The 224,846-nt window shown below is 40.7% G+C and overlaps 3 protein-coding genes, 3 non-coding genes and 1 pseudogene across 10 annotated transcripts; 2 read left to right on the top strand and 5 right to left on the bottom strand.

Moving 5' to 3' along the window:
* Positions 1-7,500: 7,500 nt before the first annotated feature.
* SPIC (Spi-C transcription factor) lies at positions 7,501-21,166 on the bottom strand. Of its 3 annotated transcripts, none has more exons than XM_009181519.4 (6): positions 19,521-21,166; positions 18,121-18,200; positions 17,368-17,461; positions 15,491-15,555; positions 12,473-12,581; positions 7,501-9,111 (listed from the first exon to the last, which is right to left on the bottom strand). In XM_009181519.4, the coding sequence occupies exons 2-6, from the start codon at positions 18,121-18,123 to the stop codon at positions 8,684-8,686; spliced, it is 699 nt and encodes a 232-aa protein (XP_009179783.1). In that variant the 5' UTR covers positions 18,124-18,200; positions 19,521-21,166; the 3' UTR covers positions 7,501-8,683. The 3 variants fall into 3 exon arrangements, with proteins under 3 accessions (XP_009179783.1, XP_017801636.1, XP_003907080.1); XM_017946147.3 differs by having other exon boundaries at positions 8,459-9,111; positions 15,491-15,603; positions 18,121-18,166; positions 19,521-20,989; XM_003907031.5 differs by having other exon boundaries at positions 8,459-9,111; positions 15,491-15,603; positions 19,521-20,979.
* Positions 21,167-28,122: 6,956 nt separating this feature from the next.
* On the bottom strand, positions 28,123-28,239 carry LOC116269112. The gene has a single exon (XR_004176417.1). It is a non-coding gene; the product is annotated as a U5 spliceosomal RNA (small nuclear RNA).
* A 36,054-nt stretch (positions 28,240-64,293) lies between these two features.
* LOC101003783 lies at positions 64,294-64,798 on the bottom strand (annotated as a pseudogene).
* A 12,304-nt stretch (positions 64,799-77,102) lies between these two features.
* On the bottom strand, positions 77,103-77,205 carry LOC116269001. The gene has a single exon (XR_004176327.1). It is a non-coding gene; the product is annotated as a U6 spliceosomal RNA (small nuclear RNA).
* A 3,564-nt stretch (positions 77,206-80,769) lies between these two features.
* On the top strand, positions 80,770-95,422 carry ARL1 (ADP ribosylation factor like GTPase 1). Its single transcript, XM_003907028.5, has 6 exons — positions 80,770-80,928; positions 82,552-82,689; positions 85,581-85,662; positions 87,011-87,122; positions 91,971-92,149; positions 92,869-95,422. Exons 1-6 carry the CDS (start codon positions 80,925-80,927, stop codon positions 92,897-92,899), a joined length of 546 nt encoding a protein of 181 aa, XP_003907077.1. The 5' UTR covers positions 80,770-80,924; the 3' UTR covers positions 92,900-95,422.
* A 2,559-nt stretch (positions 95,423-97,981) lies between these two features.
* On the bottom strand, positions 97,982-206,506 carry UTP20 (UTP20 small subunit processome component). Of its 3 annotated transcripts, XM_003907027.5 has the most exons (62): positions 206,276-206,505; positions 205,412-205,492; positions 200,601-200,667; positions 200,355-200,487; positions 199,728-199,916; positions 197,199-197,280; positions 196,001-196,138; positions 195,388-195,543; positions 194,384-194,530; positions 194,168-194,302; positions 193,095-193,172; positions 190,735-190,913; positions 186,771-186,926; positions 186,547-186,635; positions 184,036-184,141; positions 180,653-180,803; positions 179,961-180,023; positions 178,712-178,870; positions 177,212-177,288; positions 175,260-175,339; positions 174,791-175,031; positions 169,773-169,958; positions 167,812-167,902; positions 166,232-166,317; positions 165,539-165,664; positions 159,387-159,553; positions 157,183-157,391; positions 151,159-151,302; positions 150,103-150,182; positions 146,306-146,532; positions 145,643-145,787; positions 143,997-144,084; positions 141,727-141,870; positions 141,492-141,542; positions 141,237-141,389; positions 139,509-139,664; positions 138,547-138,687; positions 137,674-137,811; positions 131,795-131,934; positions 131,469-131,551; positions 129,286-129,572; positions 128,055-128,194; positions 127,668-127,824; positions 122,401-122,499; positions 120,728-120,895; positions 118,879-119,045; positions 117,817-117,958; positions 116,211-116,327; positions 114,271-114,441; positions 113,604-113,735; positions 113,001-113,111; positions 111,231-111,310; positions 110,726-110,795; positions 110,429-110,611; positions 109,560-109,691; positions 108,767-108,899; positions 105,040-105,227; positions 103,392-103,463; positions 101,276-101,548; positions 100,922-101,048; positions 98,855-99,000; positions 97,982-98,617 (listed from the first exon to the last, which is right to left on the bottom strand). In XM_003907027.5, the coding sequence occupies exons 1-62, from the start codon at positions 206,318-206,320 to the stop codon at positions 98,462-98,464; spliced, it is 8,358 nt and encodes a 2,785-aa protein (XP_003907076.3). In that variant the 5' UTR covers positions 206,321-206,505; the 3' UTR covers positions 97,982-98,461. The 3 variants fall into 3 exon arrangements, with proteins under 3 accessions (XP_003907076.3, XP_009179779.3, XP_017801635.2); XM_009181515.4 differs by lacking the exon at positions 120,728-120,895; XM_017946146.3 differs by lacking the exons at positions 97,982-98,617; positions 98,855-99,000; positions 100,922-101,048; ... (2 more) ...; positions 105,040-105,227; positions 108,767-108,899 and adding an exon at positions 108,929-109,167 and having other exon boundaries at positions 206,276-206,506.
* Positions 125,592-125,693, top strand: LOC116269087. Its single transcript, XR_004176401.1, has one exon. It is a non-coding gene; the product is annotated as a small nucleolar RNA U13 (small nucleolar RNA).
* Positions 206,507-224,846: the final 18,340 nt, after the last annotated feature.

Genomic DNA, 224,846 nt, shown 5'->3' with positions numbered 1-224,846 from the left:
GGGAAGGAGGAAAGGGAGAGTTGTTGCTCAAGGTATATAACGTTTCAGTGATGCTAAGACGAAAATGTTCTAGAGAGCTGCTGTACAACATAGGGCCTGATATGGGTTGCCTGTGTCCCCACCCAAATCTCACCTTGAACTGTAATAATTTCCACATGTCAAGGGCAGGGCCAGGTGGAGATAATTGAATAATGGGGGCAGTTTCCCCCATACTGTTCTCGTGGTAGTGAATCAGTCTCACGAGATCTGGTGGTTTTAAAAAGGGGAGTTCCCTTGCACACTCTCTTGCCTGTCGCCATATAAGACATGACTATGCTCCTCATTTGCCTTCCACCATGATTGTGAAGCCTCCCCAGCCATGTGGAACTGTGAGTCAATTAAACCTCTTTCCTTTATAAACTACCCAGTCTCGAGTATGTCTTTATTAGCAGCATGAGACTAACATAGTGCCTATAGTTCATAATATGGTATTGTATTCCTAAAAATTTGTTAAGAGGGTAGATCTCATGTTAAGAGTTCTTACTAGGCCAGGCCCAGTGGCTCATGCCTGTAATCTCAGCACTTTGGGGGGCCGAGGTGGGTGGATCACCTGAGGTCAGGAGTTCGAGACCAGCCTGACCAACATGGTGAAACCTCATCTCTACTAAAAATACAAAAATTAGCTGGGCATGATGGTGGGCACCTGTAATCCCAACTACTCAGGAGACTGAGGCAGGAGAATTGCTTGAACCCATGAGGCAGAGGTTGCAGTGAGTCAAAATCACGCCATTGCACTCTAGCCTGGGTAACAGAGCGAGACTCTGTGTCAAAAAAAAAAAATGAATTCTTACTACTGGGACGCCCCTGACCTACCTACCTTCCCTGACCCACCCTCCACACACAAGGGGTCACAGGGAAACTTTTGGAGGTGGTGGATATGTTTATTTCCTTGATAGTGGTCATGGTATCATGGGTGTACACATATATCAAACTTACGAAATTGTATACACTAAATGTGCAGTTTTTATTGTGTATCAATTATACTTCAATAAAGCTCTTAAAAAATAAATAAAATCAGGTCTACAAAAATAATAAAATAAAGGAAGCACTGACAGGAAGCACATGGAAGCAGAAGTTTAATGCATAATACCTGGGCCAAGAAAACTAGTAATGGGAAGCTGCCCACAGGTTTCACAGTGAGTAGGTCAAGTTTGCTTCTCAGACCTCCAGCTCAGTGGAGAAGAGTTTAACTGAGCCATTCAACCAGATGAAAGTGACAAAATGGAGGATGGAGTACCATACACTAGAGATTGAGGGGCCATGAATAAAACTAAGAGGTCTTCCTTCCTTGTCCTTGGCAGATGGGTGCACATGCCATGACAGGGAAGAATGACCCTGTTTGTAATAGGATATCATTTTTCATAATAGAGGAAGAGGGTTTTAATCTCTGAGCACTGGTATGCGCATGTCTTTATAGGGAGGAATCCACTTGCAGAAATGGGCTTTGGTCAGCGCTTTTTGTATTGAAGGCAGAGTCCAGGCTTCTGCCTGAGAGAAAGCAACTCTGTGTAATGTAAGGAAGAGAATTAGAGCTTACTGGGTGCTTTGGGGAAGAAATGTCAAAATGAACCCATCAAGTTGGCATGGGTTATGGGAGGAACTAAGGGGAGAACTAAATGTTGATGGAATTGTATTAAGTTGTTGGCTGAATGATTTGTGTGATACACCCTTTTTACCCTTTCTCCTTTCTTTTTTTTATTTTTATTTTTCAAGTTCCCATTGCCCAGGGGCCATTTCCCCTTTCAATCTTTGGTAAAACTTATGTTTCTTTTTAACTTCACTGTTGTTACTATTTTAAATAGAGATCGGGTCTTACTATGTTGTCTGGGCTGGTCTCAAACTCTTGTGCTCAAGTGATCCTCCTGCCTTGGCCTCCTAAAGTGCTATGATTATGGGTGTGAGCCATCACGCCCAGCCAAAATTTGTGTTTCTTATTAATGCTTTATAAGGTGTTTTCTTTGTGGGGGCATGGGTGTAAATCTCAGTCCTGCTTTGAGGTTAGCAGGGATTGAAATAGACTACACTTGGAGATGGCCAATATCAAGTCCACCTTCCCTCAGTAACTCTGGATTGATCATGTCTTTTCCTCAGAGTGTCTGGGGAAGGGACCCAAGAGCACCAGAGAGAGGGACATGAAGGAAAAGAGGACACTGGAGCATTCTTAAACTCTCAGAGGTCAGGCCCAGGGAGCTCTTGGCCTGGACTGAAGTGACCCATGTAGTCTAGAAAGTTTTCCTGCCTTGTGGTAATACAGATGGCATATACACTCACCTGCCAAGCATGAAGAAAGAAACAAAGGGTTTCTTTCCAGGGTTCCTTGTGAAATGTGGAGAATAAGCCATAGCTTTCAAGCCAGACTGCCTATATCCTGGTTCCTTCTTGAGTTTACTATTTGCTGGTCTCTAGCCTTTATAAAGTCTTTTTGTTTTCATTCTCTAACTATTCTAGTCTGTTTCCGCTGGGCTAGTTCAAGGGAAGAGACCATGTGCCAGATAGATACCAGGGCAACAGCACCTCCCTATGGCTTCATGGCAGGATAGCAAGAAACATTAGCACCTGGATCTACCCAAGAAAAAGGTGTCAACCACGAAAGGGATTTGTAGGAGGTGTAAGCTTTAGATTTTTATTATCATTAAGGAAAGTGGCATTTTCCTTAGGCTGTCATCTGTTGAATGCCACACAGTTACAGACCATGAGTGGAAGTGCAGAGAAAATATAGACTCAAGGTATCCACTAAAGTTTTCTTTTTTATTGTAAATTGACAGCTGATAATTGTATAGATTTGTGGGTTCTGTAAAGAGGGAGTTGTGTGGGGAAAAATTTATGGGGTACATAATGATGTTACGATTTATGAATGCAATGTGAAATAATTAAGTCAAGCTAGTCAACATATTCATCACCTCAACTACTTAACATTTTTTTTGTGACAAGAACATTTGAAGTTTACTTAGCAATTTGAAATGTACAACACTTTACTATTAACTATATTCACCATGCTGTGCAACAGAATGCACAAAAAGAGAAAACATATTCTCCCTGTTTGAAATTGTATACCCTTTGCTCATCACATACCCATTTCCCCCTCCTCCAGCTTCTGTCACCACAATTCTGTTCTCCACTTCTATAAGTTAATTGTTTTAACTCCACATATAAATTAGAATATGTGGTATTTGTCTTTCTGGCCCTGACTTGTTTCACTTAGCACAATGTTCTCCAATTTCGTCAATGTTGTCACAAATTTCAGGATTACCTTCTCTTATTTTTATTTTTATTTTTTTTTGAGATGGAGTCTCACTGTGTTGCCCAGGCTGGAGTGCAGTGGTGCCATCTCAGCTCACTGAAACCTCTGCCTCCCAGGTTGAAGCCATTTTCTTGCCTCAGCCTCCCAAGTAGCTGAGATTATAGGCATGCACCACCACGTCCAGCTAATTTTTGTATTTTTAGTAGAGATGGAGTTTCACCATGTTGGCCAGGCTGGTTTCAAACTCCTGACTTCAAGTGATCTGCCTACCTTTATCTCCCAAAGTGTTGGAATTACAGCCATTGCACCTGGTCAGAATGTCCTTCTTTTTAAAGGCTGAATAGTATTCCACTGTGTATATGCAATACATTTTTTTAATCCATTCATCTGTTGATGGGCAGAGGTTGATTCCCTAATTTGGCTATTGTGCATAGTGTTGCAATGAACATAGGAATGCAGATATCCTTTCAACAAACTAATTTCGAGTCTTTTGCATTAATACCCAAAGTGGGACTAGATCATATGATAATTCTATTTTTAGGTTTTTTTCGGGGTGGGGGGAAATCTCCATAGTGTTTTCCATAATGGCTACACCAGTTTACATTTACACCAACAGTGTACAAGTGTTTCCTTTGCTCTACATCTTCACCAACACTTATCTTTTGTTTTCTCCTGAAAACATTGTTTTAAAATAAAGTACAGGATGATTAAAAATATAATAATAAACATTTTAAGACATTCTGACAGATGAGAGATTATATCTTATTGTGGTTTTAATTTGCATTTCTCTAATGATTACTGATGCTGAGCATTTTTTCATTGTCTGTTGGCTACTTGCATGTCTTCTTTTGAGAAATATTTTTATCACTGGAATGCAAGGATAGTTCAACTTATGCAAATCAATAAATGTGACATGCCTCATTAATAGAATGAAAGGCAAAAACCATATAATCATCTATTAGATGCCAAAAATCATTTCACAAAATTAAATATCCTTTTATGATAAAAACTCTCACTTATCTTCCATTCTCTAAGCAGAGAATGAGAGCAAGAGAGAGCAAGGCAGAGAAAGATGACAAAAAAATATTCACCAAATTAGGTGTAAAGGGCATATAGCTCTTTAAGGATACCCTTGAACACAAATTTTTAAAAAGAAATGTAAGGCCAATTGCGGTGGCTCATGCCTGTAATCCCAGCACTTTGGGAGGCTGAGGTGAGTGGATCACTTGAGGTCAGGAGTTCGAGACCAGCCTGGTCAACATGGTGAAACCCCATCTCTACCAAAAATATAAAAAATTAGCTGGGTATGGTGGCATGTGTCTGTAATCCCAGCAACTTGGGAGATTGAAGCAGGAGAATCGCTTGAATCCGGGAGGAGGAGGTTGCAGTGAGCCAAGATCGTGCCACTGCACTCCAGCCTGGGCGACAGAGTGAGACTCTCAAAAAAAAAAAAAAACAGAAAAAAAGAAAAGAAATGAAATGAAATGCAACTCAACACAATAAAGGTCATTTATGAGAGACCCACAGCTAACATTACACTCAAAACCTTTCCTGTAAGATCTGGAGCAAGACAAGGATTTCAGTCTGTTTCTGTTGCTCAATAAAATATCTGAGCCCAGGTAATTTACAAAGAAACGTGGTTTATTTCGCTCATGTTTCTGCAGGCTATACAAGCGTGGTGCCAAATCTGCTTCTGGTAAGGGCCTCAGGTAGCTTCCATTCATGGTGGAAAGTGAAGGGGAGCCAGAATGTGCAGATTACATGATAAGAGAATGGAAGCAAGAGAGAGGGGCAGGAGGTGCCAGGATCTTTTCAATAATCAGCTCTTGGCTGGGCACAGTGACTCATGCCTGTAATCCCAGCACTTTGGGAGGGTGAGATGGGAAGATCACCTGAGCCCAAGAATTCAAGACCAACCAGCCTGGGCAAAAAAGTGAGACTTGGCCAGACATGGTGGCTCATGCCTGTAATCCCAGCACTTTGGGAGGCCAAGGTGGGTGAATTACAAGGTCAGGAGTTTGAGACCAGCCTGGCTCTCAAACCCCATCTCTATTAAAGATACAAAAAATTAGCTGGGCACGGTGGAACATGCCTGTAATCCCAGCTACCCAGGAGGCTGAGGCAGGAGAATCACTTGAACCTGGGAAGTAGAAGTTGCAGTGAGCTTGAGATTACACCATAGCACTCCAGCCTGGGCGACAGGGTGAGATGTCACCAAAAAACAAAAAAAAGACTCCATCTCTACAAAAAAATTAACCAGTCATGGTGTGCGCCTGTGGTCCAAACTACATGGGCAACTGAGGTGGGAGGATTGCTTGAGCCCAGGAGGTCAAGGCTGCAATGAGTTATGATTGTGTCACTGCATTCCAGCCTGGGGCAAGAGAGAGAGACCCTGTCTCAAAAAAAGAAAAAAAAAAAAAAAATTCTAGCCTGTAATCCTGGCATTTTGGGAGGCTAAAGTGGAAGAACTGCTTGAGTCGAGGAGTTCATCTCTACCTCCACACAAAAAAACTTAGCCAGGCCTGGCAATGCACACCTGTGGTACCAGCTACTCTAGGGGCTGAAGTAGAAGGATGGTTTGTTTGAGCCCAGGAGGTTGAGGCTGCAGTGAGCCATGATTGTGACACAGCACTCCAGCCTTGGAGACCCTGTCTCAAAAAGAAAAAGTCCTTTGCGGGGACATGAAGCTGGAAACCATCATCCTTAGCAAACTAATACAGGAACAGAAATCCAAACACCACATGTTCTCACTCATACGTGGGAGATGAACAATGAGAACACATGGACACAGGGAGGGGAACATCACACACTGGGGCCTGACAGGAAGTAGGGGGCAAGGGGAGGGAGAGCATTAGGACAAATACCTAATGCATGTGGGGCTTAAAACCTAGGTGACAGGTTGATAGGTGCAGCAAACCTCCATGGCACATGTATACCTATGTAACAAGCCTGTACATTCTTCACATGTATCCTGGAACTTAAAGTAAAATAAAAATTTAAATTAAAAAAAGAAAAAAAATTAAAATTCATATGAAACTGCAAAAAAAAAAAAAAAAAAAAGGCAACCATGAGCAAAAAGAACAGCGCTAGAAGTTCAGCTAGAAAGCTGAAGTTGACAAAGCTGGAGGTATCACACTACCTGATTTTAAACTATACTGCAAAGCTATACTAATCAAAACAGCATGGAATTGGCAAAAAAGAAAAAGAAAACAGATTAGAGAGCCCAGAGATGAATCTAACTGATTTCCAACAAATATGCCAAGAAGAAAAAGGCAGCTTTATTCAATAAATGGTGTAGGGGAAACTGAATTTCAGCACACAGAAAAATAAAATTGGACCCTTATTTCAACACCATATACCAAAGTCAATTCAAAATGGATTAAAAACTTAAACATTCCTGCATTAGTTTGCTCGGGAAAATTGTCAACAAGAAAAGAAAGAAAGAAAGAAAAAAAGACTTAAACATAAGAGCAAGAACCCTAAAACTACTTGAAGAAAACATAGGGGGGTCAGATGATAGCCTTCAGAAAGAAAGAAAGAAGAAAGAAAGAGAGAGAGAGAAGAAAGAAAGAGAGAAAGAGAGAGAGAGAGAGAGGGGGGGAGGCAGGGAAGAACACATAGGGGAAACATACAAGACATTGGTCTGGGTAAAGATATGTTGGATTTGGTCCCAAAAGCATGGACAACAAAATTAAATATGGACAAATGGTATTACAGCAAACTAAAAAGTTTCTTAGTTTATGATGTGTAGCTAAAACAAACAAACTAAAAAGTAAGGAAACAATCACCAGAGTAAAGAGACAACTTATGGAATGGGAAAAAATATTTTCAAGCCAGACATCTGATAAGGGGTTAATATCCAATACATATAAGGAACTCAAACAACTCAATAGCAACAAAACCAAAAAAAAAAAAAAAAAAAAAAAAGCAATTAAGACCTGCTTTCTGCTGACCAAGTCTTCTTCCTTACCCCTCCCTAATAAGAAAGAAAAAAGGCAATTAAAAAATGGGTAACTCCTCCTTAGCATAATAGTAAAATTTAAACATTAAAAAAGTTTTGGGGCCAGCTCGGTGGCTCACACCTGTAATCCTAGCACTTTTGAAGGCCAAGATGGGCAGATCGCCTGAGCCCAGGAGTTAGAGACCAGCCTAGGCAAGATGGCAAAACAGTCTCTACAAAAAAAAAAAAAAAAAAATTAGCTGGGCTTCAACCATGTTTGTGTCACTGCACTTGAGCGTGGGTGACAGAGTGAAACCCTGTCTCAAAAAAAATGGGTAAGATCAAAAGAGAACGAAAGAAAAAAATGCTAAGGAACCGGAATAGACATTTCTAGTGATGTTTTTAAAGCCATGAACCCATTTTGGCACAAAGGCTTTATCATATGCAGTCATTTTTTTGTAAATGATTTTTTGTAAAGCCATCAGATATACAAGAGTGAATTTCCTTACCTGAGTACATGACAAGAAAATGCTGAAATCAATATATAAGTCAAATCATCTGTACTGGCACTGTTAATCTAGAAGAAGGTGGTTGCATAGAAGATAGCAAGAATTTAGACCAGCTTATTGAAGTGGGAAAAGACAAATCAAAGAGCTTCGGAGGTAGGGTCTGCCTCTTAAAAAAATTAAAAATATAAGTCACAGTGTTGTGCTTGGGAGTCAGCAGCCAAAAACAAACAAACAAACAGAAAAAGCTGTCATCGTCTGTGAAAGGAAAAGAAAAAAAGAAAAAAGAAAAAGACTGCATCCACTGACGTATGCAGAAAAAGAAACAATTTTTAAAATAAAATAAAGTGGGTAAGTTGGGAGCTTAGCAATGGACATACAGAATGAAGTAATAAACACAGGAGGCTCCAAAAGGTAGGAGGATGGCAGGGGTATGAGGGATGAAATCCTACCTATTGGGTACAATGTTCACTATTCTGGTGATGAGGATGCTACGCAATATACTTCACCACTATGCAATATATCAAAGCAACAAAACTGCACTTGTACTCCTAAATCCATAAAAGTAAAAAATTATCTTGGTTGAGACCTCTTTAAAAAATAATAAAATAAAAAAATAAAAATTTTAAAAAGAGAGAGAATAGTAAGAGCAGAGCAAGGACATTTAGTCTATACTTTCAAATGGGCTTGATCATTTGAAACAATAAAGTTGTTCATTGAATCTCCACAAAGTATTATAAAAAAGTTTTTTCATTGGTAGAACTTCCCAACAAGTTAGTATAGATCACATGCTCTTTGATAAAAGCAACAATAAAGTTAATTTTTTTCTCTTTAGTATTTGCTTTAAGAAAAAAATTCTAAATTTCTTCAGAAGAGGGAAAAAAGAGACAGAGGGAGAAATCCTTAAAATTTGTAGGGATTTCCGATGCCAGTAAACCATGAAATATGAGCGTATATTTAGCAATCATGGTGATTTAGCTCATGGTAATTGGCATATGTATAATTATAATTTGCATTCCAGTTATTTAAACTGAGATATTCTTGATCAGGTTGAACACATTGTGAGTAGAAGATCTCTTTCCCCAGGAAATAGGATGGAGAGAGTCTTTGGAGAATGGCCTCACTGAACTGGTAAGTCAGCTTCCTCCGGATTTTGGTAATTTCCCCACTTCTTCCGTAATTTCTCAGCGCCCTGGCCATTTTCTGGTAAGTCATGGTCTTCCTGTTGCCTTTTCTTTTCCCCCAAAGCTCGGCAAGTTTTTCTTTGTTTTTTGATACAAACTGAAAGATGCCTTTGGTTTTATCTACCCACTGAATACAAGATGCCATCTCTGGGTTACACAGGGATTCGTGAAGGTATTCAAACAGTCGCAGCTTCTTCCTGCCTAAAATGAAGGGAAACAAGGTCAGACTCCGCCGTGGCTATACACCAAGAACATCTTCAGGAAGGGTTTGTTCAGCGACTACCGAATTAAAAGCTGCATCGAGACTGGTTTTTCTCCTACTCACTGCCCTTACGAATGCATGATGGCATCATTTTACGGGACTCGAAGGTCAAGGATCTATCTGGTCTACTGAAGTTTCAGCTGGATCTTTCTTTGTTGGAGAGGTTAAGAATGTTGTCCGGTCAGGCGCGGTGGCTCACGCCTGTAATCCCGGCACTTTGGGAGGCCGAGGAGGGCGGATCCTTTGAGGTCAGGAGTTCACCAGCCCGGCCAATATGGTGAAATCCCGTAGCTACTAAAAATACAAAAATTAGCCAGGCGTGGTGGCACGCGCCTGGGAGGCTGAGGCAGGAGAATCGCTTGAACCCAGGAAAATCACTTGAGAATGAGGTTGCAGTGAGCCACTGTACTCCAGCCTGGGCAACAGACTGAGACTGTCTCAAATAACAAAACAAAACAAAACTTTCTACAGAACAATATTGAGCAAAATGGCCCACAAAGTTTAGCGGTTTTGAAGAGAAGCCTCAAAAAGCCATTTCCAGAAAGCAAGTCATTTGAAGGGGCTTTATTCAAATGAGTTAAGGGATGTAAATGCGCTTTGTAAAGTGCAAATATAAGGTAATATTAAGAAAATTAATACTAAAGACCTAGGCAAAAATGCTAACTCTGGGTCTGCACAATTACTTGAAAAATAAAAAAGAAAAACTCAAATGGAAATGCCAAAAATGTTTTTATATCACTTTATTTATTTCACAATGCAGTGGACACTGTGATATTTCTCATTGTTGTGAAATAAAATGGTACCACTAGAAGTTTTGTCTTTTTAGGAACATGGCCATTTATATTTCAAAATAACTAGGCAGGACGTTGAGAGAATCTGTGTGGGGTTTGTTCAGTTGATAGGATTTCTTTTGCATGACAGCTCAGGAGAACAAAAGTGACAGCCCATTTTGTGACTTCAGAGTTAGTCTGTAAATACCGTGCTCTGCCAGATCTATCAGTAGCTAAAAATTTGCAGCCAAATTCTGTTTTCCCTCGAGGAGGTATACTAGTGGATTCCCAAACTCTTTAAACAGTCTCTGGGGAATAGTACTTTTGTATGATACATTTATCACTCATCCAAAGACCTCAAACATTTTTACAAAGATTATCTTTTATATTATATTATCTTGAGTTTATGAATTGAGAAATGAAAAAAGGGACTTACCAAAAAACACATCGTGAATTAAAGTCACAGCTTAAACAAAACTCTCTGCCTCTCATTGAGTGATCAAGTCAGTCTTAATGGATCATCATCTTTTAAAGTTTTCCATATATTTTTAATATTTAGATTTTATTTATTTATTTATTTTTGAGACGGAGTCTCGCTCTGTCACCCAGCCTGGAGTACAGTGGCGCAATCTTAGCTCACTGCAACCTCTGCCTCCCGGGTTCAGGTGATTCTCCTGCCTCAGCCTCCTGACCTCAAGTGATCTGCCCACTTCAGTCTCCCAAAGTGCTGAGATTATAGGCATGAGCTACCATGCCCGGCCTATAATTTTTTTTTAAAGTGAATCAGGTAGCCTCCTTGAACCAGAAGCGGTTCAGAAAGACTCCCTCAGCTATATATTTTATCTATTTATTTATTTATCTATTTTTATTTTAATTAATTAATTAATTTTTTTTTTTTGAGTTGAAGTCTCACTTTGTCACTCAGGCTGGAGTGCAGTGACTTGATCTTGGCTCACTGCAACCTCAACCTCCTGGACTCAAGTGATCCTCCCACCTCAGCCTCCCCAGTAGCTGGGATTACAGGCACCCACCACCATGCCCGGCTAAATTTTTTGTATTTTTTGTAGAGACGGAGTTTCACCACGTTGGCCAGGCTGGTCTCTAACTCCTGACCTCAAGAGATCTGTCTACCTTGGCCTCCCAAAGTGCTGGGATTACAGGCGTGAGCCTCCGTGCCCAGAATTTACTTAAGATATATTATTTACAGGAAAAAATGCAAGAGTATAACCCCCTTTGTAATTTCAAAGGATATGCATATACTTGTACATGTGAAAAATTTAAAAAAAAAAAGCTTTTCTAAAAATATGTAAAATACACTGGAACTTTTACTTTCACTTTGTACTTGAGTTTGAGTCTTTTACCATGAGTATTATAATACTTTTATTTAAAAAAATAAAAAGAGCTAGACTCTGTCTCAGAAAAATTAAAAAATAAATAAATGAATAAATAAAAATAAAAATAAATAAATAAAATGTATTGGTGAGGGAGTCTCTCTGAACCTATTTTGGTTTGGGGGGCTGCCTGAATCACATTTTTAAAAAATTATCTGGCCGGGCATGGTGGCTCATGCCTCTAATCCCAGCACTTTGGAAGGCTGGATCACCTGAGGCCAGAGGTTCGAGACCAGCCTGGCCAACATGGCAAAACTCCGTCTCTACTAAAAATACAAAAAATGGGCCAGGCATGATGGTGGGTGCCTGTAATCCCAGCTACTCGGGAGGCTGAGGTAGGAGAACTGCTTGAGCCAGGGAGGCGGAAGCTGCAGTGAACTGAGATCATGCCACTGCACTCCAGCCTGGGCAACAAGAGGAAAAAAAAAAAAAGGATGATAGTGGAGCTGAAAAATTCCTATCACCTAGTATCTACTATATATACATTTTATCATTATTTTGGATTGTACTCCTTCTACTTAATTTTCTTTTAAAGTTAACTGTAAAACAATCAATAAATAATAAAATTAAAATTAAAAAAATAAAAAGTTAACTGTGAAACAGCCTCAGGCAAGTGCTTCAGCAGGTATTCCACAAGGCACTGTTATCATAGGAGATGACAGCTGCATGTGTTATTGTCCCTGAAAACGTTCCAGTGGAACAAGATGGGGGGGTGGAAGAAAGTGACAGTGACGATCCTGACACTGTTACGCCTAGGCTAATGTGTGTGTTTGTGTCTCCATTTTTAACAAAATAAGTTCAAAAAGTGAAAAATAAATAAACATTTAAAAGTTTAAAAATAGGAGGCTGGGTGTGGTGGCTCACACCTGTAATCCTAGCATTTCAGATGGCTTGAATCCAGGAATTTCAGACTCAGCCTGGACAACAGAGTGAGACTCTGTCTCAAAAAAAAAAATATGACGTCTCACCCAAGATGAATGGCTTGAACTGGTTCAAGAAGTCAGAGTTAAATTACTCTCAATTGTGATAAGAGAATATTTTGCATATACAATTCCAAACTCAGTTATAAATTCCCTTTAAAGTGGCTACGAGGAAGATCTGGTTCTTTTACCTATATAATGAATGATGGATCAACGTACCTTTTCCCCCCTTTTGCTGGAGAACAGTGGGTTGTACCAGCTGGTTTTCAGTTATGTTCTGCAGAGATTGATGAATATTTCCTTCAAAATAGAAGTCCGCAGCACTGTTCTATATAAATAATGTAGCAGGATGTTAAGTGAGACTTTCCCTGTGGCCTATTATAGGCTGAAGTCAAAAGCTAGGGGAAAAAGAAGCTAAGCCCCTCCCAGGTTGTTAAAGGAATTACCCCCAACTGCAGCCAGCCAGGTAGCTCCCAGGGCAGCACTAGCATCAAACCCACATAAGGAAAGGACCAGGGGACAGAGGGTAATCTTTGGCTTTGTGAGTCATGTCATGTCCTACCCTCCCTACAAGAAAGAAGGGATTGCTTAAAGCCCGTGGTACCAGCAGAAAGGGAAGATGGGCTTCCATTCCTGTGCTGGATGCCCATGTAGGCAAGGGGAGATAAGAAAGATGTCAGTAGGCAGCTAGGAAGATAAATTAAGTAATGAAAACAATAAAAATTTTATAAGACAAGAAAGGACCCAGCACGGTGACTCAGGCCTGTAATCTCAACAATTTGGGAAGCCAAGGCAGGAGAATCACTTGAGCCCAGGAGTTCAAGACCAGCCTGGGCAACTCAGAGAGGCCCCAACTCTACAAAAGTTTTAAAAATTAGGCCAGGTGCAGTGGCTCGTGCCTGTAATCCTAGTACTTTGGGAGGCTGAGGCAGGTGGATCACCTGAAGTCAAGAGTTCGAGACCAGCCAGGCCAACATTGTGAAACCCCATCTCTAAAAAAGGTACAAAAAAAAAAAAAAATTGGCTGGGTGCTCAGTGGCTCACTCTTGTAATCCCAACACTTTGGGAGGCCGAGGTGGGTGGATCACCTGAGGTCAGGAGTTTGAGACCAGCCTGGGCAACATGATGAAACCCCGTCTCTACTAAAAATACGAAAATTAGCTGGGCATGGTGGCAGGCACCTATAATCCCAGCTAGCTACTAGGGAGGCTGAGGCAGGAGAATCGCTTGAACCTGGGAAGCGGAGGTTGCAGTGAGCCGAGATCGAACCATTGCACTCCAGCCTGGGTGACAACAGTGAAACTCTGTCTCAAAATAATAATAATAATTAGCTGTGGCTGGTGGTGTGCACCTGTAATCCCACCTACTTGAGAGGCTGAGGCAGGAGAATCGCTTGAACCCGGGAGGCAGAGGTTGCAGTGAGCCAAGATGGTGCCATTGCACTACAGCCCGGGCAACAGAGCAAAAAAATTTAAATTTAAAAATTACCCAGGCGTGGTGGCACATGCCTATAGTCCCAGCTACTTAGGAAGCTGGGGCAGGAGGATCTCTAGACCCCAGGAGTTTGAGGCTTCGGTGAGTTACAATTGTACCACTGCACTCCAACCTAAATGAGAGAACAAAGGGCTGGAGGGAGGGAGGAAGGAAGGAAGAGGTGGGGGAGGGAGGGAGGGAGAGGGAGAGAGAGAGAGGGTGGGAGGGAGAGAGGGAGGGAGGGAAGGAGGGAAAGAAAGAAAGATGACAGCCAAGGGAAGGCAGAATAAAGAAAGAGGACAGGAAGAAGCAGCCCAAGCTCCTACTATTTACATATGGCAAGAATATGTGGGTTTCCAAGGGTTAAACATCGGGAAGGGGTGGGCTTGAGCTGTCTTTCCACACCCCAGTCAAGAAGACTGACCAGCAGGCAAGGAGTCCCCAGGAATAAGAGGTTGTGAGGTGCGTGCTAGAAAATGGGAGTTGAAGTAGAAAGAAGTAGGGCTGCCAGATTTAGTAAATAAAAATATTGGGCATCTTTCATTTTACCTGGGAATCCTAAGTGGAGGTGGAAGAGGTTAAGCTGGAACCAAAGCACTCTCTAATTAAAATTTTTATTTAAATTTTTTTTCTTTTTGAGACAGGGTCTTGCTCTGTTGCTCAGGCTGGTCTCGAACTCTTGGGCTCAAGTGATCCTTCCTCCTCAGCCTCCCAAAGCTTTGGGATTACAGGCGTGAGCTACTGCACCCAGCCCGAAGCACTCTCTTAAAATAAAATGTCTTGTGAAGAGGCCCCAAGGGAACAATTTATAGAAACAGAAAACGGACATTTGACATGGCATGATTGAAGGTAATGACGGAAGAAAAATAAAAACCAATTCACATTTATACCTCATCCCATGAAGACTGCTTGATAAAATGGATGTGTGAGGAAAATCAAAAGAATACATGAATGTGGAGATAGCAGGATGTTTCCCTTTGCAGGTGCTGCTATTAATAAAATATAAATGAATTGGTCCAATACATACAGATAACACTGAGTTTGAGAAGGAAAACAGAGCAGGCTAATACAAGACTGTAGGTAAAGCCAGTGCAGGGGCAGTTTGGACCTTTGCCCTGTGGCTTTTAGGGGAAACTTTTTTGCAATTTCCCAGATGGACTAAGGAGAAGCAATTGATGTGAACATCCTGAAAACACCTCCTTTTTACAGAAGTCATTCAAACCAGTCTGAGGCTAAACAGAGCAATGATGAAGGGTCACTTCCTTCCTAACAGCATATGATCATCCATGTTGACTGTCAATTTCAGACTACAGCTGATGGTCCTTAAAAAGCATTTTCAGGCAGAGCACAGTGGCTCACACCTGTAATCCTAGCACTTTGGGAGGCTAAGGCGGGTGGATCACCTGAAGTCAGGAGTTTGAAGCCAGCCTGGCCAATATGTGGAAATCCTGTCTCCACTAAAAATACAGAAGTTAACTGGGCGTTGTGGTGCATGCCTGTAACCCCAGCTACTTGGGAGGCTGAGGCAGGAGAATCACTTGAACCCAGGAGGCGGAGGTTGCAGTGAGCTAAAATTGAGCCACTGAACCCCAGCCTGGGTGACAGAGCCAGACTCCATCTCAAAAAAAAAAAAAAAAAAAGAAAGAAGAAACCATTTTCATAGTCATTGCTGCCTTTAAGCTGGGTTTCAGACAGTGTATGTGAAATGGAAGCCTGGCAAGAATAGGATATTTGACTGTTACTGACGGATGGTCTGATACTTACAATTACCGTTCTCCAATTATAGACAGGCTCCTCTGTAGGCAACACTCCATAGCAGCTGGAATTTCCTTTGACATGAGGACGATGGTTGATTAAAGCCAGGTAATTTTTGTAATCTAATTTTAAATCAGAGAAAGAAACTAAAAAAGTCAAAGTTTGTATTTGTGCATATATATATATATGTGTGTGTGTGTACATATATGCACTTACAGATGCAATTGCTCTTATCTGTTTTCTTGCCACTTTGCACTTCTCCTGTGGTGTTTATCTCATTATGCTGCTATTATGGATACTGTTATACATATTCCATTTGGAGAACATGCTCCTTGCCGGCTGAGACCTCATGATTTCTTTTCTTTCTTTCTTTCTTTCTTTTTTTTTTTTTTTTTAAGACAGGGTCTCTCTCTGTTACCCAGGCTGGAGTGCAGCCGTGTTATCTTGGTTCACTGCAGCCTGTGCCTCCCAGCCTCAAGTGATCCTCCCACCTCAGCCTCCCAAGTAGCTGAGACTCCAGGCACACACCACCACACTTCGCTAATTTTTGTATTTTTTGTAGAGACAGGGTTTTGCCATGTTGCCCAGGCTGGTCTTGAACTCCTGGGCTCGAGTGACCCACCCAGCTCGGCCTCCCAAAGTGCTGGAATTACATGTATGAGCCACCGTGCCCAGCTCACATGATTTCTCTTATCTTGGAACACTCTGTAATACCCTATGTAAACTTAATACACAACATATTTGCATTCTATTTAGACTACATAGTCCATAGGATAATGGATGAGGAAGTTTAAAAATACTTATTCTTCCAGATAGAATATATCTTGTTGGGTGGGTGGAAGGTCTATAAGATTTATTAGAACAATTTAAAAGCCTTTTCTGAATAGTTAAAATGAACTGTCTATTAGATAAATAAATGTCAACCAGATATTTCTAATAGCAGATAATTATGTATCTTTGTATTCCTGTGTGGAATGTCATCCTCTATATTCTCCGCATTTTTGTATGTGAGACTTTAGTTTTATTTAGGCTAGATGCTCCTGGGCATATTTTGCCTTTGCTAGAATTAATCCTGGATGCTTCAGGTAAAAATGAAAATGATCTTCTCGTTTTTGAGTCCAGAAGTTCCAGACCAGCCTAGGCAACATAGTAAGACTCTCTCTCTACAAAAAAAAAAAAAAAAATTAAATTATAGAAAAAAAGGTCGCCGGGCACGGTGGCTCACGCCTGTAATCCCAGCACTTTGGGAGGCCGAGATGGATGGATCACGAGGTCAGGAGATCGAGACCATCCTGGTTAACACGGTGAAACTCTGTCTCTACCAAAAATAGAAAAAATTAGCCGGGCGTGGTGGTGGGCGCCTGTAGTCCCAGCTACTTGGGAGGCTGAGGCAGGAGAATGGCCTGAACCCGGGAGGTGGAGCTTGCAGTGAGCCGAGATCACGCCACTGCACTCCTGCCTGGGTGACAGAGCAAGACTCCGTCTCAAAAAAAAAAAAAAAAAAAAAAAAGGAAAAAAACAAAGAAAAGGTCTTCTCTGTTCTGATCATTATTCTGGAATATAGTGGCGCCATCTCAGCTTACTGAAGCTTCTGCCTCTCGGGTTCGCACTTCTTAAGCCTCAGCCTCCAGAGTAGCTGGGATTACAAGCATGCTACCATGCCTAGCTAATTTTTGTATTTTTAGTAAAGACAGGGTTTCACCATGTTGGCCAGGCAGGTCTTGAACTCCTAGTCTTAAGTGATCTGCCTACCTTGGCCTCCCAAAGTGCTGGGATTACAGACGTGAGCCACCACACCTGGTCAGCTGATCATTATTCTTATATGTGTATGTGACCAACAAGCCATTTGATGTACCAGCAGAAGAGGGTAAATGACTTATCTTTACCTGGCGAATACTGAAGATCTCCAGTTGAATGTTGCCTCAGAACCTCAAAAGCATCCTCAAATGCTTGACCCAGCTTGTCTTGTTCAACACACGTCTATTGGAACAATGATAGAATTCTGGAGTTTTAGAATTACCAGTTAAACTGAATCTCCCTGATTTAAAATAGTATTTAGTCTAAAGGAGGGTTTCTCAATCTTGACACTATGGACATTTGCTGCTGGCCGTCTCTGTTGTCAGGGGGCTGCCTATGCATTGTATGATGTTCAGCAGCTTCCCTGGCCTCTACCCACTGGTTGCCAGTAGCACCTTCACAGATGTGACCATCAAAAATGTTTCTGACATCACCAAATGAACCCTGAGGCACAAAATCAATCACAGGTGAAACCCACTCCATGATAGTATAGTATTTAGAGAATGGTATTCATTCTGTAGTATAGTATTTAACATTATTGCAAAATTTTAGCAAGGAGTTGTAGAGCAGAGGAGAGTGATTTAGAAAAAAGGGTCAAGGAAATATCTTCAATGGAACAGAACCTGTGAATTGTTCTTTAAAAGTGAAATGCTCTTATTTTCTAAAGTATGTCTCCAAGACCTAAAATTGAATTGCTTTGCAAACTATTTCATATCCTTATTAATATGATCGATATATTTTACTTTTAAAATGAAGGGACAGTAAAGAAAAAAAATTTTAATTATTATGCTATAGACATCCTCTGTGGACAGAGTAAAGAAAATTTTAAAATGTCAACTTACCATATTTCATTAATAAATTGACAATTCTGTTCCTTAGCAGTTGTTGCTTGAAGAAAATAAAATAAAACAAGTTGACAATCCTGAAAAAATTTAATATTTAAAAAGCAAAATTAAATGCAGTCTCTAATTTTATTCTGAATAAGATCTTGCTCAAAGATATTTTCTGAAAATATCTTATATAAACCAAGAGTACCTCCTGAATTCTCTTTGATGAGTACAAATTTTTTTCTACAAAATTTTCTACAGACACTTCTTTTTGCTTTTCCATGATTACAAAATGTTTTAAATATTAAAATAGCTTTATAGTCAATTATCTAAGCTGTTTGATTGATAAGAGAAATTGGAAATAACTCAAAAGTATATGTAAGTATTTCAAAATTACTTTAAATATTCTAAAATTCTGAAAATCAAAATCCTTTTTACCTTAGCATAGCCTTATAAAAGTAGGACTTTTTTTTAAACCTTTCTTTGGTGTTATATTGCCTTCTGAGAATCTGGCAAAAGCCATCCTTTTCCTCCCATGAAAATTGGGCTTAAATTGCAAATAAAATTTAGCCTATGAAGACTATCTTGGACTTGTTTGAATCCTAGGTTAAGAAAACTGGTCTAGAATTTTGTTATTTACTTTCTTATCTCTAAGTAATTCTGATTTTACTTTAGGTAAACAATTATCACACAGACCCACAATTAAATGCTTTTAACTGTACATTCTATAGAACAACACAAGGAACAAACACAAACCAACCCACATAATAAAAAGAACTGTGGTGGGTCCAAAATTGTTTATCATTCCATTAAGTAAACCTAGCGATTCTTTTTATATAAGTGTTTATCTTCTTAGTATTTTTCCAGCAAACACAATGTGTTTACTCTTTAGTATTTAATGCTGAATAATAAAATGAGATGATGTAATCTAATGCCAATATTATACATATCCATCATATATCAACATAACATGTTAAACATCAAAATTCTATTTGGCTCTTTGAAATCACTACATCATGTCAGTTAAAAGAAAATAGAAGAAAATCCAGAAATCACTCTTTGGCTCATGGTCTTTAGTGAATATTATCAGTAGTACATATTTTTTAAAAGTCATGTCAATGATTTTCAACTACTTGCTTTGACTCAAAAGTGCAGAAGCACTGAATGTTGTACTTTGAATTAAATGCTTAAAAATGAACATGTTCTCTTTGACTAAAATGCTTCACAAGACTATCACAACTATTAAAAGTAGCAAATCTAAAGGGACGAAAAAGCTCAAAAACATTATTGATTACCATGATTGCTTAATATTTCTTGCATCTGAACACGCAGACAATGAGAAACACTCATTAGGCCAAAGGAAAAAATGAACAGTGATTAGAAGATATTTAGAAAAACATAAGCTGAGAACTTACCGGGAAGACACTTCAACCCTTTATAGAGATGTTTCATTAATATCAGAATGGTAAATTCAACGGAAGGCTATCGTGAAAATAAAAAATTATTTTCCAGTGGGATGGCTCTGACGAAAAAAATAGTAATATTTTTTTAAAATTAGAATTGTTAAGACACAACCATCAAGAACACACTGGCAGAGTTGCATTAAATAGCTGTTTTTAAGGAAGTTCTTCAAAAGGGGATTTTTTTTAAAAGATACAGTGCCTTCACAATTTCTATTTCATGATACTACCAGTAGACACCAGGGGCTATTATTTTGAAGAGGCACATAGTAGTTTGCACCCCATCAGCCAAAAAGCAAAAAAGCATTAGAACAAACCCCATGAAACCCCGCCCAACTTAGGTTGCAGCTCTTCAGATTTCATAGCCCCACTGGAAACTTCTAACCCATGCAACTCAGGCCCACCCTTCTTTTTTTTTTTTAATGTATATTACTTCTCTCCCAATTCTGGATTCTATACTCTCTTTCTTGCCTGTACTGTCAACAGCCTTCACTCTGGACTCTCCAAATCAGTCTTTCCTCCTAAACCCCTTTACTTACACTGCCGTTCACCGATCGCCTGACTTAGAGAGCTTAAAGGCCTAGGGCCGTTGCCCTGACATTCAAGGCTCTTGAACCTTAGCCTTATATCTTGCCACTCACTTGAGTGGGGATAATGGAATCCATGCTCTTGCTTTCCTCCACACCTAAATTCAGTAGGGGCTCCAAAATGGTTAGGAGAAGCTTATGGGTGGCTTATGGCCATGTGGTTGGACATACCAGAGGCTGCTGCATTCCTAATGCAGGTCCCATTCTCTTACTTGGCTTGAAGGTTTATTTGGGGTGGCTCTGATGGAAATTATGAGATGCTCCCTCCACCTATAATACTTTCTTCCCAGTTCATCCCCCTGCAGATACACCCTTTTTATGTTACCTGTCCATCAGTGTCCAAAGCGGCATCCACTTGTACGCGGTGGAAATAACCTTCCTGTGCCCTGAAACACATGTCTGCCTCTCACTTGGCTCACCTGAAACCTGCCATTTTAATAGCTGTCACCTTTTGGCCAGGGGGAAAACCGCCTAAGAATTTTTTGTAAACCTTGTGGGTGGGGAGAGTGAAGACAGCCTGTGATCAAAGCTGCCAGTAATTTCAATTTTGCATTGTGGAGCCTGACCTCACCTTTGATATGGGACTATTGTTTTGGACCAATTACTTCTTTGAGCCAATTTGTTATGCAAATGTAAGCACACAGCCCTTCTTCTGATATGTAGATCTTATAATAACAAGTATAAAACGGTAATCACTAATGTTGATTTGTTTTTAATCTATACCAGTCTACACCCTTTTCAAGCCACCTTATTTGGTTCATTCGTTCAACATTTTACTGAGCTCTTCACTCTTCTGGGCACTGCCCCATGTCCAGGAGCTACAGCCCTGAACAAATCCTTATGAGAAGAAATGATTTTAAAAAAATATACACATTGGAAAAGTGTTACATAAGAAGTGTCAAAAACAACAATACAAAAGAGAAAGATTATGAAGAGAGTGTGCGAATAGCCAGGAAAAATCTCTGAGGAGGAAACTGGTGTGAGCTGAAACCCAAGAAGACTTAAGAGTGAGCAGGCGGGCAGGGTGTCTGGTGCCTATATCCCCACTAAGCAACTACGCAGGAGGATGACTTGAGGTCAGGAGTTCGAGACCAGCCTGGACAGCACAGTGAAACCCCCAAGCCCTGCCTCCCCACCCTGTCTCAAAAAAATGAAGGAGTGAGCAAAACAAAAAGCAGAGATGCAAATATTTGGAGGAGCACCTCCTGGCAGAGGAAACAGCAGGTGCGAAGAGCCTGGGATGGAAATGAGCTTGGCATTGAAGACACAGGAAAAAAGCAGGAGGAGGAGAGGAGGCTGCAGGAAATGCTCCTGGGGGCTAAGAAGCAAAGTTGGAGAAGAGGCAGGATCCAGATCAACATACACATCAAGTCCTAAAATAATCAAAAGTCACGTATGGCAGTGGTTACCTGTGCACCCCCATGTCACAGATGAGGAATCTAAACTGAAGTTCGAAGATGTTTTGTGATTTTCCCTAAGTTTCAACTGCTAGTGAGGTGGGCTGGGCCAGATTCAAATTTGGGTTAATTCCACTTCACGTGCATGCTCTCAGCCCTGGAGCCCTGTGTGTGCGGTTGAGGCTGCCTTCGACCAGGTGCTCAGTCCCAACGGCAAACTCCGCAGCACCCAGCCCATACTTGTCACATATTAATACTACAGGTGTGGTGAGTATTTGAAATGAATGTAAACACAGTGAACTTTTTTTTTTTTTTTTTGAGACAGAGTCTCCCTCAGTCCCCTAGGCTGGAGTGCAATCGCGCGATCTTGGCTCACTGCAACTTCCACATCCTAGGTTCAAGAGATTCTCCTGCCTCAGCCTGCCAAGTAGCTGGGATTACAGGCCACCACCACATCCAGCTAATTTTTATATTTTTAGTAAAGACGGAGTTTCACCATATAGGCCAGGCTGTAATTCCAGCTACTCAGGCTGGTTAATTTTTGTATTTTTAGTAGACATGGGGTTTCACTATGTTGGCCAGGCTGGTCTTGAACTCCCGACCTCAGGTAATACGCCCGCCTCAACCTCCCAAAGTGCTGGGATTACAGGCGTGAGCCACTACACCCAGCCTGAACTTTCTTTTTTTTTTTTTTTTTTTTTGAGACGGAGTCTCGCTCTGTAGCCCAGGCTGGAGTGCAGTGGCCGGATCTCAGCTCACTGCAAGCTCCGCCTCCCGGGTTCACGCCATTCTCCCGCCTCAGCCTCCCGAGTAGCTGGGACTACAGGCGCCCGCCATCTCGCCCGGCTATTTTTTTTATTTCTTAGTAGAGACGGGGTTTCACTGTGTTCGCCAGGATGGTCTCGATCTCCTGACCTCGTGATCCGCCCATCTCGGCCTCCCAAAGTGCTGGGATTACAGGCTTGAGCCACCGCGCCCGGCCTGAACTTTCTTTTATTTTTTTTTTTAATTTTAAATTTTTATTTTTATTTCCGAGATGGAGTCTCTGTCTGTCGCCCAGGCTGGAGTGCAGTGACGTGATCTCGGCTCACTGCAACCTCTGCCTGCTGGGTTCAAGTGATTCTCCTGCCTCAGCCTCCTGAGTAGCTGGGATTACAGGCCCATGCCATCACATCGGGCTCATTTTTGCATTTTTAGTAGAGATGGGGTTTCACCATATTGGCCAGGCCGGGCTGAAACTCCTGACCTCAGGTGATATGCCTGCCTCGACCTCCTAAATTGCTGGGATTACAGGCATGAGCCACCACGCCTGGCCGATTTTTTTGTTTGTTTGTTTTAATGTAAATAAATTAAAACTCTGATATTTCTAGGCAGGATCTCATCCAAGTACTAAACTGGCCCTACACTCCTTGGTGTTCAAAATCAGAAGAGGTCAGGCCTGTTCAAGGTGTTATGGCCATAAAAAAGTGAACTTTTTTTTTTTTTTTTTTTTTTGAGGTAGGCTCTCACTCTGTCACCCAGGCTAGAGTGCAATGGTGCAATCATAGCTCACTAAAGCCTCAGCCTCTTAGGCTTAGGCTCAAGTGATCCTCCTGCCTCAACCTCCCAAGTAGCTGAGACTGCAGGCAGATGTCATCATGCTGAGCTAATTTTTAAATTTTTTGTAGAGATGGGGTCTCACAGTGTTGCCCAGGCTGGTCTCAAACTCCTGGGCTCAAGCCATCCTCCTGCCTCAGCCTCCCAAAGTACTGGGAATACAGGTGTGAGACACTGCATACAGCCTATTGGATACAACCCTACATTACAGATGAGAAAACAGAAATGCAGCTTTAGAGTTCTCTGTGGGGTTAAGAGGTGAAGTTGTTTTGGCAACTGGAAAAGATAACGCAATAGATTTTTAGCATTTGAGAAGTCAAAACTCCTATTTCTTGAGAATCTGATGAAAGCTGGCAGTTATTTTCCCAGGAAAATGCCATCAGCGCACATTTTCAGGCAAACCCTCCCAGTAGGGCCAGTGAACTCCAATTTGGGAGCCCCTGCAGTATATTTATTTAATATATGGACACCAATGTTTCCCTCAACTCCAGAAATAAGCTGAGTAATAAGCTAAGGGCTCTGAAGAGAGGATCCCTGATTGACAGATTCACTTTTGCAGAAGTTCATTGTCCTCGGTGGCAATGGAGATTATTTTAGAAAATCTTAAGCAACACATGTGCTGGCACACAAATCATATGGTGACACACTTCAGGTGTAAGACTGTGTTTTCTGAGAATAGAGAACTCCAAAAATGGAGATCAAGTTCAAGCTCTTATCATTCTTCACAATTTCTTCTTAAATAATTTAATTGTTGAAGTGACTACAGAATTGTGTCTTAATCTTGTCAAGATCTTTGGAAACTCCAATAAGCAAATAATAAAGATTGTTAGCAGACTGGGGAGAAGGTGCTAGAAAACTCCTCATGCTTGGCTGGGTGCGGTGGCTCACGCCTATAATCTCATTACTTTGGGTGGCTAAAGTGAGAAGATCGCTTGAGGCCATGAGTTCAAGACCAGCCTGGTCAACATAGTGAGACCCCCCCCCATCTCAATTTTTTTTTAAAAAAAGAAAAGAAGGCTGGGCACGCTGGCTCATGCCTGTGATCCCAGCACTTTGGGAGGCCAAGGTGGGAGTTCAAGACCAGCCTGACCAACATGGAGAAACTCCATCTCTACTAAAAATACAAAATTAGCGGGGCGTGGTGGCACATGCCTGTAATCCCAGCTACTCGGGAGACTGAGGCAGGAGAATTGCTTGGACCTGGGAGGCGGAGGTTTCGGTGAGCCCAGACCGCGCCATTGCACTCCAGCCTGGGCACCAAGAGCGAAACTCTGGCTGGGCGCAGTGGCTCATGCCTGTAATCCCAGCTACTTGGAAGGCTGAGGCAGGAGAATTGCATGAACCCAGGAAGCAGAGGTTGCGCTGAGCCGAGATCGCGCCATTGCACTCCAGCCTGGGCAACAAGAGCGAGACTCTGTTTCAAAAAAAAAAACAAAAAGCAAAACAAAAAGCGAAACTCCATCTCAAAAAAAAAAAAGAGGAAAAAGAAAGAAAAAAAAATCCTCACATTTGAGTAGGAGGAATCATAGAACCAGAGATTATGAGACAAATAGTTAACCTCACTCTCATTTTAATAATAATTACTTGCAATAGATATTCTTTGAAATTTACTGAGACATGTTTTGTGGCCCAACATGGAGTCCATCTTGACTGAATTTGCACTTGGAAGAATGTATACCTTGCAGCTATAAAATGCAGTGGCTGACAAATATCAATTATATCTAGTTGGCTGATAATATTGTTCAAATCTTTTATATTTTGAGGGACTTCTTTTGTCTTCGTGGTCTATACATTAGTGTAAGGGAAATCTCCAATTATAATTGTGAGTGTGTCTATTTCTCTTCTTTAGTTCTGTTTTTGCACGATGTATTTTGAAATTTTCTCATTAGCTGCATACTCAGAATTAATTGCTATGTGTTCTTGATAAACTGAGCCTTTTATCATTATAAAATTTCTGTCTTTTTTTTTCTGGTAATCTTCCCTGTCTTGAAGTCTACTTTGATATTAACCACCTCAGCTTTCTTCTCCTTAGTGTATATATCATTTATATTTTCACTTGCAACCTGTCCCACTTGTCTGTGTGTCTCTATTTAAAGTATGTCGCTTTAAGCAGCATATAGTTGGATATGGCTTATTAATCTAGTTTGACAATCTCTGCCTTTTTAGTGTTTAGTCCAATTTAGTAACTCCTGATATAGCTAGGTTTAAGTCTACCATTTTGCTATTTGTTTTCTATTGATCCCATTTATTTTCTGTTCCTTTGTTCTTGCTTTCTTACTTTCTTTTTTATTGAATATTTTTATTATTTCACTTTATTTCATCTATCATCTCTTTATAATGTGATTATATATTTTTATTTTCTTTGTGTATGTGTGGATTTTTAATTTTTTTATTTTAATTTTAATTTTTGTAGAGACAGGAGTCTTGCTATGTTGGCAAGGCTGGTCTCAAACTCCTGGGCTGAACCTCTTGAGTCAGCCTCCCAACGTGTTGGAATTACAGGTATGAGCCACTGCGGCTGGCCTGATTATATGATATACTTTTGTAGATTTTTTTTTTTTTAGTGGTTGCTGTGGGGATTACAATATGAATTTTTAATTTATCACAGTCTACTTTGGGTTAATATTATACCACTTTATGTATGCTGGAAGAAGGATAATTCACTTTACGTCACCTCCCATTCTTTGTGCCACTGTTGTCATTTATTCACTTCCACATGTTATCACAGTTGATTATTTAAACCTCACGTAATGATGTGAGGTGGTATTATTGTTCCTGAGTTCTATCTGGGACTCTATATCTCCTAGCTGTGTAAACCTGAACAAATAACTTAATCTCTCAGTTTCTTCTTCTGTAAATTGTGGATAATAATTTTACTTACAAGTAAGGTTACTGTGAAATTTATCCCAGGGAATCTATGTAATGTGCTTGGGACAGTCCTGGTTTTAATACATGCTCAGCCTGGCGTGGTGGCTCATGCCTGTAATCCCAGCACTTTGGGAGGCCGAGGTGGGCGGATCACCTGAGGTCAGGAGTTTGAGACCAGCCTAGCCAACATGGTGAAACCCCATCTCTACTAAAAATACTAAAATTAGCCTGATGTGGTTTCACATGCCTGTAATCCCAGCTACTAGGGAGGCTAAGGCAGGAGAATCACTTGAGCCTGGAAGGCAGCGGTTGCAGTAAGCCAAGATTGCACCATTGCACTATAGCCTGGGTGACAAGAGCGAGACTCCCTATCAAAAAAAAAAAAAAAAAAAGAAAAGGCCTAGGTCTTGCTTTCTTAACTACCCTCATTTTACAGATGAAGAAACAGAGACTCAGAGAGGCTAAGTAGCGTATTTAAGGTCATACGGCTAGGAAAAGATAGAGGTGGAGGTTTTCAAACCGGTTCTACCTGACTCTAACCAAAGGTTTTTAACCATTCTGTCTGACTTTGTTTCCTTATATGGAGTGAGGATGAGAAGAGAAGAAGACTGTGATAACAATGGCCTTATGTCCTATGGCTCTTGAGAGCTTTTTTTTTTTTTTTGAGACAGAGTCTTGCTTTGTCGCCCAGGTTGGAGTGCAGTGGCCCGATCTTGGCTCACTGCAACCTCTGCCTCCCAGGTTCAAGCAATTCTCCTGCCTCAGCCTCCAGAGTAGCTGGAATTACAGGCGTGTACAACCACGCCTGGCTAATTTTTGTATTTTTAGTAGAGACAGGGTTTCACCATGTTGGCCAGGCTGATCTTTAACATCTGACCTCATTTGATCCGGCCGCCACGGCATCCCAAAGTGCTAGGATTACAGGCGTGAGCCACCGCACCTGATCTTGAGAGCTTTTATGGTGCTTGAGAACAGGAGTAAACACACACCATGATAGCTGTTTTAGCACCAAAAGTGCTCTGCTTTTACCATGTCTGGGACCTGCAGCCTCGCTGGTAAGTGACAGAACCAGGGCTCAAACCCAGTTCTTCCTTTGCCATGTCTGGTACCTCTTCCTGATTATCAGGTTGCACAACTATGCCCCATAGGCTCTGTGTATCGATCATAATTACTTTAATGGCTCCTACCAGTGTTTACACCAACAGAGGAAACTTCTCTGACACGGAACTAGTAGGGAACAGCACAGCTACACAGAGAAAGATGAGACTACAGACCCATTCTCATGGTCCCCAATGGGGTGCCAGAGAGGTAGTGATTTTTTTTTTTTTTTTTTTGAGACGGAGTCTAGCTCTGCCGCCCAGGCTGAAGTGCAGTGGCCGGATCTCAGCTCACTGCAAGCTCCACCTCCCGGGTTTACGCCATTCTCCTGCCTCAGCCTCCCGAGTAGCTGGGACTACAGGCGCCCACCACGTCGCCCGGCTAGTTTTTTGTATTTTTTAGTAGAGATGGAGTTTCACCGTGTTAGCCAGGATGGTCTCGATCTCCTGACCTCGTGATCCGCCCGTCTCGGCCTCCCAAAGTGCTGGGATTACAGGCTTGAGCCACCGCGCCCGGCCGAGGTAGTGATTTTTTTAGTGGTGTGTTCTGAACCATGACTGATGGTGAAAGGGCACTTTCTAGTCTTTCTGAAGCAGCTAAACTCTGAGGATCTTCTGGTGTATATTACTGCATTCTAATTCTAGGCACAGAGAGGTGAGCTAAATCTCAGCTAAATTCTTTTTCTTTTTTTTTCTTTTTAAATTAGCCCTGAATCGCAGTGGCTCATGCCTGTAATCATAGAACTTTGGGAGGCCGAGGTGGGCAAATCACCTGATGTCAGGATTTCGAGAACAGCCTGGCCAACATGGTGAAATCCCATCTCTACTAAAAATACAAAAATTAACTGGGTGTGGTGGTGCATGATTGTAACCCAGCTACTTGGGAGGCTGAGGCAGAAGAATTGCTTGAACCCAGGCGGTGGGGGTTGCAGTGAGCCGAGATTGCACCACTGCACTCCAGCCTGGGCGACAAAGGGAGACTCCGTCTCAAAAAATAATAATAAAATAAAATCGCCTGGAAGATTCAAGGCCTCAAAAAAATTGGGTTAAGACTCACAATTGTTCCTCTCCACATAAATCTTTAGGAAAAGGTGAACATTTGATATAATCTGAAGAGAAACCAGAGTATACTAGACTTTTTTTGTGGGGGGTCGAGAGACGGGGTCTCGCTCTGTCGCCAGACTGGAGTGCAGTGGCGCAATCTCGGCTCACTGCAAGCTTCACCCCCCGGGTTCAAGCAACTCTCCTGCCTCAGCCTCCCGAGTAGCTGAGACTACAGGTGCCCTCCACCACGCCCAGCTAATTTTAGTATTCAGTAGAGACGGAGTTTCACCACGCTGGCCAGGATGGTCTGGATCTCTTGAACTCGTGATCCACCCGCCTCAGCCTCCCAAGGTGCTGGGATTACAGGCATGAGCCCCTGCGCCCGGCCTCTTTTTTATTTTTCTTGAGACAGGGTCTCACTGTGTCAGGCTGGAGTGCAGTGGTGCAATCGCGGCTCGCTGCAGCCTCGACCTCCCTGGCTCAAGTGATCCTCCTGTCTCAGCCCCACTAGTACCTCGGACTACAGGTGCGCACCACCACGCCTGGCTAATTTGTGTATTTTTTGTAGAGACGGGGTTTCGCCATGTTGCCCAGGCTGGTCTACCAAATTCTTTATACATCTTTATCTTAAGCCTGAAGAACACATATCCCTCTGCTTCTTCCCTTTTGGCCTCAGAAGTTTCTAAACCTAAGCCATTTACCAGCCTAGGAAAGGGAAGAGGAAAACGACTCCTCCCTTCATCTCTTAGTGGGTTTGTAATGCCTATTTTCACTTTCTAGTTTACTAAGAAGACAGACTTACAATTGATTCTGCTTTAAATTTATGTCCTTTTGGTTAAGAATTTTTTTTTCTAGCAGTTTGTGAGTGGCAACTCTCCCTGTTTTAACAAAATTAATTAGCGGGGCAATAATGTCCTTTTTACAGAGAAGCAGCATCCTGTTCTTATAGAAGCCAGCTGGTTAACTGGGAGTAGAGAAGAAGGGTGGGGGAGTCCTCTAAACTCAAAGAAGTTTAGGAAACTGGCACATTAATGGGATCCCAAGTTTTAGCTACGTGCTTATAACTGGCTATACATTTCTGGTTCCAGTTGTCATCAGTGAGAATTCACTGCTGGTAGGAGTCTAAATGGGGACAACCGTTTAAGAAAATAGTCTTTAGCAAAGCTTAGCTCACAAATCCTTTTCAGGCATATGTATAAGAGAAACTCTTGTATACAAGCATCAGGACATATGTGGAAAGAAGACGGTTTAGCAGCCCTGTTTATAAGGGGAAAGAACTACAAACTATATATCTATATCTATCTATAGATATATAAGTATAGACAGATAAACACAAACATATGTAGGTCTGATAGATATATACTCACATACATAGTGACAAGAGAATGTGTGAATTGTGGTATGTTCACATAATAGAATATAGAAATGTGAAAATGAATAAACTATAGCCAAGTGCAATTACATGGAAGAATCTTGAACACATAATATTCAGGGAAAAAAGGAAAACCTAGAAAACCACTTAAAATATGGTAAGATTTCTATAGAGTTCAAAAATAAACAAAACTACACAATATATTATCTGTCTCTATCTATCTATCTATCTATCTATCTATCTATCTATCTATCTATCTATCTATCACCAATCGCGTGTGTGTATGTGTGTGTGTGTGTGTGTGTGTGTGTGAGTAAAGCAAGGGAATAATAAGCACAAAACTTAGGACAATGGATACTTTTAGGAATGGGAAGGCAAGGAAATAGATGGTCTAGGTGTGGCACATAATTTATCAAAACAATTTTTTTTTTAGCTGGGCGTGGTGGCTCACGCATGTAATCCCAGAACTTTGGAGACTAAGGTGGGTAGATCACCCGAGGTCAGGAGTTCGAGACCAGCGTGGCCAACGTGGCGAAGCCTGTCTGCATTAAAAATATAAAAATTAGCCGAGCATGGTGGTGCATGCCTGTAGTCCCAGCTACTTGGGAGGCTGAGGCAGGAGAATCACTTGAACCAGGAGGTGGAGGTTGCAGTGAGCCAAAATCATGCCACCTCACTCTAGCATCAGCGACAAAGCAAGACTCTGTCTCAAAAAAAAAAAAAAAAAAATTGTTTTTGGGCCAGGAGATGGGCTCCTGGGTGTTTATTTCACTGAAGTATTACATATACGGTTTGTATGTTTCAAAAAACATAACTAATCATAAACATTACTAAAATAATAATGACAGACAAAAAATAACAACTAAAATAATAATAAACAATGACAGACAAAAGGAACAAGGGATAAGAGAAGGTCTACTAACAAAGCAAGTGAAGTTTCAAAAAAAATTCTAAGGAAACAATTTTCCTGCTTCTTCTTCTTTTTTTTTTTTCTTTTCTTTTTTTTCTTTTTTTTTTTTTCCTAAGACAAGGTCTTGCTCTGTCACTCAGCCTGGAGTACAGTGACACGATTTTGCTTTTAACAGTGAAAACATTCATCATTCAGTATTGTAAAATTAGTTTTCAGTATGTGAAAATTCTTGCCTAAGTATAATAGTTTAAATTTGTGACAGAAATAAATTATGAAAGTTTGGAAAACAGGCTGGGCATGGTGGCTCAAGCCTCTAATCCCAGCACTTTGGGAGGCCAAAGCAGGAGAATAGCTTGAGCCCAGGAGTTTGAGACCAGCCTGGGCAACATAGCCTGGGCATAGTGGCATGTGTTTGTGGTCTCAGCTACTTGGGAGGCTGAGGTGGGAGGATCACTTGAGCCCAGAAGGTCCAGTCTGCAGTGAGCTATGATCATGTGACTACATCCCAGCCTGGATGACAGAGTGAGACCAACAACAAAACGTTTTGGAAACTTATTCTGCTCCCTTCAATTGCAAGAGTTTTTTCTTATTTAAAGTCCTATGCTTAGCTGGGCACAGTGGCTCATGCCTGTAATCCTAATACTTTGGGAGGCTAAGGCAGGTGGATCACCTGAGGTCAGGAGCTTGAGACCAGCCTGGCCAACATGGCAAAACCCTGTCTCTACTAAAATTACAAAAATTAGCCAGGCATGGTGGCATGCACCTGTAATCCCAGCTACTTGGGAGGCTGGGGCACTAGAATCCCTTGAACTTAGGAGGCGGAGATTGCAGAGAGCCAAGGTCACATAACTGCACTCCAGCCTGGGCAACAGAGCGAGACTCTGTCTCAAAAATAAAATAAAATAATATAAAATAAAATAGAAAATTAAAAAAAAATTCCTATACTCAAATGGGAATAATTTTGCCATCAGATAACACTATACTTAACATATGGACTGTCTCAATTCATGTTTCTTGGTGTGCCAGTGTGGGTAAATATGAAAGAAGAAACACTTGATTGAGACAGGCTCTCACTATGTTGCCAAGGCTGGTCTCGAACTCCTGAGCTTAAGTGATTTTCCCACCTCAGCCTCCCAAGTGAGGAGGAAGCAATCCATTTCTAAACAAATGTCATCACTATTGTGAAGATGGATGCAGGGTGTGATAGGCCGTGAATTTTAGAATATTTCAGAAATGGTCAAGGAGACCAGCCCCCTTGTGAGATGCAGAGACAGATTAAAAGTGGACCAGACAGACAAGATCCAGAACAACACTTTACCATGAGCTCTAAAATATTACCATAAATGTAAGGATATTGGCGAAGTCTATTTAGCAGAATTCCTTCTGAGGACTGGATTATATGGGTTGGAAGAAAATGTTTGATAAACCATGGAGGAGTTGAGGGATCTGCTCTTGTCTCCATGATAGTCCCTGGGATGTCTTCCTTTATTCGTCTCATGTACATCTACTGAGCACCAATAGCTGCTGCTCTAGATGCTGGGATACATCAATGAACAAAGCAGACAGAGATTCCTGTCTTTGTATCATTTCTGCAATAAGCATGGGTCTGAGGCATGAATTAGAATCCATAGTAGAAGATGAATAATTTGTGAAAGAATAAAAAGCCAAGCGGAGTAAGGAGAATCTAGAATGGGAGAGGGTCCCCCTTTATACAGAGTGATCAAGCCATGCCATATTAAGATGGTATCATTTGAGCCAAGACTTGAAGGAGGTGAGGAAGTTAAGCGTGTGAACATCTGTGGGAAGATGACTCAGGCAAGAGAGCAGCAAGTGAAATAGCAGCTCCTCACGCCTGTAATCCCAGCACTTTGGGAGGCCAACACTGGAGGATCACAGGAGCTCAGGAGTTCAAAACTAGCCTGGGCAACATGGCAAAACCCCATCTCTACAACAAATACAAAAATTAGCTGGGCATGGTGTCACATGCCTGTGGTCCCAGCTACCTGGGAGGCTGAGGTGGGAGGATTGCTTGAGCCCAAGAGGTCGAGGCTGCAGTGACAGAGCCTGGGTGACAGAGCAAGATCCTGTCTCAAAAAAAAAAAAAAAAAGAGAGAGAGAGAGAGGGCCAGGCTCAGTGGCTCATGCCTGTAATCCCAGCACTTTGGGAGGCTGAGATGGGCAGATCACTTGAGGTCAGGAGGCTGAGGCAGGAGAATCACTTGAATCGGGGAGGTGAAGTTTGCATTGGGCCGAGATCATGCTACTGCACTCCAGCCTGGGTGATGGAATGAGACTCTGTCTCAAAAAAAAAAAAAAAAAAAAAAAAGAGAGAGAGAGAGAGAGCTAGCAGCTCATGTGTTCTGAGAACATGAGAGCTGAGGGTTTGAGTGCCTTTCTGGAGGGAGGGTCCCAGTTCATTGGAGGACTATATTGGTTGCTTGGGGGCACTGATGAAAGTGATCTTTTGGCCGGGTGCAGTGGCTCACGCCTGTAATCCCAGCACTCTGGGAGGCCAAGATGGGCAGACCACCTGAGGTCAGGAGTTTGAGACCAGCCTGGCCAACATGATGAAAGCCTCTCTCCACAAAAAATACAAAAATTGGCCGGGCGTGGTGGCGTATGCCTGTAACCCCAGCTACTTGAGAGGCTGAGGCAGGAGAATCGCTTGAACCAGAGAGGCAGAGATTGCAGTGAGCCAAGATTGCACCATTGCGCTCCAGCCTGGGCAAAAAGAGCGAAACTCTGTCTCAAGAAAAAAAAAAAAAGAAAAAAGAAAGAAAGAGGCCGGGCGTGGTGGCTCACGCCTGTAATCCCAGCATTTTGGGAGGCCAAGGCAGGCAGATCACGAGGTCAAGAGATCAAGACCATCCTGGCCAACATGGTAAAACCCCATCTCTACTAAAAATACAAAAAAATTAGCTGGGTGTGGTGGCTTGTGCCTGTAGTCCCAGCTACTCGGGAGGCTGAGGCAGGATAATCGCTTGAAACTGTGATTCAAGTGATTTTGATAAAATGGGGTTTTGCCATTTTGTCCAGGCTAGTTTTGAACTCCTGAGCTCATGTGATCCTCCGGTATTGGCCTCCCAAAGTGCCAGAGGTTGCAGTGAGCTGAGATCACGCCACTGCACTCCAGCCTGGTGACAGAGTGAGACTCCTTTCAAAAAAAAAAAAAAAGAAAAGATCTTTTTTTCACCCTTCTTGTAGTTGGATGCACTCCTAAATGCTTTAAACATCAAGTTGATATTTAAGGAACGTAGGTTTGAGAGTTCACCAAATTTGCAGCTAGATGCCTATTTGTCTCCATTTCTTCTGATGCATTAAATAGGGTTGGAGAAAAGGGACCACTGTACACTATTGGTGGGAATGTAAATTGGTGCAGACACTATGGAAAATGGTACAGAGGTTCCTCAAAAAATTAAAAACAGAATTACCGCATGATCCAGCAATTCCACGTCGGGGTACATACCCAAAGGAAAGAAAACCAGTATGTTGCAGAGGTATCTGCACTCCCATTTTCATTGCTGCATTATTCACAATAACCAAAATATGGAAACAAATAAAGTGGTTTTTATGGATGAATGCATTAATAAATTATAGTGTGTATCAGCCGGGTTGTGGTGGCTCATGCCGGTAATCCCAACACTTTGGGAGGCTGAGGCGGGAGGATCATCCGAGGCCAGGAGTTCGAGATCAGCCTGACCAACATGGAGAAACCCCGTCTCTACTAAAAATACAAAAATTAGCCAGGTATGGTGGCCGACGCCTGTAGTCCCAGCTACACAGGAGGCTGAGGCAGGAGAATCGCTTGAACCCGGGAGGCGGAACTTGCAGTGGGCTGAGATCATGCCACTGCACTCCAGTCTGGGCAACAAAGTGAGACTCCATCTCGAAAAAGAGAGAGAGAAAAAAAAAGTAAAAACTGTTTTTACCATTTTGTCTGTTCTTTTTTCTTTATTTTTTTGGTTCACCCATCTGCACACTAAGCCATTTTGTCCCTGATTGCTATAACTCCAGCAACTTTCTTTGATATTTTGAAATATGGAGGAAATGGCAAAGTCAGTCACTTAGGAAAAAAAAAATAATATCCAAAAACTGGAGCCAAAGAAAAATGGTTATCGACATGGAAAAAAACCAAATTACTTTCTTGCCTCACACTAAATATAAGAATCAAATTTTAATGGATTAAGAACATAAATGCAAAAGCAAAACTTTTAAACTTTTAAGAGAAAAGATGGTAAATATCCTTATCCTTATCATTTCAAAGTAGAAAAGCACTTTTTGTGTGTTTTTTTTGTTTGTTTGTTTTGGAGACAAAATCACCCAGGCTGGAGTGCAGTGGTGCGGTGCAATCTCGGCTCACTGCAACCTCCGCCTCTCAGGTTCAAGGGATTCTCCTGCCTCAGCCTCCCAAGTAGTTGGGATTACAGGCATGCACATCATGCCTGGCTAATTAATTAATTAATTTATTTATTTTGAGACAGAGTCTCACTCTGTCGCTCAGGCTAGAGCACCATGGTGCAATCTCAGCTCACTGCAACCTCTGCCTCCCAGGTTCAAGCAATTCTTCTACCGCAGCCTCCTGAGTAACTGGGATTACAGGGCACTGCGCCTGGCTGAAAAGAACTTCTTTAGAGAAGAAAATACAAAACAAATACTAATCAAATGTATCAGGCAGAGTTTCTTCTTCTTCCTCTCCCCGTCCCCCTCCCCCTCCCCCTCCCCTCCCCCTCCCTCTCCCTCTCCCTCTCCCTCTCCTTCTTCTTCTTCTCCTTCTTCTTCAGAACAGACTCTCACTCTGTCGCCCAGGCTGGAGTGCAATGGCACAATCTCGGCTCACTGCAACCTCTGCCTCACCAGTTCAAGCAATTTTCCTGCCTCAGCCTCCCAAGTAGCTGGGATTACAGGCACCCGCCACCACACCCAGCTAATTTTTTTATTTTTAGTAGAGACAGGATTTCACCATTTTGGCCAGGCTGGTCTCGAACTTCTGACCTCAGGTAATCCACCCACCTCGGCCTCCTAAAGTGCTGGGATTACAGTCCTGAGCCACCGTGCCTGGCCCAGGCCAAGTTTCAACTGGAAACAGATGACAAACTCAGGTGGAGATGATTCAACTAGAGTTTATTTACAAAGGGATTAATTATAACAAGAGGAACAGAGTGTTGGGGAACTATCAAGAAAACAATGCAAGAAGCCAGGGTTAGCAGTAAAGGAGCTCCCACCACCAACAGGAGGGATGGAGAGGTAAACAGAACTTGGAAGAGAAGGAGAATCCTCTAAGACAGGGCTCCTTTGGCCAGGAAATGCAGTACCTCATGCAACCTCGCAGGGAAAGGGCTAGGAAGAAAAAAACCCTGACCTCATTCTGTTCCCTCCAACTTCCTGCTGGGGTTCCTCTTTTTGGCCAAACTCCAGTAGAAAGTAGGAAATTTAAAGCCCATTGATGAGCTTCATATAGGTAGGCCTTCTGGGACAGAGGGGAGGTAGAAATCAATCTAGAGGGGCAAACATGACTCATAATAATTAAAAAGTATCTTAAATAAAATGAAAAGAGCCACCACGTATTCCGTTTTATGGAATGAAGTATTGCCAATTTAAATTTTAAAAACAACAATTTTTTAAAAAATTTAAAGAAAATGAGGTTGGGCAAGGTGGCTCATGCCTATAATCCCAGCACTTTGGGAAGCCGAGGAGGGTGGATCACCTGAGGTCAGGAGTTCAAGACCACCCTAACCAACATGGTGAAACCCCGTCTCTACTAAAAATACAAAAAATTAGCTGGGCGTGGTGGCAGGCACTTGTAATCTCAGCTATTCAAAGAGGCTGAGGCAGAAGAATCACTTGAACCCAGGAGGCGGAGGTTGCAGTGAGCCGAGATCATGCCATTGCACTTCAGCCTTGGAAACAAGAGTGAAACTATGTTTCAAAAAAAAAAAAAATTAAAGAAAATGGAAAGACAAGCAACTAGGAGAAGATAACCAACTGAAACTCAGACATCGGTGGCAGAAGTGTAAATTGGCACAATCATTTTGGAACATAGTTTAGTATTATCTGTCAAATTTGGACATTCACAAATATGTATACCATTTGTGTGCATACATTCAAGAGAAACTCTGGCTAATGTATACCAAGGGACATAGATAAATGTGTGCAAACCAGTGTTGTTCATTATAGCAAAAAGGAGACGATAATTCAAATACCCATTGACAGAATAAGGGTAAAGTATATTTACATAACCGAATAGTATGCAGCAATGAAATGGAATCTCAGTAACACAATGTTGAATAAAAAATCAAGTCTCAGAAAATTACAAACAGCATGTTGTATCCCTTCTACCTGCAGTACTTCTAGGATTTTCTTTTTTCTTTCTTTTTTTTTTGCAGATACACTCACAAATAATATATACAGGGATATGTATATAAAAGTACTCATTTCAGACCAGGTGCAATGGCTCACGCCTATAATTCCAACACTTTGGGAGGCTGAGGCAGGCAGATAACCTGAGGTCAGGAGTTTGAGACCAACCTGACCAATATAGTGAAATTCCATCTCTACTGAAAATACAAAAATCAGCCAGGTGTGGTGGCACATGCCTGTAACCCCAGCTATCAGGGAGGCCCAGGCAAGAGGATTGCTTAAACCCAGGAGGTGGAGGTTGCAATGAGCCAAGATCTCACCACTGCACTCTAGCCTGGGTGATAGAGTGAGACTGTCTCAAAATAATAATAATAATAATAATAATAATAATAATAGTAAAATTTAAAAATATTCATTGGATGGGCACGATGGCTCATGCCTATAATCCCAGCACTTTGGGAAGCGGAGGTGGGTGGATCACCTGAGGTCAGGAGTTCGAGACCAGCCTGGCCAATACGGTGAAACCCCTTTTCTACTAAAAATACAAAAATTAGCTGGGTGTGGTGGTGCACGCCTGTAATCAAGCTACTCGGGAGGCTGAGGCAGGAGAATCACTCGAACCTGGGAGGTACAGGTTGCAGTGAGATGAGATTGCACTGCTGCACTTCAGCCTGGGCAACAGAGAGAGTCTCTGTCTCAAAAAAAAAGTAAAAAATAAAAAAGTATTCATTTCAGCAAAAGATAGGAAAGAAATCATGTCCATCAATAAAGAATTATGCAGCAAACCATGGTAAACCACCTGAAAGGAATGCTGTGTAGCCATTAGAATGAATCATTTATTTATATCAATATGGAATCCTAAGGTATATTATATTATGAAATAAAAAACGTGAGGAGCCATGCCATGTGTAGCCTAATTTAATTTATATTTTAAAGGATATATTGGGCCAGGTGGGGTGGCTCATACCTGTAATCCCAGCACTTTGGGAGGCCAGTGCGGGAGGATCACTCGAGCACTTGAGCCCAAGAATTCAAGACCAGCTTGGGCAACATGGTGGGACCTTGTCTCTCTCTAAGAAAAAAAAAGATACATTAAATATTGTATGTGCTTATCTATACATGGTATACATGGAATAGCCTGCAAGGATTCATAATAAGTTACTAAAAATGAGTGTCTCTAGGCAAGACTAGAGATTGGGTACCAGAGGTAGGAGACTTATTTTTCACTATATACCTTTTGGTACTCTGAATTTTTTAATCATCTAGTTTTAAAAAATATAAAGCTGGTGCGTTGGCTCATGCCTGTAATCCCAGCGCTTTGGGAGGCCAAGGTGGGCAGATCACTTGAGGTTAGGAGTTTGAGACCAGCCTTGCCAACATGGAGAGACCCCGTCTCTACTAAAAATACAAAAAATTAACTGGCTATGGTGGCTCACGCCTGTTGTCCCAGCTAATTGGGAGGCTGAGGCAGGAGAATCACTTGAATCTGGGAGGCAGAGGTTGCAGTGAGCCGAGATAGCACCACTGCACTCCAGCCTGGGTGACAGTGCAAGACCCCATCTCAAAATATAAATAAATAAATAAACAACTAACTAAATAAAAATATAAAACCTTTTAAAAATTAAAAGCTAAAATTTTCTCTTGTAACACAAATTTAATATATATGTTCCTCCTTTGGAAGAAATTTTTCACAATTAGGAATAAAATGTGCTTTGAAAACACAGGAATATTCCATCAATACATAGCCTCAATAGAATAAAGAAACCCTCCTAGGTGTTGACAAAATGAAAAACAAAACCTTCAGCATGCATTTAAACACTGGCTGAACATGCTAAAACTTACTTTTTTTTTTTTTTTAATAGACGGAGTCTCCCTCTGTTGCCCAGGCTCGAGTGCAGTGGCGCGATCTCGGCTCACTACAAGCTCCGCCTCCCAGGTTCACGCTATACTCCTGCCTCAGCGTCCTGAATAGCTGGGACTACAGGCACCCACCACCATGCCCAGCTAATTTTTGTATTTTTTGTAGAGACGGGGTTTCACCATGTTAGCCAGGATGGTCTCGATCTTCTGACCTCGTGATCCGTCTGCCTCAGCCTCCCAAAGTGCTGGGATTACAGGCGTGAGCTACCACACCCAGCCTAAAAGTTACATTTTAAGCAGGATTACCTTTTGCCCTATATCCATGGTTCAGGTTCCAGAAAAGTTTAGTTCTTTTTAAAAGGAAGTTAAACTGGGTGTGGTGGCCTGCATTTGTAAACCTAGCTACTTGGGAGGCTGAGGTGGGAGGACTGCCTGAGCCCAGGAGTTTGAGGCTACAGTGAGCCATGATCATACCAATGCACTTCAGCCTGGGCGACAGAGTGAGGCTCTGTGTATCCCTCTATTTAACATTGTATTGGTGGTCCTAACCAATGTAATAAGGCAAGAAAAAGGAATGAGTATTCAGAATGGAAATGAAGAAGTAAAACTGTCTTTATTTGAATATGATATGATTGGTTATGATTACAATCCTAAGAAATTCACAAAAAGGTTGCAGAATATAAGGGTATTTCTATATACCAATATCATAATCCCAGCTACTTGGGAGGCTAAGGAAGGAGAATTGCTTGAACTCAGGAGGTGGAGGTTGCAATGAGCCATCCCACTACTGCACTTCAGCCTGGGTGATAGACAAGACTCTGTCTCAAAAAAAAAAAAAAAAAAAAAAGGCTCAAAAAACTGAACTTCATTAAAATTTAACTTTGTCTCTTCAAAGGACGCTGTGAAGAAAATTAAAACCCAAGCCACAAACTGAAAGAACATACATCAAGCCCTCAAATAACACACCCTTTCAGACCATCTTCTTTTGTCCTTTGGCTCTAACTTTGATGAGAAAACAAATGGATTCCTGGCCTGGGCCACTTCCTGTATGGGGTTGGCACTTCCTGTGTGGGGTTGGCACTTCCTGTGTGGGGTTGGCACCTTCTCTCCATAGTCTGTATAGATTTGTTTTGGTACTCCACTTTCCTCTCACATCCCAAAGATGGGTATATTAGGTTTATTGGGATGTCTACATGGTTCCAGTCTGAGTGAGTGTAGGTGTGGTTGTAGGTGTGGACCCACCCTGAGATGGGATGGTGTCCTTTCAGGGCTGTTTCCCACCTGGTCCTTTAGCTGTTGGAGAGACTCTGGCCACCTACAGCCCGGAACTGGTATAAGCAGATTGGAAAAGTAATGAAGAAATTTATACAAATTATTGTCAAATAAAAGTTTGTAAAGTATAGGATAATTATACAAATGCATGACAATAAGTGATGTGACACAAGAGTGCTCAAGAGAGCCACCATTTTAATCAGTGTTTGCTTTGGGTGAGGGGAGGAGCTTTCAACAATTTTTGCTTTGCAAACATGTATTCCTTGATTTAACCCATGGCCACTGTGACTGCCTTCATCACTGATTCCCCCAAAATCAGGTAAATAATTTTCTTACTTGTTTTTATTTATCTTTCTTAAATGAGTACATAGCTTCCATTTATTTGTTTAATATTAAAAGTGCTGGCCAGGTACGGTGGCTCACGCCTGTAATCCCAGCACTTTGAGAGGCCGAGGCAGGCGGATCACCTGAGGTCGGGAGTTCGAGACCAGCCTGACCAATATGGAGAAACCCCATCTCTAATAAAAATACAAAATTAGCCGGGCATGGTGGCGCATGCCTGTAGTCCCAGCTACTCGAGAGGCTGAGGCAGGAGAATCTTGAACCCGGGAGGTGGAGGTTGCAGTGAGCCAAGATAGCGCCATTGCACTCCAGCCTGGGCAACAAAGAGCGAAACTCCGTCTCCAAAAAAAAAAAAAAAAAAAAGTGCTTTGGTCTTGTTGGACAGGGCAGCTCATGCCTGTAATCCCAGCACTTTGGGAGGATGAGGCAGGCAGATCACTTGAGTTCAGGAGTTCGAAACCAGCCTGGGCAACATGGCAAAATCCTGTCTCTACTAAAAATACAAAAACATTAGCTGGGTGTGGTGGTGCACACCTGTAATCCCAGCCACTTGAGAGACTGAGGCACGAGATTCATTTGAACCCAGGAGGCAGAGTTTGCAGTGAGCCAAGATTGTGCCATTGCACTCCAGCCTGGGCAACAGCACAAGACTCTGTCTCAATAAATAAATAAAATAATAGTAATAGAGAAATTGGTGGGGTACAGTGGCTCACGCCTGTAATCCCACCACTTTGGGAGGCCGAGGCGAGCGGATCACTTGAGATCAGGAGTTAGAGACCAGCCTGGTCAACATGGTGAAGGCTCCTCTCTACAAAAAGTACAAAAATTAGCTGGGCATGGTGGCGCATGCCTGCAATCCTAGCTACTTGGGAGGCTGAGGCAGGAGCATCACTTGAACCCAGGAGGCGGAGGTTGCAGTGAGCCGAGATCGCACCACTGCACTCCAGCCTGGACAAAAAAGCAAGACCCTCTCTTAATAATAATAATAATAATAATAATAATAATAATAAACCCTCAAATTTTAGGCCGGGCACGGTGGCTCACACCTGTAATCCCAGCACTTTGGGAGGCTGAGGCAGGTGGATCATCTGAGGTCAGGAGTTCCAGATCAGCCTGGACAACATAGTGAAACCCCATCTCTACTAAAAAAACAAAAAATTAGCCAGGCATGGTGGTGGGCGCCTATAATGCCACCTACTTGGGAGGCTGAGGCAGGAGAATCGCTTCAACCCGGGAGGCGGAGGTTGCAGTGAATCGAAATCATGCCATTGCACTCCAGTTTGGGAAACAAGAGTGAAACTCCATCTAAAAAAAAAAAAGAAGTCCCAGGTTAACCAGGAAGACTTGGTCACCACAGGCATACTCAGTATAGCCATAACAAGAGGGCTAGCATTTATCAATTATCTAGAATATTCTGGGTGTTCCCTGTTCTAAGCACTTTGGATGTATTAGCTCTTTTTAATCTGCTCAACAAGTTTACCTCCAGGTAAGCAGTATTATCAGTCCCATTATGCAATGAAGGAAATCAAGTTACACAGATTCTCAAGGTCAAAATCTAGGAGGTGGTGGAACCAAGCACAGTGACCTTCTAAAGTTCACGCTTTTCTCCATTGTTCTTTCCTTCTGGGCACACATAATAATAGCCTGCTATTGAAACTGGGTGTGGTGGTGCGCCTGTACTCCCAGCAACTCTGAAGGCTGAGGCAGGAGGATGGCTTGAACTCAAGAGTTTGAGGCTGCAGTCAGCTATGATTGTGTCATCGCACTTCAGCATGGACAACAGAGCAAGACCCTGCCTCTAAAAAATAAAACAGGCTGGGAGTGGTCGCTTATGCCTGTAATTCCAGCACTTTGGGAGGCCAAGGCATGTGGCTCACTTGAGGCCAGGAGTTTGCCACCAGCCTGACCAACATGGCAAAATCCCATCTCTACTAAAAATACAAAAATTAGCCAGGCATGGTGGTGTGCACCTGTAATCCCAGCTACTCTGGAGCCTGAAGCAGGAGAATCGCCTGAACCCAGGAGGCAGAGGTTGCATTGAGCCAAGATGGCATCACTGCACTCCAGCCTGGGCGACAGAATGAGACCTTGTCTCAAAATAAAATACAACATAAAAAATAATGGAAAAAATAAAAATAATCAGCTGTGTTCTAAGGATCTTAGACTACCCAGAAATGTCAGAACAAAGTCCAACTTGACAACTAAAGCATTCAAAAGGTTACTAATCAGATTGATTTGAACCTAGGACTACCAGTCTCCCAATTCCTTGCCCTTCCAGGTAAATAATTCTAGGATTGAATGAAGTTCTAGGTCCCTAGAACACTTTGCAATGGATCCTTACCTGTTCTGAGATAACTATAGGTTAAGTGAGGGTCAACTTCAACTCTGCTCCACTAATATTTATATTTTATCACTTTTCAAAAATCAGCTATCCTTAACTGAGAATGTCCTATGTGTCTAGCATTGTTTTAAGCATCTCACATACATTAAATCATTTATTCTGTATTGCCTTTTTCTTTTTTTTCTTTTTCTTTCCTTCTTTTTTTTTTTTTTTTTTTTTAGCATCTCGCTCTGTCACCCAGGCTGGAGGGTAGCAGTCCAATCTTGGCTCACTGCAACCTCTGCCTCCGGGATTCAAGTGATTCTCCTGTCTTAGCCTCCCGAGTAGCTGGCACTACAGGCATGCACCACCACGCCCGGCTAATTTTTGTATTTTTAGTAGAGACGGGGTTTCACCACGTTGGCCAGGCTGGTCTCGAACTCCTGACCTCAGGTGATCCACCCGCCTCTGCATTCCAAAGTGTTAGGATTACAGGCATGAGCCACCATACGTGGCCGTATTCTGTGTTTTCTGTATTGGTCTGCAGAAGCATGCCTGTGGCAGGGCACAGTGGCTCACCTGTAATCCCAGCAATTTGGGAGGCCAAGTGGGGGCGGATCACCTGAGGTCAGGAGTTCGAGACCAGCCTGGCCAACATGGTGAAACTCCATCTCCACTAAAAGTACAAAAATCAGCCGGGCATAGTGGCGGGCGCTGGTAATCCCAGCTCAGGAGGCTGAGGCAGGAGAATCTCTTGAACCCAGGAGGTGGAGGTTGCAGTGAGCTGAGATCATGCCTTTGCACTCCAGCCTGGACAACAAAGCGAGACTCCATCTCAAAAAAAAAAAGAAAGAAAGAAAAAGAAAAAAAAAAAGAAGGGCCGGGCGCGGTGGCTCAAGCCTGTAATCCTAGCACTTTGGGAGGCCGAGACGGGCGGATCACAAGGTCAGGAGATCGAGACCATCCTGGCTAACACGGTGAAACCCCGTCTCTACTAAAAAGTACAAAAAACTAGCCGGGCGAGGTGGCGAGCGCCTGTAGTCCCAGCTACTCGGGAGGCTGAGCCAGGAGAATGGCGTAAACCCGGGAGGCGGAGCTTGCAGTGAGCAGAGATCCGGCCACTGCACTCCAGCCTGGGTGACAGAGCGAGACTCCGTCTCAAAAAAAAAAAAAAAAAAAGAAAAAAAAGAAGAATGCCTACAAAAAAAAAGAGAAATTTGAAAGTTAGCTTTTTACCTATGGTTTTCTGAAAACTAAAGTAAATAAATAAATAGGAAGTCTTAGCCAGAGTAATCAGGCAAGAAAACAAAATAAAGGGCATACAAATTGGAAAAGGAAGTCAAACTATCTTTTTGCCAATGATACGGTCATATACCTAGAAAATCTTAAAGACTCCTCTAAAAGACTTCTATATTTGATAAATGAATTCAGTAAATTCTCAGGGTACAAAATCAATGTACATGTCAGGTGAAGTGGCTCATGCCTGTAATCCCAGCACTTTGGGAGGCCACGCACCTAGCACTTGACCTGGCACAAAGTAAGTGCTCAATAAATATTCAAGATTTAAAAAAAAAATCCTAGCCACTAGACTGCTAGGGGCATGATTGTTATTATTAATTTTTTTTTTTTGAGACAGAGTCTTTCTCTGCCAACAGGCTAGAGTGCAGTGACGCGATCTCGGCTCACTGCAACCTCTACCTCCTAGGTTCAAGCGATTCTCCTGCCACAGCCTCCCAAGTAACTGGGACTACAGGCATGCGCCACCACGCCCAGCTAAGTTTTGCGTTTGTTAGTAGAGATGGGGTTTCACCATGTTGGCCAGGATGGTCTCCATCTCTTGACCTCGTAATCCACCCGCCTCAGCCTCCCAAAGTGCTGGGATTACAGGCATGAGCCACCATGCCTGGCCTATTATTATAATTAATGCATACAAGATCAAGCAGAGACAGCTCGTTCTCCCTAAGACTGTCAGCCTCTTTTGCCATTCAGATAGGGCCATATGATTCATTCTGGCCAAAGGACTATAGGTGGAAGTGCCATATGCTGCCTCTATCTGGCACTTTTCCTGCTACAAGGACCTTGGAGGATGCATGCTCCAGAAGAAGTAGCTACAAGATGGAGATAGGTTTCCTGGCACATAGAATTTCAATGAACAAGAAGTAAATCTTGGCTGGGCGCAGTGGCTCATGCCTGTAATCCCAGCACTTTGGGAGGCTGAGGTGGGTGGACCATGAGGTTAGGAGTTGAGCCTGGCCAACACGGTGAAGCCCTGTCTCTACTAAAAATACAAACATTAGCCGGTCATGGTGACACACGCCTATAATCCTAGCTACTCAGGAGGCTGAGGCAGGAGAATCGCTCGAACCCGGGAGGTGGAGGTTGCAGTGAGCTGAGATTGCGCCATTGCACTTCAGCATGAGCAGCAGAGCAAGACTTTCTCTTAGAAAGAAAGAAAGAGAGAAAGAAAGAGAGAAAGAAAGAGAGAAAGAAAGAAAGGAAGGAAGGAAGGAAGGAAGGAAGGAAGGAAGGAAGGAAGGAAGGAAGGAAGGAAGGAAGGAAGGAAAGAAAGAAAGAAAGAAAGAAAATCTTTTTGTCTCCAGCCACAGATTTCAAGGTTTATATTTTACTGTAGTAGAATCTAACATATCCTGGACTAATTTAACTAGCATGTCCATATAAGGTGTGAATGAGAGTTTGACAATTATTCCACAGACTAAAATATGACTTTTTGTTGTTGTTTTCCTTTTCTCTTTTTCATTCATTCTTTCTTTTTTTTTTTTTTTTGAGACGGGGTCTTGCTCTATAGTCCAGGCTGGAATGCAATGGTGCAATCACAGCTCACTGCAGCCTCAACCTCCTAAGCTCAAATGATCCTCTCACCTCAGCCTCCCGAGTAGCTGAGACTACAGATACATGCCACCACAACTGGTTAATTAGAAAACCAAAAACAAAAAACAAAAAAACAATTGGGGGATCAGATACAATTGCTCGCACCAGTAATTTCAGCACTTTGGGAGGCCGAGGCAGGCGGATCACTTGAGGTCAGGAGTGTGAGACCAGCCTGGCTAACATCACGAAAACCTGTCTCTACTAAAAGTACAAAATTAGCCGGGCATTGTGGTGGGTGCTGTAATCCCAGCTACTCGGAAGGTTAAGGCAGGAGAATCACTTGAGGAGGCAGAGGTTGCAGTGAGCTGAGACCCTGTGCCACTGCATGCCAGCCTGGGAGACAGAGCAAGACTCCGTCTCAAAAAATAAAATAAATAAATAAGGCCGGGCTCAGTGGCTCATGCCTGTAATCCCAGCACTTTGGAAGGCTGAGGTGGATGGATCACTTGAGGTCAGGAGTTCGAGACCAGCCTGGCCAACATGGTGAAACTCCATCTCTACTAAAAATACAAAATTACCTGGGTGTGATGGCACACGCCTGTAGTCCCAGCTACTCAGGAGGCTAAGGCAGGAGAATCGCTTGAACTCAGGAGGCGGAGGTTGCAGTGAGCCAAGATTGTGCCACGCACTCCAGCCTGGACAATGAGAGCAAAACTCTGTCTCAAAAAATATAAATAAATAAATAAAATTTTTGTAGAGATGGAGTCTTCTTACTATGTTGCCTAGGCTGATCTTGAACTCCTGGGCTCAAATGATCCTCCCACCTCACCCTCCCAAAGTGCTGGGATTACAGATGTGAGCCACCACGCCCAGTCTAAATATACTATTGATTTTATGTTTATCGATAATTTATTGATAGTTTATTCTGTGTTTCCTGATACTCATTCAACACATATTTACTGAGCACTGACTACATGTCTGACACTGTACTGTCAAACAGCAAGGAAAACTAGACAGGGTTTTTTGTTGTTGTTGTTTTTTGTTTTTTCGAGACAGAATCTCCCTCTCTCGCGTACACTGGAGTGCAATGGCTCAATCTCGGCTCACTGCAACCTCCACCTCCCGAGTTCAAGCAATTCTCCTGCCTCAGTGTCCTGAGTAGCTGAGACTACAGGCATGTGCCACCGTGCCCAACTAATTTTTATATTTTTAGTAGAGATGGGATTTCACCATGTTGGCCAGGCTGGTCTCAAACTCCTAATCTCAAGTGATCCACCTGCCTCAGCCTCCCAAAGTGCTGGGATTACTAGTGTAAGCCACTGCACCCAGCCAGGACAGGGTTCTTGCAATCAAGAAGGAATAGTGGGGGAGATAGGCATTAATCAAATAATGACAAGTGGATGTATCACTGGCATAAAAACAGACACACAGACCAATAGAAAACAATAGAGAACTCAGATATAAAACCACAACTTTACAGCCGACTCATTTTTGGCAGAGGCACCAAGAAGATACGTTGGGGAATGGACATCCTCTTCAATAAATGGTGATGGGAAAACTGCATAGGATAATCCTATGCAGAAGCATGAAGGTAGACCCCTATCTCTCATCATATATAATAATCAAATCAAAATGGATTAAAGACTTAAATCTAAGACCTGAAACTATGCAACTACTAGAAGAAAACATTGGGAAATGCTTCAGGACATTGGTCTGGGCAAAGACTTTTTGGGTAAGACCTCAAAAGCACAGACAACAGAAACAAAAATAGACGAATGGGATTACATCAAGCTAAAAAGCTTCTGCACAGCAAAGGAATCAACGAAGTGAAGAGAGAGTTTACAGAATGGGAGAAAGTATTTGCAAACCAGCCATCCAACAAGAGATTAATAGGCAAAATATATAAGGAACTCAAACAACTAAATAGCAAAAAAAGGATAATCTGATTTTAAAATGAACAAAAGATGTGAATAGACATTTGTCAAAAAGAAGACAAATGACTTACGAGTATATGTAAAAAAATGCTCAACATCACTAATCCTCAGAGAAATGCAAATCAAAACCACACTGAGATATTATCTCATTCCAGTTAAAATGGCTACAACCAAAAAGACAAAAAATAATGGATGCTGATGAGGATGTGGAGAAAGGGAAATTCTTGTGCACTGTTGGTGGGATTGCAAATTAATACAAGCACTATGCAGAACAGTATGGCGGTTCCTCAGAAAACTAAAAATAGAACTACCATATCATGTAGCAATCCCACTGCTGGGTATATGTCCAAAAGGAAGGAAATCACAGTATGGAAGAATTATCTGCACTCCCATGTTTATTGCAGCACCATTTACAATAGCCAAGATGTGGAATCAGCCTAAGTGTCCACCAATGGATAAATCGTTAAAGAAAATGTGGTACATAGAAAATGAAACATTATTTAGCGATACATAAGAATAAAACTCCGTAAAATGCAGCAACATGGATGGAACTGGAGGTTATTATGTTAAGTGAAATGAGCCAGGCACAGAATGACAAATACCACATGATCTCACTCATATATGGGAGCTTAAAAAGTGGATCTCATAGAGGTAGAGAGTTGATTGGTGGTTACCAGAGGCTGGCAAGAGAAGTGAGACAGGGGACAAGGAAGAGAGATTGGTGAATGGGTACAAAAATACAGTTAGAAGGAACAAGATCTCATGTTTGATAGTACAGTAGGGTGACTATAGCTAACAGCAATATATTATATATTTCAAAATAGCTAGAAGAGAAGAATTGGAATGTTTCCAACATAAAGAAAGGATAAATGTTTGAGAAGATGGATATCTCAACCACTCTGATTTGATCATTACACATTGTATGTATGTATAAAAATATCACATGCACCCCCAAAATATGTACAACTATTACGTATTAATTTTTAAAGAAGTGTTACTGGTGTCATGCTCTAAAGGGTGCTATGAGAGCCTGTAGCTGAGAAATGAGATCTGCCACCAGCTGGATGATCTTTGGTAACTTAATAGCCTCAGTTTTTTTCTGTATAAGTACATAGGCTTAGATGATCACAAAGCTCCCTTCCAGCTCTAATATTCTACATTTCTTTGTGAAGTCCTCTTTCTCTTTATGTGTGTAAGCAGTTTTTTAATGGAAAAAAAATTTAGCAGAAACATTGACTAGCCGATATGGCAATGTGACTTCTTTTCACACTGCTAATGTAAATCCAATAGTCATGGGTAGCCTCCTTCAGTGTTTTTGCTGATACTTTGAAATATTGCTTACTAATCATCTTCAGAGGAACTTTGTGAGCTATGAGTAAGCAAGTTTCATTGAATGAGAAAAAGGCAGCTTACATTCATTTACCAACGATGGCCCTCTCTGTGGTGGCGTTTGAAAAGAATGCTAAGAAAGCTGGTAATGGGAAAACATCTCTCCTTCTAACTACCTGAAATCCCGTGGTATTCATAACTCTTCAGAAAATTATTGAATCACAATGAATGTGTTTACTTGCAAACAACACCACTTTTTTTTTTCCCTAATACTTGAGTGCGAATTTCTTTTTTTTTTTTTTTTGAGACAGAGTTTTGCTCATATTGAAGTCACTGGACACTAAGGAAGGAGTTCAGAAAGACCTGGAGCTTGAGGGACTTGTCCAGAGAATGCAGACTTAGGTTGGGGTCCAGAAATAGGGATGCCCTAGGAAGACCCTGGCTGCCAGGCCGAGGAGACTACCCAAAATGAAAGATCAAGCTGGACACTGTCATAGAACTCAGGAGTTTGAGACCAGCCTGGGCAACATGGTAAAAACCCATCTCTACAAAAAATACAAAAATTAACCAGGTGTGTGTGGCTCACGCTTGTGGTCCCAGCTACTTGGGAGGCCGAGGTAGGAGGATTGCTGGAGTCCAGGAAGTTAAGGCTGCAGTGAGCTGTGATTGAGCCACTGCACTCCAGCCTGGGTGACAGACCTGTTTGAAAAAAAATTTGTTTTTAATTAAAAGAAAAATCAAGGAAAAACAACTTTACTGCACAGTGTTTTCAGGGGATGACAATGAGTGCCTGACATGTTCATAACCAAATAAGTTCCCCACCTATTATCAAGCACCATATCATGCAACAATGGTCTTGCATACTCTAAAGAAAGAAGCATAGCCTAAGTATTTCAAACAAGAGAAGAAAGGGGTGTGAAGTTTTCCGAATGACTGAAGGTCTTTGCTACCAGATCCGTAACATCTGTATACCCCAGATAGCTGTCAAAGACAAAAAGAAGAAGAAAAAATTAGCATGACATGAATTCATGTGACATTGATTCCCACATTGATGCCAGCGAAAAAGTCAATACATAACAGCAAAATAACTTTTAAAAAAATGACATGACTAAGCAAAGCTGGTATTAATAAGTCAGTTCTTCTTTTTGTAAAGGACTCGAAACTTGCTAACTTAATAGGAGGAGTTTTCTCATGCCCATAGCACCATTTTCACATCCCGCATTTTGCCAGTTTGGTATTTCCTTCCTTATTGTTAAAGATTGTCAGTATTTTGAAAGGAGAAAAGAAGTCCATTCGAATGTGTGTAGACTGTTCTCAACAATTCTGATAGAACAAGGAGAATTTAAATCAGAAACAATTAAATATTTTTTTTTTAATTGAAAGGGCAAGGAGCTTTGGTTAACATTCTGTATTCTTAGAGGACAATGTCATATTTATATTAAAAGTAAATATATTTTCCGCATTCATTCAAGTGAAGCAATTCACTTTATTTATTTATTTATTTATTTATTTATTTATTTATTTATTTTGAGATGGAGTTTCACTCTTGTTGCCCAGGCTGTACTGCAATGGTGCGATCTCACCTCACTGCGACCTCCACCTCCTGGGTTCAAGTGATTCTCCCACCTCAGTCTCCCAAGCACTGGGATTACAGGTGCCCACCATCATGCCTGGCTAACTTTTTATATTTTTAGTAGAGACGGAGTTTCACTATGTTGGCCAGGCTGGTCCTGAACTCCTGATCTCAGGACATCCCTCCACCTCGGCCTCCCAAAGTGTTAGGATTACAGGCATGAGCCGCTGCGCCCAGCCAATTCACTTTATTTCATGTTATTCTTTTCTCTTGTTGGTCAATGAAATTATTATTTTTTAAACTATTCTTATTTCAATAGTTTTTGGGGAACAGGTGGATTTTGGTTACATAGATGAGTTCTCTCGTGGTAATCTCTGAGATTTTGGTGCACCTGTCACCCGAGGAGTGTACGTTGTACTCAATGTGCAGCCCTCAAAGTCCATTATATCATTCTTACGCCTTTGCATCCTCATAGCTTAGTTCCAATATTTCATATTATTCTTGAGTTGTCTCAAACATGATGTACACATATAGTTTGCAAGGAATTCTAAGAAAAGAGAAAAAAATTCTTCACAATTATATCCATATCTTGTATTACAGAAGGAAATTTGGGGATCCAGTGGTTTTCAAATCTTTTTCTTTTTCAACCAGTGGAACATATTCTTACAACAGACTGTCACATGGAATGTCAACAGATAAAACACAGGAAAGTTACCCTAGTGAAAGGTAACTGAGACTGCGCCTCGCATCTGACCCTCCAAAGGCATCATAGAACTGTTTGAAAAATCACTGATCTATCCCAAGCTGTTGATGCTGCTCAAAAAGGAAAACTAGGTTGCCTAACTTAGGTTAACTGGCTGGTCCCAAAACATAAAGCTGGTTTAAAAGAGAATCTGGGGCCCAGCATGGTGGCTCACACCTATAATCCTAACACTTTGGGAGGCCAAGGTGGGCGATCAGTTGCGGTCAGGAGTTCAAGACCAGCCTGGCCAAGATGGTGAAAGCTAATCTCTACTAAAACTACAAAAATCAGCAGGGCATGGTGGCAGGTGCCTGTAATCCCAGCTATTTGGGAGGCTGAGGCAGGAGAATCTCTTGAACCCAGGAGGTGGAGGTTGCAGTGAGCTGGGATCATGCCACTGCACTCCTGCCTGGCTGACAGAGCAAGACTCCATCTCAAAAAAAAAAAAAAAAAAAAAAAGAGAGAGAGAGAGAACCTGGTACTAGAACATTGGTCTTTGATTCTCAACCCAGTATTCATTAAAAAAAAATTTTTTTTTCGAGACAGAGTCTTGGTCTGTCACCCAGGCTGCAGTGCAGTGGCATGTTCTCGGCTCACTGCAACCTCTGCCTCCCAGATTCAAGCGATTCTCCTACCTCAGCCTCCTGAGTAGCTGATACTACAGGCATGCACCACCACGCCTGGCTAATTTTTGTAGTTTTAGTAGAGATGGGGTTTTACCATGTTGCCTAGGCTGGTCTCAAACTCTTGACCTCAAGTGATCCGTTCGTCTTGGCCTCCCAAAGTGCTGGGATTACAGGCGTAAGCCACCGTGCCTGGTCCCAGCATTCATTTTAAAATAAACTTTCTTTGTATCACTATTTTATCACCAGAGTTCAACACAGGATCTGGCACATGTCATAGGGTCTTGAAAGAATATATTAGGCTGACTCAGTCAATATCAAATAGAGATCATCACTTATATATGTATTTTTTAAATGATTTTTAAAAAAATTTTTATAGAAATGGGGTTTTGCCATATTGCCCAGGCTGGTCTTGAATTCCTGGGGTCAAGCGATCTGCTTGTCTTGGTCTCCCAAAGTGCTTGGAATTACAGGTGTGAGCCATCTTGCCTAGCCAAGGTCATCACTTATAATATACACTAAAAAATTTATTAAAGTAATGTAATGCTGGGCATGGTGGCTCACGCCTGTAATCCCAACACTTTGGGAGGCCTAGGCAGGTGGATCACTTGAGGTCAGGAGTTTCAGACCAGCCTGACCAACATGGTGAAACCCCATCTCTACTAAAAATGCAAAATTAGCCAGGTGTGGTGGCGCACGCCTGTAATCCTAGTTACTTGGGAGGCTGAGGCAGGAGAATCACTTGAACCCAGGAGGCGGGAGGTGGAGGTTGCAAATAAATAAATAAATAAATAAATAAATAAATGTAATAATATAAACTATTTTAATATCTTTTTTTTTTTTTTTTGAGACAGAGTTTTACCCTTGTTGCCCAGACATGATCTCAGCTCACTACAACCTCTGCCTCCCAGGTTCAAGTGATTCTCCTGCTTCAACCTCCCAAGTAGCTGGGATTACAGGCATGTACCACCACGCCTGGCTAATTTTTGTTGTTTTCAGTAGGGATGGGGTTTTGCTATGTTGGTCAGGCTGGTCTTGAACTCCTGAGCTCAGGTGATCCACCTGCCTCCGCCTCCCAAAGTGCTGGAATTCCAGGCGTGAGACATGAGCCACTGCACCCGGCCTATTTCAATATATTTTAAGTAAAATTTTATGGTAATACTTGGCCTTAAAATATGTTTTAGCCCTTGGCAAAGCAATGTGGATTTATTTTTATTTGAGAGGTATATTTTGAGTGACACATTGTGCTATGCTGAAATGAGCCGAATGGGTCCAACGGCTGCTCTCCACTGTGCCTATATGCTTATCCTCAGTCTTTGCATGACTGGCTCCTTCTTAACTCCCACAATTCAGGCTTCAGCTGGAACGTCACCTTCTTTGAGCCCTTTCCCAGTGCTTCTAAAACAGCCTCTTCTTCCTAGTTACAATTTATTGCCTTACCCTTCCTCTCCTCCAGAGAATTTATTGCGATCTGTGTATATCTTACTTACCTACTTGTTTACGTGTTGAAAGCTTCAAGTTGTGCCTCTTTTGGGACAAAGCCCCAGAAGCAAGCATGCCCAGGCTCAATGGCCAGGTCTCAGTAAATATTTATTTGTTTATTTATTTTTTTATTTATTTATACATATTTTTAAGATGGAGTTTCACTCTTCTTGCCCAGGTTTGAGTGCAATGGTGTGATCTCGGCTCACTGAAACCTCCACCTCCCAGGTTCAAGCAATTCTCCTGCCTAAGCCTCCCAAGTAGCTGGGGTTACAGGCATGTGCCACCACACCTGGCTAATTTTGTATTTTTGTTAGAGACAGAGTGTCTCCATGTTGGTCAGGCTGGTCTCAAACTCCCGACCTCAGGTGATCTGCCTGCGCTGGCCTCCCAAAGTGCTGGGTTTACAGGCATGAGCCACCATGCCTGGCCTTATTTATTTTTGAGATGGAGTCTGCTCTGTCACCCAGGCTGGAGTGCAGCAGTACGATCTTGGCTCACTGCAACCTCTGCTTCCTGGGTTCAAGTGATTCTCCTGCCTCAGCCTCCCCAGTAGATGAGATTACAGGCGTCCACCACCATGCCTGGCTAATTTTTTTTTTTTTTTTTTTTTTTTTTGAGACGGAGTCTTGCTCTGTCACCCAGGCTGGAGTGCAGTGGCCGGATCTCGGCTCACTGCAAGCTCCGCCTCCCGGGTTCATGCCATTCTCCTGCCTCAGCCTCCCGAGTAGCTGGGACTACAGCCACCCGCCACCTCGCCCGGCTAGTTTTTTGTAATTTTTTTTTAGTAGAGATGGGGTTTCACCGTGTTAGCCAGGATGGTCTCAATCTCCTGACCTCGTGATCCGCCCGTCTCGGCCTCCCAAAGTGCTGGGATTACAGGCTTGAGCCACCGCGCCCAGCCTAATTTTTGTATTTTTAGTAAAGACAGGGATTTTCCATGTTGGCCAAGCTGGTCTCAAACTCCTGACCCCAGGTGATCTGCCCACCTTGGCCTCCCAAAGTGCTGGGATTACAGGCAGGAGTCACTGCACCCACCTAATTTTTGTATTTTTAGTAGAGACAGGGTTTTGCCATGTTGGCCAGGCTAGTCTTGAATTCCTGACCTCAAGTGACCCACCTGCCTCAGCCTCCCAAAGTGTTGGGATGAATATTTATTGAATGAATGAATGAATGATCAAACATGCATAGTGACCAAGGGCACACAGCTCTACATGATAAACTCAGAATGTAATAGGAGTGTGAATACAGGTTGTGCTTCGAATGGTTGTGGATAGACAGGGGTTCTCCAGCTCTGGAGAGGCAGTTTGGGGCAACAGAAAACTAATAACAGTCCCCTGCATGAATACTTCAGCCCCACTTCTTTCCTTAGCTAGTACTTAACCTCCCTTTCCTAAGCTATAAATGAGAGCAATAACATCAACTTTGGTGTCCATTAATGGAAGTGTCTTTTCTCCATGCACGCCAATGAGGCTTAAAGGAGGGGCGCTGACTGCAGGAGCAGCTCATTGTGTGTATTCAGGGGGTGGCGGGGAAGACTGGAATCACTCAGCTTGAGTCAATGGTTATAGTTTCATTAAATGGATTGAGACCCAAATGGGACTGTTGGGAGGTTAGCCGGAGAGGGCCCACCAGAGGTCTATCTGCATGAAAGACCAGCAGCCTTCTAAGAAGATTCTTATTCCAAGGAATCACTTAGTTACTGTAGGAGAAAGCCAATTCCGAATGTTGCATGTTGCTACTCCCTCTGATTTGAAGAGTTTATGTATCATGTTGAAACCAAGAACTAAGTTCTTTTTTTCTCTCTTTTTTTTTTCTTTTGGAGACGGCGTCTCACTCTGTCTCCCAGGCTGGAGTACAGTGGCTGTATCTCAGCTCACTGCAATCTCCCCCTCCCGGTTCAAGCCATTCTACTGCCCCAGCCCACCAGGTAGCTGGAACTACAGCCATGTGTCACCAAGCTCGGCTAATTTTTGTATCTTTAGAAGAGAAGTTTTCACCATGTTGGCCAGGCTGGTCTCGAACTCCTGACCTCAAGTGATCTGCCTGCCTCAGCCTCCCAAAGTGCTGGGATTAGAGGCATGAGCCACTGCACCCAGCCGAGTAAGTTCTTTTGACACAGGTTTTTATGAGATGTGATGGGGAAAGGATTACCCCACATGGCTTGAACCTTTCTGTGTGTTGGCACATCGGAGAGTGCACCTGAATATCTCCCCATTGTAGGCTGACAGAACACACACGCATGGGCTTTGCATGGGGGTTAGGAGTCTTACGGTTTTATGTATAGAAAACAGAGCCTGAGAAATGCTATGTATTATTGTTAATAGATTTCTACCTTTTCAGTTCATCTTCTTTCCAGTATCTCCCCAACAGAATATTTTACAGCTGTTGAAAAGAGTGAAGTAACTCTACGTGTATTGATACAGAATATTTGCCAAGATATGTTATTTTTAAGTGTAAAAAGATACAGAACAGTGTAAATATTATGCTGCTATTTATACTAAAGGAAATATGCATGCATCTGTATATGCATATAATACATTTAGAAAGAAACACAAGACCATTAATAGTGATTAGTTTGGCCGGGCGCAGCGACTCACGCCTGTAATCCCAGCACTTTGGGAGGCCAAGGCGGGTGGATGACCTGAAGTTGGGAGTTCAAGACCAGCCTGACCAACATGGAGAAACCTCATTTCTACTAAAAATACAAAATTAGCCGGGTGTTGTGGTGCATGCCTGTAATCCCAGCTACTTGGGAGGCTGAGGCAGGAGAGTCGCTTGAACCTGGGAGGTGGAGGCTGCAGTGAGCTGAGATTGCGCCACTGCACTCCAGCCTGGGCAACAAGAGCAAAAATCTGTCTCCAAAAAAAAAAAAAAAAAGTGATTCGTTCTGAGAAGGTGATTCTGGGTGAGGAAGTTAGGTTTGTATATATATATGTATATATATACACACAAATTTTAAATATATATATATATTTAAAATGATGCATTGCAAAAATAAAATTGAAATTGAAAATGACTCAGCCTGGACAACATAGTGAGACTTCATCTCTACCAAAACATAAAAAAAAAAAAAAAAAAAAAAAAATAGCCAGGCATAGTGGCACATGCCTGCAGTCCCAAGTGGGGGGATTGCTTGAGCCTGGAGGTTGAGGCTGCAGTGAGCCAGGATCACACTACTTCATTCCAGCCTGGGTGACAGAGTAAGACCCTGCCTCAAAGAAAAAAAAAAAGAAGACTGGTGAATTAGTCTGAAGTTTCTCATAGTATTGACTATGTACTTACTCTTCCCAAATAATAGGAAAAGAAGAACACACCATTTAGAGAATAATTTGTAAATATTTTCAGTTTTCATATGTGTGTGTGTGTGTGTGTGTGTGTGTGTGTGTGTTTTATAAGGAAATTTCTTATTTTGGGTAGGCCAGTTTTTTTTCCCAGAGGCAGAGCACAGAAATAGTGCTGAGGAGGTCTAGTTCTGATGTCAGACAGCTAGGACTCCAATTCTAGCTCTGCTGCTGACTAGCTATGCACCTTGGGTAAATTGCTTAACTTACCTAAGCTTCAATTTCATTCCTTTAAAATATGGAAGAATAATAGTATTTACTTAATAGTGTTGTTTATAAAGATTTATTTATTTATTTATTTATTTATTTATTTTGGAGATGGGAGTCTTACTCTCCCAGGCTGGAGTGCAATGGCGCAATCTCAGCCCACTGTAACCACTGCCTCCCTGGTTCAAGCGATTCTCCTGCCTCAGCCTCCTGAGTAGCTGAGACTACAGGCACCACTACCACGCCAGGCTAATTTTTTGTATTCTTAGTAGAGATGAGGTTTTACCATGTTGGCCAGGCTGGTCTCGAACTCCTGACTTCAGGCGATCCGCCTGCCTCGGCCTCCCAAAGTGCTGGGATTGCAGTTGTGAGCCACCGCACTCAGCTATAAAGATTTAATGAAGTACAATAGTTGCCACTTATCTGCGGTTTTGCTTTCCTTGACTTCAGTTACCCATGGTCAACCCTGGTTGAGGAAAATAGGTGAATACAGTACAGTAAGACATTTTGAGACAGAGAGATTACATTCACATAACTTTTATTACAGTGTATTGTTATAATTGCTATATTTTATTTTATTATTAGTTATTGTTGTTAATCTATTTCTGTGCCTAATTTATACGTTGAACTTTATCATAGGTTTGTATATATAGGATAAAACAGTATATATAGGGTTCAGGATACTATCTGCAGTTCCAGGCACCTACTGGAGTCTTGGAACGTATCCCCTGCAGACAAGCAGGGACTATGCAATGCAGTTGAAGCAAACAGCATACTGACTGGCCCACAGTAAGCACTTGATAAAGGTTAGAAGGAAGTACATGTAATGAACATTCAGTGCACACACAATAAGAATCTGCGGGATAAAGTAAACATTTGTTTTCCTTTTTGAAAAATGTGGTTATCTTGTGACAGATACAGATAATAAACCCCAATTAGAGATATTCCATTTGTCTAATCAACAGTCTAGTAAGTGCCAGTCACTGGTTGAAGTTTAAGCCTCCCAAGGATGGCAGCCATTGAGAACTGAGCCAGGGGTGGAGATGCAAGCTGCAAATGGTAGAGCTTCCCGGCTGTCTGGAAGAGACTTTGTTACCTCCTTCACCTACCTGTGTTTTCTGATGCTCTTAATATTCTTAGTTTTCCCATGTCTCACTTCACAAGATGGAAAGAACTATGGACTGAAGAAGAGAAGAGTGCAAGTTAATGAGCAGGGTGACCTCAAGGCCACAGCATCCCCAATTGTAAAACAAAGAGATCTCCAAGGTTCTTCTGGCTCTAAGCATTCGATAAAAATGCCAGGTCGGAGTCAGCTCTTCTGGTCTCTATGAATTCCGTATTCTGTGTTGCTCTATTCTGAAGAACTGAGATTAGAGGTGACAGAGAGCTTTGCAAAACCAGAACTAAAGATGACCTCCTCTCATAACTATTTTATCAGAAGCTAGAGAACTAAATAAATGAAAAGCTGGTTAAAAGTGAATATTAATGTCTGTCTTCTGAGAATTTGCACTTTACATTGTGACGAGAAGTTTCCATCAGAGGTATATAAACTAAACTAAGAATAGAAATTCTTTAGCATGTAAAGAAAACAAACTTAAATGACTAAAATCTGTTAAGAATGAGATCCATTATACTTTATAGCTCCTATTCAAGTGATACATTACTTTTACTAGGTGTACTCATTTAGCTTATATTTTCCAGCATTTGCAGAAATATTATATGTTTTGCATAGTAATGATTATAAAGCTTTACATTTGTAGAGCTAGTACTTTACAAGTTTACCAAGAGATTTTACAGTAAATTTCAATTATAATGACTTACATCCAAAATATTTATCTGATCAAAAATTTGGTAATATGTAATATAGTTATTTACTCTTGTCAAAAATGACAAATTGATATTTGAGTTAAAGTATATTTTATAAAACAAATATTGCAAGTTGGTTAAAAAAGCAACTGTTCAATAGAAATGCAAAATAGAGTGGTAGGTTCTGAAATGCTTCTACGTTTTTTCCCACAGTAGTGAGTTAAGCAATATTCAAAGAACTTCCTTATTTTAACTTTAAGATTTAAAACAACTTCTCTATATCAATAATAAAGATTCTTTGTCTTTCAACAGGCAGAAAGTCCACTTCATTATTTGATATGCAGCATGATATTTAGCATAAAGTAGATTGTTTGACCAGGCTGTTGAAATCATGATATAATAACAAATCATACTCTATGGACAAATCTTTTATGCAATATGACGCTAATTTCTCATGCATAATATATTGTGTATATTTGGCTTTGAAAAGTGAGACAAAAACAGCAGTAGCAAATGCCAGTGTTTCAGAAGCTCAAGAGAAATTTGAAATTTAATATCAATATTTAAGATATTTTTAATGTCATTGACTTTTGAATGGATCAAATTATTGCTTAGCTTGGACTGCCTCATTTGAATAGGCTGGGGAAATTCCAAATTGGCAGTTTCCTCCATGTTCTGGAAAACAATTTTATACAATACTGAAACATTTGATATCTCTCTGGAACACCAATACTGTAGTAAGTTATTCATTCATTCATTCATTCATTCATTCATTCATTTATTCAACAAAACTTGCAACTTACTATACCTGAGGCATTGTGGTAAGCCTCCCAGGAAAGAAAAAATATATATAACTATATAACTGGTTACTTGTATACATAATGATAAGCAACAATTAATAGTTGTAGGTGATTAGTGTAACATTCCAAGTGCCAACAATGGATACTATAATAGAAAAAAGAAAGATGGGAGGAACTGGGGAACTAGAGTAGTCAGGGAAGGCTTTGCCCAGGAGAAAGAGCTTGAAAAGATGAGTTGGACTTATATGGAGGCAAATGAATAGAGAAAGCATCTCAGGGAAGAGAAGCAATATACAGAACTTTATAGCGTCAGTCATGAAAAAGACAATAAATAAGCCAGAGAACATAGAACTTCGTAATTAAACGGTTGTCTTAGTCTTTCTGTTGCTTAAAACAGAATACCTGAAACTGGGTAATTTATTAGAAAAGGAATTTATTCCTTATAGTTATGGAGGCTGAGAAGTCCAAGGTCAAGGGACCATATCTGGTGAGGGCCTTCTTGCTGGTGAGGACTCTCTGCAGGCTCCCAAGGCTGTGCAGGATGTCTCATGGTAAGGAGACTGAGTATGCTTAGAAAGCCACCAGTCCTGCTCTCACAACAATCCATTAATTCATTAATCCGTGAATCCAGAAATGGATTAATCCACCATGAAAGCAGAGCCCTCATGGCCCAGTCACCTCTTAAAGGCCCCACTTCTCAATACTGCCACATTGAGGATTAAATCTCAACATAATCTTTGAAAGGTACAAATATTCAGACCATAGCAAGGATAGTCTGTGGATCTAGCTGCATTAGCATCCCCTGGGAGCTTGTAGAAATGCAGAATCACAGTCTGATTCTGCATGTTCAAGGTCTTTGGTGCTTTGTTGTTGTTGTTGTTGTTGTTGTTTTTTAAGAGACAGTCTCGCTCTGTTGCCCAGGCTGGAGTGGAGTGGCGCGATCTCAGCTCACTGCAAGTTCCGCCTCCAGATTCACGCCATTCTCCTGCCTCAGCCTCCCGAGTAGCTGGGACTACAGGCATGCCCGCCACCACACCCAGCTAATTTTTGTATTTTTAGTAGAGACGGGGTTTCACCATATGAGCCAGGCTGGTCTCGATCTCCTGACCTCATGATCTACCCGCCTCAGCCTCCCAAAGTGCTGGGATTACAGACGTGAGCCACCGGGCCCAGCCTAGGTGCTTTGTATGTAGACATTAAAGTCTGAGAAGTTTCACTCTTGACCAATCCTTCATTTTGCAGAGGAATCTGAACCACAGAGTGGCTGGATGGCTTTCCCGATGATAATGGCAAACCTCACTTTAGAAGCAAAATCTACAGAGTCCTGGAAACAGTGAGTTTCCCCGCAATTCCACAATGTTTGACTGAACTGGAGGGAGGTAGTCACTTGGATCTGATTATGGGAGTATTTGAATGCTAAGAAATTCAAGCCTCATCCTTCATGAATTCAACAAACATTTATTGAACTCCAGTATGGTAGCACTGGGGATACAGAGAAGAAGAAGAAAGACGCTGCCCTTAAAAAGTTAGCCTTCTAAACAAGTAAGTAACTAGTATGATTTAAGTGTTCCTGCCAAAACTCATGTTGAAATGTAATTGCCAGTTGGGCGCAGTGGTTCACACCTGTAATCCCAAAACTTTGGGAGGCTGAGGCGGGCGGATCATGAGGTCAGGAGTTCGAGCCCAGCCTGGCCAATATGGTGAAATCCCGTCTCTACTAAAAATACAAAAATTAGCTGGGCGTGGTGGTGGGTGCCTGTAATCCCAGCTACTCAGGAGACTGAGGCAGGAGAATTGCTTGAACCTGGGAGGAGGAGGCTGCAGTGAGCTGAGATCACACCATTGTACTCCAGCCTGGGCAACAGAGCGAGACTCCACCTCAAAAAAAAAAATGTAATTTCCATTATAACAGTATTAAGAGGTGCTATTGACTGGGCACAGAGGCTCATGCCTGTAATCCCAGCACTTTGGAATGCTGAGGCAGGAGGATCACTTGAGGCCAGGAGTTTGAGACCATCCTTGGCAACATAGCAAGACCTTGCCTCAAAACAAAACAAAACAAAACAAAAAAAGAGGTGCTTTCTTTAAGAGGTAATTCAGTCACGAGAACTCTGCCATCATAAATGGATTAATGCTATTATCTCAGAAGTGGGCTCCTGATAAAAGGATGAGTTCAGTTCTATTTCTCCTCTTGTTCTCACAAGCTTGCTTAACCTTCTGCCATGTTATGATACAGCATAAAGGCCTCACCAGATAGCAATGCCATGCTCTTGGACTTTCCAGTCTCTAGAACTGTGAGAAATTAATTTGTTTTCTTTATAAATCACCCAGCCTGTGGTATTCCATTATAGCAGCAGAAAACTGACTAAGATAGTAACCAACAATTACGAACATCCTTGGGCAACAAGTTTTAAAGGTTTCTAATAAAGAAACTAACATGATATATTCTGTGAACTTTTATTCAGTACCTAGCAGAGGACAGACTTTATTAGATGCAAAGTGGTGGTGTTCAAAGGTATTTGAGGGTGAGGAGAAATAGGCTGCTGTCCAAGAGTAGGAGATAAAGGATGAATGAATAAGATTTGGTCACTGTGAGGCCAGAGAAAGGCCCTCTGCATTAACTCATATGTGGCAAGGAGAGGTAGAATTTGGCTCACTGAGCAGAGAAATAAGAAAGTTGGGAGAGTAAATCAGATTTTTAGAGTTGTTTGTTTTACTTTTTAGTTAGCAAAAAGATATGTTTGGTTTTAGACATATGAAGCTTGAGTGAATATCCCATAAAGAACTCTCTAGTAAGTAGTTGGAGATTCAGAACAGAAGCTTGACAGAAAATCAGGTCTGGAAAAAGGGTTCATCAGATGTTTTTGTTCAAAATAATCCATTTTCTTTGGGAGGCTGAGGCAGGAGGATTGCTTGAGACCTGGAGTTCAAAGCTGCAGTGAGCTATGATCGTGCCATACATCCCAGCATGGGTGACAGGAGACCCTGTCTCTTTAAAAAAAAAAAAAAAAAAAAAGCCAACAGTTCATTTTAATCACTGGTAAGTCAATAGGATTGATTGGGCAGTTTCAAGTTGTTGATTGGTTAGATATATTTTGTTTGCTTTTATTTATTTATTTATTTATTTAGAGACAGGGTCTCACTCTGTTGGTCCGGCTGGAGTGCAGTGGCATGATCACTCACCAGTGCAGCCTCAATCTCCCCAGCTCAAGTAATCTTCCTGCGTCATCCTCCCAAAGTGCTGGGACTATAGGCATGCACCACCACGCATGGCTTTGTTTGCTTTTAAATAAAATTCCAAAGCCTTTGCTTTCTCAGCTACAACTAACACAGTTATGTTCAATTATAACAATCATTATGTTTACTTTTGGGACTCAGAAAACAATATCCGGCTGATTATAGTGGCTTATGCTTGTAATCCAGCACTTTAGGAGGCTGAGGCGGGCGACTGCTTGAGGCCAGGAGTTCGAGATCAGCCTGGGTAACACAGCAAGACTCTGTCTCTACAAAAACAAAAACAAAATATCCAGGCATGGTGGCATGTGCCTGTAATCCTAGCTACTTGAAGGTTGAGGCAGGAGGATCATTTGAGGCCAGGAGTTTGAGACCAGGCTGGCAACATAGTGAGACACCGTCTCTACAAAAAAAAAAGTTTAGAAATTAGCTGGCTGTGGTGGTGTAGTAGTTTCAGCTACTTGGGAGGCTGAGGTGGGAGGATCACTTGAACCTGGGAGGCTGAGGCTGCAGTGAGCCGAGATCATGCCACTGCACTCCAGCCTGGGTGACAGAGTGAAACCCTGTCTCTTAAAAAAACACAATACCCCCAAGATGAAGGCCTCAGAAGCAAAACTTTTCCTCTTTCTCCTGATGTTCTTACAGTCCCATTCTCCCCAAAACCTAGCCATAGAAACCAGAATCCCTCTTCCCAAGGCAGATCATAGAAACCAGAACCCCTTTTCCCCAAAGCCAACCATAAAACCTAAAAATATTACTTTTATTTTCCTTCTACCCTTCTGTGTAAAAATTGGCCATAAAAAAATTATCTGACCTGTCTTGTTTGATTATTGATCCTAAGACTCTCCATTTCAGAGAGGGTCCTGCCCCATAACCAGAAAAAAAAAAAAATACCCAGAGAGGCCAAAAAGAATATAGACACACAGGCATTTCTGGGTGTCCTACTCAGGCTACTAGCATTAGGTCATAATCCTTTTGTCCAATCACATTTCTACACCGCTGTTCTAGTTTGTAAACCTAAACATTAAAGGACAATTTTCCCTGTATTTTTGGATCTTCATTCTAAAGGCTCCTGTGTATACATGTTAAATAAATCCGTATGTCTTTTCTGTTTTTGTTTTTCTTTTTTTTTTTTATTCTTTAGAGACTGGGTCTTTCTATGTTTCCCAGGCTGGTCTCCAACTCCTGGCCTCAAACAATACTCCTGCCTGAGCCTTCTGAGTTGCTGGGATTACAGATGTGCACCAACTGTCCCCAGTTGTTGTATGTATTTTCTTCAATTAATCTGCCTTTTTGTGGATTGATTTTTCAATACTCTTCAGAGGGCCAAAAGGAACCTTTCCTTTGGACCCTACATTAAAAAAGTCACCTAATTTCTTTCTCCTGCCAGTGCAACATTAACAGCAAAAATGCCAGTAACCAAGTTTTTTTTTCACTCCATTTTTTCCAAGTCCTATTGTAGTATATTTTATTATGCAAGTGTTCACTTTTTAAAATATATTAGCTAACTTCAACTTCAGAAACAACAGCTGTCCTGTAGCCTACAACATTTGACCAACTATATAAATAGTTATTATAGTTAATGCATAGCTGGGTAGTTAATAGGTTCCTCTAAAAATTATGTAACAAATAATTTAATTTTTAATTTTTTGAACTTTTTTTTTTTACTAATAGAGACCGGGTTTCACCATGTTGCCTAGGCTGGTCTTGAATTCCTGGACTCAAGTGACCTGCCTGCCTCAGCCTCTCAAAGTGCTGGAATTACAGGCATGAGCCACCTCCCAGGCTCAAGTGATTCTTTCCACCTTAGCCTCCCAAATAGCTGAGACTACAGATGTGTGCCAACATGCCCAGCTAATTTTTTTTTTTTTAGATCCAAAACCTGTTTATTGAGATGGTTTCCCACTCATCTTGATTCAGCGTGCTTTTAGTGCTGCTTCCTCCTAAAGAAACATCCTTCTGTAAGCCTTGCTTTTCCTCCTGTAGGCTAGCAGAGGACAGTAGAGCAGCCAAAACACAAAACGACTGTTTGCGCATGCTAAAGACTATGGTGATTTTATAGCATCCTGGGCATTTCACATCCATGAAGTAGGAACTGGGGCTCTGCACCAGGCGTTTCCTCTTGTGTTTCCTCTTCTCCTCTTCTGAAGAGGAATGAAGGAGATCCTTTGCAAGAGGCATGTTCTTGTGGGTAGGTCATCACTGCCAGAAAGGATTTTTTTACTTTTTTTTCGTTTGTTTGTTTGAGACAGAGTTTCACTCTTGTTGCCCAGGCTGGAGTGCAATGGCACAATCTTGGCTCACCACAACCTCCATCTCGCAGGTTCAAGCAATTCTCCTGCCTCACCCTCCCAAGTAGCTGGGCTTACAGGCATGTGCCACCATACCAAGCTAATTTTGTATTTTTAGTAGAGACAGAGTTTCTCTGTGTTGGTCAGGCTGGTCTCAAACTCCTGATCTCAGGTGATCCGCTAGCCTTGGCCTCCCAAAGTGCTGAGATTACAGGCATGAGCCACTGCGTTAGGCAATTTTTTTTTTGAGATGGAGTCTCGCTCTGTTGCCCAGGCTAGAGTACAGTGGGGCAATCTTGCCTCACTGCAACCTCTGCCTCTTGGGTTCAAGTGATTCTCCTGCCTCAGCCTGCCAAGTAGCTGGGATTACAGGCACACGCCACCATGCCCAGCTAATTTCTGTATTTTTAGTAGAGACAGGGTTTCACCGTATTGGCCAGGCTGGTCTCGAACTTCTGACCTCATGATCCACCCACCTCAGCCTCCAAAGTGCTGGGATTACAGGTATGAGCCACCGTGCCTGGACGAGTTTTAAATGTTTTATACAGATAAGGTTTCATCATGTTGCCCATGCTGGTCTCAAATTCTTGGGGTCAAGTGATCCACCCTCTTTAGCCTCACAAAATGCTGAGATTACAGATGTGAGCCATTGCTCCCAGGCATCAAAGTTTCTTTATAAAAGGATGAGTCTGGCCACCTTTTGGCTCTCTCTTGCCCTCTCTTTGCCCTTCTACCATGGGATAACACAGAATAAGGCCCTTGCCAGATGTCAGCCCTTCAGTCTTGGACTTCCCAGCCTCCTGAATCCTGAGCCAATACATTTCTGTTTATTATATATAATAAATAAATAAAAACAAAAATAAAAATTTAAGTCACAGGCCAGGCGCAGGAGTTCAAGATCAGCCTGGCCAACATGATGAAATCCTGTCTCTAGTAAAAAAAACAAAAATTAGCCAGGTGTGGTGGTGCATGCCTGCAATCCCAGCTATTCAGGACGCTGAGGCAGGAAAATCACTTGAATCTGGGAGGCAGAGGTTGCGGGGAGCCGAAATTGTGCCATTGCACTCCAGTGTGGGCAACAGAGTGAGACTCTGTCTCAAAAACAAAACAAAACAAAACAAAACAAAAAATTTAGGTCACAGACAGATCCTTTGAGATTCTGATAGAGGTTCCAGGCTGTCTTTCTGAGAAAAGAATGCATGGGCCAGATGCGGTGGCTCATGCCTGTAATTCCAGCACTTTGGGAGGCCGAGGCAGGTGGATCACGAAGTCAGGAGTTTGAGACCAGCCTGAAGAACCTGGTGAAACCCCATCTCTACTAAAAATACAAAAATTAGCCATGTGTGGTAGCGCATGCCTGTAATCCCAGGTACTCGGGCAACTGAGGCAGGAGAATTGCTTGAACCCCAGGAGGCGGAGGTTGCAGTGAGCCAAGATCGTGCCATTGCACTCTAGCCCAGGTGACAGAGCAAGAGTCCATCTCAAAAAAAAAAAAAAAAAAAAATGCATGCCACACAGAGATAAAATTCTGAAAATAATTTTAGTAGGTGTGCAGGCTCCCAGAAGTCTACTGTGAATTAACAGAATGTCAGGTTAAGAACCATTTGTCTCAACAAAATAAATAAGTTTAACCAAAGAACTATAATACCTGTTACTGAAAACTCCAAAACATTGAAAAAATATATATATGTGTGTATATATTTTTTTGAGGCAGAGTCTCACTCTGTCACCCAGGATGGAGTGCAGTGGTGCCATCTCGGCTCACTGTAAGCTCTGCCTCCTGGGTTCATGCCATTCTCCCGCCTCAGCCTCCCGAGTAGCTGGCATTATAGGTGCACACAACCATGCCTGGCTAATTTTTGTATTTTTAGTAGAGATGGGGTTTCACAATGTTGGCCAGGCTGGTGTCAAACTCCTGACCTCAGGTGATCCACCTGCCTCAGCCTCCCAAAGTGCTGGGATTACAGGTGTGACCCACTGTGCTACGCAAAAGATATTTTAATTAATGAAAATACATCACATAGTCATGGATTGGAAGACATGATATTGTAGGGTTTTTTCTGTTTTTTGGTTTTTTTTGGAGATGGTGTCTCACTCTGTCATCCAGGCTGGAGTGCGATAGCACAATGTCAGCTCACTGCAACCTCTGCCTCCTTGGTTCAAGCAATTCTCTTGCCTCAGCCTCCAGAGTAGCTGAGACTACAGACGCACACCACCATGCCGGGCTAATTTTAGTATTTTTAGTAGACACGGGGTTTCACCATTTGGCCAGGCTGAACTCTAAATCCTGACCTCAGGTGATCCACCTACCTTGGCCTCCCAAAGTGTTGGGATTACAGGTGTGAACAACCACTCCTGGCCTATACAATATTGCTTTTTTATGGTTTTTAATTAATTAATTAATTTTTTTTTTTTCCAGACACAGTCTCTCTCTATTTCCCATGCTGGAGTGCAGTGGTGCGATCACAGCTCACTGCAACCTTGACTTTCTGAACTCAGGCGATCCTCTCACCTCAGCCTTCTGAGTAGCTAGGATTACAGGTGTGTGCCACCATGCCCAGCTAATTTTTGTAATTTTTTTTTTTTTTTTTGAGAGGGAGTCTCACTCTGTCACCCAGGCTGGAGTGCCATGGCATGATCTTGGTTCACTACAACCACCATCTCCCAAGTTCAAGCAGTTATCCCACCTCAGCCTCTCAAGTATCTGGGACTACAGGTGTGTGCCACCACGCCCAGCTAATTTTTGTATTTTTAATAGAGATGGGGTTTCACTATGTTGGCCAGGCTGGTCTTGAACTCCTGACTTCATGATCCGTCTGCCTTGGCCTCCCAAAATGCTGGGATTATAGGTGTGAGCCATCACACTCAGCCTAATTTTTTTTTTTTAAATAGATATGGGGTTTTACCATGTTACCCAGGCTGGTCTCAAACTCCTGGGTTCGAGCGATCCACCTGCTTTGGCCTACCAAAATGCTAGGATTACCAGCATAAGCTGCTGTGCCTGGCCCATAAATGTTGTTAAGAGGACACTTCCTGCTATGGTTTGAATATAGGTATCCCTCCAAAATTCATATGTTGGAATTCAACCCAGTACCCTCCTCTCAACCTTATCTATGGGGGATATGTTTCAAGACTCCCAGTGGATGCCTGAAACTGCAGATAGTATCAAACCTTATATGATGACAATGCTCTGGAGCGTCCAGGACTAGATCTCCTCACTGCTGATTACTAGTATTGCATCAGAAGGCCGGGCGCAGTGGCTCAAGCCTGTAATCCCAGCACTTTGGGAGGCCGAGACGGGTGGATCACAAGGTCATGAGATCGAGACCATCCTGGCTAACCCGGTGAAACCCCGTCTCTACTATAAAATACAAAAAACTAGCCGGGCGAGGTGGCGGGCGCCTGTAGTCCCAGCTACTCGGGAGGCTGAGGCAGGAGAATGGCGTGAACCCGGGAGGCGGAGCTTGTAGTGAGCTGAGATCGCGCCACTGCACTCCAGCCTGGGTGACAGAGCGAGACTCCGTCTCAAAAAAAACAAAAAAAACAAAAACTAGTATTGCATCAGAGTATAAAGCATGGAAGTTGGAAAACGAGTAGTATGGAAGAGAGGGTTGGAAAAAGCAAAGGCTTCTTTTTGGCATATCAGAATTGCCAGGATCACTACGCTTGCATTTTGGGGTGATTTTCTTTTCTTTTCTTTTCTTTTCTTTTCTTTTCTTTTCTTTTCTTTTCTTTCTTTTTCTTTTCTTTTTTTTTTTTCTTTTTTTTTTTTTTTGAGACGGAGCTTCGCTCTTGTTTTATAGGCTGGAGTACAATGGTGCAATCTTAGCTCACTGCAACCTCTGCCTCCTGGGTTGAGGTGATTCTCCTGCCTCTGCCTCCCTAGTACCTGGTATTACAGGCATGTGCCACCACACATGGCTTATTTATTTATTTATTTTGCAAGATAGAGTGTTGCTCTGCTGCCCAGGCTGGAGTGCAGGGCATGATCTCGGCTCACTGTAACCTCTGCCTCCGGGGTTCAAGTGATTCTCCTGACTCAGCCTCCAGAGTAAACTGGGATTACAGGCACGCACCACCATGCCCAGCTAATTTTTGTATTTTTAGTAGAGATGGGGTTTCATCGGGTTGACCAGGCTGGTCTTGAACTCCTGACCTCATGATCCGCCCGCCTCAGCCTTCCAAAGTGCTGGGATTACAGACGTGAGCCGCTGTGTCCTGCCAATTTTGTATTTTTAGTAGAGACGGGGTTTCACCACCTTGGTCAGGCTGTTCGCGAACTCCTGACCTCAGGTGATCCACCTGAAGTGTTGGGATTACAGGCATGAGCCACCGCACCCAGCCTGGGGTAATTATTAAGTAAAACAAGAGTTACTTGAACACAAGCACTGTAATACTGTGACAGTTGATTTGATAACTGAGATGGCTACTAAGTGACTAGCAGGTGGGTAGCATATCTAGCAGGGATATGCTGAACCAAGAGATAAAATTAACATTCAGGACAGCACAGAGCAGGATGGTGTGAGATATTAACATGCTACTCAGAATAGAAAGCAATTTAAAACTTATGAATTATTTCTGGAATTTTCAATTGAATATTTTGGACCGAGGTGGACCATGGGTAAGTGAAACCTTGAAAAGTTCACCACAGATAAGGGGAAACTACTCTATTTATGTGATAGCATTAAGAGGTAGGACTTCTAGTGAAGGGATTAACTCATGAGGGCTCTGACCTCATGAATGGATTAGTACTCTTTTTAAAAAGGTTGAAGGATCGCACCACTGCACTCCAGCCTGGGCGACAGAGCGAGACTCCGCCTCAAAAAAAAAAAAAAAAAAAAAAAAAAGGTTGAAGGTGGTCGGGCGTGGTGGCTCAGGCCTGTAATTTCAGCACTTTGGGAGGCCAAGGCGGGTGGATCACGAGGTCAGGAGGTCGAGACCATCCTGGCCAACATGGTGAAACCCTGTCTCTACTAAAAGTACAAAAATTAGCCAGGTGTAGTGGCACGTGCCTGTAGTCCCAGCTACTTGTGGGGCTGAGGCAGGAGAATCCCTTGAACCTGGGAGGCGGAGGGTGCAGTGAGCTGAGATCTCACCATTGCACTCCAGCCTGCTGACGGAGTGAGACTCCATCTCAAAAAAAAAAGGTCGAAAGGAGTGCTCAATGCCTTTTGTCCTTCAACCATATGAGAATGCACCAAGAGGCACCATCTTGGAAGCAGACAGCAATCCTTACCGAGCACCAAATCTGCTAGTGTGTTGATCTTGAACTTCCCAGCTCTAGAACTGTGATAAATAAATTTCTATTGTTTATAAATTACTCAGTCTAAGGTATTTTGTTATAGCAGCAGGAACAAACTAAGACACTTCCCAAATTAACCTACAGATTCAATGTAATCCCTATAAAAATTCCAACTACCCCCTTTTTTTTTTTGCAGAAATGAATAAACTGATTCTAAAATTCACATGGAAATTTAAGGGACCGACCCAGAATAGCAAAGACAAAGTAGGAAAAGAACAAAGTTGGAGGACTCACATTTCCTAATTTTAAAATCTACTACAAAGCTACAACAATCAACAGCTGCTTTGGGAGGCTAAGGTGGGAGGATCACTCAAGGCCAGGAGTTTACGACCAGCCTGGGCAACATAGTGAGGCTCCATCCCTGCAAAAAATTAAAAAATTAGCCAGGGATGGTGTTGCACACTCATAGTCCTTGCTATTCAGGAGACTAAGGCAGGGGGATTGCTTGAGTCCAGGAGTTTGAGACTACAGTGAGCTATGATTGCATCACCATATTCCAGTCTGGGCAACAGAGTGATGCTCTGTCTCGAAATTAAAAAAAAAAAAAATCAACTCAGTGTGTGTGGTACTGGCGCAAAGATAAACATATACATCAATGGACTAGAATTGATCATTCAGAGTTTGGGCACAGTGGCTCATACCTGTAATCTCAGCACTTTGGGAGGCCAAGGTGGGTGGATCACTTGAGGCCAGGAGTTTGAGATCAGGCTGGCCAACAAGGTGAAAACCCGTTTCTACTAAAAATACAAAAATTAGCCAGGCATGGTGGTGTGCACCTGTAATGCCGGCTTCTGGGGAGGCTGAGGCACGAGAATCGCTTGAACCCAGGAGGTGAAGGTTGCAGTGAGCTGAGATTGTGTGCCTGTACTGCAGCCTGGGCAACAGAGAAAGACTCTGTCTCAGGAAAAAAAAAAAGAGAGAGAGAGAATTCAGAAATAAATTTGTAATGTAGTAACGTGAAATGAATACTGACTTTTTTTGTAAAATTAGTTAAAATTATTAAAAAAAGAAAAAAGATGGGTCAAGTGTGGTGGCTCACTTCTGCAATGCCAGCAGTACTTTGGGAGGCCAAGGCAGGCAGATCACTTGAGTACAGAAGTTTGAGACCAGCCTTGGCAACATGTTGAAACCCTGTCTCTACTAAAAATACAAAAATTATCTGGGTGTGTTGGTGCACACCTGTAGTTCCAGCTACTCAGAAGCCTAGGTGGGAAGATCACTTGAGCCTGGGAGGCAGAGGTTGTAGTGAGCTGAGATTATGCCACTGCACTCCAGCCTACGTGACAGAGCAAGACTCAAAAAAAAAAAAAAAAAGAAAGAAAAGAAAAGAAAAGAATAAAAGAAAGAAAATAAAAAAAAAGATGCTGGGCGCAGTGGTTCACACCTGTAATCCCAGCACTTTGGGAGTCCAAGGTGGGCGGACCACCTGAGGTCAGGAGTTCAAGACCAGCTTGGCCAACATGGTGAAACCCTATCTCTACTAAACAAACAAAAAATTAGCCGGGCATGGTGGTGGGTGCCTGTAATCCCAGCTACTCGGGAGGCGGAGGCAGGAGAATCACGTGAACCTGGGAGGTGGAGGTTGTGGTGAGCCGAGTTTGCACCACTGCATTCCAGCCTGGGCAACAGAGTAAGACTATATCTCAACAACAACAAAAAAAATTAGCCGGGCATGGTGGCACACGCATGTAGTTCCAGCTACTTGGGAGGCTGAGGCAGGAGACTCAATTGAGCCCAGGAGGTGGAAGTTGCAGTGAGTGGAGATTGTGCCACTACACTCCAGCCTGGGTGACAGAGTGAGACTGTCTCAAAAAAAAAGAAAAATAAAAGACATTTATATTATCTATGATCAATTGATTTTTGACAAGGTGTGAAGACCATTTAATGGAGGAAATATACTCTACTTTTTTCAACAAAAGGTGCCGGGACAACTGAATATTCACATGCCAGGGCTTTTTTTTTTTTTTCTGAGACAGAGTCTTGCTCTGTCACTCAGGCAGAAGTGCAGTGGTGCAATCTCGGCTCACTGCAACCTCCACCTCCCAAGTTCAAGTGATTCTCCTGCCTCAGCCTCCCAAGTAGGTGGGATTACAAGCATGCAACACCACACCTGGCTAATTTTTGTATTTTTAGTAGAGAGAGGTTTCACCATGTTGGCCAAGCTGGTTTCAAACTCCTGGCCTCAAGTGATCTGCCTGCCTTGGCCTCCCAAAGTACAGGGATTATAGGCATGAGCCACTCGAGCCTGGTCAAGCGAATGAATTTGGATCCATATTTCACATGATTTGCAAAAATCAACCCAAAATAGAAAAAGATCAAAATGTAAGAGCTAAAACTATAAAACTCCTAGAAGAAAATATAAGTAAATCTTTGTGAGCTTGGGTGAGGCAATGCTTTCTCAGATATGATACCAAAAGCACAAGCTACAAAACAAAAAAATAGGTAATTTTTTTTTTTTTTTTTTTTTTTTGAGAGAGAGAGTCTTGCCCTGTTGCCCAGGCGGGAGTGCAGTGGCGCGATCTTGGCTCACTGCAACCTCCACCTCCTGGGCTCACTGCAACCTCCATTCTCCTGCCTCAGCCTCCTGGGTAACTGGGATTACAGGTGTGCACCACCACGTGTGGCTAATTTTTGTATCTTTACTAGAAACAGGGTTTTGCCATGTTGGCCAGCCTGGTCTTGAACTCCTGACCTCAGGTGGTCCACCCATCTTGGCCTTTCAAAGTGCTAGGAAGGCAGGCATGGGCCACCACACCCAGCTGAGAAAAAAATAACTTGTATGTCTTAAACCATTTCATGTTGTTATAACATAATATCACAGACTGAGTAATTGATAAAGAAGAAAAAGTTACTTCTCACAATTTTGGAGGCTGGGAAGTTCAACATCAAGATGCCTGCATCCTGTGAGGGCTTTCTTGCTCTGTCATCCCATGGCAGAAGGTGGGAGGGCAAGAGAGCACTCTTGAGAGAAAGGGCAGAACTCGCTTTCATAACAAACTTACTCTAATCCTTTGATAACAACATGAATTCATTCATGAAGATAAAGCCCCTTATGATCTAATCACCTCATAAAAGTCCCACTTCTCAATAGTGTTGCATTGGGGATCATGTTTCCAACACAGGAGCTTTGGAGGACACATTCAAACCAAAGCACTGGACTTCAACAAAATTAAAAACTTTTGGCCAGGTGCGATAGCTCAAGCCTGTACTCCTAGCACTTTGGGAGGCCGAGGCGCGTGGATCACGAGGTCAGGAGATCGAGACCATTCTGGTTAACATGGTGAAACCCCGTCTCTACTAAAAATACAAAAAAATTAGCCGGGCGTGCTGGCGGGCACCTGTAGTCCTAGCTACTCGGGAGGCTGAGGCAGGAGAATGGCGTGAACCTGGGAGGCGGAGCTTGCAGTGAGTCGAGATTGCGCCACTGCATTCCAGCCTGGGCGACAGAGCAAGACTCTGTCTCAAATAACAAACAAACAAAAAATTTGAAAAGTTTGTGTGTCAAAGGGCATGCTCAACAAAGTGAAAAAACTCACAGAATGGGAGAAAATATTTGTAAATCGTAAATCTGATAAGGATCTAGTACACAGAATATATAAAGAACTTTCATGACTCAACAATAAAAAGATAAATAACCCAATTGAAAGATGGTCAAAACATGTGAATAGACATTTCTCCAAAGAAGATATACATATGTCCAATAAACATGTGAAAAGATTTTCAACATCATTAGTTTTTATCAGCAAAATTCAAATCAAAACCATGATGCAAACCACCTAGTAGGATGGCTATAATTTAAAAAGTGGAAAATAAGTGATGGTGAGAGTGTGGAAAAAACAGAACCCAGATGCATTGCTGGTGTGAATGTAAAATGGCATAGCCACCACGGGAAATAGTTTGGTAGTTCTTCAAAAAGTTAAACACACATATGACCCACCAATTCCACTCCTAGGTATATACCCAAGAGAACTGAAAACATATGTGCCCACGAAAACTTGTGCAGAGATGTTAATAGCACCTTTATTCACATAGCCAAAAAGTGAAAACAACCCAATGTCCATTAACTTATGAATGGATAAACAAATTGTGGTATATTCATATAACAGAATATTATTCAGCCATAAAAAGGAATGACATATTGCTACATGCTACAATATGGATGAACCTTGAAAACATAATGCCAAATAAACCAAACACAAAAGAACAAATACTGTATGATCCTACTTATATGAACTACCTAGATTAGGCAAATTCATAGAGAAAGAAAGTAGATGAGAGGTTACCAGAGGCAGGAATTTGGGGCAGGGACTAGAGAATTATTACTTAATGGGTACAGACTTTCTATTCAGCCTGCTGAAAATGTTCTGGTATTAGACAGTGGTGACAGTTACAAACCTTGTGAATCTACTAAAAACCACTGAATTGTACATTTAAAAATGGTGAGTTATGGTATGTGAATTGTATCTTAATTGAAAAAATAACAACCTTTAGTCTAAAGAGAAATTGTGCTTTGTTGGCAAAAGACATGTCCTTAAAAGGAAACATGTTTGAAACACTATAAATATCCTGATTTGTGAAACTCACACACCTAGTTATGATCTCAAATTGCTCCTAAATTTAAAATACAATTATATACATAGTTATAAGCCCTTATGAAACCTATATTTATTATACTTATATATTTACACTTATTATATTTTATGGGTTTGTTCTTTGTAGAATAAAATCTGAACAACAGAATGTAACTTCCAATAGGCAATGGAACACACATAAATGCTAAGTTCTTAACTTTGGAAACTACAGCAAATACTTGAGGCATAGTCATGTATTTGAAAAGAAATTTATGAAATGTATACATCATGGCTCATTTACAAAAGACATCATAATCTAGTTATTCCAGGCTAGGTTAAATGATCAAATTTGCTGTCCTGTCTAGCTTGTTTTTACTTCTTTGTGTGTAATTGAGGTGGCTGAAATTGAGGATTTTTCTAGCTTTAAAATTCTGAGCTTATTTGATCTTATTGTGACTTTAGTCAGAGGAGTTTTTGAATTATTGTGTTTGCTTGAACTGCATTAAAACATTCACATTTTAAAATTTAGTGATTCCTGGACCATAAGATCTGAAAAGGATGAAACTGCCCACTCAGCTTTTAGTAAACTGACCAATTGACCTGATTCTAGTAAGAATTAGTCTGAAACAACACCACCACCTGGTGGCTTCTCTTCAAATATCACAATTTCCTTGAAGATGATGGTTTGGCTTCTTGTATCAAATTAGGACAAGTGCTTCAGTTATGACTATCCTAGGAAACAAGTTTAATCATATTGCAGAATATATGCTCAAGAATTAAACTAATATTTATGGCCTTGGCCTCAAAAACTTATTTTGGAATTCAAATATCTGTTTATTGGCCATGTACAAGAACAAAATAGTGAACCAATAGGCAAGAATATTTGCATTCATAGATCTTACATTCTAGTGAATGTAAGACAATAAATAATAAGCATAATAAGCAAGTAAATTATAATCTGTTTGGTGAGAAGTTGGATTAAAAGGGTAGATTGCAATTTTTAAATAGGATGACATTTGAGGTGAGATCAATTCTACATGGTTGTCTAAAGAAAAGAATTCCAAAGACTTACAATCTAAACATTTAGTTTTGACCAGGTGCAGTGGCTCATGCCTGTAATCCTAACACTTTGGGAGGCTGAGGCAGGAGGATTACTTGAGTCTAAGAAGTCAAGCTCAGCCTGGGCAACATAATGGGACCCCATTTCTACTAACAAATTAAAAAGTTTTTAATTTGCTTTGCACACCTGTAGTCCCAGCTACTTGCGAGGCTGAGCTGGGGGAATCGCTTGAGCCCCAAAGATCGAGGCTGCCATGAGCCATGATGACACTACTGCACTCCAGCGTAGGTAACAAAGTGAGACCCTGTCTCAAATAAATAAATACATAAATAAATGAAAACCAAACATTTAGTTTTAATTCTAGCATGATGCTATAATTCTACTTCCTCAAAGAGTTCATTTTAATAAGCAGGAAACTGTAATGCTAGGTCAATTTTTTTTTTTTTTTTTTTGAGACCGAGTCTCACTCTGTCACCCAGGCTGGAGTGCAGTGGCGTGATCTCGGGTCACTGCAAGCTCCGCCTCCCGGGTTCACGCCATTCTCCTGCCTCAGCCTCCTGAGTAGCTGGGACTACAGGCGCCCGCCACCACGCCCGGCTAATTTTTTGTATTTTTAGTAGAGACGGGGTTTCACCATGTTAGCCAGGATGGTCTCGATCTCCTGACCTCGTGATCCACCCGCCTCTGCCTCCCAAAGTGCTGGGATTACAGGTGTGAGCCACCGTGCCCCGCCAGCTGCTAGGTCAATATTAATAGGAATGACTACATTTTGAAAAGCAACATTGCCCTAAAGACATATATCTTTCCTATAGAGTAATGGCTGTCATTAGTTAGAATCACAAACTATACAGGAAATAACAGTTTTGTTATTTTATTTTTCAACACCTTATCATGACCTTTATGCATTTGCGTTCCTATAAAAGTAGGAACTTTGCTCTTGTCATAAATTGAGAGAGGCCGGGCGCGGTGGCTCAAGCCTGTAATCCCAGCACTTTGGGAGGCCGAGGCGGGTGGATCACAAGGTCAGGAGATCGAGACCATCCTGGCTAACATGGTGAAACCCCGTCTCTACTAAAAATACAAAAAAAAACTAGCCGGGCGCGGTGGCGAGCGCCTGTAGTCCCAGCTACTCGGAGGCTGAGGCGGGAGAATGGCGTGAACCCGGGAGGTGGAGCTTGCAGTGAGCTGAGATTGCGCCACTGCACTCCAGCCTGGGCGACAGAGCGAGACTCCGTCTCAAAAAAAAAAAAAAAAAAAAAAAGTTGAGAGAAGCAGTGGTGGAGGTGGGATGTAATCACCAATAAAGATTAGCTAAGTTTCTCTTGGCTATTTATGGCTTTGTTAATTATACATTTGTCTCAATACTTTTATTCTTTTTTAAATTTTTTAAAAATATGGAATGCTTCAATTTGCATGTCATTCTTGTGCAGAGGCCATGCTAATCTTCCTTGTATTCTTCAATTTTAGTATATGTGCTGCTGAAACAAGCTCTCAACACTTTTGTAAAAAACCTTGAGTATTATGTGTTGATAACTATTCTATTTTGTGTGTGTTGGCTCATTAAATCTCCTTATTCAATGTCTCAACACTTTATCCATTTATTAGCAAAAAGATCTTGCTCTGTTGCCCTAGCTAGATCATAGTGGCTTGATCATATCACAGCAGCCTCGAACTCCTGGGCTCAAGCGATCCTTCTGCCTCAGCCTCCTAAGTAGCCGGGACCACAGGTGTGTGTCACCAGGCCAGGCTAACTACAAAAAACTTTTCTTTTTGTAGACAGGGGGTCTCATTATATTGCCCAGTTGGTCTTGAACTGCTGCCCTCAATTGATCCTTCCGACTCAATCCAAAGTGCTAGGATTACAGGAATGAGCCATTGCTCTGGCCTTTGTTTTGTTTTCAATGCCTGTAGGGAATTAGTCAGTTCTTTACTAACAAAGCAAAGCATTATATGGTCAAATTTTGAAAAATAAGATTTTTTTAAATCAAAATGCCTAATGGGTCTTTTTTAGTCTTTGTCACGCTGTCATTTCCACAGTGACTTATAATTAGGTGCTTAATATAGATTCTGAAAGGCTGTCAATACATGTAAATTTGTATATAGTATTTCAGTTTACAAAGCATCCGGATATATATCTCATTTATCTGGTTCAGAATATGTAGTTTGAATACAAAATTATATTACAGCACATTTTTCCTTTCAGTTCTATTTTATTTTATTTATTTTTTTGAGACAGAGTCTTGCTCTGACGCCTAGGCTGGAGTGCAGTGGGGCAATCTCAGCTCACTGCAACCTTCACCTCCCAGGTTCAAGAGATTCTCCTGCCTCGGCCTCCCAAGAAGCTGGGATTACAGGCACCTGCCACCACGCCCAGCTAATTTTTGCATTTTTAGTAGAGACGGGGTTTTACCACGTTGCCCGAGCTGGTCTTGAACCCCTGACATCAGGTGATCCACCCACCTCGGCTCCTAAAGGGCTGAGATTACAGGCATGAGCCACCGTGCCCGGCCTTAGTTCTCTTTTAAAGGGAATCTCTATTTTCAAGAATTACATACATCTTACTCAAATATAAATCTGACATCAACGTAAGTTTGAAGTAGTAATGGCCAAGATCTTTCAAGTAGCAGCAAACTAATCTTGTTTAAGAGGAGGTATTATAGAATCATAAGCACAGAGGTCCAATAATTAGACCACACAGTGCTTACAAAGGGTAGGCTTAGAAAGGTTTGGGTGTTTAGGTAAAGAGCTCTCCTCCCCTTCTCAAACCATTAACAAAAATAAAAATAAACAAACTTTTCCTTGCAGGAAAATTTCCGTGAACCTGTGGTTTTGGGGGCAAGGGTGAGAGCAACAGGCAAACCTAGTTCAGAACCTAGACAACTAGAGGGGTCTGCAAACAAGTCAAAACCAAAATAGGCATGGTTGGTGAGCATGTACATTGGTACAGCCATTATGGGAGGCAGTATGGAGGCTCCTCAAAAAATTAAAAATAGAACTACAGTGTAAACCATATAGTATATACAATATACATCATATATGTATATATACCATATATACATATATACCATATATTCTGGGTATATATCCAAATAAAATGAAATCACTATGTCAAAGAGCTATCTGCATCACCATGCTCATTGCAGCATTATTCATAATAGCCAAAGTGTGGACTCACCTAAGAGTGAACTAATGGACAAAGAAAATGTGAAATATAGGAATGTGGTATATATATGTATATTTATATACATAATGAATACTATGCAGCCTTTAAAAAGAAGAAAATCCTGTCATTTGTGATAACATGGATGAATTTATGCTAAGGGAAGTAAGCCAGGCACAGAAACACAAATACTTCATGATCCCACTTATATGTAGAGTCAAAAAAAGTGGAACTCATAGAATTAGAAAGCAGAACAGTGGCAGGATCTCGGCTCATGACAACCTCTGCCTTCCAGGCTCAAGTGATCCTCCCATCTCAGCGTTTCAAGTAGCTGGGACTACAGGTGCCACTGTGCCTGGCTAATTTTTTTATTTTTTTGCAGAGACGGGGTCTCACTATGTTGCCCAGGCTGGACTCCAACTCCTGGTCTCAAGGGATCTGCCCACCTCGGCCTCCCAAAGTGCTGGGATTACAGGCCTGAGCCACGACACCTGGCCGACCTTAACTATTCTTAGCACAAAATAAACATATACACACACGCACACACAACTATGTGAGGTGATGGATATGTTAATTTAGTTTCATTGTGATAATCATTTCACAACATTATACATCTATGAAAACATCACATGGTACACTGTAAATACATACAATTTTTATTTAAAGCTAGAAGAATTCTTTAAAAATAAACTAAAAAGGCAGTCCATAAGCTTCTGTTGAATGGATGAAAATCTGTACTATAAATAAAAATATAATATGCAAAGGTATTAATAAGATTTGGAAGAAAACCTAAGAGAGCATTAACAGTAGTGACTACTGGGGATCACCGAGATACAGGGTATTAGGGATGGAAGGTTTTCTTTTTTTTTTTTTTTTTTTTTTTGAGACGGAGTGTCGCTCTGTCGCCCAGGCTGGAGTGCAGTGGCACGATCTCGACTCACTGCAACCTCTGCCTCCTGGGTTCAAGCGATTCTCCTGCCTCAGCCTCCCGAGTAGCTGGGACTATAGGCGCCCACCACCACGCCTGGCTAATTTTTTGTATTAAGAGACGGGGTTTCACCGTGTTAGCCAGGATGGTCGCGATCTCCTGACCTCGTGATCCGCCCGCCTCGGCCTCCCATAGTGCTGGGATTACCGGCGTGAGCCACCGCGCCCTGCCGGAAGGTTTGCTTTTCAATGGCTCTTTGGGAAGTTTTAAAACATACATGCTCAACCTTTAGAAATTACTCTAGGGGAAATTCCTTCTCCACATCCTCTAGGTGTGCTTCCTTCCTCCTCTCAACACACTTCACTATCAAAACCTACATTACTTCCAACAGTCGACCCTCGAGGGAATAAGCCCCTGCTCCCCACGATCGTGACCAGCCAGTCCACACTGCCGACCCCAGAAATGCAGTCTCAAGTGCTCGGTCAGCGAGAAGAAAGGCGGGCGAGGTCCTTGTCCTGCAGGCCACAGCGAAGACAAAAACCTCCAGTTACTGGCCTCAGGTGTAAGGCTGCTCCGCATTGGCAGTGCGGGACCATTCCTATCATTATTACGTAGTCTTGTTTCCTTCTGGGAGAAAGAACCTGGGGAGAGTTGGGCTGGCCCCTCCGGGCGCTCCGGGACGCGCGTCCTCTGTAACGCCGCAGCCTGCGCCAGCGTCCGACAGGGACGTCTCATCGAGGCCCGACTCGCATTTTTAGTTGTCAGATTCGCCACTTTTTGGTGTCAGAATTTAAAAGAAAAATTCCAGTTTCTTTATTTCAGAAGCTCTTTCTGTACAGAAAAACAGAAGCAGGAGATACTTCAGGCTTTTGAATTATTTTTCTCTTCTGGCGTCCACAGTATCTACATCCAGTGAGCGGGGACCGTGAGTCGAAAACGACGACGTGGATGCTCAGGCCACAGTTCCCGGCGCGCAGTCGCAGCTGCCCCTCGCTCCCGCCCCCGCCTGGAGTCCGACGTGGAAGTTGCTGGCTGAGTGGGCTTGCGAGGAAACCGCTTCGGAGCTGCAGCCGAAGGCCAAGGAATCACTGAAGATCGGCGAGGGAGGACAGGCGGTTCATCATGGGTGAGGGGTTCGAGAAGGGCACCCAGGCGCGTTCGAGGCGGCCGCGGCCGAGGGCTGGGGTGCAGAGGAGGAGAGGGGCCGGCTGGGGAACCCTAGAGTAGCCAGCTCCTCAGGGGGCGGGTCGCCGAGGACTTAACTTACCTCGGATCTTCATTTCTAGGGGTGGATCCGGCCTTTCGCGTTCTCCTCCGCCGTCTCTCGTTTCCCCTTCATTCCCGCGGGGTCCGGGGACCCGGACAGCGCGGGTCTGCAGAGCCTGGGTTCGAGTACTTTCCCCTTATCATGAAGTTTTCCCTCATCCCCAGCTCCACTTGCTGGGCAGAGTTGTTCTTGCGAAGGCTGGTAACGCGTGAGTCGCAGGTTCGCTGAGGTTTCTTGATGAAAGATGAGCTGCGGCCCCAGAGTGGAAGCTTAATTATTCTCTTTACCAGGGGCGCTGGGACGGCGTCAGTTTGAAAAATCCGGGAGCAGGTTTTGCTTATGTTGTTTTATGGCCAGTTTGGCGTTTGTCTGCTCATCTGCTGTAGCGTTTCATGCAATAACATGGGTATTTCTAGTCGGTAAATTAAATTTTATTCTCAATTCTTGGCCCGCTGATTGAGGGAACTGCATTCTCACAAGCATCACTAGGGTCCAAATAAGGGTGCACGTTCTTTAACTTGTTTCCCACCCTCCAAATGAAGGTGCAGATTCTTTGGCTTGGTTAAATCCCTCCACAGTTTTCTAGGGAGCATTCTTCTTGCTCCCAAGCATCACAGGCGCTGTCCTGTCTTCCATAACCCGCTTCAGTTTTGTTCCGCCTCTCTTCTACCTGTAAATGGTAGAAAGGACTTTGTCAAGTCACACCCATTCTGTTGAACTTTCCCAAGGTTCTCTAGCCCGTGGTGGTGTTCATTTTTCAACTGGCAGCTCTTAGTTATACCATGTCTTTGCCGAATAACAGTGTGGCATCACTTCTGATGTTAACGATTTTTTTGTATCGTTAATGTAACTTGTTTTTAATCTTCTCTAATGGCTCTGGATGGGAAAAGGACTGTGCTTTTATACTACACAATACTTGGTGTACAGGAAACTTTCTGGGAATATTTTGTGATGCAGTGGGTAGAGCTTTATTATTTTTTAAAATGGGTTTTCTGTCAAAAATAGTTACTGTTTTCAGCTTCTTTCTCAATTTCTTGTACTAGTTACGTTGCTTGGGGGAGAACTCTGAAGTTGGTTACAGTGGTACTGCTGCTGTACAATACTTTTCCTGTGCGAGGATTACATTGTCCCACTGTCTTCCTTACTGGCCCCTTGGTTTTTGGGGGTAGTGAGGGGATCATGCTAAAATATTCCTATTCTGCTGATTAGAAAATGAGATTCCCAAAGACAGCGGCCATATTTCTCTTATTATTTGGTTTATCTTCTGTGCCTGCATGACACAATATTTAGGGCATAGTAACATAACTAATTACTTGTTTGATGTTGAATAATATATTTCATTAGGAGCAAAAATATGCACCTGTGCATCCAGGAAATTATAATATTTAATTTGGTATATAGCTTTCAAAGGACAAGATGAGATGTTTTGTGTACCTAGTTCACAAAATGACATTGTATGTTTTTTCTTTTGTTATGTTTTAGGTGGCTTTTTCTCAAGTATATTTTCCAGTCTGTTTGGAACTCGGGAAATGAGGATTTTAATTTTGGGATTAGATGGAGCAGGAAAAACCACAATTTTGTACAGATTACAAGTTGGAGAAGTTGTTACTACTATACCTAGTAAGTGTTGGTATGATGAACTAATTGTAGGGGTTTTCTGGTCTCCATCTAACATAACTCTATTTCTTTCTTTCTTTTTTTTTTTGTTTTAATAGAGATCATGTATCACTGTGTTGCCCAAGCTGGTCTTGGACTCTTGGCCTCAAGTGATCCTCCTGCCTTGGCCTCCCAAAGTGCTGGGATTACAGGCATGAGCCACTATGCCAGGCCTGTTTCTGAATAAATTAATTCATATAATAAAGCATTTGATAAAGTTTGTAAACTGCTGGTATGAACAAAACATTGATAACACTTTTTTCATCAACTGAGAGCCAGCTTAGTGTAATTTAAGGACCCTTGTTCTGGTTTACGGCCAGGTTTGGCTGTTTATAGCTGTTTAAATTACTAAATCTTATTGAGAGCCAGTATCTTTACTAATAAAATACGTAAGATAAATACCCACTGGCTTTCAGGGGGAAATAAATGAAGTAGTTAAAAGTACCTTTTAAACCTGTGTAAAGAATTATATAAGTGTTAAGTGATATTACATGTGAAGTGCCTTTTTTTTCTGTATGTGTTACTATTTTAATTAAGATTAGTTTATCTAGGTAATTCTATTGATTCTTTTTAAAGATCTGAGTTGTAGTGATTGAGTGTTGAAGTAATTTGGTACCTTAAAAATATCAAGAGAAGGCCGGGCACAGTGGCTCACGCCTGTAATCCCAGCACTTTGGGAGGCTGAGGTGGGTGGATCATCTGAGGTCAAGAGTTCGAGACCAGCCCGACCAACATGGAGAAACCCCATCTCTACTAAAAATACAAAATTAGACAGGCGTGGTGGTGCATGCCTGTAATGCTAGCTACTCGGGAGGCTGAGGCAGGAGAATCACTTGAACCCAGGAGGCAGAGGTTGTGGCGAGCCGAGATCGCACCATTGCATTCCAGCCTGGGCAACAAGAGCAAAACTCCGTCTCGAAAATATATATGCATATATATGTATATATTTATTAAGAGAAGAAATACCTCAATTTTAATCAATTATTGCTGTCTTACAAAAATATTCTCCAACAGTCTTATTTGACTGTATGAGAATACTGTTGTTACTTATTCTTTTTCATTTGTTGACCTCAATTTACTTGGAGAAGATTAATACATCTAAATTAAATGAAAGAGTTCATACAGTTTGCCCAAGATTATTTAAATTATGCCTCTAACATTACTCTGTCACTCAGGGTATTTCTATATTGTTGCTATTCAAATTTATGGACTAGAACAAAAGAGGCTAACCTTTAAGAAAGAAGAGTGTTTTGAACCCTGTAATGTCTGTTATTCCTTTTTGCTATCTTCAGCAAATTTTAGTTCCATTAGTTTTTGCTTCTCAAAACCACCCATCTCTGTCTGGGCATCTCCTGCAGTGCACAGAGCAGCACAGTGGATAGTTTCGAGTTTCAGTGAGTGCTGCTTTACACCACACTGTTTTTTGAGACAGTGTCTTGCTTTTTTGCCCAGGCTGGAGTGCAATGGCGCAATCATAGCTCACTGCAGCCTCTACTTCTACCTCCTGGGCTCAAGCCATCTTCCCACCTCAGCCTCCCAAAATGTTGGGATTACAGGCATGAGCCATTGCACCCAGTCTATGCCATTCTCTTGTCTTGCACGTGTAAACGATGTTTTTTTTTACTATTGGTGAACATTGTGATTACACTCCTACCTAATTCTAAGGGAGACATCGTGAACTTGCATTTTAGTTTTTCACTCAAATTTGTCATAGTATTGTTATTTTTAAATTGTAATAGACATACTTGCCAAATACTCAAAGGTATCACTTCCCACTGCAAACTTAAATATAAAACAAAAGCTAATTGTCCAGTTATAGCCGGAAGTTTTATTTATTTATTTTTTTGAGACAGAGCCTCACTCTGTTGCCCAGGCGGAAGTGCAGTGGCGCCATCGCAGCTCACTGCAACCTGTGCCTCCCATGTTCAAGCGATTCTCATGTGTCAGCTTCCAGAGTAGCTGGGATGACAGGTGTGTACCACCATGTCCGGCTAATTTTTGTATTTTTAGAAGAGATGGGGTTTCACGGTGCTGGCTAGGCTGGTCTCGAACTTCTGACCTCAGGTGATCCGCCCGCCTCGGCCTCCCAAAGTGCTGGGATTACAGGTGTGAGCCACTGCACCCAGCCATGGAAGTTATTTTTTACCTATTTTTCACCTAAGAAGGATAGCAGAGAAAAGGGATGGGACACCTGCCCTTTGACCATCCAGCCATGACCTGATTACAAGTGAGCTCTTGAGGAAGTCTGCAGATGGGCTGTGAGACTGAAAGCTGCAGCCATGGCTGTGTCCATGCTGAAGTTTAGAACTGAAGTTTAGCTTTTCTTGCTTTTGGTCTGTTTATTTGCTACCAACGAAAATTCTACTTTTTATAGTACATCCACAACTGTACTTTCTAAATACAGCTTTCGAACACTTTTAACTGCTCTATTATGAGGGGAGTTTAATAGGATTTCCATTGAGCTAAAAATTATGTTTTCCTTTTTATTTCTTTTTAAAATTCTTTTTTAAATTTATTTGAGCTAAAATTATACACTTTATTTGCAGAACTGCTGGCTTTTAAAAAATATCCTGAAGATGGTATTGAGCTTGCTAATTGACGTTTTGTGCATACACGTGCACGTGTGTGGGGGAGCAGAGCATACTATCTCATCTTAAATGGTATAAAATCTCAACCAATAATGTGATTCAACAATTATCATTTCTTTTTAATTCGAACCCTAAGACAAATTATGTATATATATATTTTAAACTTTAATAACAGCTACCATTAATTGCTGTAACTCAATTAGATAGGCTATTTTGAAGGTGGAATGTATTAGTGTACACATACCGCTGATTTGATTTCTCTTCCAGCCATTGGATTTAATGTAGAGACGGTGACATACAAAAACCTTAAATTCCAAGTCTGGGATTTAGGAGGACAGACAAGTATCAGGTATGGTACAAAGACCAGGTTATTTGGTAGTATTTAACATTTATTGGTTCTTTTAAGGGTTAACATCAGTAAACCAGAATATGTGTTCTATTGTGATTCAAATGGAGCCACCTAGTTTAAAATGAGGTAAAATTTGTAACTATTTCCAATCCATTGAGTTAAAACTTAAGGAGCCCAGTTTTCTAGATATCTGTTTAATGAAACTCTTTTCATGAAAATCTGAAGACCTTATTACTTCAGTTATTCTCAACTAGAAAGGACCCTCCATTTAGTTCTTGTCAGTCTCTCCTTTCTGAAACACACTGTTTTGGAATTGATTATACCTTGCAGGCCTACCATTTAGGGCTAATATAAAAATAAATGCCATTGGCTGGGCACAGTGGCTCACGCCTGTAATCCCAGCACTTTGGGAGGCTGAGGCGGGCAGATCACTAGGTCAGGAGCTCAAGACTAGCCTGGCCAACATGGTGAAACCCCATCTCTACTAAAAATACAAAAATTAGCTGGGCATGGTGGTGCGTGCCTGTAATTCCAGCTACCTGGGAGACTGAAGTAGGCGAATTGCTTGTACCGGGACCTGGGAGCCAGAGGTTGCAGTGAGCCAAGATTGCGCCACTGCACTCCAGCCTGGGCTACAGAGCGAGACCCTGTCTCAAAAAAATAAATGATAAATAAAAAATAAATGCCTTCTGCAGTTCAGGTATTCTGCTTAGCATTTTGGGCTTGATACGGCAACAGTGAATGTTTGGTGACTGTCAGTAGTTGCTCACGATGGTACCATCTTAAAAGATTAGTAATGCATTCTCCAAACATTCTGACTTCTTATAACTCATTTATTGAATCACGTTTCTTTTTTTTAAATCGTGCAGCCTCCCAAGCCAGAGTAGGCTCAGAGAGACTCCATTGAATCACTTTTGAGTTTATTTATAATTTTAGCCATTTCTACTGCTTGATGTCAGTGATTAATTTCATGAGTGTTAAATGAAATCACATTTAAAAAGTTTATTCCTCTTAAGGGGTACCTAGTTAAATATTTGTTTAAGAAGATGAATGATCAGGTCTGTGTACAACTTTTCTATCAGTATATTTAGTGATTTCATAGATTATAAATAAATTTTGTCATCCTGAAGTCTGAATTCATTTTGAAACTCCCTGGTCCTGTGATTTAATGTTTATCAACATTCTTTTGACTCCATCACATCTGAGGGATATGGTACATATATCCACCAGAAACAGTGAATCATTAAGGTATTGATTCTAACATGTGTGGGACAGAATTGGCAATTGATTTGTCAGTTTCTTCTTTAAAACAGTCACAATATATTCTCCCCTTTTGAATTTTCTCTAGGCCATACTGGAGATGTTACTATTCAAACACAGATGCAGTCATTTATGTAGTAGACAGTTGTGACCGAGACCGAATTGGCATTTCCAAATCGGAGTTAGTTGCCATGTTGGAGGTAAGAAAACTTAACCACTTTAAAATGTGGGGAAATCACTTACATTTGCTATTTCCAGTACATATTATTACATTGAAGAATAATTAAAAAGAATGCAGGGGTTGTTCTCTCCATCCTTTTAATATTATTTTCTTTTATGCAAATGCTTTTCTATTCCAAAAATACAGTTGAGGAGAGGGTTGGAGACAAAACAAAACAACAACAACAAAAACTAACCTTGTAACTTCCTCTTCCTTTAAGCCAGATTGCTTGATTTTCCAGGAGGTTCAGAGCTCACTTAAACAAAAGCATCTATTCTAAGTCACTTATTTGATGTGACTAAAAAAATTTTTAGCTGTTTCAGAAGGATTAAAGTTCAGAGGAATATGTATTTCTGGGTTGCTGGCACAATGCTAGCCTCACGTTTATCGTTTTTTACCCTTCCCAGTGTTGACAGTGCTTTAGCTACACGGACCTTCTTTCTATTCTTTGGACACGAACTTGCACACCTGGCTTAGGGCCTTTTGCACTTGCTGATCCTTCTGCTTCTCTCCAGCATCTTTGCATGGGTGCCTTCCTGACATGTTTCTTCCCACATCTCTTCCCCAGAAAGAAGTCTCATTTATTCTCTAATCCTTTACCCTTCTTTATTTATACCAATATTGTTTTTCTTTTTCTTTTTCTTTTTTTTTTTTTGTAGAGACGGGGTCTAGCTATGTTGCCCAGGCTGTTCCCAAACTTCTGTCCTCAAATGATCCTCCTGCCTTGACCTCCTAGTGTTGGGATTACAGGTGTTAGCCATTGCACCCCACTTACTGTTTTTTTTTTTTTTTTTTTGAGACGCAGTTTGTTTGTTTTGAGACGGAGTCTCACTCTGTCACCCAGGCTGGAGTGCAGTGGCACGACCTGAGCTCACTGCAACCTCCACCTCCTGGGTTCAAGCAATTCTCCTGCCTCAGCCTCCCATGTAGCTGGGATTACAGGTGTGCGCCACTACACCTGGCTAATTTTTGTATTTTTAGTAGATGTGGGTGGCCAGGCTGGTCTCAAACTCCTGACCTCAAGTGATCCGCCTGCCTCGGCCTCCCAAAGTGATCGGATTATAGGCATGAGCCACAGCGCCTGGCCTGTGTCCGTGTTTTAACATTAACAGTCCTGACTCGCATTCGGCCCGTACTTAACATAACATGATATTTATTGATGAATTAAAAGTCACTTCCTAAAGAAAGAATCCAACTTTTACTTCTTTCTCTGTGAGACTTTATAAGTCAAATCCTAACACTGCAAGTAACCTAACAACAATCCTGCACAACTCAAGAATTGTAAACTGAAGTCAACAATCCATTCCTTTTAAGCAATACTTTGTATGATAAAAATATATCATGTGAATTAGACCTAAATAAAGCTGTTCTTTAAAAATCCCATTATACCCAAGGCAATTAAATCTTATTCTTACATTTAAATTTGGTCTGAGAAGCTCTTATAATAAATATAATGCTGTGACGTATTAAAAAAAGAAAAAATTCACCAAATGTTTAACTATTAAGTCTGCAATTTATAACTTGGAAGCCATTATGAAGTCAGTAGTTCAAGAAATCAAAAGTCCTGGGCTGAGCATGGTGGCTCACTCCTGTAATCCCAGTACTTTGGAAGGCCAAGGCGGGCAGATCAGGAGGCGGGCAAACTGCTGAGGTCAGGAGTTCGAAACCAGCCTGGCCAACATGGTGAAACCCCATCTCTGCTACACCATTTTTGTATAAAAATGCTATACAATTTTTGTATCTCTGCTAATACAAAAATTAGCCGGGTGTGGTGGCAGAAGCCTGTAGTCCTAGCTACTCAAAGGCTGAAACAGGAGAATCACTTGAACCTAGGAGGCGGAAATTGCAGTGAGTGGCGATCACGCCACTGCACTCCAGCCTGGGTGACAGAGCAAGACTCTGTCTCAAAAAAAAAAAAAAAAAAAAAAATCAAAAGTCCATAGTCCTCTCTTCTGAGGATGCTTTTACCTAGGTATCAACTGGCCTAGAACTTATATTTAAACATCCCTTGATTAAACAATTCAGAATCACAGTTTTTGACAAGAGAAAGAAACTTATCCATCTAATTTTCCAGAGCAAGGGCAATTTTATTATTATCATAGTACATTTGATTATTTTTTCATTTTTAAAAAATGGATGATTTAATGCATCCTCTGAATTTGAGCAGTTAGCCAATATATGATCTTATTAACTTCAGTGAATAAAATGTATTGAATTCTTAATTAAGTGCTATACAGTGTTCCTCCTGTCAGGGTAAACTCAAGGAACTTACATTTTAGAGGGAGAGATACATAAGCAAACAAATACATTTTTTTTTTAATTTTTATTTTTTGAGATGGAGTCTCACTCTGTCACCCAGGCTGGAGTGCAATGGCACGACCTCGGCTCACTGCAACCTCTGCCTCCCGGGCTTACGCCATTCTCCTGCCTCAGCCTCCCGAGTAGCTGGGACCACAGGCGCCCGCCACCTCGCCCGGCTAGTTTTTTGTATTTTTTAGTAGAGACGGGGTTTCACCATATTCGCCAGGATGGTCTCGATCTCCTGACCTCGTGATCCGCCCGTCTCGGCCTCCCAAAGTGCTGGGATTACAGGCTTGAGCCACCGCGCCCGGCCCACTTACTGTTTTTTTACATTATTTTTAAATTTATTTGTTGGCTGGGCGTGGTAGCTCACGCATGTAATCCCAGCACTTTGGGAGGCTGAGGCGGGCAGGTCACCAGAGATCATCAGGAGTTTGAGAGCAGCCTGTCCAACATGGTGAAACCTCATCTCTACTAAAAATACAAGAAAATTAACTGGGCATGGTGGTGTGTGCCTGTAATCCCAGCTACTTGGGCGGCTGAGGCAGGAGAATCGCTTGAACCCAGGAGGTGGAGGTTGCAGTGAGCTCAGGTCGTGCCACTGCACTCCAGCCTGGGTGACAGAGTGAGACTCCGTCTCAAAACAAACAAAATTAAAAATATATAGTATAGACACAAAAGCAGTTTAGGTTTCAACTTTTTTTTTCTTTTTTGAGATAGAGTTTCACTATTGTTGCCCAGGCTGGAGTGCAGTGGTGCAATCTTGGCTCACTGCAGCCTCCGTATCCTGGGTTCAAGCAATTCTCCTGCCTCAGCCTCCTGAGTAGCTGGGATTGCAAGCATGCACCACCACACCTGGCTAATTTTTGTAATTTTAGTAGAGACGGGGTTTCATCATGTTGGTCAGGCTGGTCTTGAACTCCTGACCTGGTGATCCACCCACCTTGGCCTCCCAAAGTGTGAGGTGTGTGAGAGCCACTGTGCCTGGCTACTGTGCCTGGCCTTTCAACTTTCTTATACACAAAAATGTATTCTAAATGGGTAAATAATTAAATGTAAAAAATGAAAATTATAAGAATATATAAGGAATTCAAAAGATGAGATTTAATTAACGTAAACAGTCCCCCCCAAAGCTCAGATATGGCAAATATAAACAAGATTAAGAAACCAGGCCTAACCAGAAACCAATGACTAAGGATTAGTGATCTTAATCATAGCAAGATCTTTTGCAAAATGAGCAAAAGGCAGTTCATAGGGGGAAAACATTGCTAATAACATTTGCATTTGCTTTTAAAGAGACAGGGTCAGCAGGGTGTGGTGGCTTATGCCTGTAATCCCAGCACTTTGGGAGGCTGAGGCAGGCGGATCACGAGGTCAGGAGTTCGAGACTAGCCTGACCAACATGGTGAAACCTCATCTCTACTAAAAATAGAAAAATTAGCCGGGTGTGGTGACAGGTGCCTGAAGTCCCAGCTACTCAGGAGGCTGAGGCAGGAGAGTTGCTTGAACCCGGGATGCGGAGGCTGCAGTAAGCCAAGATTGCACCACTGCAACTCCAGCCTGGGCGACAGAGGGAGACTCCGTCTCAAAAACAAAAACAAACAAAAAAATAAGGGCATCTCCCTTTGTCCCCTAGGCTGGCATGCAGTGGCGCAACCAAAGCTTATTATAACCCTTGAGCTCCTGACTCTGCTTCCTTTTTTGTTCATTTTTAAAAAAAAATTTTTGTAGAGACCCGTGTGTTGCTCAGGCTGGTCTCAAACTCCTGGACTCAAGCGATTCTCCTGCCTCAACCCATTTGCATTTCGAATACCCTAATAATATATAATGAGATGCTGTGTTTGGAAAAGTAAATAATTCCCAACTCTGCAAAGGCTGCATTGAAGATGGAGACTTTTATACACTGTTGGTAGGGTAACCTTTCTGGAAAGCTGTTCATGCATGTATTCAGTTTATCAAAGCCTGAAAAAAGCTGTTTATACTTTAACTCCATTTTTAGAATATTGTGTTAAGAAAGCAGATTCAAACAAACATTTTTGTATAAAGACCCTGTCACTTGGGTTTATCTAATAGTCCAGTGGAAAGAATCTAATAAGAGTCTAATACTAGAAAATAGTTAACACAGTTTATGGTGGCTGCATCCATAGTGTAGAGCCATTTTTTTATTTTGAAAAAATTGTTATAGTTTGGAGAAACATGATTTTAATTTTTAATTTTTAGGCAGGGTATAGAACTATATATAAATCTGATCTTAAATGTGTAAATGTATTTACTAAATAAGCTCTTAAGTATCTGCAAAACAAAGTACTAGTAGAAAACGCCCAAAATGTTAACAGTGATCATATTTGGGAGGTAGGATTATGGGTGAAGTTTCTTTTCTTTATAATTCTCTATAATTTCATAATGTATAATGAATATAATATGTTAATAATTATAAAATACACTTTTAAAATGTATTTTTGGACATTTTCTAAATTCGAGAGAGCACATTGGTTAAAGGAAATTAAATATTTTCAATTTCGTTTAGGAAGAAGAGCTGAGAAAAGCCATTTTAGTGGTGTTTGCAAATAAACAGGACATGGAACAGGCCATGACTTCCTCAGAGATGGCAAATTCACTTGGGTTACCTGCCTTGAAGGACCGAAAATGGCAAATATTCAAAACATCAGCAACCAAAGGCACTGGCCTTGATGAGGCAATGGAATGGCAAGTATCATGTTTCCAGAAGCTATCTGTGCATTTCTGTGTGCTTGCAGCTATGCCCGTCCACGTGTAATTTTTCTCCAGTGTTGAGGATGAAACTTTGATTTATTTAGCAGTTTATTTCATAAGTTCCTCCAGGCTTTTCTCCCACTGGTCTTCAGGTGCATCCGTCTTCTCAACCACACCTACCTGATGACAGTTACAATTCTTTGCCAATTTTTAGCCTTTTCCTTGCCTCACCTCACCCTCCAATTCCTTATCCTTCAGGAATTAGCTTCAGGCTGTCTTCTGAAGAGCTTTTCCTAATGTATCTCTATTCCTACTGCCTAACCACTCACCTAAAGTTAGATGCCCTTGTCACAGATTAGTGACATAGTACTTGTTATGCTGTCTTGTAATTGTTTGATTTGTTCATCTACTCATTAGATAATCACCTCCTTGAGGACTGAGACTAGTTTCACCTCTGAGTCATCCATATGTAGCCCAGAAGTAGTAGTAGCCTGGAAAATAGATATTTGGTCTTTTTTGAATTTTTCATTCAAATCATAGACAAATTCAAAGCTTAAAGGAACCTTATGGAAATGTAGTGCATAACCTCATCTATGTTAGCTGTGTTTATTTTAAGTACTTTGGAATCCACCTCTAATACAAAGTTTATTATAGATGATCATGCTTTATGCCTGAAAGTTAATTTTATAAAACAGTTCATTTTCTCTTTACAGGTTAGTTGAAACATTAAAAAGCAGACAGTAATTCAGTCCGTTCTTCTCCCCTGAAACGAAGACTACATCACCCTTTGGAAACAGACAAGTGTACTTCACACTACTAGATGTTAAAACTATATGATTGTTGGCATATACTGACTGACTGCAATGTTTGTGGTAAATAGGGAAAAGAAATATTTGGTTGGAGGGATAATTCGATCGAATCACCTGAATGTTCTATGTAATGTAAAATATTCTTTTCTTGCTTTCTTGTGTTAAGGTATATATTCTATTTGTATGGAATTCTTATTCAAATACAGTTCTATTAAAGAATGTACTCCTATTGGATGAAAAAACCTATTTTTGAATAGTAGTTGCAGCTTGTTTGTATAAATACTAAAAAATATCTTAACAGATTTTTTCCCCCTTAAAATGAATTATCTTTCCAAAGATTAGACTCAGTAGAGTAGGTGAGGAACATAGTGTGTATAATATAATCTTTATTTGCTTATCTGACCACTTTTTATTAAGCTGTTTTGTTTAAAAGCTTTTGGTTCTAGGCATGAATATTATTTTGATGGTTAACTTCATTGACTTATCTGCAATTGTCATTTTATAGTACTTTACAGTTGTCAAAAAAAAAATCTTATGTTGATCTAGCTGATCTGTACAGGAAGCTTGTGAAGTAGGTAGGACAGGTTATGATGTCTTCACTGTATGGACATGGACCCAGGTTGGCTTGCCCAAGGTCACCTGCTAGCTAGTAAGGTGGGAATAAGGCTCAAAGTAAAACTTTTGGTTCAGAAGCCTGACTTATAAACTATACTATATATTCCCAAAAATGTCAGTATTGACAACACAGTCTAACTCTTTAATAAAATTATGCTAATTAAAGCAGTTACATTCAAAATAATGTCTATAAACTTATTTGTCTATACTAGTAGAAGTGATCAGTGACATACTATAAATAATCCTAAATGGTTATATTTGATGGAATTCATAACACATTAAAGAGAAAATTTCACATTAAAGGAAAAGAAGGTTTAAAAATCTATTTTCAGGTTATAAAAGGTGTCTTTACTGGTTTTCATTCCTTTTATCTACCATGTCCAATATTTGGTCTTTTTTGAATGTAAACTTGTTACACTCAAACATGTAAACTTGTTAAAAATCAAAACCTTACTGATTATACAGGGGGAAATGAAGCATTCTGGTTTAAAAATTAGGCTTATTGCTAGATTGTAAGTTTAAAAACAATTCATGTTCAAAGGAGCTTTTCAAATTACCCAGTCCACCTCAGAATTAACTAATGTGACAGAAGTAAATATAGTGCTTCATTAATTGCTAAAAACGGGTGAATTTCTTTCACTTAAGTTGGAAAACCAGCGTTTAAGAAATTAGGCGCTGGTATTGAGAGCTTAATACCATGGATCCCCGCAGGTCTCGGAAACATTAGTAGTTCCTTTCTTGGCCTTCACTGTGCTTCCAGTGTTGGCCTCTGACCTCTTCCCCTCACATTTATGTTCATTCTCCAGGCTTATATTCGTTCTCTGCAGCTTTCTCCCTTCACCTGCGGGACTCTCACCCTTCTTGCTCATTCTCCAGCACCCATTCCTACTTTAGTCTCTGAAATCTTTTTTGGAGATTTTCTTTCAGCTACAAGTGTTCCAGTACAACCAGTATTACTCCTGAGGGGCAGAGACTTTTTCATATTTATGTCCCTAGTATCTGGTGTGGTGCCTGGCATGTGGCATTTCAGAAGTATGTTCATAGTTGAAATAGTACGATAGATATTTGTCATCTTGACAAGTAGCCCCTTTGCAATTTATAGTTGAGTTCATTTCTGGTCAGTGGCACATGGCTGGAAAATACAGAAAACAAGTTCACTTACAGCCTGAGGCTTGTAAAACTTGTACAGCTGCCTCCTGGCAGTTCAGGAAAACTGCAGAAAATGGGAAGTAAGGTCCTGGCAGGCAGACCTGGCATGTAGCCATCTTGAATCCCAGGGCATGAACTTGCCCCAAAGGTCAGCACTTGATTAAGCCTCATCCCTCTGGTTTATCACAAAGAATAGGGTGGGATAAAGAGAGTGGACACTTAAACAAGCCGTAAATTATATGGTCCTTGTCTAGCAGGAGACAACTGCACAGATATGCTACCAGTGTTTGGATATTGATATTTACATGGCAAATCTGAATATTGTTTTATGAGAGGCCTGGCAATGGGAAAAGCACCAAACTTGAAATTAGAACATAGGTGCAAGTGGCCACTCCTGCAGTTTCTTTTCTGTAAAATGGGACCTGGAAAAATGATACCAAATGTTTCTTTCTGACATGCTATTTCTGGCCTATGGTTGTGTTGTATCTTGCTACAAAAAAAAAAAAAAAAAAAAAATTGAGAGTGGTAGAATTACTTCTGTTATCTGAAATACCTGAGATGCATTTTAAACTGTTGAACTGTAAGCTCTGAGGGCTGGGACCGTATCTTATTTACTGTTAGTATCCCTTGCATCTAGTGTGGTGCACCTGGCACACAGTAGGCACTCAATAAATATTTATTGATTAAAAACAAAGACGTCTTCAATATCCCAGATATATTTGTTCTTTCTGATCTTTGCCTTGGTATTTTGTTTTATTTTAAAAAATTTTACGAAAGCAATACATGCATTTACTTTAGGTCACTTAGGATGAATTAAAGTCGGTCTTCTAAGATGGCCTCCTTCTGACACATTACGAAGCCCTTAGAAGGGTGAGAACGCCTGTTTGAGATACACACTACATCAAAGCACAGGTGCTTAAGTGAATGAACATTTGATTCCTATGCCACATGCTATCTCATTCTTAGCCCATAATTACAAATTATAAAGCATGGACTTTTTTTTTTTTGAGATGGAGTCTCACTGTCGCCCAGGCTGGAGTGTGGTGGCACGATATCGGCTCACTGCAACCTCTGCCTCCCAGGTGCAAGCGATTCTCCTGGCTCAGCCTCCCGAGTGGCTGGGACTACAGGTGTTGTGCCCCCACGCCCGGCTAATTTGTGTACTTTTAGTAGAGACGGTTTCATCACGTTGGCCAGGCTGGTCTCGAACTCCTTACCTCAAGTGATCCACCTGCCTTGGCCTCCCAAAGTGCTGGGATTACAGGTGTGAGCCACTGCGCCCAGTTCAAAGCATGGACTTTGAATCTTGATTGTACCACCTACATCCTGTATCACCCTTAGGCAAGTTGTTTACTCTGAGTCTCAGTTTCTTCATCTGTAAAATAGGAACCAATTGTAGGAATCTCTCAGGAATACTAGGATTAAACAAAATGTATCCAAAGTGCCTGGCACATAGGGTGGATTTCCCACTCCATGTGTCCCCAAGTATGTGGGGCACTAAAGAATATTTCTTCCACACCAAGTATAGAGTGAGGCAAAAGATGCTATACGGTTGAACAACAGAAACAACTTTAGCCACCTCTAAATAAGCGTGGCTTATTACCATTTTAGTTGTAAATAGTAAACCTTAAAAGTAAAGTTTCAAAGAAACCACTTGTTTTCTTTGTACTAATAACTTAGTACAAATGTGGTTTTGGCCAAATATTAGAAAATGTTTTTATCAGGAAATATTTTATGTACAGAAAGTAATGTAATGAAGCATAAACTTGGAAATCTGGCACCAAATGTAAGACATTGAACATTATGAGGACAGTTTAAGTCCCCCAACCCCACCGTGTGCTTCTCCCTTGATTCTGTTCCTTCGCACAAGTACCCTCTATCCTGCAACTTTGAAATCGTTAATTTTTTTCTACAGATTTATCATATATGTACACACAATTTTATTAGTGGTATTCAACTATTTTTCTTTTCCCCCCACTCAACATTGTTTCTAGAATATCATCTTTATTGATATATATGTAATTAGCTGATTTATGCTACTGTATTTCAGTATATGAATATACCATTTTATTTATTCTCTTGTGGAAGGACATTTGGATTGCTTCTAGTTCTTGACTTTTAGCAATGGTTCATGAACATTCTTCAGATCCATGGTTCATGGTTTCTCTAGGAGTGGAACTCAGGATCAGGGAGTATAACTGTCTTCAGGTTTACAAGATAATGTCAAACTGCTTTCCCAAGTGGTTTATAAGATTTCCTATGGCTCCACCATGCTTGCCAGCACTTAGTATTGTCAGCTTTATCATTCTGATGGTTTCAAAATGGAATCTCATTCTGGTGATAATTGGTATTTTCCTAATTACTGATGAGGCTGAATACAGGAGTGACTCAAACAACTTAACTAGCCATAGCTAGTACAGTAGGACTCTGACTAGTCCAGGTATTCTTTAACTTCTGGTGTGAGAAGGTATGTAATCTAACAACTTCATGTAGCCAGGGTAGCACTTGGGGGTCTCAATGTTATGACTACTTACCAAGCAGTCCATAATACTTAAAAAAAAAAAAATGGCACAGCCATATCAGCTAACAGTGTTTAAGGACCATTTATGTTTCTCCTTTTGTACAATGCTCATTTCTCTCTTTTGCCACTTTTTCCACTAGATTATCTGTGTGGATTCATCAATATTCATTGTGTGTCCTGGTACTACTAATTGTTTAACAGTATGTGTTGTGTGCCATGTCCCAGTTTGTGTCTTTTCCTAAGTAGAAGTTCTTAATGAAGTACGATTTACTACACATTCTCTATAGATAGTTTTTGTGTCTTACTTTTGATATCCAAAAGGGCAAGCCCCTCATCCTGTTCTACTTTTGTAAGAGTGTCATGGGTATTCTCGACTTAATATCTTCCATATAATTTTTAGAATCAGCTTGTTGGGTTAACGTGAAGAACTCTTGGGATTTTGCTTAGATACACACTTAACCAAAGGGATCAACTTGGGAAAAAGTAGCATTTTGTGGTCCTGAATCTTCCTAGCCATGAACAGGGTTATAGTTCTCTATTTGTGCAGATCTTTCTTACTGCCTTTTCCTAAAATTTTAGAATGTACTATATAGCATTATTTGCAAATCTTTTGTCTGATTATTGCTAACTTCTACATTTTTTCTTGCTATTTAAAAATTTATCTTTTTATTTACAAATTATATTTTAAACTCTTTGGTGTCACATGGTTTTTAGACAGTGAAGACCCAGTAGTAGTATAAAGTGTTTTATTTATTTAAAAAATATGAGCATGATTACATTAAACTATATATTATACAACCTATCCAAAGTTTAACTTAAATTAAAACCTGGTTGGGCACGGTGGCTCACACCTGTAATCCCAGCACTTTGGGAGGCCGAGGCAGGTGGATCAGTTGAGCCCAGGTGTTCAAGACTAGCCTGGCCAACATGGCGAAATCCTGTTTCTACAAAAATACAAAAAATTTGCTGGGCATGGTGGTGTGTGCCTGGGGGCCACAGCTACTTGGGAGGCTGAGGTGATAGGATCACTTGAACCCAGGTGGAGGCTGCGGTGAGCTGTGATCTCATCACCAGGGTGCACTCCACCCTGGGTGACAGAGTGAGACCTTGTCTTGAAAAAAAAAAAAAAAAGGAACCCCCCACCAGCCTGCTGTAATTTCAGACTAGAAGAATATTCCAGAAAGTTCATGCTTGTATCAGCACAGGGAGACATTATTCCACCATTGCTAAATCTTTCAGGCTGTGACTTTTTTGTCTCTTGGCCTTATAGCCTGGACGCAGGAACTCTATCTTTCTCTTCTTTGCTTCACTTTTATTTTTGTGTTTCTTCATTTTTTTCTTGGCAGCAATATCAGGATTAGTTACAAACTGGAAAAGAGAATAGAAATTTTATATTACTTTTAAAGTAAATGTTAAACCAATAAGAATCAAATACAGAAATAAATGTAAAAAACACATGCTCATTAAAGAAAATCTGAAGCCCCAGCTATAAATTTTCCCCAACCACTCAAACCCTTGATCCTCCCTGAGTGTGTGACACCAACATGCACACTTAGTAGTTATCAAGTCCAGTGAACATGCCATATTTTCAAAGAGCAAACTTACCTCCAGGGCCTTCCTCTTTTTCCGGAGTGCCCTTTTCTCATTAGCCTGTTTCTGTACAGAGGCAAAGGCTAATGAGAAGCTCTCAAGCCCAACCAGCTTTTTGAGTAATTCTATGATTTCCTGGGATAGATTCTTCAGCAAAGGATCTAATCACACACAAAGAGTAATGATCAGAGTAAAGACAGGTAGGAAAGGACACATTTGAACATCAACAGAATCAACAAAATCAAACAAAATCAACAATATGTGCAACATTTATATCCAGCTATTGATCTGGCAAGAAACCAAATAAAACAACAAAAATAATTTAAACTCTTGCAGCATTATCACCATTACTTCAACATTAAACACTGATATAAAACTAGCCTCTATGTTCCTGGGATGGGGAAACCAGCAATGCTAGACACAGCACTCCAGCCACCACCTCACCCAGGATGCAACAAGAAATCAGAGAACACGAGGCCCACTTCCCAGCGGAAACCTGGCCCTGAAGACATTAAAGTAACTTGGGACCTTGACAGAAACGTTTTGAATTACCTCTGTTTACCTGCTGAGCTCTTGCAGATAGGGGGAAAAGTAAGAGATTCCCTCTCTAATCCATGATGGATCACAGAGGCTTAGCTCTGCCCACAGTAACCTTTTTTTGGGGGGTGCGGGGGATGTCAAAGCCTCCTTTGTGCAGTTGACAAAAAAGCTGTATCTCCCACCCTTCTCTGCCACTCACCCCCAATTTCAATTTCACAGGAGTTCAGGACATCTGTTCTAGATCACAAGCTTCTTGAAAACTTTCCTGCTGTTGAATCCCTAGTGCCTGGCAGATATTAGGTGCTCATTAAATGTTGGCTGACTTGAACCAAAGCACACCTGAACCTGATTTTGTCAGCAGCCTCAACCTTTACCATTGCTTTTTCCTTTCGAAGAGTGAGGAAACTTTCTCTCAAGGTTGTAGGACTATAACAGCTCTTGCTTTGACATTTGCTTCATTTGTTTTATTTTTAAACTCTGAACATTCACTTTACCTCCTCTCCTTCCAGCCTTCAATTCCCTCTTTACCTGTTATTACCAACAATTACAGTAAGTGAGGGAAATGTATCAGGCAAGGAAAAAGAAGAAATGTTAAAATGATATTTTAAAACTATTTCATATAAAAATGATAATACTTATATTTTTGCCTTATAATTTTTTTTTTTTTTTTTTTTTTTTGAGACAGTGTCTCACTCTGTTGCCCAGGCAGGAGTGCAGTGGTGCAATCACGGCTCACTGAAGCCTTGACCTCACAGCCTCAAGAGATCCTCCCACCTCAGCCTCCTGAGTAGCTGCAATTACAGGTGCACACCACCATACCCAGCTAATTTTTGTATCTTTTGTAGAGATGGGGTTTTGCCATGTTGCCCAGGCTGGTCTTGAACTTCTGGGCTCAAGTGATCCTCCCACCTTGGCTTCCCACAGTGCGGGATTACAGGCGTGGGCCACTACGCCCAGCCCACAATTTTTAAGATGAGAATGTAATGACATTTTATTGTTCATTATTATTCATTGTGCTATGAGGTTTAAAACCACCCTGAACCACAGTTTTCTTTGACTATTTAATCTATGTTAAGGATAAAGCATCATCTTTTATGTGAGAAACATTCTTTCTGGGACAGCAGAAAGCATACAGAAGAGGGCAATCAAATATAATACAAATATGCCTATTTGTTTGTTAATTATCTTGATATCTCATAAGTTTTCTTTTTAAAAATAAACTCTGGCTGGGTACGGTAGCTCACTTGTGTAGTCTCAACACTTTGGGAGGCTGAGGTTGGAAGACTGCTTGAGGCCAGGAGTTTGAGACCAAGACCAGCCTGGCATGACATAGTGAGACCACTATTCATCTCTCTCTCTTTTTTAATTTATGTGTGTGTGTATATATAAAAATATAAACATATACAAGTATATAATATATAATTAAAAAACATATAAAAATAAATCTCTGGCAGGGAGGGAGGACAGAAAGGAAGAAGGAAACATTCAGGAGAGAAGTTAGAAATCCTGCAAAAGGCAGGAGAACAGACGAGGCAGGGCTACCTTGCTCTGAGTAGGTGCTGTTCAGTTCTCGAAACAAAGGAGCTATGATCATTGGGAGATACGGCTTTACCTTGTCTATCCCAAGATCCATTGCTACAGCGCCGAGGAACTTAAAGATGCATGTTCTCTGAAAATACAGATCATTTTTTTTCATTTGAAATATTTATCTTTAGCACTCAATCATAGACACAGCATGAATTTAGAAAACGGGGCTCAGTCTATTTTGGGATGGATGTTATTGCTGCAGTTTAGGGTTCAAAGGTAAAGTTTCTAGGGACTTAGGATCACTAATACCGTTAAAATACTTTTTAAAGAGAAATGACTACTCTCAGTCATTCTGTGCATTCATCGCACCTTTAAGAGGTTTCTCGGTGAATAAGCAGCTTCTAGTTTTGCGATCCGGGACAGCTTCTGGATCAACCACAGCAGCGTGGCCGGCCTGCCAAGCTCTTCCTTCACCTCTTCCTTCTCTTCTCCATCAGACTCTGCCTTCTCATCTGCACAGGCCACGCCATCTCCTAAAGCTTCTTGTTCTTCCAGGTCTTCTTTTATCTTACTTTGCTTATCCTCACAATAAGGTTCCAGTAAATACAAGACTTTGGCTACGAACAACAAATTCTTAACAACCTTTAAAAAAAACGGGGTCGGGGAAGAAACTGGACATTGATTTTGAAATAAATAAGGCTTAGTAGAGCATAAGCTAAAATAGGTATTCTACAATTAGAAAACAAAAACAATCTAGGTATTACAACTATTTAAAAACTATTAAATGATGATGCCTCCATTTTTAGATCATGCCCCCCCCCCCCCCTTTTTTTTTTTTTTTTAAAGACAGAGTCTTACTTTGTCACCCAGGCTGAGGGCAGTGGCGCAATCTCCACTCACTGTGACCTCCCCCTCCCAGGTTTAAGTGATTCTCGTGCCTCAGCCTCCCAAGTAGCTGGGATTACAGGCATGCGCCACCATGTCCAGCTAATTTCTGTATTTTTAGTAGAGATGGAGTTTTGCCATGTTGGCCAGGCTGGTCTCAAATTCCTGACCTTAGGTGATTCGCCCGCCTCAGGCTCCCAAAGTGCTGGGATTACAGGTGTGAGCCACTGCGCCTGGCCTAGATCATTCTTAAGTTCTCCCTCATAGGGCATCCAAACCTATTTCCATGTAACTTTGATCTATGTGGACTGGTTCTACCCTTTAAAGTCACAAAGAATAAGTAAACAATTTCCTTCCAAGCCCTCCATTTACATTTTTTGTTTTGTTTTGTTTTTTGGGTATTTTTTGAGACAGAGTCTCACTTTGTCACCCAGGCTGGAGTGCAGTGGTGCGATCTCGGCTCAATGAAACCCCTGCCTCTGGGTTCAAGCGATTTTCATGCCTCAGCCACCCCAGCAACCGGGACTACAGGCCACCACGCTCAGCTCATTTTTGTATTTTTAGTAGAGACTGGGTTTTGCTATGTTGGCCAGGCTGGTCTTGAACTCCTGGCCTCAAGATATCTGTTCATCTCGGCCTCCCAAAGTGCTAATGTTACAGATGTAAGTCACCATGCCAGCCCCATTTTACATTTTTAATGACAGCTTTCACCTCTACCTCTATTAAATTCCTTCAGCCATTCTATGTGGAAATAACTATTTCTCTCTCTCTCTCTCTCTCTTTTTTTGATACGGAGTCTAGCTCTGTTGCCAGGCTGAAGTGCAGTGTGGAGATTTCAGCTTACTGCAACCTCTGCCTCCCCAGTTCAAGAGATTCTCCTGCCTCAGCCTCCCGTGTAGCTGGGACTACAGGCATGTGTCACCATGCCCAGCTAATTTTTGTCTTTTTAGTACAGACGAGGTTTCACCATGTTGGCCAAGATGGTCTTGAACTCCTGGCCTCAAGTGATCCACTTGCCTTGGCCTCCTAAAGTGCTGGGATTACAGGCATGAGTCACCGCACCCAGACCCCTATTTGGGAATTTTAAATGGAGAAAAGAGTAATCCCAACACAGACCCAGAGTTGACAAGACATATGTGTATTTGAACATATATATGAGTGTATGTCTGTATTTCATCTAATCCTCCAAGCATTAAGATAGGTTCAAAACAAAACAAAATAACAAATGTAAGCCTATTCCTAGACTGTTGATAGAATAGGCCCCTTCTTTCTTTTTGAGACAGAGTCTCGCTCTGTCACCTAGGCTGGAGTGCAGTGGCGTGATGTCGGCTCACTGCAACCTCTGCCTCCCACGTTCAAGCAATTCTCCCTGCCTCAGCCTCCCGAGTAGCTGGGATTACAAGCACCTGCCACCCATGCCTGGCTAATTTTTTTGTATTTTTAGTAGAGATGGGGTTTCGCCATGTTGGCCAGGCTCATCTCGAACTCCCGACCTCAGGTGATCTGGCTGCCCCGGCCTCCCAAAGTGCTGGGATTACAGGTGCGGGCCACGGTGCCCAGCTGGCCCGTTCTTTTCAACTAGGAGAACTACAATTCTTACCTGTTCTCCTAGAGACTGATCCAAGAATTTGGAATGCAATTGATGGCAAGAGGCGAGAGAGATACTTTTCATCTGTGAAAAGAAAATGGACACTGGTAGACAAGACAGACATAGGACATTTCTGATTGTTTTTAAAAAACTAAACATAATAACTGTAATACAACTAACGTACTGGATTTTGCTCTGAATGACCACCTGTATAGATTTGGAGAGGAAAGGTTCATGACCAGAAATTGTGTAACTGCTCCCTTCTACCTGCCCTAAGCATTTCATCCTAAATAAATGGGATAGTTTCACAGTCTGGGGAGAAACAGGTAATAATCCTCTACATTTTTTTTTTTTTTTTTTAGATTCTCACTCTGTGGCCTGGGCTGGACTGCAGTGGAGTGATCTTGGCTCACTGCAACCTCTGTCTCCTGGGTTCAAGCAATCCTCCTGCCTCAGCCTCCCAAGTAGCTGGGATTACAGGCGTCTACCACCACAGTTGGCTAATTTTTTGTATTTTTAGTAGAGATGAGGTTTCGCCATGTTGGCCAGGCTGGCCTCGAACTCCTGACCTCAGCTGATGCACCCACCTCGGCCTCCCAAAGTTCTGGGATTACAGATGTGAGCCACTGCACCCGGCCAATCCTCTACATTACTAGTAGGGCACTTTGCAACAGTCCAATATTTTTTTCTTCCTCTTTTCTTCCCTTCTACCCTCCACTCATTCAATATTTATGGGGTTCCACTATGAGTGAGAAATTGTGTTAGGACCTAGGAAACCAGAGACACATATATCATGGCCCCTAACATTTTCTTTTCTTTCTTTTTTTGAGATAGGATCTCGGTCTTGCCCAGGCTGGAGTGCAGTGGCATGATCACAGCCCACTGTAACCTTGACCTCCCCAGGCTCAGGTGATCCCCCTGTGTCAGCCTCCCAAGTAGCTAGGACTATAGGCATACACCACCATGCCCAGCTAATTCTTGTATTTTTTGTAGTGATAGGTTTTCACCATGTTGCCCAGGCTAGTCTCAAACTCAGCTCAAGTGATCTGCTCACTTCAGCCTCCCAAAGTGCTGGGATGACAGATGTGAGTCACCATGCCTGGCTTGGCCCCTGACATTTTCATGAACGTGATCTCATTTACATCATCAACAAGGTTATTAGGAGGCAAGACAGACAGTATTAATCTTATTTTCCAATGCTGATAAAGAACTTAAACATTAGCTGGGCGTGGTGGCACGTGCTTGTAATCCCAGGTACTCGGGAGGCTGAGGCAGAAGAATCCCTTGAATTCAGGAGGCGGAGGTTGCAGTGATCCGAGATCACACCACTGCATTCCAGCCTGGGTGACAGAGTGAGACTCCATCTCAAAAAAGGAAAATAAATAAATAAATAAATAACCTAAACATATAATGGAAGATGGGCATGCTAAATAAGCAAATTAAAAGTCTAACTACACTAATGGTCTAAAAATTATCTTTGAAAAAACCCTGGCCTTGAGAGTGACCCCTCTCCAGTGACTAATATTCCTATTGATTCACCTGTACAACAAATTGTTGGTTGGAAGAGTTTCTCCCAAGGGCTGGCTCAAAGATAGTTACATGAACCAGAAGGAACGTCTTACAGTCACGAGGGAAGGAAAAGGTTTGACAGAAACCTTACCTTTTGGTCAAGGTCACTGGCTAGGAACTTCATTGCTACAGGTTCTGGGAGGTTTCTTTTAGTCTTTTTGGTATTCCATTTTTGAATAAGCTCCTCTGGCTGGCAAGAGGCAAACAGTAATCCAAAAATCTGGGCTGCTGTGAGCCACACCCAGTTGTGTGGATGTCTCAGGTGAGAGTGCACATGACCTAAGGAAACCAAAAAGCATTCACGGATGTCAAATGGCCTTCCTGATTGTTTAGAGGTAAATATGATGAAGTGAAGCATTTACAGAGTATTATGTGTTTGGAGTGGGGAACCAAATATGAACAAAATAGGTCAGTGGCTGGGAAGTGGGGGCAGGAGATGAAAAGAGATTGGTTAATGTGTACAAAAATAGAATTAGATAGAAGGAATAAGTTTCATGTTAGACAGCAAGTAGGGTGACTACGGTTAACACTGATGTATTGCACATTTCAAAATAGCTGGAAGATTTGAAATGTTCCCAACACAAAAAGATAATAAGTTCAAGGGGAAGGATATTCTCGTTACCCCAATTGGATTACTGGACATTGTATGCATGTATCAAAATATCATAGATACCCCATAAGTAGGTATAATTATGCATCGATTTAGAAAAAGACAAATAGTCCTTGCTTGCCAAAAGCCCACAGAAGCTAGAGAGAAGTGAGGTGGAAGAGGCACTGGAAACGACTAGAAAACCAACTCCTAGAGTGGTTAAATGACTCTACTGGGGTACAAACAGACTAGTTTCCTAAGAACTAGTTTCAGATTCAAGTGAGATAAGGTGACATTAACAGTTACATTTTCTTTTTTTTTTTTTTTAATTTTTCTGAGACAGGGTTTCGTTCCCATCGCCCAGGCTGGAGTGCAGCGGTATACTCTTGGCTCACTACAACCTCTGCCTCCTGGGTTCAAGCAATGCCCCTGCCTCAGCCTCCTGAGTAACTGTTACTCAGGCACTCACTACCACACCCAGCTAATTTTTGTATTTTTAGTAGAGACAGGGTTTCATCATGTTGGCCAGGCTGGTATTAAACTCCTTAAGCGATCCACCTGCCTCAGCCTTCCAAAGGGCTGGGATTACAGGTGTGAGCCACCACGCCTGGCCAACATTTACATTTTCTAAGGTAATATAAGTATGTATATAGGTATAGGCTTGTTTCTAATCAGTAGAATTGGTGGCTCCAAGTAGCTGCCTGTAAAGCTATCATCTACTTACTGAAGGTTTTCTATATGCCAGGGACAGGGCTAATTGTGTTACATGTATTATCTCATAACAATTCTGTGATGTTGGAATTATAATTTCTATCTTACAGATGAAGAAACAAGTGTTCCAGAGAGGCTGTGTGACATGCTAAGCTATAACAGGCAGAGCCAGGCCTGGGCCCCAGCTTGATCTGACCTTCCAACTCTTAATTCTTCAGCATTTTTGGCTACATGGCCATTCTCCATACACCGTACTCAGAAAGTATTTTTTGTAGAGATGGGGTTTTGCCATGTTGCCCATGCTGGTCTCGAACTCCTGAGCTCAAGCAATCTGCAAGCCTCACCCTCCCAAAGTGCTGGGATGCCAGGCATGAGCCACCATGCCCAGCCCAGACCCTAACATTTTCATGAACATGATCTCATTTAACCATCAACAAAGTTCTTAGGAGGCAGCACAGACAGTATTAATCTTATTTTCCAATGCTTATAAAGAACTTAAACACATAATGAAAGATGGGCATGCTAAATAAGCAAATTAAAAGTCTGACTACACTAATGGTCTAAAAATTATCTTCAAAAAAACATTGGCCTTGAGTGTGACCCCTCCCCAGTGACCACCACTCCACTGAGCCCCAAACTTCCCCTTCCCTGCTGTATCTCCCCTCTGTGTAAAGGAAAAAGAAAAGAAAAAAGTTTTAGGCTGGATGCATGCCTCATGCCTGTAATCCTAGCACCTAGTTGGGAGGCCGAGGCAGGTGGAGGTCAAGAGATGGAGACCATTCTGGCCAACATGGTGAAACCCTGTCTCTACTAAAAATACAAAAATTAGCTGGGTGTGGTGGCACGCACCTGCAGTCCCAGCTACTCAGGAAGCTAAGGCAGTTGAATCGCTTAAACCTGGAAGGCAGAGGTTGCAGCGAGCTGAGATCGCACCACTGCACTCCAGCCTGGCGACAGAGCGAGACTCTGTCCCAAAAAAAAAAAAAAAAGTTTTATAACGTGGGTGTTGGGGAACAGGATAGATTAACCATGTCATATCTCAGTTTTAGTCTTTGCTGCTATATTTCATAGACATATTTTTACTTTTGATCTATACGAATCTTTGTAATAATCTGGCCATGTTGCAATGAAGCCACACCTGAGTAGGTCATACGGTAACCTTGTTACTTCTCACAAAATCTGAGTTCTGGCTCTTAAACCAGGTGAATACTTTATTTCATTTAACAACAGACCACATAAGTCGTGGTCCTGGCCAGGCGCAGTGGCTCACGCCTGTAATCCCAGCACTTTGGGAGGCCAAGGCAGGTGGATCACCTGAGGTCAGGAGTTCAAGACCAGCCTGGCCAATATGGTGAAACCCCATCTCTATAAAAATACAAAAATTAGCCGGGTGTGGTAGCATGTGCCTGTAATCCCAGCTACTTGGGAGGCTAAGGCAGAAGAATCACTTGAGCCTGGGAGGCAGAGGAGGTTGTAGCGCGCCGAGATTGTGCCATCGCCCTCCAGTCGGGGTGACAGAGCAAGACTCTGTCTCGAAGAAAAAAAAAAAAAGAAAAAAAAGAAGTGGTTCCATAAGATTATAAAACAGTTTGGCACTACTCATTAAAAAAAAATACACACTGTATTTTTACTGTACCCTTTCTATGTCTGGCTACATTTAGATACACAAAGACCCTGTGTTACAAATGCCTACAGTATTCAGTACAGTACATGCTGTACAGGTTTTTAGCAATAGGCTGGACCACATAGTCTAAGGGTGTAATAGGCTATACCATCTAGATTTGTCTAAGTATACTGTTAGGAAGTTCAAACAACAAAATCGCATAATGACATATTTCTCAGAACGTATCTCTATTGTTAGGTGATGCACAATTGTGTGACAACTTATGAAACCATTTAGTAAATAATGGCATATGTACATAACGGACTACTATATAGCTATTTTAAAAAATATCTACTAGGTGTGTTATAGATAGTAATATGCTTACTCAGGTACAAACAGGATATCAAAGTTTATATGGAACTAAGCAACCTCTCAAAAAAAACCCTATGCCTATTGCACAAAAGAAAGACTGGAGGGAAATATAGACCACAAGTGCATATATCAAAACAATACATTGTACACCATAAATATATAGTTTTTACTTCTCAGTTGTACCTGAGGGAAAATAAATAAATAGGAAAAAAAGAGACACATATCTGAAATTATTAACTACCAAACAGGACTTTGAGAATTTTTTCCCTTCCTTTTATTTCCCCAGAATAAATATTCTTTCTTTTATAAATGAAAGGTATTACTTATGAAATCATAGATATGTTTTTTTTTTTTTCTTCCAGAAGGGAACATTTTCACTGTAATCACTCTGAAATCACCTTTTAAGTTTTTTCTCATGGACTCTTTTCCTGACATTGTATACTTTCTGAAGTATTCATATTCGAATTTCTCAAATCTACTTTCAGTAATTCTATGACAACAAATGTATTTGTTTTTAGATTTTAAAAAAAAAGGAAAACTTACTCCAGATTTTACTCAAAGTCTCAGCGGGTTTGGTAAACTGAATAATATTACATTCCTTGATAAGTTTAGTTATCAGTGTAAGAAAATTAAACAGAAGGCGATCTGCAGCTTTTTCTTCAGTTTCCTCCATGATCTAAAAACAAGACAGATGTAAATCAATATAAACAACAATCTGAAAGTATCTGATGGACATTTTTACTCCAGCATGGTAATCCACCCGTTTCGGAACCTCTCTTGGCACTCCTGACATTGTGGGCCAGATGATCCTTTGCTGTGGGGGCTGCCATGGGCACTGTAGGATGTTACCAGCATCCCAGCTCCTCTATGTTCTAGACGCCAGTAGCAACTCCACCCTCCAGTTGTGACAATCAAAAATGTTTCCAGACATTGCCAAATGTCACCTGGGGGGGCAAAATTGCCCGAGTTGAGAACCTTTGATCTTCATATACCATGAAGATACTTTAATTCTAATCTTCCAACGCCCCCCCCCCTTTTTTTTTTTTTTGAGTCAGGGTCTTGCTCTGTTAGCCAGGCTGGAGTATAGTGGCACGGTCCTCCTGCCTCATGCCTCCTACAGGCATGCGCTACCATGCCTGGCTATAGCGCTCATTTAAGTTCCAACTACACAGAATTTTTGCTTTTAGGATAAAAGACACTGTTTGAACACAAATATTTAATCAGTTAGCTATAAATATAAATATTTAACCTATAAGCTAATATCTAATCTGTTAGCTACATCACCACAAGTAAAACTCTAAGTTAGAAAAGTTGTATTCCCTAGCAAATTACTTACATCTTTAAAGTTTTCAGGATCAATTTCCTTTTCAATCACAGGAAGGACCGTTCCAAGTCTTTTCTCAAAATCAACTCCTTCACTTTCCACAAACAAGCCACAGATCAGGGCAGCAAGCTGTCTATTTAAGCGCTACCAAAAATAAACCACAAGACAATGTCAAGAGAACTTGGGAGGCCTTTTCTGAAACTGTAAAACAAAGGTGGGCATTATTTTGTCCTCAACATTCAGAGACAATAAACATTTCTTTCTGATGCCAGAAATCAGTAAATTATGAGGCTTTGATGGCCAATATACAAAATGTGGGGAAATTTTTACAGTCAAGAATAACGTTTTAAAAAGAGGCATTATTATTATCCACTGAGTACTTTAATATTTTTTTTCCATTTTAAATGAAAAGGAAATGGAAAGAAGTCTCATGCCCACCCCACATTAAGTGGGTACGCAACAAGTTACTCATTAACACAGGGCATGTGTTGTTTATGTTTCACAAAGATGGGCCAACAATGATGGTGGGAGAGGTACCAAGTGGATAAAAGAATGAAAATTACATTTCAGAAATCGAATATGTAAAATTCGAAACAAAGGTATTCATCATTAGGAGCTGGTTAAGTAATTTATGATACATTCATGTAGCGGAATACTTTCCTAACAATAACATAGTATGAATACAGGTGATTTTTATATTACTTTCTATAACTTCTTACACTTTGGGAAACTTTAAGAATATACTATTTGCATAATCAGACAAAAATAACACTATGTGGAGAAAAAAACCAATTCAACAGTGTATAACATATATTCTTACTTAAACTATGATCCCCAAAGCTAATACTTGTCACTGAACTGTGACTAACAGCAATGCACACCTTTTTTGCTCCAAACCAAGTGGTAACCATATCAAACAGCCAGTCTTTTTTCTCGAGGCTGATTTTACCAAGTAGGGACTTGATGGTCATGGATGCCATCTTTTTGCATGTGGCAGAGTCATCATTGATCGTCATTAGACAAAGAGGGATAAAGAACATTCCACAGTTCTCATGGAGCAGCCCCTAAAAGAAAAGAGGCACGTGTGAGCACTCAGAACGGAATTCCTACAGATGCTCTAGCAAAGGGGGACTGAGGACTTCTGGGGGTCACGGGGCTTATCTCTGGGGTCACAGTACCTGAGGGAACGTGTCAAAGAGATAGGCGATCATTTCCAAGGTGGACTCTCTCCCGGTCTCGTGTTCGTAACTAGAGGAAGGACATTAGGTGGATTTGTTAGTATCTTCTAAATTTACCAATAATTATTAAAAAATGTAAAATGTTGTATCAAGGTGTCAGTTTAATTCTTTAAAAACTGGAAAATGTTCTGTTTCCCTACTTTTAATGCTTGTATATATCCATTAAGCTACCATTGTGCAGTTTTAAATGCAATTGTGTCAGATTTCAACATTCTCCTAAGTGGACTCTTAGGACAATCAACAGTTAAACTAGGTTGAAAAGCAACTCAGAGAAAGGCTATATGAAGCCAAGCACAATGTCTGATTATCGAGTTAATGAGTCATATAACAATATGCTCAGAGAATGCACCATTATGCTTAGGCCTCGTCCTTTTTAAGACAGCCGCCATGTTAAAGGGAAAGAAGAAACTGCCCTCCGCCCGTTGTAGTTAACAGCTAAGCTTACTTCAGTTGAGCGAGCATGAATTCCAAGTTTGGTCTCAGTTTGTCACCCAGGGGATAGTCAAGAATATATTTCAGAAAAACCTGGAACAAAAGTCACACAGATGATTATTTGGATCTCGTCTCCACTATTCCTGTTTCCTAAGCTGCTTTCTGGAACTCACTGGTAGGTTATAAGAACTTTCAAGAATGGCAGTCAATCAGGCTTTCCAATGGACTCCAGCTAAATCTGCCTATAAAGTCAATAGCAACTGTGACCTTTCGTTTCTCCCACCATTTATCTAGTCCTGCCCTATGGTGCCTGACAGAGGCAAGCCCTGGCCCGCCACTGGCACTGTGGTTTAAGACTTCAAATCTAAGCCCACAGGTTGGAAGCTGATCTCTCTGTGACAGGTGGTGACAGGTGTGCCACAGTATGGACTGTGGTCCAACCTGGTATCTCCCCTTCAACAAGAGTAACAACATGGTGATAATATCAATACTGATAATGCATTTACTATAAACCCTCTATGTGCCAAGCACTGCGTTAAGTGTCTCTCAGTTAAATCTCATCATTCCCATAGGAAGTACGTGATAATAGCCCACTTTCTAGTTGAAGGGAATAAAGTTGGTCCAGAGACAATAAGAAACTTGCTCAGGTGACACTGCCAGAATTCCATGCTTAGTCTGTGTCCAAAGGCTGCACTTTCAAACCACTGTAGTATCTAGCCTCCTTTATTAATAAACTGTGAGAACTAAGCGACTTCATTCAAGTTTCCAAAGCCTGCCTTTCCCTAGCCATAAAATGGGGATACTGTTTCTTCTGAAGGGTACTTGTAAACAGAGGTCATGCATTTAAAATGCTAGGCACACAGCTAGTGCTTAATAGCAGTTGACCCTTCTTCTTCCTAATAGTAGCCAAGCAATTATTTCCAGAGACATGCGTCTTCCCTTCCTGGCCTCCTCAGCAGCCCAAACCCACCTGCAACCCTGAGTTCCTATTTCCAACTTAGACCTTTCCACCTCCTTGGGCACAGTATGTGCTCATAAAATTAGATATTGACAGATGTATAGATACAAACCTGATCCTGTCACTCCTCTCCCTAAGGATTTAAATAGCTCCTTACTATTCTTAGAAAAAGCCCTGCCGGGCGCCGTGGCTCATGCCTATAATCCCAGCACTTTGGGAGGCCAAGGTGGGTGGATCACGAGGTCAAGAGATCGAGACCATCCTGGCCAACTTGGTGAAACTTCATCTCTACTAAAAATACAAAAATTAGCTGGGCATGGTGGCGGGCGCCTGTAGTTCCAGCTACTCGGGAGGCTGAGCCAGGAGAATCGCTTGAAAATGGGAGGCGGAGGTGGCAGTGAGCTGAGATCGTACCACTGTACTCCAGCCTGGCGACAGAGCGAGACTCCATCTCAAAAAAAAAAAACAAAAAAACAAAGCCCAAAATCTTTAACAAGACCACAAGGGCCTGCCCAACCTGGCTCCCCACCCCTCAATTCACTTACCTGTGTTGAGCTCCTCAACCCAGCTAAGCTCTCACTCACCTCAAGCCTCTACTGCCCTCTCACCGGTAAAACTAAGCCTTTTTCTTCCTTCACATTTTGGCCGGCCTGTCAGTCCCCAGAAAAGCCTCCCCTGACCTCCTGCACCAGGATGCCCGAGTCTCAGCATAAAGCACCAACATGACACAACGTAGTCTTCAGAATTCAGCCAATGTTGACACCTCTGTCAGACAGACGCAGCAGGGCCCAGCCCTTGCTATGGGGATAAGTGCTCTCTACAAACCTGTCTGCACTGGACCCTGGCAGGTTCACTTTGTGCAGAGACTGCCAACTTGGATACTTTCCGCATGACATCATCGATTTCTGGGACCAACAGCTTTCTTGATAAAATTGCCTAAGACACAAAAGACACACTCATTTCATGTGTTCTGCTGCAGACGGATGGAAGCAGAGTTGATGCTAAAGCAATCACAGGAAATTTTCAAACATAGTAAAGTAACTTCAAAAGAAAAAGGATACACACTTAAGCACAAAGAACACACAACACTTAAACACACACTTCAAATTGGTAAAAATTGTGAATTTTTAAAAATGGTGAGTTTTATGTTATGTACATTTTACTACACTAAGAAGAAAAACATATAAATAGAAAGATAATACCTGTATTTGTACAGAATTCCCTGGAAATGTTAATACAGAGCTCACATTTAAACATTTTTCATAAGCAAATGTTTGCCTGTAATTGACCCACCAAAATCATAATAATCTTTACAAATTACTCAATTTCAGAGGTCTACGGCTAGTCAAAACACTATGATCCATGTGTTCAAAATACCAGCTGTGAAGCTCATAAACTGTAACAGTCAACATTCTGGTGACACCATACCTTCAGAAGACCAAAGGCAGTGGCTTGTCTTGAAGTATCATAAATGTCCTCCTCAGCATAGGCCAGTAGAACTTGGAGCTGTTTTTCAGTTATCTGGTAAGACTTGACTTTCTTGACAAGTATGGTCACACACTGCAAGTTACAATAGTGATGTTAACAGCCAGCACACCCCACAGTTGGGATCCAGTGAAATGACAAAGACTTAACACAACACACAAGTATGCTTTTCCACACAGGATGCCAGCCCTCTAGCCTTGGCAAATTGCTCTGGAAAAAATTCTGGCCATAACCACAAAGGGCAATGGGGAAAACTAACTTTGATGTTAATCCTGGTTCTAGTTTTTTATGAGCCAGGGTCTCGCTCTGTCACCCAGGCTGGAGTGCAGTGATGTGATCATAGCCCACTGCAGCTCTAACTCCTGTCAAGTGATCGTTCTGCCTCAGCATCCCAAGTAGCTGGGACTACAGGTAGACATCACCATGCCCAGTTAATTTTTTTTTTTTTAATGTAGAGACAGGGTCTCGTTAAGCTGACCAAGCTGGTCTTGAACTCTTAGGCCCAAGCAGTCCTCCCACCTCAGCCTCCCAAAGTGCTGGGATTATAGGTGTAAGCCACTGCATCCGGCTCCATCCTGGCTTTTTCCAAGTGCAAGTGAAGACATCTCACCTTGAAACAATTGACCACCAGGTGGAAGTTCTGGCCCCTGGCAGCCCCGAGCTTTGCATAGTCCTTCAGCAGAAGGAAGAGGTGTTTTGTCAGCTGCTCTGCTTTTGTTTCTATGGAAGGTAGCGGGAACCTCAAGACCCAGATGAGGCATTGTAGAGCACCCGTAATCACCTGAAAAAAAACAAAACAAAACACCACCAACCTGTGATGTGACCGAATCCAACAATCCAGCACCTGAGGCTATGCAGACTCTTTAAATGATTGTGCTGAATAAATAAGATGCTAAACCCAGCCCACTCTGGAAGAACTGTGCCCAAAATGTAAGAAGACAAAGACGTTTCCATTTCCTGATTGTAGAAGAATTTATTGCTTATCCATAACAATGGATCCTTATGATGGTAGATCATAAGGAAATAAGAAAAGGCACCATATTCTTTTCATAATTTAATCTTTGTTTAAACATTTTTGGGCTGGTCTTGAACTCCTGGACTGAAGTAATCCTCCTGCCTCAGCCTCCCAAGAGCTGGGGTCATAGGCCCGAGCCACCAAGCCCGGCCATATTTTTAACCTACTGATAGGGGTTTATGGAGGTTATATGATTTGGATAGGTTGGTCAATTTTACAATTCTTTTTGGAAAAATACATCTTAAATGACTTTTATGTTTTCTAGAATGGTACTTCAATGTAATCTGCTCTTACTAAGCTTGAATTAGGTATAGAAGGCACTCTACTGGGTATTATAAATACAAAGATAAAAAGGATACTATCTCTGGAACAATTGACTAACAGTTAATATAGTTAAGTGCTATTACAAAAGATATGGAAAAAGTGTGCTGAGCTCCCTGAACCTCCAAGGCCAAACCTTTGAAAGCACCTGGATCAGCTAGTTCAGCTCTATCTAATAATACTTGTACTGCTCTGGCTGCTGAGAGTTCCTCAGTGGACTGGATTAAGACACAGAAGAGCAAGCTTGGGAGTCAGAAAGACGTTGGCTTACATCCCAGCTCTGCAACTGATGACCTGTTTGACTCTAGAGATGTTACTTAACCTCTCGGCAGGTTCATCTGTAAAGCAGGTGATATGAGAAAAATGGGACCTGTGTAGGCATTAGAGTCTGACAGACCTAGGTTCATAGCCTAGACCTGTACTTAGACCCTCGCCCTAATTTTCTCATTTATAAAACAGAAATAGTAAGAATATATGCCTCAGGGTGGGTTGTGAGGATCAGAAACAATGTTCTTCGGATTCACAGCATGGAGCAGTAACAGTAACAAAGGTGACAATGATGATGACTGGTAAGGGGACAAAATCCTTCACCCTGATGAAGTTGTGAGGATCAAATGAAATACTTAATGTACCTAGGAGGGCTTTTAAAACTGTTAAAGTCTATCCAAATTTATAGAATTAGTAAATTGGGAAGTGATTTAATGTAGCAAATAGTGGTGGTTCATGATGTCATAAATCCCTTTAAAAACTCAATAATCTCGGCCAGGCACAGTGGTTCACACCTGTAATCCCGGCATTTTAGGAGGCCGAGGTGGGCGGATCATCTGAGGTCAGGGGTTCGAGACCAGTCTGGCCGACATGATGAAACCCTGTGTCTACTAAAAATACAAAAGTTAGCCGGGCATGGTGATGTGTGCCTGTAGTCCCCGCTACTTGGGAGGCTGAGGCGAGGCTGAGGCAGAAGAATCCCTTGAACCTGGGAGGTGGAGGTTGCAATGAGTCAAGATCACACCATTGCACTCCAGCCTGCGTGACAGAGCTAGACTCTGTCTCAAAAAAAAAAAAAAAAAAAAAAAACCCCACCAACCAACCAACCAAAAAAACCTCAATTATCTCATAAAGCTTGAGCCCAAGCATAACCATTAGGTATTCTGCAAAACATAGTTCCTCTGAAGAAGAAAATGCTCCAGTGCAGAGTGCAAACCGATGCTTACCTTCACATCCATGGAGCCCAGGCAGTCTATGAGGAGAGACACAAAAGGATCCAGCATTTCCAGGACATGCTCACTTGAAGACTTGATCTTGGAAGTCTTCAGACTCAGATGCAGCAGCTAACAGAGTTCAGAAAGATATTTCACATTAGTTGCCCATTAGACCAGATGAGTTAGGTAAATGTGAAATGATGTTTATAGAAAAGCAAATGTTAAGATACTTCTATTTGAAATGATAAAATTTTTTTAAGGAATGACAGACTGCCTGAGAGGGTCTCAGTAAGTCAAGGTGAGAGCTTGCTGTGCAGCTGAGATGCTACGTCTGTTTACCAGAGTCCATTTTCTCAGGATCTACTGTGATTCCAGGCACTGGCTCAGTACGCAGGACATGGCAATAACCAGGATGGACATGGTCTCTGCCTTGATGTATCTTAGGCAGACTCTAAGGAAATGATGACATGTACAGGTAGGGTGCTTTGAGAGTTCTGTGGGAATCTGGTAGAGCAAAGAGTGGGTGGTGAGCTCCTAGGGCACGAAAGAGTATGGTGACTTTCTAGATGGGAAGGGAAGCCACAGTGGCTGGAACGTGTGTTAGAAAAGTGCGAGTCAATGAAGGGTTTTAAAAAGAAAATGATCAGATTTATTCTTTTAAAAGCTCACCATCTTTTATTTCATTATTATTACTGTTATTTTTTTAGAGACAGGGTCTCACTATATTATCCATGCTGGAGTGCAGTGGTGCGATAATAGCTCACTGCAGCCTTAAACTCCCAGGCTCAAGTGATTCTCCCACCTTACCCTCCTGAGTAACTAGGACTACAGGTACGTGTCATCACACCTGGCTAATTAAAACATAATTTTTTTTTTTTTTTTGTAGAGACAGAGTCTTGCTATGTTGCCCAGGCTGGTTTCAGACTCCTCTCCTCAAGTGATCCTCCTGCCTTAGCCTCCCGAAGTGCTGGGATTATGGGTGTGAGTCACCATGTCCAGCCACTCACTATCTTTTAAAAAAAAATTCAAAGTAGTTCAGAGGGGCTCATGGGCAAAGCACCAGTAAGACCTTAATACATATTAGAGCAGAATCATTAATTCTGGGACAGTTACATCTTTTAATGTAAGTGCTGGAAGAGATAAATAGTAAATGGACCAATACACCTGTAAAAATAAAAAAATCTAAAATGTATTTACAGTAAGGCATTTCCAATGGAAGTGAGCAGTACTAGAAATTCAACAGAAGGCCGGGCGCGGTGGCTCACGCCTGTAATCCCAGCACTTTGGGAGGCCGAGGCAGGTGGATCACCTGAGGTCGGGAGTTCAAGACCAGACTGACCAACATGGAGAAACCCCGTCTCTACTAAAAATACAAAATTAGCTGGGGTGGTGGCGCATGCCTGTAATCCCAGCTACTCGGGAGGCTGAGGCAGGAGAATCGCTTGAACCCGGGAAGGGGAGGTTGCGGTGAGCCAAGATGGCGCCATTGCACTCCAGCCTGGGCAAAAAGAACGAAACTCTGTTTCAAAAACAAACAAACAAAAAAGAAATTCAACAGAAGATTAAAAGGTGCAGACTCCCTGAAAGTAGCAAGTCTCATTTTAAGGTTAATTCTTACCCGAAGCCCGGACTCAATAAATATGTGCATGTTGGTTTTCCTGCTCACAACAGCTTTCTGTCCGCCTCGAACTGGAGTTGGGGGAAGCAGTAGGCAGCTCTGGGGTGGCAGACGTGGATCTGGTGCTGGGGCTCCTGGATTTCTGTCAATCACGTGACATGAGAAGAGGGGAAAGAACACTGTCAGCTGCATTCCAAGAAGTCACAGTGGCCCTTCTAAAGTGATGACAGCCCAGCACTAAATAATGTGCCATTTGCTCAGGTTTTGCACCCCCTCAACCCCCAAACCATGAGACACAGAAGATTATTAGGCTGTTGATTAAGGTTACTAGGACAATATATTTACATTAAGATCAACAGCAGGACACTCCCTTGTTTGATTTCTGAAAATAAATGCCAATGAGTCTCTCTTAGACCACAGAAACAAAAGGAAGTTTACTAATATATAAGACTTTTTTTTTTTTTTTTTTTTACTCTGTTGCCCAGGCTAAAGTGCAGTGGTGCGATCTCGGCTCACTGCAACCTCCGCCTCCGGGTTCAAGTGATTCTCCTGCCTCAGCCTCCTGTGTAGCTGGGATTACAGGTGCCCAGCACCATGTCTGGCTCATTTTTGTATTTTTAGGAGAGACGGGGTTTCACCAAGTTGGCCAGGCTGGTCTCAAACCCCTGACCTCAGGTGATCTGCCCACCTCAGCCTCCCAAAGTGCTGGGATTACAGGCACGAGCCACTGCACCTGGCTTTTAAGATATTTTAACATCTTTTAAGGTCTCAATCTCTGTTTAATCAGAATACAAGATATAGATTTTAAATCTATCCTATCTTTGAACCAATAAATCTTTAAAACAAAATGGTATCAGGGAAATGCCAAAATAATTGTCTGCTGTCACAGCTACCTCATTTATGAGAAAATCTCATGTTGAAATGTATCACACCATAAAGTACCATCTGAGAACTCAGGTGGATACAATTTTATTTTTTACTAAAGCAAAGTATTAAAACAACCCACAGAATGGCTTATCAGACGCAGAGACCTAAATGACAGGTTTTTTTTTTCCAACTTACTTTTCTTTCTCTGTTAACAGGGGAAGATTTTCACTGATCAAACCATAACTGAGTAATAGAATGGATTCAGCCGTCATTTCCTGATTTACGATTAATCCCACTGTGATTCGGCGTAAAGTTTCATGAACTTTTCGGGCCAGTTTCAAACTCGTGGTATTTTGTAAGATCTAAAGGCAAAACACAAATGTCATGCTGAGATGACACAGAAATGCATTTTGATTTGTCATAATGTGGTTTTCTTTTACATATTGGCTTTCTAATATATGTTTGGCTTTCTCCTAATTAAAAAACATTCTTGATATAATTTCAAACACAGATATAACATATAAGGTGAAAGTGACCTATAATCTCAACCCCAGGAAGAACCACTGTGCAGGCTTGTGAGCCTCGGGGTTTCCTCCACTCCCTCCCTGTTCTCTGCTGGTGAGGCCTCAAGGCACAATGCCAGAGATCTGAGACTTCTGAGTTAACATCAACTCTCCTGGTACATTAACAGGAGTAACTTAGAGGCAAACACACACACACACACACACATACACCCACACACACAATCAACAAAATGTATTCACTCCTCATAGAACCATGAGAATGAAGTGCTGCCATGGCCAAGCCTCAGGGTCTGATATCAATTATTGGGCCAAATCAGAGGAACCTAATGGGAACCAGGATCAGCAACCTCAGGAAATACTCGGTGCTTCAGAGTTATTATCTTGCATGAGACATAGTATTAATAAATCTCAATATACATCACGGATATATGTGCTCTGTTGACTCTTTTTCATCCACAAAATGCATCTAAAATTCTTAGATAAGGCTCAGATAAAACTAAATGCATTCTAGGAGCAATTATGGAGTTCATCTAGCACCAGAATATTTAGACCTAATGTAATTCATGTCAATAGATAGCGCTCTTTGCTCTAGTTTTAATACACAAAACCAATAAATCACTAACATTTACTGATGTTCACCTCTGCAATAGGCACAGAAATCAACAGGAAGGTGGGTAAATTACAGTCCCTGAGCTTCAGGAGGCAGAATGAAACCATGGTAGGAATGTGAACTTGGATCTGAAAGATCTGGAACTAAACCCTGACTTTTCTCTTTAACCATGTTCCTTTCTACCTTTCCAAGCCTGAATTTTCTTACTTGTAAAATGGAAGTACCATCAATCTCCCAGGGTGTGCAGATTAGGAGAGAGAGTGTAGCAGTGCTTAGAATATAATACGTCAATAAATGCCAGTTTTCTTCCTCTTGGCAACCTGGAAGTGGCAACCTGTGTCCAAAGGCTTTGTAATATCTATTTGCTCATAATTAAAATGAATTTTTTGGTAAATGTAAATATACATTTTTAATCGAGACAGGTTCTTGCTATATTGCCCCAGGCTGGTCTCGAACTCCTGGGCTCAAGCAATTCCTGCCGCCTTGGCCTTCCAAAGTGCTGGATTTACAGGTGTGAGCCACCATGCCTGGCCTAAAATAAATTCTTAATAAAATTTCAAACACGGACATAACATATAAAGAAATGTTACTTATAACCTCAACCTCAGAGATAAGCACTATGTGGCTTGTGTGCCTCAGGATTTCTTCATGTTCTTAGCTGCTGACTTGACCCAGCTATAATATTCATCTGCACTCAATTCTTGCTGCCTTTCTTTCTCATCTCATGGTTTACACTGGGGACTATGCCTTTTGAATCAAAGCACTCACTGGCCATATGTTCCTGGGGCCCTAGCACCTAAGGAAATCATGCATGATCAAGAACAGTGTTTCAGGTTGCCCCACATCATTCCTTTTAGGAACTCATGAGATTCCAATGCTGTGATCTCCTGAATTGCATTCAAGTCCTTACCTCTTTCAAGGGAAGGATAAGTTTTGTAACCTGATCTTTTCCTACAAACTTGCCCAGGATTTCATAAGAGTCGTAACTTTTGCTTCTTCGTGCTTCCATGACTTTGGAGAGGATCTGCTTTACTTCCTTCTCTTCAGCAACAGCACCAAACAACTCATGGTTAAAAATCTTTGGAAGAAAAAGGACAAATGGCAATTATGTGCACTCAGCAAGATATGCCAACATAAGCAGTTACTGAAGAGAGGGCCTGACATGTCCTAATCAAAGAAATGCAAGTTGGACTGGGCTCAAGTTAGATGGAAGAAATTTCTTTTAGAATGCACCTGTTTTCAATGCAATTTAGGGATCAATTACTTAAAAAACAAACACATAAGAAACACTTAAAGGTTGATACTAATGGGAAACAAAGAAAAATCCTTCACAGATGTACATATATAATTGTATGACTGTATAGACAGTTACTTCTTTTTTGATGCACCAAAGAGTAGCTTAATTTCCCTTCAAGAAGTTCTCAGAATCTTTGCAATCTAATTATTTACACTCTAATAATAAATTACAAATATTTGCAATCTAATTATTAATCTAATTAATTATTTGTTTTTTGAGACAAAGTCCCACTCTGTCACCCAGGCTGGAGTGCAGTAGTGTGATCTCAGCTCACTGCAACCTCCACCTCCTGGGTTCAAGCAATTCTTATGTCTCAGCCTCCCAAGCAGGTGGGAATACAGGCATTTGCCACCCCATCTGACTAATTTTTGTACTTTTAGCAGAGATGGGGTTTCACCATGTAGCCCAGGCTGGTCTCAAACTCCTGGTCTCAAGTGATCCACCCGCCTCAGCCTCCTGAAGTGCTGGGATTACAGGCGTGAGCCACTGTGCCTGGTCTAATGTAAATATTTAAATTGAGATTCAAAATGTTAGTGTCTACATTTTAAAATAAATGAACAAAAATTTATGTGGCCAATTTATTCTCTTCACAATTGTAGTCTCCAAATTAGCATACTATCCAATTTTTTCTTTTCGTTTTTTTTGAGACAGAGTCTCACTCTGTTGCCCAGGCTGAAGTGCAGTGACATGATCTGTGCTCACTGAAACCTACACCTTCCGGGTTCAAGCGATTCTCCTGCTTCAGCCTCCTGGGTAGCTGGGATTATAGGCGCACACCACCATGCCTGGCTAATTTTTGTATTTTTGTTAAAGACGGGGTTTCACCATGATGGCCAGGCTGGTTTTGAACTCCTGGCCTCAAGTGATTTGCCCACCTCAGCCTCCCAAAGTGCTAGGGTTACAGGCATGAGCCATAGCACCCAGCCCAATTTTAAAAGTTATTATTAATTTCCCATTGTATTATAAATAAAGCTCCTGTGAACATAATTTATTTCTTAAAAATAGATTCTTAGATGTGACTGAAAATCTTTTCTCATTTCAAAAGCTCTTGATACAAAATGGCAACTTACTTTCCAGAAAGATCATACCAATTGATGAGCTCCTTGCAGTGACAGAGTGCCCATCTCGCTTTAGTCTTAGCTTTTTAAACCTCTGCTAATCTAAAAGATGAGGTGTTACATTATTTTCATTTTTATGGGCTATTATTATTTCTTATTTTGTGAATTGATTTTTTTGTGTCATTTGCCCACTTAAAAAAAATTAGAATTCATTTCTGTAAGTCTTACCTCAATCATTATATCCAAACAAGAGTCCAAATCCCCGACTTGCAGCTTACTGGTGAGGCCTTGCAGCAACATGTGAACAGTGAAAGTCAGCACATGGACCTAAGGTAAGATGCACAGTAACAATATGAATGTTAACAGTGTCACACTAGGAAAACATAAGATCTAGGAAGCACTGCAAAGAGCACACTCAGAGTTTATATGTCTTCTATTGCCAGGAGAAGCTTCCACAAATGACACAGTTATTTCACTACCTAAAATCTTATAACCAAATGATCACTTTGTACCAAAGGTGTTCAGAAACACACTACCATTCTTAGATCTGTTGTTGGGACTAAACCAGGCCAGTGATTTATAAAGAGAGGCACAAGAGTCTTGAACTTTATTTTTATTTATTTATTTATTTATTTTGGAGACAGAGTGTTGCTCTTGTAGCTCAGGCTGGAGTGCAATGGCGCGATCTCGGCTCACCGCAACCTGTCTCCCGAGTTCAAGAGATTCTTCTGTCTCAGCCTCCCGAGGAGCTAGGATTACGGTCACCCAGCACCATGCCTGGCCAATTTTTTTGTACTTTTAGTAAAGGTGGTGTTTCATCATGTTGGCCAGGCTGACCTCGAACTCCTGACCACAGGTGATCCGCCTGCCTCAGCCTCCCGAAGTGCTGCGATTACAGGCGTTAGCCACTGTGCCTGGCCAAGAGTCTTGAACTTTAAAAAAAGAAGACCAACCTGTGAATTACGGAGCTTGCCCATGTTGAATGCAATCAAAGCTTGTAAATAAAAGGTTATGAAGGAAACAAGTTTTTGCACCCCATAGCAACCAAGCTGATGTTTCCTGAGAGCTTATTACAGGGTAGGTACTGCATGAATACCTTGCATGTATTACATCATTTAAGCCTCACTCAGCCAATCTATGGAGTAGGTACTACATTATGAGCAGTTTTTAGATGAGGAAGCTGAGGCACAAAGAGGTCATGGATAAGAACTGGTGGAGTGAAGATTAGAAATCAGTCTCAGGCTCTACAACAGGTTATCCTGCCTCTCAAGCTTTTTGAATTCTTTATGCTGCTTCTAGGGCTGTGAAATTATCAAGGTAAATATCAGATAATGGTCATAGGCTAAGGAAACACATTTAGTTGTCAAACCATAGATTGGGTCTTAAAGGCATAGTTTCTTATGTACTTACTTGTGATCTTTTTTTTTTGGAGGCAGAGTCTTGTTCTGTCGCCCAGGCTGGAGTGCAGTGGTGCGATCTCAGCTCACTGCAACCTCTGCCTCCTGGGTTCAAGAAATTCTTATGCCTCAGCCTCCAAAGTAGCTGGGATTACAGGCATGTGCCACCATGCCCAGCTAATTTTTATATATACATATTTTTTAGTAGAGACAGGGTTTCAGCATGTTGGCCAGGCTGGTCTTGAACTCCTGACCTCAAGTGATCTGCCCACCTCAGCTTTCCAAAGTGCTGGGATTACAGGTGTGAGCCTCAGCATTCGGCCCCTACTTGTGATCTTTAAGTACTTTTATATATAGCAGGTTTCCAACTTACATTGTTTTGATCTATGATTTTTCAACTTTATGATGGATTTATTGGGACACTATCTCATCAAAAAAGTCAAAAAGCATCTGTATTTGAAATGTTTGCTGTGAAACTTATATATATATATATAGAGAGAGAGACAGGGTCTTGCTATGTTGTCATGCTGGTTTTGAACACCCTGGGCTCAAGGTGTTCACCTCCCACTTCGGCCACCTGAGTCGCTGGCAGTAAAGGTGCACACTACTGTGCCCAACTTTCCTATAACTGTAAAAAATCCTTTTGGTGGGGGTGAGGATGACGAGTGATGCTCAAAGAGAACAATTCTGGTACAGTCTACATGATTAATACTAAAGCTGAAATCCATTGTTCTCTCAACTCTAATTTAGTTATTTTAACAAATAATGGGATAGACTTGAAGAACAGATGGTTAGAGAAAAAAAGGGCTACTCATTTAAATACCTCAGGTGTTCCTTAAAAATGTGTGCCTGAACCCTCAAGAACAGAGATGTGTTCCTCCTTGTATGTCCAGTTCCCAACAGACCATGTCTCGCAATGCTGTGGTGGTGGCAGTGGCCTTGAAACGGGGACGGGCGGAGCTACAACTCTGGGAGGGGAAGTTTCCTCTACATTCATTGGAACTATAGTTCTGAGAGGGTTGGCCTAGTCTAGTTGCTTTTCTCTTTCTGTCTTGCCACTGCTTGGCCCCTGACATGGGCACAGCTGCAGGAGGCACATGGCAGAGTGGGAAAAATAAAGCCCCAGTTTTCTAGCAGAATGACTTAAATGAATGCAAAAATTAAGTGTCAGCAAAGAAATAGAAGATCTAAAGAAAAAATAAATGAATATTTTAGAACTGAAAAAACCAAAAACTGAAATAAGAAACTCATTGGATGAACTCAATTGCAGAAAGATAGGAAAGAGGGAAGAGTCAGTTAACCTGCAGATAGACTGAAAGAAATTATCCAACCAAAACAGAGTGGAAGGAGAGCAAAAAAAAAAAAAAAATATATATATATATATATATATATATGAATACAGCCTCAGGAACCAGTGGGAGAAAAACAAACATTCATTTCACTGGAGTCCCAGGAGAGGAGAAAGAGTGCACTGCGGGAAATTTATTTTAAAAAATACTGGGGCTGGGTGCGGTCGCTTATGTCCGTAATCCCAGCATTTTGGGAGGCCAAAGCAGGCAGATCTCTTGAGACCAGGAATTTGAGACCAGCCTGGATAACACGGTGAAACCCCATAGCTACTAAAAATACAAAAACAATTAGCTGGGCGTGGTGGCTCATGCCTGTCATCCCAGCTACTTGGGAGGCTGAGGGATGCAAATTGCTTGAACCTGAGAAATGGAAGTTGTAGTAAGTCAAGATCATACCAGTGCACTCCAGCCTGAGTGACAGAGCAAGACTGTCTCCAGAAACAAAACAAAACAAAACAAAAACACAAACAAATACTGGCTGAAGCGTCTTCAAATGTGGCCAAGAAGCTCAGCAAATGCCACACAGAATAAACCCAAAGAAATCCACACTTAGACACATCATGATCAAACTGCTGAAAAATAATGGCAAAGCCTTTAAAGCAGCCCAAGATAAACAGCACATTAGTAAGAAGGGGACAACAAATTGAATAACTCATCAGAAAGGCAGGAAGGGATGCTTCATAATTTGTAAGTGTGATGATGGGGTTTTTGTGTTTATGTGTGAGATGTGTCTCCTTCAACCTTGTTAAAATAGTTGGGCATTATCTGCCTGATACGGAAAAAAAAAGAAAAGACAGGTTGGAAGGAAGTAGCACAATATTTTTAAAGGAAAGAACTAAACAGCTAAAAAGAAAGAACCGTTAAAGTGAAATTATATATCCAGCAACAATATGTTTCAGGAATGAAGGTAAAAGGAAGACATTCATAGAAGAAAACTAAGAGAATCTGTTCCCACCGTGCCTGCTCCATAGCATTGCTAAAGGACACACTCTGGACTACGGCAAAATGATATTAGAAAGACGTGTGGAAATTCAGAAATGAAGGAAGAACAGCAGAAACAGTAAATCTCTAGGTAGAACAGACTACTCCCCCTCTTTTTTTGGGGTGGGGTGGGGTGGGGACAGAGTCTCGCTCTGTCGCCCAGGCTGGAGTGCAGTGGTGCGATCTTGGCTCACTGCAAGCTCTGCCTCCCGGGTTCACGCCATTCTCCTGCCTTAGCCTCCCGAGTAGCTGGGACTACAGGCGCCCGCCACCACGCCCGGCTAATTTTTTGTATTTTTAGTAGAGACGGGGTTTCACAGTATTTGCCAGCGTGGTCTCAATCTCCTGACCTCGTGATCTGCCCACCTCGGCCTCCCAAAGTGCTGGGATTATAGGCGTGAGCCACTGCGCCCGGCCCAGACTACTCTCCTCTTGAGTGCTGAGAACTTGTGTGACAATTATAAGTAAAAATTGTAATACTGCCTAATGAAGTTTTCAATATATGGAGATGTTAATACATAAAGAGCTATAATACAAACGGTGAAGGGCAAAGGGACCTACAGGGTGATATGGTTTCTACATTCCACTTGAATTGGTAAAACACTGATTCTCAGTAGACTCTTGAAAGTTAAGTTAATATATGGTAATCTATAGAGCAACTACTAAAAATCTATACAAAGAAAGATAGTCAAAATGAATATGACATTTCTTAGTGTGTTAGATTTACAGTCTATAGACTAGGAACCTTACCCATCAACAAACTAGGATATACAAGGTAAAGCTAACTACCAGGAGTCTTAATCATATAGATGGTACCAAAATTGTTTTCTTCAAGCATCATTCTTCATCCCCAACCCAACAAGTAACATGGCTGCTTACTTGAAAAGAACAAGCTACAGCGTTCCTCAAACTTCAAATCACCCAGGGATCATATGAAAATGCAGTTTCTGTAGGTCAGGTGTAGGACCTTTAAATCCTGTATTTTTCACAAGCCCCAGATGCTGCAAATACTGTCTGTCCAGGTGCCATGGTTGGAGCAGCAAGGGGCTAGATACCACATAACCACTCGGAGTGTTCTTATTTTATTTTTTTGAGACAGGGTTTCACTCTGTAGCCCAGGCTAGAGTTCTGTGGCACAATCACAGCTCACTGCAGCCTTGACCTTCCAGGCTCAAGCAATCCTCCCACCTCAGCTCCCTGAGTAGCTGGGACCACAGACATGTGCCATCAAGCTTGGTTATTTTTATTATTGGTTTTTGTAGGGAAGAGGTCTCACTGTGTTAACCAGGCTGGTCTTGAACTCCTGGCCTAAAGTCATCTCCCTGCCTTGGCCTCCCAAAGTGCTGGGTGTACAGGCATAAGCCACCGCACCCAGCCCCTCATTTTATAACTTACATTTTATATTCCAACTCTTAAACAAATGTGTATGTTCTTTATTATTCATACCAGTGATAACACAGTCAATACACATTCAAAAATAATTATATTAAGAACTCAGAGAATATAAAGCTTGAGATGAAGTAATTTGAGAGAAAAAGATAGGTCATGTAACCCAAGCCTATGAGGATCTTTTAAAAATCAGATATAGGAACTATTCAAATAACAGATTTCCTTAATACTAATTAGAAACTTTTGAATATTACTGCTCAGTGTCTCAGTGGATCAAATTGATTAAAGACAGGCCCGAAGTTCCATAACTTGCAGTGTTCAAGTTGCAAATATTTTAACTCCAACAGAACTTGAATATAAAGCACAAGATGCAATTTACCTGGTATCCACGGACAAGGGTAGTCTGTAATTCTTTTAAAACATATTGGAGGAAGTGCACACCAAGATCCTCTATTATCTTCGCAAGAGTGCTGCGTGCAATGTCTCTGATTTCTTGGGCTCTGTTCTTGAGTAGGGCACACACTTTCAGCAAAATACTAGAAAATGAGAAGTTGAAAAATGATTAATCAAATAAACGAAGCAATTAAACATATACATATCCTTTTGTCTCTTAATTACTCATAACTCAAATTTCCCTGTTAAGACTCTAAACCACAGCAAGTTATGACAGTACTTTTCCTCTTCCTGACAAAAGAGGTTCAAAAACAAGGAAGAAAAGAAGCAATTTTTGAGTTTCACTAAACTTCTAATTTGTTACAAAACACACCTTGGCAGATTAGCTTCCATAACTTCTTGTGGAAGGGACTGCATTAGTTTAACCATGGCAAACGCTAATGGAACGCGAACCACTTCCTCATCATTCACAACCTTTGACTTGATGAGCTTGTGTTCTTCTTCTCTTTTAGTCTGCAAGAAACATTTAGGTTAAGTTAAAATGAAAGTAAACGGATCAGTGATCTACCAACACTGCAACCTTGTATTTGAAAGACAAATTTTTCTAGAAGGATGGATGATCATTTAAAAAAAAGAAAGAAAAGAAAGGCAGCCCTTTCTATAGATCTTAAGTCCATTTCTAAGTTTATTTAAAAATAAACCAAATCTCTAATTTGAGGATAGCTCTCTAAAAATTATAAAAATAACAGGAGTAAGAATGTTCTACTTTTCAAAGAAGCCATCAGAAAAAAAATAAAGCCAAATTTTCACCAGTGTGGATTTTCACTGCTGTGAAGTATAGGAAACTCATATAAAATGTGTATCAGTTGGAACAGTCAAGTGTTTGAGTGACGCTGTTAGTATATATAAATACAGGGCCTCAAATAAAAGTTTATTTACAAATATACAAAATATACAAAAATATAAATCAATATTATATGCCAGGAGTTAGCAAACTTTCTCTGAAGAGGGCCAGATAGTATTTTTGGCTTTATGGGCTCTGACTTAACTCTGATGTTGTGATAAAAAGTCAGTACTAAACACTATGTAAACAAATGGGTAATTGTGTTCCAATAAAGCTATACAAAAACAGGCCACAGGCTAAATTTAGTCCCTGAGCCATTGTTGGCCAACCCATGTTTCACCCTGAGAAGGAAAGAAAGGCTTTGGCTTCATGAGAACGCACTGTTAAATATTATCTCTGTTAACTAAGAGAAAGATGAATTTTGAAGAGTGCAGAACTGACCAAAAAGTACAAAAGGGAAACATATTCTAATTTTTAATAACCTTTTTGGGACACGGGAGTCTCTTAATAACTACTTTGGAGATGGAAAAGCATTTATCTACCATATCAAAATCATAAAGAATGAGTGTTACTGCTTAGTTGCAGCAGGATAAGCCTGAAGGTGAAGGGATAAGAGTAGAGGGGTGAATTGTGAAGTGTTGAGATAAAAGGAAATCTAAAAGCTGAAATCAATCAATAATCACTAAGAGCCTCAGGGTGACAGGGCTCCACCAACACCAGAATTCACACAGACCTGCTGGACCCCAAATAAAGTTATTACCGTAGATGCAAGGCATTTATGTAGCCTGGGTAGAATATCCCCGGTTATGGTTCCTTGGATATTTTTAATTGTTCTCTCTAATTCTTCCTTGTTTTGAGGAAGGAAAGAGACAGGCTTTGTGATACACTCGGATTCTTTAGCTGATGTCCCTCCAGAGTCAGCTGGATCAGGGGTTCCCGGCTGTTCGTGGTCTGACAAACTCTTGCATGTATTTTCCTTCTCTTCCTCATCCACGTGCTCTAATTCCATGGCCTCAGGCTCTGGTAACTCAATTGCTTCAATGGCATCTATGTTTAATAAACAACAAAAGTCACCTTAAATCAAATAAGGAAACCACAAAGTTGTGGTAAGCAGTTTTTCCCACCAACATCCAACTTCCGATAAAAAATATCTAATCAGCAACTGTGGGCAGGCAAGGTAAGTGCTGAGGAACGAGCAGTAAATGAGAGGACTATGGGTTTTGCTTTCTCACAGTTTAGAGTTTAATGAGAGAGACAAATAAACTGCCGATTATAAAAGAACACAGAACAGCAAGTACAGGGTAATAGGGGAACACACTGGGAGGCTTGGGGGGCAGGAACGTCTTAACCAAATAAAGCACCTCCATTCATGAGCATGAAAATCCTAATGACAGCCAACTGCCCATAGAGTCTTTGTCAGTTTCTGGTATGCGATTACAACAATTTTACACGTTAGTGGGGATTCCTCTTTTCCAATCATCTGGAATAGCTGGTATAGGTTGAAATGATCTACCCCTTGAATGGTTGGTAAAACTTAGCTATAAACCAATCTGTGCCTGGTGTTTTCATCAGATGATTAACTGCAGATTCAATTTTTTTTTTTTTTTTTTTTTTTTTTTTGAGAAAGAGTCTTGCTCTGTCACCCAAGCTGGAGTGCAGTAGTGTGAACTCAGCTTACTGCAACCTCTGCTTCCTGGGTTCAAGCAATTCTCGTGCCTTAGCCTCCTGAGTAGTTGAGATTACAAGTGTGCACCACCGTGCCCAACTAATTTTTTGTATATTTAGTACACACAGGGTTTCGCTATGTTGACCAGGCTGGTCTCAAACTCCTGGCCTCAAGTGATCCACCTGCCTTGGCCTCCCAAAGTGCTGGGATTACAGGCGTGAGCCACCATGCCCCAGCCTAACTGTGCATTCAATTCCTTTAATGGTTAGAAATCTATCTAGATGTTCTATTTTCTTCTAAAGTCAGTTTTTGCATTATATTTTTCTAAGAATTTGTACATCTCAGCCAAGTATTCAAATTTATAAATACAAAGATACCTTTTGACTTAATTGTGACCCTTTTTAATTCCTAGTAATGTTTATTACATCTTCTATTTTTACAGATCAATCTTGTCAGGCATTTGCCAATTTATAATCTTCTAAGTAGCTGGGATTACAGTTGTGAGCTACTGTCCCTGGCCCAATTTATAATCTTTTCAGATACTTATTTATTTTTAGCTTTGTTGATTTTTTTTCTATTGTATCCAGTTGATTTTCCACCAATTGCTGCTCTAATTTTTAATTACTTATTTTCTTACACTTTCTTTCTATTTATTGTGTAATGCTCTTTTCACACAAGAAGGTGATAAAATTGGATTTCTATATAAATAATCTACAGCTCACATTTTTTCACTGATACAATTTAGACTAGTCTTCTCTTCTGTTATATAAAGTTTTCCAAGAATACTTAAACCATTCATTTTAGCTTCCCTCCTGACTCATTAATTGGCCATTGCTAGTAAGAGCAGACAAAGGGAATAAGTTGACTGTCACCATCTTTACTCATTATCATAAACTATCCAAGAATAAGATGAAAATCTTGTTTAAGAAAGTTTAAGGGGCGGGCATGGTGGCTCACGCCTGTAATCCCAGCACTTTGGGAGGCTGAGGCGGGTGGATCACGAGGTCAGGAGATCGAGACCATCCTGGCTAACACAGGGAAACCCAGTCTCTACTAAAAACACAAAAAATTAGCCGGGCGTGGTGGCGGGCGCCTGTAGTCCCAGCTACTCGGGAGGCTGAGGCAGGAGAATGGCGTAAACCCGGGAGGTGGACCTTGCAGTAAGCTGAGATCACGCCACTGCACTCCAGCCTGGGGACCAAGAGAGACTCTGTCTCAAAAAACAACAACAACAACAACAACAACAACAAAAAACGAAAAAAGTTTAAGAAACTTACTTTCTTCATTCTCAATTTTTTCCATTTGTTCTTCAAGAGTTTTGTGGTCAAAGTGGAATGCTTCTAACACTATTACTAGCAAACTGTTAAAAAAACAAGTACACAGAAATGTTCATTTGATTATTAATATCATTGGACTATAAAAGGAGAGGAAATTTAAACACTAATAAACATTAAAATTATTTTTATTAGCACTTTTAATTTTAACAGGTATTAGCATAACCTTACTAATACAAGATAAAAGTAAATTGAGATACAGAAAGACTAATTCAGAAAATATTTTTTAAATTACATTTAAAAAACAAAACAAAGAAGTTTGACCATACCTGACACCCAGTTTTTGATTGATCTGTCCCGTTTGTAAGACATGAATGAAATGTTTCAAGTAATACATATATGCTGACCAAGAGAGATGTTTGCAAATGGCTCCAATAACCTCTGTGGCAGCAATGGTTATATTTTCATGCTGTAAAATAAATCCAGAGTATCAATGCAGAACAAGTATTTGCTAATAAAACGCAAGGCTAACTCAGTATACTGAAAAACTCAGTAGGTTCTCGGTAATTACAGAAGAGAAAGAATGCCTAAACTATGCTCATTTTCCCCTCTAACCCTAGGAAAACATGTTATCCATTTAAAGGAATTATATCATCTTTTAAAGGCTATTAACATATTTTGGACTATTTTCCACTCAGACCTCCTTAATGGGTTCAAGACTACAGAAAGCAAATGAAATAAATTCAATGTAGAAAAACCGACAAATGACAAAAATTATGTATTGTGCTACTCAGTCCTCAAAAGTACACTGTAGGTGGTGGGGTTCGAGGTGAGGAAGATAATCAGGAAAAATAGCTAATGCATGTTGGGCTTAATACCTAGGTGATGGGTTAGTAGGTACAGCAAACCACCATGGCACATGTTTACCTATGTAACAAACCTGCACATCCTGCACATGTACCCTGCAACTTTTATCAAAAAAAAAAAAAAGTACACTGCCTCAGAGACATCTCTTTCAGGCCATGATGAAAAACAGAGAGTGGATTTACCTGTAGACCTTAAACTAGAAAAGCAGGCAAAACACATGAAACAGGCCAGGCACGGTGGCACACACCTGTAATCCCAGCACTTTGGGAGGCCAAGGCAGGCGGATCACAAGGTCAGGAGTACAAGACCAGCCTGACCAACATGGTGAAACTTCGTCTCTACTAAAAATACAAAAATTAGTTGGGCATGGTTGTGAGCACCTGTAATCCCAGCTACTCAGGAGGCTGTGGCAGGGGAATCGCTTGATTCCGGGAGGTGGAGGTTGCAGTGAGCCAAGATTATGCCACGGCACTCCAGCCTAGGCCACAGAGTGAGACTCCATCTTGGGAAAAAAAAAAAAAATACATGAAACAACAGTTTCCAAACCTTGGATATCAACCACTGCAGGCCAGTGATCTCTGAGAGAAATAAATAAATAAAGTGAGGCTTATAATTACCCCAATTTACTCTGTGGAGAGAACTGTTAAGTTGCAGCACAGGAAGAGAAACCAAAAAGAGCCCAGTGGTCTTCCTGAGTTAGAAGACAGGGTTGAGGCTACGGTAGCTACAGTCCACGGGGCACAGCACCAGAGAGAAGAGCTGCACAGAGGGAAGCTGCACAGAGCAAGCCCCTTGAGTCTTCGGCTGAGTACTGAGCAGTAAGCGTGAGTAAGGAAGACACGGGAAAAGGACCAAAGAAGGGAACAGGCAAAACAATCATCAAAGACCATATAAGGTTGAGGCTAGTTCACAGTCCCATCAGCCAGAGTGAAACACCTCATGCTACACAGGGCATTGGGTATTTAGGTCCTTAGAATGGTAGTATCTCAGTACCAGGGCCCTATTAGTCATAGACTAAAGGCTGCTCCTGCCCTAAGAGAGCTTGAAAGCAAGATTCTAAAGAATTAGACTATTCACAAGTAACCTAACTGCATCTGAGAATAATTCTCAGGAATACTTAAAGACATCCTAATGTACCCAACACCCAGTAAGGTAAAATTCATAATGTCTGGCACCTAATAAGAAATTACAGCTGGGCATGGTGGTGCTCGCCTGTAGTCCCAGCTACTCAGGAGGCCAGTGTGGGAGAATCACTTGAGACTAGCCTGGGCAACAAAGCGAGAACTCCATCTCTACAAAAAATAAATTAAAAATTAGCCAGGTGCAGTGGTGTACACCTGGAGTCCCAGGTACTTGGGAGGCTGAGGTGCGAGTCCAGGAGTTTGAAGCTGCAGTGAGCTATGATCATACCACTGCACTCCAGCCTGAGAGACAGAGCGAGACCCTGTGCAAGTTTTCTAGCAGGCTTGGCAATAATTTATAAAATTCTCATATGGTTATAAGTGGTTAAAACTTTAATACTTAGAAAAATAAAAGAAGTGAGAGAAAAGCATAAGAATGTTAAGAAGAGACATGAAAGATATTTTGAAAAGATGAAATTGAACTTCTAGAGATAAAAAAGACAATTCTGAGAGGGAAGATGTACTGGATGGGATTTACAGCAGATCAGACAATGCAGAAAAAAAGATCAGTGAACTTGAAGACAGAGCAGCAGAAAAATGAAACAAAATAAAACCCAGAAAAAAAAAAAAGATGAAAAGAGCAAAACAATATAAAAGCCTCTGAGTTATGGGACAACTTCAAGTGACCTAATAATGTACACTGGAGTCTCCAAAGGCAAGAAGGGGACCCAAAAATATTTAAAGAAATAATATATGAAAATTGCCAAGTGTGGCTGGGAATAGCGGCTCAACCCTGTAATCCCAACACTTTGGGAGGCCATCGCGGATGGATCACTTGAAGTCAGGAGTTTGACACCAGCCTGGAAAACATAACGAAACCCTGTCTCTACCAAAAATATAATAAAATTAGCCAAGAGTGGTGGCATATGCCTGTAGTCCCAGTTACCAGAGAGGCTGAGGTAGGAGAATCGCTTGAACCTGGGAGGCAGAAGTTGCAGTAAGCAGAGATTGTGCCACTGCAGCCTGGGTGACAGAGTGACATTCTCACTCCAGCCTGGGTGACAGAGTGAGATTCTGTCTCCAAAAAAAAAAAGAAAAGAAAATTTTCAAGTTTTATGCAAACTACATATCTACATATTCAAGAAAGTCAATGAACCCCGAGCACAAGAATCATAAAGGAAACGACACTAAGGTACTCATAATCAAATGGCTTAAAACCAAAGGTAAAGAGATACATTTTTAAAAGCAGTTAAGAAAAAACTCTATGAAAAAAATCCAGAAACTGTCTACAAGGGCCAGGCCAAACAATAACAACAAACAAACAAAAAAACAAAACAAAAACAAACAATCCCCAAACACATTACATTCGGGGGAACAAAGTTAAGAATGGCTTCTCATTGGAAATAATACAAGCCAGAATACAGTTGAGCACCATCTTTGAAGTACTGGAAGGAAAAAACAAAAACAAAAACACAATAAACCTGTCAATAGAGAATTCTATACCCAGCAACATTATCTTGCAAAAACAAAGACAAGCAAAGACAAACAAAAGCGGCAAGAGTGAATCACTAGCAGACCTGTACTAAAAATTAAGGGAAGTCCTCTTATCAGAAATAAAATGAAGTCCAGGCACAGTGGCTCATGCCTGTAATCTCAGTACTTTGGAGGCTGAGGTGGGAGGGTTGCTTGAGGCCAGGTATTTAAGACCAGCCTGAGCAACAAAGGACACCCTGTCTCTACAAACAAAAACAAAAAAACAAAAAACTCACATACACACAAAAAACAAACAACAACAAAAAAATCCTCCTTTGTTTCCTGCCACAACAAATAAATAAGAAATTTTAAAAATATAATTAAAAGAAGAAAAATGATACCAGAAGAATATCTGCAACTCCACAAAGAAACAAAGAGCACCAGAAACTATAAATGTGTAAGCAAATATAAAAGACCTTTTCTTTATTTTCAAAGAGCTCCTTAAAAGATAATTGACTACTTTTTTTTTTTTTTTTTTTTGAGACGGAGTCTGGCTCTGTTGCCCAGGCTGGAGTGCAGTGGCGGGATCTCAGCTCACTGCAAGCCCCGCCTCCCAGGTTCACGCCATTCTCCTGCCTCAGCCTCCCGAGTAGCTGGGAGTACAGGCGCCCGCCACCTCGTCCGGCTAATTTTTTTTTGTATTTTAGTAGAGACGGGGTTTCACCGTGTTAGCCAAGATGGTCTCGATCTCCTGAACTCGTGATCCGCCCGTCTCGGCCTCCCAAAGTGCTGGGATTACAGGCTTGAGCCACCGCGCCCGGCCGATAATTGACTACTTAAAGCAAAAATGACAACAATGTACTGTGTAGTTTAAAATGAATGGAGAGGCTAAAACCTACGGCAAAAATCCCTCAATAACTAATAAGCCAATGGAGATAAAATAAAATCTCAAAAAAGTATAATTAATCCAACAGAAAAAAAGATAAAGAGAAAAAAAGAAAAAATTGGGTCAAATGGAAAATAAGACTCAGATCAAAACACAATCTTATAAATAATCATATTAAATGCGAATGGTCTAAATACCAATTAAAAGGTTGTTGGACTGGATAAAAAGCAAGACCCAGTCAAAAGCTACCAATAAGAAACCAACTTTAAATGTAAATCATAATTAGGTTAAAAATATAAGTCTAGAAAAGGATATACTGGCAGGGCGCGGTGGCTCACGCCTGTAATCCCAACACCTTGAGAGGGCGAGGTGGGTGGATCACCTAAGGTCATGAGTTCCAGACCAACCTGGTGAACATGGTGAAGCTCCATCTTTACTAAAAATACAAAAATTAGTTGGGCATGGTGGCAGGCACCTATAATCCCAGCTACTCAGGAGGCTGAGGCAGAAGAATCACTGGAACCTGCTAGGTGGAGGTTACAGTGAGCTGAGATCGCGCCACTGCACTTCAGCCTAGGTGACAGAGACTCCATCTCAAAAAAACGAGATATCATGTGAACACCAACCAAAGCTAAGTATACTTTATTTTTTTTTCCTGTCTACATGCCATTCATATTTTAATGGCATCAAACAGTTAGGTTATGCTTACTAGCTTTTTAACCCAGAATATAAGGGAGCTATCTTTTAACTACTTAGATAATTCTTTTAAACATTTTGAATATCCTGAAACAACAGAGGAAATCTACTATTGTATAAGACTATGTAATCAACAGTATAAATTTAAGTCCCAAATCCTGACATCACTGCAATTAGATTTGAATTTCTATGATCATTTAATACCACCTTTCATTAATCTTTTTTTTTTTTTTCAAATAGTCTTGCTCTGTTGCCCAGGCTGGAGTGCAGTGGCACAACCTCAGCTCACTGCAGCCTCTGCCTCCTGGGTTCAAGTGATCCTCCTGCCTCAGCCTCCTGAGTGGCTGGGATTACAGGCATGCACCACCATGCCTGGCTAATTTTTATATTTTTGGTATAGACGGGTTTTTGCCATGTTGGCCAGGCTGGTCTCAAACTCCTGACCTCAAGTGATCCACCTGACTTGGCCTCCTACAGTGCTGAGATTACAGGTGTGAGCCACTGCACTTGACCTCATTAATCTTTTTAATCAATAATTATTTATCTAGTCTTTACTATGTGCCAGGTACCATTCTAGGCACTGTATAATATAAAGGTTAAAACAGCCCTAAGTTCGAATATCTGTTCTGACTCTGGGCGTCTCTGAGAAAGTTGTATAACCTCACTTCTTCTCAGATTGCTCTCCTGCAAAATAGTACTTGAAGAATAGTCCCTACCCTACTCCAGAGGGTTGAGCTGTTGTGAGAATGAAGCACTTGAAATAGTGCCTGGTACCTGGTACGGTGTTAATGATAACTACTATTTCATGTCACTTCTTGTAAGTCATTTGCGAAAATAATAACTGCTCACTAGGGTAGTTAACCAGATTTAAGTCCTATGACACAAAAATAAAAGTATGCAATTTTAATAATGTGATAATTTCTAGGAGGAAGAATATTTTGTGGTGGGCCTTTGTGAGCTAATAATAGAAAAAAACACAAATAATAGCCATCATTTAGATAGCATTTACTATGTGTTAGGCACAGTTCTAAGAGCTTTAGAACTATTCTAAACCTCTAATTATGGTGGTGATATCAACATAAACACCACCAACTCCATCTATATTTTGGCAAAGGGTGTCATGGTATGGGAAGAGGGTCCTTGGTTTTTAGATCTAATGACCTACCTTGAGCATTTTCTCATCAAAAATTGGAGTCATGGCATAAGGCATGATGTAATTCTGAAGAGATTTAGAAGACAGAACAACTTTGCCTTCCATTAGTTGTTTTGCAAGTTTCTTCAAGGCTCTTGCTCTTCTGTGGATCTATGAGTTAGATAAAATATGAATTAGTTACTGAATAATCTCACCTTCAAACAGCTCCATTTTAGTATCGTATTCTCTTTTCATGAAAAGATTAAAGGAGTGGCTGGGCGCAGTGGCTCATGCCTGTAATCCCAGCAATTTGGGAGGCCAAGGTGGGCAGATCACCTGAGGTCAGGAGATCAAGATCAGCCTGGCCAACATGGAGAAACCCAATCTCCACTAAAAATACAAAATTAGCTGGGCATAGTGGCACATGCCGGTAATCCCAGCTACTCGGGAAGATGAGGCAGGAGAATCCCTTGAACTCTGGAGGCGAAGGATACAGTGAGCTGAGATCGCACCATTGCACTCCAGCCTGGGCAACAAGAGCGAAACTCCGTCGCAAAAAAAAAAAAAAAAAGAAAACACAGTCTATGTGTTACATGAGCAAACACCTGTGCCTTGATTTGCTTTCAGAGATAGAATCCATAGCATTTGTTTAACAGTGAACACAAAGTATTTATGCTTCTTAGGAAAAGGCAGAGAAAAGCGACACTATTATTAACTGTGGTTGGTGATACCACCAAAGAAATCAGAATCCAGGAAATGATCATCTTAATACAAATTTCAATGATGATCATAAAGGCTAAGGAAAGAGAAGCTTAAACCTTTTCGGAAAGTTAAAACACGTCTTTCCAAATGAGGCAGAACTGTTTGAAGTATTTCATAGGTAGGAAAAGCAGAATTGTCTTCTACCTGAATGTGCTTCATGTTCTCAAAAAAGTCCATTTCTGGGTCATGGTAATGAGTAAGCTGTACCAAGTCTTTGAATTCCAGTTGGTTTGGAAAGGTTTGAATTAAACAGGAAAGTATCGTGGTATAATCCTGTTGAATACTCTGTAAATATGAAGTGAAGAAAAAAATATTTTATTTTAAAAAGAATTTGCTTCTGAGATAATATGAGGAAACAGAAAAAGACATAAAATTTTAAAAAGTAAAATATTTCCACTCTTAAAAAAAAAAAAAAAAAAATCAGGATTGCTCGAGCCCAGGAGTTTGAGAATAGCCTGGACAACATGGTAAAATCCTATCTCTACAAAAAATACAAAAATCAGCCACGTGCGGTGGTGCATTCCAGCCTGGGCAACAAAGTGAGCCCCTGTCTCAAAAAACAAACAAACAAACAAAAAACCTGACAGCTGTATTAGATCAAAAGTGACTGGTGGCCAGGCATGGTGGCTCACGCCTGCAATCCCAGCACTTTGGGAGGCCGAGTCGAGTGGATCACTTGAGGTCAGGAGCTCGAGACCAGCCTGGCCAGCATCGTGAAATCCCATCTCTACTAAAAATACAAAAATTAGCTGGGTGTGGTGGCGCGTGCCTCTAATCCCAGCTACTCTGGAGGCTGAGGCAGGAGAATCACTTGAATCCAGGAGGTGGAGCTTGCAGTGAGCCAAGATCACGTCACTGCAGTCCAGCCTGGGCAACAGAGCAAGACTCCATCTCAAAAAAAAAAAAAAAAAAAAAAAAACAGAAAAACGTGACTGCTCTCCTTTCTAGTGCCACTCCCATTAAAAGTCCGGTGACTATTTACTCAATCAAGTATTCTCATCAAATGCACTAAGCCTTACTACTTTTCTATACAACAGTAGCAAATGTGGGAAAACAAAACAAAACACAGCCTCAGACAGTAGTGCCTAAAAGACAAAGTTACATACCTCCGTTTGGCTCTTCAGACCTTTCCTCAATTTCTCCAGGAGTGAACGGTGGATAATTTCTCTATAGTCTTTCTCTGTGATGTTCAAGGCAGCTAGCTTTTTGATGATACTCATCAGGCACATGCTGGCATTATCACTTAAACTCATATCTCCTAACTGCAAAAAAAAGAGGAAAAAAAAAAAACAAATTATTCTATAATAACTACAATATGGAATATTACTTCCCAGTACAAGCATCTACAAAATTCTGTCACCGGGCTTGTAAAAATGCCTACTAAGCAAGTTCCCACAAATACTTCATACCTAAGGGAGAACCAAATGTGGGGCTATGAGGAATATAATACTATAAATGGCTGAAAAACCATGCTTCCCAAGAAGTGTCATTTAATTTCAGGTAGCACTATGAAATGTCCTTGTTAATTACTTTTACCTCCCAAAGCAGGCAGTCTAAAAGGTTCACTAAAGCCAGTTTTCAATATTCAGTATCAGGTCATTACTGAAAATGACAGAATTGGCTGCTCCAGAAGCCAGTTTTCAATATTCAGTATCAGGTCATTACTGAAAATGACAGAATTGGCTGCTCTAGAGTTTGTGGTTTGAAGAATGTCAAAGTGAGTGTAGGGAAGGTATCCTTGACTCAGCCAGCCAGGCAGTGACTTAGAATTTTTTGTGCTGAGTTTTGACATGATTATGAAGAATGAGCATAAAATGGGGAGATTATTTTTTCATATATTACATAATCCTTAATATTAGATGAATAACTATAAAATGCCACAAAGAGATCACTGATGCCACTACACAGTTAACAATAATCAAAGGTTTCATTTTCTGCATTTTTGGATTTTAATTCAGTTCAGCAACATAGCACTTAATATAACCCAAACACTTTTTATTTCTCTTATAACTTCAATAAAAAAGGGATAATTTTCAATTAGCACAGTTACGTGTTTAAAAATTGATGTAACTGATACACCATAAAATTCACCCTTTTAAAAAATTTACAATTTGGCTGGTTGTTGTGGCGCACACCTATAATCCTAGTACTTTGGAAGGCCAAGATGGGCAGATCACCTGAGGTCAGAAGTTCAAGACCAGCCTGGCCAACATGATGAAACTTTGTCTCTACTAAAATGCAAAAATTAGGTGAGTGTGGTGGCACGCCCATGTAATCCCAGCTACTACTCAGGAGGCTGAGGTGGGCGAATTGGTTGAACCCGGAGGCGGAGGCTGCAGTGAACCAAGATCACGTCACTGTACTCCAGCCTGGCTGAGAGAACAAGATCCTGTCTCAAAAAAAAAAAAAAAAGTACAATTCAATGGGTTTTAGTATATTCAGGAGGTTGTGTGATCATCACCACTAATTCCAGAACATTTTCATCACTCCCAAAAGAAACCCTATACCCATTAGAAATCACGCCCCATTCCTCCCTTTCTGCAGCCTTTAGTGACCTAATGTACTTCATCTCTATGGATTTCCCTATTCTAATACATAACTTCTTGATTTTTTTCAAAATGCTTTCATATGTGTTATTTTATTCACAATATTTGCCTTTCCAATCGTAAGAATAAGTGTTTTGCCAGACAAAAGATTCTTCACATGACGAAATTTAATCCTAAAAACCTTTGTCCCCCCTCAAAAAACAAATTTAAAGATTAGGTCACTGTATTAGGCAGCTGTATTACCAGAACAATAAAAAATAATTTATGAATTTTGCTATAATAACCTACCTCTAGATTATAGAAACAATTATGCATAACTGGAATTAGGTAGTTAACATCCACAATTTGCATTTCTTTAATATAAGAGGTGATCGTCTGGAAAGTCTCAAAGCGAAGGTCAAAGTTGATATCATCAAGATGTCTTTGATCGAAGGCGTTAAGCTATAAGAAATGTCATTGAAATTATATAAATGAAGGTATATAAATCTTAAGTAAACAAAAATGATAATACTTTTGAAGCCGAAGAGAACCCTTCTTTCTTACCTTGACAACATCAGTAATATATTTTAACCCACTCTCAAAATCAGAAAGAGTCTGAAAGGAAAGAAAACAGTGTATTACCTTAACTTTTCTGCCCTCCTCCCCTCAGTTCCCTGTCCCCACTCAAATTCGTATAAAAACATCACCCTGGCATGAAGAAAGCCCCTAATATGGTTTATAAGTCATAATTACATTTTTTTAAAAACGGTGATTTGGAGTAAAAATGAATAGTACAGACCTCGAAAACTGTACAAAGCAATTTTCTTGACAGTTTGTTCTTAATAACTGAGAAAAGTTTTGCTATAGGCTTGAGGAAGCTTGTAGGGTCCACACAATGCTTTAACAAGTTTTGTACTGTCACCAGAATATCAACCTCTGTATCCTTGGGAAGAAATATTAAGAGAAGTCATATTTCAGTAAGTTATAAACTGGTCAAATTATACTTTAATATATCACAACATAGAAAACAATTACAAATAAGGTATGAAAGTAGTAATTGGAAAAATTATTTTATCATCTTTTAAAAGTTTTTAGCATTTTAATTTAATGTAAAACCCTTAAGAATGTGTGAACCAGTTTCTTCCTTTAATTCTAATAAGCAATATATGTAGTTTTGAAACATAATTTCTTCTATTGTCTAATCAAAAAAGATACAAGAAAATGAGCTTGCTGAAGTACAGTAGTCCCTCAGTATCCAAGGGGGACTGGTTCCAGAACCCCAAAAAATACCAAACTCCAAGGATGTTTAAGTCCCTTATATAAAGTGGCATGGCATTTGCATATCACCCACACACCCTTCTGTATGTTTTAAGTCACCTCTAGATTACTTATAATACCCAATACAATGTAAATGCTATGTAAATGGTTGTTATACTCCATTTTTAAACTTTGCATCATTTTTATTTTTATTTTATTTATTTATTCATTTTGAGGTGGAGTCTCTTTTGTCCATTCTGGAGTACAGTGACATGATCTCGGCTCACCACAACCTCCACCTCCTGGGTTCAGGTGATTCTCCTGCTTAAGCTTCCTGAGTAGCTGGGAGTACAGGAACATGCCACCATGCCTGGCTAATTTTTTATTTTTAGTAGAAACGGGGTTTCACTATATGGGCCAGGCTGGTCATGAACTCCTGACCTCGTGATCTGCCTGCCTTAGCCTCCCAAAGTGCGGGGATTACAGCCGTGAGCCACCACGCCCAGCTGGTTAAAATTTGCATCATTTTTATAATTACGTTGTTATTTCTCCAAATATTTTCATCCAAGGTTGGATGAATCCACAGATGTGGAAATGTGAATACAGAGGGCCAATTGTATACACTTCTGGTTGTCCACAGATCTGTGGTCTTCTAAATTGAACAACTGTGTGGTGAGAAATGTTTAGTATCACTACTGAAGTCTGACAAATGAGCATGAGCCACTGGAGGACTCTTAATTAAGACTGAACTGTGGTTTGCAAATCATACCAGAAACACTTAGCTGTGTCTGAATATTAAAAGTCTGATTTTTATTCCATTTTGCCACTGTGATCTACAATTAAGATTATACAATGTGGCCGGGCACGGTGGCTCATGCCTGTAATCCCAGCACTTTGGGAGGCCGAGGCAGGCGGATCACCTGAGGTCAGGAGTTCGAGGCCAGCCTGGCCAACATAGTGAAACCCCGTCTCTACAAAACATACAAAAAAATTAGCTGGGGGTGGTGGTGGGCGCCTGTAGTCCCAGCTACTCGAGGCTGAGGCAGAAGAATTGCTTAAATCCAGGAGGCGGAGGTTGCAGTGAGCCAAGATTGTGCCATGGCACTCCAGCCTGGGACAACAAGAGTGAAACTCCATCTCAAAAAAAAAAATTTTATACAATGCACTTCTTGGGTTCCAGGCTTGTTAGAGAAAGAAAAACGCCTGAAATGAATCAGAAGCTAAACAAGGGAAACAAAGGGGCTAGTACTTTGTTATTGTTGTAGATGATGACGTCTCCACTTTCTTGCCTGCCTGCACCCATTCCTAGCGTCTGTCCTAATCTTTTCCCTCTCATTTTTTAATTTTATTTATTTAATTAATTAATTTTTTTTTTTTTTGAGATGGATTTTCACTCTTGTTGCCCAGGCTGGAGTGCAATGGCGCAGTCTGGGCTCACAGCAACCTCCGCCTCCCGGGTTCAAGCAATTCTCCTGCCTCAGCCTCCCGAGTAGCTGGGATTACGGGCATGTGCCACCACATGTGCCACTGGCTTATTTTGAATTTTTAGTAGAGATAGGGTTTCTCCATGTTGGTCAGGCTGGTCTCGAACTCCCGACCTCAGGTGATCCGCCCACCTGAGCCTCCCAAAGTGCTGGGATTACAGGCGTGAGCCACCCCGCCTGGCCTAATTTTTGTATTTCTATAAAAAGTCTTTTAAGTTCCTTGGGACAAATGCATCACAAAATCTAGCCAGTAAAAGTGCTGCTTGCAAGTAAACCTAGAGATAAAGCGCTACTCTAAAGACAGAGTAAGTGTCCTACGAGTTTGTACCTCAGCAATATTGCCACGGTGGAGGAATGGAAGGAGAAGCGTAATGAGTAGAGAACTTTGTTCTTTGTCTTTCATAAACTTGCTGATCCTAAAGAAGGAAAAAACAAGTATGTAAGGACCATATACAGGAATATTTCTCTAAGAAGTTAAACTTTTTGTAGAAAAACATCAGTAACTAAAGACACAGTTTTAGCATTCCAATACACAGCTAGCTTTTAAGTATGTGTGCATGTATAAAAAGTTTACCTCAGTTACTTAGCTGTGCTACTCTTACTCCTCTCCAACATCAAGCTCATTTATTTTATTTTGCAATATCTGATTGTGTGGGTTACAGTGAACAGGTGAATAGGTGGGTTAGAGTGAACTCCAGTCCTGTAATCTGGCAATTAGTAATTGCTTTATTTTGCAAAGAAACAACATTTTTAAGTGCCAAGACTTAAGGGTTTATGTACAGTATTTCAATTTAACACCCACGATAGCCCTGCAATATAGGAATCGTCAGCCTCATTATGCCCAGAGAAAAACTGAAACTCAGAGAAACTGACGTGTCACAGCTAGAAAGAAGTACAGCAGGTCTTTCAAACTCTGGTCTTTCTGGTACCTAATCTCCTTTCATCATCTTTCTACTACCACATAGCCTAGGATGAAATTTAATGAGTGTATTTAGTATGATTTCCCATTCTGCATAACTTAGAAATACAACAGTATTTTAAAAAGCATTGCAAAGAAGTTTCTAGAAGATTCGAACAGATCACTTTTGGTTGATACTGTTTTAAATAACAGAAAAAATACATTTTCAACAACTAAGCCTTGTAATGGTCAATTTAAAATTAAGATAGAATTGTTTCTTGCATTCAGGTTTATCAACGTTTCCCTTTACCAAAATCACAACAGACTCCTAGGTCTACTGCCAAACAGACTCTTTAAAAACCCTTGTGAGATCTTCCTGACAAAAAACAGAACGATCTGCTCTTTCAAGTTAATTATTTTTATTATTACACTAAAGAGTAAAAAACCGTAATTCCACAAAACTCAAAATACACAAAGGCTAAACAAACAAATCTATTAGTCTACTTTAGGATTTTGAAAAATCTGTTCCCTTTAATTTTATTAAACAAAGACAGATGCTATGAACGGTTTCTAGTAAGTATTCCAGCAGAGAAAGGGAATTCTGCATTAACTTAAAAGTAAAGGGGATTCAAAAATACTAAAATCTTTTTAGCTCTGTATTGCCAGGTTCAAACACCCGAAAAACAAGGTAATTTTTAAAAATTTTATTTTATTTCATTTTCTGACAAAGTCTTACTCTGTCACCCAGGCTGGGGTGCAGTGGCACGATCTCGGCTCACTGCAACCTCCGCCTCCTGGGTTCAGGTGACTCTCCTGCCTCAGTCTCCCAAATAGCTGGGATTACAGGTGTCCACCACCAGGCCCAGCTAACTTTTGTATTTTCAGCAGAGACAGGGTTTTGCCATGTTGGTCAGGCTGGTCTTGAACTCCTGACCTCAGGTGATCCACCCACCTCAGCCTCCCAAAGTGCTGGGATTACAGGCGTGAGCCACCACGCCTGGCCAAGATAATAATTTTTTAAAAAGTTAAAACCAAGGATGGTAATGTTATCTTTTAAGTATCAACATATCACTTACTTTGAAAGAATGCCAAGCTCTTTACTGACTTGTGCTCTATTCTTTTTCTTTTTTACCTTTTCTGCACTTATTGTGGTTTTGCTGAGATACTGAAGAATTGCAGGTACATGAGGTAGAATTAATCTTCCTCCTATTGTGATAGACTCTGAAATAGATAATGATTAATGTTTTGATTTTAATAAACTCTCTTAAGGCATAACTGTACAAAATCTTCATGATGATAAGAAAAGCACTCAACCACTATGAACATTTAGTTAAATTTTGATTCTAAATAAACAACTTTCTTCTTACTCAAAATAGCTATATTACTAGTTAAATCAAGAACTTATTTAAGAGACCTTTGAGGCTTTATTTAAACCATTTTTTGGTAATAGTAAGGGAATTATTTGGGATAATATGGTAAGAAGAATGTAGAGACATGACAGTAGAAATCATTTTCATAATTTCCTGGAGGAGAGTTGAGACTTCTTGAAGAGTAAATAATCTTTTCTTATAACTGCAAAGAAAATTCAGTTTATATAAATTAGTATTAGTTCCCAGAGAAAAGAAACTTATGAGCACATGCTCTCAAGTGAGTCAGATTATACTGATCTTTTTTCTCTTCTGAGGAAACAATTGCTACATCAGAAGTCTAAGAATTATCTGCTTTGTCATCATACATACCATCTATGTTTTCTGCTATGCCAGGGTATACACATCCAGTTACCAGCAAGTTCAAAACTGATTCTGTGGGCTCGAAATCTGGAAGGTTAAGAAGGTCATCAACTATGTCCATTACAATAGTAGCTGTGGCATCAGAAAGATTCTTTGCTGAGAGAAGTGCAAAAACATTGGTCAGGATATCACATTCTGGGTGCCCAGGCTTCTGTTTAGCCAGCAAAGGGAAATACCTGAAAGAAAAAACATTGTAGTAATCATCTTATTCTCAATTCTAAAAACATGTCCATATGAATTTTCACCATGAGTTTAACAAATATATATGCGTATGTGTGTGTGTTTCCACATTAATAAGATTATTCAAAGGGGAATTACATTAAATCTAAAATTCGATGGATAATAGAAATTCTAAGTATTACATTACAAACATATTACTTAGGCACTTTATATATATTTCTCATTTCTCATAACCTTTCTATGTGGTAGTATCATTATTTCCACATTATGGATGAGAAAACAGATTTGTCCGAAGCCACTGAGCTAATAATAGAGCTGAGATTTAAATCACAATCAAACTCCAATGTCTAAGCTCTTTCTAAAAGAGACTTACTGAAAACAGACTACTTTTCAATTATAAGCTTTCTAGAACGTGAATGTTTAAACACTCACATAAAACCCTATGTCCTAGAACACAGGAGTTAGGAGTACAGACCAAACAAACGTTTATTGATCAGGATATAGAACATTCAATGTTGGGAGACGGGGATGAATCCATCCCCAATAATGAAAGACTCACATGAAAGTTATAAATATCCTTCCTAATGCAAATGCACCAACAAGGGCAGAGGGACAAAGGCTTTCCAGCCAAGGGTAAACCAGCAGCTGATTCAGTCAGAAATGCAATCCTAACAATTACTAGGAAGGTCAAACAGAAACAATTCAGATAGTTTGCCTTTTTCAATTCATCATCACTGGGGAGCGGGGGGAAACAGCTTGAGCTCTTTAACATACTTAGCATTGACAAACTGACAGAAAAGTTCTAAGAGGTTATATTCATACATCTTTCTGTCCAACAAATATTGTGCATAGTATGGGCAGGCTCTACACAAGGCACTTTATATTATATATTATCACCTCTATTATCAATGAAGTGGGTTTTCACTTCATTGGTGAAGTGGGTCTTCACCAATAAATGGGTATTATACCCATTTTACAGGTGATGAAACTGAGGCTCAGAGGCCAACTTGACCAAAAGAACGCACAGTGGTGCTAGGATTTGAAGCTAGGTTAGTGTGACTTCTGAGACTGTGCTCTTAATCACTATGTTGTTTTGTCGTCTTAAACTTTTTCTAGCAGAAAAGGGAAGAGAACTGCTTTCAACTGCAGGTAAAGTCCTAGCAAGAGCCCATTCAGATACAATGCAACTTCCCAGCGACCAAACCGTTTTCCCTTGACCAACGTAACTTGCTGCCACAGTACAATGAGCATGCTACATGCTAACGTGCATGGCTCAATCAGCAATTCCAATCACTCAAACAACATGCAATGATCATCAACTACACATGGATGAAGATGTGTAACCCTCTTTGCCCTGAAGGAGCTGTAGATAATAAGTTATGAAGACAGATGAATACAACAAAGGCAGTATGTCATGACAGGGCCTTACAGAGCTGGAAGGGGCATGCAGGAAGAAGAGACTGTGTGCTATGCTGGGGCTGCAGTGACTAGAACCAGAGCAGCTAAGAAAGGGGTCTGGGACAGTCCCAGTTTACACTGGCTGTTTTGACTTATTTATTACATCTCTTTTCATCCTCAGGAGTTTTTCAATGTGGACAAAAAAGTATATGCTCACCCTAGTTAGTAAGTTTTTGCTGCCCTGAGTTCACCTAATTTCTGAGAAAATTTAAACTTACTTATAAGCTAGTAAAATGCTAGACTTCTCTATAGATGAAAAATCTGTTTTAATTTCTCATTGACACTACGTAAACAGGAACTACACTTCAAAATCTTTTTTTTTTATTAAAAAGTAACATTCCCATTGAAGGGGTTCTGAAATATTCATTCGTTAATTCTTCCACACACAACGTCATATGCATATCTATTGCTATGTGGATTCCAAGGGAAGTCAACAATTTTAGAGATTTCTTTCAGGTAAGTTTTAAGTATGAAAGGAAAAAGAGGTTCTCTTCCATTGCTATGTGGCTTCTATTTACCCAACCAAAACATGAGAAATTGCAGAAAAGAATGAAGTGGATCCAACAATGTGGCTCAATACCTTGAATAAGGCCCCAACGAATATGAAAATGAATCTCTATTGTAAAGTCTTCCTAGATGAAAGTCCTTCATGGCTTATTTGCATGGAAATGACAAAACTACATACAACATTTCTCAAGTATGCCTATGAAATGTCGCTTACAAATGTCCAATGATAAAGATATAAAATTGCTGTGTCAAATTGGGGAATAAATGTAGACAACTTACTATTAGTAAAATAGACAAGTATTCCTGAGGAAGACAATGTCAAGGTTTTTGGTTTGTTTTTGAAGACTAATAACATGAAGAAATGTTCATGACATAAAGATACACGAAAAAAACAAAATTAAAAGCCATTTATACAGTATGATTCCAATCTTGTAAAAACCAAGACTATGATTTTAACATCACTGAATCAATAATAAAACCTTTTCTGACCATGAGAGCTGAATGTACATTTAGATGGAGTTTCACAAAGAAGACAATCGTCTAGAAAATCTAGAAAGCTTGTGAGGTTTTCCTGATTTTCAGTGGGAACTGGGAAAAACACATAGAATGCCAATTATAAGTCAGCATTTATTTTTAAGCAAGCATGCAGAAAATGATAATATTTATGTGATGATATAACTATCTGGTGTGTTTCACATTGTTTCTCCCTATGCCAGGCCAAATCAAACTGCTGACATAATTATTACATATATTAGAAGAACATCTCTATCAACTCTAATACTTAAAATTTTCAAGTTTTAATCAAACTGCAAAAATTACCAAAAAAGTATTAGTTTTAGCTGTAATACATACTCTAAAATTTTCTTTACTTTGTAAGATGTTATTTTACCTATTTTTACTTTTTAATTATTACAAAAAATTCAAACAGTCCAAAAGATGTATTATGAAAACTCTCCTCTCCCTGCTTTGGTCCACCCAAACCTCCACGTGCTATGGCCACATTGTTAATAGTTCTCATATGTCCTTCTGGACAGTTTCTATTTCATTTCATATTTATATACACAGACACATACCTTCCTGCATCACACTATATATATTGTCTAGCAATTTATCTTTTTATCTTTTTTTTTTTTGAGACAGGGTCTCGCTTTCTCCCAGGCTAGAATGCAGTGGCATGATCATGGCTCATTGTAGCCTCGACTTTGTGGGCTCAAGTGATCCTCCCACCTCAGCCTCCAAGTAGCTGGAACTACAGCAATGTGCCACATGCCCAGCCAATTTTTTGATTTTCAGTAAAGACAAGACCTCACTACGTTGTCCATACTGGTCTCGAACTCCTGAGGTCAAGCAATCCTGCTTCTGCCTCCCAAAGTGCTGGGATTACAGGCGTGAGCCACCATGCATGGCTATATTTTTCTTTAAACTATGTATTTTCATATCTTTCCTTGCTTTTACTCAGCTGCCTCATTCTCTTTAACTGTATCAAAAGTAGTTCACTGTATGGAAAGACCATAAATTACATTATTAGTTCCCTGGACTGCTTTAACCAGATTCGTCTAAAACATTGCCCCTTTTAAAGAAGGAAAAAAGAAAGGTTATACCTTGCGTTTCTGCTCCAGATACTGATCAGTTTCAGCAGAGGAGTAGGAGAATATTGACTCTCAGATCCAAGCCTGCTGATCTAGGAGACAAAGTAAAAAACAGAATACCAAATACATATACCAAATTATAGAAAAACCACAAATAACAAGCACAGAAATCACAGCAGAGGATGAAGACGACAAGGGACAGAGATTAACATCCAAATGACAGAATAAGAAAAAGTATAAAGAGATCCAAAAGAACATATACACAGGAAAAATGGCAAAGGTGATGCATGGAAGTGCTAGACGCTAGAAAATAAATGGTATTTTAAGTTTCAGAGTGTTGAAAATGACTGGGACCTCCAACACCTAGAAACATTTCCTAAAATCAAATCTCTCTTTCAATCTACACCTATACCAGTTATCATCACCAAGGGATTACAACCAGAGAAATCAAAATAGGAAGTCTGTAATAGAAACACCTGTGTGTTTTCCCTCACGCTTGTCAAAAGCCAGAGGCAATGCTATGTGAGGTGCTATAAAAATGATGTTACAGGCCGGGCGCAGTGGCTCACGCCTGTAATCCCAGCACTTTGGGAGGCCGAGGCAGATGGATCACCTAAGGTCAGGAGTTCAAGACCAGCCTGGCCAACAAGGCGAAACTCCATCTCTACTAAAAATACAAAAATTAGCTGGGCATCGTGGTGCATGCCTGTAATTCCAGCTACCTGGGAGGCTGAGGCAGGAGAATCTCTTTCTTGAACTCAGGAGGCAGAGGTTGCAGTAAGCGAGACTCTGTCTCAAAAAAAAAGTTATGTTACAGTTGCTAAAGAGACACATTCATATTCAGTTGAGCCTTAAGTGTAAATGCTATGGTATAGCAGAAACTAACTCTTGAGTTTTAGGTGGTAGTGAAGGCAAAGAAAAGTGTTCTAAAAATTTCCAGAAAGAAGGGCTCGATGTAAAAGAAAAGACCCAGGTAAGCATTCATGTCTGGGTGGTAGCTATGTTGGTGAGTTAGTAATAAAGGAAAAAGCAGAAGGCATACAGGCAGATGTAGAAATTGAGATTTACCTGGGGCCAAACTGCACCATGAAACACAGCATCAATTTCTTCTGTTCTAAACTGATATGATTCCCAGTCCAAAAAGATATCAGTTACCATTTTGATTCCAAGACGTCTTAAATTTTTCAATGGATTAATAAATCTCAGCTGTATCTGTAAAACAAAAATCTTCTGTTTAAAAAATACATATATATCATTTTTATCCCTGATTCCTCAGAGAGGCACTCTTACTCAGGTGGCTAAGAATTAAACTGGAAATCCTATTACTAAATCTGTTGACTTGATTTATATGGGAACACCAACCAAGCAAATTGTCTTACTTTTCTCATTGAACAAGAAAAGAAAGCAGAGTCTTAAAACAGTATCACTGCCTAGTAGTCACACTAGTTATCCTTAAGAAAAAACATTATTACAACTGGAATAGTTGTTTTGTAGTCTATATTGTTTTACTGTTTTATTCAAGTAAAATCCTGATTTCTTCCCACGAATAGAGAATTCTAAATAAAGCAAAATTTTTTTTTTTCTTTTTTTTCCCAACATAATGCCTTATATTAGGGGGGAAAAATTAAATCTTCATTTCAAATGAAAATCATTTTTCTATGTATTTTCATACTTACTATTTTACTTTTTATAAGACTAGAAGTTATAAATTATTCTTGTTAAAATTAGCCTAGGGGACTAGTTAAGGAATTTATGACTTTTCCATACAGTGAAATACTTTGTACAGCAAGAGGATGAGGTGACTGAATCAAGGGATAGGAAGATTTCAGCATACATAGTTCAAAGAAAAATGCAATTTAGAAAGAAATATGATTTGTCTGTTTAGAGGCATAGACGCTGGAATGAGTGTGAAGTAAAAGCAAACCTTTAAAATAACAAACATTGCTACTTCCACTGGCATCTCCTTCCCTGTGAGTTATACAATCACAAATTCACAGCCAATTTGTTCAGGCTCAGAATAGGACAATTTATTGAGTCCCTACTAATGGCTCCAGTGGCATGCCAGCCACGGTCGTGACCTCAATTCAACTGAAAATCTTATTAAAGGCAAATTTATTGAATGTATGTAAGAGACTGAAAATGCCAAAGACATTTCTTTTTTCTTTCTTTCTTTTTTTTTTTTTGAGATGCAGTTTCACTCTTGTTGCCCAGAATGAACTGCAATGACACAATCTGGGATCACTGCAACCTACGCCTCCTGGGTTCAAGTGATTCTCCTGCCTCAGCCTCCCGAGTAGCAGGGATTACAGGCATGTGCCACTATGCCCAGCTCATTTTGTATTTCTGGTAGAGACAGGGTTTCTCCATGTTGGTCAGGCTGGTCTCGAACTTCCCATCTCAGGTGATCCACCAGTCTCGACCTCCCAAAGTGCTCGGACTGCAGGCGTGAGCCACTGCGCCTGGCCCAAAGATATTTCAGTAGGAGGAATTACTACAAATTTCAGGACAGAGCTTCATGGAATAGGCAGATTTCCACTGGGTACTAAAGAATGAAGAGCTTTAGGCCAAGCAGAGGAGAGACAAGGGCCTCAGAGGGATTTTGCCCTAGCACAGAAAGTTTAAAAAAAAAAAAAAAAGGGGAGAAGATTCAACCCCTGCTCGTTTTCCCACTTGATTAGGAAACTGTGGGCTCTAGACATAAAAGTGATAATTTATTTTTATATATCACCTTAATTACCTACGTTAAAACCTAAAAGTCACCTTGCAATTTATAAAGACAACACAAATGCTCTCATACAGTGAATATCAAGTCTTATGGCCAAGATAACATGAAGAAAACTAATAGGAAAATTATGTATCATGAAAATCTGATAATCTGACCAACAGAAGTATTTGAATCTGATATAGCACATTTTAAATTCAAGTAAATATGAACAAGGATGTCATTAGTTTGCTGAGCAAGCCTGAGGAATCACGGTATCTCACATATAGTCTACTTTTAGCTTATTATCTTATTATACAAGTCACAAAGGAATTGACAGTAAGCAAGCACAGGTGATGTAGTTACAAGTCATTCTGCTCTGCTTCAACTAGCAATATTTTTATCAGCTGCATCAAGTTTAGTGAAAGATAAAAATCATCCCTGATATTTGAAAAAACATGGTATCTGGAGGAAATATGAAGCTCACAACTGCAAACATGATATCAAATAGACACTCCCCACCCGTCTCCCATTCCCACCAACCACCCTTCCCATCGGGTACAATCTGCATGTTCTATTCATTTCTGTAACTAAAGCGCCAGCTGCCCAATTTACTCAATAATTGTTGAATAAACTAGAGAAAAACCCTGAAAATGAGCAATCATACACTTTAATTCCTAGAGGAACAGTCAATATGATTGAGTTTGTGTGTGTTTACAAGTTACATTGTTGCTTAAATGTAAAAAAAACCCAAAACCAACAATTTTCAAGTATCTTTCAATGCCGATCAATAAAGACACAAAAAAGTAAATATATAACTGAGCTGAAGCACATAAATGTAGAACATTAACTTACTTAAGCAAAACTACTGTGCAATAATTCACTAAGGAATTCCTTGGATGGGTCCAAGAATTTCAAAGGAAAATATAAGAAAGCTCATATCTGTCAACAAGCTTAAAATCTCATTGAACTGTGATATTGCATAAATGATCCTTTGAGTTACTGATTATTGACTTGGGAAGGAGGCTGTATTACTAAGTAACTTCTAAGTTAACCAAAAATGTGAAGGCACTACACAGGCAAACCTTTCAAAATTTAATATATTCATATACAGATGAAGTCACTATCACTTGCTACAAGGCATAAACAGGTTCTCACTTAATTCTTCCCGTGGCCCTTATTATGCTCTCATTTAACAGAGAAAGAACTTTCTAAGACCTCTTTTCTGCTTCCATTCTTGGCCTCCCATAGTCCCTTTTCCACAAAGCCACCAAAGCAGTATTTTTAAAACACTACACAGTCCTTATCACTCACCTGCTTCGAGCCTCTCAGCAGTTTCCGTTATCTTTAGAAGTAAAATCACCCCCTCGTCATAGCCTACAAGGTCCTACAGAGCCCATACGACCTACCTCTTCATCCTCACCTTACATGACTCTTCCTGCTCCTGGTGCTCTAGCCACTACAGCCTTGTCTATTCTTACAACATGTCAAGACCATTCCCAACCAGGGATTTTGCACTAGTCATTTTCTTTGCCTGAAATGTTCTTCTCATGGTGAGGTGTAAGCTCAAAGATCACCTTTTTATAGAGGACCCTCACCATCCTAGTAAATGAAGCACCTATCTACCCCCACACTAGTCACTTTCTATAATATTTCCTCATCTTACATTAAATTTTGCACATCTTCCATGTCTCTCCTTAACATGCTCATGATTTCTTCTACTTTCTCTAATATATGGAGTGTTTTTATAATAGCTATTTTAATGTCTTTGTCTAATTTTTTTTTTTTTTTTTTTTTTTTTTTTTTAAGAGGCAGAGTCTCACTCTGTTGCCCATGATGGAATGCAGTGGTTTGATCTTGGCCTACTACAGCCTCAATTTCCTGGGATCAAGTGATCCTCTCACCTTAGCTTCCTGAGTACAGGTGTGTGCTACTGCGCCTGGTTAATTTTTTACTTTTTGCAAAAATAGGGTCTTGCTATGTTGTCCAGGCTGGTCTCAAACTCCTGGCCTCCAGTGATCCTCCCACCCTGGCTTCCCAAAGTGGTGGCATCAACCTCCTTGTCTAATTCTATTATCTGTGTCATTTCTGGATCTGCTTCTATTGATTGCCCTTTCTCTTCATTATGGGTAAAATTTTCCTCCTACTTTGTATGCCTGGTAATGTCTGACTGCATGTCAGACATTGTGAAATTTATTTTCACTTAAATCATTTAAAATTTTGGGCTTTGTTCTGGGATCGAACTTGAAAAACGTTTGACCTTTTAAAGTGAGCCCACAGCAGCCTCTATTCTAGTGCTAATTTGGATCCATGACTGAGGAAACATCTTCCAAAGACTCTCCCCCGGTGTATTGTGTATTACGGGATTTCTACTGTGGCTGTTGGGGATGTAGGCTATTTCCAGTCCTGTGTTAGTCTGAGGACTGTTTTGCCTGCTCCTTTATAGTGGTTTTGCACTTCCAACCAAGATGGAGTAAAAGGGACTGGATTTACCCTCCTCTCTTAAGCAACTAAGGAAGTAAACAAAATATATAAACAATAATTTTCAGACGTTGGACATCAGGCAGCAGAGAACAGTGATCCCTGAGAAGCGGAAAGCAAAGGAAATGAGCCTTGTGATTTCCCTAGCTTACTGCCTGGAGAGTTTTCAGGCCTCAGTGCAGGAAGCAAGAGCCCAGGCAGAGTCCACTGACCCCAAGATAAAGAGACAGAGCTGGGCAACTTGGGGAGGCAAAGGCAGCTAGAACTCACAGGGCAGAGTACTGACAGGAGAGAGTTACACCGAGAATGAGCCTCAGGACCCTGCAGAAGGGTCTCCTCATTTTATTTTCCTTCCAGAATGTACTTCCCTCTGACATTATTTTAATTATGTGTATATTTATTTATTTATTTATTTATTCATTCATTCTTTTTCTCCCCATATACTGAGTCCTCACATGTCTCACTCCTTCCCTGGAACAATGTCTGGCACACAGTAGGTGCTCAATAAGTACTTAATGAACAAATAAAAGAACATAAATGTCTGTGTGCTTTGCTGACTATTCCCAGTGCTTAGTACAGTACCTGACACATAGTAGAGGCTCAATTAATATTTACTGAAGAAATGAATGAAAGAACGAGAAAAACAAAATGTGACTACCAAAATGGAAGAAGTGTTTTAAATCTCTGCATCTTGGTTATCAGAGAATATAATTTCATTGCTAAAACAGATTCACATCTATGCATGGCCCAAACCAGCAGCCTAAAATTTTGGCAGTCAATTTTCACTTATCATGATCATATTTGACAGGCAGTTCACTGGGCATGTCTAGAAATCAAATTAAATAAATTTTGGCCAAATTAAAACTGTGCCTATTTGGAATTAACTGAGAGTCAACAGCGGAAATCTGAGTCTGGAGCTCTACTTCAAGTTGCATTTTCTCCCAGAAGCCTTCAGTCCATAAGATATTATGAGGCCGGGCACGGTGGCTCATGCCTGTAATTCCAGCACTTTTGGAGGCCGAGGTGGGCGGATCACCTGAGGTCAGGAGTTCGAGACCGGCCTGGCCAACATGGTGAAACCCCGTCTCTACTAAAAATACAAAAATGAGTCGGGCGTGGTGGCGGGCGCCTGTACTCCCAGCTGAGGACTGCACAGGAAGCTGAGGCGGGAGAATCACTTGAACCTGGGAGGCGGAAGTTGCAGTGAGCTGGGATCATGCCACTGCACTCCAGCCTGGGCAACAGAGCGAGACTCTGTCTCAAAAAAAAAAAAAGATTATGGACTATTTCCCTAAACTCCAACGAGTTCACTCATGTCCACGGATCTATTTCAACAAAACATAAATTGTTTTGAATATAATTAGAACACACTTCCTGAGCACCTTTTGGCAGTTGGCCAGCTGGTTTGTTTTGCCCCCATCTTACTATTTATATTTATTCAAAACACTGCACTTATTGTAGGTAAGCATCTCTACTTTTTAAAGACTTCCAGGCAACTCTCAAAATAACAGTGCTGATGGTAACAGTGGTCTATTCATTTTCCAGCCATCCTGGAGAAATGAGAGTTGGAAGATACCTTATACTTCTAGGCTCTTGGAATTAAAATCTAAGAAATATCAGCTCAAGCATTTGACTTGGATTCCTAAGAAACAGAGAACTAACCCACTCACTACGAATCCATCTCTTTTTAAAATCTACACTTGATATAATTTGCATTTTCTGGTCATAAGTAAATATTTATAACAGCAAAGAGTCCCACTACGTGGAAGACTGTTTTAAGAAGATACTTTCAAAGGGTTGTATAAGGATTGAACTTGGGAGAGTGTTAGTAAATCAGGCCCAACTCAATGTCCAAGACAACACAGACACCCATGAGCCCAAGAAGAAAGCATCTATAGCGAATCTCTCACCTTTTCTCGTTGGTCAAGGATGTGTGATACGGTTGCCGTCATGCAGAGCAGTATCTGCAAAATCTTTGGCAGGTATGCGCTGATCAGATGATTAATGTTTTTCAATACTATCTCAAGGCTGTTTAAGATACCATGCTGACGACCTAAAGGAAGAACTTCAGACAAATCCAAGTCTTCTACTGCTTGAATGACTGCAGAATGGCACTCTCCTAGTGAAACAAAGAGGAGAGGTCATGTAAGGTAACATATTAGTTTGTTACTATTTATAATTGTAGTTTTATTTCCATTTCCCTTAATAATACAGTATTTTCTACTGTCATAATTTATAGATAACAATGCACTTTTCTTCTATATTATCTCCTTTTGGTTCTTACCAAATATTCAATGAGCCACATAAGACAGGTTTAACTACCCCCATTTTAGAGAAGAAGAGACTAAGGAATAAGAGGGTAACAAATCTGCAACAGAACTAAGTCTCTAAGCCTAATTCTCATCTAACTTATTTACACTATCCCTCAAAACCTGAGTTATGAATAGTTTCTTAATCCATCTGGCAATTTTTTTTTTTTTTTTTTTTTTTGAGACAGAGTCTCAGTTTGCCATCCAGGCTGGAGTGCAGTGGCGCGATCTCGGCTCACTGCAACCTCCACCTCCCAGGTCCAAGCCAGTTCTCCTGCCTCAGCCTCCCGAGTAGCTGGGATTACAGGCACCCACCACCACACCCAGCTGGTTTTTGTATTTTTAGTAGAGTTGGAGTTTCACCATGTTGGCCAGGCTGGTCTCGAATTCCTGACCTCAGGTGATCCACCCACCTCAGCCTCCCAAAGTGCTGGGATTATAGGCATGAGTCACCGCACCCAGCCCTCCATCTGGTAACTTTCTATACACTTTTCTTACTCTCCGTTTCACTCAGCTCTGTTGAGTTTGGCAGTTTCACTAAAAGTACCTTTCTGTATTACAAGTTCCTTGAAGGCTGAGAATCAAGTTTTATTTCTCTTATAGCCCCTAGTTAATAAATAAAATCAGAGTCCCTTATAAACAGCTGCTGCCATATTAATTTCAAAACTTACTAAAAAGATACAAATTGTTATTGCTTGACCTTTACTCCAAACCATCTGATGTGAGGTCATGAGCTTATGGATTCATACACCCAAATGGGCCATCCATAAGAGTAGCATCTATACCTATCCTCCTACAATGGGAGTTATACATTGAATGGAAACTTTTTTTTGGCATTCATCAGAGCCAACCTCCTTTATAGGGCAATATTATACTGAATAAAAAACCTGTTAACAGCTGGAACTATTATCATAGAAAAAATACAAAAACAAATGCAACAGAATACCCTATAAATAATTTTCTATGTTGGCCTCAAGCAAAGCAATTTGGGGACTGGAACAGAGATTTCATAACCAGAAAGGTCTGAGTTCGAATCCCAACTCTACCACTTTTCATCTGAGTTACCATGGGTGAAATACCTTTCTAAGCCTAAGTTTCCTCATGTGTAAAATGGGGACAATCAAGTAATGACAGCTCATGTGGCTGGTTGTCTGAAGGATCAACTGAGTTATAAGTAAATGGGTCTGTCATAACGTCTGGCATAAAGTAAGTACTCAAAATGAGGTCACTCATTACTGTTATTAATAATTACTGACATTCCATACCAAAGAACATACCGCAGAGCACTGTAGCTCAATGTATACACGATTACATCCATTTCATCTCAACTATGAGGTTGAGGGCAGAGATTGTACTTTTCTATTTTTAACTTAACAGAGTGTCAAGGGCACAGGAGGTATTCAATAAATCATTACTGAATAGATGAATGACTCAGGGAATGAATAAATGCCAAACAATTAACACCATTTTGCAGTATGCTTTGAATTTCTTAGAAGAAACCTATTCTTTGTACTATATGAGTAAGTATTAACCATTTTTCAAACGGCCTAAATATGCAATAAAAATACACATTTTCTCATCAGGGGCTCTAACACAAGAGTGCCGATAATCCACAGGGCCAATGGTCAGTTTCATGCAATTCAATCGAAGTTTAAAATGAACTGCACTTCAGCAGAAAGATTGCCATCAAGGTTGAGAGGAACAACCCCGTTAGAAAGATGCCCAGGAGCATGGGGAATGTAGCCGAGATGTGAGAAGTCCACCGCAGACAACAGGTATTAGAGTGAGAGGTAGCTGATAGTTACCATTCTTGAAGTGCCTCACAGGTTCAAACAGCAGGTCTAAGAATATCTGGATCTCCTCAGGTTGGGTCCCGGCCAGGAACCGCAGGACAATGGCCATGCGGGTGCCTGAAGCAGATTTCCCCTGAGTTTTACTCCCAGTCTTATTTTTCATTCGCCCATACAAAATTCTGAAAAGACAAAAGCACATTATTTATTTGCACATTAATTCTAAAATATGAGTTGTTTTGTTTGCCTAAAAGGCTAGAAGAGCAACTCAATCGATTTAAATGGATATACTATGAAACACAGAAACATGAAAACAGAAATCAGATATTTAACGTAGACAATGAAAAAAGTCAACAACAAAATAAGGCTAAGAGAGCTACATGCAGTGATGGGTGCCTGCAGTCCCAGCTACCTGAGGGGTTGAGGCCAGAGGATCACTTGAGCTCAGGAATTTAAAGCCAGCCTGGGCAACTTAGTAAGACCATGTCTCTATAAAAAAATTCAAAAATTAAAACAAAACGAAACAAAACAAAACAAAAAACAAGGCTAAGGGAAGCAGGAAGGACAAAGGCCAGAAGGTGGTTTGTTATGGGAGAAAAAATAGGCAAATCAAAGGTAAGTCTTATCAAGAAAAAATGAAAATGAGAATATATAGATTAAAAGGGAATAAAATAAGAGAAGACAATTGTTAAGTTATTAAGGAAGCTGGAAACAATTCAATGAAAAAGCTACTTTTCAGGAAAAAAAACACAAAAATAAACAAAAGGAACTTAAGAAAAAAACCCCACAGAGACCAATACTTATTGGAAAACTTGAAGCTAATACAGTTTACAGGTGGGCTTTTTAAACTTTCAAGGAAGAAAATAATTTCTATGCTATGAAGTTTCATAGCAGAGAGAAAGTAGGAAACAGTCTTTTCTCATTTATGAATGTGGCATAATTGTGATATTGAGAAGGGTCAATGAACAAAAATAAAACTACATGCCAATCTTGCTTACAAACATAAAATACAACATTTGTAACAATAGTATCCAGTGCTGCACTAAAACCAAATAAGGGTTGCCCCAGGAAATGCAAGACAGAGTCATTAGTAAAATCTACTAGATCAATACAGATTAATGGTTCCTGGAAAAAGTTAATATAATCACTTTAACACATGTTCAGTAGGCACTCTAATAATATTTAACATCCACTACTGATAAAATTCCAAAGAACAATAAAAGCTACTTTCTTAACATGATAAAAAACTTACTGACTTAATACTAAAAAAATCAAAAACAGTTTTCAAACTTTTTGATATTAGGATCTCTTTACACTATTAAAAATTAATGAGGTCTCCAAAGAGCTTTGTGTATGTAAATTTTACCTATTTGATAGTTATTGTATTAGAATTTAAAACTGAGGAATTAAAAGTGTACACTGGTTTATTAATTCATTTTAAAATATTCACAATAAACTTATTACATGTTAACATCAGTAACATTGTAATAAAAATAATTATATTTTCCAAATGTCCACCCTACTCCTGCAAACTAGTGAGACTAGTGGCATTGTTTTATTTATTCTTTCGTCTGACTTAACAGAAGATAACTGGATTCTCATATGTGCTTCTACATTCAATCTATTATAATACATTGGGGTTGAAAAAAATTCAGCCTCATACATAGATAGGTAGTTGAAGAAGGGAGAAATATTTTTTAAACTTTCAGATAATTGTAGATATCCCATTTTGATACTACATCAAAGCTCAACAAGTTGAAAGATTAGCTGCCATGTGGAATCTGAAACCCCATCAACAAACTTGATGAACTCTGTTACACTAAAATCCATGTATCTTGCACTTTGAATGAATCTTTTACCCATACACCATTCTATTACATGCATCAGTTACTTGGAAAATATTGGTTTACTAAGTCATGCAGAAATGTCAAATGTTGACACATTTCATTGCAAACCAAAAAAAGAAATTTGTTTATTAACATTTGCTAATATCACTAATCATCTCATCAGAAAAGTCTTTAAGCATTGGGAAGATGTCAGGTTCACAGTACCAAATAAAAGTTTTCTCCAATCCTAATTTCCACTTGAATGCTAGAATTTAGTTATTGGAAATAAACGCTGTCAGTTGTTTTCCTTGAAGTGGCAGGCTCACTGCGTTCATGTTCAAGAAAATGCCTGTGAAAAGAATCCTAGTGTATACGTCTTACAAATAAGAAAAGGAGCTAGTTCAGCTTGTACATCGAATACTCACACAGGTGCCATTCACTGAGACAGCCCATGCACAGCAAAAGTATTTTATGCATTCTTCCCACTTTATCATACATGTACTCAGGGTCAAGATTCATCAACTGTGTTTGTTTGTTTGTTTATTAAATAACTCCAAATATGTGGCAATGAAGAATGACTAGTAGAATTTGGTGCCACTGTCTTGATTCATGTGCTAGGGTACTAGGAGTCTTACCCACCATTGTTTTTGCCTTGTCAGTACATATGTCAACACAGTGAAAAAAGATAAGGTCTTAGTAGTAGCAGTATAAAAAAGCTTTGGCCAGTCACAGAGGCTCAAAGCACTTGAAGAAGGTATCACTGATAATGACACATTTGAGATGAGACCAAATGAGTAAGAGGTGTCAGCTGTCATGTCTTCCATGCAGGCGGATGAGCAAGCGCTAAGAATTTAAAGTGGGTTCTGAGAGAGGTGGTAAACAGGAAGAAATATGGTTATAGATATCATTTGAAGCTACCATATCAAGCCCTAGGGAGTAGTCAGGACTTTCTATTACATTCTGAGTAAAATGAGATGTCAAAAGGTTTGTAAACAGGGGACTAACATAATCTGTGACTGTTATTATCATTTGTGATTTTTTGGTTAGAGAGAATACAAGAAAACGCAATGAAAGCTACTAAAACTAATGAAAGTTTTGTCATGTGGATGGCTAAATAACACAAAAATCAATAGCTTTTATATATAATTAGTTATGTAGCAAAAATAAACTAGAAAATGTAAGAGGGAAAATTCCCTCTACAGCAACAAAACATCATTATAAAATGAAAAGACTTTATTGAAAGACTACAAAAAAGGAATGATTTGAATAAATGAAGACAAACATTAATGCAACTTCTCCTCAAATCAAAAGGGGAAATTAGGAAAACCAAAGCAAATGCTCATCTAGATTCTAGAAAAAAACAAAATATTTTGGAAAGAAAGGACTAATGAGATGACTTCCTCTGATATATACAAGAATGCATTTAAGTCCTTTATGATTATTATTATAAACAAACCAGTGCAGAATTGGAACAAGGCAGATCAATGTAAAGCTATCAAAAGCCGATTGAAAGAGTCAATTATACATGGATATTTAGTGCATATTAAAAGTGGCACTCTGGGCCGGGCGCGGTGGCTCACGCCTCTAATCCCAGCACTTTGGGAGGCCAAGGCGGGCGGATCACGAGGTCAGGAGATCAAGACCATCCTGGCTAACACGGTGAAACCCTGTCTCTACTAAAAATACAAAAAATTAGCCAGGCGTGGTGGCCGGCGCCTGTAGCCCCAGCTACTCGAGAGGCTGAGGCAGGAGAATGGCGTGAACCCAGAGGCGGAGTTTGCAGTGAGCAGAGATCGCGCCACTGTACTCCAGCCTGGGCGACAGAGCGAGACTCCGTCTCAAAAAAAAAAAAAAAGTGGCACTCTGGCTGGACATGATGGCTCATGCGTGTAATCACAGCACTTTGGGAAGCCAAGGCAGGTGGACAGCCTGAGCTCAGAAGTTTGAGACCAGCCGGGGCAACATAGTGAAACAAAATTAGCTGGGCATTGTGGCATGTGCCTGTAGTCCCAGCTACTTGGGGAGCTGAGGCAGGAGGATCGCTGGAGCCCAGGAGATCCAGGCTGCAGTGAGCTGTGTTTGCACCACTGCATTCCAGCCTGGGTGACAAAGACAGACCCTGTCTCTGAAATAAATAAATATGGCTCTCAAATCAGCAGAGAAAGGTTGGACTTTTAAAAAAAAATATTATTTACTTATTTATTTATTTTGAGACAGAGTCTTGCTCTGTCACCCAGGCTGGAGTGCAGTGGCGCAATCTCGGCTCACTGCAACCTCTGCCTCCCGGGTTCAAGTGATTCTCCTGCCTCAGCCTCCCAAATAGCTGGGATTACAGGCACGTGCCACCACACCCAGCTAATTTTGGTATTTTTAGTAAAGACGGGGTTTCACCATGTTGGTGTTATTTCATTTCATACATGAAAATAAATTCCAGATGAATAAAATAATCAAATTAAAACAAACAGAATGAGAAGAAAACAGAGAGGAATATCATTTACCTGCTTTTAGAAAATACAAGTTGTCAGACATTTAAAAAAAAAAAAATTCATGAGAAAATAAACACAAATGACCCATAATCTTTTAAAACAATTCATCTTCACTAGTAAATCTAAAATATGTGAAGTCATACAACATGATATCCTTTATCACCAACAAATTAGCAAGAATTAAAACAATCAAAAAATAATAACAAACAACAGCCTAGTGTTGGAATGGTGTGAAACAGGCATTCTACTGCCGGTAGGAATATAAAGTGGTTCAAACTTGTGGTTGAAAAGAAGTAGTTCTGAACAACAATTTGGTAATAGACACCAAAAAGTTTAAAAATCTTCATCAATTTTCCTATCAAGAATCTATTCTAATCCATCAATCAAATAAGATTTATAGGTATTCAATGTAAGATTTTCTATTTTGAAAAAAACAAAATAAACAACAAAAACTACAGACAGGCAAAATGCTCGACACAAGTAAATGATGGCTTGTCTATATGATGAAGAATCACATTTTGAAACATTTCATGATCTAAGAGAATTCTTGTAAAATATTAAGTGAAAAAAGGTTATAAAACATTTTATAAAATATAAGATGATTTCTGCTATTTTTGTTTCTGTAATCCACCAATAATTGTAATTTTGTATATTCACTGGCTCAAATATTTTTATGTCTATTATAGTAAAGTTCTTAAAGCTCGCTATAAATGGAATCTTGATGCTAGCTACAAATGGAACTAAAGAGAGCCATTAGACAAGTACTAGCAGAGTCTCCAGAGCACAACTGAACCAGCTCCTATTAAGGAAACAGAAGCCCAGTGGATCTAAAAAACTTTCCCTATCTGATAGAACTACACAGTACAGGGTTGGAACAAAAGCAAACCTCTGTTAAATCCCAATCCCATGATCTTTCCAATTCCTATCATTCCAGAGCTGGTGAGATGAAAGATTTAAGCTTCATTTTTCTTTATACCCAGCATATATAAACTTTGTATTATTTATGGATCATCTTTGTGCTCTACCATTTATAATTAACAGAATAATAACATCATTAAATATCACATGATATTTGGAAAATGGAGTGAATTATTTCTACTGTATCTCAACAGTAAAATTTAGGAAAATATTAAATTCAATTTTAATATTATTATTACAATACTATGGTAAGAGCTTTCTTTATATTAGGGGCCATGTGTGGTGGCTCACGAATGTAATCCCAGCACTTTGGGAGGCAGAGGCGGGTGGATCACCTGAGATCAGGAGTTTGAAACCAGCCTGGCCAACATGGTGAAACTCTTTCTCTACTAAAAATACAAAAATTAGCCAGGCATGGTGGAGCACGCTTGTGATCCCAGCTACTCAGGAGGGTGAGGCACAAGAATAGCTTGAACCTGAGAGGGTGGAGGTTGCAGTGAGCTGAGATCACACCACTGCACTCCAGCCTGGGTGACAGAGTGAGACTCCCTCTAAAATAAATAAATAAATAAATAAAGATCTTTATTTATGTTAGGAACAAAAATTAGTCTCTATAACAATTTGACTTCTCCCAAAAGTACATTTCAAAAAAAAAGGAGCTGGCCGTGATGGCTCACACTTGTAATCCTAGCACATTGGGAGGCCAAGGTGGGAGCATCACTTGAGCCCGAGAAGTCAAGGCTGCAATGAGCTGTGATCATGCCACTACACTCCAGCCTGGGTGACAGAGCAAGACCCCATCTCCAAAGAAAATGCAATCAAAGGAAAATATAAAATGAAATATTCTATTACAATTGTTGAAAGAACCATAATACTACACTCACAATTGTGTTTGTTATTAACTTTTTAAAAATCAGTGTTTAAACAGCATAAATACCTCATCAGAATAGGAAATAGATCTGCTCGGTGGGCTGTTTTCACTACAGTATTATCTTCTGAAATGCTAAAATGCACTATCTCTTCCTTAAAGCTTCTGTCTTCAAGCAACCTTTGTAAGTTTTCCCTTTAAAAACAGAGAATAGCACACATCACCATTTTATCAACAGTGCTTTTGAATAATGAAAGAGTGAAATATGTACACAGAGTAATAACTAAAATAAGGTATATAGTACATATTATGGTTGATATCCATAAAGGAAAATCCTAAAAAAAACCTCCTAAAATGACAGATTTTCACATTTCAAAAGGTATAATGGATTAGAGAAGATTAGATTCTGTCCATAACTCAGCTGTTCAAAAAAGCATGATACAAAAAGCTTTCTTCAGTTCTTAGAGTGACTTTGATTCTCTAAGTAACCACCAAGATTTTATGGCATTATATTAATAAGAAGAGGAAAATGACATAATATTTACAACACATTTTAAAAATTAACATTCTCTATTTTAGTACCTATGGAGAACAACCCAACAAATATACTACTCGTTTTCATTTCTTGCTTGGAAATATGATGACCTCAGAAAAAAGGGAAATTTCCTAGGCCTTTAAGAAATTATTCTAGAAGAAGCTCTTATGCAGAAATATAAAAATCAGCCAAAGAGATAGCAGTTCTTTCAGCTTCAAGCAACTTACCTGTAAGGGAGGATATGAGGATGTTTATATGTCATTATGCAATCCAAGGTTATTTTTTGCACCATTTGATCTTGGTGTAACAACAACTAAGAACAATATTTTATAGAATTAATGAAGTCATACATACATATACCATAGGACAGCAATTTACTTGTGGTTATTTGCTAAATGAGATCTGCTAAATTCTAAAGTTTTAGACAAGACCCAAACCTGATTGCTAACAACAGCTTCACATTTTCCTGGAAGTAAAAAAAGATGAACAGAATATGTGCAAATTAAAAAATGGAAACAAAACTCTCTGACACCTGCATCCCACAGTCATACCCTGGGGTCTACCAGTTTTTGGGTGAGGCCAATCCTCTCTCTCTCTCTTTTTTTTCTTTTCCGAGACTCTGTTGCCCAGGCTGGAGTGCAGTGATGCGATCTCAACTCACTGCAACCTCCACCTCCTGGGTTCAAGCAATTCTCTTGCCTCAGCCTCTTGAGAAGCTGGAACCACAGGCGCCCATGACCACACCTGGCTAATTTTTTGTGTTTTTGGTACAGATGCGGTTTCACCATGTTGCCCAGGCTGATCTCGAACTCCTGGGCTCAGGTGATCTGCCCGCCTTGGCCTCCCAAGTGCTGGGATTACAGACATGAGCATCTGTGTCCAGGCTGGTGAGGCCAATTCTCTATGTGAATCTGGATTTAAGCCAACCAGGCTGGTCATGTACTAAGGAAAATCTCTTATCCTATGAAGGTAATGATAGTCAATAAGATGCCAAGAAAAACATCCAAATGAAAAAAGAATCTGTTTCCCCAGATGGCTTAGAATGACATCCAATGCTTACTTCATTTCTGACATTAATTAATTAATTAATTTTTTTTTGAGATGAAGTCTCGCTCTGTTGCCTAGGCTGGAGTGCAGTGGCGTGGTCTCGGCTCACTGCAAGCTCCGCCTCCCAGGTTCATGCCATTCTCCTGCCTCAGCCTCCCAAGTCGCTGGGACTACAGGCGCCCGCCAACAAGCCTGGCTAATTTTTTGTGTGTTTAGTAGAGATGGGGTTTCATCGTGTCAGCCAGGATGGTCTCCATCTCCTGACCTCCCAAAGTGCTGCGATTATAGGCATGAGCCACAGTGCCCAGCCCAACATTAATTTTTTTCTGCAAGCTTATCTGAAATTCAGGGCCACATAATTATGACTGCAATGGACTATAACAGATCCTGAAATCCCAGTCCTTTATGAAGTCTCACTAAACTAGAAGGGAAAAGTAGTCACTTGTTTTTTTGTATAAACCCTACTCCCTTCTAAGAGCTAATTTCCACGATATAATTCATGGTTTGCTATTCTCACTGTTAACACAGCCAGTCAATGTTTAGTCACCCAAAATGCTTTCAAAATCAGCTAAATAAGTGCTAAAATTGTTTCTCAAGATAACAGAAAATATGTCTATTAATTTAAAAAAAAAGCCTTTAATACTTAAAATGTAGACATAGGCCCTATTCAGCAATTATTGAAAATCTAAGCTACTCTGACAAAGAAAATGATAGGAAAAGTTCACAAAGAATTATAGTGCCAAGAGTTTATTTTACTGACCTGAAGATATAACTCATATAATTTGGATTCCAGATATAAGGCCCGTGGATTTGAAAATTTAGAGAAAACTTGCAAATGAGCAATTAATTGCCTAAACAAAAACAAAACAGAGTGTTACAGATTTAAAGAATTGACATCATTTTCTTAAACTGACATTATCTACAATTTTATTCTGAATAGAACTTCAAACACCCTGCCTATAGTTTCACTATTATACAAACAAGACTTAGTTATTTACATTTAGGAAATTATTCTCCAGAAATCTCATATTTCGGGCAGTCCTGTCCCTAAAATTCAGGTTCTCCACACCAAAAAAATCATTCAGTGTATGCTCAGAATGGTTTAAATTGAACAAAAATTAGAACGTAACCAAAATAGTAAAATATTCCAAAATTGAACTCAGATGATTTTTGGAATTATTCCTCGTCTAGGTTCTACGTAGCAGACAAAAAGTAGTAGAATATATTCTCCCTCACTTTCACATAATGTAAATACAGATGTCAGGCAACAGAGGTCCAGGTTTAGGCAACCAATGGCTCTTGCTCACCAGAAGGAAGAAGAAATATATCTGAGTATTTTCAGACTGTGGTTGACCATGGGTAACTGAAATCGTGGGAAGTGAAACCACGGATAAGGGGAGTGTATTGTATAGTGACATGAAGGCTGGCAGTAATCTTTCCTGCCCCTGTGCTTCATATGCTATTTCTGTTAGTGGACAAGACCTTCTTTGTTCTAGCTGTCTGGCAAACTTTCATTTTTCAGCATTAGAGGGCCTTCCCTGGGTCTTTCTTTTTTTCAAGATGGAGTCTCGATCTGTGGCCCAGGCTGGAGTGCAGTGGCACAACCTCAGCTCACAGCAACCTCTGCCTCCTGGGTTCAAGTGATTCTCCTGCCTCAGCCTCCCGAGTAGCTGGGATTACAGGCGTGCAAAACCACGCCTGGCTAATTTTTATATTTTTAGTAGAGAAAGGGTTTTACCATGTTGGCCAGGCTGTTCTCAAACTCCTAACCTCAAGTGATCTACCCACCTTGGCCTCCCAAAGTACTGGGATTACAAGCATGAGCCAACACGCCTGGAATTCCTTACTGCGCTCCAATACCTTCTTTAAAAATATTTCTCCTATAAAAATATTTCACCCAGGCAGGATTGACTTACTCTTGCATTGCAGTGGCTCTGTACAATTCATCCCTGCACGCCAGCACTTAGCAAAGGGTACTCAATACAGTTGTTGAATGCATGAACTAATAAATGGCTCGAGGGAAATACGCAACAAATGGGCATATCAGATTGAGATCTAAAGTGTTAAAATAACATTTGCGCCAATCCAGGAGACCTGAGACAGTCAATTCCATCATCAACTAAGCTGAAGTAACTTCTAAAAGCATGATCACTTCTTCTTCTAGGTTTCTAACAATTTAGGTAAAAGAACAACTAAGAGAATAAGAAAGAGAGTATAACAGCAGCATGAGAAAAAAGTAATCAGTAGGAGACAAGTTAAAAGGCAGAGAAAAGTGCTAACAGGATGGTGGGAAGGTAGGTGGAAGGAAAAAAAAAATGTGCTAACATGATTATTTATAAGAAAAAGGATGTTCCATTACATGGTCCCCTAGGATGCAAACACAATACCCTCATGCTGGGAAAGTGAACGACAAAGGTCAAAAGAATATCCAAACACTCCAGGTCCCAAAGTTCTCATCTATAAAAAGGAGCTACAATTAGATGACTCTCAAAAGTCCCCCAAACTAACATTATGTGGTTAACCAAGAAAAAACTAATAATAAGTAACCAACCAAAAAACTTGGAAGACTGACAGTTTTAGGCTGTTAAAGAAAATCCCAGGAAGATGTAGTGCTTATGTAAATAATTATCTGAGTAGTTGATTTTGTATAAAGCCATAGAGACCTCTTCCTGTTACTCCTAGAACTGTGGATCTGTGATCTTTCAGCAACGGTGAACTTACTTTGCTGCGGCTCTTCTTGTCTTTTTCTTCTGTGAGGATTCATCCTGGGGTACTGTCTCTTCCTCCAACTCTTCATCATCTCCTGCGGCAGGTTCCTCTTCGATTTCCTCTGCCACCATCCCTTTGCCTTTTCTCCGCAGATCCTGAGTCGGAGCAACTTGCAGATCTGCTGGGTAATACTCATTGCTACCGTGGAAAGAAAGTCACAGGAGACTGATAAAGAATGCACACCAATCTGAAAGGTCCTGATTCTGCTCATGAGAGATGTCCACAGCTCACAGATTCACACACTGAAGAGACATCAGTGGCACCTTAGTCAAGCTTCCACAATATTACTCTTTTTTTTAATTTGGCCCTTCTTTATTATGCTATTTGACAAGCCAATCACTAACTGTAGAAGATAGCCCATTCCACTGTTATACTATTGAAAATATTTGAAATGTCTATTTCGGACTAAGTGGAAATCAGCCTCCCTGTCTCTGGAACCATCACTGGGGGATGAGGGGTTAGGGATGTATGATATTAAATGATTAAAGTATAGCATTAGGACTGTGCTGGTCACTTTCCATCAGATACATTCTACTTTGCCAAAGTTCTCTTGAAAGTATCATAGCATCACAAAATTTAGTCCTCTAGGTATGGATTGATAAGACAGACGGAACTACCATCTCCAGAAATTTTTTGAGCAGCCACAACATGACAAAGATTGAAACTGAATGTACATGTAATGAAAATCAATGAGTCTTTATGTTTTATCTCTTCTTAGCTTGTGCAGCTAAGCTTAATACAGTATTCACTTTGTTCTTATTAAATTTCGTCCTTCATTTTTAGTCCAATGTTGCAATTAATGAATATTATCTTGAAGTCTGTCATTTAATGTATTAGTTTGTGTCACTTTCATTCACTCATCCAAACAATTAACCTTTTGTTGTCTATTGAATGCAGGGCACTGGGCTAAAGATGCTAGGAAACTGATTGGATGGCCTTTCAAGTCCTCACTCAAAAACACACTGATAAAACAGGATAGCGCCCTACTAACCCTCCTAAAAGAAACTCTAGCTTAGCCCAAGTTAACCTCCAGATCAATAACATTAAACTACAATCTGAGGGCTGGGACACTATGGTACTGGGTATTTTCATCTAGCAGAATCTAGCACTTAATAAATCAAAAACTGGATGAATGAAAAAAGTAAAGTTTCTGCAAGTTACAAACTACGCCATCATCCACTTAATAACATACCTATTACACGTGCAACATTTAATCAACCATATATTACATTCTGTAACCTTTATCTCCATGAACAGCATGTTCACTCTTTCATCTATTAAATAAAACAATTCACATAAAGCATCTATCAGAGGGCCCAGCACACAGTAAGTACTCACTAAATATAACCTTTTATTAGCATGCTGTTGCTATTGTTAGTCATTTGTTCTTGTTCCTGGTTTGGTTCATCTCAGAGAATGTTTACAAGGGATTCACAAATTAGTTGAAACATATTTAGAAATATAAATTGCTAGCCAAAAAATAAAAAGCCTATAATATACTTCAAAGTCATAATTCAAGGTGACATTTGGGTTTTTCATTAGTTCAGATCATCTATAAATGTATTATTTACAGGTAATCCATGCCCACCAGTATTAATTTAAACATTTCTTAGAATTGTGTATCTTTAGTCTCTAAATATTTCTAAACTCAGAGACCCACTCCCTGTTACAGGCTCCTGTTTCTACCTCTACCCCACAGCATCTCGTACCGTTAGAGTAAGATCTTATCCTTAAGTTATGGGGTAAACTAATTCTTTAGGGAAAAACTTGGAAAATTAACACGGTATGAAGTTTATATGCTACTAATACCACAAATGCCAGCTGGCATATGTACAGCCCTTGTAATTCAAAAAACTGATAAACATTATTTTATATAACCCTCAAAACAAAGCAAAAAAAGCTAAACATCATTCTTATTCTATAAATTTATGCCCAAAGAATTATTTGAAAAAGAGAAAATCATTGCTCTTCTGCCACTATATCTACTGACCTGCTACATCTTTGCTTGTGCCTTGCCAGAATGAATTATTCACGCAAACCTTTGATTTTATGCACTGTATCCATCTCCTCTTACCTATTTGAAGACATGATTCTAGCCTTTTATTTTTGTTTTAGATGGAATCTCACTCTGTCACCCAAGCTGGAATGCAGTGGCACGATCTCAGCTCACTGCAACCTTCGCCTCCTGGGTTCAAGCGATTCTTCTGCCTCAGCCTCCCAAGTAGCTGGGACTACAGGTGCAGGCCACCAGGCCTGGCTAATTTTTGTATTTTTGGTAGAGACAGGGTTTCATCATATTGGCCAGGCTGGTCTTGAACTCCTGACCTTGTGATCTGCCCACCTCGACCTCCCAAAGTGCTGGGATTACAGGTGTGAGCCACCGCGCCTGGCTGGTTCTAGCCCTTTTATCCTTTCTTGCATTACCAATTTTCCCCTCCCATCTGGATCATTTGCACTGGTATCACATACATACACACTGTTAACTCTTTTTCTGGGAGCAGAGACAAAGTCTCATTCTGTCTCTGTTGCCCAGGCTGGAGTGCCGTGGCACAATCTCAGCTCATTGCAACCTCTGCCTCCAGGTTCAAGTGATTCTCCTGCCTCAGCCTCCCAAGTAGCTGGGACTTAAGGCACACACCACCATGCCCAGCTAATTTTTGTATTTTTAGTAGAGACAGGATTTCACCAGGCTGGTCTTGAACTCCTGATCTCATGTGTTCTGCCCACCTAGGCCTCTCAAAGTGCTGCGATTACAAGTGTGAGCCACTGTGCCCAGCCAACACTGTCTTAATCTCAACAACAACAGCTCCCTCTCTGCCCCCACATTTCCCTCCACCTACATCCCTATTCTGCTTCTTTTTCACTACAAAAACTTGCTGTTTTCATTTTTCTTTTCCTCTTTCTTGAGGTTTTTTTTTTTTTTTTTTTTGAGATGGAGTCTCACTGTGTCACCCAGGCTGGAGTGCAGTGGCGTGATCTCAGCTCACTGCAAGCTCCGCCTCCCGGGTTCACGCCATTCTCCCGCCTCAGCCTCCCGAGTAGCTGGGACTACAGGCACCCGCCACCACGCCTGGCTAATTTTTTGTATTTTTAGTAGAGACGGGGTTTCACCGTGTTAGCCAGGATGGTCTCAATCTCCTGACCTCATGATCCACCTGCCTAGGCCCCCCAAAGTGCTGAGATTACAGGCATGATGAGCCACTGTGCCTGGCCCAGCTTATTTTAATCAGGCTGTCATCCCTATCAGATTAATCAAAACAACTCATTAAGGTCACCTTCATGTGGGTCACTCTAAGGTCACTCCAAAGCCAATGGTCACTTTATTCCTCAACTGATTGATTTCTCAGACACATGTGAGTCAACTGATTACGGCCACCTTTAGTCTCTTCACTTGGTTTCCAGGATACTAGGTGGTCTTTCTTCTTCTATCACTCTTTCCTAGCCTCCTATGCTGGTTCCTTATCTCCCAACTTCGAAATATTGGTATCAGTCCCCAAAAGTCTTTTCTCTCTACAGTTATGCTCTAGATGACTTTATTCCCCTATCTGATCTTTAATACCATCCATATATTGATAATTTCCAATTTGTTATCTCCAGATCAACCTTTCCCTTGAGGTTTGAACTTCTAAATTAAATGCTTTCCACATGACAACTCTACTTGGTTATTTATTCAGTGTCCCAAACTTAAAACACCTAAAAATGAACTTTTAATTCTCCCTGACAAACTTGCAACTCCTGCATTCCTCCCATCTCAGTAAATGGGAACTTTCCTCTAGTTGCTCAGGCCAAAGCCTTAGGGAACATCCTTGATTCTGTCCCTCCCCCATTCCTTCCCTCCCTCCTTCCTGTCCCACTCCCCACCACACACATCCATCCCACATCTGCGGCAAATCTCACAGGCTGATCTAGTTGCAACCTTTCATAAATGTATCTTATCGAATTGAAATCATTCAAAAAAGACCCATCTTCACTGCTATAACTTTGGTTAAGTTGCCATCACTTCTTGCCTGGACTTGTAATCTCCTCATGACCGGTCTCTCTACTCTACCAATGTCATTCTACAGTCTATTCTCAACACAGCAGCCATAAAAATCCTTAAGAAAACTTAGGTCAGGTCAGCTTTCTGCTTAAACCTCCAAATGGCTTCTCATTCCACCGAAAGTAAGAGCCAAAGTCCTTCCTTTCACTTAAAGGCCTACACACTTTCGTGTCCTGCTGACTTTCTGCCCTTATCTCCAACCATGTCCTCCCTGGAGTACTCTGCTAGAACCACTCAGATCTTGCTGTTCTCTGAACAAGCCAGGCATGTTGTGGTTTATGGCCTGCTTGACCTAACCCTACAGCATTTTCCCAGGGAACTACTATAGTAAAACATGCTTTTTATGTATTACTTAGTAATGTGCTGCACACCACACCCCTCATCTTTAATTTTAATACAATCAGACTCTCACATAGCATATCCAGTCGAAACAAAACAACGCTCCAGAAAACTCTTGTTATTCCTCAGCATCATAGGCAGAAACACCAAGAGGCCCCAAGCAGTGTTGGTGCTGGGTCACTGGAAAATATCCTCAAGCCCCAGGCAGGCAATAAAGTAATGAATAACAGGGCAAGAAACAATAAGGCGTTTCTACATGAATCAAAGTCAATGTGGCCCTTCTTATACTGTAACCTGGACGTTTTTATTAATACCATTGGTGTGCTGGTTAAATTGTGATTCAGATCAAAATTAAATGGTGAACTAAATTGGTTTAGTCGTTATCTGATAGAGCCAGTGATTTATAGCTGCGCCAATGATTTGAAAATGTGACAGATGTATAAATAACTCAGCCTAATGGATGATTGGAAGCAGAAAGAAAAAAGACAAAAAACAAAAAAACAAGAACTCAGCCCATTTTGGGAGGTTAATGCTTCTCACGTTCTCTTCTTCATGCCCCACCAGGGACATATTCTTAGAAGAGGAAACTTACTTGATAAATCTCAAGAAAAGCGGGGAAAGCTCCCTGGACCGTGGCTCTACTCTTTCCGGGAATTTTGTCAGAGCTCTCCAGAGCAGGAATCTGAAGTTGGTGTGGTCAAGTCTTTCCCGACAGTCAGTTTTCAATGCTAACTGCTCATGATAAAGAGCTCCAACATCTCCTTCCTGGGTCTGCTCCCAACTTTCATCTCCAATGGACTTCTCATCTGTCATATCATTCTGTAGTTCTTTCTCTGCAAGAAAGTTGTCAAAACCACCAGACAAATATCAACATTTATCTTAAGTATTTCCTCAAGAGAGGGTATTTCTTTCTCTATAATGTAAGGAAACAATGTCACTCCCAAAAGTTATCAAGATAATATATGTTTCATCTCTGTTTTCCAATTTCCTGAGTAATTAAGCAGTAAAAACAAAACAGTTAACCATTTTTCTTTGCAGCCTCCTCACAACCCCTTACATACCAGCATGTGTAGCTGCTTTTTCTAGATGCTCATAGTAGACTTTCCAAAATTGCTTATTTTCCATTTCGTGTGCATGAGAACTATGGAAAAAAAAAAAAATCACAAAACAAAAAGTGTGGAACGGTCATTTTAAGATTGCTCACGGGAAAAAAAAAAAAAGAGTGAAAGGATATAACTAAAATGTTAATTAGGTTATCCCTCAGTGTGGAGTCCTAAACACCTTTTGCACTTTTCTATATATTTCAAAATGCCTGCACTGAGCACAAATTATTTTTATAGTCATAAAGCACTAAAGAGTATTTTTAAAAATATAAGTAGATCCTTAAGAGAAAATAATTTTTAAAGGCACACTTTTAAAACTGGGGCATGGGGCATGAATAAGATCCATTAAGAGAAGAAGGAGCCCTCTGGAGAGAAAAGTCAGTTTGTTCAAAACTAACTTAAAAATAGTGAGTTTCCCTCCACCAAATTTAAATATACTTATTAACACAAAGGCAGAATAAACATTTACTAACTACATGAAACATACTTTTCAGAACTTAAAAGGAGACATTAGATGGATCACATAAAGTGCTTATGTAGTTTGATATCCTAGCAACAATACTCTCGAATATTCTGTCACTAATTTTCTAAGAGTATGCATAAACTTTATACGTGACATGAACTGTGTATGTTGCAGACTGACTCTACTCAGAAAACAAACCAACAGGTATGTTGTTGTTTCTGTCCTTCCAAACAGAAAGAGGTACCCAACAGGAAGACAGCCCAGCCACTAGGGAGAATGCCTCATGACATTCAGTAATTGAAGAACCAACGCTGTTGACAGTGTGCTACTGGTAACATGTATGTCAAATTCTCTCTTCTGAAAGTATAATAAACAAAATAATGAAGCTGATGTTGGGAGAATCTTGCTTTTGGCACATTGGTTTTGATGGCTTTGAAGGGTAGTAAAAGGTAGACAAAGTGTAGGAAAACGTAGACAAGGGTAGTAAAGGTAGACAAATTGGTTTCAAATTGTAAAGGGATTGGTCTATAAATGTTAACTCTCTTATTCTGTCAAATAAGAATAACTAATCGTTGGGGTTTTGAAAGGCCTCACATGATATTTCCAATCTGATAAAAAAGTGAGTGTGTATTATCTGAAGACAAATGTCTGAAGACAGATTTCTATACATGAGCCATAATGAGTATTTTCTTTTCTTTTTTTTTTCTTTTTTTTTGAGACAGAGTTTTGCTCGTTGCCCAGACTGGAGTGCAATGGCGCAATCTCGGTTCACCGCAACCTCCACCTCCCGGGTTCAAGCGATTCTCCTGTCTCAGCCTTCCGAGTCACTAGCATTACAGGCATGCGCCACCATGCCTGGCTAATTTTGTATTTTTAGTAGAGATGGGGTTTCTCCATGTTGGTCAGGCTGGTCTCGAACTCCCAACCTCTGGTGATCTGCCTGCCTTAGCCTCCCAAAGTGCTGGGATTACAGGCATGAGCCACCGCACTCGGCCTATGACGTATTTTCTACGTGACCACTGAAGGCTTTTTGGGGCTAAAGGGATTTTGGATGCTAGACAGCAAGGTTTTGAAAAAGTCTTTATTTTTAAAGTATGGCTCAGTGACTCAATATATAGAAATAAAATTATGCAACTATTATACTTCCTTGCTGTAACAAATTTTAAGAACACAAAAGTATCATAAAAAGCAAAAAGAGAAACTCCTCCAAAGTTATTTCAACACACACAGAGACACATATACAACAATGGAACTACTGAAGATGTGGCATCAGAGAGAATTCTTCATGTTTATTTTTAATTCACCTTGTCTCACAAAGGATTTAAAGTAATGTAAATACCATATATACCCATTCATTCAAATCATACCTAGGAGGAGTATAATCTGGGCCCCATCATTCTGCAGTAATTAAAGTATAATAGTTTCATCCCATTTAACCCACGTTTACCTTATGAGTTCAATAACAGGATCCCAGAGTGCACTGAAATTAATATATAGCATGCCTAACAAATAACGAAGCGGCACCTGCAATTACAGGAGACTAGTTTAATAGTGGGTAATGAAATACAATACAGAAGTACTGAAATGCAAACATCCCAAGTTGGACAACCTGAGGTTTGGAAAGAAGCCTATGCGATAAGAAAAAAAGTTGCAGGCACCAATCCAAAATTCATTGTATACTAATTTTCCTCTTCTCCCCAAAATGTCACTCACTATTTAAAATATAAAGAATTGCTGCAGCAAATACAGTATTCAAATTCACTCCAGGTGTTCATTCATTTAAATGTACAGATTTGACTAATGATTAAATTCCCTTCTAACAAATCTTGCTGTCGCCAGATTAAGACAAAACTTCAACAGTAGTCAGTAATGCACACATGCCAAAGAACGCAAGGAAACATGCTGTGAATGACTGAGGCTTTGCAAGTTCAGTAAGTCCAAAGTTTCCCAGTCACCTTTTGGAATAAGGGTCATTATTACTAGGGAGTAATGTGCTAGGGAGGCACCATCCAGACTGGTGGTTTTATTATTTAGGGGTGTGGTGTTTGTATATATTCTAGCAGCAGTCTTTTTTCCAAATGAAACAGAAGATCCTAATACATAAAACAGGTAAGAGAAGAACTGCTCTGACTGAAGGGAGAATGCCTCCTTTTGGCCTTACTCCCAAAGGGGTCTGCGATGTATCTTCAAGGGTCACGGAATGAAAACCCTGATATAAAACATAGAAGACTGGGCCGGGTGTGGTGGCTCACGCCTGTAATCCCAGCACTTTGAGAGGCTGAGGAGGGCGGATCACGAGGTCAGGAGATCGAAATCATCCTGGCTAACGCGGTGAAACCCCGTCTCTACTAAAAATACAAAAAAATTAGCTGGGTGTAGTGGCGGGCACCTCTAGTTCCAGTGACTCGGGAGCTGAGGCAGGAGAATGGTGTGAACCTGGGAGGCGGAGCTTGCAGTGAGCAGAGATTGTGTCACTGCACTCCAGCCTGGGTTACAGAGCAAGACTCTGTCTCAAAAGAAAAAAAACAAAAAACAAAAACAAAAATACATAGAGGGCTGATGTTCTGCAGCAGCAAAAAAATCTAGTGAAGAACAGGCTTTAAACCTGACATTGAGTCCTCCTGTTGCCACTACCTACCTACCTACCTACCTACCTACCTACCTATCTGCATTACTCAGGTTCAATGAGCCCCTGCTTACTCATTCCTAAAAAGGTACTAACATGACCAGGTACGGTGGCTCACACCTGAAACAGAGAATACTAAATTATTCCTACTACTGAAAAAGCTGGCAGAGCTATTTAACTCAAAGCATCTAAGAGAACTGGGGATTTCCCTTATTATTTTTAAATTATTATTATTATTTTGGTGACTACTTGGTATGCTTCCCAAAATAGGATTTAAAGCATGAATTAAAAAGGAAAAAAAAAAAAGGACACTATTTTTACCTCCTGTAACGGCCCATCAGGGACAGCAGCCTGCACCACATCATGTCTTAGTTTTCTTAAATGAAGAAGCTTCTCTCTATAATCATTCACAGTTGCTGGAACAAGTTCTGCCTGGCGTAATATAGCAAAGACAGACTGCCGTTCTGAGAGCCCATCATCCTGAATAACCAGGGAAAACCATGGAGAAGACCAGTCAGTATTTTGATTTTCCAAAACGAACATTAAATGTGACCGAAGGTCTAAAAACAGAAAAACTGGAATATGTGATTTTTAATGAAATAAGCAACACTTTTGTTTTGGTAAATGATTCTTTTCTCCCCATACCATTTCCTTCTTGGTAGATAATTTAGTGTGTAGTGCATAAATGACAACTAAAAAACAGGAAAATCATTCTCAAGTCACTCAAATTGATTGGCAACATTTGTTGAAATAAAAATATATACATGCTTTCGCTTCACAAATTTACTCCTAGTAAACTGCATTATGGAACTATTTCCCTACAGAAACATTTCTGTGTAAGGATGTTCACTGTAGTATTGTTTGAAACCCTAAAAAACTGCAAAACCCACCTAACCATCCATCAACAAGCAAATGGCTAAATAAGACATTTTCAATTGTGGAGTAGTATTCAAACTTCAAAAGGAATGAGATAAGACACTGGCTGGGTACAGTGGCTCACACCTGTAATCCCAGCACTTTGGGAGGATGAGGTGGGCAGATCACTTGAGGTCTGGAGTTCGAGACCAGCCTTGCCAACATGGCAAAACTCCATCTCTACTAACAACACAAAAATTAGCCAGGCGTAGTGGCAGGCACCTATAATCCCAGCTACTTGGAAGGCTGAGCCAGGAGGATCGCTTGAGCCGGGGAGGCAGAGACTGCAGTGAGCCAAAATCACGCACTGCATTCCAGCCTAGGTGACAGAGTGAGACCCCGTAAAAAGAAAAGAAATGAGGTATGAGGTAGATATAGAGGTAATCATATGGAAAAACCCCGTGATATCATTTGTTTAAATTATATGTATGTGTGTATTCAAAAAGTCTGAAAGAATATTCACCAATTAACGGTGGATTTCCAGTGGTGACTTTATGGGTAGACAGGAGTAAGAGTTACCAAAAAAAAAAAAAAAACAATTTTTATGATAAATATATAGTGTGTTAATTTTCTGCAAAGGTATCATTTTGGAAACTACAATAATATGTAAAACCACATTTTTTTTTAAACCTATCCACTCAAACAGTTAAAGTACCTCTATTAATTCCGGAAGCTGGACATCAAAATGATTTAGGATCCTTATTGTCAAAAGTCGAATCTGGAGAAAGTAAAAGGTATCTTTCAAATTCCAAAGTTTAAGCATAAAAATAAACTGATTCACAGCAAGATTTAAGTTTTATACTATTAAAAAAAAAATACCATTTGACCAGAGTAATACGTGCCTATTCTAGCCCTTATTTCATATTCAACACCAACCAACACCTAGTTAAAATAGTACATGGAACAATTAGTAGTTTCTTTGAACTATGACACTATAACCGTGTCTGTAAATAAGTACAAAGAAGTTGATTAAGCTGACGATTCAATTAAAGTTAGTGATTTTTATTCCTAAGTAATGTACAATATTCAGGTATTTCTGCATACCTAAATGAGCAGGAGAACCACCTAGAAGACTTAAAAAAAAAAAACTATGTTGATTTTTCAATTCTACCCTAGCCCTACTGAATTGGAATCTCTGAGGGTAGGGACCCAGAATTTGTATTTTTATTAATCTCTCTAACTAATCCTACTGCAATCAGTTTGCAGGCCAACATTTAAGAATCATTGCTTTAAACAGAAATCATCCCATAGCAACACTTTCTAACTAAGATGCTCTGAAAATCACTGCAGTCCATATAGAAACAGGAGAAGAGAGACTGCGGACACACTACCACAAAACACCATTACCTTGGATACACCAGTTGAAATGTTTGCTTGTAACTTGGGAAATAATTCCATTAAAGCCTCCTGGGAAAGTGGCCCTTTGCAGCCACACAAGGATAATCTCTGATAATAGAGATCAGCCAACAGCAACACAGATGGCTCCAGAGGAAAGGTTCTGCAACGAGACGTTCATTAGACCCAAACTGCACCATATGACCCAGAGTATCTAGACTATAGTATAAGCCACAGAAAATGATCACTGATGAAGAAAATGTAAAAGGTAACAGGCAAAAGTCTCATGTGGACATTTGGCTCACTTCATAGATGAAGAATGTGAGGCCTAGCAATAATGAGTGACGTATGCAAGGACACACAGCTGGTTGCAGGCAGAGGAGGGAGTAGCATATGCTAGACTCCAATGTTGCCTCTTCAATCCACATAGTTGTAAATCACAGCCATATGATATATATAATATATATATAGTCTTTGTTAAAATATATATATATGTAATATTTATTAAGTGTTTGTCATGTGCCAGGCACCAAGCCAATGAGGAAAGTAGTAGAGACAAGTGGTCTGACACACGAGCTCTGGGGTAGGGCAGCCCAGGGTTGAATCCAGCCCCATCACTCATGAGCGGTGTAACCTCAGGCAAGTTGCTTAACCTCTTAGTATCATCCTTATGCAACAAATATTCACTGAATACCTACTATGTACTGTGACTTTTCTAGATACTGTAGATAGAGCAGTTAACAAAAGACAAAGTTCTTTTCTTGGAACTTATATTCTAGTAGGTGAAAGTAGCCAATAAATAAGTACTATGACAGTGATGAGTGACATGAAGAAAAGTAAACCAGGGGAAAAAGGCTTGACAAAGACTGCATGCAGGGAGTTTTGGGGAGACGGTGTGGGGCTGAAGAGAAGCACCATTTGATACAGGGGTGCTCCTAAAAGGAGGAGACCGAAGGAAGTGAAAAAGTGAGCTAAAAGGGTATCTGAAGGAAAAGCATTCTAGGCAGAGGGAACTGCAATGCCAACTGTGAGGTGTGCTTGTCTGCAGCAACATCGAGGAGACCATCTCAGCTGGAATTGAGCTAAGGAAGAGTGCCTGAAGATGTCAGAAGTAGCCAGGGGTTAGCTCATACAGAGCCCCGAGGAACATGATGAGGACGCTGGATTTTATACAGAGTGAGATGGGATACCTCTCGAGCAAGGTTTCTCTACAGTAGCACTACCAACATTTTGGGCCAGAGAACTCTTTGTGGTGGAGGGCGGTGCTGCCCACTGCAGGGGGCTCAGCAGCATCCCTGGCCTCCACCCACTAGATGCCAGTAACAGTGCTCTTTCCCCCCACTGTGACAGCCAGAAAGTCTCCAGGGTTGCTCCCAGTTGAGAAGCACTGTATTAGAGGGTGGGGAGCAAAAGAGTGGCATGTCCTACACTTAGAAGCAGCAGGGCAAGAGCGGAAGAAAGGAGACTCATCAGGAGTTCAGACCACGGCTTTCTTTTGAAACTTTAGTTCCCCCATCTATACTGGTAACAGTACCCACACATAATGGAGTTGTTGTGAAGATTAAACAATGTACATAATGTGCATATAAGGACACAATCAATGCAATTGTTTATTACTATTATTGCATGCATTGCACAACTTAATCTCTACAAGGTGAGATTTCTATTCCTTCCTTTTTTTCTTCGCTATCCCTTTTTGAGAGATAATCAAGTTGAGGTTAACTAAGTCACCCAAGGCTACAGAGCTAGTTAGTGGTGGATTCAAGACTCAAAACCAGGCGTCTTGGCGGTGAAACCTAGGTGCTCATCAGTTCACTAGCATAGCAAAGAGAACAGAATCCTGTGTCTACTCTGCAAGCTTATGCCCCTGCCCTCAAAACCAGAGCCACTCCTGTTGGACATCTCTGTGTCTCCAAGGCTTAAGAGCCACCTGGCTGGGAGGCAAGCTGGCCTTCCCCAGGGGGAACATGGGCCCCATTCTGCGCTATGTGTGTCTTTTGTTTCAACTTCTACAGCCACCTTCAATTGTTTATACCAAGGGTGAAAGTACGAGAAGTTTAAACAGAATGATTTTAAAAGGGAGACTATGTAATACGGTAAATGTGGTGATGTCAAAGAACTAATCCTCTCTAAAGGAAGTTAATTTAAACCAATACAATTAACCATGGAGAAATGCCAACTTCACCCAGATTTGGAAAGGCAAAGAGATTCCGGATTATTATAGTATTCCCCTACAGTCTCGTCTTAACATAGCAGCCAGAGTGATTCTGTTTAGGTCAAAGTCACTCCACTGCCAAAAATCCTCCCATGGCCTCCCCTTTCATTCAGAGTAAAAGCCAAGGCCCTGTGGTGACCTAAGGAGGTCTACTGCCTCCACCTCTATGTCCTCTTCTCCTACCACCCACTCTTGTGCTCTGCTCAGCCAACATGACCTCTCCTTGCTGCTCGAGCCAGGCACCCACCACCCCTACAAAGCGTTGGCACTCATGTCGCCTCCAGGTCTGGAACCCAGGGAGCAGCCCAGACCACAGGTATCCTCATGGCCTATGTCCCTCACTGCTTTCCACGTTCTGCTCAAGCGTCTCCTCCTTGGTAAGATCATTTCGATTTAAAACTGCAACCGCTCCCCTCACCTCTGGACTCTCCCTGTCCCCTGACCCTGCTTTGTTTTTCTTCACAGCACTTAGCACCTCCTAACACGCTATACAGTTTACTTATTTATTCTATTTAGAGCCTCTTCTGGCTACAACACTAGCTACAAGAAGGCAGGGAATTTTGTCTGTTTTATTCACTATGTTTCACAGTGCCTAGAACAGGGCTTGGCATGTGAGAAGAGCAAATGATTAACTACTGAACAAAGTGAATGAATAAATCTTTAAAACACTTGGAAATAAAATGGAGTAGACTTCAGGAAAAAGCAGCAAGTCTTGACAGTTTAGAAAAGATACATTGTTGACTCCCCCCAAATGGTTCTGTGCTACTACCAAAATCAAAGGCTGGCTGAACTATTCTTAAAAAGCAAACACAGAAACCAAACCAACAACAACAAAAAAGAAACTGGATGGTTTCTGTGTGTAGTAAAAAGAACACAGGGAAGTTTTCGGAAATGCTGATCACGCCAAGTTGAGGCCGAACAAGAGTGGGAATGTTCCTGTTGGAACCATTAATCTACACACGTAGTAAAACACCCTTTACAAAGATGAATCTGTATTTAAAGACTGTGTCAAATGTACTTATTTTAACTGGAGGATCTAAATCAATATTAAATTTCACTATGTGAATACAACTCAGGTATAAAATAGATCAAGGGGATTTTCATTATGTCCAAGATTTCACAACAATAGAGGCTTTTATATTTTATTCATTACTAAGCCAGTTGGAAGATGTTTACTTACAATACTAAATTCTTCACATGTTCCACAGGAACCAAATGAAGAAGTTCAGAAGATTCTTCCAAACTTAGTAGAGTATTTACAGCTTGACAAAGAACAAATAAGTTCCCTAAGGGCAGAAAAACAGGAGAAACCACATTACTTATTTCTTTGACATTATAACTATCAAATACCTTATTTATCAAATACTTGCTACTTATGGGAAGTTCTTAAAGTGAATTCGTGCCTTCCAAAGAATTATCTGTCAAACATCTAAATATAACAGAAAGAAACAGAAAAGAGAAGTTTCCAAATCCTATATTTTACCTTTCTTGAGAAAAATAAGGCTGGGCATGGTGGCTTATACCTGTAATCCCAGCACTTTGCGGGTGCTGAGGTGGGAAGACCACTTGAGGCCAGGAGTTCAAGACCAGCCTGGGCCACACAGTGAGTCCTCATCTCCATAAAAGATTAAAAATCAGCTGGGCATGGTGGTTCACACCTGTAGTCCCAGCTACCAGGGAGGCTGAGGTGGGAAGATTGCTTCAGCCTGGGAGGTCAAGGCTGCAGCAAGCCATGATCGTGCCACTGCCCTCCAGCCTGGGTGACTGAGCAAGATAGTCTCAAAATAAATAAATAAATAAATACTCAGAAGTAGAGAATAAAAATGTATGTATGTTCCATTAACCAAAATGAGTACCAAGTATAATGGTCCCACTCACTGACGTTATCAAAACTAGGACTTTTGAGGAGTACAGGCTTGGATTTATCAATAGCTAAGAAATTATCTTGGTATAAAACTTGTTGATTTTATTTTTCAAGTTTATGAGAAGTCACATATTTAATGGCTACTACCTATAATACACTCAATTAATGATTTTATTTATTTATTTAGAGACAGAATCTTGCTCTGTCGCTCAGGCTGGAGTGCAGTGGTGTGATCTCCGCTCACGGCAACCTCCACTTCCCAGGTTCAAGTGACTCTTCTGCCTCAGCCTCCCAAGTACCTGGGATTACAGGCATGTGCCACCACAGCCAGCTAATTTTTGTATTTTTAGTAGAGATGGGGTTTTACCATGTTGGCCAGGCTGGTCTCGAACTCCTGACCTCAAGTGATCCACTCACTTTGGCCTCCTAAAGTGCTGGGATTACAGGCGTTAGCCACTACACCCAGCCTTATTTTTTTAAAGAGAGTGGGGGCAGGGGGGGTCTCACTATATTTCCCGGGCTGGTCTTGAACTCCTGGCCTCAAGTGATCCTCCTGCCTCAGCCTCCCAAAGTGTTGGGATTACAGGTCTAAGCCATGGTATCCAGCATAATTAATGATAATTAAACACTCATTTAGTCTCTAGCCCAGAGGTCAGCAAACTATGTCTCTAGCCCAGAGGTCAGCAAACTATGGTCTGCAAGTCAGATCTGGTAGGCAGCCCGTTTCTATATGGACTGCAAGCTAAAAATGATCTTTACATTTTGAAGGGGTTGTTTAAAAAATATATATATAAAATATAATATATAAAAAATATATAATACATATAAATATATATAATATATACAAATATATATAAATATATATATATGCCACCAAGACTGAATGTGGCCCATAAGACCTAAAACATTTACTGTCTGGTCCTGTACAAAAAGATTTTACCAGTCCCTGCTCTAAGCTCTAGATCAGCGCTGTACAACAGAATTTTCTACAATGATAAAAATACTTGTCCTAATATGTCGCCACAATCCAGTATAGTAGCCACCAGTCACATATGGCTACAGAGCACTTGACATGTGGTGAGTTCACTTTATTCTCTAATACATCTGCTTAGTATCTAACACAGAATGCAGCACAGTAATATTAATATTTAAGTGAACGAATGACCACTATGTACGCGTGATTTTTTAAAAAATTCTGCATTAGAATAAAACAAAATATTAAATAATTGCTTTTGATTTGCTGTTTGCAGGCTAGTGGGGGAGACATGTAAGTATCCAATAGGAAATGGTGTTTTGGGCAGGGTAGTCTAATTCTGCCTGAAGAGTCATAAAGGCCTTCCTAGAGGTGTTGTGCCTGAGCCGAGTTTTGAAAGATAAGCAAGAGTTCACTGAATGACAAAGACCTAGAAAGGTCTCCATGCAGAGGAAACACATGGGCAAAGGCAGCCACACAGTTGTAAAAGAATGTATCTTTCTCAGGGTAAGCAAATGGATTTGCTTGGAGCATAAGGTGCATACTAGGAGTCAGATGTACGTGGGAGATGAGAAATAGGATCTGGTATGGGGCTCTAAAACAAATGGCCTTCAAAGCCATGGCATCCTTTTGATATGTCCCCTTCCTTATGCTCAAGCCACCATGACCCAGTCACCACATTATGTGGTAAAAGTGAGACACACCCACCATATCCTCGTTTCTTCCAGATTTATCATCCAGGGGGTTATGCCAGAACACAATGTAAGTATTATTCTCTAATAGCCCATGTGTTTACAATTACTTTGAGTGTGCCAGAAAAGAAGAGAAGAAAACACATGATGATTGTAACTGACCTTTCCCAAAGCTTCCTTTATCAACAGTCATGAAGAGTGCCTCTACGAAGCAGGTGACGAGTGGTATCACCTTCTCTTTCTCAAGAGGTCTGTCCAAGCGGGAGAAAAAGGGAAAAGTTCAAACTGGCATTCAGTGGTTTGTTTCAGAGAACAGCAAGGAATGGCTAACATATTTTAATCAGCATGTTATCTCTTTCAAAATTAAACATAGCTTATTTTCTTACCTAATATGAGGCAACACCACCAGGGCTGCCCAAGATTGTGAAAGGTAAATAGTATCTTTATTTGGGGGTAACTTAATTATAGATAAAAGATGGTCCAATACTGGAAACTGTTTGTTTCTTCCCTTGGATCTAGTCTTCTTCTGCTTTATATAGGACCTGAAGGGTTAAAAAAAACATATATGTTTAAAATAACAGAGGATGTAATCGCTGTTGCCCTCTGAAGTCTGAAATAAAATTGGATTCTTACCATTGTGGAGCATTAGAGGGAAGGAACTGGTGGTGGTGGTTGAGCTAAATAAATGTGAGTCATTTACTGAGTTTTCAGTAAGAGGCTTTTTCAGCTCCACTGGCTCTACTTCCTTTCACTTCTATTTTAATTTGCTTTATAACTGAAACCAAGTTTCTTCTAGTTTTAAGTATGATTTCTCAATTCTGTGCTCCTGGGCATGTTTTTGATTGGCAATTCACTGGAATGAACTGACTTCGTCCATTCTCCCTTTCCTTTTTGACATGAATTTTACTACTATCCACAAATGTAGAACGATGTTGCAGAGTTACTGTGATGAAGTTGACGAATACCACTAACATGATTATGATATCTAAGTAATTTTCTCCTGCTGCTTTGACCAGATACACAGTCGCTCAATGACATTTTCCGACATGACATTCTGTTTTGAATATCTGTGACTCTGGTACTACTCTTGTTAGCCTCTTTTTATTTTTGCCAGTGTGCTATACCTCGGTCCTATTTGAAAGACAAAAATCTAATCAAAAGAAAAATCACAGAAATCATAAGTTAAATGATTTGTTTTACAATTTATCCTCCAACTCCAGTTTGGTTAGCTTGTTATGCAATAGAAGTGGAATATCAGGTTTTTACTCTTGTGCCCTTTTTATCATTAAAATTCATCAAAAAACAGTCAGCTAAGGGCAGGAAGGAAAAAAAGAAAAGAAAAAGAAAAAAAATTCACCAAAAAGCTACATTCTCTTTTGTTTCATACTTACCAGAATGTTTAGTGTTTGGAAATCATGATAGATAATTAAGTTAATTTAATTATCAATTCCTTAAAGTCACCACATCTTGATATATATAGTCTTTTTAGTAATAATCATGACTCAACAATCTGCAAAAATCTTACAAAATACTGAGATGCTTTAAAAAACAAAAGTGAGTCATTAGTTGCCACGTCACTCCCGTTTTCCAGACCTGCCAATGGCTCCACCAATGAAGTCCGTACTCCTTACGTCATCTTGTAAGGCTCTCTGTGATCGGACCCTTGCCCACCTCCATCTCCTCTCATCCCACTCTCCTCCTTGCTCTTTACCCACAGAGGTTTTCTTTCTGTACTTCAAACATGCTGAGCTTATTTCTGTCCCAGAGTCTCTGCAGTTAACTTTTCTTTCTGTCTGGAGAGTCTCTCACTGAGATCTTTGCAAGGCTGGATTCTTCCCAGCTTAAAATTGGACCAAACGTCCCCTGGAAAGGAATAGTGACCCCTCTCCATTCACTCTCCCTCTCAATACTGCTTTGTCTTCTTTTACCACGATCTGAAATCATCTCGCTTATTTGCTTACCTGTCTCACCACATTCCTCTCCCCCGAAGAAGGAACTTTTTTCTTATTCTTTGTTGCACCCCAGTGTCCAGTGCCTGACACTGTTAAGTAGTTGTCAAATGACAATAAGTTTATCTTCTAAAGGGTCTTTTCACATTTATTATCTTTATTTTTTATCCCAGCAAACTGGTGAGATGGGTAGATGGAGTGTTACTAGTAACATTCAAACTATGATTTTAAAATCTTCACAGAAGGAATCAAAACAAAGGTGACCATTCACATATGCCATATCTCCGTGGGGTGTAGCAGAGGGGTATTTTTGCAGAGAAAGAAACACAGAAGTGGGAGTACTTGCCGTGAGTTAGCACGTCTAAATTTATTTATTTATTTTAACACGCCACCTTCCTGGGAGGATCTGAGATGGCTGAGATGCTGAGGTAAGAAAGTCTGACACCCAGTCTCAGTTAGAACCTTAGCTTCACCTCATGGAAGCCAAACAACAAAGCAGCTTCACTCCCCCTGCACAGAACCCAGTTTTGGCAGGTACAAGGAATCTGCCTGCTGGAGATGGGCTTGGGTGTTGACAAATCAAGAGGAAAGTTTCAAAGGAATAATTCTATAGGAGTTACTCACTACCCATTCCTCAGGAATCAGAATTCAATACATTTAAAAACCAACAAGATGCTGTTGGCATATTTTAATAGAGAAGCAACTTGTAAGGTAGACAGAAGATACAAGTAGGTGTTAAGATGAGTTTGCTAAACACAGCGGCTCAACCTATAACTCCAACACTTTGAAAGGCCAAGGCAGGAGGATCACTTGAGTCCAGGAGTTTGAGACCAGCCTGGGCAACATAGCGAGACCTCGTCTCTACAAAAATTAAAAAATTAGTTGGGCATGGTGGTGCGTGCCTATGGTTCCAGCTACCTGGGAGGCTCAAGTGAGAGGAGAGCTTGGGCCCTGGAGGTCGAGGCTGCAGTGAGCCGTGATTGTGCCACTGCACTCCGGCCTGGGCGACAGAGCAAGACCTGGTCTCAAAATCATAATAATAATAAATAAAACATTTAAAAAAGAAAATAGGTTCCTCCAGAATCTCAAGCTGATCAAACTCAAAATCTAGCTCTGCTGTATGACTGTGGGACAGTTACTCCCACCTCCATGGATGTTTCAAAGTCGAGTATTCAGCACAAACTCAAGGAATGCCCATCAATTCTGCCTCAGAGCAAACCAAAAACTCAACAACAGGTCTAACTACTCCAAGATAAATAAGAAGATTAATTATAAAAACAAAGGAAAGACAAGGGAACTGGTTTCCTAAGCTACAATTTCTAGACGCATATCCACTTAACTATTTGAGAAATGATACTACGAATCTTCTCATGTGTGTAAATAAGCTTTGTTTTTAACTTCTAAAGGGTGTCATTTTGAATGAAATTAAGAAATTAATCCATGACACTTAACAACTGAAACAATATAAAGGTATATAATTTTTTTTTTTTTTTGAGACAGAGTCTCGCTCTATTGCCCAAGCTGGAGTGCAGTGGCGCAATATCGCTCACTGCAACTTCCACCTCCCTGGTTCACGCCATTCTCCTGCCTCAGCCTGCCGAGTAACTGGTACTACAGGCGCCCACCACCATTAAGTTTTTGTATATTTAGTAGAGATGGGATTTCACCATGTTAGCCAGGATGGTCTCGATCTCCTGACCTCGTGATCCACCTGCCTCAGCCTCGTAAAGTGCTGGGATTACAGGTGTGAGCCACTATGCCTGGCCAGGAGTGTGGTTATTAAAAAGTAGCATGAGGAATCCTCAAGGTGAGGGAACAGTTCCATATATTCACTCTGGTGATGGTTATAAATCAACACGTGATAAAACTGCATACAGCTATATATCTATATATGTATACAAACTCAGATGAGTGCACATACAACTGATGAAATCTGATTAAGATTGATGGATTGCACCAATGTCAGTTCTGCAGTTGTGTATTGCAGTATGCTTAGGCAGGATGTACTAATGGGAGAATCTGAGTGAAGAGTATATGAAACCTCTCTGTACTATTTCTTGCAACTGCACATAAATCTACAATAATTTTACAATAAATGGTTAAAAAATTAAGTCACCTCTATCTTTCCCTTACCATCCTTCTGATGTAAACAAAGTTAACAGGTTTGTGTATCCTTCTACGTGTTTTTCTATGTTCATACACACATTTTGCTTTACCTTGCAAAATGAGATCATACTATACATATTATGTGTGTAGCTCTACAACGTGCTTTTTTCACACAACTTATCACGGACATCCTTCCAGTTACATATAGATCTTCATTTTTTTACAGTATTTTTGATATATTATATTTAAATGGGTAATCTTATCATCATTCCAGGAATAAAAACTTAGCACTCACCCCACCATCTGCGGTGAGAAAGTCAGAGGGTACTTTTCAATTGCCATCGAGCCAGCAGTGGGAGGTGCCGCTTTGTTCAGAATGAGCTTGGCCAGAATGGCCAGAGCTGCGTCTTTGACTACAGCATCATCAATTAGGAAGCAATTCACAATATATGACAGAAAGCTTGGTAGAAATAGCTAAATTTAAGAAAAAAAAAATCACACTTATTAACAGATATAATAAAGAGAAGATTGTAACAATTCAAAAAACTGGACCAAAAACAAAGGATCAAGAATCACAATGGCATTAGACCTCTACGCAGGAGCAATGGAAGCTAAAGACTGTGCAGCCATGTCTTAAAAACTCTGAGGAGGGATGACTTAGAATCTAGAATTCTATAGCCTGCCTACCAATAATGCAGTATGAGGAGAGAATAAAGACATTTTCAGATGTATTAAATCTCAATATTTTATCTCCATGAACCCTCCCCAGCCCCATCAAAATTAGAGACTAAACTATAACAAGAGAAAAACACGGAACCCAGGAAACGAGAGAGAAGCAAAAGGAAGTCCCAGTACAACATTTGTGCAGTGGGCAGAGAAAGCAATGCATTTAGACTGGACTTGCTCCAGGAGAAATGTCTCCAAGAAAGAAGAAAAAGAAAAATTGAGCTGCTAAATTATCTGACAGTTTTGTCATGTGAAGGACATTTACAAAGCTGCTGGAAGACAGACTCACTGGCCAGCTATTCAAAGAAAACAATTTCCAGTTTTTAAAGAACGAGGTAATTATAAACTCTAAGAAAAATGAGGCCAGGTGTGGTGGCTCATGCCTGTAATCCCAACACTTTGGGAGGCCAAGGCAGGCAGATCACCTGAGGTCAGGAGTTCGAGACCAGCCTGGCCAACATGGTGAAACCCTGTCTTTACTAAAAATACAAAAATTAGCCAGGCGTGGGGGTGCAAAACTGTAATCCCAGTTACTCAGGAGCCTGAAGCAGGAGAATCACTTGAACCCGGGGGGTGGAGGTTGGCACCACTGCACTCCAGCCTGGGTGACAGAGCGAGACTATGTCTTGACAAAAAAAAAAAAGAAAGAAAAATGAGAATGTATACAAAAAGGTCACGTAATCATAAAATACTCCTTGTTTATATAAGTATGTGTCGAATATGGATTCAACCAAAATTTGTGATATAATTCTATGGGGAGCATGAGAGGTACAAAGGAACTAAAGTCCATCTGCCATACGAGGAAGTCTACACATGAGAACTAAAACTGGCAAACCAAGGTAAAGCAGAATATTCAGATGATTTAAAAGTATAAAGTAAATAAAAGAAAAAAATAGCTGGCCGAGGCAGGCGGATCACGAGGTCAGGAGACTGAGACCATCTTGGCTAACACGGTGAAACCCCGTCTCCACTAAAAATACAAAAAATTAGCCGGGCGTGGTGGCAGGCGCCTGTAGTCCCAGCTACTCAGGAGGTTGAGGCAGGAGAATGGCGTGAACCCGGGAGGCGGAGGTTGCAGTGAGCTGAGATTGCACCACTGCACTCCAGCCTGGGTGACAGAGTGAGACTCTGTCTCAAAAAAAAAGAAGAAGAAAAGAAAAAAATAGCTAAAAATCATTAGATCCAATGGCTGCTAATAAAATGGGAACAGAAAATAAATGACTGCTGTTTAACCTGGTTTGACTTCCTAAACTACATACATACATGTAGTATTTGGATAAAAATAAGATTTAAAAAAAAAGACCAAAGGCAACAGGGGAGAAAGGAAAAACGCAGTTGTTAAACAGAGTCAGCTGAAGTGTTCTCATGGAGCTGAAAGAAACAGATCTTGGACAGGTACAAAAGTGTTCTTTTTAGGCAAATGAGAATATATATTATCAAAGGCTAAAAGGAAGAATATTGAGAGGACAGATACAGAGACATGTTTCCATGAAGTATACTGTAGGGTTACTAGTTAGGAGGAGGGGCAAGTGTTTGATGAGAAGGAAGAGAAAAAAATAAAATAAATCCAGGTTTAGATAAGAACATTTTCTCCCACACTCAGCTACCTTATTTTGGAGCAATGAAATCAATTTGCAAACTTCCGCCAGTGCAAATTGTTTCACAAACTATTTTCTATGCTTCAAAATCACATAGAAGTTTCTTAAACTGTTTTTTCAATTTTACCACATGGTTCTGTAACTACCTAAAGGATTATTTAAAAAACAAGTAATCTAGAATTGAATATAATTTCTTTAAAAAACATATTGACTAAAACATCGAGCACTTATCCTGTTCCTCTCAAAAAACAAACAACAGGATTTCAAATTTGATCATTTTTTCGTGATAGATTTGTTTTTAAAAATACTCTGAACTTAGTATCTTGCTTACCTGCTCAAACTGCTTCATGGCAAACATGACTTCAGAAAAACTGAAAATTAAATGTTTTTCAAATCTGCTCTCAAATATCTGTGACCAAGGTAAAAAATATTAATGTAAGCACACAGAGAGTACTTCCCCATCCCCCCAGCAAGCAGCTATAGAAGGGAACGGCAGGCACACTTCACTCAGTGCTCTGTCCAATCGCCCAGCCTTCTCCAAAGGCGCTTCCACAGTTGCAAAGGGCTTCTGCTGATTACACAGGGCTCTGCCTAAAGGCTGCTCAACTCTTACCCAGCTACAGTGAGTTATGAAAGGGCAAACAAACAGCATGATTGTATATCTTCCCTCAAAGTGTACTGCAGCGCTCCATTAAGCTAGAAAGAACTTCACCAACCTTTCTATTTTCAATCCCACTTCCAAATTCACTAAAACGCAAATCTCATCAAATCTTATCCCTGCTTGGAATTTTTTCAGGGTCCTCCACTAATGCAGGATAAAACCCAACCTAACTTTTCAAAGCCAAGCAAGAGCTTTGCTGATATCATGTCATATCATGTGTCCATGTCCCCAGACTGCAAACATTTATGAACACATGTCTTTCCTGTTCCCTCTCCTAGTATTTGTAACCCCGCTTCTGACTGGCAGACTGCTTTTCAACCTTCAAGGACTATCCCAAACACAAGTCCTTTGAGAAGGTTTCTCTGTTGCTCAACCCCAGGCAGAAGTAATAGTTAAAATTCAATATATCTCTAATAGACACATTGGCTAGACTATAACTACTCAGTTCCAGGCTCCATTTCTCCAACAACTATCAAAACCTACAGGCATCACTGTTCATCCTGGATTACCCAGCTCATACCCAGCACACGGTAAGCTCTACATATTTGCAGAATATGTATAGATTTAGCTTTTGACACATTTTGCTTATTTACATTACTGCATACAATTCCCATCTCCTTAACAAGATTATAAATTCCTTGAGGGCAGAGCCTTTGTCACACTTCACTTGCATCCCTCAGAAGGTTTACTCAATGCTAAACATATTATTAACTGCTCAATTAATATTTGTTGAAGTAAATTACTTTTTCTATGGTTTCTTTGATGAGGGTCTCCGGCAAGGAAACGTTTTCACCCAGGATCAAAGCAGAAATTACATCCAAGAGGGTCTTGCAGCAAGACGTGGAGAGACTGGCTACTTGCAGTGTTTGAGATAACACCTGCAAAAAGATAAAACAATGTATACTCAGTAATCAGCTTTTAAAAAACAGACTCTTGAGAATATTAAGTTGGGAACTCACCTTACAGATATCAGCAGGCATGGTTATCTTTGTTCCACTTCCATGTTTTACAAGTATAAGGTATGTTTCCAACAACCTTTTAATCTGTTCAGAACTTTCACAACAGTTAGTTTTTGTTACTTTTGTATGTAGATCCAAGAGTGATTCCTGCAAACAAAGAATTTAACAGAGACAGTAACTATAAAGTATCAAACTCAACTGTGAATACAATAATAAAAACTGTGTGACAGTTCAACTTTTCCCATTCTTTTGCTTTGGAAGAAAAAGCCACATTTACCAGGAGTCACTAATGGTAACAGCTAACATTGACTAAGTGCCCTGTTCTAAGTGTTTATATATATGTTTACTTATTTTGAGATGGAGTTTCCCTCCTGTTGCCCAGACTGGAGTGCAATGGCGCAATTTTGGCTCACCGCAACCTCTGCCTCCCAGGTTCAAGCGATTCTCCTGCCTCAGCCTCCCAAGTAGCTGGGACTACAGGCATGTGCCATTTTGTAGTTTTAGCAGAGACAGGATTTCTCCATGTTGGTCAGGCTGGTCTCAAACTCCTGACCTCAGGTGATCCACCCACCCTGGCCTCCCAAAGTGCTGGGATTACAGGCTTGAGCCACTGTGCCCGGCCCATTCTAAGTTCTTTACAAGTATTCACTCGTCATCCTCACAGAAACCCCGAGGGAGAGAATATTATTACCCCCATTTATTAGATGAAGAGACTGGGGAATCGAGATTTCAAATAATTTTCCCAGGTCACACTAGCAGTAAGTGGAAGGGTCAAGATTCAAATAGGCAGTCTGGCTCCAGAGTCTTCTACTGCATTTCAAGATACCGTATCAAATAAAAAATAGCACGAGGGCAGAGGGAAGGAAAATTTTAGTATGTGTAGAGAAGTGTAAATAAAACAATTATAAAATATAACTTCTAGGAGTGCTTTGCAAAACTGAGAGCAGAAAGGGTAAATTCTTAGACTCCTTATCAAAAACCCATCCTTAAAGATTAGAACTCACTTGCAAACATTCAAAAAATGTACCAAAATGTTCCTTGGAGATGTAGGACACAGTGGATTTGACCATGTTTTTGAGTGTTTCTCCAATTAACGTCCATGGTAGTTGAATTTCTGTTTCAGTGACAGGTCCTAGCTTTTGCAAAATTAGCTTCACTGCCTGTGGGAATACAAGTCATTAACATTAATATATAAACTCTTATTTTCAAGTATTGCTCTGTGAGTCACCATTGTGATTACATTAGCTAAAAATCAGGCCTGTAATAGTCAAGGATATGGCAACTTTGATGGTTAATAATGTGTCCCAAAAGGAACTTCTAAACTAGGATGGGAATTTTATCATTACAACTGTTCCCTCCCCACCTGCCTTTGCCCATTAATCAATTTATCTTACCCCCTAGCATTCAAAATAAAGAAGACATCAATGACTCTGTAAGTAATATCTCACTGTCCAAGGCCTACATTGGGTAAACATTGTTACTGAACACCCAACACTCCCCATCCAGGGCTTTCTATCTATTCTAGGTTGTCCTCCCTCCACATCATTTGCCTCATTCTTTTCTACTTTCTGTTTCATCCATCCACATAGATTGTAAGAACCCCTCCCCGTTGTGTACCTGGCCTGTACAGGAGTGAAACATATTTCTAACTCCTTTGCACATTTCAAAGAGCAACTGTCCAACACCTTCGACTTTTTCTGGATGTTTATCAAGATCAAGAAACATTAAATTGAAAAGTGCATTTTTATCAGAGACCTAAAATGTAAAGTAGAAATGGAAAATTATATTCACAAACATAAACATATCCAAATGAAGAACTCTCATTTGCTATTCTACATATTCTTATTTAAATATACTTAGGAAAAAATTGTCAAAGGAACAGACATTTGTAATGATTTCAAACTACTGTAACAGTGTATTCTCACTTGGAATGTCACACAAAAGAGTGAATTCATTGGTATTATGGGAAGATATGTACTACAAAAAACTACAGAAGTCAACATTCTATCTTTTAAAGTAAATAAATTTGTATTTTGTATTGTATACAGTAAAATATTTGCATTTTATGAAATAAAATAAATTTAATATTAATGTTTTTATTACAAAAACCCTATAAAATTTACTATGAACATTTTATACAAACACAAATGACACCATGCTACCAGTTACTTCCAGGAAACTATTAGAAAAGTTCTTATTAATGTCACAGTTCATGTATTTACTGACTTGAATTAGACAGCACTTTTGACATATACACACTGAAAGCTATCACAAACCTAAATAACAATAGTGACCCAAATTAGATCACATCAAGTTGTGAGCAACAAATAAGTCTTACTGTGAGATAAATTCAAAATAGTAACAGATTTCTGTTAAGTAATATACAGATACATAGATAAAATTAGCCCATAGTAACCACATTTTTAAAAGATATCTACTTCCATTCATCAGACTATTATTACTATTATTTGTGTGTGTGTGTGTGTGTGTGTGTGTGTATGTGTGAGAGAGAGATATGGAATCTTGCTCTGTCGCCCAGGCTGGAGTGCAACGGTGTGATCTTGGTCACTGCAACTTCCACCTCCTGGGCTCAAGCAATTCCTATGTCTCAGCCTCCCGAGTAGCTGGGAGTACAGGTGTACGCCACCATGACCAGCTAATTTTTGCATTTTTAGTAGAGATGGGGTTTTGCCATGTTAGTCAGGCTGATCTCGAACTCCTGACCTCAGGTGATCCATCCACCTCGGCCTCCCAAAGTGAGGCCTATTCATCAGATTCTTGATGATTAGCAACAAACATAAAATATCAGACTAACCTTTCTCATCAAAAAAGTAAAACTTTCAGCAGCAAAATTCCTTATATGTAGTTTCTTATGAGCCAGGAGTGTGCTGTACATGCTATACATGAAAAAAAAATAAGATATGTTTCATTAATCATATAATTTTTATAAATACATACTACATGTCAACAATATGGGCAACAATGTGCTAAGTATGCCAGGAATACACAGCAGGTATCAAACAAATTTAAAATCTCATTCATTTATGGAGACACCCACATGTTGAAAGGAAGACTTGACCACAGACATTAAGAGTCCTAGGACTGGCGGTACTGGTTTTACGAACAAGACTCCATGAAAAGGTGCAATGTGTAACGAATTCTGAATGAAAGAAGAATTAGGTGGGGACCACAGTCCATATTATTGGTATAAAAGCAAGAGTTAAGATGGGGCAGGCGGAAATGATCATGGTCATGACAAGGAGGCTGGTCCATCTAAAAAAGAAAATATGATACAGCAGAGGAGGGCAGCTGTGGATAAAGCTGGTCAGGTAGACAGGTCTAGCTTACATCTGTGTAAGCACTTACTCTGTGTTACTCCATTTAGTCACCACAATAACTCTATGGGATGGGTACTATTATAATCCCCCCATTCTACAGATAACGAAAGTGAGGCAGAAAGTATAAGCAACTTGCTCAAGGTCAAGCAGCCATGCATCCATAACTAAATAATTACTTATATGTAATCACATTGTTAAATTTGATCTCCCTAATGATAGAAGGGTATGGAATAGATCTCTCCAATTTTTGCCATAACCCCAATACCTAATAGTTCCTTGCTGACAGCAGGTATTAATAAATGTTGGCTGAATGAGAAATGACTATTTTCAGAAAGATTAATTTGGCAGCAATATACAGGATAAAATAAAGGAGGAAAGAGTCTGGTAATTCAATCAGAAAGCTGCTCAAGTCATACAAGCTTGGGCTACAGGCATGAAAGAGACTGGAAGGAGAGGGAAATGGCAAGGAATGAACTCAGTAGACATTTCAGAAGTCCCTGCAATGAAGCTGAAGACCTTACAGCAGTCCACAGGGCCCTGGATGATCTGGCCCCTTACTACTGCTTCTCTGACATTGCTTAGCTACTCTCGCCCTTATACAGGCTGCTTGGCCACCCACAACTTCTTGCCGGGCATGTGCCCAAGATGTTCTCCCCCTGCTAAAATGTCAACTTTGTGAGAAGAGGGATTTTTATCTGTTTTACCTGTGACTGCATCTCAAGCGCCTGACATACAGACAGTGTCCAATAAATATTCACTGAGCAAATGTGTGAATGACAGAATCAAGAGGATGTGGACACCTCTGAAGACAACTGGGTCAATGATGTCTCTGATATGCCAAAACTCGGAGACAGGAAGAATGTTAGTATTAATGATAGAAAATGGGCAACCGAACAGGGCCTGGCATATGGTAGACACTCAACACCTATTTACTGAACACATGAATGAATATACAGATAAGAGGAGTTGATTTAACAATAAGTGTTGAGTTCAGTTTCAGTAATATGCAAGTAAAAACAGCCAAGCTACTGAAGTTGTCATACCAAAAGCAAATAAATTTAGAACTGAAGAGCCTGACTTAGGAGACATAAAAGTGGCAGTTTTTATGACAGCTGAAATCACAAAACTAAATCAATTATTCCCCAAAGACCTTGTTGGTTGTTTAATGAGATAATATTGGTTTCTAACATATTTTACCAAAAGCTTCATAGGGAACTAGTAAAAGCTGGAAAAAGATTTCTTTCTCTTTCTTCATTCAAAGTTCCTAAAAGAGAAGGGTGGGCTGAGTGAAAGGGGTGGCATAAAACAAAGTCTATCGTCCCATACCATACACACACCATTTATTGGGGGGTAAGAGGCTGATGACTGATATTAAACATTCCTGTGGCAATTACAGAACATGAAAACAACCAGAAGACCAGGTGGAAAATCCCACCAAACCCCAGACTTAAACAGATAGTAAGACAATCTTTGCTTACTTTAAACAAAAGGCTACTACGAAATTCATTCTCTTTCCTTGTCCATGTTTACTCACAAATACTGAGTGTCTCTTTCAGCTTAGGAAGTATTAGTGGCTGGGGAAATGTCAATGTTTAAAAGGTTCTTAGCCTGTCTTAAACCTCGCTTAAACCAGGTGTAGAGAGGACAGCAATACATTATAACCAAACAATTCTGGTAAAAGTTGTGTGACACAGGTGGTTAAAAAATGCCAAGAGGATAGAGAGTATAAAGTTTTATTAATACCTCTAGCAAAGGTGCCTGTTTGTGGAGGCTGTAGGCACCAAGTCAGGCCTTCACGGGTGGGTAAACTTTCAGTAGCTGGAGAGGAGAGATGGTTATGGCAACTCAGAACGGCAGACTAGATTGTGGACCACTTTGGCTGGAGCATCAACTTTGTACATGGAAACAATTAGGCACTGAGCTGGCAAAGTGGTTTGGAGTCAGAGAGAAGCCAGAGAAAAAGAAGCAGGCAATTAAAAAAAGTACTAGAGAGAGAAAGCGGTTACCTGTATATATTGGACATGTCCTTCACCATCAGTCTCCACAGGTACTTATAAAGATATGACAACGAGGTGAAAGCCCATTCTAACAACTCTGTGTCCTGAGTCTCCAGGATCGAGGTGATAGTCAAAAAAAACTCTGGAAAGTGTGGGTAGAAATCCATCTGCAGATCTCGTGCCAACTGTACAACCAAACTGGATTAAAAAAAAGAAGCAACTGATTATGTGGATTTTTTTTTTAAAGGCTGCAAATCTACTTAACGATACTAGGTGGCCTACGATCATAGGATTAATTAAATAAAAATAATTCTAATTCAAGTCTGAAAATGTATAAAACTCTTTAAATCTTAAGACCTCAGCAAAGAAATCAGGCAAGAAGCTACATTCCATCACAAGTTGTAGCCAACTGTTCCTATAATGTCAAAGAAAAATGGGATTATTTTAGTACATAACAAAAGCAAAATTATACCCCAAGATTCTACTTTATGGTAATGCACCCATTCCTAACAGAAAAGGAACATCCTTCTTGTTTCTAAATTATGAACACCTGATCTGAGGCATATGCAGCTTTGAAACACAATCTGAAAAATCAGACAAATAGAGTTATGAGCTTTCTCTCAAGATGCTACTTACTCCAAAAGGGGCTGATAGGCAAAACTGTTCTTAACTTGCAGGTGAGTCTTCAAACTCTGAACTATCTCGTTTTGATGATAGACCAACTGATTGAATGATTGGCATTTGTCAATAACTTCTTTGTAAAATTTTCCTGAGTGGGGGAAAAAAAAAATACGTTCTTTTCTATCACACAACTATTCAGCTGTAAGGAACATATAAAGTGCAAACTATGGGTGAATAAAATAGAAACAAAACAGAAAATACCAAAGTGCTCCGTGAGGTTTAATTCTCTCCATTTCAGCAGACCCTCAAAAAAGTAGGTTTCAACCTCCTGTCAAGATTAAAGCAGTCCATTAATCAAATAACTCTAAGAAAGCAATGATCAAGGTAAGTAGAATAATGATACATTAATATCTTAAGACAATGATACTGAAGAGTTTAAAAACTCCTTTTACTTTTTTAAAATGCCATTAAGTAACACACTTTAAAAAGCAATCAGAAGTTATCAATAGATCACTTATAAAATACTGTTTTGTTGATTTGGTTGCAGCAAATAATTTTCTGGAGCCTATATATATTGTCCACTAAGGGAAAAGTATTTTCTGTGTTTTTTTATAATTTTAGGCAAAGAATAAGGTGTTGCTTCTTTAGTTTCTTCATTCTGCTTTTAGAAATATGAATTACTACAACCTTATAAAGAAGTAATATGGCATTCCTATTAAAATTCAACAGAGTTATACTCTTTGACCCAGGTAGTTCTTGTAAAGTTTGCAAGCCTAGAAGTAAAAGATGTTTATTCAGCTTAACTACAGTGTGGGGAAACATTACACAGCCTAAAATATCTGACAATAGGAAAATGGTTGGAATATCCTGTGGTCTATATATACTAAGGTGTATTATGTGGCTACTAAAAAGAGTTATATCTCTATTGAACTAGAACCACACTGATGATATGCCCCCAAAACGATAAAAGCAAGTTATGCAGTGAGAGGGTATGGTAGGATTCAATTTTCCTTAAAAAACAAAAACAAAAAGAAACCTTCTATAAATGTTTGCACATACGAACATGAGAGGACAGTATGGAAGAATACTATACTGAACTGTCAGTATTGGCTTCCTTGGGAATTAGGGGTGGGAGGAGTGAGATAATGGGCTTCTCATAAGTTTATCACTGTTACTTAACTTGTTAACATGGTATCAATTACTTTGTACTTTGAAAGGTAAAGGCAATAAATTATCATACATGTATGACATGTATGTATACATGTAGGTGTGTATGTGTGTGTATAGATGTATAAATAAATGCATACTCCCCAAAAAAATCATTCTACCAAAAAGATACATGCACTCGTATGTTCATCTCTGCACTATCCACAATAGCAGAGACATTGAATTGGTCCACGTGTCCATCAATAGTACATTGTATAAAGAAAATATAGTACATATACACCATGGAATACTATATGCCATAAAAAAGAATGAAATCATGTCCTTTGCAGCAACGTGGATACAGCTAGAGTCCATAATACTAAGCAAATTAACATAGGAACAGAAAACCAAATACTGCATGTTCTCGCTTATAAGTGGGAGCTAAATATTGAGTACACATAGACATAAATATAAGAACAATGGACACTGTGGATTTACTAGAGGGTGGAGTAAGTGGGGATAGGTTAAAAGAAACTACTTTTTGGGTACTATGCTCACTACCTGGGGGACAGGATCCATACTCCAAACCTCAGCATCACACAATATTCCCATGTAACAAACCTACACATGTACCCTCTGTATCTAAAATCAAAGTTGAACTAAAAATAAAAATATGTGTTTAGAGAGAGAGAGAGAAACAAAGAGAGAATAAACACATAAGCACACATGCAAACAGCATGCCAAATCTACAATCTCAAAAAAAAAAAAAAAATCCTTAAACTGTTCTTTGGAAATCTTTAAAATCAATAGTTAGGCAGAATAGATACTATGTAACCACAAAAATTAGAAACTAAAAATTTTTTTTTAAAAAGGCAGAAAAGAAAGAGAATCCCATTAAATTTTGTTTTAGGATGGGGATGATGGCTCATGCCTGTAATCCCAACACTGGGAGGCTGAGGCAGGAAGAGCATTTGTTTTTTTTTTGTTTTTTTCTGTTTTGTTTTTTTTGAGACGGAGTCTCGCTCTGTCACCCAGGCTGGAGTGCAGTGGCCGGATCTCAGCTCACTGCAAGCTCTGCCTCCTGGGTTTACGCCATTCTCCTGCCTCAGCCTCTCGAGTAGCTGGGACTACAGGCGCCCACCACATCGCCCGGCCAATTTTTTTTTGTATTTTTTTAGTAGAGACGGGGTTTCACCGTGTTAGCCAGGATGGTCTCGATCTCCTGACCTCGTGATCCACCCGTCTCGGCCTCCCAAAGTGCTGGGATTACAGGCTTGAGCCACCGCGCCCGGCCAGGAAGAGCATTTGAGCCTAGGAGTTTGAGACTAGCCTAGGCAACAACACGAGATCCTATCTCTATTTTTCAAAAGTAAAACTAAAGAAATTTTTTGTTGTTGTTTTCATGTCCTTTAAGGCATTTTCATGTCCTTTAAGGCAGAAGGAAAATATGCAACACAGTTTAAAACTTAAATGCAGAACGCATTTCTAGCCTAGCACAGACCTGGCACATGTCAGCTATGTGTGAGAGACCATGTTGCGTCCTTTTGCAAGGTAACTCTGGAGCTCCTTTCACCAAGAGACGGAGTCTATTTCCTCACCCTTTGAATCTGGCCTGGCCTCCTGACTCGCTTAGACTAATAACATGCAATGAAAGTGACTCTGTGATGACCAAAGCAAAACTTTATGAGGCCTTGACAGCTTCTGCCCTCACTCTATTGAAAAGATTCTGCCACCATGAAAAGAAGCCTAGTCTAGCTTATCGGGGAATAGGAGGCCATGAAAAGAAAAGAACTAAGATCAACAAGCCACAGCCAACTGTCAGACAGGTGACAGAGGTCATTCTGGACTATCCAGTCCAGGATTCTAATTTCAGGCTGTCTTCTCTGCCTCAACACTCTACCTTTTGATATTTTCAGCTTCTCCTGTGGCTTAAACTATTAACCATATTCTAAATGCCAAATCTGTAATTTCACCTCTGAAGTCACCTATACTCCACATCCATATATACAAACATCTTTTGGACACTATCCTTTGGATGGCCACAGGTATTTCAAACTCAAATCCCAAAGGGAACTAATTATCTTATCTTTACAACCTTGTGCTCCTTTACCTATAAATATATCTTGATGAGTAACATCTTCAACCATTCAGCCTTAACCTCATTGTCTTCCTTGCTGCAAACCCAGTAGGTCACAAGTCCTATCCATTCATTCTACTTCCTCAATATCTCTGGAATCCTTCTCTTCTATCTTGATTGCTGCTACCATAATCATTTCTTACTTAGATCACAGTCAAATCCTCACAACTGGACAACTGAGATTGGATCTCCAAGTTAAAGGCATGTTACACAGGACCTTAAAGGGCTAGCAGAGGAATCATGACATGATGCAGGACTGCAGTCCTGCTCTTTTCTCCACACTAAAGTCAGAGAGATTGAAAATTTAAACCTGATCATGTCATTCATTCCCCTGCTTACAGTCCTAGAACTCTAAGTCCCTACAGCTTCAGGATAAAACTCCAACTTAGCTTGACATATGAAGCCCTTTATGATCCTTGCCTACCTCTCCAGCTTTATCTCACCAGCTGCCTCCTTGCCCCATCCCAGTCACCATGAATACAAAAAAAAAACACCCTATACACACCTATAACCACACTGGACTGCTTTGCAGTTTCTTGAATGTGACATGCATTCTCTAGCTTCTGTTCCTTTATATAGGCTTCTCCCTCAGCTTGGAAGAGCCTTTCCTGTCCTCTTTACCATGCTAAAACCTATATAAACAAGATTCAATTCAGGTGTCACCTCATCTAGATCACCTTTTTTGACACCCCTAAAGAATGTAGGTTAGGTTCCCTTTACTATGAGTTCCCAAAGCACAATGTGCTCACCTAGACAACATCATTTAACACATTGAATTTACATGGTGGAGATAATGCATTCAAAGACACAGTGAGTGGAGTCTGATTATAGTAAAGTGAAGAACAGTAAGAACTGAGATTGGATCTCCAAGGCATAGGCATGTTACACAGGACCTTAAAAGGCTAGAAGGAATAATGACATGATGCAGAAAAAGACTTCTGCATAAAAGGATGACAAGGCCGGGTGCGGTGGCTCACACCTGTAATCCCAGCACTTTGGGAGGCCGAGGCGAGCAGATCACGAGGTCAGGAGATTGAGACCATCCTGGCCAACATGGTGAAACCCCGTCTCTAGTCTCTACTAAAACTGCAAAAATTAGCTGGGTGTGGTGGTGTGCACGTGTAATCCCAGCTACTCAGGAGGTTGAGGCAGGAGAATCGCTTGAACCTGTGAGGCGGAGATTGCAGTGAGCCAAGATCACGCCACTGCACTCCAACCTGGAGACACAGCGAGACTCTGTCTCAAAAAAAAAAATAAAAAATAAAAATAAATAAATAAATAAAAATAAAATAAAGGGATGACAGAGTCAGAGTATGGTTAGAACTGGAAAATATTATGTAGTCTAGCCCCTTTATTTTTATAAAGGAGAAAATTAAGTCCCGGGAAAAGGGCTTGCTCAAAATCACTTTAAAGTTACAGTTTCAGGAATATGGATCTGCAGCAGTGCTTGGAATGCATATGGGAAAGGGAGAGGCTAGAATCACAAAAGTCAGTTGAAAGTCAAGTCACTTGTCTAATAGAGCTTCACCCAATAGAACTTTCTGCAAAGATGAAAATGTTCCAATTCTATATTTATTCAATATGTTAGCAACTAGCCACATTTGAGCACTCACATTTTAAACTTACTTTAAATCCAATTTGTCATGTGTGGCTACTGTATGAAACAGCACAGGTCTAATGCATTTCATGCCCAAAAAGGAATACCTTGAAAAACAATTCACTTCTACTAACAGAAGAAACTAAAACACCATGAACACTTGGAAGATTGGCTAGTATCACATTCTCTTACCTCCTCATAGCTTGCAGTTCTATCAATCCGGTGAATAATATCAATATTCACATTCCCCAGTCGTTCAGCAAATGTAAGAAACTGGAAGGGAAAGTATATTTAAGATACATAATTATTTAATATTTATCAGATCTTTAATATCTATTTGAATGCTGCATGTAGGCATCTCTAATCACAAAGGATAAGTGGAAAAATAAACTGAAAAACACAGGGTCGTAAACAAACGTACTGCACCATTCAAAGATAATGAATACTTCTGTTTGCATAATTTCTCTCAGCTATGTCATTTCAAATAAAATTTCCATTGCTAGACTGATGAGCCTAGGTGGATGCTGGCAATTAGTCTCGCTAGATCTATTAGGTTTCATACCCTCCCATAAGCATGGGGACCTAGCAAAGTCGCTGCAACAAAAGTGTTTTTAAACACATACAGACCTGTGATTGTATCCTAACGAAGACCTGGAAGCTATCTACCAAGGGGCCAACAGAGAAAGCGCTGTATAGTTGCCCTTAGCTGAGAATCACTCACTGCCAGCCAGCTCGCCCAATTCGGTCTTTAAAGATAAAAGACCAGGGGAGAATCGGTCCTAAGCAATCTCCTGGAATAGTGAATTTAATTCTGGACCACAAGAAATTCCCAGGACTGGCCAGACACCATAAAATATGGGTGAAACTTGCTGTCCAGACTTCTTTCCTCCCCCAACCCATGTTTACTACATCCAGAGTCTCCCTCTTTCGCCGGAGCCACCGGGCAAGTGACACACTCGGCCCAGAAGTCTGAGGCCCCTGGAGTCTAGCTCAGAGCCTGTCTCACGACTCAAGCAGCGGAGACCCGCGGCTCCCTGCCCAACCTCCCGCGCTCACCCGGTAGGTGTTCTCCGTCTTGTGGGAAACGGGCTTTGTCTTCATGGCTGCAGAGGGGCAGTGGCCCGCAACGGCCTCGGGAGGGTCGAAGGAATGCAACCGACAGTAAGGAGGGGAAAGAGGCTCACAGGCGGTACTCTCCGATTCCCAAATGCCCAGACTTTCTCACGTGCGACTTGAGCCCCTGGGCGCCGCCATGTTGGAGACAAGGAGGAGCCTGAGTGGGTCACGTGGACGGAAAAAAGAACGGAGCAGGCGCAGCCTTTGGCAGGGGCCTACAGGAGGCGGGGCTGCGCACATAAGGGCGGGCGTTTGGGGAGGTGTTCTTTTCACACCCATTGGTAAAGGTTTAGAAGATGAATGTATTTTCATTATAAAATAAAGCATACCTGTCATCATTATCAACTGTCCCATCATCATTATTGTCCCTCACTATGTACCCTGCACCGTGCAAAGATCCTTTTATCCATAATTTCACAGTAAAGCTTATTAGGGATGTTAATACAAAGCAGGCACTGCATCTATCTATATATCTATATCTATCTCTCTATATGTAGAGAGATAGATAGATTTTTTTTTTTTTTTTGAGACGGAGTCTCGCTCTGTCACCCAGGCTGGATGGAGTGCAGTGGCGCGATCTCGGCTCACTGCAATCTCCGCCTTCCTAGTTCAAGCAGTTCTTCTGCCTCAGCCTCTCAAGTAGCTGGGACTACAGGCGCACGCCGCCACGCCCGGCTAATTTTTCTGTATTTTAGTAGACACGGGGTTTCACCTTTTTGCCCAGGCTAGTCGCGAACTCCTGAGCTCAGGCAATCCGCCCGCCTCAGCTTCCCAAAGTGCTGGGATTACGGGTGTGAGCCACCACTAACCGGCCGGTACTGTGTATGTTTTTAAGCCAATTTGACACAAGAGGAAAACCAAGGTTGTGCAGCTGGTAACTGGTAGTCTTCACTCAGACTCTAAATTTTGGTATTCTTAACCACTATACTGTAAATAAAATTGAAAAATAGAGAAGGAGTTTTAAAGAAAAATCTTTTAACTTCACACACAACCACTGTTAATGTTTGGTGTTTTTCTGACGCCTTTAATGTCTACGCATAGCATATTGTTAAGCATAATTGTACAGTTATATATATATGTACAATTTTAAAAAATAATTTAAAAATATAATTATTTCCCCCATTTTACATTCATTCATTCATTCAACAACTATTTCTTCAGAGTCCGCTGTGGACCAGGTACTGTTCTGGGAGCCGAACAAGAAAGGCAATAATAGTATTAATAATTATTTGAAAGTATTCACAGCCTCCAATTCCTGAGCTAAAGTGAGCCTCCCACCTCAGCCTCCCAAGTAGTTAGGACTACAGGCATGTGCCACCACACCCGGCTCTTTTATTATCATTATTGTTATTTGTAGAGATGGGATCTTGCTACATTGCCCAGGCTGGTATCAAACTTCTGGACTCAAACAGTCCTGTTGCCTTGGCCTCCCAAAGTGCTGGGATTACAGGGGTGAGCCACTACACCCAGACTGGAAATACTTAGTCTGAGATGCTTACATTTTTGTCCAGGAGTGATGTTAAGTAGACAATTGGATACATTGTTGTACAGAGGTCACTGTAGCAGTCTGGGCTGCAGATGTGACTTAAATATACCTAAATACCTCAAGTGTGAGGCATTTGTGACTGGGAAAGAGAGCCAGTAAGGTAGAAACAGACTAGTTATGGCATAGAGGCAGAGCTGGTGTCCAACTATACTGCAAGTTCGAGGATAGAGAAGTGGTTGCTGGATCTGACAAGGTGAAGGTCACTGGTGACCTTGATAAGTACAGTCTAGTTGGAAGAAAGGAGCAAAATATGCATGGATTGAGGAGGTAATCAGAGTTGAGAAAGTGGACAGAACACTTTCAAACTGTTGTTGGCATTATAGCATCAACATTTTCTGTGTCACCACAGGATTGTTCTAAATATTTTAATGCCTCCATAGCATTTATAGATTTTTTTATAATAAAATATTGACGTGCCTAATGTTCCATTGGCTTTCAGTAGGCTAATAATTGGTCCTTTTTTTTTTCTTTAAGCTTTTTATGGGTCACAGATCCCTCAGGGAAATCTAAGAAAGCTGTAGAACTTCTCCCAGAAAGAGGCAAAGAAGTTCATCCACACTAGAATGTGCACATTTCAGAGAGTTAGAACCCTGCAGTTAACTGAGGGTAGAAGCCCCCACTCTAAGCAATATTTTCCCAACCTGTTGCCAAAATCACCCCCACATCATTGTGCCTTTTTCCTTCTCTGCAATTTATTTTTGGTAATGGAGTTAACTGGACAATAAGGAGTGAAGAGAAAAATCAAAGAAACTGAAAGAACTGACGCAAGTTATATTGACCATTTATTGTTTGCATTGTTCTTCATTACATGACCTTCATACATTGACTTGACTCTAACTGGCTTAACAATATGTCAATAGAACACGGTGGTTGAGAGCATAGAAGCTGGAACCAGGTTGTCTGGAGGTAATCCTGGTTCTGCCATTTATTAGTTGGGTCAATTACCCTTTCAGTGTGACATTTCCGTATATGTAAATGAAGCTAACAAAAGTACCTACCTCATGGGTGGTGGCTGTGCAGAGTAAATAAGGTAATGTATAAAAGATGCTTAGAATGTGCCAGGCACCATAATTGTGCAACCTCAGAAATTAGTTAACCTTTCTGAGACCCAATTTCCTCATCTATAAAGTAGAGATGGTAATAATACTAATCTTTCAAGGTATTGTGTTGGTGCACAGAGTATGAAATAAACGTTTGCTAAGTGGATAAATAAATGACCATTTATTCTCTACTACCTGGCTACCTGACACCTTATACTTTTTCAACTTTGTGTCACCATCAGCTCCCTTGAACTTCAGAGTTGTTTAATGAATGTCTGTTGAATTAACAAAGCTTATAATACTTACATTGACCCTGACAAATTTAAGAGTAATATAATTCCAGCATTGGATGTGAATTGTACCACGTGATTTTTGGTCTCTCTCAAAACTAAGTTTCTAAGCTTTAATGGAACATCCAAAGCATCCATGAAGAGCACAAGTGTTTCTTATAAACATTTCCTTGCCTCCAGCTTTTGTCCGCTGTCAAGGCCTTTGAATATCCCATACCATCCTTTATTTCCTTTTTCCATTAGGGCTCTGCCTGTCCTAACTACTCTAGACAGGAAATAACATACATAATTTTTTCATTCTTTTATTCTTAAGCTTTATAGGGAGCTCCTGGAAGTTTTGCTTTTTAATTTTTGTTTCCTTATTGCTTAGCATGCTGCAATTTCAAGCCAAGAAACTTCAAGAGCATGTGAGAGCCAGGCTCAGTGGCTCATGCCTGTAATCTCAGAGCTTTGGGAGCTCAAGGTGAGAGGATTGCTTGAACCCAGAAATTTGAGACCAGTCTTGGGCAACACGGCGAAACCCCATCTCTATAAAAAAATACAAAAATTAGCCAGGCATGGGGATATGCACCTGTAGACCCAACTACTCAGGAGGCTGAGGTGGGAGGATCACTTGATCCAGGAGGTCAAGACTCCAGTGCTGTGATCGTGTGACCGCACTCCAGCTTGGGTAACAGAGTGAGACCCTGTCTTGAAAGAAAAAAAGGAAAGAAGGAAGGAAGGAAGGAAGGAAGGGAGGAAGGGAGGGAGGGAGGGAGGGAAGGAGAGGGAGGGAGAAAGAAAGAAGGGAAAGGAAAGGAAGGGAGGGGAGAGGAGGGAAAGGAAGGGAAGAAAGCACATGAGGAATTTACCCAGCCTAGACAAGAAAGTGGAATCCAGAGAAGGCTTCTTGGGGAGGTGACATCTAAGCTGAGACCTGGAAAATGAATAGGAATTAGCCAGGCAAGGAATGGACATGAATGGTGTTATATAGGTAGAGTGAGGAGTATACACATTTGTCTCAAAACGATTGAGACAAATTTGTTTACTTTTAGTTTCCAAGACAAAGCCACACCCTGTCAAATTAGCATTGGCCATGGGTATCATCTTTAGCATCCTTGGACTAATAATAGGAAAGAATAGGGACAAGATGAAACTCAGAGGTAGGAAGAGCCTCAGTTTTCTCATCTGTAAAGTGAGATAGACATATGAGAAAGTCAACAGTCATATGAGACAGTTGAAAGATTAATTAACACATCGAATCGCTTCTTGGCCTTTTGGCTAAGATCAAGTGTAGTAATTAACACATTGTATGTGGTGATCTGGAAGGGGGGCAAGTCGACCTGGTGGCATGGTCTTGTTTAGAAAGGAGTTCAAGGAGTGCTATGCATCAAGACAGAGAGGATTTGACTCAGAACAAGGGACCAAGGACGTGAATGTAAAAAAAAGACAGAGAAGAGAAAGTTTTAGTAATTCTTTGTTGTTTTTTTCTTAAATAGAGACAGAGGTCTCACTACATTGCCCAGGCTGGTCTTGAACTCCTGAGCTCAAGCAATCCTCCTGCCCAGTTGAGTAGTTCTTGACTGTGGTACTAAGGAAAGCTGATCCACCTATCTCTTCTTGAGAAAACTGTGTATTGTCCACAGTGTGTGTAAATCAGGAGGCAGTGAGAGCATGGAGTTTGGATTCAGAACAACTGGGTCCCAGTTCTAGCGTTTTTCATGTATTAGCCAGTAACTGGGCAAGTGACTTAACCTTGCAGCCTCAGTTTCCTCATCTTTAAAACAGGCATAATAACTAGTTCTGCCTTTTCCCTTAATGGTTGGTAAGAAGACTATTTCATATAAAGCAGGCAAAGTCCCCTGTAACCAGTACAGAGGAGTTACAGAAACACTAAGTATCATTATTGTTTCCCTTTGCATTGTGTGCTCACGTTCAGCCCTGAGACCACTGAGCTTCTATTCTGCTTTCCTTATTTTGAAGCTCAGGCATTAGAAACATTAGACCAGAAATTGCAGATTTGTGGGGCCTATAAGCTCAGATAGCCCACAGATAAGTTTTGTTTACCAAACCTCTTCTTCTTCTTCTTCCTTTTTTTTTTTTTTTAAAGACAGTGTCCTGCTCTGTTGTCCAGGCTGGAGTACAGTGGCATGATCATCGCTTACTGCCAACCTCAAGCTCCTTGGCTCGAGCAATCCTCCCGCCCCAGCCTCCCCAGTAGCTGGGACTACAGGTGTGCATCATCATGTCCAGCTAATTTTAAAAACATTTTTAGAGAGGCAAGTCTTGCTATGTTGCCCCGGCTGATCTCGAACTCCTGGGCTCAAGTATCTTCCCATTCCAGCTTCCCAAAGTGCTGGCGTTACAGACATGAGCTGCCATGCCCAGCGTACCAGATGATATTCTTGAAATTTGTTTTTATTTTTATTTTTATAATCAAATACTCTCTCAGCAGAATCATAAATATTTTAATTTGTTAAAAATCTGAAAATTTGAGGTAAAAATCTAGATTTTCAACTTCCCTTGAAAAATAAAAAAAAGAAAACTGCAACACTGGGCCCATATTTTGAGAAGCAACAACCAGCTGGAGTTAAGTAGTAGTGGCCCTTTGATGCCACCACTTTGTCTCTGTGAACACCACTCCTTCCTTGCTGTCCTACCCCAGGCCCATGTCATGACTTAAGGGGATACCTGGCCCCTGTGGAAAGCTCAGCGTGCAGCCTCTGCATCAGAATATTCCTCAGGCAGAAGGCTGTTCTCATCCTTGGTTTTAAACATGCCTTATATGCAGCAGATTATTTTTTTGTTGCTTCTGTGGCTGCCTTTATTGTTTAATGCAGTGAGTGGCTCAACTTTTTGTTGCTGTTGTTGTTTCTGTTGTTTGACATGGAGTCTCACTCTGTCTCCCAGGCTGGAGTACAGTGGCGTGATCTCGGCTCACTGCAACCTTCACCTCCCAGGTTCAAGCAATTCTCCTGCCTCCGCCTCCCACATAACTGGGATTACAGGCACCCGCCACGATGTCTGGCTAATTTTTGTATTTTTAGTAGAGATGGAATTTCACCATGTTGTCCAGGCTGGTCTCAAACTCCTGACCTCAAGTGATCTGCCCGCCTTGGCCTCCCAAAGTGCTGGGATTACCAGCGTGAGCCACCGTGCCCAGTTGAGTGACTCAACTTTTTGCAAGGGAGTCAGTGCAGTTTTTCAGTTGGTATTCAAATATTTGTAACACCTTCCCTATCCCTGAACACACACACACACACATACACACACACTACTGTGATCTGTATTCAGCTTGTTTTCCTTCCTCACTTTCACCCACCATTTGCATTTCTGTCATGGACTTTAATTTCCTTATTTTTTTAAGTAAGACATGTCAGAGGATAATCTACATTAACCTGTTTTAGAGCAATTTAAACATCCACATACTTTTACCTACCCCTCTTCATGATTTTTATCCTTTCTTTTGATCATTAGCTAAACCGTTGGCATCATGTTTAGGAAGGATGAGGAGTCTCACCACCAGGATGTATCTCCACTTTATTTTCTCACCTTTCTCTTGGTTTGGTTTTGGTTTCCATTGTTACAGTGTGATTGCTTCTTTGAACACAAGGTGCTTGGACTCTGCACCCAGCCCTCTCAGGCTCACGCACTTGCACGACCACTGCTCTAGGAGCTTCCGTTTCCTCCTCAATAGAGGAGATACTAGTGCCCCTCATGGGGTGGTTATGAGAAGGCAATGACCTCATACATTGGTTCTCAAGTGTGGTCCCTGACCAGCATTATCAGCACCCCATGAGAACTTGGTTAGCACTGTAAATTCTCAGGCCCTGCTCCAACCCTCCTGAATCAAGAACTCTGGGGATGGGGCCCAGCAAACTGCTTTCATAAGCCTTCCAGGTGATTCTGAGGCAGGCTCCAGTGTGGGAATCACTGACTTAACATACACTACAGCACCTAGAACATTGTCCAACACATACCATGGGCTACAGAAAGTGTTTACAATTATCACTGTCTAGTCTTTACATAAATGTTTGCATCATCATTATTTAATTCTTCTATTCATCTCTCTGATATAGTAGTATGATAGTAGTAACCTTTTTATTTTATTTTTTAATTTTATGGAAACATAATTATATATATTTATGGGCTACACGTGATATTTTGATACAAGCATACAATGTGTAATGATCAAATTAGGGTAACTGGGATATTCATCACCTCAAGCTTTTTTTTTTTTTTTTTTTTTTTTTTTTTTTTTTTTTTTTTTTGAGACGGAGTCTCGCTCTGCCGCCCAGGCTGGAGTGCAGTGGCCGGATCTCAGCTCACTGCAAGCTCCGACTCCCGGGTTCACGCCATTCTCCTGCCTCAGCCTCCCGAGTAGTTGGGACTACAGGCGCCCGCCACCGCGCCCGGCTAGTTTTTTGTATTTTTTAGTAGAGACGGGGTTTCACCGTGTTAGCCAGGATGGTCTCGATCTCCTGACCTCGTGATCCGCCCGTCTCGGCCTCCCAAAGTGCTGGGATTACAGGCTTGAGCCACCGCGCCCGGCCCACCTCAAGCTTTTATTATTTCTTTGTGTTAGAAACACTCCAGTTCCCGTCTTCTGGTTATTTCAAGATAGCAATAAATTGTTGTTAAATACAGTTGCTCTATTATGCTACCAAACACTGGATCTCATTCCTTCAATCTCACTGTATTTTTGTACCCAATAACCAGACCCTTTTTATGCCTCCTCCATGACCCTTTCCAGCTTCTGATAACCATTATTCTACTTTATATCTCCATGAGATCAATTTTTAGCTCCCACATACGAGTGAGAACACTCATATTATTTGTTTTTCTGTGCCTGGCTTATTTCATTTTACATAACATCCTTCAGTTCCATCCACGCTGTTGCAAATGACAGGATTTCATTTTTTATGGCTTAGTAATAATTGTTTGTGTATATTTACCACATTTTCTTTATCCATGCATCCATTAATGAACACTTAGATTGAGTCTATGTTGATTATTATGAATAGTACTGCAATAAATATTGGAATGCAGATATCTCTTTGATATGCTGATTTCCTTTTCTTTGGATATATACCCAGCAGTGAGATTGCTGGATCATATCATAGGTCTAATTTTAGTTTTTTGAGGACCCTCTATACTGTTCTCCATAGTGGTTATACTAATTTACATTTCCACCAACAACATATGAGAGTTCCCCTTCTCCACATTATCACGAGCATCCATTATTGCCTGTCTTTTTTTATAAAAGCCATTTTAACTGGAGTGAGATGATATCTCATTGTAGTGGTTTGTGGGGCTTTTTAAAATTTTGTTTTGTTTTGTCAGACTTGAGCCTTTCCCAGGCTGGAGTGGAGTGGCATGGTCATAGCTCTGCCTCAGCATCCAAAGTAGCTGGGACTACTTGTAGTTTTGATTTGCATTTCTCTGATGATAAGTGATGCTGAGCACCTTTTTACATGCCTATTTGCCATTTGTATGTCTTCTTATGAGGAATGTCTATTCACATATTTTGCCCATTTTTTAAAGCACATTTATTTTTACTATTGAGCTCCTTATATATTCTGGTTATTAATCCCTTGCCAGATGGGCTTTGAAAATATTTTCTCTCCATGGATTGTTTCTTCACTTTGTTGGTTGTTTCCTTTGCTGTGCAGAAGCTTTTTTAGTTTGATGTAATCTCATTTGTCCATTTTTGCCTTGGCTGCCTATGCTTTTGAGGTCTTACTCAGGAAATCTTTGTCCAGACCAATGTCCTTGAGCATTTCCTCAACGTTTTCTTCTAGTAGTGTCATAGTTTGGGGTTTTAGATTTAAGTATTTAAGTCATTTTGATTTGATTTGATTTGATTTTTGTATATGACGAGAGACAGGAGTCTGCTTTCATTCTTCTGCACGTGGATATCCTAGTGAAACCCCATCTCTACTAAAAATACAAAAAATTAGCCAGATGTGGTGGTGCATGCTTGTAATCCCAGCTATTCCAGAGGCTGAGATGAGAGAATCACTTGAATCCAGGAGATGAAGGTTGCAGTGAGCCAATGCACTCCAGCTTGGAGGATAGAGTGAGACTAATCCCCCCCCCAAAAAAAAAGGAAAAAAAAAGGCGGGGGGTGGAGTTGACTGTAAACGTGTGGATTTATTTCTAGGTTCTCCATCCCGTTCCACTTTTTAATGTGTCTATTTTTATTTCAGTATATGGTATTTTTGGTTACTATAGTTTTGCAATATAACTTGAAGTCAGATAATGTGATGCCTCTAGCTTTGCTTTTTATACGTAGCACCTTTGTTTTTTATACGTAGCAGCTTTGTTTTTTATACGTAGCCTCGTTTTAAATGAGGGATCTGAGGCTCAGAGAACTGCTAGGTGGCAGAAAGAATTGCAGCTGAGTCTTCTAATTTCATGTTCAGTGCTCTGTTTCATGTCCCCATACTATCCCACATCTTAAAAGTGTGAACTAATAGGGGCAGATTTAGATAAATTGGTCAGACATGGTGGCTCACGCCTGTAATCCCAGCACTTTGGGAGGCTGAGGTGGGTGGATCACTTGAGGTCAGAGTTTGAGAACATCCTGGCCAACATGGTGAAACCCTGTCTCTACTAAAAATGCAAAATTAGCCAGGTGTGGTGGCACATGCCTGTAATCCCAGTTACTCAGGAGGCTGAGTCAGGAGAATTGCTAGAACCCAGGAAGCAGAGGTTGCTGTGAGCCGAGACCATTGCACAGCCTGGGCGACAGAGCGAGACTCCATCTCAAAAAAAAGAAAAAGAAGATAAATAAATGCTTGGCTGTTGTAAGTATTTGTAGATTTCCTTGTTCTGTCTCTTCAGCAGCAGTCCTCAACCTTGTTGGCACCAGGGACTGGTTTCGTAGAAGACAATTTTTCCACAGACTGGGGGTTGCGAGTGAGGGGTGGTTTCGGGATGAAACTGTTTCACTTCCAATCATCAAGTATTAGTTAGATTTTCATAAGAAGCGCTGCAAGCTGGATCCCTGCCAGCGCAGTTCACAATGGGGTTCGGCGCACTGATCGGACAGGAGGGAAGCTCAGACGGTAACGCTCTTTTGCCCATCTCTCACCTCCTGTTGAACAGCCCAGTTTCTAACAGGCCATGAACCGGTACCGGTCCGCGGCTCGGGGATTGGGGACCCCTTTTCAGGAAACAGCATCCTGATTTTCCTTTGAAGAATCAATCTGCCTTCACTCTTAGTGTCTGAGGTTTGTAGGGTCCAGGGAAGGTCTGTGTCCTAGGCTGCATTTCTTTGACAACGTCACTGGTTTAGAGTTAGGCAGGTACCCAAAGCTGGGCCAAGCCCCTGACCTGAACTTTTACTAGAGCTAAGCCATAAGTAAGAAGGTGTTGCTTTATCTCAGATTTGCCAAGATAATAGGAGCCTGAAGTTTTTGGTGGTCCTCATTGTCACTTCATGGAGAAGTCAGCCTGAGAATGCAGCCTATGCAAAGGGAAACAGAGGAGACAGGGAGAGAGAAATGATAATATTGATTAGCTTATTGGATCCATCCAGTCCTTGAACTTTCAGTAACCTTAGTTCACTAATTCCCTCTTTTGTGCTTAAGCCAATTTGAGTTGGATTCTGTCATTTGCAACCAAAACAATATAGAACTTATGCTGATAAGTTAAAGCTGTAGAGACAATAAAAATATCAGTGGTGCTAGAGTGGGTGAGGGAAAGAAGGGAGGGATCATTAGGTGGAACACAGGGCATTCTTAGGGCAGTGACACTATTTTTATGATACTGTAATGATAGATACATGACTAATGCAACATATTATTAATGAAGAAAATTGTGTGGGGAGGGAAAGTAGGCATATGGGAACTTTCTGTACTTTCTGTTCAATTTTTCTGTAAACCTAAAACCACTATAAAAATAAAGTATATTAATTTTTTTAAAAAAATGTGTCTCTCTGTAATTCCTTCTCCCTCTCAACCTGAAGTCCTCTCTGAAATGGAATCAGAAACACCTTACTCTTGAATCCTGGGAGCCCCAAGAGGAAGTAGGACTGGAATCTCAGGAATCCTAGAAACCACGAAAATTTGGATCTATTGACAAGTGGTTCAGAAAGAAAAGTGAGTGTCTCAGACACCAATTGGAAAAGAAAAATTTATTTACTTTCTCAGTGAATATTTATTGAGGGCCTACTGTGTAAAGCACCGGTCTAAGGGCTGAAGATGCAGCAGTAAACAAAGTTTCTGCCATCGCGAGGCTCAGGTTCTAGTTTGGAGAGACAAAAAAAAAAAAAAAAAAAAAAAACCATGTAAATTTATAGACTGTCATATGCAATAAGTGCCATGGAGATAATATAGCTGGTGAACAGTGTGTGGCAGAAGCTGTTAATTGTTCTGTAGAATTCACTGTTCCATTCATCTTTTAGAAAAAGAATCCTTATCTCAAAGTTTACTTGGTTATGCATCTGTGCATTACAATCTTCATTTTCCCAGATCCATTCTACTCTCCTGCCCTCTTGCACCTAGATACAGCCCTGTGACCAAGGTCAGCCCCATGGGAGATGCATGGAAGTGCTCTGTGTAACTTCCAGGTCATTTGCTAAAAGACAAAGCTACTTGCCTTGGATTCTTTCTTTCTTTCTCCTGCTGGCTGGGAAATAATGATTGAAGAATCCTTGGAACCCAAAAGTGGAAGACAACAGAGCCCCCAGCTGTAGTCTGTTCAATTCTTAGCTGTTACATGAGAGGAAAATAATTTTTTTTTTTTTTTTGAGACAGAGTCTTGTTCCGTCGCCCAGGCTGGAGTGCAATGGTGCGATCTCGGTTCACTGCAACCTCCGCCTCCTGGGTTCAAGCAATTCTCCTGCCTCAGCCTCCCAAGTAGCTGGGATTACAGGAACCTGCTACCATGCCCGCCTATACTTTTTGTATTTTTAATAGAGATGGGATTTCATGTTGGCCAGGCTGGTCTTGAACTCCTGACCTCAAGTGATCCACCTGCCTCAGCCTCCCAAAATGCTGGAATTACAGGCATGAGCCACTGCACCCAGCCAGGGAAATACATTTCTACCTACTATAAGCTAGTTTGTTTTTAGACTTCATTGTCACTGTAGCTTAGCTGGTATGAAATTCAGGGAGCACCAGGGCAAAGTTGGGGGAGTTTTCTGTGTTACATAAGGTGGTCAGGGAAGGCCTCCCTGATAAGATGACATTTAAGCAGAAACCTTAAAAGAGGAAGAGAGTGAGCTATGGTGCTGTTTGGATAAAGGGGCAGAGGAACACAGCAATCACAAAGGCACCGAGGCAGGATTGAGCTCCAGGCTGGCTCAGGAACAGCCAAAAGTCCAGCATGTCTGCAACACAGTAAGTAAAGAGGAAAGAAAATTAGAGGGGATATAGGGAAGCAGATCACATAGGGCCTTTTAGGCCATCACAGAAAATTCTGGAAAGAGCCTCTTAACAAAGAGCTGACAGAGAATCTCAAGGTAAGGACAACGGAAGCGAGTCCATGGAGGGGACAGTGCCAGAGAAAGGAAGACTGCCATGCCCTTTTGGAGCATCTGTAAGTCTAATTTGGCTTATATTCATAGGGAATTCCAGAGACAAAGGCATTGTCGGGCTCAACATATACTGGTGGACATATTCACTTTATCAAATACTAAATTTATAATCAAATACTGTCTGGGAAGATGTATTTTCTAGAAACTCAGTGAGGATTGAACTCAACTGATGAGTAATGCTCCCCTAAGAAGCAACCAGACTCCTTTACGCCCAGATTATGCAGTCACAGAGTTATAGGCATCTCTCCAATTTTCATTTTACAAACTAGGGAAACCTGGAGAAACAAAATGACTCACCCAAGATGACATAGGAAATTAATGGCAGAACTGGAAACTGGAATCCAGGTGCCCTTACCCCAATTAAACACAATTTCCATTACAATCAACTTTAATTCATGCTAGGTACAAAAGGTGGTGGTGAATATTTCAAATTATAAAACAATTCTAGTGACTTTTGAACTGGGTTTGATGGGGGAGTCACTATTTTATGTCAGCAGCAGATTTTCTTTCCTAATGATTCTTTATGTAAGACAGCGTGGGATGAAAAACTGCCCTGATTACACACAAATCAGATTATCTGGATGGAGATAATTAGTATAAATAAGGTCTCTTATTAATAAAGGACTTTGAGCTGTTTAGAAAATTTAGTATCCATTATCTCCTCTGATCTTCATGGCAGCCCTGTGAAGTAAACAGGGTAGACATAATTTCCATTATATTATAGAGAAAGAGATAAAATAATTCCAGAAACAGTAAATGACTCAGCCAAGGTCACGTACCTTTTTGGATGTTGCCAGATATTCTTATCCAGTTCTGCAGAACTTGGCACCACAGGCATCTTCCCAGGTGATTAACAACTGGCATTGGCCAGGTGCTTTGGCTCATGCCTATAATCCCAGCACTTTGGAAGGCAAAGGCAGGTGGATCATGAAGTCAGGAGTTTGAGACCAGCCTGGCCAAGATGGTGAAACCACGTCTCTACTAAAAATACAAAAATTAGCTGGGCATGGTGGCAGGTGCCTATAATCCCATCTACTCAGGAGGCTGAGGCAGGAGAATCGCTTGAACCCAGAAGGCAGAGGTTGCAGTGAGCCAAGATCACACCATTGCACTCCAGCCTGGGTGACAGAGCAAGATTCTGTCTCAAAAAAAAAAAAAAAAAAAAATAGCTGGCACTTTATAGCTCTTACTACGTACCAGACACTGTTCCAAGTGCTTTGCATAATAATGATTCAGCTACTCCTCCCACTAGGTAAATTCTGTTATCCCCATCTACTGATGAGAAACTGAGGCACAGAGAGACTAAGTAACTTGCCCAAGGTCACGTATCCTCATAAAGTAGTCAGAGCCAGGACCCAAACATATGCAGGCTGTGTTCAGAATCTCTGCTTTTCACCACTGCACTATGCTACCTCTTCAATTATGAGAACTTAGAGGCCATTTTGTGATTGAGATCACTCATGGGCACATTTCAAGAGTCTTTGAGATCAAGTTCAGATACCCAGTAGCTCTTATGATTTTTGCAAGCCCTTCCTTTGATGTGTATGACCACTTGGTCCTATTATCCACTTATCTAATAGAGAGATGTAATCAAAATTTGGTTTTTAAACCATTTATCTGGGTGGAGTGGAAGAAGCATTGTGGATTACAACGGCTACTTTGTCATCAATGTAGAAAAGTTTTTATAGGTAAGAGGAACTTGCCTACTGTTCTGAAGAAGAATCACCACTGAGCAGTCACCACTTCATTCTCGTTTTCTTTAATTCATTAGCAATATGGAGGATTAGAGTAGACATATGTCATTTTTATCTGTTTCCTTTTTTGGGGGAGATTAGTAAAGACCTCAACTTTCTTTTAGGGAATTCCCCTCACCTTTGTTCATTCTCAATCCATGTGGTTTTGATGCCAACACACCCCCTGTCTTCATGGTTGGATGCATGATGCAGGTCCAGGCAATGAAAGTGTTTCCTCCTGGATACAAAAACTGATTGACTCAGGGATACGTATGTGATCTTAGTAAACTCAACGAAAAGTTGGTGCCAGGACTTTTATTTGAGCTGTTGGGAAGCAGAAACCCTCTTTCTACTTAGTGACTAATACAATAGAGTATAAGCTGGAGGCTGGTGGACTTGCACAAGAATGAAATGAAGACAAATATAGGTAGAACCAAGTGCTAGAGAGAATCAAGTCCTAGTAGCAAAGTTGGGGCATTTACCCAAGCTTTGTCCATGCTTGGACTTTTCAGTAACATTAGGCAATACATCCCCTTGTGTGTTTAGGCAAGCCTGAGTCAGCTTTCTGTCACTTGTAACCTAGATTAATTTTTTATGATTAATTGTTCTGATTAGTACCAGAATAATTTATATACTAGACTTTCTGCCTCACCTTGAAACCTGGAAGCTCACTGTGTCAGTTATCTCTTGCCACAGTGAAGCTGCTTAAAAAACAACCACAGGGGCATGCAACAAGTCTATAGTTGGCTGAGTGGCTCTGCTATTCTGGATTGGTCTTGGCTGATCTTGGCTGGACTCGTTCATGTGTATGTGGTCAGCTGGCAGACTGGCTGGGGGCTGGTTAATCTAGCACAGTTTTGGCTGAAATGACCCAACTACTTGGTTCTGCTTCACAGTGTCTCTCATCATCCATCAGGCTATCCTGGGCTTTTTTCATGGTAAAGCAGGGTTCTGAGAGAGACAGGCAGAATGCAAAGGCTAGGCACACAATGGTCACAGTACCACTCCCACAGCACTCTGCTGGGTACAGAGAGTCACAAGGAAGGCCCATATTTAAGGATGGAGGAAATAGTCTCTACTTCTCAATAGGAAGAGCTGCAAATTTCTATTGCAAAGGGCATAGCTACCACAGGGAGGGATGGAGAATTGGAGCCATTTTTGCAATCAGTCTACCACATTTATCATCATTGTTCCCATAATTAACCAGTGGTGGTAGAGAGAGAAAATGAGCAGCTGGATACTGCAGCTTAACCAGGTTCTCACTAAGTCACAAATTCCTTAGTACATGCGGGGAATGAAGCTATCCTGTCCTGATTCCACACATTTAGCATACGTGATTTTTTTTTAAGTTGGAAGTACGTGAAGAGACCCTATTTTGAAAGAGACTTTAATGGTCATCTGGCTCAATCTCCATATTTTTTCAGAAGAAAGAACCAGGCACCAAAGTTAGGGGACTTGCCCAGGGCCACACAGTGAGTGAGGGACACACGTGAGTCTAGATGTTTGCCTGCTAACTCCCCGCACAGCAGACCTTCCACGGTCCTATACTGTTCTGCTCTCATGCCAAGGCAGAACACAGCAGTGGTCACATGCTTGCACTTCAGAGGCAGTTAGCCTGGGCTGGCTTTCTTGCCTGCCTCCCTCCCTCCCTCCCTCCCTCCCTTCTTCCTTCCTTCCTTCCTTTCTTTCTCTCTCTCTCTCTCTCTTTCTCTCTTTCTCTCTTTCTCTCTTTCTTTCTCTCTTTCTTTCTTTCTGATGGAGTCTTGCTCTGTCACCCAGGCTGGAGTGCAGTGGCGTGATCTAGGCTCACTGCAACCTCCACCACCCAGGTTCAAGCGATTCTCCTGCCTCAGCCTCCTGAGTACCTGGGATTACAGGCACGAACCACCATGCCTGATTAATTTTTGTATTTTTAGTAGAGACGGGGTTTCACCACATTGACCAGGCTGGTCTCGAAGTCCTAACCCCAGGTGATCCGCCCCGCCTTGGCTTCCCAAAGTGCTGGAATTACAGGCGTGAGCCACTGCGCCTGGTCTGAGGCAAACATTTTCAACATGTGCTTTCCAGACATCCAGAAGCAAATGTAAACTAAAAATAAAATCCTTAGCCCCCAACCAACTGAACAGATCCCCTCTTGTCCAAGGAGACCCCAAGTAAAACTTAAAAACTGAATTCCTGGCCATCACGAAAAGGGAAGATCCAATATGCTTCGTTATCCTCCCTCCCTTTTGGAGTTTAGGCACAACTGAAGAGCATCTGTGTTAAAATAGAGATCATAAAGCTAACAAAATGGACTTCTTGTCACAATAAGATGCCAAATTACAAATAGGACCTAACACCACGCAAGAAGAGTTGAGTCACACATTCTTACAGGTCACTGTGACCCCGTGTACTGGAAAACAGTATCTTAACATGAAATATTCTTTTTTTGCTGCCTCTGAATTTTTAGACAAAGCTTTATTTTTAACCAATTGTAAATTAAACAGTCTCTGAATTTACTTATACCTTGTAAGCACCTGCTTCAAGATATCCCACCTTTTCAGGCTGAACCAGTGTAAATACCTCCCATGTATTGATTTATATCTTTGCCTGTAACTCCTGCCTCCCTAAAATGTATACGACGAGACTGTAATTCAACTGCTAAGGGTGCACTTTCTCAGGACCTCTTGAAACTGTGTTCTCCAGGCCATGGTAACTCATATTAACTCAGAATAACCTCTTAAAATATTTTGTCCAGGGGCCATCAATTCCTAACCCAGCACTTGGGAGGCCATGGCTAGGGAGGTTAACTTCTGAGGCCAGGGAGCTACAATGCCCAGCCCTGGAAGCACTGATGGGAAAAAGCAAGATCCCATCTCACAAAAAACAATTAGATGTGGCAGGAAAGGCCATGCCAAAATCCCAGCTGCTCAGGGAGGCTGAAGGGAGGGATCGCTGAGCCTGGAGCTTCTTAGAAATGTGCCTAAGATTATGATCATTCCCACCTGCACCCTGCCTGGGTGATACACAGAGCAAAGAACCTTGTTTAAAAAAAGAGAAGAAGAGAAGAGAAGAGGAGATGGAGAGAAGAGAAGAGAAGAGAAGAGAAGAAGAGAAGAGAAGAGAAGAGAAGAGAAATAAGGAAAGAAGGAAATAAAGGTGAAGGAAGGAAGGAAGGAAGAAGGAAGGAAGGAAGGAAGGAAGGAAGGAAAGAAAGAAAGAAAAGAGAAAAAGAAAGAAAAGAAAGAAAATGGAAAGAAAAGAAAAGAAAGAAAGAAAGAAAGAAAGAAAAGAAAGAAAAGAGAAAGAAAGAAAAGAGAAAGAAAGAAAAAGAAAGAGAAAAATTTTTATGGAGTTTGTCACAATGGAGGGTGGAGGGAATGGATAGACATGGAATGAAGGAAGAAGGAATGGAAATGGAGTTTCTAAGAAATGCATCAGCTGAAGGGGTGTCCTGAAGCATTAGGCTCCTCAAGCAATCTCTTTGGTGCATGCTTTAATACCTTCCTGTAGTTCCAGCTCTCTTCTGTCACTGCCAATGACCAGATTTAAATCTCCCAGAGCTGGGCTGTAAGGATTTCACCATGTTAGCACTGTAGCACCTAGAACATTGCCTTTCCTGGGCCTTGAAGTGATCCCACCACTGTTATCGTTATTATTCTTGTAATCCTTAGAGACTCAACTTCGATATGACTTCCTTACATGAAATCTTTCTTCTCCTTTTCCCCTCTGGCCCATTCTCTCTGGCAGAATTACATTGTATTGTAGCTGTCTGTTTTCTGGTTGGTCCCTCCCCTACATGCTTCTTGAGGACAAGGATTGCATTTAGTTATGTTTTAAGTAACTAGCATAGTCTCTGGCATATGATAGGTACTCACTAAATATTTGTTGAGGGAGGAAAGGAGAAAGTGATAAAGGCAGGAAGGAAAGCCACAAAGTGGATCAATATCTTGTCATGGGGAGATCTGTGAAATTGGGTTGCAGTCACCCTCGTCCAGGTCCCAGAGGGTCACTTGGTACTGAAGTCTCACCAGCCTAGAGACCAAGACTGCCTGCCGTTCATGCCCTGTGTGAGACACTGCTTGTGCACTGCCTCACATCCTCTCAACCTATCTTTGCTCCAGCCCCTGCTGCAGTACCCAGCACCCAGAGAAGCGAATCTACATTCCCTCACCTTGTAACTGAGTCGTTCAACTTTGCAATGCATTTGAAAACTTTTTTCTTCTCTTTCTAGTCTTAAGATGTAACCTTGGGCTGGGCGCGGTGGCTCAAGCCTGTAATCCCAGCACTTTGGGAGGCCGAGACGGGCGGATCACGAGGTCAGGAGATCGAGACCATCCGGGCTAACACGGTGAAACCCCGTCTCTACTAAAAAAAATACAAGAAACTAGCCGGGCGAT

The sequence above is a fragment of the Papio anubis genome, chromosome 9 (genome assembly GCF_008728515.1).
Source record: "Papio anubis isolate 15944 chromosome 9, Panubis1.0, whole genome shotgun sequence".
Lineage (NCBI taxonomy): Eukaryota > Metazoa > Chordata > Mammalia > Primates > Cercopithecidae > Papio > Papio anubis.
The sequence above is the reverse complement of the archived record's forward strand: the minus strand, read 5'-3'. Positions and strand labels throughout refer to the sequence as shown.

Bases quoted from the DNA above. Each gene is read 5' to 3' on its own strand.
- SPIC (XM_017946147.3), bottom strand. The intron at 15,604-17,367 runs GTAAAGATAAGT...ATTTAAAATTAG, and splicing joins AGATCTTCAGTATTCGCCAG to ATTACAAAAATTACCTGGCT. The intron at 9,112-12,472 runs GTACGTTGATCC...CCTTCATTTTAG, and splicing joins CCAGCAAAAGGGGGGAAAAG to GCAGGAAGAAGCTGCGACTG.
- ARL1 (XM_003907028.5), top strand. The intron at 82,690-85,580 runs GTAAGTGTTGGT...TTTCTCTTCCAG, and splicing joins AGTTGTTACTACTATACCTA to CCATTGGATTTAATGTAGAG. The intron at 85,663-87,010 runs GTATGGTACAAA...AATTTTCTCTAG, and splicing joins GGAGGACAGACAAGTATCAG to GCCATACTGGAGATGTTACT.
- UTP20 (XM_003907027.5), bottom strand. From the start codon at position 206,320: ATGAAGACAAAGCCCGTTTCCCACAAGACGGAGAACACCTACCGG. The intron at 167,903-169,772 runs GTAAGTTCACCG...GTTTTTGTTTAG, and splicing joins ACAAGAAGAGCCGCAGCAAA to GCAATTAATTGCTCATTTGC. The intron at 150,183-151,158 runs GTAAATCTCAAT...TTTGTCTCCTAG, and splicing joins ATGGTGCAGTTTGGCCCCAG to ATCAGCAGGCTTGGATCTGA.